General features: G+C 31.2%; 12 protein-coding genes across 25 annotated transcripts; 3 read left to right on the forward strand and 9 right to left on the reverse strand.

The window, feature by feature from the left end:
- Positions 1 to 6289: 6289 nt before the first annotated feature.
- Positions 6290 to 13165, forward strand: LOC123302306 (WD repeat-containing protein 35). The gene is made up of 16 exons (XM_044885176.1): positions 6290 to 6552; positions 6614 to 6952; positions 7349 to 7451; positions 7707 to 8033; positions 8409 to 8912; positions 8970 to 9083; positions 9158 to 9449; positions 9725 to 9986; positions 10054 to 10232; positions 10295 to 10642; positions 10701 to 10896; positions 11449 to 11661; positions 11726 to 11852; positions 11909 to 12144; positions 12779 to 12903; positions 12968 to 13165. Exons 1-16 carry the CDS (start codon positions 6529 to 6531, stop codon positions 13143 to 13145), a joined length of 3567 nt encoding a protein of 1188 aa, XP_044741111.1. The 5' UTR covers positions 6290 to 6528; the 3' UTR covers positions 13146 to 13165.
- A 934-nt stretch (positions 13166 to 14099) lies between these two features.
- Positions 14100 to 18521, reverse strand: LOC123302308 (adenylate kinase). The gene is made up of 3 exons (XM_044885183.1): positions 18228 to 18521; positions 17753 to 18157; positions 14100 to 16432 (listed from the first exon to the last, which is right to left on the reverse strand). The coding sequence occupies exons 1-3, from the start codon at positions 18324 to 18326 to the stop codon at positions 16217 to 16219; spliced, it is 720 nt and encodes a 239-aa protein (XP_044741118.1). The 5' UTR covers positions 18327 to 18521; the 3' UTR covers positions 14100 to 16216.
- Positions 18522 to 21170: 2649 nt separating this feature from the next.
- LOC123302307 (ras-related protein Rab-38) lies at positions 21171 to 37793 on the reverse strand. 5 transcript variants are annotated; one of them, XM_044885178.1, is made up of 6 exons: positions 30465 to 30910; positions 29902 to 30383; positions 24163 to 24379; positions 23623 to 23804; positions 23397 to 23540; positions 21171 to 22668 (listed from the first exon to the last, which is right to left on the reverse strand). In XM_044885178.1, exons 1-6 carry the CDS (start codon positions 30868 to 30870, stop codon positions 22531 to 22533), a joined length of 1569 nt encoding a protein of 522 aa, XP_044741113.1. In that variant the 5' UTR covers positions 30871 to 30910; the 3' UTR covers positions 21171 to 22530. The 5 variants fall into 5 exon arrangements, with proteins under 5 accessions (XP_044741113.1, XP_044741117.1, XP_044741115.1 ...); XM_044885182.1 differs by lacking the exons at positions 29902 to 30383; positions 30465 to 30910 and adding an exon at positions 37510 to 37793; XM_044885180.1 differs by lacking the exons at positions 29902 to 30383; positions 30465 to 30910 and adding an exon at positions 35238 to 35439.
- Positions 37794 to 42384: 4591 nt separating this feature from the next.
- On the reverse strand, positions 42385 to 48211 carry LOC123303112 (MAP kinase-activated protein kinase 2). Its single transcript, XM_044886210.1, has 8 exons — positions 48070 to 48211; positions 47785 to 47992; positions 46493 to 46632; positions 45332 to 45606; positions 45172 to 45247; positions 44796 to 45006; positions 44552 to 44677; positions 42385 to 44176 (listed from the first exon to the last, which is right to left on the reverse strand). Exons 2-8 carry the CDS (start codon positions 47935 to 47937, stop codon positions 44054 to 44056), a joined length of 1104 nt encoding a protein of 367 aa, XP_044742145.1. The 5' UTR covers positions 47938 to 47992; positions 48070 to 48211; the 3' UTR covers positions 42385 to 44053.
- Positions 48212 to 49663: 1452 nt separating this feature from the next.
- LOC123303111 (acyl-CoA synthetase short-chain family member 3, mitochondrial) lies at positions 49664 to 54815 on the reverse strand. Its single transcript, XM_044886209.1, has 8 exons — positions 54475 to 54815; positions 52483 to 52784; positions 52152 to 52393; positions 50967 to 51718; positions 50728 to 50873; positions 50430 to 50652; positions 50094 to 50269; positions 49664 to 49945 (listed from the first exon to the last, which is right to left on the reverse strand). The coding sequence occupies exons 1-8, from the start codon at positions 54590 to 54592 to the stop codon at positions 49847 to 49849; spliced, it is 2058 nt and encodes a 685-aa protein (XP_044742144.1). The 5' UTR covers positions 54593 to 54815; the 3' UTR covers positions 49664 to 49846.
- Positions 54816 to 73784: 18969 nt separating this feature from the next.
- LOC123302678 (myosuppressin-like) lies at positions 73785 to 79503 on the forward strand. Its single transcript, XM_044885719.1, has 3 exons — positions 73785 to 73896; positions 78972 to 79285; positions 79367 to 79503. The coding sequence occupies exons 2-3, from the start codon at positions 78979 to 78981 to the stop codon at positions 79426 to 79428; spliced, it is 369 nt and encodes a 122-aa protein (XP_044741654.1). The 5' UTR covers positions 73785 to 73896; positions 78972 to 78978; the 3' UTR covers positions 79429 to 79503.
- Positions 79504 to 88040: 8537 nt separating this feature from the next.
- Positions 88041 to 94872, reverse strand: LOC123302190. Its single transcript, XM_044885022.1, has 12 exons — positions 94694 to 94872; positions 93033 to 93197; positions 92767 to 92950; positions 92557 to 92709; positions 91997 to 92281; positions 91430 to 91707; positions 91157 to 91343; positions 90854 to 91095; positions 90384 to 90736; positions 89518 to 89806; positions 89268 to 89403; positions 88041 to 88656 (listed from the first exon to the last, which is right to left on the reverse strand). The coding sequence occupies exons 1-12, from the start codon at positions 94797 to 94799 to the stop codon at positions 88464 to 88466; spliced, it is 2571 nt and encodes an 856-aa protein (XP_044740957.1). The 5' UTR covers positions 94800 to 94872; the 3' UTR covers positions 88041 to 88463.
- A 10600-nt stretch (positions 94873 to 105472) lies between these two features.
- Positions 105473 to 157080, reverse strand: LOC123303106 (epidermal growth factor receptor kinase substrate 8-like). 2 transcript variants are annotated; one of them, XM_044886206.1, is made up of 11 exons: positions 156849 to 157080; positions 155393 to 155697; positions 155161 to 155319; positions 154091 to 154431; positions 152490 to 152846; positions 151943 to 152426; positions 151147 to 151326; positions 148949 to 149066; positions 136378 to 136632; positions 110050 to 110363; positions 105473 to 105927 (listed from the first exon to the last, which is right to left on the reverse strand). In XM_044886206.1, the coding sequence occupies exons 2-11, from the start codon at positions 155660 to 155662 to the stop codon at positions 105847 to 105849; spliced, it is 2559 nt and encodes an 852-aa protein (XP_044742141.1). In that variant the 5' UTR covers positions 155663 to 155697; positions 156849 to 157080; the 3' UTR covers positions 105473 to 105846. The 2 variants fall into 2 exon arrangements, with proteins under 2 accessions (XP_044742141.1, XP_044742140.1); XM_044886205.1 differs by having other exon boundaries at positions 156865 to 157079.
- Positions 157081 to 164774: 7694 nt separating this feature from the next.
- LOC123302130 (sodium/hydrogen exchanger 7) lies at positions 164775 to 177323 on the reverse strand. 5 transcript variants are annotated; one of them, XM_044884929.1, is made up of 13 exons: positions 176883 to 177323; positions 176726 to 176813; positions 175516 to 175723; positions 174858 to 175150; positions 174644 to 174788; positions 174120 to 174225; positions 173430 to 173632; positions 172976 to 173241; positions 171820 to 171871; positions 171389 to 171415; positions 170620 to 170868; positions 170472 to 170546; positions 164775 to 165306 (listed from the first exon to the last, which is right to left on the reverse strand). In XM_044884929.1, the coding sequence occupies exons 1-13, from the start codon at positions 177136 to 177138 to the stop codon at positions 165211 to 165213; spliced, it is 2064 nt and encodes a 687-aa protein (XP_044740864.1). In that variant the 5' UTR covers positions 177139 to 177323; the 3' UTR covers positions 164775 to 165210. The 5 variants fall into 5 exon arrangements, with proteins under 5 accessions (XP_044740864.1, XP_044740863.1, XP_044740866.1 ...); XM_044884928.1 differs by having other exon boundaries at positions 171386 to 171415; XM_044884933.1 differs by having other exon boundaries at positions 165227 to 165327; positions 171386 to 171415.
- Positions 177324 to 181794: 4471 nt separating this feature from the next.
- On the forward strand, positions 181795 to 210236 carry LOC123302274 (latrophilin Cirl-like). Of its 5 annotated transcripts, none has more exons than XM_044885135.1 (16): positions 181795 to 182073; positions 187667 to 187760; positions 188668 to 188860; positions 193735 to 193850; positions 194957 to 195364; positions 195438 to 196088; positions 196299 to 196683; positions 196750 to 196975; positions 197054 to 197219; positions 197289 to 197503; positions 197754 to 197857; positions 199390 to 199434; positions 200448 to 200616; positions 200690 to 201049; positions 204229 to 204765; positions 205790 to 210236. In XM_044885135.1, exons 2-16 carry the CDS (start codon positions 187679 to 187681, stop codon positions 206603 to 206605), a joined length of 4473 nt encoding a protein of 1490 aa, XP_044741070.1. In that variant the 5' UTR covers positions 181795 to 182073; positions 187667 to 187678; the 3' UTR covers positions 206606 to 210236. The 5 variants fall into 5 exon arrangements, with proteins under 5 accessions (XP_044741070.1, XP_044741073.1, XP_044741071.1 ...); XM_044885138.1 differs by having other exon boundaries at positions 204445 to 204765; XM_044885136.1 differs by lacking the exon at positions 193735 to 193850 and adding an exon at positions 194666 to 194772.
- A 4173-nt stretch (positions 210237 to 214409) lies between these two features.
- Positions 214410 to 215347, reverse strand: LOC123302275 (peroxiredoxin 1-like). Its single transcript, XM_044885140.1, has 2 exons — positions 215211 to 215347; positions 214410 to 214866 (listed from the first exon to the last, which is right to left on the reverse strand). The coding sequence occupies exons 1-2, from the start codon at positions 215345 to 215347 to the stop codon at positions 214410 to 214412; spliced, it is 594 nt and encodes a 197-aa protein (XP_044741075.1).
- A 6621-nt stretch (positions 215348 to 221968) lies between these two features.
- Positions 221969 to 225028, reverse strand: LOC123302264 (Golgi phosphoprotein 3 homolog sauron-like). The gene is made up of 4 exons (XM_044885126.1): positions 224662 to 225028; positions 223429 to 223675; positions 222642 to 222817; positions 221969 to 222232 (listed from the first exon to the last, which is right to left on the reverse strand). Exons 1-4 carry the CDS (start codon positions 224854 to 224856, stop codon positions 221984 to 221986), a joined length of 867 nt encoding a protein of 288 aa, XP_044741061.1. The 5' UTR covers positions 224857 to 225028; the 3' UTR covers positions 221969 to 221983.
- Between the last annotated feature and the right edge of the window lie 63330 nt (positions 225029 to 288358).

The following is a 288358-nucleotide window of genomic DNA, read 5'->3' on the forward strand; positions in this document are numbered from 1 at the left end:
GCTAAGAAAGACTCTATCTAGCGATAAAAAAAAGAACCATATATGTTAGCTGTCATAGATATATAATATTGAACGGAAATGTTTTTTAGAATCTTGTCAATTACACGTAGTCCCGTCAAAATTCGTCATTGAGCATGAAAACATGCTTTTAAATCTAAAAGTACAGGTTGTCGGTGGGTAACCCGGTAGGATATTGTTTAAATTATTATTTTTTAAATAAATGAGTAATATTGACCGAATCACTTCGAAAATTTTATCATATGATTGGGGTCAAATCTAACAACTAATGTTCTTAGACATTTTTCTCTAAAGCCTCCAGTTTTCGAGTAAAAAAATTCGTAAAATTTGAAAAAAAGATACAAATAATTTCAACCACAAGTCTAAACTTGCCTTGGCGCTCGTACTACCTTAACAAAAGGCAATTGTAACATAAATTTATTTGTACTTTCTGTACATATGATAACATATGTACAGAAAGTACAAATATGATGATGCGTGCTTTGTCTTTTCATTCAATGAAAAAATCAGCTGAGTCTAACAACTATGGTTTACAATTTTGTTTACTAGTGGCGCTAACATCTTAGCATTAAAATCCAGTTAGTATACAGCCACGCTCGTTATTTGATATTGATTTCTTTTTTCGGGAAAATTAAAATTCACTTATAAGCAAGGAGCCTGTGGCAGTAAAACTGCACTAACACAGAAATTTCGAAATTCGTGTACGGGCTCCAGGATTATAAAAATAAGAAACATGGTGAAAGTAATTATTGAAGGAAAATTTTCAAAATAGAAATTTTTATTTTTTTGGTATGATATCTTTTAGAGAAATTATTTTGGAAAAAAAAAACAAATTTTTGTGTTAGACAGTGTTGTTAATGTGGCCTTTGACCTTTCCCATCACAATTTTAGTACCGGTTCTTATTCAAAATTGAATACTTTTATTTAAGCAATAATTGAATTGATTTTCGAAAATAGAATTCGATGATTGCTTAAACAAATGAATAATAATAAAAAAATAGGTGCCTTAGTATACACAAAAACAAAAAACAAGATAAACCGTTGTACAAGAAACTATTTAATCAAAAACTATTTAGCTAGACGCAGACGCAGACGCAGACGGAGTGCCTTAGATATTATGACTATGAGATAATAAAAATATATTTTGAGTCCAATCAATTCCATTCCATTTAAAAATTACAGTGATGGCAAACTTTTTCCAAACAAAAAAAAACCTTCTTTTTTCCGTTGTAAATCCGGTTTTAAACGACCAATTTATGCAAATTTTATAGTCTGTGATGTTTGTAACACTTCCTTTTCAGCAAATACTCTTTTACATATACGATTTTAGCTAATTATCAACGGGAAATTTTCCCGGGGAAACTCACACTTAGAATACTTTAGAAAATATTCAACCAAGTATTTTTTGATTGTTTGTATCGAATTTGGATAAAACTTTGACCCAAAAAATACAAAAACGAGTATCTCAGATATTTGAAGACAATTTTTTGGGTCCTAATTACTATTTAGGTCTGATATTTTGAATCCATTTTTTGCTAGAAGCATTAAAAGTTCTGAGTTCTTTCTTCTGCCCGTAATAGAAGCCTTCGTCAAAGAGTATTTCTTTCGATACATTTCCAATTTGGTCGAACAAGTTTCCCTAGGAAGATTTCTAAAACTGTAATCAAAAACAGTAGCGTTGACTAATTTTAGTGACTTGTGTATGTATAACAGTATTTATTTGTATTGTTGCCGTCACTGGCCAGTTATCCGAGTGCCATATTATTAATTATAGACTTTTTTAAATAAAAATGGGTGCTTGAAAGGTCCACAAAATTAATGTAGAGATTTTTCTTACTAGCTTAGAAACTTTCCATTCCATAAACAGTCAAAATCGGTTCTAACGGCATTCACGACATTGGAGCCATCTATCAGTTATAGAAATATCCCTAGGAGCTAATTTGGTCATTAGATCGGCTTGTGGTCGTCTAATTGTTAAAATTGTTGCCCTGATAAAAAGTCCGATTTAATTTCGATTCATTCTGATTGAATTCCGATTCAATCCAATAGAATCCAATATGAAATTTCCAATTCGATGCCATTCATGAATTGGAACCAATTGGAAATTATATATAATAATTAATATAATGAATTGAAAATTTGTTCCTAATTAAATCCGAATCATTTCAATTAATGAATTGGAATGAATTGGGAATTTATTTCCATTTGAATTTTATTATTCCGATTGGTTGAATTTCAAATTTCCGATTCATTAATCGGACTTTTTTTTATCAGGGTGTCCATTTATCCAAAGTTCAAATATATTTTTGGATTCAATTGCTCGTTATAAGGGATGCCGATGCAACCGATTTTGATTGTACTTAAAAGAAAAATAAAAAAAAATACAAAAACATGGTTCCTCCTTTGAATACAAAATAGATTAGAGCAAATCCTTTGTTTTTTTTTAATGGCATTTTTTTTTTTGTTTCTTTTGAAGACGCCATACTTTGTCGGCCATATTAAAATATAAATAAGTATTTTTTAATATTAAAAATTTCGGATTTCGAGTCCGAAAATTAGTTTAAGACTATGTGATATTAGTCTGAACAATAGAATTTTTTAAAATAGACTATTATTTAAAACAAAAAGAAAATGAAAATCCGATCAACGATTTCAAAAAGACGATTTTCTAATGAAAATCAATAAATACATCCCCCTCCCCTCTCCCCCACTCCTTGTATATATATGTAATAGTTTTTTTTTGTCCCCCTCAACAAATAACTTGTAAATATTTGCTATAGCTATATATTTATACTAGTCGGATGATTTTGTCTTTTTTTTTTGGAAAAAAAAAAACAGATGTGTACGGACCTGTGTTTGGGTTATCAAATTATACGTAAAAAAATTTTATTTTAGGATTATTTTGCATATATTTTATTTGAAAAACAAAAAAAAAACCACGTACTACTAAATTAAAAAAATTCTTTTTTAATGTAGCTTTAGCCTGAGCGCGCGCATGCGTGTAGCGTGTATGTGTGTGTTTGTGTGTGAACAATGTATTTTACAAAACTTTAGATTTTTTTTTTTTTGTATAATTTTAAGAATTCTTTATTGACATAAATATTCTGTGATTTCTTCTGTTCTTTTGTTTTTTTCGAAAATACTACAACAGGTCTTCCTTGTCTGATTTTTTTCAAATTATAAATATATTTTTTTTTTGGAATCACACATGGATTCTTTGTAGTAAATTCTGAGACACAATTTCTTTTAAAAAAAATCATATTCCGTGACGTAACAATAGTGTGGAATCCATGGAAAATTTTTGATATTAAATTGAGATTACATTGTTAGTTTTACTCATACCAAAAAAAAGAAAAAAGGAATAAAAATTGTGGATTCCAGGCTACTGATACGCCACTGACTACTTTATATATAAACATATATAAAATTAATATAATGAAAAATGAACTCAATAAAAAAAAAATTCAAATAGTAGAAAATCTGATTTTATTTCAAAAACCTTTCCAATCCCAAATAGAAAATTTCAGCAGTGTTTGATTTAAGCGGTTGGCAAACGAGCATTTTCCTTCTAAGTCATGTCGGGGCCTCTAGATAATGCAATTCTCGGCGCCTCTTTTCAGCTGTTTCAAGATCATGAGCTCTTTTCAAGTTGACGAAGGGTGAATGAAGGTGGATGAAGGGATTAGACCTAAAGTGTTTTATAATGTGCTGTGTCCGTCATGTTATTGTCTGTTTCAAGTAATAGATGCTTCGTCTGTGTTATACATACTATGTATTTATATTTGGTAATCCGAAAAAACCCAAAGACGTACGATGCAGTTCGTTGTTTGGCTAAGTAGCTATATAGTCATTCTGTATCGGGGGGTAACAAATAGGTACACATGTACCTATTTGTACGAGGTTTGTGTGTGTTATATAGTGTGCTGTGTCCGTCAGGTTATTGTCAGTTTCAAATTAGAGAATATTGCAAAGCACGATCGGTACCCCTTAGAAAATTAATTAAAAAACTTTTTTATTTCGGAATTTGTTAAAACTCAGTTTATAAGGTAATTTTGACCCAAAAAATTCAAAAATCGGGTTCATTGGGCGATTGAGTTAGTAGTTTCGGAGAAAAACGATATTTTGGATCGTTTTTTGACGTTATTTCGAAAATTACTCGTCCAAATGTTAAATACACCCGATTTTTTAACTTTTTGGGTCAAAATTACCTTATAATATGAATTTTATCCAAATTGGAAACGATAAATTTTTTTCGATTTTTTGCAATTTTTCTAAGGGGTACCCCTTGGAAAAAATTGAAAAATTCAAAAAAATTTTGTTGTTTCGGAATTTGATAAAACTCAGTTTATAAGGTAATTTTGACCCAAAAAATTCAAAAATCGGGTTCATTGGGCGATTGAGTTAGTAGTTTCGGAGAAAAACGATATTTTGGATCGTTTTTTGACGTTATTTCGAAAATTACTCGTCCAAATGTTAAATACACCCGATTTTTGAATTTTTTGGGTCAAAATTACCTTATAATATAAATTTTATCCAAATTGGAAACGATAAATTTTTTTCGATTTTTTGCAATTTTTCTAAGGGGTACCCCTTGGAAAAAATCGAAAAATTCAAAAAAATTTTGTTGTTTCGGAATTTGATAAAACTCAGTTTATAAGGTAATTTTGACCCAAAAAATTCAAAAATCGGGTTCATTGGGCGATTGAGTTAGTAGTTTCGGAGAAAAACGATATTTTGGATCGTTTTTTGACGTTATTTCGAAAATTACTCGTCCAAATGTTAAATACACCCGATTTTTGAATTTTTTGGGTCAAAATTACCTTATAATATAAATTTTATCCAAATTGGAAACGATAAATTTTTTTCGATTTTTTGCAATTTTTCTAAGGGGTACCCCTTGGAAAAAATCGAAAAATTCAAAAAAATTTTGTTGTTTCGGAATTTGATAAAACTCAGTTTATAAGGTAATTTTGACCCAAAAAATTCAAAAATCGGGTTCATTGGGCGATTGCATTACTAGCTTCGGAGAAAAACGATATTTTGGATCGATTTTTGACGTTATTTCGAAAAATACTCCTCCAAATGATAAATGAACCCGATTTTTGAAGTTTTTGGGTTAAAATTACCTTATAATATGAATTTTATCCAAATTGGAAACGATAAATTTTTTTCGATTTTTTGCAATTTTTTTAAGGGGTACCCCTTGGAAAAAATTGAAAAATTCAAAAAAATTTTGTTGTTTCGGAATTTGATAAAACTCAGTTTATAAGGTAATTTTGACCCAAAAAATTCAAAAATCGGGTTCATTGGGCGATTGAGTTAGTAGTTTCGGAGAAAAACGATATTTTGGATCGTTTTTTGACGTTATTTCGAAAATTACTCGTCCAAATGTTAAATACACCCGATTTTTGAATTTTTTGGGTCAAAATTACCTTATAATATAAATTTTATCCAAATTGGAAACGATAAATTTTTTTCGATTTTTTGCAATTTTTCTAAGGGGTACCCCTTGGAAAAAATCGAAAAATTCAAAAAAATTTTGTTGTTTCGGAATTTGATAAAACTCAGTTTATAAGGTAATTTTGACCCAAAAAATTCAAAAATCGGGTTCATTGGGCGATTGAGTTAGTAGTTTCGGAGAAAAACGATATTTTGGATCGTTTTTTGACGTTATTTCGAAAATTACTCGTCCAAATGTTAAATACACCCGATTTTTGAATTTTTTGGGTCAAAATTACCTTATAATATAAATTTTATCCAAATTGGAAACGATAAATTTTTTTCGATTTTTTGCAATTTTTCTAAGGGGTACCCCTTGGAAAAAATCGAAAAATTCAAAAAAATTTTGTTGTTTCGGAATTTGATAAAACTCAGTTTATAAGGTAATTTTGACCCAAAAAATTCAAAAATCGGGTTCATTGGGCGATTGCATTACTAGCTTCGGAGAAAAACGATATTTTGGATCGATTTTTGACGTTATTTCGAAAAATACTCCTCCAAATGATAAATGAACCCGATTTTTGAAGTTTTTGGGTTAAAATTACCTTATAATATGAATTTTATCCAAATTGGAAACGATAAATTTTTTTCGATTTTTTGCAATTTTTTTAAGGGGTACCCCTTAGAAAAAATCGAAAAATTCACAAAAATTTTGTTGTTTCGGAATTTGATAAAACTCAGTTTATAAGGTAATTTTGACCCAAAAAATTCAAAAATCGCGTTCATTTGGCGTTATTAACTCATCTCTCAACTTTTTTTGTTTGTATGTAATTGTGGTCCGTGTATCCACACCTTTATAATAACAAAGATGAATGGATCATCTTAAGTCATCTTTAAGATCGTGTTTTACCATCTTACCGACCGATCGTGGTAATGGTATACAAAGATCGTGCTTACCGATCGTGTCGTGTGTTACAAAGACGAAGAACGAAGACGTGACCATGGTAACACGTTACCATCAACAAATATACAACATTCCAAATGTCAAAGTAGTAAATTATTTTTAAAAAAATGCATACGTATCTAAGTAAAAAAGTAAACAAACACAATTTTAATTTAAACCAATTCTGGAATAAAAACTAAATGATTGTTTTAGATTGCAATTCCAAACAACACAAAACTAAATTGTATAGCATGGCATAAAATTGAAGGTTTCGTAGCGATCGGTGGCGAAAAAGGACTTTTAAAAGTGCTAAAATTGGATACGGGTACAGCTACAGGGGGTACCGATACAGATCATGGTGGAACAAATGCACCGACTACAGGAAGTGCCTCGGTTTGGGCACGAAGTGGTCCTTTACCAAGCAATTTATCCATGAATTTAACATTAGAAGGGCATTCAGAACCTGTCGAAGTTATTGTTTGGAATGAAAATTTAGATAAGTTAACGACCAGTGACAGTAATGGCGTTATTATTGTCTGGATGTTGTACAAGGTATAGTACAGCATGAACAACTTTGTACAGAATGTAACAGTACATTGTACAGAATGTAGTCCAACTCAATCCTTTGGTTGTACTTTAAATATTTCGCGCGTTAAATATTCTTTAACTTTTTAAATCATAACCTCTACATAATTTTATAATTTATTTTTTAATGCACTAATTTCACCATATTTCTAGCACAAGTTTTTTTAATTTACTGAGTACGACTAACGAAAGTACCTACATGAACAGACCCAAAAATTTTGAGTTAATATATTTTTGCTTACATCTTTACTCTCGTGATGAAAGAAATTCTCACAATTTTTTAAGAACTCGAAAAAATAATTATTTTTGAGCATGAGCACCCTTTTTCTCTTATCCCAGTAAAATTGAAGGATTTTTTTTAAGGGTATTTGGTATGAAGAAATGATAAATAATCGGAATAAATCGACGGTAACAGGAATGGCATGGAGTTTTGATGGTAATAAAATTTGCATCGTTTACGAAGACGGTAATAATTGAGTTCCACAGTTCTTAAGGGTGTACGAGCGCCAGGGCAAATTTTTGATAAAAAGCTTAATTTTTTTTATATGATGTCTAAATCAAATTCAAAAATTTTTAGGGGGGTTGCTCGGTTATTTAAAATGAAAATAAGGTACAAATAATTTCAACCACAAGTGTAAACTTGCCTTGGCGCTCGTACTACCTTAACTACTACTGAATTATAGATTCGTAACGGTAAAGCTTCGAATATAATTTGCTTTAGGTGCTGTAATTGTGGGTGCAGCGAATGGTAATCGTATTTGGGGTAAAGAATTAAAAGATGTTAGTTTACGTGGTGTCCAATGGTCACCTGACGCAAACATGTTGCTATTTAGTATTGGCAATGGCCAATTACATTTATACGATAATCAGGGTAACTTTATGATGCGTGTTTTGTCCGAAGATAAAGAAATTCTGAACACAAATTCCGAAATTGTGGCAATACAATGGTATGATGGCCGCTATGGATATGTGGGCCATGATTGTCCAGTGATTTTAGTTTGCTTTGATAATGGTGATGTCATGCTTCTACGGAACGTCAATGATGAAGGTACATTATGTAACACTTTCATGTAACATTACTTTTTTAACCCTTTAGACCGATTTTTTTTCGTGCCATAATCATTAATTAGCAAAATAGGCCAATTCTTGAGTCCGTAGGACCCATCTTGTAAACCGTTAGAGATAGAACAAAAGTTTAAATGTAAAAAATGTTCCTTATAAAAAAATAAACAACTTTTGTTTGAAACATTTTTTCGTAAACATCACTGTTTACCCCTAAGAGCGTAAATGTGGCGCAAATTATATATTATGTATTATATGGGAATATCGGAATCTAATAATAAGAATCATTTCAAGAAAGGGGATATGACCTTGACCTTAGGGATAAAAGTGTGCAGTTCAGAAGGTTTTTGTTTGTTTTCAGAACCAATAACATTTAATGTAGATATGCATATACGTTTTGGAGCATGGAATCATAATGCTTCCATGATTGCACTTGGCTGCGAACGCAAGGAAAAATCATCGGGAGATCGTATTTCGATACAATTTTACAACAATTGTGGAAAACTATTAAATATACTAAAATTACCGGGTCGTAAAATGACCGGTTGTGCATGGGAAGGCGCTGGTTTACGTTTAGCCATAACTGTGGACTCGCATATATTTTTTGCAAATATTCATCCACGATATAAATGGTGTTTTTTTAAGCGTACGCTAGTTTTTTCAACGGGACTAACGACCCCAAATGGAATCGCCATAATTTTTTGGGATACCTATTCAAATTTAGTGAATACTTTGTATGTGAAAAATTTATTTTGTATGGCTTCGTATGGGAATTTATGTGTTTTGGCTGTCGAATTTGATAATTCTAAATTACCATCGAAATATATGTTGTTGCTATGTGATACAGGGTGCACCATTGTTGACGGTAAGAAAAAGAATACCATAGCCCTTTCACGTTAATAATTTTACGAGGATATTTCAGAAAAATGTCTGGATTTGAAGCCATTACACATCACAATCAATTCATCGCTTGTCATTGTTACCTCAAACACACAATTTTTGTTATGGCAATACAATAATTTACGTCCAAATCAAAGTAAGTATCAAGGGATAGACATGGTACCCAATTTAAGCTCAGCTTTATAATTTGGGGAATTTTCTTTTTGATAGTTCATACCAGAAAACGTGAATACATTTACCACATAAATGAACGAGTGACGGGAGAAGAAGCATTGCTGGCACAAGACGACGCAAATCCACCAGCTCGACGTATGCCATACTTCGATGACAATCCAACCATTAGTGACATCCAGTGTGTCACATGTTCTGACACAACATTATTAATTGGACGCCAGAATGGTGACGTCAACCATTACGAGTTACCACATGTGTCACTTGTCAACAAGTATACTTTTGTCACCAAAGGCATCTCTCAAATGATTCGAATTAACTGCAACAGCACGTAAATATCTAGAAACCCTTTATTTAGAATCCAAAATGTCATAATAATTTGCTTCAATCATGTTTCTCCGAGAAAAATTAAAGCTTGCTTATTAAAAATACAGCTTGGAATATGAAAGGATCCGGTCGGGGACCCTCAACTGGATCCTTTGGTGTTCTAGTTATGTTTTAGCCAGGTTTTGATCTCGAAATATTCTCGGGAGATTGGGTTGAGTCACCTTTCACCTTTCGAATTACATCCGGGTTACCTTTCGAACTAACCTTTTCATTATCCAGGAAAGCTGCATTAATAAGTGATGGACAATTAGTTGTATTTTCCTTACGATCCGATCCTGGTTTTATGCGAGGCGAATTAATTGACACTGAGAACAATGATGGATCCACAAGTCGATTGGAGCGAAAAGATGTTTGGGATTTATGTTGGGCATCAGATAATCCACATATGTTGGCTATTATGGAAAAAGCACGACTGTACGTCTTTCGAGGAGTCAATCCAGAAGAACCGATTACATGTTCTGGATATTTATGTAGTTTTAAGGTAATATCACACAAGGTTCCTAGACACACAATTCCTTAAGGATTTTTGATTTGAACGGTTTTGACAGGATTTAGAAATAAAAACAGTACTTCTGGATGATATCATATCAAATCCAGATAATTTCCATAAAGATTTGATTGTGGACATGGAGATAAAATCGTTACGGGATACACGGGAACTATTAAGTAAAGTTGGAATCAAAGAAGCTAGACAATTTATTGTGGATAATGCACATCCTCGATTATGGTAACTTGATGTCAACTTCCAAAACAAAATCCAAAACTTAAAGTTATTTTGATTGTTTTTAGGCGATTACTAGCGGAAGCCGCATTAAAACAATTAGATTTAGTAACAGCTGAAGTTGCCTATGTCTATTGTCAAGATTTAGTGGGCATCGAATTTATCAATCAATTAAATCGCAATCGTAATCAAGGTCTTGTTAAAGCGGAAATCGCTACATATACCAAAGATTTCGACGAAGCTGAACGATTATATATCGAAAGTGATCGACGTGATTTAGTTTTGGAATTGTATAAAAAATTAGGTGATTGGTTCAAAGTGCGACAATTGATTAGTCCCAATATGAAAGCGGATATTGTTAAATCGAGGGAAATTTATAACGGAATTGGTAATTATTATGCCGAACGATATAACTGGTTAGTAAAATTTACTCTTTACCCTAATTACAGCGAAAAATAATTTCGACTTTTCTAGGTCAAATGGAAAAGAATACTTTCTAAAATCACAAAACACAGCAATGTTGGCATTGGCGTACTATCATTTGGAAAATTATGATGCGTTGGAAAAACTTGTAGCGGAACTAAATCGAAAAGATCCGTTATTGTTGAAAATAGGTGAAATGTTATCATCGGTTGGATTATGTATATCAGCTGCGAATGCTTTTGCAAAGGTAAAGAATTATAATTATACGTCAAGGATGGCGAACCAATGGTACGCTACACAATACTTTGGGCAAGCCATCGATCACAAAGTTCACTATAAGAATAAAAAATTTTTAAAACTAGGAATTCGTTAGCAGACATATTTAACTGTTTGAAAAAGCTCACTCGTGCTATTTTAAACATGTTTTCATTTACCTGTGTCTGCGAGTCCTTATTTTCAGAAATGAATAACATTATTAGACTCGTTTAGAAATCATTTGACAGATGACTAGTTCGTGTACACCTTTCACTTTTAAGTAATTCGTGTGTATAACTTGTATACTTGTGTGCTGTCGACAATCTATTGTTTGAAACTGACAATAACCTGACGAACACAGTATTCTATAAAACACTTAAGGAATAAACTCCAGTGGTGCGTTCTAGCTGACATACACATTTTTTCCCCAATAATCACGATTTGACATTTCATTCATTAAACATTCCTTGATGCATAAAGGTTCGACACGGCTGTCATATGTCACTTTTTGGCGGGGTTTCCAAATTAAAAATCGTTTTTTTAGTGCAATGAAGTGAAAAAAGCCGTAGCATTATGTACGAAACACAACGAATGGGAATTAGCTGTAAATTTAGCCAAAGAATATTCGATACCTGAAATGGATAGCGTTTTATCCGAGTACGTAAATCGTTTAATTCAAGATAATCGTGTTCCACAAGCGATTGAAGTTTATCAAAAAGCGAATAAGTATTTAGAAGCAGCCATATTAGCTTATGATGTAAGTTTTATAGGTTTTGTAAACTTTTGGATTTGCATTGAAAACATTTATTTTAATTTTCCAGTACGGCAAGGAATTTGCGAAAACTGTCAATAATCCACTGAAAGTTAAACGATGGTTTATTTTAGGAGCCACACTCGTCGACAAACATCGAAAAGAAAATAGTGAAATGAACTCGATTAAATATGATGGTAAAAGCTCTAAAATCAATTCTTAATGATTGCGAATTAATTGTAATTTGTTGCAGTTTTAATAGCGAATCGTTGGCGCAATGCTGTTGCATATCACTTATTGGCAATCGCTCATTTAAATCTATACGATGGCAAAACACGTCAAGCATTTATAACATCAGCGAAATTACGGGAGTACGATGATATTTTAAGTGAAGAACAAGTTTATCGAATATTAGCGTTGACAAGTCGATTATGTGAAGTATTTTCGATGTGTTCGAAGGCATTTGTTAAGTTAATATCATCCGATCAGGTAAATTACGCAAACTCGAATGTAATAGTAGTAAATGACAACCTCCTTAATAATAATAATATATGAGAGGCATGGGCGTCACCATGGGAGAGGCGGGGTACAGGTAGGGGCAACTACAACTGGCGACACCCCTGAGAAGAGTAATGTAGCCTCTTGTCCCAGTGGGGGATTTAAGGGATTGGAAAAGTAACAATATTGTTCTAGATAAAAAAGTCCGATTCAAATTTCCAATTCGTTCCGATTGAATTCCACTTTAATCCAATAGAACCCAATTCATATTTTCAATTCGATCTCATTCATGAATGGCAATCAATTGGAAAATTTTCGATTATTCTATTGGATTCAATCGGAATGAATTGGAAACTTTTTTCCAATTAAACCCGATTTATTTCAATTGAATTTCGATTCAAAATTTTAATTGGTGTTGCAATTGGAATGAAACAGAAACTTTTTTTACAATTCAATCCGATTCGCTCCGATTGGTTGAAGGTTAATTCTAGAGACCCGCGCAAAATCTTCGCAAAATTCCAAACTTTTGCAGAGTCTCAAAATTCGTTATTTTCAGAATTTTCGAGTCGACCTCAACCTTGATTAAATTTTGGATTCGTTAACATTGAATTAAATTAATTTACAGATTGGAGAAACCGAAAAAGAGCGTTACAAAACGATAGCAAACGATATATTTAAAAACCACTCGCCAAAAGATAAACAAATTTTACGGAACGAATGCATCAGCTGCGAAACAATGATACCTGATTGGTAAATAATTATTATTTCTAAGCGGTACAATATTCAGAATGTACCGTGTGTTTTTCTTTTGTAGGTATAGTGTTTGTCCAAGTTGTGATGTTCGATTCCCCACATGTTTAGCAACAGGTGTACCAATAATGGATCCAAAATTGATATGGACTTGTTGGAATTGTTTTGAGAATGCGGACGTTCGTGAAATGGCCAAATATAATTTGTGCCCGCTTTGTAGACAACCAAAAATAAGTCAATAAATCCATTTTTGGAAATACAATTTTGAATTTTTTTTCCACAAAAACCTCCCAGTTTTGAACCCTTTGCAGAGCTCCCTTTAAATTTCTTATCAGTTCTTATTCTTAGGAGGCTTTTTAAACTCCATAACCAAAGTTTGTTACATCCAAAGTGTACTTTTGGGTCATCAAAAAACCAAAATTTTTTCGTAAAAAAATCACTCTTTTCGGAGGCGCCAGCAGGGGTTTTGTGGAAGATTTCCTGGAGTATACGGCATTCCTTATGTTTTTTGATCCGTAGAATGCATTTCTGAGGATTTCAAATTTCCATAATTCCAATTTTTATGCATTTTTTGTCGAAAAATACGGATTGTGGTGAACAACCAAGCAAAAAAAAAAATCAAACTTTTTGGAAGAATTTGCAGGGGTTCTGTGGAAGATTTAGTGAAAGTATGGGTCATTCCTTGTATGAATTTTCATACATTTTTTATCGAAAAATACGGATTGTGGAAAACTGACCGAGTAAATGGGTCTAAAACTACCAAAATTCAATTCTATGGGTCAAACCCTTTTCAGAGCCCACAAAACTAGAGCCAGTGCTTGAAATATCTGTAAAAAAAAAATAAAAATCGAAAAACTTTACACGGTACATTTTTTTATTGATTTCAGAACAAAAATAAATTTTGAAAATTTTCTCACAGGCCTGAGTTTTTGTTTTGCTGAATTTTATACAAATTATTATTTATTTAAAAGGAAAATCCTCTCCGCACATTCTTACACAAAAATTTTTACATTTATTCTTGGGATCAAAATTTTGCAGTAAAATGTAGGTTAAAGACTTTCCACTTGAAACAGAGTTTTTATTTAATTTAATCAGTCAGAATGCTGCACATCAGTATTACGCATGCGCCAACTTTGTGATATGTATTTCTCTTTTTAAATTTATTTTAATATTATGCGGAATGATTGATTGATTGATTTTTATTTTAGAATAGATCAAGATTTTTGGTCGTTACCAATTATAGATTTCAAAAAAAAAAATTATTATGCTTATAAGGTCCTTAAAACTAATAATTTCAAACAAAATCATACTTAAATGTTCAACTCCGACGAAAAACCAAATACGTCACGTTCTGATAACTTTGTTTTTTAATTGTGTGCTGTCGACAAAGCATATATTGTTTGAAACTGACAATTACCTAACGGACACAGCATAAAGTGTAGTTGTTATCCACCGATGTAAAATGAATGAGAAATTTGTCTCAAAATAAACCTTATATCGAAAATGTCTGAAGATCAGCTAAAAATCGTAGAATTATCAGCCACATTTTGACATCAAAAAATGTTCTCTAACTCGAAAAAAGAGTTTCTTGTTTTTATTGACTCGATGGCCTAGAAAAACTTTAAACTCCTCACTTCTTCTTTAATGATTTGCACGCCCTGATAAAAAAGTCCGATTAATGAATCAGAATTTTCCAATTCATTCCGATTCATTATCATTAAAACCAATTAAAGAAACGAACATTTAAGGATCATTTTTGAAATTATTATCCCATTCTTATCTTAATATTATGTAGAAACATGAAACCCATAATTGTAACATGTATGCAGTGGCAAGAAAAATTAGCTTCAATTTGGCGTAGCCACTTTTCCAGTATTTTGAAAATTTTAGTATAAATTGGCCAACAATCTACACTACAAATATACATCCCAAATTATTTCATAAAAAAAAAAGGAAAAAAATAACAACATTGGCCAAAGTTTAAAAACAATTGACTATCAAAGAGGTCACTATCAAACGACCTGACCCTGTGACCTCTGTTTAAACAGAAAAGATTCACTATATACATATTTTTAAAAAGAAAAGTCCTCTATATTAAAATAAACCCATTTCTAAAAATAAGAATTCTTCTTTTATTGATATAGACGGGGTGGGTGGGGGTTGGAGAGACGTTGGATGTTGGACGGGGGGAATTAGGGCTTGGAATTTACATGTAAAGCACCACTTTGCTATATAAACGTACATTTTTTTACGTTTTGGCAGTTAATACAGGGTTGGATGGATGACATTTAACACATATACAAGTTTTGTGAGATCATTTTGAAGAAGAAAGAATAGTCCAGAATGTCCTGAAGAACTATTCCGGAAGACCATGATCATTCATCGGTCTCACTTCTGAATTGGAAGCTATTGAAAACAAATGTGTCCAAATATCAAGATATTATGGACCAAAATGGTCGAAATTCTGCACATTTTGGATAGATCCTAATGGCTGGTGTTAAATTTACCAATAAAAATGATGTATTTGTTGGGGCCACTCTGTAGTTTACGACATTAAATTTACATAGATTACAAACATGTGAAAACGTGATAGGATTCCAAAATTTTCTTTTATAAATCGCTTATCGTTCGATTAATCAACAAACTCAGGTTGGCGATCGAATTGTTCATCTGAAATTTTGAAGAAATCTGTATTTGCGTCAAAAAAAAACCATTAATTAGGATAAATCGAACTCAAAAATGAGATTTTGTGGCTAAAATCAATGTCATATATATACATTTCAAGATTTCGACGAAGAATCAATCAGGTCTTCGAATTTCTAATTTTAAAAACTAGAAAGATATTGTTTTTAAACCATTTTAGAATCTCAAAATTGTTTGACATTTCCAGATTTCCAGGTTGATCGCCAATCCTATTCAAAATTGGAAAAATCCACTGAGGTTTTCCCGTTTTCCCCAATTGCGTGGCACAATGAATTATAATGAAAGTTGATTTTCTTAATATTTCATCACAGCCAATTTGAATTACAGGAAAACTCCCTAATTTCTTCCCGATTAATGAATTTCTTTGAAACATGTTGAAATCTTCTAAAATATTAGCAACCCTGATAAGTAATGACGTCATATGCAAACGGAAACTTTTTATTTTTTAGGCAGTTGATCTCAAATCTTGAGAAAATCAAAAAATACAACAAATTTTGTTGAGTTTTGGAGGTTTTGAAGGATACACTGAATGGTTTTTTATGATTTATTATGATTTATCTGGAATTAGAGCTGTAGAGCTTTAGAGCTGTAGAGTTGTAGACTTTTAGATTTAGGCTGTACTTTTAAAACGCATGCACCTCATGAATATTGAATCGATACTTTGAAATACAGCACCAGCTGATTGGGCGGCATCGACTCGATGATGGATATGTTTACGTTGATAGTAATCGACTAAAGGAGTTGTTTGAGTATGATAAGTATTTAAGCGTTTGATTAATGCTGCAGCATTATCATCCGAACGACGAATTAATGGTTCACCAGTTATCTGTAAAACAAAAATTTATTTAATTAATAGGGTATTCCATTATTTTTGATAAAGTACTTCAAAATGTTGATTTTGCTAATAAAAAGCAACCAAAAATTTATTTCGGAAAAATACACAAACTTTCTTGCCAAAAACTTAAATTTTAAACCTTTTTTAAACTGTCTAAAACGCATGCATCTAATTTGATGATGTAATATTTGTATCACTATACGAAATAACACAAATAAGTTTGACAGATATATTCATAGACATCTGATTATAATAAATATAAATACTTATTATCTATGTTTATATTATACCCAGCTGTCTACACTGAACTAATTGATGGTCTATGGCATCACAGCAGGGCTTACCCGCGTTTTAGGTTACGTGTTTTCAAATTTCATGATTTATTTTTGACTAACGATAATACCATATTTGATATCCATATTATAAACGAAACGGAGAGTTGTTTGGTCAAATACTGGACATTCGGCGAAGTACAAGGCCGGAGTGCCGGATATTCGACCCGGTATTTTGATTTAAACAGTGACGATAACAAGTATGCGCCATATTTATTGTATTCGACTATTTAGGAGATCTTGAAACTGAAAAAGGCCGACCAAACATCTTCACACGTGAAGCTCATGACACTTTTTGGGGCTGTTTCAATGAATTACTCTCCGGTATCCGGCCGAATAGTAAAAACAATCCAAACACGTATTAATTGTGCCTTCCAAAATAATAAGAAATTAAATATTTTAAGGGGGTCCACCCATTTATTCATTATTAGGTCCGAAAAATCACTTATTTTGACAATAAAAGTTGATTTTCTTAACTTAAAGAAAAACTATTTTCACCAGCTCCGAGAACGGATTCGTAATATACGTAAAAAATGGTCTTTTCCTGGTGTTCTAGGAGAATTTTTACGAAGGGACGCTAAAGTGCAAACGAAATCCAAGATGCATTAAATTGAACAACATAACCTCAAATTAAGTTATTTTGAAATATTCATTTTTGACGTTTAATAACATTTTTTGTACATTTTAAGCATATTTAATAAAAAATAAATTAATTAACAATCAGTTTTTAATTAACTTAACCCCTTTATCCATTTTGTAATCACCAAAAATCATTTTAATTGACAGTTAAGAAAATTTTCGTTTAATAAATAAAAAACTATTAATTTTTCGTCAGATTCGACAACGAATTCGTAATTTACGTAAAAAAATACTTGAATTTGGTTCTTTGCCTGATATCCTAGGATAATAGGTGCACGATATAGTGTCCGAATAAACTTAACGATAAAATATATGTAATAAATGAGAAGTTAAAACTTACATCATCGACCATATGAACTTTTGGCGGTTGAAACTCTTCATGATAAGATCGACCACTAGCTGGATGAATTAATCGTCCAGTAATTCGACGTACAAGTAAATTATCATCGATCCCAAATTCAATAACCGCATCCAACGGAGTTTTCCGTTCCTCTAATAATTTATCTAATTTTTCCGCCTGCGGTACAGACCGTGGAAATCCATCAAGAAGGAACCCATTACTACATTCTGGCTTATCTAAATTCGTTGCAATTAAATCCACAACCAAATCATCACTCACTAATTTACCTTCGTCCATAACTTTTTTTAGTTCTTTACCAAGCTTGGAACCTGAAGAGGTTTCAGCTCGTAACATGTCACCTGTTGAAAGATGACATACACAGTATTTTTTCTTTAAAAGTGGTGCCTAAAAAAAATTTCACAAAATTAACCTAAAAATTATTTGAAAATATCTTAAGTTATGTAATCGTATTTACCTGTGTACCTTTTCCCGAACCAGGTGGTCCCAGTAAAACGGCATTAATGCCACGATCGACACTTTCATTCAATTTTGGTGCGGCTTGTGCTGGAGGCATGATTTCGTTTGAATTGTATTCGCACGGTAAATGTTAAAACAAGTGAACCAGCTACAGAAAAATTAATGAAAAATCACTTTTCACTTTGAATACTTGAATGCAATTTAGTTATATATCAAAGCCATTTGTGATTTGATAAGCCAGGTTAAGTGGTGACCTTTAGAACGTGCTATTTCAAATACAAGTGCCAACACTACAAGCATATTACAAGGTTCACACTCACGGCTCTTTTCATTGGCGCCAATTTTAAATTTTAACTAATATTCATTCGCTTTTTATTTAACAATCCATAAAATTATTCAATTACGATCACTCATTTTATTTCTACGCTTCGATACAGTTATTTATTTTTAATTCGTCATTAAAAAAATATTTTTTTAAATATATCAATCTTTTATTTATTTAAAGTTGGGCTCAGCTTATTGCAACGTAAAACGCTGACGTTATGAATGGTCGTCTTTGAATTATGTACTCAATTCTTTGATTCTCTTTAATCAACACTGTCTTTACATGGTATTTCAACAAATAACTCAGTCAATTATTTGTTTTCTTTAAAACACATGAGGTGTTGAGAATTACTGAGCATTATTTAAACACAACTTTTGTAAACTGAAAGCGTTAAATCGGCTCCAACTTGAAAAATACGTCCGTAAAATGTTCCAACGTTTGAAGTTTGTATGAGTAGAAATGACTCTTAACGCACAAAAAAGGGCGTCAAATTACAGAATCTTGCTAGAAAATTTGAAACGGATTTTATGATAGTGACCAAAAATTGTGCATCGTACGTATATTTGCAATTAAACAACAGCTATTGCAAATATACGTAACGTAACGTCAAACTACTTGATTAAACGTTATGACGTATAATTTTACGCACGATAGAATATGGATCGACGATTAAGAAAAATCTGATTAATTATTAAAATTATTTAATTGATTTATTATTAAAATTACATATAGATGAAAATTTATTTAAATTTTAAGAAAATTTAGAAAATATCGTAGACGCCAATGTACAAAAATTGCATTTGTTTATAATGGCATGGCATAATTAGTTTTTTTTTTACGTAACAAGATAGAATTCGAGCCGAGGTTATTGAAACATCCGATAAATTATTAAAATTAAAAATGTTTTTGGACATAAATTAGTTGACGGATGTTTTTGTAAAGAAATTTAAAAAAGCGTTTATTAATCTTACAATTTGTACTTAAGTACACTCAGAATCCAAATAAAAGTTCCAACTTGAAATCCGAATTGAACATATATTGACAGCACAGTTTCAAATTTTAATGAGAGTAATAATGGTGGTGGAAATGCGGGGGTGGGGGCGGGGGAGTGGTATTGTAGTTGGATAAAAAATAATATGAATAATATAAGTTACTCCTTCAACAAAGAATATATTTATTAATTAAAAAAAATGATATATTTGTTTTGAAATGGTTAACATTAAAATAATAGGTTTAGGGCCTTAGAGCCAGGCGTGAGGCATGCTTGCTCTTTAACAGCTCTTGTCAAAATCGTATCTACCTAAAAACTATTTAAAATACGAAACTTTTCATAGATGGCAACTTCTTCTTCAGAAGGTTTGGCAGGACTGAGATTTTGTAAATTGCCGAAGGGCGAGTGCATCTAGTTCTTTCTAATTCATCAACCTTGTCACACAATTAAAAATTTTGCAGGCCCTCTGAAAATGAAATTGCCGGATATGAAAATGACTGCCGGTTTTGAAATGACTCAGTTATTACGATTATGTGGACGGTGAACGCCTGCTTAATGGCTCTAAAGTCTAAACCTATGAAACTATAAATATGATTGTTTTTACAATTAATTAAATCTTGATGAATTAATAATTAATAATTAGGTAATCAATGAATTATATTAATTACGTATAAAAAAAATATGGCACATAAACACTAGGAAATTATTTATCAAATATCTTTATCTTTAGATACATTTGGACCACTCATTACAGACAGACTCATTACACATTCACATGGAAGTCACATGCGGAGACACCATTCCACTCCATGATAGTGATTTGAAATTCTATGATTATATCAAAAATTATCTCGAATTCGATTCTGATAAAAATTATTGTCTAGGACAAGTATGGCGAACCAAGGACACGCGACACAATATTTTGGGCACGCCATCGATCACAAAGTTCACTATAGAAGTAAAAAATTTTGAAAACTAGGAATTCGTTAGCAGACACATTTAACTGTGCGAAAAGCTGACTCGTGCTGTTTTAAACATGTTTTCATTTACCTGTGCCTGCGAGTCCTTATTTTTAGAAATGAGATTAAAAACTCGCTTAGAAACCGACAGATGACTCTAGTTCGTGTACACCTTTCACTTTTTAGTAATTCGTGTATATAACTTGTATACTTGTGTGATGTTGACAAAGCATCTATTGTTTGAAACTGATAATAACCTGGCCGACACAGTATTCTATAAAACACTTAAGGAATAAACTCCAGTGGTGCGTTGGAGCTGACATATACATTTTTTCCCAATAATCACGATTTGACAGCAAATCTATGGCCTCATTAAACATTCCTTGATGCATAAAGGTTCGACACGGCTGTCATACGTCACTTACTGGCGGAGGTTTCAAATTAGAAATCGTTTTTTTTTAGTGCAATGAAGTGAAAAAAGCCGTAGCATTATGTACGAAACACAACGAATGGGAATTAGCTGTAAATTTAGCCAAAGAATATTCGATACCTGAAATGGATAGCGTTTTATCCGAGTACGTAAATCGTTTAATACAAGATAATCGTGTTCCACAAGCGATTGAAGTTTATCAAAAAGCGAATAAGTATTTAAAAGCAGCCATATTAGCTTATGACGTAAGTTTTATGTTTTGTTAACTTTTAGATTTTCATTGAAAACATTTATTTTAATTTTTCAGTACGGCAAGGAATTTGCGAAAACTGCTCGCCACTCCTGCAGAGTTAAAATCGTTATCTGTAATGACTGGTCCATCAAAATTTATAATATTTTATATTTATAACAAAACCAAATTTATATTAAAAAAAAAACTAAAATAATATTAATTAGGGCAAAGGGCGATGGCAAAACCAAGACACTAAAATTTTAACGCAAAAACTATTTCCATGGAATTTTAAACTCATATATTTGATCATTTGAAGGAAGGTGATTACAAATCTCAATGGATTTCATAGAATTCGTGTTTATTCGATTTATTCATCAATTTTGGAGACATCAGAGACAAAAAAAGGAACCAGCCTTTTTGGAGGGTGAAGCTTTTCAATGCAAACTGACTAAAAGTATCAAAATAACTCATAAACGAAATTTCGGATCTCTATTTGATCTATTTGATGATTATAAATCTACTTTGAGGTTACGTTACTGAGGTAATTAATGTTTGGACAATTTCCAAAATTTTTCAGATGTAATAAGCTGTCTTACAATAATTTCACGTGATGGACGAAGGATTTAGAGTCGTAAAAGTATAAAAATGATGCATAGAAATAATTTTTGGAGGCGTATAAGAAATATAAAGTGTTTGGTGTGCGCCTGCGCCTGCCCTAAAAATAAAAAAAAAACAATAATTTGATAACGAAGGATACATTTTGATCTTTATTACAAAAATAGTTTAATTTTTGTTTATAAATATTTTGTTGATGGCACATTAAAGTCTCTAATTAAACTAATGAATTGATTAACATGAAATACTACAGTATGATCCAGGGGAAAATTACATTTTACAAACATTAATTTGGTGTAGAGTTTTCTGGGCCCATCGATAATCACTTTTGAGAAACTTATGTGAAAACTTGGCCGTAAAAAATTTGTAAAATGTAATTTAAAAAAAAAAAAAACTTAACAATCCACTTGGGGGGGAAACCTAATCTTAATAACTGTACCAGCTGCCATTTTGAAATTATTTACAACTAAAAATTTACAGAACTGAAAGGGATTTGGAGTAAAGTTTATTAATTCCTAGTAATTTGTTTCATTTTGAAAAAAGGCATTTTTGTTAAAGGCATTTTCTTGTTCATTTTAAAAAAATGTGTCGAGTTTGAATCCATCGATGAATCCCCAAAAACTTGGAGCGTATGTTAAACGTGTGATGTTCTTTTGAAGACGATACGTGAATTTTTGAAAATTTCAAAGAAAATAATGAAGGCGTGAAAATCAAAACAAAATAAATATCGAGTTGTTTTTTTTGGAATGTCAGCATGCACATGATTTTCCGCCACTTGATACTGATTTTTCTGAACCACTGTTTGTACCATTTTTACCATCCAATGCAAATATTTCGTTATCTTTTTTCGAATCATTTCCATGTAATAATTTATCATTTAGAAGTATCTAGAAAATACAATTATCGTTAATTAGTTTCAAATTTTCCATTATAAAGTTTGTTCCACTTTAAACAAATTAAGACGAGCAATCTTTTTCTTCTGGTTTTAAGATTTTCTTGAAAAACGTACAGGGTGATACAGATAATCAGACAAGACTTTTCGGCGTTTGTAGGCCACCAATTTCTCTAAGGAAAAATATTCTTAAGAAATTTTATTTGGTGAGTCTTTTAGCAAAATAATCCTTCTCTCAGGGGAAAAAAAAGCTTGGCCGTTAAAGAACAAGCTGAGCATCAATCCGCACCAAATGGTCAGCCCTGATAAAATAATCCGATTGAAATCTATAATTCATTCCGATTGAATTCCAATTCAATCCAATAGAACCCAATATGAAATTTCCAATTCGATCCCATTCATGAATTGCAACCAATTGGAAATTTCCGACTTGTGAATCGGAATTCAATCGGAAAATTTTATCCAAATAAACCCAATTCATTTAAATTAAATTTCGATTCAAAATTATAATTGGTTTCTATTGGAATCAATCGAAACTTTTTTTACAATTGAATTGATTTTTTATCAGGGAGGTTGGATCGCTCAAACTTTGTTGGATTTCTCCAAATATGTAAGCTCTGAAAGAATCCTGCTGGCAAGGTAATTGAATTGATTTAGTTGGATCGTTTAAAATGGAATGCTGGAATAGTTTTTCTTTTGGTAAATTACTTTTTTGACATTTACCTTATTGACTAATGACCTAGCAGCCTCTTCAATATTAATATTTTCTTTAGCTGAGGTTTCATACCATCCAGCAAATCCTTTTTCCTTACAATATTCATCCATTTTAGCTGGCGTATTTACTAAACCTTCTTTCTGTTGATCACACTACGGGGGCACAAAACAAAAGATTTTAAGAATTAATTAAAGTTTTTTTGAATCGGTCAACAGGTCATTTGGATTCACTTACTTTATTCGCTAATAAGATGCATGGAATTGGTGAGCCATCAGCTAATTGAACTTTGGAATCTAAATCCTGTTTCCATTTTACAACAGCATCAAAAGTAGCCACACGTGTTACGTCGAATACTATAAACGCCCCTACGGCTTCTTTGTAGTAAACTCGAGTCATGTTTCCAAAACGTTCTTGACCTACAAAACAAATCGTAAAATTTAAACTTCAAATCAAAAATCACGACTGCATTAACGGTGGTAAAATCATATATACAGAATGATCCAAAACAAAAGTATACACTTTTTTATGCCTGTAAACCAAAATTCGTGAGCAAATGTAGAAACCAGCCGTTTATCGAAAATGTCAATATTGTTAACCATTATGATCCGTCACTTGACGAACAGCTGCTCGGTTTGCCCGCCCTTGGATCGGGAACTGCCTCCTACAGAGTGACAGGTCGTTCTCAAGGAGGGCCCAAAGGACTCTTGGTCTAGGTGCTAGGAACCCATTTGCGGTACCCCTCTTTTGTTTTATTATTATTATGCTTATAATTACCTGCGATATCCCATAATTGTAAGCGTATAATGGTATTTGCATCCCAATTTAATACTTTCAATGCAAAATCAACTCCAATGGTGGCACGATAATGTTGTGAGAAGAATTGATGTACATATCGTTTGATTATCGATGTTTTGCCGGTACCTAATTCACCAATCACCAATATTTTGTACAAATGTTCACGTCGTTCTGTACCAGCTTCAATCATACTTGACTAAAACAACAAATTAAAAAACTATAGAAAAATTTGAGGTTATTAATTGTTAAAATACGACTGGGGACTGAGCACAGTGATGATCTTATACAAAGTGTTCTATTATTGATAACAGAAACTTATACCAGTAAATTGAGCTTATCAAGACAAATGGAAAAGCTATGAACCAAATTTCGATCCGAGGCCTACTTCGGGAGATATGACTATGGGAAAAATAGAAAGATTTATGAATTCACAGACCAATCAAATTCATTAACCGAAGTAGGTGTGTGTTACTTTTTACAGTAAATGATTTGTCTTGATAAGTTCAATTTACTGGTATAATTTTCTGCTATCAATAATAGAACACCCCGTATATTTTTTAAAGTGTACAATGTGTTTCAGGTAGAATGGATAACGATTTTTTAGGTTAAAAGAATCAACATTAAAGAAAAATTTAGAAAAAAAAATATTTTCTTGGAACACACTGAATGATACATAAATGTTTAAAAGAACGAGACCTCTATTTATAAAAACTAAAAAAAAATTAAGATGAAATTCTCAAGTTACCCAAGCCAAGTCGGTCTTTTAACACCTATACCAAAATTTTTTGCGTAGCATCAATAGTTTTAAGCGTTACAAACTTGGGACTAGACTTAGTAGATCTTGATATACGGAATGTTCGATTTACATCCAGCCATATAAGTATCATGAGTATGACAGTATACATGCCTTAAGCAATGCATCTAAGTGAGAGGTATTATATACATGTGTCGAGATAGTGTTGTAAGACGCTTGGAGAGTGGAAGTTTCTTAGTTGAATAGATGAACTAGAACAGATAAGCCACGAATATCTTTGATACCTCTTACTTAGATGCATTACTTAACGCATGTACTCTGTCATACTCGTGATATTTGTATGACTAGATGTAAATCGAATACACAAGGTATAACTCGAATATATTCGTTTTTTAAACTTTTCTAAATTATTCAACATACATAGTATTTAAACAGTTAACTCAATTGTTGATTTTCAATAGTTTTTTTATTGCTTCAATATACTTCTCAGACAATTAATATAGATATTGACTCAATAAATATTAAATATGTTAGTCAAGTAAAAATAAAGAATGAGTTAGAAATCTTATTCAGTACGTGTACCATGTATTTAAAAAGAATGTTACCTCATCTTCGTCAAACATAGTAAGTTGAGTTTAATAATTTATAAACGTGTAGCACAAAAACAAAAAAAAATACAATAAAAATAGAGTTATGTAAGAGTAATAGCTGAAGAATTTAATAATTTTATTTAAAATAGATTTTAAAAATAATAATTATCTAATAATAAATCAGATAATATGAAATGATTTCAGTTTGAGGCTAAACTAGAAAACAAACACATGAATACTAAATTACTGAATTTAAAATAATTATGTTTAGATAGATTTTTTTTTCTATTAAAACAATTTTAATTAGAATCCATAAAACCGGTTTTATTTCTCTCTGACTTAATAAAAATAAGTTAACTTCAACTTAGCTCAGGTAAAATAAGCGTAAACAACATTAGATCAGATTATTACATTTTTATAAATACCGTCAATTTTTATTTTAACTAAAAAATCTTGTTTGTTATATAATCATCATTTGTTATTATTTACGAAAATATAGACTTATGTACTCTATTAACTACTCACAACAAAATTTAAACAAATATTTTTTAAGGGACAAGCTTTTATTGTACTAAAAAGTAGAAAAAAAGTTTTATCTATGAATCACTAATACCCGACTATTTTTAAAAGCTTGAGGCGCTTAATATCAAGAATGAATCGAACAATAATTAGGCATGTGGAGTAAATTAGGTGTTCCGATTTATTTTTGATATTTTATGAAATTAAACGCCTCAAGCTTTTACCATGATAAATAGATAAAGTTATCTTCTACTTTTTAGTACAATAAAAGCTTTTCCCTTAAAAAGTATTTTTATACCATGTATTATACATAGTATATTAAGTTTAGTCCCAAGTTTGTAACGCTTAAAAATAATGATGCTAGGAAAAAAATTTTGTCATAGGTGTTCATAAAATCACCTTATTAGTCCATTTCCGGTTGTCTGTCCATCTGTCTGTCAACACGATAACTCAAAAACAAAAAGAGATATCAAGATGAAATTCGTAGTTCGTAAATGGGCAACATAGGTCAATTAGGTCTTGGGTCCAAAGGACCCATCTTGTAAACCGTTAGAGATAGAACAAAAATTTAAATGTAAAAATGTTCCTTATAACAGAATAAACAACTTTTGTTTGAAACATTTTTTTATAAACATCACTGTCTACCCACGAGGGCGCTAATTAGGTGCAAATTTTATAGTATGTATTTTAACCAAAAGTATTTAATAATAAGAAGTAACTAATGTGGGGGAAATATGACCTTAGTGATGAAACTCTACTGCTCACATGTTTATTTATTTAATAGAAGTAGAGAAAGGTAACGTTTTCATTCAGGAATTTGAAATTTAACAAATATCTTCCGCCATTGGTTCTTTGAAAAAAATGTTCAGGGTCGTATCAAGAGTTTCAAGCATATGTCAATTTAAAAAAGCATCCTATATCTAATTTTGTTTGCAAAAAATTATTTTCTGTAACAAAAACACGAACTAAAACTATTTTAAATTCTCTTAAACGCCCAAATTAAAATATAAAAAAATAAAATTAATTTTGAATGGAACCACCCGGTATTTTGATAATTACAAATACAAAATTTATAATTACCTTTGAGATGCCATTGAACGAAAATTTTCCATAATAAATTTTAATTTTTTTTTATGTAAATTTTATAATATACACGTTTTTAAGTCCGACCCTGCCCTTTTTAAAAGACCTTTCATTGTGTTATTTGGACTTGTGTAACGGTTCAAACAACTTTATCGGAAAACAGTTTCGATACAGATACAGGTGTTTATAGAAACTGACTAATTAGTTTAATAAGAATAGATACGTCCTGATACACCCTGTCTGCTATTTGGCGCCTTTTTAATGGTTTAAAATCTCTAGGCTAGTCTACTTTTAAATTCATTACAAGATTAGGATATATAACGGTATAATAAGTTAAGCCTAAAAATTGATAAAACTAAATAAAGTTCAAACACCAAAAAATATTCTGTTTGAACTAAATTATAGTATGTATAGTGTGTTAAAGCGATTAACTATGTTAGTTGTTAAAATTGTAGGCTTTTATTGTACTAAAAAGTAGAAAATAATTTTATTTATGAGTCACTCATACCCGACTATTTGTAAAAGCTTCAGGCGCACATGCCTAATGATTTTTCGATTAATTCTTGATATTAAGCGTCTCAAGCTTTTATAAATAGTCGGGTATGAATGATTCATAGAAAAAATTATTTTCTACTTTTTAGTACAATAAAAGCTTGTCCCTTAAAAAGTATTTTATATTAAAAATTTTTAGAATTATTGAAATGAACTTGAGAAATATTTTATGAAAATAAGAATTATCTTTGTGTTTGATTGACTGGAAAATTATATACTAGAGAATGAAAATGGTAGAATTAATTAAGTTGATGTATTGTTGGTTGATTCATGATTGTATCTTGATTATTCAATTATTTTTATTTAAAATCCTTGAAGTTTTCCATTCTCTTTTAACCCTCTTTTTGAAAATTCCATTGATTTGAGGTAAATTGTGTAAAACAACATTTTTAACAAACATGATGAAACACATTTTAGATAATGACATCCCTACATGGCTACCTTAATTTGTAGTATAATTTTAAAATAATCAAAAATTATTTTTTGATTTTTATACCTTGAATTTATGTAATATATATCAAGGTATACTAAGTTTAGTCCCAAGTTAGTACTAGAGCTTACAAATATTGATGCTACCAACAAAATTTTATCAGAGGTGGCCCTAAAATCACCTAATTAGTCCGTCTGCCCGACAACACCATAACTCAATAAAACGAAAAAGGATATCAAGCTGAAATTTTTACAGCATGCCCAGAACATAAAAGAGTTAGACCGAGTTCGTAAATGAGCAACATAGGTCAATTGGGTCTTGGATCCTTAGGACCCATCTTGTAAGCAGTTGTAAACAATTTTTCGTAACGTCACTGTTTATCCACGAGGGCGCAAATTAGTGAAAATTTTATAGTTATGTATTATATGGGAATATTAGTTATGAATGTGTGGCTTTCTAAGAGTGGATATCTTTATTTACTTATATGACGTCAAAAAAACAAAGGATTGCGTCATCAATACTGTTTATACATGATATTTCAACAATTAACTCAATCAATTGTTTGTTTTCACTTGTTTTTAGTCTAATTTTAAGGTGTTAATTGTATTTTGTAAACTTTTATAAACTAATTACATATAATTAGATGCTAAGTAAATGTTAGAAAGTTTTAGAAAGTAATTTTGCTGTGGTGGATTTAAATTTCAAACGTGCTTGCTATACTACCCATGTTCTTTATACCCTGTTATATATGAAATATATCAAGGTATACTAATTTTAGTCCCAAATTTGTAACTAGAGCTTGGAAATAATGATACTATTAAGAAAATTTTGATGATAAAATCACCTAATTAGTCCATTTAACGATAACTCAAAAACGAACAGAGATACCAAGCTAAAATTTTTATAGCGTGCTTAGGACGTAAAATTTGAGTTTGATTTCGTAAATGATCGTTATAGGTCAGTTGGGTCTTTGGTCCGTAGAACCCATCTTGTCAACCGTTAAAAATAGAAACCGTTAGACGTTCCTTACACAAAAATAAACAACTTTTGTTTGAAAAATTAATTCCCTAAACATCATGGTTTAACCGCGAGGGCGCAAATTGGGACAAAACTTTGATGCCCATTTTCTCCAAAACTGTAAAAGATAGGGATTTGCAAATTTGCAGTTAACTTCAAATAGTTGTATTGTGTAAAGATTCTCGAAAAACGACGAAAATTTCTAGAAAATACTTTTGAAAATTTTCGAAAACCAAAACAAATGGCTACCGAGGCCGCAAAAATTGTTGTTTCAGGGTATTTTCACAATTACCTCAGTCAATTGTTTGTTTTCACTTGTATTTTTTTTTTTTTTTAATTCTAATTTTAAGCGTAGGCAATCAGTAATCAATAATCAATAAAAATAGACTCAACTCATAGATTTTATGACAAATACAAATACAATGTATTTACAGTATTAAAAAAATCATATTGATTAGAACGCTATCGATCATTTTATCGCAAAACAAATTTATCAAACATTTACAAAACAACAATTTAGAAAATTTATTTAAAAAATAATTTTAAAAAATAACATTTAGAAATCGATTTTTACAATCGAATTATTCGAAATTACATTTGTGGTTACTTTTTTATTGATTTCGAAAAAAACTAATGTTTTTTGTAAAGAATAACTTAATCGTATTTCAACAATACGCAATCTGAAGCGTGAAAAATCGCGCAATCCGATTATGAGTAGTTAACAAACAATAAAGTTTTAAAAAAAGTTGATAAAAAAAAAAATTAAACTTTACCGATCGATTTTCATTTGAATTATTCGAAATGACATCACCGTACGCGGGTGTTCCCATTCCCTCAGACGTTGATGAACCTCCTAAACGATCCTCTGTCTCATCACCGGCATCTTCGTCACACGATTCCGTTTTCTCTTGTTCGATAAGCTCATCCTTGGACGGTGACAGAGGTTCTTTGATCGTTGTCGATGGCGATACAATCGCTATCTGTATCGGTGATATATTTTGCGCTTCCGTCAACGTGTTTAGATAGTCTTCGATGGCCGTGGTCGACGAAGGTGGTACCGGTGGAGGTGCATGTGAAGGTGGTAAGTCAACATCACTAGACGGTTTCTCAATGTCCATGGTTGTAGTTAAACTATTTTCTGAAATGCTTCCTTCAGCTGTAGTTGTAGCTGCGTGTCGTTTCACTGACGTCGGCGTTGCACTACTGGTTGACGATTGTTTATCGGATGATAACTCCGAGTCCGCTATTGATATCGCTGAGACAACAGATGTATCAGATTTATGTTTGCCGATACTGAGTCGACGCACTAATGAAGCTACTTTATTTTTTGACTTACTATCGTTATTTTGTTGTTCTTCAGTTTTCGGTACTGCCGTTGAAGACTTTTTCGCTTTCGATTTATTTTTACGTGGCATTATCGATGGTGCGTTGTCACTTGGTAATGGTACGTCTTCCGGTCGAATGTTTTCACTTGATTTCGATTTGATTTTTAATTTTTTATCACTTCGTCGGATGCTTGATTTAATACCTTCAACGTCTCTACGCAGACTGGATCTCAAAGCGGATAATCTACCTTTAGCTGAGTTTATCTTGCTTGATAGTTTTGGAGACATGCTAGGTTTTACAACATTGATCGGGTATGGACCTGATGGACGACTATCACTTTCAGTTGCTGCTTGTGTCTCATCCTTGTTTCTCTCATGCACAACACCATTATCGCTATCTTTTACTTTGTCATCCATTATAAACAGTGCTACAACTACAACTGTGAAGCTATCTTTCTCTTTTTCTTTTTAATGTTGCATAACACAAATATTTGTTTTTAAAATAATAATTTTATAATATTTAATAAATTCAAATTATTAATTTTCAATTTAAATAAGGATCTCTAATCTTTTGATTGCGCGCTCTTGCTTAAACTAAATCAGTTTTTTTTCACTGTCAGTGGTCACTGGTCACTTGGTGGTTTTTCTTGCTTCACTTGGTTCACTTGTTTGTTATGTAACAATTAAAATCGTTCCTTTTGAGTTTTGTGTCCTTGGATTAATCAAGTTTCTTTATTTATTTTTTCTATTTTAAATTATTAATTTTAATACCTAAACTTAATTACTTCCAAAATAGTATATCTATCTATATTTTAGTATAATAAACGAAACTTTTTCCTTCGAAAAAATTGTTTGCTGAATGAATTGACTTACGTTTTTATGCATTGGCTTCAGAAAATTATCCTAAAAAAAAGAGTCCCCCCGCCATTGGAGTGAAGGGGGTTTCTATCGTAAAGTAAATCAGATAACTTTTAAAAGATTTAAAAAAAGGTCAAAATGCTAAAGTGACCTGAAATTTAAGACACTTTAATTAATAAACTTCTTTATGAACCTCCCCCGCCCTTGCAAGGGGCTGAAAATGAAGACAATGAAAAAAGACAATTTTTTGCAAGTTAAGACTTTTAATAACTTATAAGGGCGTTTTTGAAGTCGCTAATCTCGAATTTTCAGTCAAAATATTTAAGTTGTTACTCCTACCCCTTCTTTAACCCACAAAAGTAGACCCCCGAAATAAATAATACCATTTTTTTGAAAATTTAACCCTTTTAAAGGCATTTAAGTGGGTTTTTAAAAAGCACTGATCTCGAATTCATGATCAAATTGATTCAATTTAATCTCCTCCACTTTTAACTCGTATAAGTAGCCCCCAAAATAAATTATACCACAAACATGCCTTACAAAGGCTTAAATTTCGCTTTAAACCAATAATTTTTTGAAGCAATTGCAAAAAAGAGCAAGTTAGTACACCCAGAAAACAATCTTTTCGAAGGAAAAAGATTCGTTTACTATACTATAATAAAAAGGTTCCCTTGAAAAAGTGAAAAATCCCTTTAAACTTTTCAGCAATGTATTATAAAAATTCCCAAAAAAGTGAAAATTTGTATGCGATCATTTTTCAAACGATATAGGCAATAGTTAATACATTCATGTAAAATTTGTACATACATTTAATAGTTTTTAATTTTAAAAACCCTATATTTTATTCTATTCGTATAATACTGGGTGTAAGGGAAACTAGCGTAAAAAATTTAACAAATGATTAACTTCAAGTGTGGTAAATAACCCGGGAAAAACGAAAAGTTTAAATTTCATGTCTCAAAGCATTGTCGAAACCGTACTTTTAACGTATTCTGGATATTTCAGTTGATTCACATTTAGGTCACTTTTATCCTATGACTTTCTTTCGATATATATACGATATTGGAAGTAAAAAAAAAACTATATTTATAAATAACTTTTGGAAATACTAGAGCTTAGTATGAAATTTGATATGGAGTAAATATCCTGAAGCCATAATTTTTCAAAACAAAATCGATATACACTTTACGTTCAAGTCGAAGTAAACAGAAGGAAAATTCAACTTACTTCCAAAAAAAAACAGAAGAATTTTCACAAAACTTTCACTTAAAAACGCACTTATGCGTACTTTTTCCAAAATTAAAAAGACACTTGGCAGTGAAACACTTGCAAAGCAACACTTGTAGAGTTATTTGGTTTTTTTAATGAATTGAATAAGTTGACAATTGCAGGTGGAATAAAGTTTTACGGCTCCGATGTTTATTAGTTGAATTGAATGTCTTTTACTCATCAGTGAACATGAATGCCCTAAGGTTACCTCAACATAGGTATAGGTATTAGATATTAGGTATATAGGTATCTACAATCAACAGAACTATCTAGGAGACTATGAGGCAAGGCTAGGAGGTGTAAGGTGTAAGGTGCAACAGAGTTTGTTTATATACAAAGACTATAACTCAAATGTGTATTCAAAGAGTCTTATGTCATGTTAATATAGGCAAACTAAATATCTATTTACATATATCTATGGTCATAGAAAACTGGTCTAGTTGCAGTCACTCACCAGTCACCACTAACAACTAAAACTAACAACTCACCTAGTCACTAGGTGCTGTGTACTGTTATAGTACGGCAGCGGTGGGCCTGGACCCTCCACTAAACGTACTTTCGTCATCCATTCAAATTAGTGATGGGACGAAAATTCGCGTATTTTTACCTGACTGAGCATCGCAAAGGAGCAACGCGTGGAAATTTAGAGACAAAACGCGTGGGCCGATTTTAATGATTCAGGCGTCAATCGATTTGTCTTAATCTTGCAAGTACTATTGAAGATATGGCATTAATGAAAATTCAATATGGCGACCAACAGACGCGTCCCTTTTATGGAATTATTCATAAAATTTGTTCAGCAATTAATCCAAATTTCAGCGGATCAATTAATAAGAAAATACTCAAGTGTAAATAAGAATTAACCTCAAAAAGATAATTTAATATTTCATAATACCATTTACCGAAATCTAATTAATATCGTTTGAAGATATGGCTTTGATTTTACCTCGAAAAAGGATGATTTTCGTGAAAGAGTAACCAAATTGGCTTTTAGTGGCAATTTTGTTTGAATAACTAAATCAAAGTGATTTACAATTATAATCGTTCTGAGAGAAAAGTTGATAATTCTTCCATGAAGAAAATAAGTTGGAAGGCAACACCAAAAGTTTGGGTTGGGGCTAGTATATTGTTATTGTTTCTATTATTGACAGGAACTTGGAGAAAATATATCACCAACAATAATTTAGAATAAAATCGCGTCTGTATACAAAGATATCACTTGGCTTTAAGTAAAAATAAAGAATACATTTAGATAGAAATGAGTGACGTTAAAGTGGTATAAATTGAAGGCACGAACTATATTTTATATAATAGAAGAGTATTAAATATTTCAATCCCTATTAAAACTAATCCCTGGCTAAAGCTAAAGCTGGCTTTATGTTTTATCACAAAGAATCTAAAAAGAAATAGGTATCGAAATGTAAAAAGCATGTTTTTATATTTATTTTAAAAAGATATCATACCCAATTTAAACAATTTTTCAAGAATTTGATAATGAAATCATTTTTAAAGATTGGGGGATATTTCTTGGAAAATAATAATAAAATAACAACAATCAATCCAAAATTAACGATACCCGTATTCATAGATCAATAAACGATCTCAAATTCTATCGATAAAAATCACTTTTGGATAAAAAAATGTTCTCAATTTGCGATTTTAAACTTGTTACTCGGAGATTTTTTAATATCGCATCAGACTTGGTCTCCGAGGTACCTAGTGGCCAGGATAAACGGTATCCATGTTGTCTTCTGGAGTTTTTGGGTCTATAAAGATTATTTAACAATTTTGGATGGCACAAAAATGTAATATATATCAAGGTATACTAAGTTTAGTCCCAAGTTTTAAATTGCTGAAAAATATTCAAGCTACGAACAAAATTTTAGTATAGATGTTCATAAAATCCCTTAATTAGAGATTTAGATTAACGTGCCCAAGACGTAAAAAAATGGGGTGTAGTTCATAACTGAGCAACATAGGCCAAAATCTTGGGTCCTATCTTGTAAACCGTTAGAGATAGGACAAAAATGTTCCATATAAAAAAAATAAACAACTTTTGTTAGAAACATGTTTTTGTTAACATCACCGTGTGACACAGGTCTACTCAGCCCTACCAGTAGACCTGGGTCACACAGTAACATTAATTATATTACACTGGCACTAAATTTTAAATATATTTTCCAGAAATTAATTATAATAAAAATAAAAATTTTGCAGTAATTTTTTGTTTTGCGAATCATTTAGCGCCGTTTATGAGTTGCGAGGGGTGGGTATGATACACCTCTTACCCACCCCTCGCTACGACACAGCGTGTGAGGCTTGTCTAAGTAAAAAAGGTGGATTTTGGATTGGTGATGAACACAAAGCAAATAAAAAGATTGATTCAGAATTGTCACCTATCACAAATAAACAAGTACAAAATTCCACAGCACAGACAAAGTCCGTGTCCGTGTTCGTCTCCACTCCCCGTCCTTGTGCACAGATTTATTCACAGTCTTGGAATTTCGGGGGTTCATGAGGTCGTTACGATTCCGATTACGATTACATATTAATTATTAAATATTTTTTTACAAACAAGGAAGTCAGTATTTCAGTTCAGTATTTTTAGGTGAATAAAATGTAAAACAAAAATAAAATTTTTGATTTTTCGAACTTACCATCGGTTTCGGTTTTTCGATTGTCTTATGGTAAAGCATTGTGTTGTTGTTAATATGAATCACGATTGGACTTTGCGGTAAGTCTAAATTTTGTGTATAATGTCTTTGTCGCCGTTTGGTGCGTTCGCCTCGAGTACGCGGTTTCGGGGGCCGCTTCAGATCCTCAATCATTTTACTACGTTTACTACGAGTAATTCACATAAACTAACAAATTTTTTTTCGATTTTTTTTTCAGTCGTGCCGATTAAGTTTTGTGTTTTGTCTATCAAAAAATACGTTGTTTTAAATATAGTATTTTTGTTATCAATAATAGGCGCCTTTTTCACTCTTTTTTTTACATCATAATTAATCTTTTTTATTGAAAATAATAAGTAAATATGGTCTGTAGGTCATTTACCAACACCACTAATTATTTTTAAATTTCAAATAATCAAAATTCTTACATTTTTCAGTATAATTTATCATCAATTTTTTAGAAATTTATACAAATTCATCAAGCATAAAGTTTAAAGCTATTAGAAATTAAAAAGCAGAATTTTTTGCTCAAATTAATTAAGATTTCAGGTGAAAACAAAATTTTATTTTGGTTTTTAGATGTTCCACAGTAAGTAGGATCCAAAGGTTACGAAGATTGAATACATTTGACATTTTCTAAGCGGATGTTTGAAATCAATCCGAAAAATCTTTCTTCATATGACTTTTTGGACAATTTATAAAAAAACTATGGATCTAATCATCAAATTAGTCCGATTATTGAATTTTTTGGATCAAAATAGCCTTATAACATGAGTTTTATCGAAATTGAAAACGAAAAATTTATCTCGAATTTTTGCAATTTTTTGAAGGGGTACCCCTTGGAAAAAATCGAAAAATTCAAAAAAAATTTTTTGTTTCGGAATTTGATAAAACTCTGTTTATTAAGTAATTTTGACCCAAAAATTTCAAAAATTGGATTCATTTAACATTTGGGCGAGTAGTTTTGGAGATAACGTCAAAAATTGATCCAAGATATCGTTTTTCTCCGAAACTATTAACTCAATTGTCCAATGAACCCGATTTTTGAATTTTTTGGGTCAAAATTACCTTATAAACTGAGTTTTATCAAATTCCGAAACAAAAAAATTTTTTGGAATTTTTCGATTTTTTCCAAGGGGTACCCCTTGAAAAAATTTCAAAAATTCGAGATAAATTTTTCGTTTCCAATTTGGATGAAACTCATTATATAAGGTAATTTTGACCCAAAAATTTCAAAAATTGGATTCATTTAACATTTGGGCGAGTAGTTTTGGAGATAATGTCAAAAATTGATCCAAGATATCGTTTTTCTCCGAAACTATTAACTCAATCGTCCAATGAACCCGATTTTTGAATTTTTTGGGTCAAAATTACCTTATAAACTGAGTTTTATCAAATTCCGAAACCAAAAATTTTTTTTGAATTTTTCGATTTTTTCCAAGGGGTACCCCTTGAAAAAAATTGCAAAAATTCGAGATAAATTTTTCGTTTCCAATTTGGATAAAACTCAAGTTATAAGGTAATTTTGACCCAAAAAATTCAAAAATTGGATTCATTTAACATTTGGGAGAGTAGATTTCGAGGTAATGTCAAAAATTGATCCAAGATATCGTGTATCTTCGAAATAACTAGCTCAATCGCCAAATAAACTCAATTTTTGAATTTTTTGGATCGAAATTATCTCATGTACTGAGTTTTAGCAAATTCAGAAACAAAAAAATAATTTCGATAAAATGTGGGAAAAAAAAGTGGGCGACTGGCCGAATAGTTTTTAAGATACCGAGCAAAATTACAGGACTTCTAAACAAACTTTCACCTAATATCGAAACAAACAACAATTTTGTTTCTTTATATTTACAAAGTAGAATTCATCTGAACCCTTTATGGCATGTGATTACTCATGCTTAACAAACTGTAAATTATCAAAATTAGAAAAAATAAGATAAAAGAAAATTCATATAGGCAATGTTTATTACATAGTAAATATATACATTGCATAAAAAATTATCAATAAATATATTCAAGAAAAAAATTCTAAAAAATTTTCTTTTAAAAAATTTCAGAAATAAGGTTAGAAAATTTGAAAATTAACATAAATTTCCCGCATTTTTTCTTAAAAAAAATATATAAATCAAAATTTAAATAGAGGTCTCTCTGAAACACACCAAAAATTGCATAATCGAGCAAAAGGGTACATATGTTGAGAAATTCTTAAAAGAAAAAATCAAAAATTTAAAATTTGTTGACAAGTACTTACCATTTTTGGTCTTTTTTTTAAAGAATTGGTTTTTTATTTTGTTTTTGTTAAACAATCACAGCACATTTAGGAGAGAAAGGTGAAAGAGTTTGAGTAGGAACTGTAAGAACGTGAACGCTTTTTCTTTTTTTTTTTGTTGTTATTGTACGTTTTCAAACAAACGATCACAACATTTGAGATATCAATGATTACAGATATTGGAAAATAAACACACACTTGCTGGGTTTCATACTGACACTAAGTAAGTTGAAATATACCGGCGGCCTGCTCACACTTATCACAACGACAAGTGACACCGACTACGACTAGAGCCAGTAGCTGGTAGCTGCATCATGCCATGCTTATGCTACCATACATATACTATACTTCATTCCACCAATGCAGTGTCCTAAACAGGTGGCATCATTATTTTAATACACATTTCATTTGTTTCTATAAATATTTTGATTACTTCATTACTAAATATTTTTAAAACTAATGAATGGGACCTTGTCAAAATTTATAAGTCATATGAAAATCACTTTTAAAAATAACGTCTTATTTTCAACATTGTAGCTTCTACAACTTTCTTTTCTTTTTAAATTATTTATATCATAATGTAAAAATCATTATGCCTTGTTAAAAATTCCGTATTTCCCGCGCAGAATTTTAAAATTCATACTCCTGAGTATGAAAATTGTGAAAATGAGCCACGATAGTTTTGTAGTAATGCTAATTTAACTCCTCTTTCAATCAATTTCAGGGTCATTATCAAGGGGGAGCGCTGATCAGGGCAGCTGCCCTACCCTCTTGACGTGTAGTTCCTATTGATTTAATTGGCTAAATATCTGTTCATGCCAAAATACTATTGAAGTTATTTAAGTCGAAAATTTCTTATTTTTTGCTCCCCCCCTTGGTCCAAAAGCTGCTTTCATACATTTTTGTGTATAGCAATCTACTTTTTATACTTAAGTCCCTGGCGCAGTAATCCTAGTAGTCAACCTTCCTATAGGAATGACTAGCTCAGCCGAGATCAGTATTGCCAACTCTACTAACTTTTAGGTAGATCTACTAACTTTGAGTATTTTTAGAATAGAAAGTTGGTAGATTACCAACTTTGAGTAACTCGAAGTAACTAGATCTTAGATTAGATCTACCAATTTTTAAGCAGAATTTGCTGAAAACTATCAACCTTTTAAATAAAATCAACCACTTAAGACAGATTTTGAGTTGGCAACGCTGGCCGAGAGATTACTACACGTTCCTCTTCGGAGATTCGAGAGTGATTCGATATTCACATCAGCCTGTACTAATCATAGACAAAATTCTGTAACTATTTGTGAAAAGATTTCAGCTTGAAAGGTCGTCATGTATTGATCAAGGCAAAAATTACTAAATTCAATCGATATTTTATTAGAAAAATGAATGTTGTTCGATAAGGGTTTCAACTTAGGTCTTATTTTTCGCATCCTAGCACTAGGAGTGTACTTTTGTACTAAATTCCTAGCACTCCTAGTAAAATACAATATGTAATTGAATATTGTTGACATATAGTTTCTTATATCACTGGTAACCACTTACCTAACCTTACTAACATTAAGTTGACGCTAAGGCTAAGTTCTGTCATAGATCTAAGATCTATCACCTAACGGTGGTAATTTAATAGCCAACCACTGAAATACATTTTATTATTTGTTTTGCGGTTTTGATTTTATTTAATAAGAAAAATATTATTAATTGACCTTTAAATTCATTCTTAGTTTACTTTTCAATATTAGAAAATAAATAACAGTAACAGAGACAGAGACATCTATGAGATAAAATATTTAAGATTTTTATTTAAATTCAAGAGACTAGACTTTGAGAGGCTTTAAGATATTTATACAATTAATTCACTGCTAGTGTTAGATAAAAATAGTAATATCATTCATTGACGTCAATAATTTGTATATAAGTCAAAATAACTCGCGTCAATCGCTTAACAATCTTTAGTCGCGTGATGAGAGATTTGCTTACGCGTTCTGCATATGCGTCAAAGATTTCGCGCGTTAAATATTCTTTAATCAAGAACATATATACCCCGTGATTTTGGACATATTTCAGAAATTATTCGTCCCTCCAATCATGAAATGAATGCGATGTTTGAATTTTTTTGGGTTATCCAAAACGGAAGTACAATTCTTTATTTATTTATTTGACGGTTACTCTTACCTTATCTAATGGGGTGTCTCAAGCCGATCTTTTGCTGGATTTATTTTTCCTCGGAGAAGGATGATTTAAAACGAAAGAACCATTGCGATGATGATATCAACTCAAGTCCCTATAAATGAAAATCTGGCAGCTGACTACAGCGTGTCCAATTCGTGATCGGTTGACCGTCATAATCCGCTCGCATCAATGAGAGAAACGCGGTAAACTGTCAAGATCACTTCGTTTATAAAAATTTTTTATTAAAAATCACAATAAATTCATAACTTTATTTAGTTTCCCCTGTCCTGTTGTCTGCCTGTAATCAAATAAAAGCTTGTTCCTTAAAAAGTCCAGACTTACATTTATAGGGACTTTACCTAAAACAATTCTAAATATAGGTTAAGATTTTAAATATATTAATAAAAGGATGATTTTGATGGCTGGGGCTGTGAGTTCCGTCCGCTTGAATCTACAACTGAGGACATCTTGAAGGCTTTTGAATAATAAAAAATGTTCTGTTCAAGAATAATCCATTTTGTATATTTACATTAATAATACTTTAACTTTGTAATAGCACAATAAATACATTTTTGATGCTCAAAAACCAATAAATTTTTGAGCTCTACAAACAAGTTTTAATATAAATTTGACCCCAAAACAAACAAAAAAATAATAAGTTAAACTTTCGAGAGAAATTACTACATTCCAGAAAAACAAAAAATAAGTACAAAATCTAAATTTCGAAAACAAAATAAGTGCTAAATAAATTGAATAATGCCCTTTTTTCGAATTCTAAAATTATGTAATAGCACCGTCATTCAAACACACGAATTGACTATTTTTTTTTATAAATCGGCGGATGGAGCAGCACCGTGCTCCGATTATTAATTATAACATCTCAATTGAGAAATCAGTTCTTTTTGTACTGGCCTCTAAAAAATTTTACCAATAAAACAAACAACAGGCACAATTTTGTAATAAAAAACTTAAATTATTGTTATTGTCCGCGTTTAAGTTCGTTTTTTTCTCTAAATGGACATTGCACACGATTTTGGAACAAAATGGCCTGACTCGTAGGTACTCATTGTACTAATTTATTACTGAAGGAAATGAAGCATTTGAGGTTGCAATTCTACGGAATAATATGATTTTTTATGGAACCTGGTTCAAAATTACCAAAGTCATATTGATTAGAAACACTCTTATAGCTTTGTGTGTAAGAGTGGCTATCTTTGTCACTTACATGACGTAAAAAAACATATCATTGCGTCAATAACACTGTCTATACATGGTATTTCAACAATTAACTCATACAATTTTTTCAAATTTTTGTTTTTGACTTTGTTCTACACACTCATACGAAGATTTTGAGACGGTTTCCATAAAAAATGATATCTATGTTCTTCAGAATTGCAACCATTTGGCCTGTTTCCGGCCCCATTTCTTAGATTATATGCACTTTATTATCTATATATATTACAATATTATATAATGATTCGGGAAGGGACTACAAAATTACTTAACCCATCGGTAACTTGCTCAAACTTTGTAATAAAGCGGCAATCAAACCCGTAAAAACCATGGGCTATTTCTTGAAAAAGTAGATTGAAAGCTAACTTCACGTGAAAATTAACCAGTTACCTCACCTCATCGTTAAAGTTGGTATCCTAATATAGCATTACAAATTTCCTCTCTCTTCCTCCGGTCTGGTATTGTTACCATAGCTGATTATTTTTATGGGTTTGATAGCCGTTCTATTACAAAGTTTGATACCGATGGGTCAAGTGATTTTGCAATCAGCTCCTGCATTGTTATAGCAAAAAAATTTAATGAAATGGACAATACTGAAAAATATTTTAAATATTTCTCTTTCAACAATTATTATGTTGGTCATTGTACACAGCATTCCATGCAACCATTGTCTGACCATGGACCATCCTCAAACTAACCGAAATCTCTTCAACATAATACGTCACACCTATGTAATTATTTTCTAAAATTTTGCACCCGTTTATCTATTATTATAAAAAAACGATTAGAAATCATTTTTCGTAAACGATTTTGAAGAACGAATAGATAACGGTAGGAACGGACAATCGTTGTAAGTGGGATTCCAGACTCGGAAAAAAGAGAACTTACAAGCGCACTTGTCCAAGACTGTTAATGTGTAAACGCAATTAAAAAGAAACAAAACGTACGTCAAAGCATCGTTTTCTTTTTATCGAGTCTGGACAGATCACGCCCACTTCTCCAGTCTATTCTTATAAGTCTATGGTTAATTCTCTTGATAGATGTTTGCACAATTACCAACATTTAAAAATATTCAACAACATTTAAAATTGAGTTTTGAGATTTTCTTTTTTAAATCTCAATACGAATAAATATTTTTATTTTATTTTTTAATAAAATTCTCAAATCTCAAGAGAGATGACAATCACAGATATTACTAGTAATTTTGTACTCAACATTTACAGACGAAATCGGTTAAAACGACTCATTGGTAAGATTCGAAATTGAATCCAAATGTAAAAATATCGTCTATAACATCCAATCAAACGAAATATCGGTTATAAAGACCAACCATCATTCAAGTTAGTCGTCTATAACGACCAACGTGTACTTTACAATAAAATTACATTCAATGTCATTAAAACCGATTTTACTGTATAATAAATTTGGAGTTTTCCAATAATTTTTCTTGAGACAATTTTCTTTGATTTTTTTTTTATATTAATAACGTTACTAATTAAATTTCCATTAGCTAAAAATAAGATTCCAAACATGCCATTCGAAAATTTTTCTAAATTCAACAGTCTTTTTTTATGAAAATTTATTTCTAAACTACGAACACATGAAAAACTGTTGAATTGAACTATAAATAACTTTTATGGAAATCCAGGGCCGCTAATCCCAATAGCCTATAATCCCGAGGCGCCTCTTTTATCTGACATTTGCAAACCCAAAAAGAGGGTTATGTTAAGCCCCTAACCATGGTGTGTATCTGTTTGTCTGTCTGTTTAATTTGTTTATTATTAAAAAGGTAATTTGATCAAGAGTTATCCTGGCTATGTCCAAGAAAACCCTGAATATGATTGCCAGGACCCTGTGGAAGCCATAATGTTCTAATTACATGGTGCCATCTATTTCGCTTGGAATGTTTTACTAATAATTTTAAAACAAAAGATTATCATACGCACATGCGCATGTGTGGAACCTTGTACAACATTAAGTTTTCTCTTAATTAATTTTTTTGATTATCAGGCAATCCTAAACTATAGAATTTACAACTTTTATTTAAAATATTTGTTTAAAGAATTTCCATCAAATTCAGTATTTCGTTTTTCGATCACAAAGCTCAAAAATTAAAAATAATACACGACTTTCGGCAGTTTACTTATCTGTGGATAAGTATCGATCCAGGTCCCACAGAATAATTCAATTATTTGGATAAGTTTTTAAAAATAAAATATTCCAGATGAGATGTAAGCTCCCGAAGGCGTGCTTTATTACCTTTCTTGTTAAAACAAACTTGTCGAGATTATTTCGAGACAAGCCAGACCTTTGCCTTTGCTTTGTGACCCGTTTATAAATTCTACGTTTAGAGAAAAACCTTCTTTTCTTTTTTAGTTTTTCCAAGACAAAATATATTAAAATAAAAACTCTGCTAATTATTATTCTTTAAAATAAAACCTCTTTTTCAAATAATACTTAGAAATTACGTCGCAAAAATTAAAAATTGCAGTTTAAGTTTTGTTTAAAAATAAAAAATTGATCCAAGAGATAGCAAAAGAAAATTCGGGGAGTGTTAAACGTTCTAGTTGATCCCCTAACCTCTTATTGAAACATTAAAACAGGTTTCTTAAGCTCTCATTTAAAATTTCAGACTTCTAAGTTCTAGCTCGACTGTCAAATGATGATAAAAGGAGTGGATTACCATCCTTAAATAATCATCGAAGCACCTCAACTGACACCCTTTGGGTATTTTTTTTATGCATTTAACTTTTTCCCAATAAAATCTCGATTGCAATCAAGTTGGCTTCAAATAATTTCATAGAAATTTCGATAAAAGTCTTTCGATGTTTCTCTTTGCTATCTATTAGTTAAAAAATTAAAATATAATTATTTAAATATACTCGAGGTCCCAAGTAATTATACTGAAAGCAGTCCCATTCATTCTAAAACAAATCAATTTCGACCTAGAATATTGATCTCGAATTTTCTTGTGACCCTGCTAGTATATTTAAAATAAAATCGTTAAAATCATTAAAAGTTTTGTGTGGTTTGTGACCTAATTAAAAAAAATAAAATTCAGTCGTAAATTATATGAATTTGTTCTGTTAAAATGGCTTTTAAGTAGTTTTGGTATGTGACGGCTTTAAATGACGGTTTCGGACGGATCACGTACGGTCGTTGATGCTGATCCAGACGCTGTATCAATCTTTTTACGTCTCTTGTTCAATAGTGGATTGTTACTATTTTCTAAATTCTTTATTTGAACCTAAAAATAAATTTTTCAAGATTAATTACCAGATTTTTATTAACGAACAAATAATAATCATGCTTTAAAAATTTAAGATTTAAAAATTAGCCCCCCCCCCCCCCCTCCAAACTTAACTCTAAATCCAATCCTGTTTCGATAAATTAATGATAAAATAGATCTAATTTTACGTCATAAAGTGATGCGCTTTTGTAAATCTTAAATTTTATTAAGAACATGCAAATAAAATGAAAAAAATCCGCCACCAAAATGGATGCTAAAAAAAATTAAAACAAAGCAAATAAAAGTTCCAAAATAAAAACAAAGCAAAACATGCCCATAAAATGTATGATCTCGATGATGATCGTGATCGTGAATGATCGTACAACAACAAACCTGATCATAATCTACTCGCATTGTGGCCAAAGATCTGGTCATTTCCTCTTGTACATCCGGCCAATTGTTCATTTCCTTAAGCATACGATTCGTGTACAATGGTGTTTTGGGCACAGCTGTATATTGCTAAAAATGAAAATTTCAAAAACCGTCCTGTATAAATTATTTTCCGCAGGGTGTGTTGGACAATTCCCTGTGTATCCAAAAACATTTTAGAAATTCAAAAACACTGATGGATACTTACAGCAATCCAACGATTTGAGATGACTTGATCGATGGTTAAACGTCCACTTGGGTCAATTGTGAGCATACCACGAATTAAGGTTTTCGCGTCGTTACTAACATGATGCCATTCTGGTTCAGGGAAATCATACTCTCCTTTACGTATCCGTTTTTTCATACCCGGAGATATAGCTAAACCATGACTACTATAAAATGGAGGGAAACCACATAACCTAAAAAAAAGTTGATAACTATAATAATAATAATAATAAGACAAAAGAGGGGTACCGCAAGTGGGTCCCTAGCACTTAGACCAAGTGTTGTCTGGACCCTCCTTGAAAACGCCGAAGACGAGGCGAAGATAAGGGAAAGTTCAAAACTAAAAGTTTTATACTTACAAAATATACATAATGACTCCCAGGGACCAAATATCACAGCTTTTATCATAACGGTCAGGTCCAAGCACTTCTGGAGCTGTTTTTAACACAAAGAAAACATTTATTAAATAAGGGTAGGAGGGGGTAGGTGTGTATTTACAATTATAAAAAAAAAACTGACCAACATAGTAGGGAGTGTAACAAGGTGTTTGTAGCGATAATTCTTGTGACTGAGATTCCTTAGCGAAACCAAAATCAGTTAATTTCAGAACACCAAACGGTTCAGGCTTTGAATATAATAAATTCTCTGGTTTTAAGTCTCTGTGCGCAATATTGTGATCATGTAGAAATTTTACTGCATACGCAATATCACGCATTATTTCAGCCGCTTCACGTTCAGTAAAAGCACCATCTTGTCTATCTTGAATTCTTTGGAATAATTCACCACCTTCCATACTAAAACAAAACCAACATACTTTTTTTAAGATTCTTCTAGATCTTTTGACGATTCATGAATATTTTTTTAGGCTAGTATGACACGAAAAAATTGTCTGTGGTAGTTCCGACGCATGACTAGAGTTTACTCCTGAAGTGTTTCATAGTGTGAGGTGTCCGTCAGGTTATTGTCAGTTTCAAACAATAGATTCTTTGTCTGTTATACGTATTTTGTTGTATAATTTATATATGGTAACCCGGTAAAACCTGAAGATTTACGACGTAATCATTCTGTATCGGTAGGCAACAATTACACTATGTGCTGTGTTCGGCAGTTTATTGTCAGTTTCAAACAATAGGTGCTTTGTCTACAGCACACAAGTATACAAGTTATATATAACACACATATTATTAAAAAGTGAAAGTTGCGCACAAAAAACGTAATGGGGTCATTCAATCAATAGATTTTATATGTAAATCGATTCGAAAGGAGTAAACTCAAAAAAAATTTCTTGTTTTTATTGACTTAACGACCTAACATGATCGAAAAATGTTTGAACCTAATAATTTTCTAATATACAAATTTAATAATCACTATTTTTTCGACAACAGTGACCGTTAACCTTTCGACACCGGATTGATGGGGACTTTTGGTCAAAAATCCTGAAAGTTCATGTAAAAATTCAACTTTCTGGGAATATTTCGGAAATGAAATGTCTATATTCTCTGTATTAAATTGAAATGAAAATGAAATATTGATTGATCAGTGGAGAAAATGTTGAATAACTGATGTTAAACTGTGACGGTTGAAGAGGTTGATCTAAGAATATATGTAAATGTACTTGGAATCGGTACCACGTGTTTAAAAAGTATGAATACAAAACGTGAGATATTAAATAATACTAACCATTCCATTACAACAAGTAAACACTTATGACCTGCATACTCGTTCTCATACACATCCTTGATGTTCACAATGTGTTTACAAGTGCTGACCTTCCAATGTAATTCCACTTCACGACGTGCTTTTACGCAATCATGTAATACCTAGAAATTTAAATATCATTGTACTTGGTATCTTGTGTAGTCAAAATCAGTTTTAACGATATTGAACGTGTCATTAAACTACCGTCATTTAATCCGATATCAAATTTGTTTTTTATCAAGCAGGTTTTCATTTTCCCTTGGAAGCTTTTCCTCCCTCAAGCTTTTACAAATAGTCGGGTATGAGTGACTCATAGATACAATTATTGTCTACTTTTTAGTACAATAAAAGCTTGTCCCTCAAAAAGTATTTTTAATTAAGACTAAAAAAATGTATATATATATATATATCAAATATGGTGGAAGTGATGGGAAAATCAGGACAACCACAATCTTACCATGCATTGTTATCCAAACTAAGCTTGTATGCAAAATTTCAGCTTAATCGGAAATCGGGAAGTGGATCAATTTTGACTTGCAAGATTTGATTACAGACAGACAAGATAGGTCAAACTAAAGAGTTGATATGTTCATGGAGCATGGACCTTCTCAGTTGGTCATAATAAGTGATGTCGCTTTGAGCGATTTTGACTGTAGTTACAATAAAATATATTATGACATGTTTTGAACATGAATTGTTTACCTAAACAATTTACGATAATTAACAATTATCAACAAACACCGACTAAGTACCTTTTTTTCTGTTCTACAGTGGCGTAGTCTGTTTTTAAATTTATTTTAGGTTAAAAATAATCTGAAGACTGTATACCTAGCTACGCCACTGGATTAATTTTGCCTTTAGAAAAATCGAAAAAAATTGCTAAATTTTTGTTGTTTGAGTATTTGATAAAACCTGGTGTGTAGGATAGTTTTGACCGAAAAAACGGGTTTATTTACCCACGACGTTCTAGGAGTATTTCTGGTCGCTTTGGTCGGCGAAAAGTCGCTTTTTGGTAAAATGCAAAATATAATAACTCCAAGACTAGAATTTCCTGACCTATGTAAATTTTCAAGACAGTTAGGTGGCTGGCCCGTGGTCACGAAAATGTAAACATAAAAATTTCACAACAGATTAATAAATGTTGCAACATCTACGCATATTTTGATGAATTGTAATCGCAATGTTTTGAGACAAGGATTGAATATTTATCTTTAGTTTAGAACGCCACTGAGATAATTTTCGCTGTGTTATAAATTAAAGGAATTCATACTAACCTTCAAAGCAAATTTTTCACGATTAGCCAGACTGTAGCATTCGACAACTTTACCATTAATACCTAGACCCAAAACTTGTCCTGTTATTTGATAATCGTCCGATATTGGTGTTGTTTTTACACGCTGTTGTAAATACAGTTTGTTGTTCTCCATTACTGATAATGACTCTGATACGGAGTCTGACAGTTATACGCACACCTCACAAGGTCTAGCCAAAAAAAAAACAAATTTTTTATAATCAACCTAACTCACAAAAATTATCTTAAACAATTGTTTGAGTCATACCAACTGATTTGAATCACATAAACATACACATCAAACGCACACTTTTCAAATTTTTGAAACGAATTTAAAAATTTTCCATACCTCACTTCATAAATTACTAATTCTATGATAATTTTTTTTTATTTTAGTTTTTTCTCCTTCCACCAAACAAATATTTATTATCTTTTATCAGGAATTATACGTCAATGAAATGCCATCTATGAGTCATTCCATGTACTAAGTAAATAATTTCATTAATTTGCAAATAATTTTTAATTGGTGTGTTTTTTTGTAAATAAAACTTTGATTACATTTTAACTTCCTAGAATTTTATTTATACTTACAAAAAAAATCAAGGTTAATGGAGTAGTTAATATATTTGTACATAGATGTCAATACCATGCATTTATGAAGGGAACTAGCCTGGTGCCCGGTGTTAGCCAGATAAGTTCCGAACATTCTATTCCTTCAGGGACGTATTTAAGCGGTTGGCAAAGAGGTAATTAGGGGTATCTATCGAAGCAAAGTTTATAAAAGGAATTTTTTAAGATTGGTATAATCTGAGTTGGTATGGTATGGTATGGTATGGATGTTAGCGGGCCATGCTCGAGCATCGCGCCTCGAAGCAATGGTTCAGAGCACCTAGCCAAATAGACCCTTGTACTCTATCCCCGCTACGCTTTTCAGTGGTTAATATAACCAACTGATGTACTGAAACCCAGGATTTGCCTAGCGACGAGTTTCCTAATTTTTTGTGGTTCGACTATGGCCGGACCAAACCATTTCCTTCGCTGCTGTGTGAGCGCCGGGCAGCTGTGTTAGCCAGATAAGTTCCGAACATTCTATTCCATGGAGGTTATAAAGATCTCTCTAACCTCCATGTTCTATTCCTTCAGTGACGTATTTAAGCGGTCGGCAAAGGGGTAATTAGCAGCCCCCCAGTACCTATGCACCATCTATCGAAGCAAAGATTACAAAAGGAATTTTTTAAGATTGTTATAATTTGAGTTATCGAGCTATTTATTTCTCGAGGCCTTAGCAGCGGTTCTGTATGGCTGTCATTCGAGATATAAATCATTTCCTATGTTATTTGGCTCATAGAATCTATTTTTGGGATAAAATTTCGTTTTGCCAAAAGAAATTAAGTATATTTTTATCGATTATTTACTGAAATACAAACTTATGAACAAAATATCTTGTAAATTTCGACCACGGCTCCTTTAACAGGACTCGAATTTTTAGCATAGTACCAGGAAATCGGAGATAAACTAGAAAGGGAGAAAGTGGAAATCATGGGAAAAGATGGCCGTCATGTTATTATTATTATCGATTATTATTGATTATCAATGTTTTTGTTATTTAAATAATACAACAAAAAACGCGCGGAAGTGGCGTTAGCCAAGTGAATTCCCACAGAGATTGAAAAAATAACTCTTTTTTTTTTTAATCGAACATTGGATTTTTCAAGAATTGGCAACCCTATAAAATAGTGACCTTGTATAAAATGTCAAATTTGTGAAATAAATTAAAAAAGCCAATTGATTTTCAAAATTAATTTATTATTGTTCAAAATGGAATAAAAAATTGACATTGAAATTAATTTGACTATGGGGTGATCGATTTTAATCAATCAAAAAAGTACATACTAATAAAAAAAAAAAATAGAATTTTGGTTAATTTAGAGTGCACAACCCAGATATAATCAAAAATATCAAAATAAATTTTACGACTAAAACAAAGTTTGTTTTTTTAAATAAATACATATAATATTTGTGTTTCTGGCACATTTTTGGATCAATCAATATTGTGGATCCGGTGCATTTAGAGCATATCCAACTGATTGTAAGACAGTTTTGATGTCCTTGTAAACGGTACCATCTTCAATTGTACTTGGAATCTGAAACAAAATTTTAAGGATCACACATTTTTATTATGTTTTAATAAGCTCTTAAAGCTTGGTAAGCTCTTTTTTGAAGGATTTATTCCAAAGTTTATTCCATCTGCCTTATCGGTCCTGCAAGAAATTTACAACAATTCTTATTTACCTGAATACTTTTGTCTCTTGCTAAATCAGCTATCGATTTTCGGCACGTTTTACCCGATCGAGTTCTTGGCAAACCACGTACACAAGCTGTTAAACGAAACGCTGCAATTGGCCCAATTAATTCTCTAACCAATTTAATTACCTCTTTACTAATTATATTTTCATTTTTGGTTGAATCTAAAATCAAACAAAATACTTAGCCAACTAAATCAATAGAAAATCCAGGTTCAAAGGGGTACTCTGATCTGCCTATTAGCTATTTGCTTCTAAAAATTGGGAGAAAACGGACTGGAAGCACCAAATTTTAATGGGTGTAAAAATTATTACTATGGCTTACTTTTTTTAATAACAAATAAACATAAAGGAATTTCCCCTTTAGTTGGTTCTGGAACACCAATAACAGCTGCATCAGCAATATCAGGATGTTTTAGAACGACGTCTTCTAACGCTGATGTAGATAAGCGATGTCCAGCCACATTGATAACGTCATCATCACGTGATGTTACATAAATGTAACCATATTCGTCTCGATAACCAGCATCCATTGTATCGTAATAACCCTTTAAAACAAATTTATTAGTCTGCTAAGGTCTCATGGTTGTAATTCATTTCAAATCTCATTTAGTTTAACTCACAGGATATTTGGAGAAATAAACTTCACAGAATCGTTCCGGGGATAAATATAGAGTTGACATTGTACCAGGAGGTAATGGTAATTTTACGACTATTCGACCTAATTCCATTGGTTGAGTTTCGGTATTATCCGCTCGTAAGACTTTTACTAAAAAAACAAAAATGATTATTACCAAAGGTCGTATAACTGCCCGGACCACGATTATGGTCACTCTTCCCAACAATTAAAATCAAAACTTACTATTGTACCCGGGAAACGGCATACCCGACGAATATTTTGGTGGATTTGTTGAATGCCCTAGTCCTAAGCAAGTGGCAGTTATGGAGTGTCCAGTTTCCGTTTGCCACCAATGATTTAATACAGGAACATTAAATACATTTTCCGCCCAAACTTTTGTCTCATAATCACAATGTTCACCCGCCACAAATATATGACGTAATGTTCCTGTATTGTACTTCCGTCCATACTTGATTTCGGGATCTTCACGTCGAATTACACGAAATGCGGTTGGAACTGTAAAGATTGCGTTTACACGATGTTCTTGAATGATTCGGAAATATTGGCCTGGATCGGGAGATCGATCTGGTTTCCCTTCATACATAATACTTGTAATTCCACTAAGTAATGGACCATAACAGATGTAGGAATGCCCAACAACCCAACCAAGATCACTCGCAGACCACCAAACATCATTCGGTCCCATACCATAAACTGTTTTCATGGTCCATGCTAATGCAACAATATGTCCGCCAACGGGACGTTGAATACCTTTTGGCTTGTCAGTGGTACCGGAGGTGTATAAAATGTACAGGGGATCATTTGCTTCGACTGAAACACAAGGATGTGGTTCCGCTTCGTCCAGGGCATCATCCCAATCAACGTCAATTTCATTATCTAATGGGGCCACTTCGATATTCCGTCTTTGAAATATTATACATTTTTTAACTTTCCATGACGAAATTCTTAAAGCCTCGTTTACAATTACTTTATACCTGCAAATAAAATTTTTATTCGGATTATATATTCCGTGGTGAAACCTTTACTGCATGGTAAACTGAACTATAACACTTAATTATAACAAAATACTGATGTGATTGTCACAATCACATGAGAAGGTTTTTTATTAGGTCTATTGAAAAAAAATTAGATTTATTCGAGCTGGATTTGAGCCAGCGATATATGGATTACTATTGATTTTAGTGTCTTAAGTCCATCGCTGTACCAACTGAGCTACCGATGGGTTATGTATGTACAAAAATATGCTATATATTATAAAAATGATCAATAACAAATAAGTTTAGTTTAGGTAAGTGTTCGTAGTAACCAAATCCTAAATGAGATGTTGAAGTAAATTTTACTTTTTCAACGAAGTGCTAAGGCTGCATTGTAAGAGGTATTGGAAATCGGATTGTTTGATTTACATACTTAACTACACGACTTGGCTCAATACCGCAACTGGCTGCAATAATAACTTTCGGTTGTGTATGTTCAATTCTGGAACATAGTTCACGGGCTGCAAATCCACCAAAGACGACAGAATGGACGGCGCCTAAACGTACTGTAGCTAACATCGAAACAATCGCTTCTGGTATCAGTGGCATATAAATTAAAACTCGATCACCTTTTTTCACACCATATGATGCTAACACACCAGATAATAATTGTACCTTCACAAAAAACAAAAACAATACAATATTACACTGTGGTTCACAAAAATAATCCACCACCAAAACATTATAATCGTAAATTAACGTACTTTTGTAAGTAATTCTGAATAGGACATTCGTCGAATTGTTCCAGTTAAGGGACTGTCGTGAATTAACGCAATTTTATCTCCCTTGCCATTTTCAACATGTCGATCCAAACAATTGTAACATGCATTTAATTCGCCACCCACAAACCATTTGGTAAATGGTTCGTTTGAATTATCTAAAACTTTATCCCATTTTTTTGTCCATACAACTTCCTTTGCAATTTCACCCCAAAATTCATCCGGATTTTGTATTGAACGTCGAAATGTTTCATCATATATTTCGCTATAATATGGATTTATGTAACCTGGAAAATTTGTTTAATGCAATCTAGAGAAAATCAGGTTTAAAAAGATTACGTATATGCATAGTCGTGGAAAATTAATTTTACTATAACTTTTTCTTTTAGTTAAAATTATTTAAATTATTTTCTACAACTTTGCTCGTTACCAAAATAATACAGGAAAAGAAATTCTCAAAATAACAAATGATAATTAATGGAACATGCGCACATATTGTCCACACGCGGTCAAGACATTTCCAGATTCTAGAATCGAAATTACGGTATAACTCGAAAATCGATTAATCAATTTGATTTGATCACTAAAGTATATCTTTCTTTTTATGAGTAATAGAAGAAAACGAATATATGTAATACAGGATATTTAAACAATTAACTGCGTTAGTTTTTTTATCTCTCGTTTCGATATATAGATAAATATTTGAGTTTTTGATGAAAAACAATTATTGAATTTTCAAAACTTTCAGAATGTATTATCGTTAAAACTAATCAACATTTAATATTGATATTAAATTTTAATCAAATCAATCTTTGTGCTGATTCTCCGAAAATTCTTTGGTGAAACTAAATGGACTAAACTAGCCTAAATGGACCTAAAAATGAACCACAAGGCTTAATAAAATATATCTTGTGATTTATATATGAAATAAATATGAAAAAATGAAATAAATATTTAAGATTTTTACTCAAAGAATATGTGGTTAAAATTTCAGCTTAAGTTTCCATGCAAATTAAAAGAAAATAAATCATTAAAAATCGATATAAAATACATTTTTCTTATGGAGAAATCTTATAAAGAGACATTTTTTGAAAGTTTTTGATAATTTTCATTTGAAACGAATGAAAAAAAACACTTTAGGGTTAAAATTAGTTTTATCTTATTTTCAACTTTGATGATAAATTTTATTATAACTTCATGAATGCAGACGATGAAAAATAAGAATTAAATTTCTCGATATTTGCCTTGGTTTTCGAAATATCTAAAGCTGAATAATTAAAGAAAATTTTCAATTTTTTGAATAGAAACAAAAATTTATTAATAGGTTTAATTACGTCATTATTACGTATTATTATTGAGAGCTTTGTCACTCATGAATAATTTTGGATGTCCCCTGACCTACCGTTTCAATTCAATGCTTGTGTTTTGAGAATCGATTAATATCGATTACATTGATTTAATCATCTATTGGGAAAAATGAAAATTCAATCGATATAAGATAAGCGTGAACATCAAGGGGTCGTGTTGGTAGTTATACGACTTAAAGGAAAATATTTCTATTTCGAAGAAAAAGAAATCGATGCTTTCATCGACATATAAAATATGCCTAAATATAGGCAATGGCTTTAGTAAATGCATAAATACAAATAAAATTTCCATAAAATAAATTAAAATAATCGTATAATCAGTCGTTTCGTTCGAACTATTATTATGTATAAATAAAAAATTTTGATATTAGATGAGTTAAGTTAATAAGCATTCAAAATTACCATACTTCATTGTATTTAAATTTATGGCAGAAAGGTCCAAACTCCTTCCTGATACTCAATTGCGTAAACAAAGTTCAGTTTGCTTACGACATCCACTTCGCGCATGATTCAAATTTTCCTTTTCAAATAAATTTGAATATTTAATTTGGGAATTCGGATTATTGGAACACCCGAAAAATAAGAATTAAATTGATTTCTTTTTTTTTACCTGAATAATTTTCATCTGCATGAGTTGTTCGCGATGCGATTATTTGTTCGGTGAATCGTCCAACCTTTATTGGATCCAAACTGATGTCATTTGAATTTGTCACTTGATTTGACCACATTTTTTTTTTGCACTATTAAAATTTGAAACTAAAACACTCGAAAAGTGGGTTTTTAAAAGTAAAACAAACCCCCAGAAATCAAAATGTACTCCCCAACAATTATGTATTTGTTTTTAATACTTATATTATATTTTGGATTAGTTCGCTTGAAACTGTTCCATTCACGATCTCAACTACGAGTGGAGTGTACACTTAACGAGCTCGAGTTTCAATTCAAAGTGACCTGCAAAATAGTACCAGTGTTTTTAACAATATTTAAAAAATTGTTTTATAAAGTAGCATTAATTAATTCATACTTAAATCAGTTTCTTATAGGGGTGGCTTCACAATATTTTTTCATAAAGCCATTCAAACAAATTTTATTTTAAACGGTATCTGATTAACTTGAATCAGGGTTGTACTTAGCAAGGAGGAACTCAGTCATTCAGAAATTTCTTTGTATTTGAGAAATCAGTAGCTACATGTTATGTGCTCAGTTAATTTACTGATCGCTGGTTAAAAATATTTCCAACACCAGAACTTCTTTATGATAATTGACAAGGGGCCAGTGGTATCTTTCCTCTTTGAATTGCGCATTTTCGTTGAACTCAGTTAAAAAGTATCACCATAGCCATGGGATATTTTAACGCATTAGGTGAGGAATATTTTGGTTCGCTATTAAAATAGCGATTATTTTGTCACTTGAAGCTCTAAGTTGGTGTTTCATGTGACAGAAATTCAGTATTGTGTTCTCTGCGAACAAAATGAATTTTGGAAAATATTGAACAAAACTTTATTTATCAAAATATTAAGCATGTTACATTGAAAACTTGTAATCCATTGGGTGAGTCCAATATGCAAATGTTGTGCTAATCATTCTCATTCAGAGTCATTAAAGGCTTTTGCCTAAAATGCCTAAAAAAGGATCAAATAATTAAATTCCATTTTTAATCGTAAGGTTTATTCTTTAAAATATTGTGCAGAACTAGCAAGGACTCTCATATCTATTATCAACAAAGCCGTAAGCCGGTTAAAACTTAATTTATATACCAGGTATTTAAACAATTAACTGTGTTATTTTCAGTTTCATAGCCTTTTAAGTAATGATTTGCATATGAGATGATTGTCAAGAGATCGGATATTTGATAAACAAATTACATAAGTTACAAAGTTTAAAAAACACATCATTTTTTTAACCATGAAATCCTTATCGGTCAATCAATTTTTTAAATTTGCGTAATATTTGGTTAGTTGTTGCTTACCAAACCAACCAAGAAGGTAAATCGAAATTTTTAATTTCATAACTTTAATAATTTTAAAAAAATGGCGAGTATTTAAAGAGTTCGATTAACTTTAATCAGTATCAACCGAATTCGCAGTCCCATGAGAGTTATATGACATAGTAAGCCTTCTATTTCTCCACGAAGAAGGTTTCAGTTTTCAGCTGCAGTATTTGAAGACATTCTAGAATATTCCGGAATAGAATAATCCCAAAAATTCAAGAACGTTCCCGAATATCATTGAATTTTTGATGCCATTCTAAAGATTCAATAATTTATCATAATTCTCTAGAAAATTCTAGATGTTCCCGTATATTATGAAATCATCTAGAAGGTACCAGAATCTTGAAAATTCAGAACGTTACTGTTTAAGGAATGGAAATAAAGCTGTTGTTTAGGGGTCAGGTTAATAATTGTAAGTGAGTCGGGTTAAAGTAAGCATATGTTAAGGAGGAAGGTGCTATTCGAGGTGGAGGTCTGGGCTATAACGTGGACTAATGATCCAAATAAAAAATTAAGTGGATTTTGATGGAATTTGATTGGACTATAAAATGATAAAAGTGTTCTATATTTTAAACTATTTTATTGAATATTTAAGGTCTATTGTTTACAAAAGACAATCGATAAAAATTTTTGTATACATAAAAAATTCTCACAATATTATATTTTCATTTACGATGTTCGAAAAATATTTGCATATTGTCGTCTGTAGAACTTCTGCGTTTTACAAGGGTATGAGCAATTTTGCGCAGATAGCACTTAAAACGATCAAGACTTGGTCGAGGGTCTTGTTGAAATTGTTCTGATTTGTACAAAATTCAGCGAATGGCAAAGTGGGCACGTGTTTACAGGTTCGAGGTCGCAAAGGGACAAAGGCACACGCGTGGTAGTTTTTAAACAAGCATAAAATTAATTTTGTACCAAGTAAACACAAAATTACTGTCTGTTGATATTGATATTTTTACAGTTATTCAAATGTATTACAGTCCAATTCATATAATTCCTACAGGAAAGTAAAATTTAAATCAAAATGAACAGAAAGATTTGGAACTCTCAATAGATAAAGCTCACGCAAGATAAAGCTTACAGCAAATGCAGATTCAAGAAAAATTCATTTTTAACATTTGAGAAGATGGTTTCAAAAATATTTTCCAAAATCATATATAAATCGTATAATTTGTGAAAGCTCGTGAAAGTTTTTATTTGAATTTTAATAGGTCTTTGTTTAATTGTTATTCTATTTAAGGTAGTTCTATCGGTAATAGACTTTGCATTCAGAATTTAATGAAACTTGGCATAGTTGTCCATTATTATATCATAATTAACCAATTAAATTTTTAGGGGCCTTCAGAGAACTGAAAAAAAGATATTTTAACATTGATCCTTATGGGAAATCACAGATTTTATTTTACTTCACATAAATGATTAATAAATGGTTAATCATGATATAATAATGGACAACTATGCCAAGTTTTATTAAATTCTGAATGCAAAGTCTATTACCGGTGGAACTACCTTAAACAAGTTTGAATAAATTTTGATACTTAAAATTAATAGCACCTAAAATGCGTACTTTATTGCCTTGAAGATACAGGATCCAAATTTTGCTATTTTTTATAAAATTATTCAATCAAAAATTTCCAGTGTCCTCTAAGGTTATGTTTATTACTAATTGTATTTTTTTATCTTATTAATTGTTTTAATTAAATTTAATTTGAACACATCTTACGACTTCCATATACATGAAATGAAAAGATATACATGAATGCTTCTAGCCAATTTATACAAGATGTTCGAAAGAAAATAGTGCAAAAATTGTCACCTAGAATTATAATTTTAGCTTCTTTGATCAAACCAATGGCGCAGATCAAATGAGATATCGCCTGGACTACTATTTTTTTGAAGTACTATTATCCCAATTACTATGAATACATTTTTCGTATTTTTGGGTCAAAATTACAGCAAGTTTATCAAATTTCAAGGCAATTTTTTGAAAATTTCAAAAAATAGAAAAAACAACTATTATTATCTAACAGTTATGAGAAAACCGGTACGATTTAAGCACCAGTCCCCTCCCCTAAGAGGCTACTCTCCCCTAATTGTACACTTAATAATAAAATAAAGTGATTGTAGAAAAGTAAAACGTATGTAAAATAGGGCGTTGTTACCGTCACACATTAGAATCATACTGATCGTCACAGCCACAGTCTGTGTTACTATCGTATGTGTTACCTCCACCTCCACCTCCACCTACAAGAGTTAATATCAGTTTTAAAGTCTGTCTGTTTTCTCTGTCTTGAAAGTTGTGTGAGCTTTTTTATTTAATATTAATTTTCTTATAGAAAGCTTTTCTTTTCTCTCCGAAATTGAAATAAATAGTTTTAAATTTGAAAACAAATTTGAAAAGAATGCCCCAAATTTAGTATAATTCCATACTTGGTTTATTATTTTATTTTTTTACATTTTTTATGAAATTAATCGCATATGAATGCTCATATTTATGCATAATGATCATATTTTAGTCAGTGTGATTGATAATCGACTAATCTGAATGATAAGCCATCTTTGGAAATTCAAGTAAGTAATTAAATTATCATAATAATAATAATAGAAAAAAAAAGAGGGGTACTGCAAGTGGGTTCCTAGCACCTAGACTAAGAGTCCTCTGTACCCTCCTTGAGAACGACCTGTCACCCAAAGACGTCTCGTCTTTGGGTAGGAGGCGCTATTAAAATCGTATATGAAGCTAAAAAATTCTGTCGACGCCATACGCATGCATAAAGCTCACGGCTTATTCGTCGGGATCTCACCCAGGATTGATGAATCCAAGGATTCGGACTCGAACATTCTGAATCTAACCATCTGCAGATTTCTGCAGGTGCAAATAACATGTTGTCGTATTCGCCCAATAGTCACGTTCACCAAGATAAATAAATGATTGTTTTTTTATAGTTGGTTGAGAAGTGTACGGTACACTGGAACACTGGTACACTACTGTACAGTGAACAGTGTTCAAACGTTCAAAGAGAACAAAATAAAGATATATAAAGTGAACATAAAATTTAGCTTCGGTATACTAAACTAAATGTAAGTAGCAAAGGATAGTTCTATTAAAGTATAATCAGACTATCCTTTTCTATGTACACTCGGTGTAAAGAGTGTGTACACTAAGATATAAAAAGAACACACGAATAAGTAATGTAACTATCGCAAGGCATCGTCTTTAAAAAAATAGGTACAAATTAGATGTGATATATACCATTTATCTAAAACATTTTATGCAAAATTGAGTTTTTCACACTCATGAAAATTGTACCATTCTGCCTATACATCTTATTTGTAATCCAAAGAACATGGATCTTTTATCTTGCAAAACATGACGTTCACCTAGTTCACATTGTCAAATAATAAACACGTTTCTAGTTCACACAGTCAACTGTTGTGCCCTGTATTTATTAAAAAAATTTTAATCAAAAATACTTTTTAACGTACAAGCTTTTATTGTACTAAAAAGTAGAAACTAATTTTATCTATGAGTCATTCATACCCGACTATTTGTAAAAGCTTGAGGCTCCTAATTATTTTTCGATTAATTCTTGATATTAAGCGTATAAAAAATGTATATATATCAAATATGGTGGAAGCTATGGGAAAATCAGGACGCCACATTCTTACCATACATTGTCATCCAAACTAAATGTGCATAAAAATTTCAGCTCAATCGGAAAGCGGGAAGTTTCATAAATTTGACTTGTATTATTTTTATCCGAGAAAAACTGAAAACAAAGTTGTCAAAATTCAAGTTGAAAATAATTTTTTTTTATTAGCAACAAAACACATATAGCTTCCGGACTATATACGCCTTATATGTTTGTATAAAGCTGTAAATGGTATTTGCTTATTGTTTTTATGTATGCGTGGCAGGTTGCAGGCATGGCGAGCTGTAAGCTTTGGTGTGGTATAAATGCAGCTAAAAAATTTATTTTACACTAAATGGTATAAACATATCATAAAAATATCAGAGCTTAAAGGTAACTCAATCAAATTACATTGTATCGATAGTCGACAGTCGACAGTCGACACCAATCATCACATATGGTGTATTTCAAATAAATAGCAACTATAAATAAAACTTTACTTAAGGTTATACGACCATTAGATCAATGTATACACGACGCTTTGATCCTTTGGAGCCGTTTGAAGATATTATAACCATGGTAGATTATTATCTGCTAAGCTAAATAACCCGACACTTACTCAGTATTTACACCCACGTAACTTTGTTTTCTTTGGTCTTTTTGGGCTAGATCAGGCCTATAAAAACAATTGAGTGGAAATTTCAAGACCAGATGCCAAGAAAGTTCATTTCGGTGTGGTTTTCATAGCCGTATGATTTTTCGTTCTTAAGATATGAACATATTTGTGAACGGAAATCTTACAATTTTAGAAAAATCGTCCAAATTTTTCAATATGTACCATAGTTTTGAAATATTGATGCATAAAGATTTAGAGACAATCACTTAAAGAGAAAATAACACACAAATGCCATTAATTTTCATCACTCTAAATAAATTTTATGGAAAAACGAGTGCCGCTTGTTTGTTTCAGTTTTTAACTCGTCCACTTCCCAAACACCTTGTAATACCATTGAACTAAGTAAGTTTTCATTAACAGAGGACATTAAAAAAAGCTCTGCAATGAAGGCATGAATGCTGTGGTAATTTTTTTTTTAAATGCATAACAAACATCTTATTATTGTTAGCACTAAGAGTTTTCATTCACAAAAAGAAAAATAATCATTTTCTATAATAAGAAAACATATTAATTTGCATTTGAAAACAATAAAAAAACTATTATTAATTAAAAATGATCCTTTTCATAATTTTCTTTTCATGTGGAAAACACAAATTATTTTATGGAAAATAAGAACAACTTAAGATTTTTACCGAAATTTTCAAAATCAATTTCAAACTGTGGACAGTTTGGAAATGGGCGATTTTATGAACATCTATACCAATATTTTGTTTGTAGAATCAATTTTTTAAGCGTTAAAAACTTGGGACTAAACTTAGTATACCTTGATATATTTCATATACACATGGTATAAAAATAAACAATACACAAAAATTTATTTTATTGACTTGCTTTTTGCTAATTTATAGTTTTTCAATAAAATTACACTTTTGAAAATTTTAATTTCTGTGGACACTGAAAGGTTTAATTGAGCTAAAAATCATTTCCTTTTTTACATTAATTTTCAATTTTTGATGGTTTCAGATTCCGGTTGGTTAGTTAACGTCCACCAGTTTATTCAGTTATTAAGGGTTGTAAAAATACCCTTTATCAGATTGAGCCAAAAATGTGTAGGTATATGTTATCTCTGTTTTGTTCATCCAATAAATTCTAGAAATTGTTTTCTTAGTATTCCATAATTTAAGAAAAAGGTTCTTAATTATAAGCAGTGATAATTTTAACTCTTTTTATGATTGCCATTGGTTGCCGAGTTATCGAGTTACCATAAAGTTTACATACAAGATATTTCGATGAATTCATGGAAATTGACACATATTGACTAAAGTAAATCGTAAATTGATAAATGTTCCTCGTTTCTTTGAAATCTGCTAAAAGAAAATGCTAGGTTTTGTATTATTTATTTTAAAAAGAAAAATTGTACTAAACATAAAGCTTTAATCTAGGCAATATTATTACATATATGTAATAATAATAACATACATTTATGATTCCTAGAACAATATTAGAAATACATTATATTTTTCTAGCTGAGAAAGCTGGGTAACGTTAATGCAAAACTTCACCGATTCACGATTTTATACTTATAATGAAAGCGCAAGAGTCCAATTGTTATTCATCAAAAATTGTCAAACTTTTGGGGATCCAGTCAAAATAACTTTTAACGACAACAAAAGATCATTCTTTTTTGAAGAAAAGTGAAAATCCGATCGTTAAAAGACAAGCCCGAACATAAAAATCATGTGAAATTCAATATGTGGAACGGTTTACTAACTTTTTCGACGTTTTTAAAGCGTTCCTCGATATTTCTAAGGAAGTACTTTTTGGTGATACAAGTGGGGATTAGGGGTTAAGATTTTAACGACTTTAGGCACTTCTTCAGTCTTTCCAAATTAATTTAGTGGGTTGAAAATCTGTACGTAGGCTAGTTAGTCGAAAAAGTATGGATTTTTCCGGTTTATAAGGTTTTGCATACTTCCAAATCTTTCCCAAATTTAACCAGAAGAGACCTGTTTAATGAAAGACTAGCTTACTGTGCTTGTTTCAAAAACTGGCCTGACGTTGCTTCGTGTGAACAGGGCATAAATTTGATAAAATGCTAGACACGACAGACGTTAGCACTCAGTAGACAGATCACAGATCACAGATCAGTGCAGTGATCAGGTAAGGTCGAAGGTGAGTAGGTGAATAGGTGAGTAGGTGTGTTAGATGAGGTGTGGGAGTATTGGTGTGCGTGTGATAAAGTAAAATAAAATAAGAAGTAAGTGTGTTAGTGTTATGTGTAAGGTAGAGTTAGAGTTAGAGGTAGATATAATTTGAATGTTTTTCTGTCAACATATTCATTACATGATAATTGTAGTTTATTGTTGTCTTGTAGTTGCCTTAATTAAGTATTCAGGTCTCAATACCTTCAAGAAATCTCATACTATACCTCCTGCTTCTTCTATTCTGAGTCCCATTCTGATTCTATTCTATTCTAATACATAACGCATTCATTTTCATACCTTTAGTTTTTATACCATGTATATATGAAATATATCAAGGTATACTAAATTTAGTCCTAAGTTTATAACTAGAGTTTACAAATATTGATGCTACCAACAAAATTTTGGTACATGTATTCATAAAATCACCTAATTAGTCCATTTCCGTCTGTACGTCTACCCGTTTGCCATCACGATAACTCAATAACGAAAAGAGATACCGTGCTTAGGACGCAAAAAGTGAGATGGAGTTCGCAAATGAACAATAATGGTCAATTGAGTCTTGAATCCGTAGGATCCATCCTGTAAACCGTTTAAAAATTTAAATAAACTTCTATTTGAAACTTTTTTTCGTAAACATCACAATTTACCCGTGAAAGCGCAAATTTAGTTAGGAACATAAGAACAAAGTATGTACTCACGTATTGTATTTGTGTGTAAGAGGAGTGACTATCTTTCTTTACTTGTATGACATAAAAAAAAACAAACGATTGCATAATCAACACTTTTTATACATGGTATTTAAACAATTAATGCAGTCAATTGTTTGTTTTCATTTATAGTTTTAGTTAGGTGTACAATCAACACATATATGTTTATTTTGAATTATACCTCTGACTGTGTAATGTGTAACCAATCTATATACCTATGCTCATCGTTACTCTTGAGGTATTCGGCGACCGTGACTGTGACGGTGGCTGTCACCGTGGTCTACTAACAATCATACATTTTGTTTTTTGCTGCCGAAAGCCGGATCTCTCATAAACCATTTGAAATTTTTCATTTGTAATAAAATGTAAAAACGAATTTCCATTCTTTTGAATGAGCGTTTCCTAAACTTATGACCCCACGTACTCCTGTTGAAGTTCCCAGACGACAGCGAAGTCCATCCCCGTAAAGAAAAATTGGAAAATCTATACGGTTTTATTTTAACAAAAAGTTGGCAAATACTATATAGGTATGTTTTCGCAAATTGAGTTTACTTTAGAAGAAATTTTAACCTCAATTCTGATTCAAGTGATGGGAAAATCAGGATCCCACAACCTTGCCATACATTGTCATCTAAACTTAATGTGCATGCAAAATTTCAGCTCAATCGGAAAGCGGGAAGTGGATCAAATTTGACTTGCAAGATTTGATTACAGACAGAGAATAGGGGTGAAAGTAAATAAAAGCTTTTTATAATGTTTTATGGAGAGAAAGAATTTCTAAATCAGCTTCTCTAGTGACTTTTTGCCTCCGAGTTAAAGCTACGAGTCATATACCCAAATGATTGTTAACACAAACAGTAGGTGTAAAGTACACATGTAACAACACAGAACAGTGTTACACCCATCATAATAGACTAGGTAGTTGCACGATGCTAGATGCTACAGAGTACAGATGTTTGTAAGACGTTAGATGTACAAAGACAAAGCTCACTACACTAAAAGCTCACTGATACTGATAATACAAAAACAATCTATTCATTTTCCTATTTTAGTAAAGTCACACATTTTCTATAAGTATAAAATATTCTTATTCTAAGATAAGAACACATTCTCACATACTAAACTCTTCCCACCCCTCCCACTTCTTCGCGTGATTCACCCTCGTACCATACGAACTTGTTGCGTTTGTTAGTGCATACAGGTTTAGTACGGCGGCTAAATGGAATTTGCATCCATCAAGTATGAAAAGTATAGCCGCAAATTGATGGAATAACATACTTGATTGATCGATATTGGACAAAACTTGCGGATAAAATCAAATTAACCCCCTCCCTATGTATAATTTGATACCTCCCACATCTAAGTGTCTCTTTATTGGTGAAATAATTAACTCAATTTACAATCAATTATTGTTTTATGATAGCTCCCTCTATATTCTAAAAGGACACCTATTAATTAAATGAGTTTGATAGGTCTGTGAATTCATTAATCTTTCTATTTTCCCAAAGCCATATCTTCTGAATTAGACCTCAGATCGAAATAGCTTTAATAGCTTTTTCATTTGTCTTGATAACCTTAATTTACTTGTATAATTTTCTACTGTCAATAACAGAACACTCTGTATATGATCTTCCGATATTAGGCAACAACCTGACATTTGGGTGCTCTCCTATAAATATTTATATTTGAATACGAGAAAGCCGTTCTGTGACTGTTTTGGTTCAGGCGGCCGTACTAATTTGTGCGAGGCATGTTTTTCGAGTTTAAACTTGTAAACATTATTTTATGTGTTAAAACAAAACATATGATTTTGTATGAAGCATTCAATTAGAAAACATTCAACTCTTTCACCTCAATTGAACACCTCATCTAACTCAAAGCTTGCGAAATATTACGCGCTAAATATACTATAACGAGACCTGTTCTCATTACTTAATTTTACAATAATTATATCTTATAGGCAATATGTGTTACGTATATGTGATGGATTTTAGAATTTCTATAAGACGCCTGTTTTTCAGAGTAAAAATTGATTTTTTATAGACTATTTGGAATAATACGACAAACATTCAAATTACAGTCGAAACCTGTTATAACGTCGGTGCAGGGATCTGAAATTATTTAAGTAAATTAAGTATTTTTAAGTTAATTTAGTTTATTTGCTAATCAGTTTTCATTTCACTAAGGTAACGTCTGTCTAAGTCAACATTTTTACAAGCTTTTATTAATTTTCACTTGTCCGTTGTCTGTCTGTAATCAAATCTTACAAGTCAAATTTGATCCAATTCTCGGTTTCCGGTCTGAAATTTGACATGCAAGCTTAGTTTGGATAACAATACATGGTAAGGTTGTGGCGTAATTATTTTCCCATCGCTTCCACCATATTTGATATATATATACATTTTTTTAGTATTAAATTAAAAATTTTACATGTGCATGTAAAATTTCAGCTCAATCGGAAACCGGGAACAGACAGACACCGGGACAGGTGAAACTTAGTGATTGTTGGTCATTATAAGCGATATTGTATGATCGCATTCGGATTTAGTGTAAATCTGTCTTGTAATCAATTGATCGTTAACAGGGGTGTGGGTGTAAAGAATTTTGACTGTCGTGTGTAGTGTGGAAAAAGCTTTATGAAGTTGAAGTCCTGTAGATTGTCAATCAAATGATTTGCTGATAGGTTGGTTGCGTAGTCGTTTATATAGATAGATATATCTGTACAATGTAGGTGATGTTTTGTGTCTACAACATCAATTCAAATATCAATTTGGTATTCTGACATATTAATGCATAATTTTTGTGCAAGTAAATAATATTAGTGTTTTAAATGTTAATGTTATTGTTAATGTTACGTGTTGATCCTTATTTGAATATTATAATTTACAATTTGTTATCACTTCTGTTATCAACTTATCATATCAAATATTAAACATGTCTTTCAAATATTACCTACAATACAACACAATGCTTACAACGAAATCGGTTATTTTATTACGATGCAAATACATATGTGAACATACCCATTACAAGATTTGGTAATTCTGACGAATCAAGACTAGACCAGTATTTTTTTTTTTACCAAAGTTTACCAGGTCTACCAGGTTTACCAAGGCTTGGATTGTGAATGAGCTTTTATTTGCTATAAAATGAAGTCCAAAGTAAGCCTTGGTATACGAACCCTTAGTTTATAAGGCTAATTTGACCCCAAATATTCAAGTTTTATTTGACGATAGAGCAAATAGATTTTAAGATATCGCTCATTTCAAAGCAATTTCATAAAATATCTCGAAAATTACTCATTTAATGATCAAATAAACACGATTTTTGTAATTTTCGGGTCAAAATTACCTTATAAACTTAGTTTCATCGAAATCGGAAACAAAAATTTTTTTTACACTTTTTGCAATTTGTAAAAATCGAAAAAATCATAAAAAATTCAAAAAAACACAATTTTTGTAATTTTTGGTTGGGTTGGGTTGGGTTGGGTTAGGTTGGGTTAGGTTGGGTTAGGTTGGGTTAGGTTGGGTTACGTTGGGTTAGGTTGGGTTAGGTTGGGTTAGGTTGGGTTAGGTTGGGTTAGGTTGGGTTACGTTGGGTTAGGTTGGGTTAGGCTGAGTTAGGCTGGGTTAGGCTGGGTTAGGTTGAGTTAGGTTGGGTTAGGCTGGGTTAGGCTGGGTTAGGTTGGGTTGGGTTGGGTTGGGTTGGGTTGGGTTGGGTTGGGTTAGGCTGGGTTAGGTTGGGTAAGGCTGGGTCAGGCTGGGTTAGGTTGGGTTGGGTTGGGTTGGGTTGGGTTGGGTTGGGTTGGGTTGGGTTGGGTTGGGTTGGGTTGGGTTGGGTTGGGTTGGGTTGGGTTGAGTGTGGGAGTGGGAGTGGGAGTGGGAGTGGGAGCGGGAGCGGGAGTGGGAGCAGGAGTGGGAGCGGGAGTGGGAGCGGGAGTGGGAGTGGGAGTGGGAGCGGGAGCAGGAGTGGGAGTTGGAGTGGGAGTGGGTGTGGGAGTGCTAGTTGGAGTTGGAGTGGGAGTGGGAGTGGGAGTAGGAGTGGGAGTGGGAGTGGGAGTGGGAGTTGGAGTTGGAGTGGGAGTTGGAGTGGGAGTGGGAGTGGGAGCGGGAGCAGGAGTGGGAGTTGGAGTGGGAGTGGGTGTGGGAGTGCTAGTTGGAGTTGGAGTGGGAGTAGGAGTGGGAGTGGGAGTGGGAGAGGGAGCAGGAGTGGGAGCAGGAGTGGGAGTTGGAGTTGGAGTTGGAGTGGGAGTGAGAGTGGGAGTGGGAGTGGGTGTGAGAGTGGGAGTGGGAGTGGGAGTGTGTGTGTGTGTGGGAGTGGGTGTGGGAGTGGGAGTGGGAGTGGGTGTGGGAGTGGGAGTGGGAGTGGGAGTAGGAGTGGGAGTGGGAGTGGGAGTGGGAGTGGGAGTAGGAGTGGGAGTGGGAGTGGCAGTGGGAGTGGCAGTGGGAGTGGGAACGGGAACGGGAGCGGGAGCGGGAGTGGATGTGGGAGTGGGAGTGGGAGTGGGAGTGGGAGTGGGAGTGGGAGTGGGAGTGGGAGTGGGAGTGGGAGTGGGAGTGGGGGTGGGAGTGGGAGTGGGAGTGGGAGTTTCATCTAATACCAAATTACCAAATAAACACTTTTAGTACTTTTTCGATCAAAATTACGTTAGGATTCAGAAACTATAAACATAATTTGATTTTCAATTTGATGTTGGTACCTATCGAATCTTGTATGAATCGATAATGATATGATTATCTAAACACTTGTTAGAACATTTTGACAACTATATCGAACAAAACTTTATAATTGATAAACTCCATTAGTTTTGATGTGAACATGTGGATGGAAGGAACATGTGGTACCACATGGCAAATACTAGGACCAAATAAATATGTCCACCACTCCATCACATCATTTTTAAATGTATTTGTTTATCCTTCTGATTAATTTAATTACGTAATCTTATCACAATTATCACTTCTATTGCTATCTTTTTTCGTTCTATCAATTAGTTTTTAAAACAATTTTAATAGGTTCCTAGGAGGACATGTTTTATTAAATCAAGCACCCAAATCCATAAAAAGCATAAATCAAACTAGGATCATTTAAGTATCAAGTGTCCTGAATGGTACCAATACAAAGTTGTTGAAAATGTACATTTTAATTACAAATTACATTTATTTAGAACTTGACTGAGTTAATTGTTGAAATACCATGTATAGACAGTGTTAATTACGCAATAGTTTGTTTTTTCACGTCATATAAGTAAAGAAAGATAGCCACTCTTACATACAAAGAAATAAGAGTATCTTTTTTCTCACTTATTCAGTGGATATGGTAAAAAACAAACATATACATAGTATATGTAACGTATAAATTGAAAATATATGCAATACCTGTGTACATGTTTCAAACAAAAGTTGTTTTTTTTTCAAGACCTTGACCTATGTTGCTAAATTACAAACTTAACTACACTTTTTAAGTTCTGAGCAATATTTTTAAATAGTAATTGATTATAAATTAGTTTTTGGAGTTAATGGAGTAAGATTATGCTTTCCTTTACCCGACCACACATTGCAAAATTTTGTAGATATGAGTATAATTGGTCTAAATTCGGAAGTTATTGTAAGCATAGAATGAAACTTTCTTAACAGGAATAATTGGCAGAACCTTTCAAACCTTTGTTGGCTTAGTTTTTGAATTTCATAAAACAGGAAATCATTAAAATATAATAAAATGAGGATTAATTATCATTAATAATGCGTTAATTCAATCCCTTTCCCCTTTTAACTGATTTGAATTTAGGATTAACATTCTTTTTAATCTGTGGATTAACCAAAATTAAAAAGAAGCGTAGGTGTTTGTATTGCATCATTATTCTAACAAAGCCTTTGTAAGTATGGTAATATATTATCTAATAATATTTATTACATCGAAGAAAAATTTTGTGTTACGGACTCATATTTACGGGGGTTGTAAAATAATATTCAAAATAGTTTATGGTTTGAAAATTTTAATTTATGGTCGGAAAATTTATTCCTATAAATACTCCAATTATTTTTATGGTTCTCATACGCAAAACAACGCACTTAAATTTATTCTAGATTTAGATTATGGGATGCGTATCAGTACGCGAATATGTTGCAGAACAGCTTACGTTTTTTTTTAAACACTCATCAACATATCACCCAAGCAGTGGCGACTTTCATACTAGTTATAAGTATAGCTGTTCATAACATCACCTAAAGAGTCTATTTCTGGTTTTCCAAAGAGTTAATTTCAGGATGTAAAAAGTGAGATTGAAGTTTTAAATAAGCAACATAGTTCAATTGGATCTTGGGTCCGTAGACCCATTTTGTAAACTCGTAAGGGTGAAAACTAGGTTAGAACATTATATGGGAATATCATTTATATGTGTGTGACACCACAGTCGTGCTATATTTACACAACTGTAGCTATCTATGGGTGACTATCTTTCTTTACTTACATGATGTAAAAAAAAAACAAATTGCATAATTAACACTTTCTATACATGGTATTTTAACAATTAACTCAGTCAATTGTTTGTTTTCACTTGTTTACTATAACGAAAAATTTTTATTCGAAATTCGACAAAGTACCACTGTTTTATTTTAAAATATATTGGACACATTTTTATCTGTGTGTATAAACATTATGGCTCACTGAAAGAATGTTTGGGGTTGATTTAAAACGAGGGGGTGGTTTTTTTTATAACTTTATTGAAAATATGTAACAATTTTTGTATATTTTTAAAAAATATCTTTTTTTTGCACTTAATAAATATTTTAAAAATAAACATGTGTCACCAAAATATGTGTCATGTTACACAAAATATGTGTCATGACACCACCGATTTATTTACTGAGCATATTTTAATTGAACAAGAACATTATTTAATTATTTTTGATTTTTACAGTCGTTCACTTTTTTATTTTGAATCAGTGGAATTCTTAATATCAGATTAAATAATTCAATACTAAGATATGTTTGTTAAATGGAGAATCATCGAATGTTATATAATCAGGGTTTTGTAGTTATCAAAATATTCTTGTGAAAGTGAAGTTGGTTGTTATCCATTTAGGATCTGCCAATCCTGACGATGAATTCGAGCGTGGAATGGCGTTATTTTACCAAAATTTCGTTTGCCAAACCTTGTGCAAACCGTGCCCAAGGCGAATAAATCAATGCTTGATTTACCAGTCTTTACCCAAGATTGATTCTGTATTATATTGCCAAACCTTGGTATGCGAGCTTTTTTTCTGAGCTTTATGAAGGCTAATGAACCAACTTTGTTGTCAAGTTTTATTCATGTTTTGTGCAGTTTTTCTCGCAATTTGTCACTGTCTTTTATGCTATTTGCCACTGTCTAGTATTATAATGAAAATTTTATGAAAAATTGCAAAAAATTAACTTTATTTATTGATGATGGAATATTAATATTACTTATTTACTATTATACAGTCAAAACTGGCTATAGCGACATTAAATGGACCCACAATTATAGTTATTATAAGATATACCTATTCTTATGAATATATCTTCTAAGAAAAAATTCGATAGAAGCTAATTTGGCGATACATTTACGAATTGGAGATGCTCCCAACGAGACCTTATGAAATTCCATCTTCTCTGTTGACGATCTAGCTTTCCATTTCCAGTTTCAAGTTATGTTAGTTGAAAATTTGTTCCCTTGTATATGTTCAAAATAGTATATATTGGTCATTATAGATGAAAGTAACAATTGGTTCTAATAACCAATTTGTCAGTATAGCCGATTTTGACTGTATTTACTTAAACTTTTCTAGAAGGTAATATTTATCAAATCTATCGAGATTATTTTTTAAGCATATTCTCTGTGTATTGTAAGGTTAAAAAGGGCTTAATTGGTCTTAATATAAGAAAAGATAAATTACTTTTGAAAGAAAAGTGTGTGTGGTACTTTTGTACGCACGTAAGAAGTTATACCCGACTAGAAATTTTCACGTGCTCCCACTTGTGCAGTGAAGCACAAGTCATTGTATTTTAGTATGACTTGTGGAGTGAAGCACAAGTCATAGTATTTTACTATGACTTGTGTAGTGGAGCACAAGTCATTGTATTTTACTATGACTTGTGTAGTTAAGCACAAGTCATTGTATTTTACTATGACTTGTGTAGTTAAGCACAAGTCATTGTATTTTACTATGACTTGTGTAGTTAAGCACAAGTCATAGTATTTTACTATGACTTGTGTAGTGGAGCACAAGTCATTGTATTTTACTATGACTTGTGTAGTGGAGCACAAGTCATTGTATTTTACTATGACTTGTGTAGTTAAGCACAAGTCATAGTATTTTACTATGACTTGTGTAGTGGAGCACAAGTCATTGTATTTTACTATGACTTGTGTAGTTAAGCACAAGTCATTGTATTTTACTATGACTTGTGTAGTTAAGCACAAGTCATTGTATTTTACTATGACTTGTGTAGTTAAGCACAAGTCATTGTATTTTACTATGACTTGTGTAGTTAAGCACAAGTCATAGTATTTTACTATGACTTGTGTAGTGGAGCACAAGTCATTGTATTTTACTATGACTTGTGTAGTGGAGCACAAGTCATTGTATTTTACTATGACTTGTGTAGTTAAGCACAAGTCATAGTATTTTACTATGACTTGTGCAGTGAAGCACAAGTCATAGTATTTTACTATGACTTGTGGAGTGGAGCACAAGTCATAGTATTTTACTATGACTTGTGTAGTGGAGCACAAGTTACAGTATTTTACTATGACTTGTGGAGTGGAGCACAAGTTACAGTATTTTACTATGACTTGTGGAGTGGAGCACAAGTCATAGTATTTTACTATGACTTGTGTAGTTAAGCACAAGTCATTGTATTTTACTATGACTTGTGTAGTGGAGCACAAGTCATTGTATTTTACTATGACTTGTGTAGTGGAGCACAAGTCATTGTATTTTACTATGACTTGTGTAGTTAAGCACAAGTCATAGTATTTTACTATGACTTGTGTAGTGGAGCACAAGTCATTGTATTTTACTATGACTTGTGTAGTTAAGCACAAGTCATTGTATTTTACTATGACTTGTGTAGTTAAGCACAAGTCATTGTATTTTACTATGACTTGTGTAGTTAAGCACAAGTCATTGTATTTTACTATGACTTGTGTAGTTAAGCACAAGTCATTGTATTTTACTATGACTTGTGTAGTTAAGCACAAGTCATTGTATTTTACTATGACTTGTGGAGTGGAGCACAAGTCATAGTATTTTACTATGACTTGTGGAGTAATAATAATTTATAAATAATATAAACAAATAATACATACTACAATTAGCTTACTAAAGTATTGACACCATACTTAAATATTTTTACCATCAAAACCAGTTACATTTTTTTCCCTTTATGGCACATTTTTTTATGGAAGCACCCATATTTTAGGTATTAAATTCATTCAAATAATTTGTTTGGCTGGATATGCAGCTCATTCTAACAACACAATTTTCAATAGTTTTTTATTCATTGAGCTTGTGCTAACTTTTAGAGTTACTTAGTCATTTTCGTGTGTACCTGACTTCCGTAAATTATAGTCCAACAGACTAGGAGTTTTTAAAATTTTATTAAATGAAGTTTTGTTGGTGTAAATATTAAATTTTGTTCAGCAGGAATATAATAATCACACTTTTTAAACTTTAGACCTCCGAGTGGCGAAACTGTAAACTTCACCCCAAATAGTGGGTAAATAATTCAACCAAAAAAAGGTTGTACGGGAATAAAAACGCATTATAATGATAGGTTTTTAGGTGTCGTAATCCCTACCTAAAAAATTGTCCGATTCTAAACTTTGAGCAATTGAATTTGAGCTCTTATAATTTTTCTTTACAGTTGTAGCTATACATTTCAAGTTTTTCTTAAAAAATAATAAAATATATAAATATTAGAAAATGTATAAATGTTTAGAAAATTGTTGGAAATATTTATAAAATAGAAAGTATTTTAAGAAATAAAAGAAATATGTTATTTTTGATTTCTCGATACGGGATTCTAAAAATACATGACTAAGGAAGGCTGCGATGTCTTTTGTTTCAAATAAAAATATTGTATTTAGCTTCAATAATAAACTTTTCTACTAAGAAGAGGTGAAAATAGAAGAAAATGGTATCAAATGTAACCGTATAAATGTATCATACACCACATTTGATTTTCCAAGGAAACAAAAAAAAAACAAAATCAAATAAAATAAAGAGAAAAAATTGGCTTTAAGTAACATGAAAAATTCTACAAAGACGCTAGCATACGTCACACGTGTGTGGATAAAATCATTTTCATCAAAGCTGAAACCTTGTTAGATATTTTCTTATGTTTTCCAACGAACAAATATAATATCTTCCTTTAGAGTTTTCTTCTTTGATTTCCACCCTTTCATGCCCGATACAATAGAAGGAAATTGTATTTTCCACTTAAACTTTATGTTAATTTCGTACAATTGAATGAAGATCATTAGGCTTCTATATATGACACCCCCGTCGAAAAAAAAATTTCGTAAATTAAATATGAAAAGTTTTATCAACAGGTGAAAAATGATTTTGCTCATTTGATTGGTGAATTTATATACTATATATGTATATATTTTCATATTATACATATGTATTGTGGAAAATGTTATACAGAATAGTATATAACGATGGTAGAAAAACCACTCCCCCTTATTCGATATCATTTAGTATATAAGAATGAAAATCTTCGATGCGATCACACATTTTCACTTGAAAGTTCTTGAAGATCTCGAAGTTTTTCCTAACTAAAAACGGGTGTACATTGTTTTTATATAATATTCATATTCAACAAGTATAAATTTTCATTCCTTTAATATTCATGTAAGTACAACTTTATGATTTTTCTCATATTTTTTTATGCATTTTAAATTTCTTTCATGACTTGCATTCGTAATTCGATACTTACAACTCACTCTTAGTCTTAACTCAGTTTAATCTTTCTCAATCACTTCTGTGGGATGACAAATAACAAAAAAAAAACTTTTTTAATTAAACTCGATAAAAAAATTTCCAAGCCGAGTTGTATTCTCAAACCAGAAAATTGTGTTACATAACTCAATTATGAAAATTCATTAAAATTAATCACGCAACATATGAAAATGTTCTCATTAAAAAGACAACGGAAATGAATTTTATCAAGGTTTTAACACTTCATTTTCTTTTTTCTTTATAATTTTTCTTTTCTTTTTTTGAGAATATAATTTCCGTTTAGATTTTTTAATTATATGCTTTTTCAATTTTGTGGTTTTAAGTACTTATTAGTTAGTATTGGGGTATGAAGTGGGGTAGTGAATACGGGGTAGTGCGCGGTATCTTCTCTTGTTGCTTGATTTATTAAATATTAACGTTGTGTTAATTAACAGTTATTTCTTGTTTATAATAAAATCAGGGTTGTCCTGACTCTGATTAGTTTTAAATATAATTAAAATACGTTTTTCGATCTACAATTAAACGGACCATAATCATTCTTGCTTTTATTATTTATTTATTTTATTATATTATATTAAAAATTGCATGATTTTTCATTTTTTTTGCATTTTTTGTTAACTTAAGGTAGTTCTATCAGTAATAGACTTTGCATTCAGAATTTAATGAAACTTGGCATAGTTGTCCATTATTATATCATAAGTAACCAGTTAAATTTTTAGGGGCCTTCAGAGAACTGAAAAAAAGATATTTTAAAGATATTTGAACATTGATTCTTATGGAAAATCACAGATTTTATTTTATTTCACAAAACTGGACGTTCAGATTTTCAGTTCTGTGACAGTCCCTAAAAATTTAACTGGTTAATTATGAGATAATAATGGACAACTATGCCAAGTTTTATTAAATTCTGAATGCAAAGTCTATTACCGATAGCACTACCTTAAGAACATTATTAAAATATTTTAAACTCTTTCGAGAAAATTTTCTTAATTAACAATTGTCTAACTTGTTGAAAAATTAACTTTAAGGTAAATTTCCAACAGTAATAGATTCTTTAAAGTAATACACCATAATTTTTTCAAATTTTTATTACAATTGGGACATACCTACTCATTTTTCTCGCTATTACAACAATCTAACAATGACGCACGAAGACCTATTTTCAGCATAAAATTAAAATTATAAATAATGGAGATACAGTTCCGGGACTGGGAGTTTTTTATTGAAAATTTCCTACTCTTTAAGAATCTTTTTAAGAATTTTATGAAATATAGGCTAAAAATATTTTGAATTGTTTATAACTATTGCAATTTTTTATGCACTGAATGATCTTTCAAATATTATGACAGAAAAAAATAATATAAAAATACTGAAAGCATTAAAAAATTGATTTGATGTTGATTTTTAAAGTTTAAATTAAAATCTTAAGTAAAACACTTTTACTTAAGATTACTTTTAAAACTACAAGCTTTTATTACAGTTAAAAGAGAAAAATAATTTTTTCTCCAAGTCACTACTTGAAGATTGCTTATAAAAGCTTGAGGAGTCCAAGCTAATACAAATTTGAGTTTTAACGTTCTTATAAACATAAAAAAAAAATTAATAAAAAATACTTTTTAAGGAACAAGCTTTTATTATACTAAAAAGTCGAAAAAAATTTTATCTATATGTCACTTATACCTTTTACTGTTTGTAAATGCTTGAGGCGCTCAAATTACAATATCAAAGATGAATCGCGGAACGCCTTATCTACTGTATTAAATAAAAAAGCTTGTAAAAAAAGTATTTGGAGCAAAATTTGTTCTTAAGGCAACAAGGAAATACTTTGATTTAAAAAAATATTTTCTTGCGACTTACTTGCAGTCAGCGAAACGATCTTGGTGCATGAATTCTGGTCGAATAGTGTTCATAGCCATATACTCAGTCATATTGATACAGCCCTGTAATTAATATGTTGTGTTAATTAACAATAATTTCTTGTTTATAATAATTAAATGTTATGGTTGGTATCGGTAAATGGTAAATGGTGAACGGTAATGGTATATCTTTCCAATGCATTTGACAGGTATCCAATCCAATACGAATTTAATCAATTATTTCATAATAATATTATATTATTAATAATAATAATAATAATAATAATAAATGGTTTGAAATCCCAAACTCATTATCATTGTCAACGATAATTAGCTATTTATTTAAACTATTAAATGCTTAAACTAAAACTAATTGTTTATTATTGTTATTACTAACTAACTAACCAAGTACCAACTTATTTAATATAATTATTACCTATAATTATGGAAAATATTATTCACTAAATCTAAATTCACTTGAAATTTTTGGTGAAATGCAGGCTTTGGGTTGGGGTCGTTTTACCTTCCAACCAGCAAACAAATCATAACGTGAGCTAAAAAACCATATTTGGAAAAAGTTATACTTTTTCCGAGGAGTTCTTTTAGATGTTAATAGTAAGGGCGCAAATTAGGACAAAAGTTTAATGTCCATTTTCTCCAAAACTAAAGAGAGAGAGTTGAAAATTTGCTAGTAATTCAACTAGTGGGCTTGTGAAATATTCTTGAAAAACGAAAAAAATTGTAGAAAATACTTTCGAAAATTTTCTAGAAAAAACTGTAATAAAAAAATCAAACTTATAAAAAAATAACGCAAGCACTGATAATCAACACTTTCTATACGGGGTATTTCAACAGTTAACTCAGTCAATTGTTTGTTTTCACCTGTTCTTCTTGAATTTTGTTACAATTTTTCTTATTAAAAAATGAGCATTTTTCTGAGATGATCGCACAACATTTTTAGAAACTTGTTTTGCTTTTTTGTTAAAGTATAATTAAATTTTCAAATCCGTCGGTTCGATTTATTAAATCTTTCTGTTCTAATAAGTACACTTTTGAAAATATATATCCTTTTGTTTAGAAAGTGAAGCCACTAAAAAGTTTAAACTATCATAATTTCAAAAATGAAACCAGTTTCTAAATCAATTGTAAAATTTGCGTAGTACCTATCATCATTAAAAAAAAGAAAATGAATGAAAATTTTTGGTGCCAGTTATCTATAGAAACGATGTCCACTAAGGAACCCCTCCTGTAAGTATTTTCCATTGTGGCTGTACTGAAAATAATATACTCATTTTTAAATAATATATCATTTTTTATAAAATCGTGCGTGGTCTTATTACGAAATAATTAAAGTTTTTATTTAACTTTGAAAAGTTGTTTAACCGAAGAGAAGTTATCATTTGATAACAATGTGTGGTGCGCCCACTCGTACGGAAAATGCATTGTTAACATAAACCTATGCTCATATCAATTTAAAGACATTAAAGCTATTTTGTTTGATTTTTTTTTTTCATGAAAATGTAAACAAAATTTTTTCATATGATCAATATTAAATGATACGGTCTACAGTTCACAATATTGTTAATAATATCAAGTTTTCAAACACTCATGTTCAATAAATTTGTATCGACCTATATAAAATAATAAATTATTCTATCCGACATTTTCAATGGTCACCTAAACTTAAAATATTGCAATCTCTTAAAACGGTTAGAATTCGTTTCAAATTGTAATTCGCGCTTTTATCTCTCACGAAATTTGGGATTTTTCCAACACAGTAAGAAACATCTGACGTTTATTACAATGCTGGTATGTTACAGAGACAGATACCATAGCATCTACATATGTTAGTAGTACTGAATAGTGCTATCTACCAGAAGTATTGTGGGTATCGTTAACCAGTATAGATCTGATGCTCATACTGCATTGGCTCGTCCGCTATAACTATTGCTAACGTTACTTTTCCATCAATGGTCAAATCAGAACGGTTCTCATACCGATACTGACATAGTAATATCCACAAAAAATTCGTACCTTTTAGAATTCGAAAATGCAAAAACTTTCTGTCCAATATATGCCGTAGGTATTTCTAATATTACATGTTATATAACTCCGATTTTCCGAAAATTACGGGGAGTAGTACCGAATACTATTCATATTTTCATTGTACTAAATCTTACAATTCCCGGAATTCCCGGATTCTTCGAAAGTAACAAACGAAGACATGACAGAAACTCCTTTAAATATACTTTCTCACTAAAAATCATTCTCGGAGTAAAAATGAAACACCGATCGTGACCAGACAAGCTGCGTAGGACGTAAAAAATGTTGGATATAAAATATTTGAAGCAAATGCAACGAACACAAGTGTACAAAGAATGTAATACTTGAGAGCAAGTCAAGATGTGATCGGGATATATACGATTACACATATACGATAACATTAACAAACAATCCACTTCCAGAGACGGGGTTGGGGGACGACCAACGGATGTAATAGTAGGAATAGTAGGAATAGTCGAGGTTTATACACAATTTTTTATTTTTTATATTTAAAGCATAAAACTAAACAATTGCAAAGTTTCCGTTAACTTTATTTATAAACCATAATAAGCATGCCATTGCTACACCCTCATCCTCGTTCTACATCTACTCATCCCATAATCGTATCCCATAAATTCATATTTCTCCTGTTAAATAAAAAAAAAAAGTGTATTTTTTCTAATAACTATTTGAGAAAATCATAACGTTTCATATCTACATCGATAAGCTTTACACACAATTTTCATTTTGTTTTCTTAACCGGTCTATTTCCGATTGATTTTCCATTTTCTTATGTTTATAATTAAGTTTGTACATTTGGAAATCGAATCAAGAAAAATACGTGTAAGTTATCATTTAGACGCTAGAAGATTAGTTACTTGAGATTAAATTTAAATCAAGTTTTTGGTTCAAAGGGAGAAGGGCGTACAATACTGATATTTTTGGCCAAAATTTATTTTGGCATACATAGAAACACACTAGCTTGATACCCGCCCAAAAATAAGTGACAATTTGCTTGGCGAATCACTTGGGTACATAGCAATCATAACTGATGTTTTTATTTTGCAGATCCAAAATGCAGACCGGAGCAATGTTTGTCTTATTTTCAAGCATAATCACTTTAACAATACTATCATCGTGCTTCGCATCACCCGCCATCACGTTGCAAGGCTGCGGACCAGAAGAGATGGGCATCCAATCCAAGTATAGAAATTTATGTTTATTCTACAATGGATTGTTGAAACAGCAGGCTTACGACAATTTTAAACCAGACCTACCATTACATCGATTTATGGATGCTAATGTGAATGACGCCAACATTAACGGAATCAATTCAGACATGATGTTTGTGCCAGCTGTCCAGGAATCCCATCAATATACAAGTAAGTATCCCAAATTTTTTGCTGTGTGTTATTTTTTCTATAGAATTTTATTTAACTTATAATTTTCATGATTTGTTTTAGATGGAGGTGTGAAGCGGCAAGATGTCGATCACGTATTTTTAAGATTTGGTCGACGTCGTTAAAAATTATTTAAATTATTAATTTAAGTTATTTAATCAGTTATTTAATTAAAATGCACCAAACATATTAATAAATTATTAAAAAAAAAACATTTAAAAAAATAACTAAAAAATTTGAATAAATTTAAAATTTAAAAATAAAGAAGAAGCTCTTTGAAAAACGACAAAACAAATTCCTTTGCACTGTTTTAATTTATTTATTTATTTAATATAATTATAATTATAATATACTGTACAATACATGTTTCACTGTAATAGTTATTATAATTAAAAATTTCAAAAAATATACCAAAGTATTCTAATCATGTCAATGGTCAATCCAATATCAATCAACAGTTTTTTCTCTATTTTAACCCACTCCAAAATCATCCTGCAACATAAAAAATAGAAATTTTAATAAAAAATACTTTTTAAAGGACAAGCTTCTATTGAACTAAAAAGTACAAAATAATTTTATCTATGAGTCACTCATACCCGACTATTTTAAAAGCTTGAGGCGCTTAATATCAATATCGAGGCAGTGAAAATAATTCTGTCATACCTGAGTCGATAGCTTATCTCATTGAAGCATGCGACCAAGATTGGAAGAGCGTAAGTCTTCTGGCTAGCGTAGCTGCCGCAGAGAGAACGTTTTGTACACTTCAAGGGGTAAAATCTTGGTTTAATCGAACATGAAAGATTATTCGGGCTTGATTTTCAAAACATCTGGAAATCGATGCTATTATCACCGCAGAAAAAACGAAAGCTTGAATTTGTTAGTTAATTTACTTTAACTTAATTTGAAGTTGTAAAAATTTCATCAAAATTGGTTCAGTTGTTTGGAGCAAACTAACATTTTACATGTTTATTAATTTACAAATACACCGTAGATAGAAAATCTTGGCCAGAGCGTCATATATTTTGTAAACATCTCCTTTGTAGGAATGCACTGTATCGATCATGAGTGAGTTCATACTCCGATTCGCATTTGGCCAAATTCGGGTGTCCGTTTTTTTTTTTGAGGGCTGGATCAGCGCTTGAATTTTAAATCATAAATTGAAAATATGTTTTAGAATAATATTTCGATGATGACTGCACATTGTAGAGTACATAGTGTGATTGCACTATTTGACCATTCAAGGATATGTGAATATTTGATGGCCTCCCAACAGGTTACACCTTTTTATTTGTAATCATGACCGAATATAAATATAATAAATAGACTTCTGGTTTCTTCACTGCACTGTATCAAGATGTATTCCCATTAGGGTCCTAACACATTCACTTCAACTTTAGTATTTGTATTCAAACGATACTCTAACTCAGAGGTTCTCAAAGTTTTTTCATCTACCGCCCACTTCTATATCAGTCTTATCATATTAAATTTATCCTAAACTTAAGTGGTGAATGCGAAAAGAACATCTCCTTCTTCTATTATAGTACGTCGATCAGGATTAAGTGGGCTTAGCCCCAAATTCGGCTCACTACGATCCGCGATTAGAAATTTTGAATGCTTGTACCAAAAAGATACAGCATCAATATAAAATTCTTTAAAACTAATTTTTATTAACAAAATGAAAATCGGACTTTTCGGAAAATCGGAATTAACGATGCGAGGTCTGTCTAGCTCATAGAACTATCTATATCTATATATTTTTCAAATAGAGAATATTTAAAATACATGTAGCGACATCTGTTAACAGTTCTTTTACACTAAACTGTGCTTTCGTAAATGAAAGCACTAACGTTTTATATATCCAAACAGGATAAGATAGAGCAGAACTACCCATTTTTATGCATTACTAGCTTCAGAGCCATCTCTTTTTACGATCGTAGTGATATAACCTTTTGAAAAGTAAACATCGCTTGGCGCATGAATTATTGTATTTCTTGCTTGAATAGAGGTGTCAGCATTTATCATTTGGTACTTAAAGTGGCGTAACGTGAATCCCCAACCCCCCGGTAAAGCTGATAACAATATACTTATCTCATATAATGAGATAATACTCCCTACATCCCCTTTATCTGTGTTGCGCAGCCCGGGACTACGCTGTGCTTGTATTATACAACACCTGTTGCTACAATGAGTAATACCTTCGGTACTTTTTAAGAGGCGAGTCTTCGCTAAAGATGGTCAGACGATGTTGGTGGTTTAAGAACGGAAGATGCTTTGAAAGATCTTCGAGTCGGACTTTGAAGATGGAGCTTTGCGTATGAGGATAACAATGAGTTCTACGATATTGCCAATCACCAAAGTATTGTAGCTGATATGAAAAGGTACAGGGTACGTTGGGCTGGACGTGTCGAACGTTTATCGGACAACAGAGAATGCAAGAGAATGTGCTAAAAAAAGGACAGTCTACCTAAAAAGAAGGGACCAGAAGTAAGTCAAGACCAAGGATCGATGAAAAGATTATTTGAGAATGAAGGTTATTTGGAAGGCTACGATTCTTCGCGAGTTGTGGCTCTGCAGAGTTTATAAGTTCATTTGTTGACTCTTGTGGAAGTTGGGGAAAACTGGGGCAAAGGTTTGATTCATTAGATCAAACGTCAATCGCGACTTAAACAAAAATCGAATTGCCTATTGATGGTCCAATCCTGATTATATTATTAAACTTCACATTTCCTTATTGTTCTTATTTGACTTTGAGGATTTATTTTTAAAAGCTTTTATTTAGTTTCACCTGTCCCGTTGTCCGTCTGTAATCAAATCTTGCAAGTCAAATTTGATCCACTTACCGGTTTCCGATTGAGCTAAAATTTTGCATGCAAGCTTAGTTTGGATAACAATGCATGGTAAGAATGTGGCGTCTTGAGTTTCCCATCGCTTCCACCATTTTTGATATATACACATTTTTTTAGTCTTAAATTAAAAATTTTAATAAAAAATACTTTTTAAAGGACAAGCTTTTATTGTATTAAAAAGTAGAAAATACTTTTATCTATGAGTTACTCATATCCGACTATTTGTAAAATTTGAGGCGCTTAATATCTAAAAATAATTAGGCATTCCGATTCATCAAGCTTTTAGAAATGGTCGGGTATGAGTGACTCATAGATAAAATTATTTTCTACTTTTAGTATAATAAAAGCTTGTCTCTTAAAAAGTATTTTGAATTAAAATTTATTAAAGAAGGGTAATGGGTATAAGTAAAAAAAAATTTGGTACTTTTTTTTGTTTTTTTTAATCTAGAATAGGTAAAAACGTGAAGAAGAACATTTTTATTTAGCTTTTTTGTAATTTTTTTATCATTTTTATCATTTGTTTTCTTTGTACAAAACATATTTGATCTACGTGAATTAAGTTACGAGTTAATAATCATATTAGCACCTATAGTTATATAAATGTGTTTTTTTTACTTTTTATAATTTTTACTTTAATATAACTGAGCAACTGAGCAAATTTTTCTTTATTATTTCAAATACATTTTTTTTTCTTTACTTTTGAGAGAATCCATTCCTATGACTTATGTATGTATGTGAGGCGATCAATTATTTTTGTTTAAAATTCCTTTCTTTATGAAATAATTTTTGTTTTTGTATGTTTTACTCTACACTCGTTAAATAAGTAACACAAATTGTCAAAAAAAATAATTTACGTAAATTACAAAATAAACGACTGTTTTTGTTTCATAAAAAATAGACAAAATTTGTAGGCTTGTATACTTTTGTTATACTTGGTCCTTTTAGGTTCTACCATGGCACAGTATTTATACCAAATTTTCGGACACAGATCAAAAAAGTTTTTTCATTATTGTCAAATACTCCACAGTACATCGCTTATTTTAAAGAGGACATTCAAGATTATTTGTAAAAGGAATACAAGTTTTATTTTGTTCTGACCTACTGCGCGTTTAAATTACTCCACTTTTTTTTCCAATTTGATGTGCGTTGCGTATCCGAATAACTTTTCGTTCTCGAGACTTTACCCTTAAAATGAACCCAAAAGAACCAATGGTAATTAAGTTACATACCAGAAAAGATTGTGTATTTTTAACGAAACGACTTTTGTGCTGTTTTTGCAAGGTGTATTAAAATGTCCATTGTGAGCCCATGATTTTGGCAGTATCCGTAGGGCTCTAACAATAATGTACTTCTTTTAATTTCTCTAGAGAGAATTGTTATTAGGAGATAATTTGGTAACTTTTTTAAATAAATATCATCCTTTTCCGAGGAACATCGGAATTCGGATTGGAAAAACGCTACCCATTTTAAAGAATAGTGTGACCTAACCTTTGGTATTCCAGCTTGTCTTTTAACATTTTCATTAGTGAAAAGTCATTAAATTAGCTCCCAATATCATCTATCTTTGATGGATAATTACTCCGACAACTTAAAACGTGCATTATTGTTAGTTGTCCACGGGCGCAGAGCCTATAAGGATCTGCCGTCAATATGATAATTTGAAAAGATTTGTTTTGGGGAACAACAAATGTGTTTCCATTCCAAGATTCGACTTAGCCACTGCTTGAATAATTTTGTCCACAGTTTTGGGGCGAAAATATGTAAGCCAGTTTTTTGTTTTCTAAAATTCGACCTGCAATGTAATTGTAGATCGAAATACATACCTTAACTACGGACTATTTGGTATAGTCTCGGATTCTCTTTTGCAAAAATTTACGTTAAAATTAATGACTTGAAATGTTCTCAAAACCTGCCAACCAGCAGGATTGGGATCAAGTTTGATATTTAAATGCGTGGCTTATTCACTTAGCCATAAAACTGGCATCACAATGAACGAATTTATGAAACTAGTTGAGGTTTTGATTGACTGGGCGAGGATGTCGCTTTCCCATTTCGATGATACTTATCTAACGTAATTGTTTTTGTATGTATATATGTGTGTATGAAACACTTACACTCATGCGCATAAGTGTTATAAGTTATAGGTAATAATTTTCATTAACAACAAATATAAAAAAGAAAATCTAAAAAATGTCTCCAAAACAAAATGAAGGAAAGCAGATTTTCGATGTTTTTGAACACATAAAATAAAAACATTATCTGATTATCAGTTGATTTTTTTTTTTAGGAGAACACATACGTATATGGTAAAACACCTAACACGCAAAACAGGAAAATGAAGATTAATATTATAATCTTGTATTCGTCATTTTCCTGAACATTTTCATTTCTAATTAAAAACAAACACACACTATTTTATTTTTAATTAGAAAATTGATTTTTTTCCCTATAAGACCAATCTCTATGTACACTACAAATAGAAACTAGATATAGAACTGCCAAATGATTCAAATCCAAGTAGCTATTCAAATTTTGTTGTGAGGAAAAAAGGTTTTCTGAAGCCTATTTGGAGAAGTTATTTCCAAAACATATTCGACAGACTTTGACAAATGCATTGTACAACTTATGAAGTTTACTATGATGCTGAAGGGGAGAGGGGAGGGTTAATTTGGGCAATGTTCTCACAAATTGAACGGTTCCCAGAAACTCGATCAATGGAATGGTTTTCCATAAGTTCGAACTCTTCATAATTTTAAACTGCCATTTCGTTGGCTAAATTCGATCATTTGACAATGGTTCCATGTAGTTTTTTCCCGATAGAAAAGCCGAAATTTCTAGCATTAACCTGCAGGACTTTTGTTATGAACACGGCATTTTTTTTGATAATTAGCATTGGACTCCAAAACTTGGATTCTTGGTTCCATATCACATTTCTATTTGAACCCCTCTGTTAAGGGATACTGAGACTGGTCTATGTATATAAATGAAGATGAATTTTTGGTTTTTTTTATTGGGAGGAAGGGGCGGGGTCAATGTTACATACAAAAGAATTTGGGATGTCAAGATTACTAAAATTCAAAAAAATATAATTTTATCATGTTTTTTTTTTTTTTTTTCATTTTGTTTTTTTTTCTTTTAATTGACACTAATTTTAACGTCTCCTTAATTAGTAATTAATTAGTACATGTATATTTTCTTGATTAGAAATATGGTTGCTAGGATTAGTTTTTTTTAAGGCCATTTATTTCGATTCGAATAACAAAACACAAAATACAAAAAATTAACTGAAAAACTTAAAAATTTTCATTACTTATATATCTATTAGAATAAATTTTCATTGGCAACAAGAACTTCGTAAATATAAATTTGTTTTTTTCTTTACTAAAGCTTTTCTACACATTCTCAAAATTATCATAAATTACGTATGCTGCCGTTGCTAACGCAGTGTGTTATTGCGCATGCGTAATTTAAGTAAATTAGGCAGCAATTCTGACTGTTTTTATGGTTGATGTCAATGTTTTGAAACTAAGTTATAATTGAATAAATTTTTTACTCAACGTTAATGTTAATTTGTATTGAGTGAGCGTGCGCTCGCATGCGCATATACATTCTTAGTTAATTAATAAAGTGTTGTGTGGGGGGAGGTGACAGAGATTATTTACTGTTTCTGCTTCTTAATTATACACAGCTTTTTTTCATCTAAAGCGATAGTACTAATTGTGCCAATCTTGTTATCAATTGTCATCAGGAAGGATGCTTAGGGACGTGTCTTGCTGCCGTTTTACAACCTTAGAGCCAATACCTTACCCCCAATCAAGAAGCAGATTTAAGCCCTCGAAATTAGGATAAATGTTGGGAAAAACTGGAAGAAACACCCCGTTAACAGTGTTGTAAGAAATATTTTCACCCCCCCCCCTCTAACAAAGTTTGCAAACAAAACCTTCAGCTCCTTAAGCAATTGAAATTGGATGGAAGTTGCACGGATTGGAAACTCATTTAAAATTACGGTTCTTCTATGGAAGAGATTCTATAGGAAGAATAAAAAAATCTGAGCTTTGAAGGAACAACATAATCAGCACAAGAACTTTTCTGGAAACTTCAACAGGAAAAGAGTGTGAAAAATTTCCAGATCTAAGTTCGTTCAATTCAGTCAGGGTGGAACGATCAAGCCCAACTCTCGTGGGCCAGGTCAGATGGTGTCTTGTTGATTCGATTTTCCATAATATCACCAAATTAGCTCCTGATAACATTTCTCACTGGAGCAAAAAAAGATGAATAGCTGTATGTAGTCCCTATATAAAAACGATCGAAATTAAAATTCCCTAATTTAGCCAGAATCGCAGAACTGCCATTTATAGGACATAATCAAGAGCGTAGGCAAAGATTTTAAAAATAAAAAGAAACCAAATGTGAGAAATTCTGGCTTTTGGTTAAATTTTTTGGAGTATTTAGGGGGAGCAGGCACAAGCCCTCTGGTGATGTCCTTGCTTTTGATGAAATTGATAACAGATATGAGTGGCACCGTTGAACTATCTACTTAGAAATGTTTAAACATAAAAATTGTACATAGCTTGTTTTAAGTGTGAGTTTTGTTTCTAGATTGCTAACTTGAAAATATTAATAGATTATAGACTTGACATCCCGCTCTCTAATTAAGATATGTGTAATTATATTATAATTTTTTTTTTTAATTTTTTAAAAATTTAGTTTTTTAATCTTTTTTTCAGTAACTGTGCTTTTAACAAATTAAAACTTTTTTTTTTCATACGTTAAATAAAATACGTCTTTAAAAAATACTTTTTTCAGTCATATTAACAACATTTTTTTATTTTATTTAATGATTCACTGATTGTTTGAGGGTTCTTGTGGCAGGGCGGGGAAAGTAAATTAATTAAATAAATTTATTGTGTTTTTTAGAACCTTATTTATCATACACTTATCGTCACATTTTTTCTAAGAATCCTTGGGAAAAATAAATAGTCTGCTTGTTGCGGCTGGAAACTTTCGAAAGGGTATAAAACACCGTTTCTGGACCACTGGACCTTGAAAAGCTAATAACTCAGACAGACGCTCTTGAAACACCAAGTGATCCAGAACCGATAAAAAATTATGAGAAATCACTATTTTCCTAACACGAAAGTTCTGCGAAGTGCTTTAATGAACCTTTTCATGATAAATAAGACCTTATCATTGAAAACTCATTCAATTTTCAAATGGATAACATTTGGATCCAAAAATGGATCCAAATGTTATCCATTTGGATCCATATTTGGATAACAATGGATCTCAAAAAAACAGCTATGCGCGAAAAACATAGCCCCTACTGTCATTGTTTTCACTCTCGAAATAGTTGGGTTTTTCGAAGTATCCATTAGAAACTAGTTAATTTGTGATGATTTATCCATTTTTGTTAAGGGATCTTAGCTGCCACAATAAGTGTATACTATGTACTTATTTTGTGCACAACAAAGGATCTGGCGGGGCACACAATTTTGAGAGAGAGAAAACAGTTCACTGATGGGCCAACACTTCGTATTATCAATTATATTACAGAATTTGAGAAATATCAATAATTTGGCGCATGTGTCGCATGAATATTTAGTTGAAATTCGAAACCAATTTATTAATATTGAGATCTATACACAATTGAATCAGTCAATATTTAAAAGAATCGTGGCTACAATTTTCGAAAATGTACTACTTTTGGAAATTTTGATGTATTTTTGATAAGACATTTTCGAAACTATAGCCAGAATGATTAGCCATAAATAACTTTTCTTATTGATTATTCAATAGTAGGAAAAATGCTTTTTTTTTCGTATGTTTTCTTTTATTATAAAATGTTTTTCAGAAAATAAATCTATCTAATTTTCTCTAGTATTGGTATCAAAAAATTCACATTTATTCTAGAAAAATTTGTATAAATACCCTGACGTGTGATCCATCAGCGAAAAGCGAGTATTGTGTGCAAAATTATATAACAATGGCGAATGGGGGGATGAAGAAAATTGAGGGGAGGATGATTTAATGAGTCAACAGTTTTTTTTTTTAGTCACATCAATAACAGTTATAGAGGAAGGGGTTTCCAAATCACACATTGGATTATGTTGTAAAAATTCCCACACAAATACTGTGTGCGAAACATCAACGCCATTGTGGATAATTTTTTGAATTACAAAATATTTTGGGTTTATTTTTTTTGGTGGAATAAAATTTTGAGTGCGTGTGTAACACGAATTATATATTTTTTTTGTGTTTCTTTTTTTTTGTGTGCTTCTTAAGTCCTACTACCAAAATTTTTGAAAAAACACAGATCATAATCGTATTAGACAAATTGACAATGTTATCATTATGATGGCGGATGAAGACATGTGGCGTTGAGTGTGCGTTGCTGATAATACCGCATTCGGCGCTGGTGTTGGATTCACTAATCTTGTGTTCGATCGAACCATTTGTGAACGCCATTTTAATAGAAATTGGGGTTGTTTACGAGTTAATGCTTTTAACCTAAATATAAACAAGAGAAAAATTATTTGTCGTTAAATTTCCGTGGGAAAAGGATTGGTTTCGGGATGCCAGAACTCAAGAAGTTCGGTGCAAATTTTATTATGATAGTTGTATACACCCACCCAAAGTTTGAAAACTACTCAAAGTTGATTAAGACAAATTAATATTGATTCTACTACTGCTAAAATACTGCCAACGCTATGAAATTTGCATGCCTATGATTCTGAATCTCCACTCTTGATCAAAATCCTCCACAAATTACTCCATTCTTGTTTTGCTTTTTCTCCTTTGGTCAAAAAACTAGGTACATCCAGGCCCAGATTAACATATGTAGGTATTGAAATTCTCTTTGTAAAGCAACCTGTGGCGCCCTTCTCCTATACAAATACGTCTTTTTCTCTTTTGACTTTTCCCCGAGGGCCCTAGGCGAAAAGCAAATTTGAAACTTTTCTGTATTTAAGGATAAATTTGGATCAGAAGTGTATGTTTTCATTTGCTAAATGCTGATTTTGCTGAATTTGTTTTGGATGGCCTTGGATTCACACAATTTCGGCAAGTACGAAAATAAAGACAAATTAGGATTGTAGAAAATGGTAACTATGAAAACGTACCTTATAACAGCCGTTGCAGTTTTCCATGGTAACGAATAAATTTTATGCTTATCCCGTGAACAAAATGTGTGTAAAAGTTCGCCATCAGAATCCGGAGAATATTCATGTATGCTAATATTCCATGCTGTACATGGCCCTAAAATATACAACAAACCATTAATTGGGGGAATCAAGACCATCAATACCAATACCAAAAAAAACATTTTATTTGATTAATGATGGAATAAAACAAATGAATACTAATACTAACGATTTTGTATTGAAGTAGCTTCAATAATCAATTGCCGTTGCACAGTTGAATCCAAAATCCAAACACAATTCAAATGATAGAAATTGTTAAAATGTCCATTCGATGTTAAATTTTTGGAATCGATTTCTCCAACTAAATGCGTATACGTATGATGACCACATTCGCCATCCGTTATAAACGAATAAACCGCTGAAAAACTATATCCTTTGTTACTCCACGTATACTGCGCTACCGAATAAATTACGTGCAATGGACTCCAACTTCGAACAATTACGGGTAACCATTCTGCCTGCAAGTGTAAAGTTATTAAAATTGTATTATTTAAATTATATAAATAATAATAAAGTCTAGCATCCCAATTGTTGGGTAAAGGCCTTCCCTAAAGATTTCCACAGGTTGCAATCCCGAAACTTTCTAAGCCATGTTTTACCTGTAAGCATAACAAACTCGTCACACCATCGCTTGAGCGATTTCCCTCGATTCCTTGTATCCCTTCCCCTTGATTAAGAGGAAATGAGGCCTTAAATACATGACTAACAGGCTATTTATATAAAGCCTCGTCACGCTAAGTTACATTTTCTATAAGCCTCCTCCCTCTGTAAATTACTTATAGACTACCCTTTCTATAAATAGCCGAAAATTTACAAAAAACGAACAAACTAAGACAAGAACTTCAATGGAATTGGCAACGAGTGGCGAACATGACGTTTCTTTGAAATGTGCAGGCTTGCCACGCGTCACCCTCCTTTGTCACGCCTACCAATACCCCTCTCTCCCGATGTTCTCGTGACACATAATGAGTAGTCCCTAACTAAGTAGAGTTATAGCAGTGAGTTGCAATCAATAAATTCAATAAAATAGCTTACTTGGAAATTCCCACAAAGGCAGGTTAGTGGAATATTATCATCGGACATCAATAACAAATGATCAATCTGGTCCAGGGGTGTGGTATCAGCAACACATTGGCATCCATTATCACCACACTGAGTTTGACAATGTGTTCCATCAAAACCTTTCATTTGACCCAATGTCCGGATTGTGATCGTAATACTTTGATTTGCGGCTGGTATAAACTGTTGTACGCACTTTAATTGACCATTCACGTTCCAGAATAAATGTTGATCGACTGGGTTGTCAATGGTACCAACTGATGGACTACTCATACCATAATAATGGACGTCACACATTTTATCCGGTTGTAAAGTGCCACCAATTTGTTCTACAACAAGTTGAAATGCCATTAAAAGATGGTTATTTCATAGATTTTGAGAAATAGGGCCCTTAATTTTTGACAATGATTTAGACTCTCACGGGAAAAAAAAGTTATTATACTTACCGTCATGGAATAGATAAGCTCCGTCAACGTAATCAACATCCTCGAGATTTGTAGAAGGTGCATTACGCCTTAGAATTAATGTAAAAGTATTTCCTTTCGAAATAAACGTTTGCTGTTCAATAAATTTGCCATGAGAATCACGTGCCATTTTAGTGATGGGACTACATAATTTTTTGAATGGTTTTATTCCATCTTCAACATTTCCATCATAGATTTCAATAACGGACCGGCATGCTGGAGCCCTAATAGAAATAGATCAATCAATAACATTTGTAATAAATTCGCTAGATTTTTGAATCTTACTTCAGTCGATAGTTAAACATTGACAGATGTATGACGTCAGTGGGGGAACCTCTAAATACAATGCGACAGAATGGATTATACTCCTTGGAACGTGTGTCAAAATGTCCTGAGCGTGAATTGTTTCCAGATATAAAAACGTCACAAGTTGTTTTTGGCACTAAAACTGCAGTTGGATACGTTCCTAAAACTAAAAATTAAAATTACAGTCTACAGTAAAACATCTTGTTATCGTATACAGTGGAACCTGTAATAGTTAGTGTTCGTGTACAGTACCTGTGTTCTCAGTTTCATCAATATTAGAGTAGTCAATCTTGTTATGTAAATTAGTTGTGATTGCAGACTCTGTAGTTAAAGTAGCATCTATAAATTCCAAATTTGCAACAAATCCGTTATAATTATATGGAGGTACTTGTGGCCCAGAACTAAATTCTATCAGGATATTTGGACCATTATATTCAATTACTTGTGGCCGATTACCACAAATTGTAGTTAATAATAAATCAGATACAGTCGAACCTTGATATACAGCAATATAATCTGTTAAACAATGACTGTAACAACACAAATATTTTAGTTTTATTCGAAGAATGCAAGTTTAAACATTTCTTGTTGGGCAAATTATTATATTTTGTATTTTTTAATAGTGGAGAGTAGCCTATTTTTACCGGATAATTTTTGTTTGAAACTTTTTGGATAAAGTTGATGGTTTCTGAGATACTGGCCAATAATCGTTTTTTTATGTCTATATAGCGTTAATTATCGCAAATCCAACAAATTTGAGGCTGCGCATGAGGATAAAGTGTGAAATGTACAAAATGCAAAAAGAAAATGAAAACATACTTATGAGGCAACAGGACGGTTGTAAATATAATTTTAACGCGAGTATAAATGGAACTTGTGGTTATATGATATTTGCACTGACGATTTGGTGAATAGATTCCTGGATATCCAGGACTTGCTAACGTACATCCATTAGCACAAGAACTCTCTTTGTACGACCAATCGCATGATGTGTTTGGAATGCGTGTACCACCTTTTGCTTGAAATCCAACTCCTTGCAAACTCTTTTTTGGTGTAAAACTAAAATATGCTAAAAATTGAGATCGTAGTGTTTTTTCATTCATTCTGAAACATAAATTGAATTTGATAAGACATTTTTTTTGTGATGAAAACAATTCTTTTTAAGCATTAGTAAAATTTTCAAAACCGGTTACAATGACATTGAAAGAACCGAATTGAAAGAACCGAACAAGATCTAGTAAATAAAACCTAAGAAAAGTACTGTTTTCATTTTTGGATTTTGCCAACTGGTCGTAAATGCCCATTAGTTTTTATAGCCGGTTTTGACTGCAGATTCTTTGAAAAAATTACTTATAAGTCAAAAGAAATTTGATAATTACTGGAAAAATAAATTTGCTGTATTGTTTGTATCTGAATACATGACGACTGGTGGAGAATATCGTTCATTTGCTCCGCAAATTTGTAATGGTGGTGGTGGATTTATATTTGGATCACTATCATTTGGTTGCCATTCCAGAAAGCCTCCATCACAACTATCAAAAAATTAAACAGTTAATATTTAAACAACAATCAAAATTATGTAATTATACCTAGTTCCATTAAATCGACCAACATCAACAATCCGATAAATTTGTAATTCAACACGTTGATCTAACGCTGGTCGAAATGTGTACCAACAGGAACTTGGACCTTCTATTGAAGGTGATTTTATTTGTCCAAATGTTTTGCCAGATTTTGCAAGTAATGTGTTTGAATCAATTGTCAAATTACACACTAAAATAGTTCATTAAAATAATTACTTTAGACGCAGAGCATGCGAAGTTGCGTAGTTTTATCAACAACAATAAAAACTTACTACTGCTACAAAAATGCTCTAAACCACATTGAGCACAACGATTTGGGGCTTCTTGTCCACAATGGCAACCTCCATCTTGTACACAACATGCACAGTCTTTTTGACCAGCTTCATCCCATGGACACATACAGCCTCGAGAGGCTTTCGTCCACAAATCCACTTGACCTATTCAAATTAGATATCGTATTTTATGAAACACATAACTTTATTACTTTAAAAGTTTTTTTTATTTGTTTTTCGTCCCAAGTGAAAATTATCAAAAACTTTCAAAATATGTCGTTTTTTGAGATTTCTCCATAAAAGCAATGCAATTTATATCGATTGTCAATAATTTATTTTCTTAAAAATTAAAAAATTTACATGAACACCTAAACTGAATTTTTAACATGCATGACACATATTCTTTGAGTTAAAGTCTATGAAAAAAAGTTTTTAAATCAAACATTGTTTCCATGCTCATACATCCTTAAATTTCAAATTTTCAAATACACAATTAGCAATAACGATTGCTGAGAGGGAAAAAATACTCCTATACAAAACAAAACTCGTACTTAGTAAAAAAAAATGACTCTTTAAATTTAATTTCCAAAAAAATTAACTAAGCAAACGTTTTTGGTGATGATCTTGATTCAAAATAAGTGATCGGATTTTATGGAAATGCTAGATTTTTCGCTAGAATTCATGCAATAATTTGTGGCGGGTGAGGAAACATGCTCCAAAAATGTACAAATACGTCTATACTTTAGTTCGTATAGCGAGGCCAACTTTTTGAACTTTAAAATGTGTTTTGGAGCATAATAGTACAATTGAATTAATTCGAATGTTATTTTTGCTAAATATAAGTTATTTTAAATCAGAATTAAAAGCTCAAACCACTTAAATTAAACTGCGTGCTTTAAAAATTAACTTTGTTTTTATACCATGTATATATGAAATATATATACATAGTATATTAAGTTTAGTCCCAAGTTTGTAACGCTTAAAAATAATGATGCTAGGAAAAAAATTTTGTCATAGGTGTTCATAAAATCACCTAATTAGTCCATTTCTGGTTGTCCGTCCGTCCATCCGTCTGTGGACACGATAACTCAAAAACGAAAAAAGATATCGAGCTGAAATTTTTACAGCGTACTCAGGACGTAAAAAATGAGGTCAAGTTCGTAAATGAGCATCATAGGTTAAGTGGGTCTTGGGTCCGTAGGACTCATCTTGTAAACCGTTAGAGATAGAACAAAAGTTTTAGTGTAAAAAATGTTCCTTATCAAAAATTAAACAACTTTTGCTTGGAACATTTTTTCGTAAACAGCACTGTTTACCAGTGAGGGCGCCAATTAGGCGGAAATTTTATAATATGTACTATACTTGATTATCAGTTATGTATGTGTCACATGTTTGTATGTGTAATGTGAGAAAGTAATCAACACTGACTATGCATGGTATTTCAACAATTAACTCAGTCAATTGTTTGTTTTCACTTGTTTAATTTAAGTTATTTTTATTTGATTTAAAATAAATGATCAAATTTGATGGAAATTTTAGATTTTTCGCTAGAATTCATGCAATAATTTGTGGAAAATAAATTTGCAGGTGAGGGAAGCATGCTCCAAAAATGTGCGAATTTGATTGTGAATAAATAAAAAGTAGGTAAGTAAAATACTTACTATTTGAATCAATGTAGATTGGGGTCCAAATAACTTGTGGCACCACTTGCCCAATCAGTACTATTGTAAACCAGACGTGAATCAAAACAATTAAAGCTATCGCCATATTTTAAGTATTTAATATTTATTATACTATGCTATGAGTTGTATCATTAAATATAATCGGAATTAACATCAGCCTTGTCTCATCTAATTTCATTATCATTATTAAATCTAACATGTTTTAACAATTTTCATTACAATTTTTTTTTTTTTTTTAATTATTAAATTAAACCGAAAAAGATTTTCTTCTGCTTAATGTAAAATTTTTTGTTTAAGTCTTTTTTAATTGAGCTACGGTATTTTAAAAATTATTTATGGTAATTTTTTTCTGGATTGTTTAAGATTTTTTACGTTTTGGCATTATAAAAATCTTCATGCTAGAAATAAATTAGAAATTAGAAAAAAATCGAATTAATTACCTTCGATATTCACGTCTAAGCGAAAAAAATTATCGTGAATAACGAGTGTAAAGGAAAAATTGGGTACCTTTTATGACAATTTGATGAAGATTTCACACAAATTTTTTTCAACATAATTCATAACACTGTGAAAATTTTTGTATTTTAAAAACGAAAAAAAATAAAAATTAGTTACAATCCGGTTCCTGACGAAAAATTATTTACAAAAATCAATTGATTCGACGAAATATTTAAGCACTTCAGTCTGCGTGTAGATGGCGTTTAAACAGCGAATTTTCCACACACCCCATTTCAAAAATCAACGGAAATTATTGTTAAATTGAATATTGAATTTAATTTTGAAATAATAATTTTTTGTTTTTAATAAACGAAATATTCAGTTGATTATCGAAAAATATGAACTTGATGTCTGGTAACGTTTCACGACGTTATGCCGACGAGAGCTTTTCGTAAAGCATGATGACTCACATGCTGTTTGTAGCCGATTAAAGTGGTACTACGTAGGCCGTATTCTGTGAAAATGGTTCCCGCCTAGAAACCTTGTTCGCTTTAAATGTCTATTATATACATATACAATACCGACTACACAGTCACATAGTCGAAGAAACTATGCCATGAAGTTCGAAACATTTCAACAATAAGTCAGATTTGAATTCGGTTTTCGGCATTCGATTCGTTAGAGCGTCAGGAAATTTTGTGACCTAATTTGATTGTTTTTAAATTAAAAATATGCAATTATCATAATTAATATGCATTTTATAATTGCATCGTATATTGACCGCAAATAGTCACAAGTCGGTTAATAGTGATGACAATGATTTCGAATATAATTTGTCTCAGAGGTACCTGATTCCCAGCGTAAACGGTTCACCGTCGTCTCCTAGAGTTTTCGGGAAATTTGTTATATCCGGTCCAAGTTTGTTCCTCGAGAGTTTTTGAAGTCGGTGAATAAGAATATCGTGACCGAATTGGAATCAGAGATATCTGATGTCCAGGATGAACGGTTTTCCCGTCGTCTTCTGGAGTTTTCGAGAAATTCGTTTAATAATTGGACCAAACTCGTTGCTCGAGGTTTTTTGGGGTCGCTGAACACGAATATTTCGGTAGAACCGGTCTCCGAGATACCTGACGACCAGAGTGAATGATATTCTCGTCTTTGCGAATAAATATTATTCATCGATTAGTATGTTTCAAAAACTTAAAATTTATTTGTTTTGATGTTTATATAGTTTTTTTTTTTACAATAACTTCAAAACCATGTTTATTGCGAGGAAACCGTTAATCCTAGGCACCAGGTACCTCAGATATTCGTGTCCAGCGACTCGAAAAACCCTTTAGTACTAAGTTTGGGCTGATTATTTGACTAATTTCTTGAAAACTCCAGGAAGCGAAGGGGATACCGTTCATCCTGAGCACCAAGTATCTCTGAGACCGACTGACTCCCATGTATATAAATCAAATATATTGTTATAAATCAAATTAGGTCACAAAACTTTCTGATGCTCTAACGAATCGAATGTCGAAATCGTATTCTAATCCGACTTACTTCTCAAATTTTTCGAACTTTATCCATTTTTAGTGTTTTGTTTCTTCGACTACACAGTATACATATATATAACGTACACCGTACACCGTACACCGTTACATTCGTTATCCATGAGTGAGACATGATGACTCATGCTGTCTCCCTCATGTTCACATGGGTTGCTTATTTTCCGTTTATACTCCGAATTTAGTGTGTCGGTGCATTTCAAATATACAACTTCGTTCATCCAACTATATCTATATTTTTCAACAAATTATTATTGCCATCTCTTTTCAATTATATATTGTTTTCTTTATTCTATTTCGATTACCATTCAATTATAGCACTATGTGTTACATATCCAGCTATACGATTGTTCGAATTACTAGAAAGATTTATGTGGAAATATCCACCTATACATTATATATTCTATGTCATGTCGTCCGGGAATTTACTACACTACCAAGGGTTGCTACCATCTTTAAGCCTATTTATGTCGTTACGGTCTTTTTATACGACCGTGAAAATTCGTCAAAATACTATGAATATTCTGAAGTACTTAGAAAAAAAAAAGTTTGGAAGGGTGTAGGGCTAGCTATTAATCGCACTTCATAACTTTAAAAAGCTTTGAATGATGAACAAAAATACTTTTTAAGGGACAAGCTTTTATTGTACTCAAAAGTAGCAAATAATTTTATCTATGAATCACTCATACCCGACTATTTGTAAAAGTTTGAGGTGCTCAAGAAAGAATCGGAACGCCTCATCTACTCCACATGCCTGATTTTTCAATTCATTCTTGATATTAAGCGCTTCAAGCTTTTACAAATAGCCGGGTATGAGTGTCTCACAGATAAGTTTATACAAGCTTTCTTAAAACTTGTATAAACTCATACTTCCTTAAAAAAATTAAATAATTAAATTAATTTTTGGACATTATAAAAATATTAAACAAACGATTACGGTACGATTATGGGGCTACTTTCCCCAATAAACTGGTAAATTTTTGATGAATGATTTGAAAACGATTAAGGAACAGATGCATTCACTCTAGTAAATGCTAAATAATTAGAACTCAATAGAATATCGGTTTCTGGGGGGTTAATAAAGAAAAGACCCTTGTCAGTGTAATACTATTGAGTAAAGTAAACGGGACCGTATTCTACATATACTGTCTATTCACTACTTAGACCAAGAAACGAAGTACAAAAAATGATCAAAGCTCGAATAATTTGAGCAGTAAGTCGGAATTAATATGCCTTTTATTATTGCCTTTTAAATTAATTGTTAATATTAAAATCACAATTCGGTTAATAGTGATGACAATGATTTCAAAGAATTGGTCTCAGAGGTACTTGGCGCAACGGTATCCCTGTCGTCCTTGGGGTATTCGAGAAATTCGTTATATAATCTGTCCAAACTCGTTACAAGAATGTTTTTGGGGTTGCTAAATAAGAATATCGTGACGTAATTGGTCTTAGAGGTACCCCTGGTGCAACAGCAATTGCATATTTTTAATTTCTTATAAATAAGACTAGGTCACAAAATTTTCTAATGCTCTAACGAATGCCGAAAACCGAATTCAAATCCGATTTACTGCTCAAACTTTATTCCTGCGTTTCTTCGTCTAACTCTACTTGTAACAGTACTACCATATACTTTATACAGATACAGATACGAGACTATATATTATAGGTACTATTTTACAAGAAGAAGGTGTACTCTGGAACCAACAGAACTCATAATATAATATACAGAGTGTTCTAGAGAATGTTTGACTTCCTGTATAAGCCCGAAAAAGGCGAAGAAAAAAATTATTTACCAATTTTCGATCTGATGCTTAATTTAGGAGATATGATAAGTGAAAAATAGGAACCTCTATAATGACTAGTATTCATGACGAGGCCGCATACCAAGCACATTCATGCGCCAGCAAGACACTCTGGATTGTCATGTTATCTTTGAACGGAGATTTGTGAGGACACCCTCGTTTAGTATACATTCCTTATCACTAAGTATTTTGTTGCTACGGGCTTATTTGATGGCTAGAGTACCGAAAAACCCGATCGTCAAAGATCAAAAGTTGGAAAAAAACAAATGGTTTGGGGCTATCTTGCTCGGTATTTTATCTCAGTCTTCGGTGTCTCAATAATCTACTGACCAAGGAATTTTCATTTTTTTTTTTTGAAGGTGTACAATTTTTGGAGTTATAGTCACCCACCAAAATGGCTTCTAGTAACATTTCTCTTTGTAAAATTATAACTATTGCATTTAGATAAAACGTACAAATCGCTCTATTAAAAATGTATTATCAGATATAATAACCATAGTTGTAGATTCTTTTAATGGTCGTTATAGCTGGTGTTAACTGTATAACTATCTACAAGCTCAAACTCAAGCTCTACGCTCTATTCTTGTAGAAAAAAAACAAACATTACACATCACATATTCACTCTTTACTATGCCACACTGCAAAAGAAAAACAAATCATGGTGAGTACGAGCTTTAAGAACCAGACCAATGACTCTTTAATTAAATAAGTTAAGTGTATTTATTGATCAATCATAAAAAAATACACTTAACAAAAAGAAAACCCGATACTTATGCTAATTATATTTCACATTTGAAGTTAAAATACAAGCACTCACTTTGGTGACATATTTGTGTCTAGGTGGGGTTGTCTTTTTGTCGATGATAGTTTTCACGCATTCACACGAAATATGAAATGAATTAGTCCATGAATACATTTTTTTAATGGGGGCTATGATAGTACTCGGGACCAAACAGGTCACCGTAACTTATAAGATAAAATGTCAGAAAAAAATTTTCCTTTTACTCATAGTTTTGAATTTTCGATTTCCTTGACACTTCTTATTCAAGTGTCCTTGAAAATAGAAGTATGTTTGATAGCGTAGTATTTTAGTAATAATTTTTAAGCTTAGTTCTTTACCATAAAAATAGGCCTTGGTAGAGTCATATTTTCATTTTTGCGCAGTGATAAAATTTTGATGTGTATACAATCAAAATTAGTCACACAAGCATCAATTTCGGGTTGAAACCCATGTATTTCTAGCAGAAAGTAAAGAAAAAAATGGTTTTACCACCTCGTGTGATGTCAAAAACAAATTATTTATTTTTTTACATAAAAGGTTGTTTCACATAATGAAAATTGTTTGAGTTCCTTTTTCTGTCTTGAAATCATTCGTATTTACCGAAGTAATTTTTATGGACACATTATACAGTTGTGTCTATTTGTGTGTGTTTTTTCTATCCCGTGGGAATTATCTTCGATTTTCATTTATGAGTTATATATCGGGTGCGCCCTTCAGCTATTTGGAATTGACCCTTTATTTGAATACATTTCAGCTCTGTATCTGCTGTGTATTTCAACAACTTATTTTTTTTTTAACCTGCAGAGGGTAGTAACCTATTACACACTGATTCCTAAATCGTACCGGGCGAGACCATGTTATCAGATTTTGTCAGAAGCGTGGTTTTGATGATATTCATGGATAGCCCTATTATCTCGCTTTCCCTGGCTAAAATTGCTTAAATTTTGCGTATGATTGAGTGAAATTATTAATTTTAGCTTTTCTAGTAAAAGTTTAAAGAATATTTGAAGAAAATAAAAAGTAATGTGGTGAAAATTTAATTTGAAAATAAACAACAATAATACAAACACATTTTACAAACACAACAATAGCTATGATATATCTTTAATGACCTGACAGCCGCGCCGCGCCGTGTGCCATGACTGCATGACTGTTCTGTTCAACTTTAATAATATATTAAAAGTGTGAAAGATAATTTGAATTTTAAATTTGTTTTAAAACCTTTGAAAAATCTTTTTCAAGAAAATGATTCACACATCACACTCTATACGCTATAACCAAGTTTTTCATCTATTTAAAATTTCATGAACAACAACAACATTTTTCTTTTTGTATAAATTTTCGATAATTTATGTCCCCTTTTGATTTAAGTTTTTTTTTTTGGAATTAATTTTAATGTAGGTACTAAGTAAATCAAAGGGATTCAAAATTCGCTTAATAAAGTTTGGTCCGAAAAATAATTCCACACAGTTTTACTGAATTCAAAATTTCAGTTATTGGATGAGTTTGATATGAAATTAGAATCAATGAAGCTACAAGCTACAAATATTTAGAGTTTTTGAGAAAAAGAGAACTAAATTTTTGTCCTAATTTATACTTTCACGGGAAAACAACATTTAAACTTTTGCCCTTTCTTCTTCGGTTTACAAGACCCATGCCAATTTACGCACTCAACTCCACGGATGTCCAATATCTAAAGATGCCTGATGGCCACAGGTAAGACAAAAATAAAGAATAATTGGAAAATTTCCATGCTTTGAATAGGAGAAAATGGTTACTGTGAAAGCATTATAAAAAAATCTAAAATATTTCGGTTGATTTTCTACAATTTTCTTAGAAATAAAACAAAAAAAATGGAATTTTTTAATTTGATAAACACTTTTATTATTGCATCAAGAATTCCTGGAAAACTGGAAGGTTAAAAGAAGCTAAGATATGATGATAAAACAGAATAGAACGCAATTTCGTTTTAGTCGTTTAAATATCGTATTTTGTAGTAAATAAACACACAAAAAATCGTGAATATTCATGACTAAGGTAAAGGTAGTCCTTTAACCATTTTAAAATAATTTATAATAAAAGATTCGCTTTGATGGAACTACGTGGTCTTAGCGAATTTTTTTACTTAAACGAAGTAAAACATACAATAAATGACATTAGTTTATTATTTTCCGATATAGTATCAACTGCCCTAAATGGTACCAAACCAAAATTGCTGAAACCGTACATTTAATTTCCGACTAGCTTTGACCGTTTTCCAATAAAACCAATGTTAAATATGCCTAGTTTTGAAGTTATTTATTTATTTAAATAATCAGGCAATCGCCCTTAAAATATTCAGATTTGATTTAGACTTTTTCAACTTCATTTAAAAAAATAAAGCCTTTTACCATCTTTTATCAGATTCATGAACTGGTGAATTAAAACTAAAAAGTTATGAAATGCCATGATAGGTACAGAATCAAGAGCAAGGTATTTTTCAAAAGAGAATTAACTAAAAAATATAAAGATATTATATTTGGCGTCCAACATGCCACCCTTCAACCACAATAGCAGCCCCATATCACTTGATATTATAATTATTTTTGTGTTTTATAAAAGTACACGCATTTTTCCAAGGGGTTTCTATCTCCACCGCACAGAGCAGTATTTATACCTCGGACAAAATATAAAGAAGGTATTTTTATACTGAAAATTGATTCAAAAGACTAAGTACCTTTTATTTGCCAATAATAAAAAATGTTTTAGTCACATTCGTCTACAAACACAATTATTTCATTTTCTTCTGTATTTTTTTTTTTGCTTCTGAGCCACTATTTTTTTTTATCTATGCTTGATTTTGTTTCCACCTAAGGTGATTTTGGAACAAATTTTCACCGGAAAACTGCTTGCTCCTTTTTTTGACTTTTGACTTTGACTTTTGTTCTGTTACAAAAGTTTTACCGGGTAAAAAGGGGCACATAAACAAAATCCTTATCCAATTTTACTAACAAACATAGTAAACGTAAATTGAATGACACGGTAAATCGAGAACAAAAACAATAATAACATGCATCCGAAAGAGCAGATAGATTGCGGCTTACAAAACAGGCAGTGGCGAGGTTAAGATAAACCTATGCTTATCTACCTACACCAAAAAACAACTTTCAATGCAAAACAAAAGAGTTGAGTTTTCAGACTTTTGTCCAGAAGTTTGGTATAAATACTCTCCTGTGCACCGTCTCCAGCATGGCCATGGCCGTGGTGTTCATTCCTTAAATACTAAACTGTACTCGTATGCAAGCAATGATTATTAGCATTGTACTTGTACCTATCTAAACAGAATTTAAAAGGGTCGTTGATTCGAGGTTAGAATGTTAGTGGTATAGTAGAGGGTTCATATATTTACCGTCACTCACTCCACCGCCCGGCCTTCTCGCTGTTTGAGTGGTACACCGTACACAGCACACTGCTAGTGTTAGCTCATAGTCATAGCTTGAATACGTTTGAGTCATTACAATTGTGCTATATTTTATTTTATATATTATTTACTCTAGCAAGTTTTTTCCTGCCCTACCCTTATCTTCCATATTCTTTTATCAAATTCCATGATTCACCACTCATTTTCAAGCTTTATTAATCTAGGTTTAACGAAAAATATACACACGGTCTATAAATGTACCGCTTAGGAAAAAAGACGCTAGGCAAATAATTTGAATGAGAAAAAAATCATAAATAATAAGTTTGCAGATGCTCTCCTAATAGTCTAGACATATAATTACTATTTTTAATATATGTTCTCCTAATACTAATTTAAGGACTTGACTTGACTGACTTTTTCACCACTTTTCACCATGGGTATAGGGTTCCTCACGGGTCGAGCCAGTTTTATGTATATAGTATACAAAGTAAAAGTAACGTTAACATTAACGTTAACGTTAACATAACGCCTTTATACAATCATGTTTGTATTTGTTTACAATGCTGTGAACAATCACATCTGATATTATGGTATTATCAAACTAGTACTAGTACCAGTTCCAGTACCAGTACCATAGTGACTGTTTAATGTACTAAATAGTTCACTTATGAAAGCTTTGTTTACATTATTTATTTAGTTTTATAAATGCATACTTATTCATTATTTAAGGAGGTACGCGCGTCAGAGCAATTTTGGATAAAAGGTTTGATATTTTTTTTATATAAAGTTGGACTAAGTATAAATCAATTCTGAAAATTTTAGGGGGGGGGGGGTGTGTGCCCGATTATTTAAATAAATAAATGATTTCAAAAGTAGGCTTATGTAACAATGGTTTAATGGTAAAACGGTAGATGGATCATATGTATTCATAGATTTCTACCAAAAAACCTATGTCTGACTAATTAAGGATGTATGAGCACGGTAGTGGGGTGAATTATATCATAACTTGACAGTACGAATACAATTTTTGAAACTGAAATTTTCCAAACATTAAAATTTTGCGACATTAAAAAGTAGTAAATACCAAAAGCTTCGGTTCGTTGTATTCAGAGCTTTAAAAACAGCATCATCATACAATAATACAATATGATTGTGGTATTTGTGTATTATAAATATGCACGCATGCGCATTACTATTATATATATATATATATATATCTGTAATGTACATTTATTGAAAGTAACATCACTATTACCAGTGTCGTAACTATCGGAACATATTTTAACCCAAAGCTTACGGAGACACGATATTCCGCAGAAAGATGAATGTTAGTAAAAAAAAAACATCAAAAATGAAAAGTTTGACCCAAAATTAGTTTGTTTCAAAAAAAATTCCCTTCAGATCGGATAAAATTTGGTGTTTTATGAAAAAAATCGATTTTTTGAACTTGATGACGTCATCAAAATGAAAAAAATTAACTTTTGCTCTATCCTATCCAAATTTTATCCAATTTTAATAAACCAAGTATGGAAATATACTAAATTTGGGTCATACTTTTCAAATTTGTGGATAAATTTAAGATTCCTATAAAAGTTTTGAAGATAGCGGGGTCCTGGTGTCGATATTCCGCCAATAAGTTAATGTTAGCTAAAAAGTAACATCAAAAATGAACAGTTGGACCCAAAATTAGTAGGTTTCAAAAAAAATCCCATTCAAATCGGATAAAATTTGGATATCTTATGAATAAAATCAATTTTTTGAACTTTATGACGTCATCAAAATAAAAAAATTTTAATTTTGCTCTATCACATCCAAACTGTATCCAATTTTAATAAACCAAGTATGGAATTATACTAAATTTGGGTCATACTTTTCAAATTTACGGTCAAATCTAACCTACCTATAAAAGTTTTGAAAGTAGTGGGGGTCCTGGTACCAAATTTAATTTGGATCTAAAATATCCATTTTGATTTAGAAACTAATAGTAATAAGATTGCTCGATTATAATCGATATATCACTATGCCCGATTTTGACTGAACCTAAAAGAAATTTTGTATGAAATATCTGAGTATACCCCAAACTATCGGACTTGTGTGACTCTCCCCTACGACTTCTGCTAGAGCGACGCGACTGATAGTTAGTTTGTCGCATACAAAAACAAATAATTCGAGTTCTTAAACATATGGCATAAATCTTCCCATACCAAATTTATTGAATTCGAGCCCATTTATTGAACACATACTTGAATTGTTGGATTATGGTATGAGGTGTCGAGTAGGAGACAAATATGCCAACACATATCCGTACCTAAGCTCAAGCTCAAGCAACTTCCTTTGCATTGAATGGGCTGCGCTGCGCTAACCTACGCTAACGGTGTTGTGATATGTCATCCCAATTGTATGGAGTTGTATGTTCTTTTCTGTCTTGTCGAAATAATATTTTTTCTCAACAGTATTTATACGTTGAAAGATATATTACATTTGTTGATAACTTTTTCTGCATCAATTTTTCAAATTGTTTTTCCGTTGTACAAAACAGGAAAAGAGAAAATGTCTGATGGTTTTATGATTAAATAAAACAATTTTTAAATTAAATAATTCTTCTTTATTTTTATTTATTTATTTTTTTATTAATTATATTTTCATAATTCGATTTTTTTTTCTTTTTGTGTTTAACTTGGAACTATAAAAAAATTTTTGTTTTTTTTATAAGATTGAAATTAATTTTCATATGAATAAAATATTTTTCCAAAAATTTAATATCATTTATTTTATAGATAGAGTGAGACGCATTTTAGTATGTTTTAAAAACTAGCATTGTTGAAGAGTCGAATGATGGAAATAATCGATCGCTATTGAGAAACTAATTAATACTTTTCTAAAAGCTAATTTTGTGCGCTAATCCTGAATTTTTGGGTCATTTTGCTCCACGAGGTGAGGAACAAAAGATATGGCCCCTTTTTACTGTTATTTTTTTTAAAAATTATAATCACTGAAATTTATTTTAACATTGAACTAAAAAAGTTCAAAATTAATTTGGACCGGCTAAGTTTGCTAACATAATAAGTATATATACAAAATTGTTGAAACATCATAATTGATAGGATATTTTAAAGATATCTGCTATCTGACATCATTAAAACAATCCAATTATGTCATTCAACTTCTTCATTATCCACTTTTCGACGAGCTCTTGCTAAAATTTCTAACAGTTCTGATGTGCGAGCAGTTTTATACTGAAACAAAATAAAAAATTATTTACAACTTTATTAGTATAAGAGCTGGTGCGCTGAAAAACCTAAGCAATTGATACTCAATACTTTACGACAAATTGGAGTTTTTTTTTAAATGAAAACTTATATAGGTGTGTTAGTAGATTTAATAATATTTTGAAGGGTAATCTTATAGTTTCGCGTCATCAACATCCTATGAACATAACTACAGATATAACACCATAACCTAGGAAACTTAAACATTTTTAATAATTAAAGCTGTACAATGAACTATTTACAATAAGTGATTCTGATCTTTGGTAACTTCTGATTACTGTTCATAGATGACGCTTTTTGTTATTTATTTAGTTTGTTATATAAAAGTTAATAATTTCAATTTACAAATTATGCAATTTTAATTATTAATACATACTATAATTAATTAAAGAATTTATAAATAACACAGTTATTCACAGGCATTTTTAAATCAAAATACCTATTTTCTATAAAATTGATCTTGCTGATCACCAAAATATAAACAAAATTTTTCTAATACGTCCCATATTATCTATAAAACTTGGAAATTTCGATTTTTCTAAGTGAATGAACTTTATGGGTTTGAATTTCGTGATTGCCTAGTAATTTTTTTTAATTCTCAATATTGATTGGATGGGTTACTTTGAGCAGATAGCTCTTGGACTACATAATTTATTTATATTGTGATGTATAAAATAGATATGGGATAAAAGGGTGGGTGAGCACCGCCAACGTCACATCTCACTCCCTGATGTTTTTATGTAGAAGTGGGTGTTGGAGTGGGCGGTAGGTCACCTGGTGGCTAGTAGGCTAGCAGACTAGCTAGCTGACTGAGGCTGTTTGAGTGGAAGTGGACATCATATTATATGATTTAAAGTGAATCAAGTATCCATAATTGAATAATATCTCCATAATCGTTGTTGATAAGTAGAATTCTATAAGCGGACATTATACAAAGCTACGAATACACCGCCTACACAAGTTACAGGTTCAAGCTTACATACCATAGACTTCACATCGCATCCGATCATCGTTAGCCATCTTATCAAGTGTGCGAATATTTTTTATTTATTTACAAAATGGTTCGATACAATAATACATTTAATTTTAGGTGGAACCTAATACTAAATGAGTTAGTGGAAGCGTTATTTCGTGGCAGGCGACCGTTTATTTTAGACATTATGTAGTATAGGCAAAGAAAGCGGTCCCCACAGGGGTAAAGTTTCGTTGGAAAGGAGTGGAAATGTGTTTATCAATCTTTAACTGTTTCTATGTGGCTAACTAGAGTTTTTGATTATTCTTACGTCAATTAATTTACCTTAACCTTGTGAATGCTACTGAAGATATGGCAGTAATCAAAATTCAACATGGCGACCACCAGACGCCATGTTGTAAAAAAGAATGTACGTATGTTCCTATGCGGCATACTAGAGACCAAATACGTTGGCCGATTTTGATTTATTCTATTTGTAATATGTATTTACACTAAAAGATGGAGCTAGAGAAGTTTTACTTTAGTCGTGTGGTCTAAAGCACACTCGTTTCTTTTTGTTTAGAAGAAACGTTACCCTAAATAAAAAAGTGTCGCATCAACCAATGTGTAATATAGAATGTAACATGATGTAGCTGTAGCTGTAACTTGTAGTTATGAATGTAATACCAGTGTACTAGTGTGTACCAGTGTACCAGTGTACCAGTACCAGTACTAGTATTAGGTACCAGTATACCAGTATACCAGTAGCAGTACGGTCCAGTGATACTGGTATGATGACCGGTTGTGAGTTGACCACTTGATATAACAAACTTTCAGTATTGATAATACATAATTTGTTGTATGATTCTCATAAATATCATGTTACTTCATATTATGTTAAATGGCTACATCATACCATCAAGGCTTCAGCTAAAACTCTTTATAGATCGCCTTAAAATGGCACATATCTTTAAAATTGATAACGATTTAAAGAGTTGTCGCAAGGGAAAACATTTATTTTTTACTTTTCAATGCAACAAAAAGACTAAAAAGAATGTAAAATCGGCAGCAGAGTACTCATCCCAGTATCATCCACCCTGGGTTATTTGAACTCACGATTTAAACCGCACTTTGATTTAGATTCTTGTCAAATTGGATCCCGAGAAAATACATTCTCTGTCTGTGAAAAAATATGTGATTTTTTAGCTTTTTTTATTTAACCCAGTGATTGAAATACCAACTTGGCCATGCGAAGAAATAACTGCAGGGTAAGAAATGTATAGCGTTTACTACAATGCTGGTATGGTATAGAAACACACACTATAGTATCTATGTTAAGCTACCAGTCACCTCAGTGCTAAATCTCGGTACTAGGACCCCATATTCTTGTAACATATTAAAGGTAGATTAAATTTGACATAAATTCGAAAAGTATGATCAAAATTTAGTAGAACTACATACTTTGTTCATCAAAATTGGATATAATTTTGATTTGATAGAGCAAAATTAAACTTTTTTCTGGTTTTATCTGGTTTTAATTTTTTGGGTCAAGCTTTTCATTTTTGAAGTTACTTTTTCTCTACCAGTCATCTTTGTGCTAAATAGCAGTATCAGGATCCCACATTCTTGAAACCTATTAAAGTTAGATTAAATATGACAAAATAATTTCAAAGTAAAAAAATTACATAAGTATGCGCCATTTTACCCCGGTCTAAATAATATACATTTTACATGGATATGAACAAAACGTCGACAATCGTATGGACACTTTGTATGGGAGGAAAATTTAATTTTGAAACATTCGATGTCAGTTGAAAAATCACATGTAATTAACTTGAACCATTTCAAGTTTAATGAAGTTTTTTTTTTCTTTTTTTTTTTTTTGTATTCAATTTATTTACTAAACATATTTATTTTATTAAGAAAGTTTTTGGAATATCATCAAAAAAACCATCAACTCTCATTCTCTTGCTTTAATCCGAATCGGATGTAATCCAATTACTTCGATTAATTTCTGTCTTTGTTTTTTATTCAATTAATTGTTACCCAATTTATCTCAGAAAGATTATCATGCAGATATTTTTTGGACCTTTTTATCTCATATATAGGGCATAGCGACCAAATGTCCAAGTACCTATCTATATTAAAGTATAGTATTTATTCAATTAGTTCTTTTAATTGATATAAATATTCAAACTTTTCTTTAACATAAATAATAAAACTTAATAATACAGATTTACAATATTTTATAAATACTGTATTTGATAAAAAAAATAATAATGAATTACGTAACAAAATTTATTGTAACCAGGTTATTATTTTGATATAAAAATCATTAAAAACAACCAAGTTTTTATCAAAATTAATATTTAAAGAAATAAAATTATTTTCAAATATATTTATTTTAAAAAAATGTAAAAAAAATTTTTTTTTTGTCTGAGTTGAAAATGTTTTTGGATAAAATTTTTTGGATAAAACTTTTTTCAAATTTCATGATTTATTTTTGACTAACGATAATACCCTATTGTAGAAATACTATATAGAAAGTGTTGAATATCTTTCGACCGTCATTTATTTGGTTTTCGAAAATTTTCGAAAGTATTTTCTAAAGTTTTTTTTTTCGTTCTTCAAGAATCTTTCACAAGACCACTAGTTGAAGCTACTGAATTTTCTACTCTCTATTTTTTATAGTCTTCGAGAAAATGAACTGAAAAATTTAATTTAAGGGTATAAAAAAGTACTTGGAAATATAAAAACCAGAAATGATTTCAATAATTGATTCCGATAATTATTAAAACGTTTTTTATTAATTGAAATGTAATTGATACCTACCGCGAAATAATAATTCGATGTGAAATAGAAATTATATTGAAAATATGTATATTTATTATAATTATTAGAATTTGAAAATTGATTTAGATGGGCTAACTCTAGTTGCTATGAAATTTGATCAATATTTTCTGTGAAACTAATAAAATCATATCCCAATAGATATTAAGAACTCTCGCTGACTTTAATTGATTCTTTGTAAGAATTATAACTGATTATAAATATTGAACACAATGTATAAATATTGGAGTGGAGTTGGGGGTATATTGGGATGGGGTGGGTATATGAGTAATGAATGGTATACTTACACCAGAAACATTCCGTTGTATTATAATTTGAGATGCTAGACGTTTGCCTTCGATCTGACCACAGTATTGTTCAAGTGTTGAACGATTCAATGCCAAAAGTTCGTTACCGGTTAAACCCTTTAACTTGTCGCATGTTTGCTCAGTGAAACCTTTAGCACGTAACCACTGTTGTACTTCGGATGGTGATGACACTTGTCGAATATACACTTCCGGTGTTTTTAGTATGTCTAAATTACGTTTGTTCTGTCGTATCAATGGTAAGATTGTTCGTAGTTCATCATGCATTTCTCCTTCATTTTGAGATGTCGAGCTTCCTGAAAACATCACAAAAACAAGTGAAAACAAACAATTGACTGAGTTAATTGTTGAAATACCCTATATAAAAAGTGTTGAATATCTGTTCTTGAATTATTCTTTATTTTATAACTTTAAGAAGAGTTTAGAAAACCAAGACAATTATGGTAGACCTCTCAACATTCACTTTCATATATTCGATAAGCTGAAAATTGATGAAAAACATTAGAATAGCTATATGTATTACGTAACGAATGTCAAAATAAAATTGAAAGAATCTATAATTTTGATATTTCGTTATTATTTGATAAATAAGGAAAAACCATATTTCCACGTGAATAAATTGTTGAAAACAGTTCAGTGACTAATTGGATTGTAAATAGTAAATAAGTGTATGCTAATGTTATATAATGTACAGACCTGTATAGTATAGGTTTCACGAGCGTATTTAAGGGCGTCGCCAGCCGATGCCAAATAATGTATTTTATCTCAAAAACTTTAAAAGATGGTGAGTTGAAAATTATAGATTAAGAGAGTTAAACGGGTCAAATATTTTGTTTAAAAATTCGTGGGTACTTTGAACCATTTTTATGAATTTCTAAAGGAGGCAGCTGCCCCTATCTGCCACCCTTTGGCGACGTCCAAATGCGTATTCATTATAGAACTAATATTTACAGGATCGTATGGGTAAAATTATGATGATGATCATTAAGGTGAAACGTAAATTTCGTAAAATATTGAATCCGGCCCAGACCTCGATATTATTGAAATAGTAAAACAGTTTCATTATCCTGTTGTGAGCATAGACATAGAATTGCTGTTTTAAGAAAACACTATTTCTCATTTACTATATTGTTGAATTTTATTCCTATATTCATGCAGAGTGTTTCAAAATTTTATTTGAATTCATCCAAATTACAAATAAAGGGCAATTTCCCCAAAAACTAAGAAGCGAATTATCAAATGAATACGATTTTCGTATTTTCCAAGTTGAAATTACTCTAGGAAATGATTTTTATCCAAATCGGAGCCAAACATTTTACTCGATTTTTTTAATTTTCTGAGGCCATCCCCCCCTTTGAAAAAATTCGAAAAATCGAACGAACTTTTTGCTCTCCAATTTCGCCCGAACTTAGTTTTAAAGGTAATTTGGACCCAGAAAATACAAAAATCGTATTCATTTGATGATTCGATTCTTAGTTTTTGAGAAAATTGCACTTTTCGTATAATTTTTGCCCATATTTTTGAAACTAAGCATCCAATCATAAAATGAATACGATTTTTGCATTTTCCAGGTTGAAATTAGTCTAGGAAATGATTTTCATCCAAATCGGAGCCAAACATTTTACTCGATTTTTTAAATTTTCTGAGGCCATCCCCCCCTTTGAAAAAATTCGAAAAATCGAAAGAACTTTTTGCTCTCCAATTTCATCCGAACTTAGTATTAAAGGTAATTTGGACCCAGAAAATACAAAAATCGTATTCATTTGATGATTCGATTCTTAGTTTTTGAGAAAATTGCACTTTTCGTATAATTTTTGCCGATATTTTTGAAACTAAGCATCCAATCATAAAATGAATACGATTTTTGTATTTTTTGGGTCCAAATTACCTTTAATACTAAGTTCGGATGAAATTGGAGAGCAAAAAGTTCGTTCGATTTTTCGAATTTTTTCAAAGGGGGGGATGGCCTCAGAAAATTAAAAAAATCGAGTAAAATGTTTGGCTCCGATTTGGATGAAAATCATTTCCTAGAGTAATTTCAACCTGGAAAATACAAAAATCGTATTCATTTTATGATTGGATGCTTAGTTTCAAAAATATCGGCAAAAATTATACGAAAAGTGCAATTTTCTCAAAAACTAAGAATCGAATCATCAAATGAATACGATTTTTGTATTTTTTGGGTCCAAATTACCTTTAATACTAAGTTCGGATGAAATTGGAGAGCAAAAAGTTCGTTCGATTTTTCGAATTTTTTCAAAGGGGGGGATGGCCTCAGAAAATTAAAAAAATCGAGTAAAATGTTTGGCTCCGATTTGGATGAAAATCATTTCCTAGAGTAATTTCAACCTGGAAAATACAAAAATCGTATTCATTTTATGATTGGATGCTTAGTTTCAAAAATATCGGCAAAAATTATACGAAAAGTGCAATTTTCTCAAAAACTAAGAATCGAATCATCAAATGAATACGATTTTTGTATTTTTTGGGTCCAAATTACCTTTAATACTAAGTTCGGATGAAATTGGAGAGCAAAAAGTTCGTTCGATTTTTCGAATTTTTTCAAAGGGGGGGATGGCCTCAGAAAATTAAAAAAATCGAGTAAAATGTTTGGCTCCGATTTGGATGAAAATCATTTCCTAGAGTAATTTCAACCTGGAAAATACAAAAATCGTATTCATTTTATGATTGGATGCTTAGTTTCAAAAATATCGGCAAAAATTATACGAAAAGTGCAATTTTCTCAAAAACTAAGAATCGAATCATCAAATGAATACGATTTTTGTATTTTTTGGGTCCAAATTACCTTTAATACTAAGTTCGGATGAAATTGGAGAGCAAAAAGTTCGTTCGATTTTTCGAATTTTTTCAAAGGGGGGGATGGCCTCAGAAAATTAAAAAAATCGAGTAAAATGTTTGGCTCCGATTTGGATGAAAATCATTTCCTAGAGTAATTTCAACCTGGAAAATACAAAAATCGTATTCATTTTATGATTGGATGCTTAGTTTCAAAAATATCGGCAAAAATTATACGAAAAGTGCAATTTTCTCAAAAACTAAGAATCGAATCATCAAATGAATACGATTTTTGTATTTTTTGGGTCCAAATTACCTTTAATACTAAGTTCGGATGAAATTGGAGAGCAAAAAGTTCGTTCGATTTTTCGAATTTTTTCAAAGGGGGGGATGGCCTCAGAAAATTAAAAAAATCGAGTAAAATGTTTGGCTCCGATTTGGATGAAAATCATTTCCTAGAGTAATTTCAACCTGGAAAATACAAAAATCGTATTCATTTTATGATTGGATGCTTAGTTTCAAAAATATCGGCAAAAATTATACGAAAAGTGCAATTTTCTCAAAAACTAAGAATCGAATCATCAAATGAATACGATTTTTGTATTTTTTGGGTCCAAATTACCTTTAATACTAAGTTCGGATGAAATTGGAGAGCAAAAAGTTCGTTCGATTTTTCGAATTTTTTCAAAGGGGGGGATGGCCTCAGAAAATTAAAAAAATCGAGTAAAATGTTTGGCTCCGATTTGGATGAAAATCATTTCCTAGAGTAATTTCAACCTGGAAAATACAAAAATCGTATTCATTTTATGATTGGATGCTTAGTTTCAAAAATATCGGCAAAAATTATACGAAAAGTGCAATTTTCTCAAAAACTAAGAATCGAATCATCAAATGAATACGATTTTTGTATTTTTTGGGTCCAAATTACCTTTAATACTAAGTTCGGATGAAATTGGAGAGCAAAAAGTTCGTTCGATTTTTCGAATTTTTTCAAAGGGGGGGATGGCCTCAGAAAATTAAAAAAATCGAGTAAAATGTTTGGCTCCGATTTGGATGAAAATCATTTCCTAGAGTAATTTCAACCTGGAAAATACAAAAATCGTATTCATTTTATGATTGGATGCTTAGTTTCAAAAATATCGGCAAAAATTATACGAAAAGTGCAATTTTCTCAAAAACTAAGAATCGAATCATCAAATGAATACGATTTTTGTATTTTTTGGGTCCAAATTACCTTTAATACTAAGTTCGGATGAAATTGGAGAGCAAAAAGTTCGTTCGATTTTTCGAATTTTTTCAAAGGGGGGGATGGCCTCAGAAAATTAAAAAAATCGAGTAAAATGTTTGGCTCCGATTTGGATGAAAATCATTTCCTAGAGTAATTTCAACCTGGAAAATACAAAAATCGTATTCATTTTATGATTGGATGCTTAGTTTCAAAAATATCGGCAAAAATTATACGAAAAGTGCAATTTTCTCAAAAACTAAGAATCGAATCATCAAATGAATACGATTTTTGTATTTTTTGGGTCCAAATTACCTTTAATACTAAGTTCGGATGAAATTGGAGAGCAAAAAGTTCGTTCGATTTTTCGAATTTTTTCAAAGGGGGGGATGGCCTCAGAAAATTAAAAAAATCGAGTAAAATGTTTGGCTCCGATTTGGATGAAAATCATTTCCTAGAGTAATTTCAACCTGGAAAATACAAAAATCGTATTCATTTTATGATTGGATGCTTAGTTTCAAAAATATCGGCAAAAATTATACGAAAAGTGCAATTTTCTCAAAAACTAAGAATCGAATCATCAAATGAATACGATTTTTGTATTTTTTGGGTCCAAATTACCTTTAATACTAAGTTCGGATGAAATTGGAGAGCAAAAAGTTCGTTCGATTTTTCGAATTTTTTCAAAGGGGGGGATGGCCTCAGAAAATTAAAAAAATCGAGTAAAATGTTTGGCTCCGATTTGGATGAAAATCATTTCCTAGAGTAATTTCAACCTGGAAAATACAAAAATCGTATTCATTTTATGATTGGATGCTTAGTTTCAAAAATATCGGCAAAAATTATACGAAAAGTGCAATTTTCTCAAAAACTAAGAATCGAATCATCAAATGAATACGATTTTTGTATTTTTTGGGTCCAAATTACCTTTAATACTAAGTTCGGATGAAATTGGAGAGCAAAAAGTTCGTTCGATTTTTCGAATTTTTTCAAAGGGGGGGATGGCCTCAGAAAATTAAAAAAATCGAGTAAAATGTTTGGCTCCGATTTGGATGAAAATCATTTCCTAGAGTAATTTCAACCTGGAAAATACAAAAATCGTATTCATTTTATGATTGGATGCTTAGTTTCAAAAATATCGGCAAAAATTATACGAAAAGTGCAATTTTCTCAAAAACTAAGAATCGAATCATCAAATGAATACGATTTTTGTATTTTTTGGGTCCAAATTACCTTTAATACTAAGTTCGGATGAAATTGGAGAGCAAAAAGTTCGTTCGATTTTTCGAATTTTTTCAAAGGGGGGGATGGCCTCAGAAAATTAAAAAAATCGAGTAAAATGTTTGGCTCCGATTTGGATGAAAATCATTTCCTAGAGTAATTTCAACCTGGAAAATACAAAAATCGTATTCATTTTATGATTGGATGCTTAGTTTCAAAAATATCGGCAAAAATTATACGAAAAGTGCAATTTTCTCAAAAACTAAGAATCGAATCATCAAATGAATACGATTTTTGTATTTTTTGGGTCCAAATTACCTTTAATACTAAGTTCGGATGAAATTGGAGAGCAAAAAGTTCGTTCGATTTTTCGAATTTTTTCAAAGGGGGGGATGGCCTCAGAAAATTAAAAAAATCGAGTAAAATGTTTGGCTCCGATTTGGATGAAAATCATTTCCTAGAGTAATTTCAACCTGGAAAATACAAAAATCGTATTCATTTTATGATTGGATGCTTAGTTTCAAAAATATCGGCAAAAATTATACGAAAAGTGCAATTTTCTCAAAAACTAAGAATCGAATCATCAAATGAATACGATTTTTGTATTTTTTGGGTCCAAATTACCTTTAATACTAAGTTCGGATGAAATTGGAGAGCAAAAAGTTCGTTCGATTTTTCGAATTTTTTCAAAGGGGGGGATGGCCTCAGAAAATTAAAAAAATCGAGTAAAATGTTTGGCTCCGATTTGGATGAAAATCATTTCCTAGAGTAATTTCAACCTGGAAAATACAAAAATCGTATTCATTTTATGATTGGATGCTTAATTTCAAAAATATCGGCAAAAATTATACGAAAAGTGCAATTTTCTCAAAAACTAAGAATCGAATCATCAAATGAATACGATTTTTGTATTTTTTGGGTCCAAATTACCTTTAATACTAAGTTCGGATGAAATTGGAGAGCAAAAAGTTCGTTCGATTTTTCGAATTTTTTCAAAGGGGGGGATGGCCTCAGAAAATTAAAAAAATCGAGTAAAATGTTTGGCTCCGATTTGGATGAAAATCATTTCCTAGAGTAATTTCAACCTGGAAAATACAAAAATCGTATTCATTTTATGATTGGATGCTTAGTTTCAAAAATATCGGCAAAAATTATACGAAAAGTGCAATTTTCTCAAAAACTAAGAATCGAATCATCAAATGAATACGATTTTTGTATTTTTTGGGTCCAAATTACCTTTAATACTAAGTTCGGATGAAATTGGAGAGCAAAAAGTTCGTTCGATTTTTCGAATTTTTTCAAAGGGGGGGATGGCCTCAGAAAATTAAAAAAATCGAGTAAAATGTTTGGCTCCGATTTGGATGAAAATCATTTCCTAGAGTAATTTCAACCTGGAAAATACAAAAATCGTATTCATTTTATGATTGGATGCTTAGTTTCAAAAATATCGGCAAAAATTATACGAAAAGTGCAATTTTCTCAAAAACTAAGAATCGAATCATCAAATGAATACGATTTTTGTATTTTTTGGGTCCAAATTACCTTTAATACTAAGTTCGGATGAAATTGGAGAGCAAAAAGTTCGTTCGATTTTTCGAATTTTTTCAAAGGGGGGGATGGCCTCAGAAAATTAAAAAAATCGAGTAAAATGTTTGGCTCCGATTTGGATGAAAATCATTTCCTAGAGTAATTTCAACCTGGAAAATACAAAAATCGTATTCATTTTATGATTGGATGCTTAGTTTCAAAAATATGGGCAAAAATTATACGAAAAGTGCAATTTTCTCAAAAACTAAGAATCGAATCATCAAATGAATACGATTTTTGTATTTTTTGGGTCCAAATTACCTTTAATACTAAGTTCGGATGAAATTGGAGAGCAAAAAGTTCGTTCGATTTTTCGAATTTTTTCAAAGGGGGGGATGGCCTCAGAAAATTAAAAAAATCGAGTAAAATGTTTGGCTCCGATTTGGATGAAAATCATTTCCTAGAGTAATTTCAACCTGGAAAATACAAAAATCGTATTCATTTTATGATTGGATGCTTAGTTTCAAAAATATCGGCAAAAATTATACGAAAAGTGCAATTTTCTCAAAAACTAAGAATCGAATCATCAAATGAATACGATTTTTGTATTTTTTGGGTCCAAATTACCTTTAATACTAAGTTCGGATGAAATTGGAGAGCAAAAAGTTCGTTCGATTTTTCGAATTTTTTCAAAGGGGGGGATGGCCTCAGAAAATTAAAAAAATCGAGTAAAATGTTTGGCTCCGATTTGGATGAAAATCATTTCCTAGAGTAATTTCAACCTGGAAAATACAAAAATCGTATTCATTTTATGATTGGATGCTTAGTTTCAAAAATATCGGCAAAAATTATACGAAAAGTGCAATTTTCTCAAAAACTAAGAATCGAATCATCAAATGAATACGATTTTTGTATTTTTTGGGTCCAAATTACCTTTAATACTAAGTTCGGATGAAATTGGAGAGCAAAAAGTTCGTTCGATTTTTCGAATTTTTTCAAAGGGGGGGATGGCCTCAGAAAATTAAAAAAATCGAGTAAAATGTTTGGCTCCGATTTGGATGAAAATCATTTCCTAGAGTAATTTCAACCTGGAAAATACAAAAATCGTATTCATTTTATGATTGGATGCTTAGTTTCAAAAATATCGGCAAAAATTATACGAAAAGTGCAATTTTCTCAAAAACTAAGAATCGAATCATCAAATGAATACGATTTTTGTATTTTTTGGGTCCAAATTACCTTTAATACTAAGTTCGGATGAAATTGGAGAGCAAAAAGTTCGTTCGATTTTTCGAATTTTTTCAAAGGGGGGGATGGCCTCAGAAAATTAAAAAAATCGAGTAAAATGTTTGGCTCCGATTTGGATGAAAATCATTTCCTAGAGTAATTTCAACCTGGAAAATACAAAAATCGTATTCATTTTATGATTGGATGCTTAGTTTCAAAAATATCGGCAAAAATTATACGAAAAGTGCAATTTTCTCAAAAACTAAGAATCGAATCATCAAATGAATACGATTTTTGTATTTTTTGGGTCCAAATTACCTTTAATACTAAGTTCGGATGAAATTGGAGAGCAAAAAGTTCGTTCGATTTTTCGAATTTTTTCAAAGGGGGGGATGGCCTCAGAAAATTAAAAAAATCGAGTAAAATGTTTGGCTCCGATTTGGATGAAAATCATTTCCTAGAGTAATTTCAACCTGGAAAATACAAAAATCGTATTCATTTTATGATTGGATGCTTAGTTTCAAAAATATCGGCAAAAATTATACGAAAAGTGCAATTTTCTCAAAAACTAAGAATCGAATCATCAAATGAATACGATTTTTGTATTTTTTGGGTCCAAATTACCTTTAATACTAAGTTCGGATGAAATTGGAGAGCAAAAAGTTCGTTCGATTTTTCGAATTTTTTCAAAGGGGGGGATGGCCTCAGAAAATTAAAAAAATCGAGTAAAATGTTTGGCTCCGATTTGGATGAAAATCATTTCCTAGAGTAATTTCAACCTGGAAAATACAAAAATCGTATTCATTTTATGATTGGATGCTTAGTTTCAAAAATATCGGCAAAAATTATACGAAAAGTGCAATTTTCTCAAAAACTAAGAATCGAATCATCAAATGAATACGATTTTTGTATTTTTTGGGTCCAAATTACCTTTAATACTAAGTTCGGATGAAATTGGAGAGCAAAAAGTTCGTTCGATTTTTCGAATTTTTTCAAAGGGGGGGGATGGCCTCAGAAAATTAAAAAAATCGAGTAAAATGTTTGGCTCCGATTTGGATGAAAATCATTTCCTAGAGTAATTTCAACCTGGAAAATACAAAAATCGTATTCATTTTATGATTGGATGCTTAGTTTCAAAAATATCGGCAAAAATTATACGAAAAGTGCAATTTTCTCAAAAACTAAGAATCGAATCATCAAATGAATACGATTTTTGTATTTTTTGGGTCCAAATTACCTTTAATACTAAGTTCGGATGAAATTGGAGAGCAAAAAGTTCGTTCGATTTTTCGAATTTTTTCAAAGGGGGGGATGGCCTCAGAAAATTAAAAAAATCGAGTAAAATGTTTGGCTCCGATTTGGATGAAAATCATTTCCTAGAGTAATTTCAACCTGGAAAATACAAAAATCGTATTCATTTTATGATTGGATGCTTAGTTTCAAAAATATCGGCAAAAATTATACGAAAAGTGCAATTTTCTCAAAAACTAAGAATCGAATCATCAAATGAATACGATTTTTGTATTTTTTGGGTCCAAATTACCTTTAATACTAAGTTCGGATGAAATTGGAGAGCAAAAAGTTCGTTCGATTTTTCGAATTTTTTCAAAGGGGGGGATGGCCTCAGAAAATTAAAAAAATCGAGTAAAATGTTTGGCTCCGATTTGGATGAAAATCATTTCCTAGAGTAATTTCAACCTGGAAAATACAAAAATCGTATTCATTTTATGATTGGATGCTTAGTTTCAAAAATATCGGCAAAAATTATACGAAAAGTGCAATTTTCTCAAAAACTAAGAATCGAATCATCAAATGAATACGATTTTTGTATTTTTTGGGTCCAAATTACCTTTAATACTAAGTTCGGATGAAATTGGAGAGCAAAAAGTTCGTTCGATTTTTCGAATTTTTTCAAAGGGGGGGATGGCCTCAGAAAATTAAAAAAATCGAGTAAAATGTTTGGCTCCGATTTGGATGAAAATCATTTCCTAGAGTAATTTCAACCTGGAAAATACAAAAATCGTATTCATTTTATGATTGGATGCTTAGTTTCAAAAATATCGGCAAAAATTATACGAAAAGTGCAATTTTCTCAAAAACTAAGAATCGAATCATCAAATGAATACGATTTTTGTATTTTTGGGTCCAAATTACCTTTAATACTAAGTTCGGATGAAATTGGAGAGCAAAAAGTTCGTTCGATTTTTCGAATTTTTTCAAAGGGGGGGATGGCCTCAGAAAATTAAAAAAATCGAGTAAAATGTTTGGCTCCGATTTGGATGAAAATCATTTCCTAGAGTAATTTCAACCTGGAAAATACAAAAATCGTATTCATTTTATGATTGGATGCTTAATTTCAAAAATATCGGCAAAAATTATACGAAAAGTGCAATTTTCTCAAAAACTAAGAATCGAATCATCAAATGAATACGATTTTTGTATTTTTTGGGTCCAAATTACCTTTAATACTAAGTTCGGATGAAATTGGAGAGCAAAAAGTTCGTTCGATTTTTCGAATTTTTTCAAAGGGGGGGATGGCCTCAGAAAATTAAAAAAATCGAGTAAAATGTTTGGCTCCGATTTGGATGAAAATCATTTCCTAGAGTAATTTCAACCTGGAAAATACAAAAATCGTATTCATTTTATGATTGGATGCTTAGTTTCAAAAATATCGGCAAAAATTATACGAAAAGTGCAATTTTCTCAAAAACTAAGAATCGAATCATCAAATGAATACGATTTTTGTATTTTTTGGGTCCAAATTACCTTTAATACTAAGTTCGGATGAAATTGGAGAGCAAAAAGTTCGTTCGATTTTTCGAATTTTTTCAAAGGGGGGGATGGCCTCAGAAAATTAAAAAAATCGAGTAAAATGTTTGGCTCCGATTTGGATGAAAATCATTTCCTAGAGTAATTTCAACCTGGAAAATACAAAAATCGTATTCATTTTATGATTGGATGCTTAGTTTCAAAAATATCGGCAAAAATTATACGAAAAGTGCAATTTTCTCAAAAACTAAGAATCGAATCATCAAATGAATACGATTTTTGTATTTTTTGGGTCCAAATTACCTTTAATACTAAGTTCGGATGAAATTGGAGAGCAAAAAGTTCGTTCGATTTTTCGAATTTTTTCAAAGGGGGGGATGGCCTCAGAAAATTAAAAAAATCGAGTAAAATGTTTGGCTCCGATTTGGATGAAAATCATTTCCTAGAGTAATTTCAACCTGGAAAATACAAAAATCGTATTCATTTTATGATTGGATGCTTAGTTTCAAAAATATGGGCAAAAATTATACGAAAAGTGCAATTTTCTCAAAAACTAAGAATCGAATCATCAAATGAATACGATTTTTGTATTTTTTGGGTCCAAATTACCTTTAATACTAAGTTCGATGAAATTGGAGAGCAAAAAGTTCGTTCGATTTTTCGAATTTTTTCAAAGGGGGGGATGGCCTCAGAAAATTAAAAAAATCGAGTAAAATGTTTGGCTCCGATTTGGATGAAAATCATTTCCTAGAGTAATTTCAACCTGGAAAATACAAAAATCGTATTCATTTTATGATTGGATGCTTAGTTTCAAAAATATCGGCAAAAATTATACGAAAAGTGCAATTTTCTCAAAAACTAAGAATCGAATCATCAAATGAATACGATTTTTGTATTTTTTGGGTCCAAATTACCTTTAATACTAAGTTCGGATGAAATTGGAGAGCAAAAAGTTCGTTCGATTTTTCGAATTTTTTCAAAGGGGGGGATGGCCTCAGAAAATTAAAAAAATCGAGTAAAATGTTTGGCTCCGATTTGGATGAAAATCATTTCCTAGAGTAATTTCAACCTGGAAAATACAAAAATCGTATTCATTTTATGATTGGATGCTTAGTTTCAAAAATATCGGCAAAAATTATACGAAAAGTGCAATTTTCTCAAAAACTAAGAATCGAATCATCAAATGAATACGATTTTTGTATTTTTTGGGTCCAAATTACCTTTAATACTAAGTTCGGATGAAATTGGAGAGCAAAAAGTTCGTTCGATTTTTCGAATTTTTTCAAAGGGGGGGATGGCCTCAGAAAATTAAAAAAATCGAGTAAAATGTTTGGCTCCGATTTGGATGAAAATCATTTCCTAGAGTAATTTCAACCTGGAAAATACAAAAATCGTATTCATTTTATGATTGGATGCTTAGTTTCAAAAATATCGGCAAAAATTATACGAAAAGTGCAATTTTCTCAAAAACTAAGAATCGAATCATCAAATGAATACGATTTTTGTATTTTTTGGGTCCAAATTACCTTTAATACTAAGTTCGGATGAAATTGGAGAGCAAAAAGTTCGTTCGATTTTTCGAATTTTTTCAAAGGGGGGGATGGCCTCAGAAAATTAAAAAAATCGAGTAAAATGTTTGGCTCCGATTTGGATGAAAATCATTTCCTAGAGTAATTTCAACCTGGAAAATACAAAAATCGTATTCATTTTATGATTGGATGCTTAGTTTCAAAAATATCGGCAAAAATTATACGAAAAGTGCAATTTTCTCAAAAACTAAGAATCGAATCATCAAATGAATACGATTTTTGTATTTTTTGGGTCCAAATTACCTTTAATACTAAGTTCGGATGAAATTGGAGAGCAAAAAGTTCGTTCGATTTTTCGAATTTTTTCAAAGGGGGGGATGGCCTCAGAAAATTAAAAAAATCGAGTAAAATGTTTGGCTCCGATTTGGATGAAAATCATTTCCTAGAGTAATTTCAACCTGGAAAATACAAAAATCGTATTCATTTTATGATTGGATGCTTAGTTTCAAAAATATCGGCAAAAATTATACGAAAAGTGCAATTTTCTCAAAAACTAAGAATCGAATCATCAAATGAATACGATTTTTGTATTTTTTGGGTCCAAATTACCTTTAATACTAAGTTCGGATGAAATTGGAGAGCAAAAAGTTCGTTCGATTTTTCGAATTTTTTCAAAGGGGGGGATGGCCTCAGAAAATTAAAAAAATCGAGTAAAATGTTTGGCTCCGATTTGGATGAAAATCATTTCCTAGAGTAATTTCAACCTGGAAAATACAAAAATCGTATTCATTTTATGATTGGATGCTTAGTTTCAAAAATATCGGCAAAAAATTATACGAAAAGTGCAATTTTCTCAAAAACTAAGAATCGAATCATCAAATGAATACGATTTTTGTATTTTTTGGGTCCAAATTACCTTTAATACTAAGTTCGGATGAAATTGGAGAGCAAAAAGTTCGTTCGATTTTTCGAATTTTTTCAAAGGGGGGGATGGCCTCAGAAAATTAAAAAAATCGAGTAAAATGTTTGGCTCCGATTTGGATGAAAATCATTTCCTAGAGTAATTTCAACCTGGAAAATACAAAAATCGTATTCATTTTATGATTGGATGCTTAGTTTCAAAAATATCGGCAAAAATTATACGAAAAGTGCAATTTTCTCAAAAACTAAGAATCGAATCATCAAATGAATACGATTTTTGTATTTTTTGGGTCCAAATTACCTTTAATACTAAGTTCGGATGAAATTGGAGAGCAAAAAGTTCGTTCGATTTTTCGAATTTTTTCAAAGGGGGGGATGGCCTCAGAAAATTAAAAAAATCGAGTAAAATGTTTGGCTCCGATTTGGATGAAAATCATTTCCTAGAGTAATTTCAACCTGGAAAATACAAAAATCGTATTCATTTTATGATTGGATGCTTAGTTTCAAAAATATCGGCAAAAATTATACGAAAAGTGCAATTTTCTCAAAAACTAAGAATCGAATCATCAAATGAATACGATTTTTGTATTTTTTGTGTCCAAATTACCTTTAATACTAAGTTCGGATGAAATTGGAGAGCAAAAAGTTCGTTCGATTTTTCGAATTTTTTCAAAGGGGGGGATGGCCTCAGAAAATTAAAAAAATCGAGTAAAATGTTTGGCTCCGATTTGGATGAAAATCATTTCCTAGAGTAATTTCAACCTGGAAAATACAAAAATCGTATTCATTTTATGATTGGATGCTTAGTTTCAAAAATATCGGCAAAAATTATACGAAAAGTGCAATTTTCTCAAAAACTAAGAATCGAATCATCAAATGAATACGATTTTTGTATTTTTTGGGTCCAAATTACCTTTAATACTAAGTTCGGATGAAATTGGAGAGCAAAAAGTTCGTTCGATTTTTCGAATTTTTTCAAAGGGGGGGATGGCCTCAGAAAATTAAAAAAATCGAGTAAAATGTTTGGCTCCGATTTGGATGAAAATCATTTCCTAGAGTAATTTCAACCTGGAAAATACAAAAATCGTATTCATTTTATGATTGGATGCTTAGTTTCAAAAATATCGGCAAAAATTATACGAAAAGTGCAATTTTCTCAAAAACTAAGAATCGAATCATCAAATGAATACGATTTTTGTATTTTTTGGGTCCAAATTACCTTTAATACTAAGTTCGGATGAAATTGGAGAGCAAAAAGTTCGTTCGATTTTTCGAATTTTTTCAAAGGGGGGGATGGCCTCAGAAAATTAAAAAAATCGAGTAAAATGTTTGGCTCCGATTTGGATGAAAATCATTTCCTAGAGTAATTTCAACCTGGAAAATACAAAAATCGTATTCATTTTATGATTGGATGCTTAGTTTCAAAAATATCGGCAAAAATTATACGAAAAGTGCAATTTTCTCAAAAACTAAGAATCGAATCATCAAATGAATACGATTTTTGTATTTTTTGGGTCCAAATTACCTTTAATACTAAGTTCGGATGAAATTGGAGAGCAAAAAGTTCGTTCGATTTTTCGAATTTTTTCAAAGGGGGGGATGGCCTCAGAAAATTAAAAAAATCGAGTAAAATGTTTGGCTCCGATTTGGATGAAAATCATTTCCTAGAGTAATTTCAACCTGGAAAATACAAAAATCGTATTCATTTTATGATTGGATGCTTAGTTTCAAAAATATCGGCAAAAATTATACGAAAAGTGCAATTTTCTCAAAAACTAAGAATCGAATCATCAAATGAATACGATTTTTGTATTTTTTGGGTCCAAATTACCTTTAATACTAAGTTCGGATGAAATTGGAGAGCAAAAAGTTCGTTCGATTTTTCGAATTTTTTCAAAGGGGGGGATGGCCTCAGAAAATTAAAAAAATCGAGTAAAATGTTTGGCTCCGATTTGGATGAAAATCATTTCCTAGAGTAATTTCAACCTGGAAAATACAAAAATCGTATTCATTTTATGATTGGATGCTTAGTTTCAAAAATATCGGCAAAAATTATACGAAAAGTGCAATTTTCTCAAAAACTAAGAATCGAATCATCAAATGAATACGATTTTTGTATTTTTTGGGTCCAAATTACCTTTAATACTAAGTTCGGATGAAATTGGAGAGCAAAAAGTTCGTTCGATTTTTCGAATTTTTTCAAAGGGGGGGATGGCCTCAGAAAATTAAAAAAATCGAGTAAAATGTTTGGCTCCGATTTGGATGAAAATCATTTCCTAGAGTAATTTCAACCTGGAAAATACAAAAATCGTATTCATTTTATGATTGGATGCTTAGTTTCAAAAATATCGGCAAAAATTATACGAAAAGTGCAATTTTCTCAAAAACTAAGAATCGAATCATCAAATGAATACGATTTTTGTATTTTTTGGGTCCAAATTACCTTTAATACTAAGTTCGGATGAAATTGGAGAGCAAAAAGTTCGTTCGATTTTTCGAATTTTTTCAAAGGGGGGGATGGCCTCAGAAAATTAAAAAAATCGAGTAAAATGTTTGGCTCCGATTTGGATGAAAATCATTTCCTAGAGTAATTTCAACCTGGAAAATACAAAAATCGTATTCATTTTATGATTGGATGCTTAGTTTCAAAAATATCGGCAAAAATTATACGAAAAGTGCAATTTTCTCAAAAACTAAGAATCGAATCATCAAATGAATACGATTTTTGTATTTTTTGGGTCCAAATTACCTTTAATACTAAGTTCGGATGAAATTGGAGAGCAAAAAGTTCGTTCGATTTTTCGAATTTTTTCAAAGGGGGGGATGGCCTCAGAAAATTAAAAAAATCGAGTAAAATGTTTGGCTCCGATTTGGATGAAAATCATTTCCTAGAGTAATTTCAACCTGGAAAATACAAAAATCGTATTCATTTTATGATTGGATGCTTAGTTTCAAAAATATCGGCAAAAATTATACGAAAAGTGCAATTTTCTCAAAAACTAAGAATCGAATCATCAAATGAATACGATTTTTGTATTTTTTGGGTCCAAATTACCTTTAATACTAAGTTCGGATGAAATTGGAGAGCAAAAAGTTCGTTCGATTTTTCGAATTTTTTCAAAGGGGGGGATGGCCTCAGAAAATTAAAAAAATCGAGTAAAATGTTTGGCTCCGATTTGGATGAAAATCATTTCCTAGAGTAATTTCAACCTGGAAAATACAAAAATCGTATTCATTTTATGATTGGATGCTTAGTTTCAAAAATATCGGCAAAAATTATACGAAAAGTGCAATTTTCTCAAAAACTAAGAATCGAATCATCAAATGAATACGATTTTTGTATTTTTTGGGTCCAAATTACCTTTAATACTAAGTTCGGATGAAATTGGAGAGCAAAAAGTTCGTTCGATTTTTCGAATTTTTTCAAAGGGGGGGATGGCCTCAGAAAATTAAAAAAATCGAGTAAAATGTTTGGCTCCGATTTGGATGAAAATCATTTCCTAGAGTAATTTCAACCTGGAAAATACAAAAATCGTATTCATTTTATGATTGGATGCTTAGTTTCAAAAATATCGGCAAAAATTATACGAAAAGTGCAATTTTCTCAAAAACTAAGAATCGAATCATCAAATGAATACGATTTTTGTATTTTTTGGGTCCAAATTACCTTTAATACTAAGTTCGGATGAAATTGGAGAGCAAAAAGTTCGTTCGATTTTTCGAATTTTTTCAAAGGGGGGGATGGCCTCAGAAAATTAAAAAAATCGAGTAAAATGTTTGGCTCCGATTTGGATGAAAATCATTTCCTAGAGTAATTTCAACCTGGAAAATACAAAAATCGTATTCATTTTATGATTGGATGCTTAGTTTCAAAAATATCGGCAAAAATTATACGAAAAGTGCAATTTTCTCAAAAACTAAGAATCGAATCATCAAATGAATACGATTTTTGTATTTTTTGGGTCCAAATTACCTTTAATACTAAGTTCGGATGAAATTGGAGAGCAAAAAGTTCGTTCGATTTTTCGAATTTTTTCAAAGGGGGGGATGGCCTCAGAAAATTAAAAAAATCGAGTAAAATGTTTGGCTCCGATTTGGATGAAAATCATTTCCTAGAGTAATTTCAACCTGGAAAATACAAAAATCGTATTCATTTTATGATTGGATGCTTAGTTTCAAAAATATCGGCAAAAATTATACGAAAAGTGCAATTTTCTCAAAAACTAAGAATCGAATCATCAAATGAATACGATTTTTGTATTTTTTGGGTCCAAATTACCTTTAATACTAAGTTCGGATGAAATTGGAGAGCAAAAAGTTCGTTCGATTTTTCGAATTTTTTCAAAGGGGGGGATGGCCTCAGAAAATTAAAAAAATCGAGTAAAATGTTTGGCTCCGATTTGGATGAAAATCATTTCCTAGAGTAATTTCAACCTGGAAAATACAAAAATCGTATTCATTTTATGATTGGATGCTTAGTTTCAAAAATATCGGCAAAAATTATACGAAAAGTGCAATTTTCTCAAAAACTAAGAATCGAATCATCAAATGAATACGATTTTTGTATTTTTTGGGTCCAAATTACCTTTAATACTAAGTTCGGATGAAATTGGAGAGCAAAAAGTTCGTTCGATTTTTCGAATTTTTTCAAAGGGGGGGATGGCCTCAGAAAATTAAAAAAATCGAGTAAAATGTTTGGCTCCGATTTGGATGAAAATCATTTCCTAGAGTAATTTCAACCTGGAAAATACAAAAATCGTATTCATTTTATGATTGGATGCTTAGTTTCAAAAATATCGGCAAAAATTATACGAAAAGTGCAATTTTCTCAAAAACTAAGAATCGAATCATCAAATGAATACGATTTTTGTATTTTTTGGGTCCAAATTACCTTTAATACTAAGTTCGGATGAAATTGGAGAGCAAAAAGTTCGTTCGATTTTTCGAATTTTTTCAAAGGGGGGGATGGCCTCAGAAAATTAAAAAAATCGAGTAAAATGTTTGGCTCCGATTTGGATGAAAATCATTTCCTAGAGTAATTTCAACCTGGAAAATACAAAAATCGTATTCATTTTATGATTGGATGCTTAGTTTCAAAAATATCGGCAAAAATTATACGAAAAGTGCAATTTTCTCAAAAACTAAGAATCGAATCATCAAATGAATACGATTTTTGTATTTTTTGGGTCCAAATTACCTTTAATACTAAGTTCGGATGAAATTGGAGAGCAAAAAGTTCGTTCGATTTTTCGAATTTTTTCAAAGGGGGGGATGGCCTCAGAAAATTAAAAAAATCGAGTAAAATGTTTGGCTCCGATTTGGATGAAAATCATTTCCTAGAGTAATTTCAACCTGGAAAATACAAAAATCGTATTCATTTTATGATTGGATGCTTAGTTTCAAAAATATCGGCAAAAATTATACGAAAAGTGCAATTTTCTCAAAAACTAAGAATCGAATCATCAAATGAATACGATTTTTGTATTTTTTGGGTCCAAATTACCTTTAATACTAAGTTCGGATGAAATTGGAGAGCAAAAAGTTCGTTCGATTTTTCGAATTTTTTCAAAGGGGGGGATGGCCTCAGAAAATTAAAAAAATCGAGTAAAATGTTTGGCTCCGATTTGGATGAAAATCATTTCCTAGAGTAATTTCAACCTGGAAAATACAAAAATCGTATTCATTTTATGATTGGATGCTTAGTTTCAAAAATATCGGCAAAAATTATACGAAAAGTGCAATTTTCTCAAAAACTAAGAATCGAATCATCAAATGAATACGATTTTTGTATTTTTTGGGTCCAAATTACCTTTAATACTAAGTTCGGATGAAATTGGAGAGCAAAAAGTTCGTTCGATTTTTCGAATTTTTTCAAAGGGGGGGATGGCCTCAGAAAATTAAAAAAATCGAGTAAAATGTTTGGCTCCGATTTGGATGAAAATCATTTCCTAGAGTAATTTCAACCTGGAAAATACAAAAATCGTATTCATTTTATGATTGGATGCTTAGTTTCAAAAATATCGGCAAAAATTATACGAAAAGTGCAATTTTCTCAAAAACTAAGAATCGAATCATCAAATGAATACGATTTTTGTATTTTTTGGGTCCAAATTACCTTTAATACTAAGTTCGGATGAAATTGGAGAGCAAAAAGTTCGTTCGATTTTTCGAATTTTTTCAAAGGGGGGATGGCCTCAGAAAATTAAAAAAATCGAGTAAAATGTTTGGCTCCGATTTGGATGAAAATCATTTCCTAGAGTAATTTCAACCTGGAAAATACAAAAATCGTATTCATTTTATGATTGGATGCTTAGTTTCAAAAATATCGGCAAAAATTATACGAAAAGTGCAATTTTCTCAAAAACTAAGAATCGAATCATCAAATGAATACGATTTTTGTATTTTTTGGGTCCAAATTACCTTTAATACTAAGTTCGGATGAAATTGGAGAGCAAAAAGTTCGTTCGATTTTTCGAATTTTTTCAAAGGGGGGGATGGCCTCAGAAAATTAAAAAAATCGAGTAAAATGTTTGGCTCCGATTTGGATGAAAATCATTTCCTAGAGTAATTTCAACCTGGAAAATACAAAAATCGTATTCATTTTATGATTGGATGCTTAGTTTCAAAAATATCGGCAAAAATTATACGAAAAGTGCAATTTTCTCAAAAACTAAGAATCGAATCATCAAATGAATACGATTTTTGTATTTTTTGGGGCCAAATTACCTTTAATACTAAGTTCGGATGAAATTGGAGAGCAAAAAGTTCGTTCGATTTTTCGAATTTTTTCAAAGGGGGGGATGGCCTCAGAAAATTAAAAAAATCGAGTAAAATGTTTGGCTCCGATTTGGATGAAAATCATTTCCTAGAGTAATTTCAACCTGGAAAATACAAAAATCGTATTCATTTTATGATTGGATGCTTAGTTTCAAAAATATCGGCAAAAATTATACGAAAAGTGCAATTTTCTCAAAAACTAAGAATCGAATCATCAAATGAATACGATTTTTGTATTTTTTGGGTCCAAATTACCTTTAATACTAAGTTCGGATGAAATTGGAGAGCAAAAAGTTCGTTCGATTTTTCGAATTTTTTCAAAGGGGGGGATGGCCTCAGAAAATTAAAAAAATCGAGTAAAATGTTTGGCTCCGATTTGGATGAAAATCATTTCCTAGAGTAATTTCAACCTGGAAAATACAAAAATCGTATTCATTTTATGATTGGATGCTTAGTTTCAAAAATATCGGCAAAAATTATACGAAAAGTGCAATTTTCTCAAAAACTAAGAATCGAATCATCAAATGAATACGATTTTTGTATTTTTTGGGTCCAAATTACCTTTAATACTAAGTTCGGATGAAATTGGAGAGCAAAAAGTTCGTTCGATTTTTCGAATTTTTTCAAAGGGGGGATGGCCTCAGAAAATTAAAAAAATCGAGTAAAATGTTTGGCTCCGATTTGGATGAAAATCATTTCCTAGAGTAATTTCAACCTGGAAAATACAAAAATCGTATTCATTTTATGATTGGATGCTTAGTTTCAAAAATATCGGCAAAAATTATACGAAAAGTGCAATTTTCTCAAAAACTAAGAATCGAATCATCAAATGAATACGATTTTTGTATTTTTTGGGTCCAAATTACCTTTAATACTAAGTTCGGATGAAATTGGAGAGCAAAAAGTTCGTTCGATTTTTCGAATTTTTTCAAAGGGGGGGATGGCCTCAGAAAATTAAAAAAATCGAGTAAAATGTTTGGCTCCGATTTGGATGAAAATCATTTCCTAGAGTAATTTCAACCTGGAAAATACAAAAATCGTATTCATTTTATGATTGGATGCTTAGTTTCAAAAATATCGGCAAAAATTATACGAAAAGTGCAATTTTCTCAAAAACTAAGAATCGAATCATCAAATGAATACGATTTTTGTATTTTTTGGGTCCAAATTACCTTTAATACTAAGTTCGGATGAAATTGGAGAGCAAAAAGTTCGTTCGATTTTTCGAATTTTTTCAAAGGGGGGGATGGCCTCAGAAAATTAAAAAAATCGAGTAAAATGTTTGGCTCCGATTTGGATGAAAATCATTTCCTAGAGTAATTTCAACCTGGAAAATACAAAAATCGTATTCATTTTATGATTGGATGCTTAGTTTCAAAAATATCGGCAAAAATTATACGAAAAGTGCAATTTTCTCAAAAACTAAGAATCGAATCATCAAATGAATACGATTTTTGTATTTTTTGGGTCCAAATTACCTTTAATACTAAGTTCGGATGAAATTGGAGAGCAAAAAGTTCGTTCGATTTTTCGAATTTTTTCAAAGGGGGGGATGGCCTCAGAAAATTAAAAAAATCGAGTAAAATGTTTGGCTCCGATTTGGATGAAAATCATTTCCTAGAGTAATTTCAACCTGGAAAATACAAAAATCGTATTCATTTTATGATTGGATGCTTAGTTTCAAAAATATCGGCAAAAATTATACGAAAAGTGCAATTTTCTCAAAAACTAAGAATCGAATCATCAAATGAATACGATTTTTGTATTTTTTGGGTCCAAATTACCTTTAATACTAAGTTCGGATGAAATTGGAGAGCAAAAAGTTCGTTCGATTTTTCGAATTTTTTCAAAGGGGGGGATGGCCTCAGAAAATTAAAAAAATCGAGTAAAATGTTTGGCTCCGATTTGGATGAAAATCATTTCCTAGAGTAATTTCAACCTGGAAAATACAAAAATCGTATTCATTTTATGATTGGATGCTTAGTTTCAAAAATATCGGCAAAAATTATACGAAAAGTGCAATTTTCTCAAAAACTAAGAATCGAATCATCAAATGAATACGATTTTTGTATTTTTTGGGTCCAAATTACCTTTAATACTAAGTTCGGATGAAATTGGAGAGCAAAAAGTTCGTTCGATTTTTCGAATTTTTTCAAAGGGGGGGATGGCCTCAGAAAATTAAAAAAATCGAGTAAAATGTTTGGCTCCGATTTGGATGAAAATCATTTCCTAGAGTAATTTCAACCTGGAAAATACAAAAATCGTATTCATTTTATGATTGGATGCTTAGTTTCAAAAATATCGGCAAAAATTATACGAAAAGTGCAATTTTCTCAAAAACTAAGAATCGAATCATCAAATGAATACGATTTTTGTATTTTTTGGGTCCAAATTACCTTTAATACTAAGTTCGGATGAAATTGGAGAGCAAAAAGTTCGTTCGATTTTTCGAATTTTTTCAAAGGGGGGGATGGCCTCAGAAAATTAAAAAAATCGAGTAAAATGTTTGGCTCCGATTTGGATGAAAATCATTTCCTAGAGTAATTTCAACCTGGAAAATACAAAAATCGTATTCATTTTATGATTGGATGCTTAGTTTCAAAAATATCGGCAAAAATTATACGAAAAGTGCAATTTTCTCAAAAACTAAGAATCGAATCATCAAATGAATACGATTTTTGTATTTTTTGGGTCCAAATTACCTTTAATACTAAGTTCGGATGAAATTGGAGAGCAAAAAGTTCGTTCGATTTTTCGAATTTTTTCAAAGGGGGGGATGGCCTCAGAAAATTAAAAAAATCGAGTAAAATGTTTGGCTCCGATTTGGATGAAAATCATTTCCTAGAGTAATTTCAACCTGGAAAATACAAAAATCGTATTCATTTTATGATTGGATGCTTAGTTTCAAAAATATCGGCAAAAATTATACGAAAAGTGCAATTTTCTCAAAAACTAAGAATCGAATCATCAAATGAATACGATTTTTGTATTTTTTGGGTCCAAATTACCTTTAATACTAAGTTCGGATGAAATTGGAGAGCAAAAAGTTCGTTCGATTTTTCGAATTTTTTCAATGGCCTCAGAAAATTAAAAAAATCGAGTAAAATGTTTGGCTCCGATTTGGATGAAAATCATTTCCTAGAGTAATTTCAACCTGGAAAATACAAAAATCGTATTCATTTTATGATTGGATGCTTAGTTTCAAAAATATCGGCAAAAATTATACGAAAAGTGCAATTTTCTCAAAAACTAAGAATCGAATCATCAAATGAATACGATTTTTGTATTTTTTGGGTCCAAATTACCTTTAATACTAAGTTCGGATGAAATTGGAGAGCAAAAAGTTCGTTCGATTTTTCGAATTTTTTCAAAGGGGGGGATGGCCTCAGAAAATTAAAAAAATCGAGTAAAATGTTTGGCTCCGATTTGGATGAAAATCATTTCCTAGAGTAATTTCAACCTGGAAAATACAAAAATCGTATTCATTTTATGATTGGATGCTTAGTTTCAAAAATATCGGCAAAAATTATACGAAAAGTGCAATTTTCTCAAAAACTAAGAATCGAATCATCAAATGAATACGATTTTTGTATTTTGTGGGTCCAAATTACCTTTAATACTAAGTTCGGATGAAATTGGAGAGCAAAAAGTTCGTTCGATTTTTCGAATTTTTTCAAAGGGGGGGATGGCCTCAGAAAATTAAAAAAATCGAGTAAAATGTTTGGCTCCGATTTGGATGAAAATCATTTCCTAGAGTAATTTCAACCTGGAAAATACAAAAATCGTATTCATTTTATGATTGGATGCTTAGTTTCAAAAATATCGGCAAAAATTATACGAAAAGTGCAATTTTCTCAAAAACTAAGAATCGAATCATCAAATGAATACGATTTTTGTATTTTTTGGGTCCAAATTACCTTTAATACTAAGTTCGGATGAAATTGGAGAGCAAAAAGTTCGTTCGATTTTTCGAATTTTTTCAAAGGGGGGGATGGCCTCAGAAAATTAAAAAAATCGAGTAAAATGTTTGGCTCCGATTTGGATGAAAATCATTTCCTAGAGTAATTTCAACCTGGAAAATACAAAAATCGTATTCATTTTATGATTGGATGCTTAGTTTCAAAAATATCGGCAAAAATTATACGAAAAGTGCAATTTTCTCAAAAACTAAGAATCGAATCATCAAATGAATACGATTTTTGTATTTTTTGGGTCCAAATTACCTTTAATACTAAGTTCGGATGAAATTGGAGAGCAAAAAGTTCGTTCGATTTTTCGAATTTTTTCAAAGGGGGGGATGGCCTCAGAAAATTTAAAAAATCGAGTAAAATGTTTGGCTCCGATTTGGATGAAAATCATTTCCTAGACTAATTTCAACCTGGAAAATGCAAAAATCGTATTCATTTTATGATTGGATGCTTAGTTTCAAAAATATCGGCAAAAATTATACGAAAAGTGCAATTTTCTCAAAAACTAAGAATCGAATCATCAAATGAATACGATTTTTGTATTTTTTGGGTCCAAATTACCTTTAATACTAAGTTCGGATGAAATTGGAGAGCAAAAAGTTCGTTCGATTTTTCGAATTTTTTCAAAGGGGGGGATGGCCTCAGAAAATTAAAAAAATCGAGTAAAATTTTTGGCTCCGATTTGGATGAAAATCATTTCCTAGAGTAATTTCAACCTGGAAAATACAAAAATCGTATTCATTTTATGATTGGATGCTTAGTTTCAAAAATATCGGCAAAAATTATACGAAAAGTGCAATTTTCTCAAAAACTAAGAGTCGAATCATCAAATGAATACGATTTTTGTATTTTTTGGGTCCAAATTACCTTTAATACTAAGTTCGGATGAAATTGGAGAGCAAAAAGTTCGTTCGATTTTTCGAATTTTTTCAAAGGGGGGGATGGCCTCAGAAAATTAAAAAAATCGAGTAAAATGTTTGGCTCCGATTTGGATGAAAATCATTTCCTAGAGTAATTTCAACCTGGAAAATACAAAAATCGTATTCATTTTATGATTGGATGCTTAGTTTCAAAAATATCGGCAAAAATTATACGAAAAGTGCAATTTTCTCAAAAACTAAGAGTCGAATCATCAAATGAATACGATTTTTGTATTTTTTGGGTCCAAATTACCTTTAATACTAAGTTCGGATGAAATTGGAGAGCAAAAAGTTCGTTCGATTTTTCGAATTTTTTCAAAGGGGGGGATGGCCTCAGAAAATTAAAAAAATCGAGTAAAATGTTTGGCTCCGATTTGGATGAAAATCATTTCCTAGAGTAATTTCAACCTGGAAAATACAAAAATCGTATTCATTTTATGATTGGATGCTTAGTTTCAAAAATATCGGCAAAAATTATACGAAAAGTGCAATTTTCTCAAAAACTAAGAATCGAATCATCAAATGAATACGATTTTTGTATTTTTTGGGTCCAAATTACCTTTAATACTAAGTTCGGATGAAATTGGAGAGCAAAAAGTTCGTTCGATTTTTCGAATTTTTTCAAAGGGGGGGATGGCCTCAGAAAATTAAAAAAATCGAGTAAAATGTTTGGCTCCGATTTGGATAAAAATCATTTCCTAGAGTAATTTCAACCTGGAAAATACAAAACGATCCTGTAGATGTACATATAATACCCGAGTTTTGAAACATTTTTTTTTAATATTGAAACATGCTGTTAAAAACATGTTCAGATGTTGTGAACAGATAAATATTGTTATTTGAATTTGAATTTGAATCTAATGTATTTGTTTATAATTAAATTTACAATTATTTTAATTTTAATATTTAATAACAATTTCTAAGAATTATTTTATTTATAAACCAATGTTCTGCTTCTGTTCTTGTATTCAAATATCAAATATACGATACGTTGCGTTGCGTTCGTTACACGTAGCTACCTCTACCTACTATTCACCTTCATAAATATTTATCAAAAACTAGCTTTTGCTCGCGCCTTCGGAGGCCCCAACTTTTATTTTGATTCATAAATCCAAATTTTTAAACCTTGTATGTTTGTTATGTATATCAAGGTATATTAAGTTTAGTTAAAAGTTTGTAACGCCTAAAAATAATGATGCTACGATCAAAATTTTGGTATAGGTGTTCATAAAATCATCTAATTTGTCCATTTCCGGCTGTCCGTCTGTCCGTCTAAACGGAAAGACATATCAAGCTTAAATTTTATAGCGTGCTCAGGACATAAAAAGTGAGATCAAAGTATAAAATAAGGAACGAATAATTTCAATAACAAGTCTAAACTTGCTTTGGCGTTCGTACTACCTTAAGTAATAAATAGAAAAGGATTATACCTTGCATTGTTGATTGATGATTTGTGCTAGGTTGTAAGATCGTCCCATTTGCATTGGACGTGGAGGACGTTGATGAACTATCCAATATTTGTGTTGTGGCTGCTGAAGATACGATTGTGGCTACAGATGCTGAGTTGACACCGCCAGTGACAGGCATCGGGGGTGGTGGAGGTACTAACACCATCGTTGAGCTGTTATCCGTTGTAGTTGTGGATATTTGTTGTACCATTAAGAAACTACTTTCTGTGTATGTTTCTAGAAATTGTTATCAAAATTTGCATAGTTAAACTTTCTACATAATATTCTATATTAATGACACGTCACGCTTTATAATCAAATTATTAAGGATTCCGTTTCTACTCGTCAAATACTTATTTTATACTGAAGCCAACTTCTCGATGAAAAACAGGAGGGAAAAGTAGCTGGGAAGTTGACACCTCCAATAAACACTTCCTTCACATAAACTCAACTTTTTTGACAGTGTACAAGAGATAATGGACTTCAGCCATTAGTCGTTTAGGCGCCCCAAATTAAACCTTTAAAATTGGCTTTCACTTTTTCAGCGCATGATTTTTTTTTGTCACCAAATTTGTTTACATAAGCTCAAAAATTATACCCGTTAAAAATAAAAAATTTTGTGGTCGTGAAGAATTTTTTGAAGTGGTTTGGGAAATATTCCACAGAAAGCCATTTTCCATATTAAAACTATAATATATTCATAGCCTTGATCGCCCCTAGCTCGAAAAGTACTCGATACAATTTTTTTTAGTCGTGAAAACTTATGATCAGACTGACCAAAATAACATTTTAGGGTGAGTTAGAAAAAGTTTCACAGAAAACCATTTTCCTATCTAATCTTACAGGATTCTTTACTCATTTAAAAAAAGTTGGGATCTAAACGAAGTGGGAAATGGGAATACTATAATAAAATAATGGTTTAATTCATTTTTTTTTATCTTGACCATGTTCCGTTACCGTTACTGGTATCGTTACATGTTACACGTTGCACGTTATACACGTTACAATAACGGTTACCGTTGCCCCTATATCTTACCTATTGCCGTTAGGTAACGTTAGGTAAAATGATGACTGCATATCGAAATGTTTTCTATATTCTCCAGAGAATATACATATTGTATAATATTGTAATCAGTTATTATATAGGATGTTTCATTAAAAAGAAACACCAATTATCGATTTATGCAGTCTTCTAAGGAGCAATTGCCTTCTAGACTCCCTACTTAAAAGCCTTCCTTTAAAGCCACAATCCCCTTTAACAAAGTTCGCTCTTTTTCATTATAAAAAAAATATTTCTGAAGTAATACTTTTTTAAACACGTTATGAGAAATTGATGAGAGAGAATTGGCAACATGGTTCCCTTTTTCTCAAAAACTGTAAAAGAGAAGCCAAGTAGTTCAATAATAAGTCCCCTTGGTACGCCCAAAGATTAAAGGCTCCAGTTAAAATTGTGCTTTTACTACATGCCATCATTTTCTCCAGGAAAATAATAATTTTTAGTGCCACCAAATATAGCCTCTAGCAACATTTCTATTTGAAAAATAATTAGTCCGCTACTGTGTGTATCATTTCAATTTATTAACCTTCTCAAGTTGTTCCTCAAAGACCGGGAAAAGGCAAATGCCGCGTTTAACCGTCCTCTCCGAACGACAATGGTCTATGGGTGCGGTACGGTGCTTGTTGTGGTAATCTTACCCTGTATTATATATGTTTGGATTAATAATTTGTTTATAAAATTGAGCTTATAATATATAAGGGTAATATGTAGTACCAAGGATACAAATACAATGTACCCAGATTCATTCGATACTTTCTCGACATAAATTGCTGTCTATGAGATAGCAATTATATGAAGATAAAGTTTAGTTACTAAAAAGCAATCAATGTTTAGAATGGCAGTCCATGTATATTTGCATTCAAGTAAAATAGAAATATGTGACAATTTCTGAGCAGTATGAGTAAAGTTTGATAAGACACACCATCATGCATCTTGAATCAAATATCGTACTGTCTGAACCACTAATCTATGATGATTATTTCCCTTTTTTTATAAGTTGCATTTACCCTGGATCAATAAAAATGCCAGTAACCAGACGTTCATAGCAGACGATGTCTGTAAGAGAACCATGTAATCGAACAATCTAAATACTTTAATTAAACTACATCGGATAAAATGATTATAGGTTAATTAGAGTATGATCCATGGTGCATTATAATATTTACACCATATACCTTGTACCATGTTTTATACGTACAATCGTTATTTTTAAATATTTAAAAATACATAGTGTTGAGGATAAAAAGTCTTGGATGGGTGCAGCTGGTACTATACTCTCCCCTATAGGTATAGGTATGGTATATAGCCGTAAGTAATTTCAAATCAAAGTGTATGTTTTATATTACTTATTGGGTTCACTATTGATTTTCTAAGTATTTCTAGTCAGTTCTTACGAAGATACTCAAGATTCTTATATACATATCGTTCTCAAAGACTAGTGCAGGCGCTAGAGAAATTTGAATTTGTAGTGAGCAATGTATTTTTTATTAATTGATTAATATAACAGTAGGCCTCAAATCCAAATTTGGAAAAGAACATTTTCTTCTGTTTTTTCTCAGCTTATTAAGGAAGCGAAAGTTCTGCAGTCAATAAAAGAACACTCTGTATAAGGAGGTAGCAGTTTGTATAAAACATTGTAATTTGTTGACTGTATATTGAAACTAAGCAAACTATATGATAGTAGGTAGATAGGTAGATAGGTAGGTAGGTACTAGGAACCAGACCTGAGTGTACACTGAACACTGAACACTTGTGGCTGGAACAGAGAAAGTTCATTCATATTAATAAAAGAATGATGCATGAATTCATTACACAACTAATTAATTATTTTTAATTTGATTCTTTGATGTCTTTTTTTATTTAACTATCACAGGGTGTAGGTACAACACCATACAGATATGAGCAACACTAAATTAGTGTGAGCTTACTTGTCTTATATACATCAAAATTAAGCTCCCGTATGGTGTGGTCCCAAAACTAGAAAAGTAATCGAAAGTTTATTTTGAAATTTTCACTGATTGTTTAGAAAGAGTGTTTAGAAAGATATTTATAACTGAAAAAACAAGTGACAGTCATAAAAATGTCAAATAGTTTCGTTTAGTATTAATAGGTGACACTATATGTATTCATAATTAGAATATTAATTTCGTTCAGTTTCGTTTAGTATTCATAGATGGCATGTATTGGATCATAATTCTGAGAATTGTTTCGTTAACTATTAATTATAAAAATCAGATTCTGAACTAATCTTAATCGTATATTGTAATCAACATTAGTATGAATTAGTTGCTAGGAATTATTATGTTGCTATAAGGATTCATTTGGTGGCTAGAACACTGAAATCATCTTTCCCTGGCGTACATAAAAGCTCAAGAAACAAAGGTAAGCTGGAACACCACAAAGTCTATTTACGGCACGCATTCGCATACTTTTTTAGGCATCCAATAACCACTTTGCTTTAAGGATAATCGAATTGTTTTTATTCTTGGCTTCATACTACTTTTTCCAAAGACAACCTTGAAATAAAATTCTGTCAAATGCGTTAATCGGGAAGAATCATCAAAATCAGAAGGGGATAAATACCCCCTTTACTCATTTACTTACATCCTTCTTGGACCATAAATTATCGGCCAGGAATCGAGCCACGAATTTTCAGATACCCGGACTATGTTCATTTTTTTCATGAGGTAATTTTGAAGAGATACTAACGTATTACATAGGGTTAGGGTCGAGCTACGAGTACTGGTAGTGTGAAACAGCCTAAGGTATGAATATAATTTGTTTTTTTTTTTTTATTCGGTGTAATCATGAAGAACATTTCGTTTCAATAAGCTTTTATCTAGAAATAAAATTGTTATTTAGACCATGTAAACAAAAGGTTAATTAGAAAATTGCTATTGTAGGTATATCTTGGTGCAGTTTATTTACAATGTTCAATTGTAAACAGCCAAGGGAGTCGAGCGGGGTGTGCGATGTAGGTTTACCAACTACCTACTACCTGGTGCCTTCAATTATCAAATATTTAACATAGTCGTTTGTAGCCGAATTTTAAATTTTAATTTTTTTATTTCACGATGGAGTTTTTAACCCCCGAACTAAAAAAAGGAGTGTTATAAGTTTGAACGCTATGTGTGTCTGTCTGTCTGTCTCTCTGTCTGTGGCAACGTAGCACCTACACGGATGAACCGATTTTTATTTTATTTTTTTGTTTCGTTTGCAAGGCAATTTAATAGAGAGTGTTCTTGGCTATGTTTCTGGATTTTTGAGTTATTTTTCATTCCGTTTTTACATATTTTCCCTCCCATGAACTTATCAGTTGGCTAAATTTGTGTTTATGCTAAAATACTGTTGAATTTATAAGGAATTAATAAATTGTAATCATTATTAAAAGTGTATAATATTTGAACATTAATAGGTATGCAGAAATTCACAAAACAAGCAAAATGGAAAATAAAAAAATAAAATTATTGAAAAAACAACTTACCTTCAATTTTTTAAACTATGAAACTCCATAAAAGCAATTAAAAAACATATAACGTACAGTCAAAATTAGTTATACCGACGAACCGATTATAACAACCCAATGACAAAGTTCAAGCTAAACATACCGTCTATAATTACGTCGGAAAAAATCATATATCGGTTATAGCGACCAACGACCAATATTTACTATTTTGATATATTATCCACTTAATTTTGAGTCGTATTCAATTTCTTTTGAATTTTATAAACAATACGGCCGCATGAGTTGAAAGTATCAAGTACTTAATTAATTTTTATATTACTAGGAGCTAATTTGGTGTTTAGAACACCATTGGAACAATAAAATTTGAAGGGTCACCAAATTAGCTCCTGGTAACATTTGTCTGTGTAAGTAATAAAAAATGTAAATATATCGATCACAGCGACTGTCGGATATAATGACGTAATCGTACAGTCGCTACAGCCGCTCTCAATGTCGTCATAACTTGTTCTGACTGTACACTAATATAAAATAAGCGTTTAAGAGCGTTTTAGAAAGTTAATGAGTATTATCCATTTCAAATAAATTGGCGATACCTTCAATCGATATTATTTCACTTTAGAGTACAGTGGCGTATTCATATTTATGATGGGAGCATAATATAATTGGTACCAGTCAATGTTTGGGGTTGAAATTATTATTATATGAGAACTTTTATTATAACTTCATGAATGTACACGAGAAATAAAAATAAAATTTGTCGTTTTCCTTGGTTTTTGAAATATCGAATAATTAAGTTCAATTTTCAATATCTTGAAAATTACGCCAAATATCGTAAAATTGTATTCTTACTTTTCGTCTTTTATCGCCAAAGATCTGAAATTACTTGACCATACACGTTCATGCATCCTTTATTAAAAATTTGATTATTTTATAAATAAAATGAGTCGCCCCCTCAGTTCTTGATATCTATGAATACGCTACTGTCACAATTTATATGCAATTTAATTGAAATATATAACAAGCATATTACATAAATCCCTGTGTTCACTTCTTGAACTTATTCTTAGATTCTAAGCGTATGGAAGGGGTAGGGAGGTACACCGGAAAAAAGCTAACAAGAGCGTGGTGTATAGGCGTTCGTACGTTGACGAGAAATCTATTGAACAATATCCCGTTTCTCACTCGATGCTGTATGCAAAAATAAAATAAATAAATAAAGACTGAGCAAACTGGCGTTCAAATATAAACCCCAGCATTTCGAAAAATCGACTTTTTACTTACACACAAAAGAATAATTGCTAGTACACACAAAAATTTATTTTCTAAGCTCAAAATTATTAAAATAAAAACGAAAAATTCTTTTTCGGATAATTTCGTGTATATATTACATATAACATATAAGCAAGATAGCGAAAAACATGTACATACAAATATAAATCTTAAAAGTGATATTAAAAATATCAAAAGTTTGCCCAGCTTTTTACCTGTGGAAATGAAATGATAGATGAAAAACTGATGAAAAACATTTTAATAATATGTTTATATATATTATAAATATATATATACTACAAAATTTTTCATTTGAAAGAAAAACAAGTATATTTGTTTTTAGCACAAGCATTATACTCACAAAAATTAACTCATAGGTCAAAAAAAGGTCAAAAACTTGGCTATACGTATCTGAAAAGATTAGTTAAACAACTTTTCAAAGTTAAAAAGTCATGCGAATCTTGATAAAAATTGTAAAATAGAAAATGAAAAATTAAATACTTTTTTCACGTTATAAATAACCCTTGAGTCGATTTTTTGAGAAAATATCTCAAATCGTATCTCGTGCATTAAATCGGAAAAGTGTGTTTTTATATAAAGCTCATGAAAAACAAAGAGATTGGATTGGACGTTTATGGCTACAATTTCCTGACGAATGAAAACTGTGTTTTAATTTTTCATCAAGCTTCACTTTACCGTAACTTTGAAATATTACTAAACATGCTTTCAACTACCTATAAATCAAATGTTCAGAGACCTCTGAGAATTTTCTAGTTCAAATTCTCAACTTCTTGTACTATTTGGAAGGATTTTGATACTGATTCTCATATATCTGAATCTTCTCTGATCTTAACGAAAAACAATACGAAAGAATTCGTTTTTTAAAATTAATTACTAATTATTTTTAATTAATGTTTTTTTATTTAAATTTTTTTAATTAATTATTTACGTATCGAAATTATAGTGAAAATCGGTTATAACGATATATCGGTTATAGTGAATAACCATCGTTACAGTTTGTTGTTTAAAATGACCAACATTTAGTATAATTATTCAGCATTATGCACTAAATTTTTAGTCATATTACGTCTTTTTTTTGAATATCCAGTGAGATCTTACTAAATCGCGGACCTAAGGAGGAGTCATCATGTGGGTCATAGTTACACACAAGTAAAAACAAACAATTGGCTGAGTTAATTATTGAAATACCCTATATAGAATGTGTGGAATATCAGTGCTTGCATCAAACAACATAATTATGGCGAAAAAACAACACAATTATGGTGGCCTCTGGCTTCCATTTATTTGAGACTAAAAACTACTAAAAGAGCTCTTTCTGGCATTTCTTTTAAAACACAATTATTATAAGTGATTAAGTAAGTAACCAAGAACCTACATATTGCACTTACGCAGCGACTGTCGAATATAAAGGCCATAATATATAGGTTATAGGTCGTTATAACGAATTTCGTCTCTATTTAATTTATATACTGATGTATATTATTTATTATTAGCTTACAAAATAATCATTTTAATTTCTAACGAATAATTATTCAAACATGGAATATAGGCAGACAATACAACACAGTATGTATTACATATATGTAAATATAGTTGCCTATCAAATTATACTTGAACAAAAGCTGCCAAAGCTTAATAATTATTCAATCATAATAAATTTTAATTAAATCTCTCAACTCAACTCTCAATTCCCAGAAAAATATATAATATTTTGATACACAATTTAGGCAAAGGTTATTACATACATGTTATATAAGCAGGCGCATAAATTGGGGTCAAATAGTGAAGTGTTATGTTGATATTGGGTACATTTATCTATCCGGCTCGAAGGACCATAAATACAATCGAGCCGAATTGAAAACAGAAATCGCCAAAAGGAATGAATTGATGGAAGCGGGTTCGAATAAAGCATTAAAGTAACCCCCCACCCCCAAAGATCCCATTTTCTAAGCCTTTTCGAGGTGTTCTAAATCAGTTTGGAATAAGTTTCGTTAAATTTACAAATCTAGTAAAGTTTTTCTTTTGAAGTGTGACGTTTAAAAAAAAAAAAATTATATAATTCAACTTTGGTTTTATTTTTGTTTTTTGTTTAATATAAATTGAAAAAAAAAATTTATTTGGACATTAATAAATGGAAAAACTACAAAATCTATTTTTAAAAACTAGGCTGATCATAATATGATAAAAAATATTGTTAATAAAATGTATGTCAACTCGCTGCTGTTTTTAATGTTAATCTGTACTATCGGAAAATTGAATTTTCCTAAATTTATGCATATAATTATATATAGAGGAGAGTAGCCTATTTCGTACCGGAATTCGTAGTTTTTGATGCAAAATCTGTCATCAATTAAAGCGTTAAAAATCAGAACTGCCATTTCAATTTAGGTCTTGGGAAAACCATTTCAATATTTTTAAACCAAACAGTTCTATAATTTTATAAAACTGCGAAAATTTTACTATTTAAAAGGTTAATTTTAAGGTTAAGTTTCATAAATGGTACCAATACAAAATTTAAATTTATTTCTAAACTAAATAGGCAATTATGTTTATTTAGAGTTTTTGTGCATTTTTCCCGTGACAGTAAAACTGCATTTACACGGGATTTACAAAAAATTTCGCATATGAATCAATGCTATTTAACGATAGATACAATATGGACAAGATGTGCCAGGGTTTATCTTGGCAGAAATATTTGTAAGAGACAATGTTATTGCAAATTTTATATATTTTCAGGAAACTTTGATGTAACAGCTCTTATCGCCACCTATCGTGGCAGAAAGGTCTGTCACACCGAGTTTTAATACATAAAGCCAATATAATTTTACCCTTATCGTTTTTTTTTTCATTACCAGTTATGAAACCGGTTACCAGAATTGATTATAAATAGATTTTATGTTCGGAAACGTATGAACAAATCTTTTATCATAATTCACTAGCCCTTTAAAACTAGGGAGTACGATTTTGACCACTTTCCTCTATATACATCAAAATATTGACAAAATTTATTGTTTTTTTTTTAAAAAAAAAAAAAAAAGGTAACATATTAAAAAAATTTTCTTGATAACAAAAAGAATTATTTTTGATTTAAATTAATTATACTTTCTAATTACTGTTTGACAAAATGTTTGGGTAAATAAACAGAGGAAAAAAATTAAAAAGTTTTCATCGATTCATTGACTTATAAAATTTTAATTATTTTTTTATAATCGATTTGTGTCATAAATCTATTGAGTGTGCTCAAAATTTTGTATAGGATGGAAAATAATTTTTGATTGATTCCTTTTATTTAGAGGATTTTTCATGCAGTCTGTTCAGTATTCAGTTTTCAGTAAAGTGCAGTTCACTCAGTAGAGTGAGAAGAGATGACTTGGTGGATACCTAGTTTCAAGGACACAGACATAGTCATCAGGCAACAGGCTGCTGAGCAAGGGTTCAAAACATATTGGAAGGTCAAAAATTTCAACTAAAACTTTCTGCAACAGGGTCATACCATCACAGTTTTATTGCGAAATGTATCGAAAATTGCGTCAGTCGGCACTGATCAACAGAATAGGATCGATGCTCTTCCACGACAAAGCCCGTCGGTACGTTTGGACGGGGATTTATGAAACGTGCCTCACCCACCATACTCCCTGGACCTTTCGACAATCAACTACCATCTTTTCAAGCACTTCGATAACTTTCTCACTGGTAGAATCTTCGCCAATCAATACCAGATCAAAAACTTCATCGATTTTATCGAATCCCGAGCACACATTTTTTATGCGAACGGAATTAATCGACTTGTGTTACGTTGGTAAAAGTGAATTAATTCAAAGTAGCTTTTGAAAAGTATTCACTGAGATATTGCAGTTTAAAGTAATTGCAGACTAATAAAACGGACATGACTTTTGAAACGACCTAATAATAAAATAGGTTGTTGTTGGACTGAATGTTTTGATTTGGATTGACATTCAATTTAAAATTTCTCTGAAATTGAATTGATGTAATGAATTTTCAAATATCATGAACTAATTCTCACCATGGAAACTCATTATTTTCTATTCCACAATACTAGCTAACAATCACTAATCCATGTATTTCATTTAATATAAATTAAATACGCATGTATTGGTTTTCCAAATGAAAATATTTTAATTTTCATGTGTAATTCAATAATATTTTTTAATTTTCGTTAAACAAATTGGAAAAAAAGTAATTTGGTTTTAACTTTTTCAAAAATTCAGTTAAATTGGTATAAGGAATAAAAGTTCATTTTTAACCCCCAAACTGAAATAGTTATGTTTCGAGTGCGAGCTTATGACACATAAATAATGATTATGGAAATGAATGGTCAAAAAAACCTGGCTCAATTCATTTCGAAAAGTGAAATGGTAAAATAATTAGGTAATTCAAAACAATAATTCAATTTCAATTAAAATATTTCCAAAAATTTGTCCCAAAAAAAAGGTAGCTCTCTGAGTATCCTTTTCATCTCATCTGATGTCCTTGATCATCACTTTGATATTGATTTAAGAAGGATTGTAATAAGTTTAAAGTGTTTATCTGTGCGTCTGTGTGTTTCTCAGTGGTATCGTAGCCCCTAAATGGTCGAACCGACTCATTTGGGAACATTTTATAACAAAGTTTGAAAAAATCGGTTTACAAGTAATAAATTGCATTTGTCGGGGGTTTTGTATCCCATTAGAAAGTCTTATTATTCAGTATAATATTTTATAAGTCAATGAATGATAGAGTTTTTTTTTTTTTTTTTTGAATAAATGAATTTTCAAGTATAATAAATAAGTGAATCATTGTAGCAGAAAATCGACTTGAATCCGTAATTTTCATAAAACAGTTAACAGTATTCGGATTCGGTGTTCGGGGTTCGGGGTTCGGGTAGTGGAGCCAAAGCCAGTAATATTAAATACTAATATAATATGATAATTTTTTCAATTATTTTATGAAAATGAATTCGTGAATTCGTTTAAGCACAAAAATGATTTTCACCATTCTTCATACTATACAGATATACCTATACAGACACTCAACACACATCTCCAATTCAAACTCAAACTCAAGCTCACAAATCATTTATGTTTTAAAAAACAACAAGAATTACAAGTGATCATAGAATTTTATGTGTTTTGATTATTATTTATGTTGACGAATTATCACGAAAATTGTGTTTGCGAAAATTGAAAATGATGTATATTTAATGATGAATATATTTATTTATATATTAAACTTTATATACCCAGTGTCTAATTTTAAGTAAGTGTTCATATAAACATTTCTTTCATCCGGCTTGAAGGACCAAAAATTATATTTATTTTTAAATTTTAACTCTCATTCGATCTCAATTCGAGACTTGCCAACTTAGCCTATATATATTTTGAATTTTGTCAAGAAGAAAATTACAAGCTTGAAGATGGAATTCAGATTACGCTACCATTCATTTGCCATTTCCTCGTTTCACAAACTTCGCTCGAACGCTGGCCGAGGTTTATAAATCAATTCTGACTTTTACAAGCCTTGGTCAAGACATATACAGTTTGCCAAGTATGGCAAACCAACTCTTCCAATCATCGCAAAGGTTTTAATCTTGGCCTAATTGTTATTTTTGGGAATTGATGACTATGCTGATACGAATAATCTAAAAAACATATTGGAACATTCAAGAATTGGGTCGATCCCTCTTCCTAGAATTCTTGAATAAGTGATAGCAAAATTACCACCAAAATGTTTTACATTTCGGATTGTTTACAATTTTATAAAAAACATTGACACCCGGTACATAGAAAAATACCGGTATAAATGATAACGTATTTGGGTATGAGACGGTTTTTTGAAATGTAAATTTTCCAACATTCTTTCGTAGACACTTCATGTTTCGTATAATCAAAACCAAACAGAAAATTTTTCGCAAATATTGATTGTAGCAAAAAAAATACGTAATAAATGCGTGGCGTGGATGATAATGCAATACAGCGTGATTGTAACGCTCCTGGCTCATGGCATGTTTAACACACTTTATAGTCGAGTGGCACAAATAACAATAACTATAAATTATTAGATTTGTTTTAATTATGTCCTTAACGATTTAACGAATTTTAAAGAAAACTGTTAAAAAGTAAAATCTCTACCCGGGGCTTTCGAATTCTACCCAGGGCTTGACGGTGGTTCAAATTCGAAATGGAAGTTCAAAAAGGTATATCAAAGAAGATTATGGCTTATTTTGCCTGTGAATCAAACCATTCCATTGCAAACTATTGGAAAATAAAGCCATTCCAAAAAATGGTGTTTTTGTATCGACTTCTTGAACTTATTTACATTTTGAGTAAAACCATTAAAGACATAAATAAAACAAACCTATTTACAAATACAAACAATATGAGGAATGGAGTAGGGAGGGAGTAGGAAGGGAGGCATGGATTGGTATTGGATCGAGTTGAATCGGGTTGAATCGTACATAATCGTATCGTAACTAAACTAAACAGAAACAGCACAGTAAACAGTTACAGTTACAGTTACAGTAATATAAGTATTATTGTTGATTGTTAAAATATAAAATGTTAAAGAGGGAAAGTTGTGTGTGCTTGGTTTGGCGGTGCGCTGCGAGTGATGCGAATGGTTCAAAATCAAATGGTTGTTCAAATGTTCAATGGTGTGATGCGATGGCCACAAATAATAAAAGACAGAAAACTGATTGCACTGCACATCACAGTTTTAGAAATAACGGAACTCTCCTTTCTTACCGAGATGCTCTTTCCGTACACGATCAGCAGCTACAGATTGTGGATGTGGTGGTCCAGCCGCGTGCTCATGTGAATTATTACTGGCGCCTGCGCTATAACGTCCACTCACTGATGATTCCTGCAGAATAGATATGGTCATTTACAACTATAAAAAGGACTAACCTGCGTTAATATTTATGTACATAAATCTTTATATTGTTGGTGTTCCCTAAACCTGATGAACATGGTACTTGGTACTTGGTATCTACAACCCTACTCACTACTCTACTAGTGCCTTACCTAACAAATAGTACCTATTCCTACACTAACGAACTTACAGAAAACCACAAGAAAATTCTATCTCTTCTATTGAGAAAAAAAAATTCAACATTTGGTTCCATTCTCACAGTCATTACTTCTAATTAATGTTCAAAATAAATACTCGACGACAAAAAAAAAGCGACAATTTTAATGTAGTTAAAAACACACAATATTGGCATGTAACTTTTGTTATCACGGATCCTGATAGGTCTGCGGCCTGAGGGTATTTTAGAAAGGCTATGAATTTCGTAGGTGTTAGCCAGCACAGATTGAGGACGCGGTCTAAATTTCTTTCTAAATTGACTCACTAAAATTTCGCCGCAAATCTACAAGGACCAAAGATAACAGGTAAAGAATAAAACTTAAAGATGCGCTATATTCGAAGACTTGGGGTGTGATAGAATTGAGAAAAGTGGAATTAAAGAATTGGTTATGTTTTTTCCGTGTGATCACAATACTTTGAGTTTTTGTCATGTTCAAAATCACGCCTTTATTCTTAAAACGAGCCCTAATACAGCTCAGAAGAACCAAAGAAAGCGAAGTGTATTTTAACGAAGCATAGAATGTTGCCTAATAAAATTGAAACAAAAATGTCTCTCTACTTATAAAAAAACTTATAAAATATAGCGATCCAAGACTATTTGTTTCTACAAAGTTCTAGTTTTTCGAAAAATTTAGTACTAATTCAATATACGATTAAAATTGACTAGCTTTGAGATGCTCAATCGACTTGTATATATTGTTGAACGTCTGGGTATTACATAATCCCCAAACGATATTCCCCAAATGTGTAAAAGAATAACAGAATAACAGACAAATATACTTATATTTTGTGTACAGCATGTGCTAAAAATATTAATTTATAGGCAAAGAAAAACTATTTTTATTTATTTACAGGAGGTATTATTTCATTATTATTTCATATTATCCAAATCCCTCGAATTGGATTCTTTTATTAAAATTTTCATATTTGCCAAATATAAATTTTAGCTGTTCATAATTTTGACCCTCCCCCTCTGATCCTTCACTTTGCAATGCTTTTTGGCTACACGTCATATTATTTCGCTAAATTGTGCCAAATTCTGTATATATACCATTTAGCGAAAATATGACGTTGGGCTAGCCTCTCATGGTCAATATTTTTGATAGTATATTTAATAAGCTGCAAAATACCATAAAATGTGGAAAAGTGGTGGAAAAGCTCACAAATTTGTGTACGCATTGCTTAGACCTTCAGGAACGTTCAGCCGCACTAACCTCGACATTACAAAGAAAACTTGGGTAGTTTTCCCACCCCCCAAAGCAATCCAAATAGTAACAGTGAAAACAGATTAAAATTTCACCTCGAAAATCGTCTCCCGAGAGCTTTCGAGGTCGCTGATCATGATTTCAAAGTTAGAAAGCAACTGAATACGGTTGCAACCTCATTAAAACTACCCCTGGAAGTGACAGATAAAAAATTTATTAAATTCAAAACTTTACTTCAAAAAAGTCTCTTAAGGAGCTTTTAGGTTCGCTGTTTACGAATCCAAGGTCAAAAAGCAACTGAGGATGGTTGCAACCCCATTCAAACTACCCTTTTCCACATTTTCATTTGTCCTAGTCCCAGACTATCATATAAGCGTGATCTAAATTGTACATCCCCTCTAAAATATTATTCTGCAAGTAAGTTCATTGTAATTGGATGAAAGATAGCTCGGAATATCTTGGTAAAGAGGTTTTTCATTGGTCGCCCTGTATACGTATATTTATGAATACTTACTCATACAGTACAAGTACAGTAGGTTGTAGGTTGTAGGTTGTAGGTATAGTGTGAGTAAGGTTCGTGTGAGATATAATTGTCCGTTGGGAGTTATATATTTATGGTTGTGTACAAAACTTGAATTTGTGCCACTTACCTCGCGTTGTATGTTGCCACGCACGTTCCTTATGTACAATGGATTGTTAAATATTTCATTTGGATCATTATTGCTGCTATTCAATCCAAAAATTTGTTGTGTCACAATTGTATGAGGTACATGTGCCACTTTACCATGTATGTTACGTGCCTTCCACCATTTTCGACTGTCGTCCAGAACCTGAAACAACCATACAACGTTTTTTTCTTCACGAAAATATAGACTTAGACATTGTATTCAAAGTAAATCGGAAGAGGTGGGGATATGGGGGGTTGTCAACTTCTCTATTCCCTTCGATCTTTTTTGTTGAATTAATTTCTCATGATTTTAAACGCTTTACGGTTCCCCGAAACTTTCCAAACAGAACTAAAGGGTTGAAAATCTGAACGAGGGTTAACTTAGTGCTAAAGAAGGTCCTTTTGTGGTTAGTCATCTCCCAGACTCCTCTCTCCCCATTTTTATGTAACCCCATGCACTCCTCATTTTCGCGCACCTACAAAGCCCCTCCAAATTGAGGTACAGGTTGATGGTGTGATAAAGGCTTACTATCCAGCCCTTTTTCTTATTATTACATAATTAAGTGTTCTAAAACATGACCTTAGTATCGGCGCTGTACTGCTCATAAGTTTTTTAAATCCCAATTGACATCTACAGGACATCTATGTTGGAAAAATTAAATAGAATATTGGTCGTACAAAGTGATTAACTTCTTTTTTCGAAAACATATTTTAAGAAGTACTGTGCGCATTGAAGAGCAATTCAGAAATCAAGTAAGAATTGAAAAGGCTGAACATACCTCTAGATATTCTCCACGAACTACTGTTAATTCTTTGTCATTGTTCGCCGTTCGTGGATAAGTAACTTGGACAACATTTGCACCTTTTGCTTGTAATTCTTCGAGCCATGCCTCCTGCGACAGATCACCACCAGTTGGACGATCATCCACGCCGCTACGTTCAATCGAATCCAGTGATATGTCACTTCGAGCACTTAAATCTTGTAAACTCATATGTCCAATACCCAATTCAGAGCTTGGATTCGGTTCACCTTTTGAATTATCTGGTGGATTACGTCCATCGTACATGTAACGTCGCATTTCTGGTAACGGTTGTTCATAGCCAAAATAATCACTACCATAATTTAAATCTCCTTGTGAGTCACGATTCGATTTACCAGAGTACGTGACCACTGGTTCATGTTCATCCACAACGGGGAAATCTGGAGACCAGCCATCCAAAAATACTGGATGATATGATGGCACATTGCCTTTCCATTGATCTCTGTAAGTAAATACATTTTTTTTAAACAACCGCCAAAGAAATTTCATGATACAATTAGCTTACCTAGATGTGAGCCAAGCACTCCCCAACGAATGCCATAATTCAGTCTCTTTGCTGGTTACACAATTAATTAATAAGTTGATAGCTTCGCGCGTTAATAATGGCGAAATGACTTTTGCTGGTAAATTTGGTTCATAGTAAGTTTCATGTGATGCATCCACAATCAATGCTAATGGTGTGAACAGGAAATGTACTAATTCCGGTGCGTTTGGATCATGTATATGTGCCTTTAATTTCGCTAACAAATTAAATGATAATTTAAATTTTTGGAAAATATCAATAAAATCACGTTCTGGTGGTGGTTTTGTACGCATTGTTAAAATGCCATCACCTAAATCTCGTTTTTTCGATTTTCGATTTCTAAAACAAAATTTTTCAAAATTACTAATCTAAATAACAGGTAAAAGGTTAAAAAGGGTCAACCCAAAACTACGTAGCGAAGCTCAGTAGCTGTAATAGTGAAGTGAAAAGCAAATATAATTTATATTATTTAATGGTAATAAAATAGATGAAAATTAAAAACCGCACCTATATTGGGGATTACCGGTATTTATTTTGTATAAAGCTGCTCGCATACGTCTCAATTATTTGATTTTATTTACAATAACACTTTAAGGATGTTCGAACGCCACGGCAATTTTGGATAAAAACCTTGATTTTTTTTTAAATATGAAATTAAAATAAGTCTAAATTACTTCTGAAAATTTTAGGGGGAGGGGTGCGTTAAATCAATGACAAAGAAGTGTCTTTTGTGTCAAAATACCATAAATTTTCGGGGTTTTATTTGCGCTCTCCAAATGAAACTATAGGATTGAAAATCTATATGTAAATTGAGTTAGTTCCAAGATAATTCCATTTAGGGGTGTCAAATTCCCAAACTCAACTCTATTTTTTTTATATCGAAAAATAATGGATTATCACAATTTTCTCGATTCAATGTTTAGAAAGTACCTTTTGGAAATGTGGATTCGCGCTTCCCCTTCTACCAGCCGCTTTTGGAAAATATTTTGCGAATGGATAATCCAATTTTGAGAATCGTCGACCGTATTTTATTATTTTAGCGATGTAAAAAAGATGGTAGTGTTTAGGGTGCTTTAGTTTGGGAAGCTAGCATAGAATACGCGAGCTGATGATTTTAATAAAGGATTAAAAACAAAGTTTGGATAAAATGTTATTATTAGTTTTATCTCTGCTATGAAAGCTTTTTAGTAATATAATGAAAGTTTTCATTCACAACTCAACCCCCATGGTTAACTCCCTCCCTCAACCAACCACTCCAAATTAAATACTTTTTAACATCAATCCATCCATTGATCATCAATGCTTTTGTTTTTTTATTATTGTAACAGAGAAACTTCAAAAAAAAACAGAATAGAAAGAAGTTTTCCTTGTGAAAAACTTTATTTGAAAATGATTTCAAGAAAGTAGAAAGAATTAAATTAAATTCGATAAACAAACTAGTTTTCACGAAAATTATTAAACGAGTAAAAAAACCTTATTTCAGGTTTTGCTTAGAGAACGCTTATTGGTGGGAACCCAACCCAATTTTTCTAAAAAAAACAAAAAGTGGAGTTTCAAAAGTGGAATGAATGAATAAAACTTACCGTCGACGGCGTTCTAATTCACGAGAAGCAGCCGCAACATGCTGTAATCGTGCTATAAACTTTTCAATATCATCAAAACAATGATTCAATATGGTGACGTCACGCTCATATTTTTCACTTGCTATGGAGCTGGTTTCATCATTTAACTCAATATCAGATTCACGATACGATTCACGATGAAAATTCGATTCCGTTGTGTTGACACGTTGACGATCATGCCGTGGACTTGGTGATTTTGTGGGTGGACCTGGTATCACCGAATTACGATTACGTGTTAACATTTTACCAGCACGTAAATCTTTTAAGTCCTCAACTAGATCCTGTGCAGATATGCTTTGACACTGTAAATAAATAAACATATTTTTCATCAATTTTACAGAACATAGTTAAGACTTATCTTTGTTTTGGCTTAACACTTGTCAATGTTAGGATTAAAAAACGTCACGTTGACGTAATTCAAAAGCAAACCGACTCACTTAATAATTATAACAATTGCAATGGGAATTAAAGAACTTATCTATGATAGTGATAATGTTAAGATATTTAGGTATTTATGAATATTAATATCCTGCAGCTCTATTTTATTTTAATAACTGATTGTTTAATTTATTGTTTGTTGATTTTGTTAATATTTTATAATCTTTGTAAATACCGGACGTCACCCACCCAACCAAATACCATAAATATATTACTGTACTGTCAATAACAAATATCCAGACCAAATAAACGACCATATAAACGATCCATGGACAAACGTGGCTTAGAGAAGCCACTCAGACTTCTGTATCTAACACACGAGCAAGACAGTGATACCCTAACCAGTGTCAACCAATAATACGAGTAAAACAGAGAGACATTTTTTTCTATCAACTAATGTGATTGTCACAACCACATGAGCAGGTTATCAGTTTCTTTTAAAAACAAAATTAGGTTACTTCGAATCGAATTTGAACCAGTAACATATGGATTGCTATTAATTGCAACTCCCAACTATTTTTCGATAGTAAAAATAGCGATAATACCGACGTGAATTGTAATATAAAATCGAGAAATATAAATTAAATAAATACCTGAAAAATATGCATTTCAGATCGTTGATTATAATCACTATTCGAGCCATTTTTTCCCACAATAAACACTAATATATTATTATAAATTTCCATTGGATCGTGGCTGGTAAAAGCAGTAGGTTCTTGGATCATGGATGCTGGAAATCGTTCCATAACACTCTACAAAAATAAAACAGTCCGATTATGTATCGTGTGACCAAAAAAACAATTATCCACAAAAATCCACACATACCCCAGTTTCATAATCCATAATTAAAACCCATTGTCGATCCAAACATAATTGCATTTTTTGCGACCAAATCCCATTTGTTTTTTCCAATTGTAATAATCGTCGCATACCATCTGCTGGATAAACAACGTCAGTTTCTTTCGTAACCGTAAATGTAGCCAAATGTTCCATTAAATATGTTGGTTTTTCGGAATCATCACTTAAAATACTATTATCAGGGGGGTCGCGTTCCCCTTCATCGCTGTTATAATCGCCATTCGATCGATATGCCATTTTAATACCACAAACTCAACACGCTACCAGATAATCTACGAAAAATTGAAGACCAATTTAATTCGTACCAAAACTTAATTATTTAAAGACTTTATACAGTGGAACCTCAATAAATCGAACCTCGTTAAATTGTTATCCTCGGTAAGTCTAAATACATATAATTGCGTCTTTTTAAGTCGAAATTTTAGCAACTAAATCCTCTGTATCTCGAAATACTTGCTAAGTCAAAAACTCATTAACTCGAAATTTTTTGCATGTCCTTTGAGGTTCGAGTAAGTGAAGTTCCACTGTATTATAAATTACAAATAAAATCAGAATTTTCTTGAAAAAATGGGCATGCAAAAATCAAACCAATTTTAGTACATGGAAAAAATGGATTTCTTGCCAAGAATTTAAAAGGTACGACTAGAATATTCCTATTTGTGCAAGAAATTTTGTTCGTATTTCAAAAAATTTTTCTTTTAATATTGTTCAGCCAAGAAAAACATTTTGTCTGGAATTTAAGGAAACATTCGCAAAGAAATCTTAGCCATTACACTTAAAAATTTGAGATTAAAAGTATTGTTATCACAATGACCGAAATTAGGATCAATAGAATTTCAAAATATTGTCTTTTCAAACCAAGATCAAAATGAAAGCTTATTACAAAAGACAAGTTGGGATACCACAAGGATAGTCAAGGGGCCAATCAAACGTTTCAAAATGGTATTTTGACGGTTTGTATTTGAGCCAAAAAGAATTAAATTGATCGACATTTATATTGGGACCCAAATTCGACTCTTGTGGTATCCCAGCATGCCTTTTAGCGACTAACAAATTCATAAAAATTACTAAACCAATTGTTCTAGAAATTGAAACAGATTTGAAATGATTAGAATTTTCTTAAAATTAATATACTTGATTCAAGTAGTCAATTATTTTAAATATGTTTTTATTGAAAGAAAATTTCAGATGGTTCTCTAGCAGAAACACAAGAAGAAAATCTTTTTAAAAACTTTGTATGCAAAAAGATTTTACCAAACCCACATATTATTTAAATGATGAAGGCCATATTACAAAAGTAAACATTCCACACGCGAAATTAATATGCGAGCGTGTCTATGGCATTCCAAAAATTCCAATAATACACCCATATTGTGTGCCACAACACACAACACAAATCATTTGAAAAATTAATTGCATTTACCTGTGATAGGATTTACCTGTGAATCGTGAAGCCACGATGGCAGACCACTCACAATTTTTACTTTTTTAATTAATTCCTCTTCACACACTTTTCACAATACATTTTCCAAAAGATTTTCATGATTCAAAACATTTAAAAACACACACACAAAAACTTATTTTTTTATGGATCTGATTTGTTTTTGATTTTTTATTTTTGTTTTTTTTTTTTTTGGTTTTGGGTAAAATATTTATGAAACAAAAGTCACAACAAGTGGTTTTTTGTTACTGAGTGGAGTTACTGAGTTTGATTTGATTGCAAGGTGTGTTTGTGAGGTAAGTCAGTGTATGGGAGTGAGTACCCAATACTACAATAAATTCTGGTAAACGTCACCTTCAGCGGCCACATCCATAACTTTCTGTTTAAACAATACTTTGTATTCATCATGGATATATCCAACTTTTGGCCCAATGGGTAAATTTAGGCATCAAATGGGGTGCAATTATTCTGACCTACTCCCTTCATAATTTATAAATTGAAATTATTAACTTTTATATAACAAACTAAATAAATAATCAAGAACGTCATCTATGAACAGTAATCAGAAGTTACCAATGATCAGAATCACTAACTTAATAGTATATTACACAGCTTTAATTATTATTACATAGGTGTCGTTTTTTCGATTGAAGTTATTGGAGTTATTTCATTCACACCGCTATGTTTTATCGGTGAATATTTTTAAAATATTATTTTTTAATTATCCATGATAGAGGCTAAGATGTTGGCTACAACTAGTAAGAAAGATCTTCCAAAAATAATGTCTGTAAAATCTTGTGAAAATGCATAAAAATATGATATTTTTCAGGATGAACATAGCTACTTTGTATCGGAAATTTATAAATATAATCACTGTGGTTAAGTTATGTAGTATTGGTATGGTATAGTAAACTATTATATGTAGTATGTACTATGGTATAGTATATAATATGACTTAAGTCAGGTAAGTCTATTTCATATCAGTACTAAATACGCAGCACAGGTAATATACGTATAGTCAAAGTCATTCAGAACGACATAATATAGTACATTAATACATGAATAGAGTGAAAAATCTTTTAGGTCGTGCATCTGTTTCTTCCCATCGCTTCCACCATATTTGATATAGTGGAAGTAAATACGTTTTTTAATTTTAAATAAAAAATTTAAGGTAGTACAAGCACCAAGGCAATTTTAGATTTAGGTTTGAAATTTATTTCTAATTTTCAACTATTGATGATGAATTTTGTTATAACTTCATGAATGTAGACGAAAAATTAGAATACAATTTGCAGAATCGATTTTGTTCATATAAAAAAAACAAGCTTTTAATTTAAAGTTGCTTTGGTGCTAGTATATCCTTAAATTTAAGGGATAAACTGTTATTGTACTTAAAAGTAAAAAATAATTATTTCTATGAATCACTCATGCATGATTATTGAACACCTTCATCTTTTTAAAATAGTCATGTCAATAATAACTTTCTACTCTTAATAGAAATAAAAGCTTGTCCAAGTATTTTTTAGTAAAATTTGATCGTTATAAACGGTTTTTACTGTACAATACTGGACTGGTATGATGTATGAATCAGTGAGTGGCGAGTACTGACTGAATGGTGAATAGTGAGTAAGTGAGTACACTTAAAAATATTACACAAATTCTTACCTAAATCCATAATTTCATTGCATTGGCATTCCATTATTAAAATGCCTAAAAGAAAGTTTTCTCTATTTTTACCTTACTTCAATTTATTTGCTATTACTTAACAACACTTTAAATTAAGTGCCTTAACTAGCCATCAAACACCTAAATGAGTTAGCTATATCCTTAACGCATCAATCTTTAGGGACTGATTATTAATTTTTATGCAAGGAACAACTTATACGAATTGATAATTCAGTCAATATTAATATTTTGCCCGTTATTATTACGCTACTAGAGGTAACCCAATCCTATCTTTATGACCATACTATAGGGTAACTCCATTCTTGGTCATAATTTTATACACTAATTAACAGAGTTAATTGTTGAAATACCATGTATAGACAGTATTGATTACATTGTCACATTACACATACATTCATGTCACACATATATAACTGATATTCCCAAATAATACATACTATACAATTTGAGCCCTCACGGATAAACAGTGATGTTTACGAAAAAATGTTTCAAACAAAAGTTGTTTATATTTTTATAAGAAACATTTTTTACATTTAAACTTTTGTTCTATCCCTAACCGTTTACAAAATGGGTCCTACGGAATCAAGCCCAATTGACCTATGGTCTTCATTTACGAACTCGACCTCACTGTTTACGTCCTGAACACGCTTTAAAAATTTCAGCTTGATAAATCTTTTCGTTTTTGAGTTATCGTGTTAACAGACGGACGGACAGACAATCGACTATACTAAAATTTTGTTCGTGGCATCAATATTTCTAAGCTTTACAAACTTGGGACTAAACTTAATATACCTTGATATATTTCATATATACATGGTATAAAAAATCAAGCATTTTATCCAAAATTACCCTGGCACTTGTACATCCTTAAATGAATATTATTGACAACAATAAATGATAAAAATATGTAATAAATTGCTTTATAAAAATTGATAATGATTTCAAAATATTTGAAATGAATTTATTTGATGAAAATAAAAAAATATATATATTTATTATATTGACCGTCACTAGGTAACCACTCATTAGTATTATTTAATGACGTTTGCATTATTTTATGTACCTTTACCTATGTAAAAGAGCTCCTAGGCGTAGGTACCTAGCCATCTAGTCACCTAGCTAGCACCTATGCCTCTACATAGTGTACAGTGCACACTGAATCATTTTAGAATCATTTCAAAGATAATTTTTTTGTACCTCAACCTATCGAGCCAATTTTTTAATGTTCAGAAAGGCCCATATATCAAAATCTACATCTAACTTGGTGTCGCTAGAAAGTTTGGCCAGTGCTATGGGGAAAATAGACCAATTATTAGAATCCATACCTGAGGTGATTTTTGAAAATTATAAACTTCGGAAATAGTCAACAAAATGGGCTAGAAACGTATACACGGGGGTTTGTGGCTTCGCTGATCACTATTCCGTAGTAAGGATGTGGGTATACTACCCTCAACCCTCCTGGAAAAATGGAAAAAAAGTATTCTCAGTGGTATAATCTAACTTCGGAATCGTAATCATAGTTCGAGGGGGCCCCATAGTTCGAGGTACAAAATTCTTCAATTTACACTTTTTTCGTCTAAAATGATTCATCTAGTAAGTGTAAGTACTATGTACAGTGTACAGTGTACATGCATACACCTTAACTTAATACCTAAATAGTTTTGAATGCAACAGGTACCCACAGGGCATGACTTTTCAACATTCTTTAGTGTAATATCATTTACTAGGGTTGCCTGTGTCTCTTCAAACCTCTCTCTTTACTCATCATTTACTTTTTTAAGACTACTCACATGTTAATAATTGTAGCCATCCTAATTTCTAAAACATTCTGATATATTAATTTTTAAAATACGAATTTTTGATAAAAAAAATCAAAATTTTATCCAAAAACATTCAACTTAGACAAAAAAAAAATTTTTACATTTTTTTTAAAATAAATATATTTCAAAATAATTTTATTTCTTTAAATATTTATTTTGATAAAAATTTGTAAAATTTGGTTGTTTTTGATGATTTTTATATCAAAATAATAAACTGGTTACAACAAATTTTGTTACGTAATTCATTTTTATTTTTTTATCAAATACAGTATTTATAAAATATTGTAAATCTGTATTATTAAGTTTTATTATTTATGTATAAGAAAAGTTTGAATATTTATATCAATTAAAAGAACTAATTGAATAAATACTATACTTTAATATAGATACGTACTTAAAAAATTGGTCGTTATGCCTTACATATGAGATAATAAGGTTCAAAGTAATAGTTTTATCATTCTGAAAATAAATAAGTTAAAAAAATCAAACTGGATTTTAAACTGAAAAGAATAAAACAAGCTCAAATCTTCCCGGGTCCCGATTGTTAGGATCGGACAGTCCTACTAAATAACATAACACTTTGTATTATTCAAATTAAATTTGTAATACAGTTTCAATGTATAAAATTAATGAGTTAAAACAGAATGGGAATATATTTAAAAAGAGATGGCACTATACGTGTATCCCAGAATTGTTGTTGTAACTAAACCTATGTTTATATTTTACTCATATGGAATAAAATCGAATGATTTTAATGATTTCAAAGAATTCCTTTTTCAAATTTTATAATTAAAAGCATTTTCATCAAATTTATGCAATTATCATTACATTCATGCAATACGAATAATACAATTAAGGTCACAAACGACAAGATATTTTTTGTCTTTTATTATTTTGCTAAATAATTTCCTATTTTCACTGATTTTCATAGATAGAATATCAATGGTGCCATCTAGTACATGGAACCAAAACTAAATATTATTCCAATATTAAGGGAAAGGGCCTACTCATTCTTTGGGGCAGGGGGAGGTAAGCAAAACGGGTACTTTTTGTATCAGAAATTTTTAATCTAAAACTTCATAAAATCAATGGTTTTGGTCTTGAACACCAATTAAATCAATGGTAAATCCAAGTCTTTAGAGGAAAGGTTTCTGTGCTTGCCTGTCCCCCAAGGTACGCCTTTGAATAAGGGTCAATCGGCTTAGGATATTTAGCGACTTTCTGCGAGTACCATGGCACATTGCACCATTTTTTCAATAAAAAATGAGTATACGACCATTAAAACGATTAAGCGATTTGTACTAACATTTTTCTAACAAGATTCACTGTGTTGAGAGAGATTCCCCCTCCCCCCAAATTAAAATCTGCTCATAAAAGACAGTCTGGAACAACAAAAGTTCCGGTTGTAGCTCCTTTTTTAATTTTCCAGTTTATATAATGGACTCTCATTTTTCTCAGAATAATAATAATTACGGCGAAAGACCTACCCAAATGAATGTGGATACCCTAAGATCAATTTCAATTTCTTACTTACGCTTGAGATTAAAAAATGGAGTGATTTCGCTTTCTGTCCAAGCCCATCGTTATTTATTGTATCTGGCTTAAAAATATTTATAATTCTATGAAAGCACCATAAAAGCATTTATTTTAAAACCAGTTATATTATTCTATGTTCTAAAACTTTCCACAAATATTTCCACTTTTTTAATCGATATTGCCATCTGTTGAGTTAATTCAGAAACTAGTAAAATTCAATAGAAGAACGTAGCTCGAAACAAAATAATAACATAGCTCGAACTAGAATAGAAAAATAACGAGTGAAGTCCCATCATATCATAATTAGTGATAGAAATATCGAGAATTTTATTTTATGGCTGCCATTGCATTGAATGTATACAGATAGTTAAATTAATTATGAAATTTTGTCACAGATTGTCATACAATCGTACCGTTAGATGAATAAATAGTTATTACCGGATATTCATTTTTAAAAACAATCAACTTCCTCCCAAAAATGGTAATACCTTCAATACAAATACAAACACAATGTGATATTGCTATATTCACTAAAAATAACAATTTAACACATTCCTAAGAAATGCGAATGCCAAGTAGGCTGTCCTAGGTAACGCGCGTTTAATCAGGTTTTGATATCTATCAAGCTTGAAAGGATGAGATAATTTTTGGGTAATTTTATCGATATCCTTTAAAAACAAGTGAAAACACACAATTGACTGAGTTAACTGTTGAAATACCATGTATAGACAGAAGTTGATTACGGAATAATTTGTTTTTTCACGTCATGTAAGTAACGAAAGATAGCTAGCCACACATACATGTCACACACACATGACTGGTATGTACTATATATACTATAAAATGTTCTAACCTAATTTACGCTCTCACGGGTAAATAGTGATGTTTTCGAAAAAATGTTTCAAGCGAAAGTTGTTTATTTTTTTATAAGGAACATTTCTTACATTTAAACTTTTGTTCTATCTCTAACGGTTTACAAAGTGGGTCCGTAGACTTCAATTGACCTATATTGCTCATTTACGAACTCGACCGAACTTTTTATGCCCTCAGCACGCTGTAAAAATTTCAACTTGATATCTTTTTTTGTTTTTGATTTATGGTGTTGTCAGACGGGAAGACAGACAGCCGAAAATGGACTATTTAGGCGATTTTATGAACACTTATACTAAAATTTTGTTGGTTGCATCATATTTTTAAGCGTTAAAAACTTGAGACTAAAATTAGTATACCATGATGAGAGTTTTTCTCTTTATTCTTTAACTTTGTAAATCATAACCTCTACATAATTTTAAAGTCTATAACCTCTACATAGTTTAAGAGTGCTGACCACCTCTCGTTCACAGTACAGACTTTCAATTGCAATTTTACCAAATCAACTTCGATCAAACGATAAACATTTCGATTTGATGGATTATTACAAAGTAATCAGGTCTCGTTAATTTGTTAGAATATGATTAATTGGAACTGACATTTTCCAAGAATCCAAGGTTTCTGTTTAGGGGAGTCCCCTTTTATCAATTCACACATCCCTTCTCAATTGTTACTGTGATTGATGTTATTAATTCGAATAGTGAAATGGTTTCGAGGAATAGTTTTTGGAAGGTGGAGACTGCAGGAGGTGAATCAAATAAAAAACACATTTAATTTTATTGAATGAATAATTTTAAATAATTTTTTTAAGTACAAAACTTGTACTAAAGTCCATTTTTTTTCTGGATGAATACAATAAATAATTAAATTTTTTTTTTATAAACAAATTTATCTTTTTAAACAATTATTAATTAACACAACCTTATTAAATTATCAAAGATAATTTATGACAACACTACTAGATATTTGAAACGAAATTTCAAAATCTAGCTTCAGTTTCTAGATCCGTTTTTATATTACAAACTCGTATTTCGAGCTACAATTTATCCATCAGTTGTATGATTTAGCCACCGATTGTATCGATTTTACTTGTCCAATATATTGGTCCGGGAGCGGACTGCAAAATCACTTGATCCGTAGGTAAGCGGTTTTGTAATAACCCGTAAAAAGGATGGCAACTATACCAGACGGGGAGAGGAGAGGGGGAATTTGTAATGCCATATTGAGATACCCACATTATAAATGAGGTAACAGAATTTTTGGAAGCGCTGAACTTGAATATCACAACATAAATGGCCCCCGAGGTACTTGGTGCCCAGGGGAGGCAGTTTTCACCTCGTGTCTTGGAGTTTTACAAGAATATGTAACATATTTCGTGTAAACTCGTTACTCGAAGGTTTTCGAGGTCGCTTAACACGAATAGTACTACGAAAATTGATCGCGAGGTCGGACTAAATATGTTATATATTGTCGTTAGACTCCAAGAGACGAGGTGTATACCTTGGGGGACATTTTCGTTGTAATTTTGGAGCTCAGGGATCCCAAAAACCCCCGATTCAGTTCTTCATTTCTCCCTCATTACTTTCGTTCACAAAGTTTGTAGACGCGCTCAAATCGAATGCAAAAAAAGCATCCCGACCTGTCTTGCTGCTCAATCGACAGTTGACCCGTTTTAGTGCTTTATTTCTTCGTCTAATTCTAGAGATGAGAAATATTAGTTCATTATTTTTCTTGAGATTTCTCAGTTCAATCAGTTCTGTGAGAGTCGAAGTAGGTAAATCATACTGATGATGACTTCATTGTAGATTGAAATACTTATTTATAATAATTAGATACGAGCCTAGGAATCATTTTTAATCAATCAATATATATTAATACTTTTTTTTAATACTTTAAATAAATTTCATTCCATTTAGTTAACAATGAAACGTTTCTTGAGATCAATCAATAAATATATTTATAATTATGTATATTTAAAAAAATAATTACTACGCATGCGTGGTATCGTAATTGTTACTTGTTCATTTGTTTTTTTTTTAAATGGAATAACATTTTTTTCTTTTGTTTTTTATTCTTTTTTTGTTTAATACTTATTTAATACTAAAAAGGATTCGGTGGTTTCTTTTTGAGAGCAAATGTGTCACAGTGTAGGGATCTCAAAATTATTATCAAAGCTTTTTTATTTTAAAAACGTCTTACCTAGAAAGATCACCATAAAATTTTTAGTACACACTTTTTTATCACTGGGGTTTTTTTTTCAAGCCATTGTATGCGACACTGCCCCAAATGCACAATTTGAGAATCTGTCTCTAACAAAATTGAAATCTGTGTCGCCATATTTGTGTGTGTGTGTGTTTTGAGGGGGGAGGTGAAGTACCTTTTTTTTTTTAAATATCCTGTTGTGATTCCAAATGTATGAAGGATACAGAATTTCAAATATTTTTTCCAAGACGTAATCCAGCTAATCGTACACGTGTATCGACTGTTACACTGCCCAGTCCTAAATCGCCACCCGATAAACTGTCCATCTAAAGGGCAGCAAAAAAAATCTTTGAAAACAAATAAAAAAAAACAAAGTTGAAATTAACGAAAATAAACCAAAAGACGCTCAAACAAACAAATCAAATAAAAGAACAAAAAAAAAAACAAAATAATTTTTATTTTAACAAGTTTTTTCTACGCCTATCGAGTTTTCGACAAACTCATTTACAAAGATCTTATTTACTAGGGTTGCCGAATCAAAATCAATTTACGATCAATCTGGTAACCCTGAACCAAACAATAAACAAAATAAAACCCTGATTCACATTTACAATTTTTATTTACAAAATATATTTTCTAAATTTTTCTTTTTCTAAGTGCCCGTAAATTTTTAATATTTATTGAAATTTGTTCCATTTGTGGTTTGGGAGGAACTTTTCGATTCTCGATTCTCCTTGTGTAAAAATTTACAAGGCATTTAGTAAAAAAAAAAAAGACTAAAACTTAAAACAAAAATAAATTCACTAGCCGATTTCAATTAGACGAAAAAATTGCCATAATTATCCAAATTCCTCCACTGCAAAATAACTAATTGAAGCTAATTGAACTCGACTACACAGCCCATTTTAAATTAGTGTGTGTATTAGTGCAGAATGCACCCTGTCTTGTTCACAATGACATTCATCAAGTCTACCCCATTACCCGTCAATTAATGACGTATCTAATTCATTGAATGCGTAGTGTACATATACAGGGTGTTCTATTATTGATTGCAGAAAATTATACTAGTGAATTAAGCTCATCAAGACAAATGGAAAAGCTCTTTAGCAAATTTCGATCTGAGGTCTAATTCAGGAGATATGGCTATGGGAAAATAGAAAAATTTATGGATTCACAAACCTATCAAACTCATTAAACGTAGTAGGTGCCACAATAATTGATTGTAAATTGATGTAATTGGGTAAATTGGATAAAATTGGGCCTCAGATCGAAATTTGATTCATACCTTTTCTAATTGTCTTGTTAAGCTTAATTTACTCGCATAATTTTCTGCTATCAATAATAGAACACTCTGTATAAGTATATTGCGCATATACAAACAAGTTTATGTGGATTTTAAAAATGAAACCCACACTTGGCTTGGAAAGACTCAATTTTAAAAGATCATTGTTATATAAAACTAGGTATCTAAAACAAATATGGTGCACAAACTTATTAAAATTAAACCATCTACCAAAAAAAAATATATAATAAATCAGTGCTCGTTGATTTACGTCAAAAATTTGCTTATCTAAAAAACAATTGTGAATTTTTTGTAAACGAATTCTGTAAACAAAACGCTTCGCTTCGCTGTTCATCAACAAGTCTGAGAAAAGAAAACATATTTAATTTAAAAATTCAACTATTTTTAGAAAATAAGTAGCTAAAAGTTGTGCCCTCGCGGGTAAACAATGATGTTTACGAAAAAATACTTCAAACAAAAATTGTTTATTTTTTTATAAGGAACATTTTTTATGTTTAAACTTTTGTTCTATCTCTAACGGTTTACAAGATGAGTCTCATGAACCCAAGACGCAATTGACCTATGTTGCTGATGTATGAACTCGACCTCACTTTTTACGTCATAATGCTTTTATTACATAAAAAGTTGATGAAAAGCGTCGCAAGCGTACTAATATATAACTTTTGTACAAAAATTTTTTCACAATTCATTAATAATAAAATTAAAAACTACAATTACAGTCAAACTCAGTTATAGCGACGACTGTGAAACTTAACAGGGCCCAGCAATTATTACTAGGGGTTAGAACACTCAAATTATTCTTCTTAGGAGAAAAATGAAAGCCCAGTTGTTAAGGGACAAGTTGGAAAACCAAACAGTCGGGTTGACACACTGGTTATACAAATTTTTAGAACGAAGTAGAAGAGAAAGAATAGAATAGAAATCGTCACGTAAGTATGTGAAATATGCTGTGTGTGTGCCATACCCAAGGCAACCACTAAATGTTCATCTCATGATTAAGGATGACCAGGCTGTGAGCTGGTTCTCGACTCTTTGCTGTTCCAACTTGTGTTTTGAGGAGTGGATTATCATTTTTCTTGGTCCAAAAGTGATTTTTAGTGTTAAAGTCACCAAATTAGCCTCTTAGTGACATTTTTCTCAAAAGTTAGTAATTCCAGATAAAAAGTACCTAAGTTAAAAGGTTGGGGTGGATTTTGGAGGACACTGTAACTGATTTTGACTGTAATTAAATAAACTAAACTAAATTAAAAATAATTAAATTTAATAAATTCATATTTAGTGAATTAATTAAAAACTGGCACAACGCAATACTTTCTAAATTTCTAACTTTCGAATAGAAATAGAAATAAGCTCAAATTGTACATTTAATAAAATCAAAAACAATTACAATTATTGGAACATAAATTCTCACTAATACAGCAAATGACTAAAAACAAATGTGATTTGTACGCACGCGTACAATACGTGTACTTATTACATAGTGTATTGGTACTGATACACTCTGTATCATCAAGTGATGTTTAAAAGAGGATCATTTTAATTTTAACACCGCACCTTTTCAACTGCTCAAGATAAGAAGTGCTCAAAATTATTTTGCCCGTTTTAAAATTTTCTGAAGTCATGAAAATTCAGTTCATTTAACTGTTAAACAAATATTTTCGAAGAAATTGCCTGAAAAGGATTCGGTAAATAAGTTTTATCGAAATCGGAAACAACAAAATTTTCACGATTTTTTACAATTTGAATATTTGAAAAAATCGAAAAAATAAAAAAATTTTTTATGTATTTTATTAGAATTCGATAAAAATTACTTTATAAGGCTAATTTGTTCCAGAAAATTCAAAAATAGGGTGTATTTGATGATAGGGCGAGTCATTTTTAAGATATCGCTTATTTCAAAGCAATTTCATGCGATATCTCGAAAACTATTTATTCAATCGCCAAATAAACACGATTTTTGTAATTTTTGGGTCAAAATTACCTTATAAACTTAGTTTTATCCAAATCGGAAACAAAAAGTTTTATTTGTAAAAATCGAAAAAATCATAAAAAATTCAAAAAAACACAATTTTTGTAATTTTTGGTTAGGTTGGGTTGGGTTGGGTTGGGTTGGGTTAGGTTGGGTTAGGTTGGGTTAGGTTGGGTTGGGTTGGGTTAGGTTGGGTTGGGTTGGGTTAGGTTGGGTTGGGTTGGGTTGGGTTGGGTTAGGCTGGGTTAGGTTGGGTTGAGTGTGGGTGTGGGTGGTGGTGGTGGTGGTGGTGGGTGGTGGTGGTGGTGGTGGTGGTGGTGGTGGTGGTGGTGGTGGTGGTGGTGGTGGTGGTGGTGGTGGTGGTGGTGGTGGTGGTGGTGGTGGTTGGTGGTGGTGGTGGTGGTGGGTGTGGGTGGTGGTGGTGTGGGTGGTGGGTATGGGTGTGGGTGTGGGTTGGGGAGAATATTTTCTCGGTTTTTTGCAATTTTCTTAAGGAGTAAAAAGGGATAAAAATCAGTTTATAAGGATAATTTGACCCAAAAAATTCAAAAATCGGGTTTAATTTACGATAGGGCGACTAGTTTTTAAGATATCGCTTATTCTAAAACGATTTCATGCGATATCTCCAAAACTACTATTTCAATTGTCAAATAAACACGATTTTTGAAATTTTTAGGTCAAAATTAACTTATTAAACTAAGTTTTATCGGAAACAAACAACTTTTTCACGATTTTTTGCAATTTTCTTTTTTTAAAAATTAAAATAATTTTGATACAACTCGAAAGATTTTGATACAACTCGAAAATTTCTATGATACCGTCCGAAATCCTACTTTATGAATAAATCTCTAGCCACCGACTTCGTCTTGAAACGAACTGAATTTTCTCTACTCATATCAAATGCTGTAGACTAAGAGCTAAGAGCCTAAGCTGTTACAATGTTACACATGTAAACTATTACAAGCTAATCTTGAGCTGAAATTAATAATATTCGAGTAAATTATAAAGACTGTTCCATTTTCGATGATATTTTTCAATGACAAGTGTCATCTATGAATAGTAATCAAAAGTTACCAAAGATCAGAATCACTTCGTTAGTAGTTCATTGTACAGCTTTAACTATTATTACATAGATGTCGCGTTTAAAAGTTTTGTTTCTAAGGTTACGGTGTTAAACCTGTTGCTATATTCGTAACGCACGTTCATCGATGAAATATTTCACCATTTTGGTTAGTTTTGGTTGTTGTCACTTGTCTCTTAACCTCAATACATGAAATCAACATCAAATAAGGTTACATTTAAAAATAGGATCGTAGATGGAACAATCTAGATTGAATTTTCTCATTAAATTAAGGTTATGCGGTAACGGTAACGGTAACGGTAATGGTAACGTTATCGTTTAAGTAACTATAACTAAAATACAAATGTATGTACTTAAAACAATTTTAAATTGCACTAAAATCAACAAAAACAAATTAAAAATACTGATAATCAAATCAAAATTGAACTAAAATCATATCCATTGACTAAATTGTGAATTCAAACATTATTCGAGATTGACTCAGGTCAGGTGCGGAGTCAAGGGGCCGGGGTAGGGGCAGGGTCAAGGTATATTAAATCGTGCGTTCTAAAACAAAAGAAAAATAAAACTTAACAAAGCTAAATCACAATCAACAAATAAATACCAACAAAAACAATTTATTTCAATTTCCGTTTTTTTTGGGAATAATTCCGAATTCAAATCGAATGTGTACAGTCGTAAACATTTTTTAGGAATACAAATTTTTTAAGTGCTACTAAAATCTCAAGTTTCTGGCCACGGTCAGTTTATTTTAAGGGAAGAAATGATCTGAAAATCGTTTTTTTTAACAAGTACACTGTGTGCTGTGTCCGTCAGATTATTGTCAGTTTCAAACAATGGATGGCGAGTAGTTTTTGAGATATCGATCAGTTCAAAAAACTATTCATTCAATCGTCAAATATACACGATTTATGTAATTTTTGGGTCAAAATTACCACTATATGAATGGTGTACTCGATAGGTTACGCACCATTAAACGTAACGAGGTCATTGGATCACTAGATTTTTATTCCTCATATTTTTTCTCAAACTGTTGTTACCCCTTACTACAAAATAGCTAGCTTATAGAAGGTTTTTCGACTATGTTTGATTGAATTCAAAATTATACCCAAAAGCCAAGAGATTAAATGTATCTCACCCGATCAGCTCGTGAATAATCTTCATCTGGACATAGTTCCGAATCAGAATCTCTCGCATTTGATCTAATACCATCCTAAAAATTAAATAAATCGTTTAAATCACCAACACAATGGAAGCGAAGGCAAAGAAATGGCTCGTAATAATACCTGAGTCATCTGTTCAGTGGTGGTAAGTAATCGTGCAATTGGATTACAACACACTGGTAACGTTTCTAAGAGTGTAGGCCGTGAATGTGTTAAGAAGGGCTTCATGTAGCGAGAATCAAAATTACCCCAAACTCGAGCTAACATAGCCTTGTCACCTTGTGACGTTGTTGAACCACTTGTTGGTGATGGTAGGTTCGTTGTACCTTGTGCACCAACAACACCCGTTCCACTCACATTCGATACACCATCCTAAAAACAAAAAAACATCGAGATTATGGAAATTTATTTCGAATCTAAAATTATAACAGCCCCCAAAATAGTGTAGCAAAAATTCGATCAGTATTCAAGTCGAATTATCTAAAGAAAAACAGGTTGTCTAGCATTGCAATTGTTGGCTTGTCATGGTGAGCAAACTGGTAGAAATCGTCACGTAAGCATATTTTGTGTGTGTGCCATGGAAACCCATAAAAATTTCAGCTTGATATCTCCTTTTTGAGTTATGGTGTCCACAGACAGACAACCCGAAATGGACTAATTAGATGATTTTATGAACACCTATACCAAAATTTTTTGGAACTTCCTGGGAATTTTATGAACGCTAGACAACCTGTTCAAAAAGGAATCCCCTGAATATGAAAGCGGATGAAAAATCCCATGCGCAGAACTAAATGTGTTACCTAATGATGAGAACTAATTTGGAATGAAAAGAGAAATAGTGCAAAAAAAAAAACTCAAATTTAAGATATTTCGTTGAAGAAAAACCTACCACTGTGGTATTTTCCAAAGAATTGTAAATCTTATTTTAGCATGAAAAAGAAATTATTATACATTAAATTGTTGGAAAATTATGGAAAACTTGTAATTACAAGTTAAGAAATCTGCAAAAGAAACATTTTTTCCGTAATCGAAATTCAAAAGCAAGAACCCCGCACGATTAGATAGGAAAATAAAATGGTTTTCGATGAAACTTCTTCAAACCGCCCCCCATAATATTCTTCAGATTATTCTAATCAAAAGCAGTTTTCACGATACGAGCGACCAAGGCTACACATTTATTATAGTTATAGCATATGACTACCGTGAGAGAGCTTTTGATGAAAACGTTTCAAAGAACTTTTATCGGGCGGGGTCCTTTGGTTTGTAATGCAAATTTCTTAGCTCTTTTAGGTGGAAAGCTGGTATTTGAATAAAATGACTTACACTACGAACTCCTTGATAAGATAACGCTTCATTTTCATCATCAATTCCAATTCTAAAACGTGAAGGAAACATTAACACCAAGTTATTAGAAGATGGCAAGATGCCGATCGAATTTTCGGTCAAATTCTATGATTTATATGAGCATTTGATAGGATTCGATGAGTATGATTTTTCGAATTCAATTTTAGTATTTACCTTGACCGATTTAAAGAGAACACAATTCGATTGGCACCTAATTGCTGTACCCTAATTTCTAAAAATTTTGATTGTTTCCAATTTGGATAAAACTTAGTTTATAGGGTAATTTCGACCCAAAAAATTCAAAAATCGTGTTTATTTTACGATTGAGTGAGTAATTTTCGAGATATTGCATAAAATCGCTATGAAATGAGCGATATCTTAAAAACTACTCGCCCTATCGTAAATATAACCCGATTTTTGAATTTTTTGGGTCAAATTAGCCTTATAGACTTAGTTTTAACGATTTTCGAAACATAAAAATTTTTGCAATTTTTTCGATTTTTAACTAAGGGGTACCCCTTAAGAAAATTTCAAAAAATCGTAAAAATTTTATTTGTTTCCGATTTGGATAAAACTTAGTTTATAAGATAATTTCGACCCAAAAAATTCAAAAATCGTGTTTATTTTACGATTGAGTGAGTAATTTTCGAGATATTGCATAAAATCGCTATGAAATGAGCGATATCTTAAAAACTACTCGCCCTATCGTAAATATAACCCGATTTTTGAATTTTTTGGGTCAAATTAGCCTTATAAACTTAGTTTTACCGATTTTCGAAACATAAAAAATTTTGCGATTTTTTCGATTTTTAACTAAGGGGTACCCCTTAAGAAAATTTCAAAAAATCGTAAAAAAATTTTTTGTTTCCGATTTGGATAAAACTTAGTTTATAAGGTAATTTCGACCCAAAAAATTCAAAAATCGTGTTTATTTTACGATTGAGTGAGTAATTTTCGAGATATTGCATAAAATCGCTATGAAATGAGCGATATCTTAAAAACTACTCGCCCTATCGTAAATATAACCCGATTTTTGAATTTTTTGGGTCAAATTAGCCTTATAGACTTAGTTTTAACGATTTTCGAAACATAAAAATTTTTGCGATTTTTTGCTATATTGTTGAGTGATACTTACGGTATTTTAAACCATTTTAGAAGAGTCATAGCAGCGCCTCCCTGTACTATGACAGTAATGATGACAATTAAGGAGGTTGTGGTTAACATAGTTTGACGTGCATCCGATACGGTGTTTCGTATAGCCAATGCAAATGACATGGCACCACGTAACCCAGCAAAGAATAACATATGTTGAAAGTTTGCCGGTATTTTTGGATTACGCCCTAAATTCAACAAATATGATAATGGATAAATATTCGCTGCACGTCCAATCGCTGCACAACACTGTACATTTTTAATAATTTGGTTAAGGAAAATTATCCACCAAAAATCATGCAATTAAATTATTTTATGAAAATATACAGAACCAGGCACAAATTTGGTGATCCCGAGGTAAAACCCTAAAATGATTGGACTAAAAATAAAGAAATGAGGTAATCGTTAATCGCACATTATGATGTAAAAAAGGATACAAATCCAGCTAAAATAAAGAGCGGATCAAAATGATGTTTGGGAAATGTAAACATTGATACACCAATATACGAAAATATGAAGTTTTCAGCAAGGAAATTCAACAGCTCAAACATTTGTTTTGTACGCGTGCGTGAATCATCCGACAAATTATTATAGGTGTAATGCGCTTGACAGATTCCACAAAATAGTACAGCAACCACACCTGTAAAATATTTTTTAAATTATTATTTTTGATCTTGCCAGACCAGCTCTGAAGAGCCTCCAGATCCAAAAATATAACATTGTAAAGTCATCAAAACTACTATCTGCCCTAACAAACATTCATCAAACCCTCCTTGAAGTAGAGGTCAAAAGAACCCCCCAAAAATAAGTTTGTTTCCGAGTCCATAAATTTTCAGTTGATTTATAGCTCATAAAATGTTTTTTGATAGAAATTCCGAATGTTGCCAGAAACTCTATTAATTCAATTTTCTTTCTACCCCTGTGTACCCTACCCTTCTCCGAAATAAGGTCTTGTAGAGATTCTTTTAACCTCTTTTTCTTCTCGGGACCCTTATTCACAAGTTTTTATGTAATGAAGACTTGTTAAAATGAATTTTTCCGATTTGGCAGCTCTTCAAATAAAAAGTATAGTTTAGTTGGGCTTATAAAAGCTAGCAAATTGTTTTAGTAATTCAAACAATGCTCACCTGTTAAATCAGAAGCTTCAGCAATTAGAAACGTACTGTATGACATCAATACAAACAACGCGGATTCCAATAACGGAAAATCGCGAACTCTTGTAAATTTAGTCATGTAAACTATTTGTTAAGAAAAAAACAATATCGAATTCAGCCAAAAAATCACAGTGGTTTGATTACCCAATTGGTCGTTTTTTATACCATTTTTTTATTAGGTTATGATTTCAGAATGACTGAAAATCTGCTAACATGAAGAATTAAGTCTGAAAATCAAGAGTTAGTCCGCAATCAGGAAAAATTTGTTTAATTGTAAAGTATTTTCTGATTGCGGGCTGACTAAGACCCATCTTGGTCTCAGACCTATTTTAAGTACCTTAATTTTCCAACCAATCAGGCAAAACAAACCACTGTTGACTGTACTATGCAATTTAGTTTTAGATTTTCATGCAAAAAGCTTACAAAATATATTGATCGACAAAAAAAAAAGCTTTGATTTATTTATCGACCAATAACAGATATTTTAAAAAGGATATCAATGCAGTAATACATCCCATTAACGCCCCAATTGTTAATGACAACAAGAATATTCCAAAGAAATCGCCAACAGCTTTAAAAAAGGCTTTTGGCTCAAAATCACCACTTCCAGATTGATATCGTTCAGCATAGTTTTGTATTGATCTGAAATTTTTAAGGATTTAAAGTTTAAATGAGCTTTGAAAGAGATAAATATAAATTTTCAATACGTACCCACTTAGAACAATGGCGACAGCATCGTTTAGCACACTTTCCCCGAATACTAGCGCATATAAGTTAACATCCACATGCAAATCATGGAAAATAGCCAAAACAGTAAGTGGGTCTGTTGATGAGATTAATGCTCCAAAATACAGTGTATCCAAAAATGTAAAACCTTGTGCAGCGCCTGTACCATGCGCTAATCGTACATACGTCCACATTAAACCGCCCACAACAAATGACGATATTGTTGTTCCAATAATCGCAAATGTTAAAATCGCTCCCAAATTACGAAAAAAGAATTTCTAAAAATAAAATTTATAAAAACACTTTAAGCAGCAGAGTCAAGAACATATATATAAGGACGTGAAACATCCTATGCCGAGATACAAGCGGTGGTTACGTACTTACTGCGCATCAGGCTGCTTTCAATTGATTGAAAACAAAAGAAAAAAAATTGATGCGCAGTACAAATTACGCAACGACCGAGGACTAGATCTCGCCCATATAAGCGTGCTGCCATCTCCACCAGAGTTTCACGTCTTTATATATATTTATATGTTCTTGAGCGGAGTTCCTCAACACTGAGGCTGTATTTTCCCCTCATAAGATATTTTTAAAATATGAGACGTTTATAGACGTTTTAGGGATCTTAATAAGTAATACGTACCCGCTTCAAACAATATCCAGCATGGAAGATAATCGGTGGTAAGATGATATTAAAGAATATTTCTGGATCAAAAGTTGCTTTTAAATCCAAATCGTTGTCCTGTAAAGTAGTAATTCCTCGAAACGAGTATTCATATGTTTTATTTTGTCCACTATCCGGAACAGGAAAATTTAACGATAATTGATCCGGCGGTAACGTTAAATTGTAGCTACAAAGAAAATTTAATAAATGTTAAACATGTTTAGAGACGCTGTCAGTCTGTAACTGGACTCGTTATCAAAATATCTTTGACTAATTGAGCTAGAGAGGATTTGTTATCGGGGATGGAAATTTTTGCTGTTCTTGGCTACACATGGCATGTGAAGCTGAGTTGTAAAAGTTATTTCTTATAAAACAAGTGAAAACAAACAACTGACTGAGTTAATTGTTGAAATACCATGTATAAACAGTGTTGATGACGCAATCGTTTATTTTTTGATGTCATGTAAGTAAATAAAGATATCCACTCGTAGATAGCCACACATTCATAACTGATATTCCCATATAATACATTCTATGAAATTTGCACCTCATTTGCACCCTCGCGGGTAAACAGTGACGTTTACGAAAAAATGTTTCAAACAAAAGTTGTTTATTTTTTTATAAGGAACATTTTTTACATTTTAATTTTTGTTCTATCTCTAACGGTTTACAAGATGGGTCCCAAGGACCCAAGACCCAATTGATCTATGTTGCTCATTTACGAACTTAACCCCACTTTTAAGGTCCTGAGCACGCTGCAAAAATTTCAGCTTGATATCTAATTTCGTTTTTGAGTTATCGTGTCCACAGACAGAAATGGACAAATTAGTTGATTTTATAAACACCTATACCAAAATTTTGTTGGTAGCATCAATATTTCTAAGCGATACAAACTTGGAACTAAATTTAGTATACCTTGATATACATTACATATATACAGGGTATAAAAATGATAATTATATGGTTAACAACAAAAACGGAAATATTGTGGTTAAAATGCCGAGATATCAATGAAACGTATCGTATTTGATCCTAAAAACTTGTTTGGCTAAATACTAAACTTCGCTGACATTTCCAGGTCTTTCGGCATTCTGTATTTTGAGTGAACTCATAGAAGCTAAATATCTTAAGACGATCATATGTTTGAGTAGGATCAGGATTCAGTTAACATATTTGAATTTTGACTTACTCTGTAAATGGTTTAATTGGAGCAACAGGAACATTAACAATATGTGTTGTACTGCCTGCGTATCGAATTAGAGCGCCCACAATTAAACCTTTAGTGACAGAAAGAAAACAAATGAAAAACTGAGTAAAAATTTATTGTTGCGTAGCGTATGCGTTACCATAAATAACAGCAAGTCCGGTTTCGTGTAAGAAACTCAAACGTCGATGTTTGAAAAGCCATATCGTGAGTACTGTAAGCGTCAACAAAAACGTATACAGCAATAAATTTAAACTGTCTAAACGATGGGTCAATTGAGCTTTTGCATCGAGTGCAATATCAGTTTGGGCTGTTTGGACATTCGGGATATTGCATAAAACAACTAGAACCAAAATATTTATGACAATTATTCTAGATGCATTTGCATATAATCCCATGACAATATCCTAATCAGTAATCTTGTCGTTCTTATCAATTCTTGAACTTGAACTCAAACTCAATAAATGGTTTTCTTGGACACTACACATTCACAATAAAAACACTCACAAAGTACTCGCAAAGGTACTGTGTAGTGTGTACTGACTTGACACTGTCCACTGTACACTGTACCGTCTAATTCTTATGTCAAATTATTGGTTTTTTTTCTATGTTACTGTTATCTGTCACTGGCACAGACTTATATTATAAAATCACAGACTTATATATTGAAGATTGCCATGAAAAAAATGCTACTTATGGAATTTGCAATTCCTATCTATGCTAAAATTTATTTTTAAATTATAAAGTTGCAATTCCTATCTATGCTAAAATTTATTTTTAAATTACAAAGTTGCAATTCCTATCTATGCTAAAACTTATTATTAAATTACAAAGTTGCAGATATTTTAACCGTTTAAAACACAAGATAATTATCATGCCTAAGCTCCCAATTTTGACCAAATCAGAATATAAACCAAATCATTTTGCTCGCAGAACCCATCTTGTAAACTGTTAGAGATAGAACAAAATTTTAAACATAAAAAATGTTCCTTATAAAAAAATAAACAACTTTTGTTTTAAACATTTTTTCGTAAACATCACTGTTTACCCGTGAGGGTGCAAATTATATAGCATGTATTATATGTTAATATCAGTTATATATGTGTGGCTATCATTTAAGAGTGGCTATCTTCCTCTACTTAATAAACGTACTAAAACAAATGATTACGTAAACAAAACTGTCTATACATGGTATTTCAATAATTAACTTAGTCAATTGTTTATCAATTGTCAATCTAATAATTTAAAAAAATATTTTTAAATATTTATTTTTGTCAATTTACAATTTTTAAAAAAAATTTGTTTATTTAAAGTTGGTAGATACTTCATTCTATGTATTTTACGTGGGACAAAGTGAGAGGGACAATGAGATCTTCTTCTTCTATAACAACCTGTATTTTTATTTATGAGACAATGCGATGTATTATAGGTAAAGCTTTGGCTTGGAACTATAGTTTTCGGGAAGTTTTTTGTATTATGCATTGTATCACTTTGGACTTTTTTTAATTAGTCGTTATAACTGACTTTTAGTGTAATTAATTAAGCAGTTTAAAAAGGATTAGAAAAGGAATCGAATCTGTATAGATTAAAAAAAAAAATTATTTTAGAAGAATGCGTTTATTTTAATTAAGTTAAGTTTAATATCCGCCAAATATTGGATAAAATGGTGGTAAATTTTGATATCCGTTGACTCCAGTGTTTGCAATTGCTGGATACTCTTGTAAATATCCAGACCCAGAGTATGTTGGATCATAATTGCTGGGTGATCCAGCATATAAACCCTAAAAAAAAAGAAGATTTTTCTACATTTTTGAAGTGAATACTTTTTCTCGATTTTTTTTTTAAACTCAATTTTTTAAAAAAATCGTAAAATTTTTGTTTGTTTCCAAATTGGATAAAACTTAGTTTATAAGGCTAATTTGATCCAAAAAATTCAAAAATCGTGTTTATTTTACGATTGAGTGAGTAATTTTCGAGATATCGCATGAAATCGCTTTGAAATGAGCGATATCTTAAAAACTACTCGCCCTATCGTAAATTAAACCCGATTTTTGAATTTTTTGGGTCAAATTAGCCTTATAAACTAAGTTTTACCGAATTTCGAAACATAAAAATTTTGGCGATTTTTTCGATTTTTTCTAAGAGGTACCCCTTAAGAAAATTTCAAAAAATCGAAAAAATTTTTTTTGTTTCCGATTTGGATAAAACATAGTTTATAAGGTAATTTCGACCCAAAAAATTCAAAAATCGTGTTTATTTTACGATTGAATGAGTAGTTTTCGAAATATCGCATGAAATCGCTTTGAAATGAGCGATATCTTAAAAACTACTCGCCCTATCATCAAATACACCCGATTTTTGAATTTTTTGGGTCGAAATTACCTTATAAACTGAGTTTCATCAAAATCTGAAACATAAAATTTTTTCTGATTTTTTCGATTTTTTCTAAGGGGTACCCCTTAAGAAAATTTCAAAAAATCGAAAAAATTTTTTTTGTTTCCGATTTGGATAAAACTTAGTTTATAAGGTAATTTTGACCCCAAAAATTCAAAAATCGTGTTTATTTTACGATTGAGTGAGTAATTTTCGAGATATCGCATGACATCGCTTTGAAATGAGCGATATCTTAAAAACTAATCGCCCTATCATCAAATACACCCGATTTTTGAATTTTTTGGATCAAATTAGCCTTATAAACTGAGTTTTATCAAAATCTGAAACATAAAATTTTTCCTGATTTTTTCGATTTTTTCTAAGGGGTACCCCTTAAGAAAATTGCAAAAAATCGAGAAAATTTTCATGTTTCCGATTGCGATAAAACTTAGTTTACAAGGTCATTTTGACCCAAAAATAACAAAAACCATGTATATTTGACGATTGAATGAGTAGTTTTCGAGATATCATATGAAATTCGATATCTCGAATTTCGAAATCCTCCTCCTCTGAATAATCGTCTGAGCAAAATCTATTTTCATAATGATCGTGCGATATAATTATAAAACTAATGGATTGATTTTAAAAGAATACGTACCCGATATGTGGTAAATGGGAATCTTGCACAATTGATCGATGAAATAAAAGGCACAGCCACAGCCACAAAAAGTGTAAATAATTGCAAGAATGAAGGCATGTTGAATGTTGAGTTTGATATCTAAGATATTGAATGTGATTCGTTGAACATTTTTTAGTATTTATATAGTATTTAGACATTTAGAATGCTTCCGTTATTTACAAAAAGGTAATCTTAAAGTACGTGCTCTAAAGCTACAAAAATGGTACTCTTGTAATGATTGCTCATCAATTTCATCTTTTCTTTATGCATTTCTAAGATAACTCAAAACAAAAGAAAAAATTTCGTGACCATTTTTACAAACATAATTTTTACACTTGTAAATATTTCTACCTCTATGTACAAACAGATTCGGGAGCTTAACCTACGAAGCTGTTCGTTGAAAACGACACCTAAAATCTTTGTTAAATGTGGTTCATTTGTTTTTCCTTTCATTTCCTACATTTGGATGATATCAACTAAGAGAAAATTCTCTTGGAGATGTGAACATGGTAACTTATTTGGGTTGTCTTTTTAATATAAATCAAACCAGATCCAACGAAAAGCGTTGTTTTTTCATGGCATTGCTCATTAAGAAGAACATTTCGATAAGGGCAAATCAATTTTCCGTTTATAAAGGCTTAAAAAAAGAAAAAAAACTAAATTATTTTGCTCAAAATAATACGATAAAGCATGTATATGGAAGTTGTGTGGCGTTCATGCAATTTTTTTTTGTAAATTTCAATGACTTGATGAATAAATATGATTATTGATGAATCACAGATTCACAAAGACTCCGACTTTAAATTAAAAGTAAAATTTTGCCCAATTTGAATTTTTACATAAATTATTTTCCTCAAACAATGTTTCAACAAAATCTAAAAAATTTGGTTTAAGCCAAATTTGTAAGTTCTCTAAATTTAGGTAATATTTTGCGTTGGATTTTGAAAATTAGATCTTTGGCTACAACATTTAAAAAAACAATTGATTTTTTGTAGGTGATGACGTAGTTGTAGTTGAAAACTCATTTAATAGATTTCAGTATATACAGGATTCAGTATAATATTTAAATAATTATTACTTCTTTTATTTTCTGAGGCTACAACCAATATTGTAATTGTATAATATATTTCATAATTCCCTCACAAGATGGCTTGTAATGGCCTGAATAAAAACAATTTATAAAATGATTTCTATTAAACAAACGAATTTTCCTTTAAAAATTGAACTTTCTGAGATTTATTAGATTTGAATGGACCTAAAAAGAACAATAGAATCTGAAAAGGGAATTAAATTTTGGACGAAATTTCCACATATTTGTGATAAAAATAAAAAGCAAAGAGCATATTTTTAAATCAATAGATATAATTCACAAACAAAAATAATTGACTAAAATGTAAAGAGTAAGATGTATCAAAGTAAGAGAGTGAATGAAACAAGTGAAATAAACAAAGATAAAACAGTGTGTGTTGTTCGTATATAATCGTGTATGTTCGATTTGAAAACGATGCGTACAGCGCATGCATTGTACGTCTCATGAAAGTCGATCAACCAATTTCGTTAGGAATATTCAACCATTGTCGAATTTCATACATATATTAAATGTGAATAGTAAAAAAAAAAACAAAATGAAAACAGTACAGAAAATAGACATAAAATGGTGAAAATTTTATGTGAAAATTGTTGCGAACCATCATGAAAATGTTATTTCATAAATAAAATGAGTGTATGCTTGGTTTTTTAAATGATTCAACAGTGAATTTATGACGGTGTATTCTGTATTCATTTTGAAAGGTGTAAAAAAATTTTTTTTTTTCATCAAATAGTTACATAGTGCAATTTACAAATGCAGTGATCCGGTTTTTGTGTGGCGAACACTTATCTCACTAAATTTGAGTGTGGAGCCTTTTTTCATTGAAAAATTTACCCGTTTTTGTTGTTTTTTGGAGAATATTATACAAAATTTTTGGTGTTTTTTTTTAAGTGAAAGAATTTTGTGTGTAAAAAAAAGTTTCGTGTTGTTAAATATTTACCATGACTCAAAATCTGTATACAATGGACACTTGAAAAGTCAACCAAATTTTATTATTCAATTCAATTCAATTTGTTTTGACTTTTGAGTTTTTATTTGTGAATCAAAATAAAACGTTGGATTTTCTCCTTCAAATCTTTTTAGAGCCATATTTTTTTTTTTTGTTTGAGATCATAAAAATTTTACTGTGATGTGTTTTTGTAAATATGCCTCAAATCAAAATATCTTAAACTGGTTCTTACAAAAAATAAGGTAAATTTTCCCTTCATTTTCATCTTTTGTGTTTTAATTTTCCATGTCTAGATAGTTTTTTTTATACAGGGTGTACAAGACAGTGTTTAGTGTTATCATAGATAATTACAGACCACTTATTTTTTAATTTTTTAATTTTGAATACAATTATTTATTTTAAAATACGTATTTCAATCTACAATGTAGTCATCATTAGTTTAAGTCAACTTCGGGTCGTTATTCCCTTTAAAGAATGATATGTCACTATTAGCTAATTTAGTACCAAACGAGTATTGGTTACCCATAATTGTTTCATTTGATTGTTTTAGTTCGGCCGAGATTTTAATCGAAAAGTGAAAAACCTCGTGGAAAAATAAGCTAAATTTATGTTTAACTATGGTCAAATTATGTTTAACATTGAGTTGTATCGTAAACAAATAGTAATTTTCACGATTTTACTTCATTCTAGTGTATTAAATTACGCTCCCAAAAAACTTACTTCCCCAAAAGTTTTACTAAAACAAATTCTCTTAGATTTACAATTTTCACACTCATGCACGGGAATTGGGGGTGGCTCAGATTTTGAGGCCATCCAGTACTTTCGTGTTGGGTCTCAGTTTCTGCTCATGGTACTAAATTTATTAGAGAGAACTTTCTCAAAGACTTCGCAACCCTTTTGTTTTGAGCTAGCCAGGATTCGGGTGAACGACCGACAGAACCTTCCACCGAGACTGTTAAATTCTTCGAGGTTAACTGTGTAGCGAGTTGATTATATTTTTCGAGCTTTTGCTGCCTTCAAATGGGGGGTGGCTCAGATTTTGAGGCCATCCAGTACTTTCGTGTTGGGTCTCAGTGTCTGCTCATGGTACTAAATTTATTAGAGTGAACTTACTCAAAGACTTCGCAACCCTTTAGTTTTGAGCTAGCCAGGATTCGGGCGAACAACCGGCAGAAACTTCTATCGAGACTGTTAAATTCTTCGAGGTTAACTGTGTAGCGAGTTGATTATATTTTTCGAGCTTTTGCTGCCTTCAAATGGGGGGTGGCTCAGGTTTTGAGGCCATCTAGTACTTTCGTGTTGGGTCTCAGTGTTTGCTCATGGTACTAAATTTATTAGAGTGAACTTTCTCAAAGACTTCGCAACCCTTTTGTTTTGAGCTAGCCAGGATTCGGGTGAACGACCGACAGAAACTTCCACCAAGACCGTTAAACTCTTCGAGGTTAACTGAGTAGCAAGTTGATGATATTTTTCGAGCTTTTGCTGCCGAGCAACCTCCAAATGGGGGGTGGCTCAGATTTTGAGGCCATCCAGTACTTTCGTATTGGGTCTCAGTGTCTACTCATGGTACTAAATTTATTAGAGTGAACTGTCTCAAAGACTTCGCAACCCTTTAGTTTTGAGCTAGCCAGGATTCGGGTGAACAACCGACAGATCCTTCCACCGAGACAGTTAAACTCTTCGAGGTTAACTGAGCAGCGAGTTGATTATATTTCAAGATTTTGCTACCAAGCAACCTTCAAAGTATTAGGGGCATCCTAGAATGCAAATGTTAACAATTTTTACTGTACTGACTAAAGCACGTGTGGCAATGTCTCGTTGACATAGGCTCCAACATCAAAACCGTTTGAAGCGAAAACTTATTGTCTAATGAATGCAATTGTTTTGGGTCCAATTGATCGAGATCAAATTTTAAAACGGAAATGTTATTTCAATGTTTTCAAGAGTCCGAAATAAGTAATTGAAAAAACTTTTGTTTTTCCAATTTCGAAAATTCAGAAAATAGAATACTTCAAAAGTCCCTAAATCGATTACTTTGACGATTGAACTAGCAGAAATTTTTGTGAATTCTTGGAAACTTTGTTTCGCTAAATCATCCCAAATTTGGCGGATTTATTTCTAGTGAAATGATCAGTAATTATCAAGTTACAGGAGATTTTTGGAAAATAAAGGGCTCTGGTGCCAAGTTTGTAACGCTTAGAAATATTGATGCTCTTAACAAAAGGTGTTCATAAAATCACCTAATTTATTCATTTCCATTTGTCCGTCCGTCTGTCTACGGACAGACAAGTGAGGACGTAACAAGTGAGTTTGAGTTCATCCATGAGCAACATAGGTCAATTGGGTCTTGAGTCCGTAGGACCCATCTTGTAAACCGTTAGAGATAGAACAAAAGTTTAAATGTAAAAAATATTCCTCATATAAAAATAAACAACTTTTGTTTGAAACATTTTCTCGTCAATATGATGGTTTACCCGTGAGGGTGCAAGTTAGGACAAAACTTTGATGCCCTTTTTCTACGAAACTTTAAAAGATAGGGAGTTGAAATTTGTAGGTAGTTTTAACTAGTAGTCCTGTGAAAACATCACTATCAGCCGGTCAAAAGACCGCCATAATTTTTTTTAAAGTCTCCTAATTTATAATATAAATAACACAAGACATGACATGCTTTGACACTCTGTATATTTAAATTTGAATTGATTCAATCAGGATAATGCCAATTGGTCGTTATTGAATATATTTTGAGTATATATTTAAGATTTTTAATGGTATTAATGGTTAAAAATAATTGATTTATGATTTGGAAGGCATTAGTGCCTATTTAGATAAAAATTTATTTTTGATTTTGAATTCAAAATGATCTCATATTTAAAATATTTGTGTGTTAATAGTTTTTAAGAATTTTTAAATGATTAGGCAGTTCAGAGGCAGTCACGTCCAAACGTCCAATAGGCACTAGCACTGTGGTGTAGAGGCACTAAGGCACTCATGTGACTCAAATACTTAAATTTCTTTACTGATAACGTTTTAATCACCTTGGAAATGTTGTAAGAAATCAATTACCTATAATTTTTAGACGCCTTTTTAATTCATTGTTTTGTTTTTAAACATACAAACATTACAGTAAAACCTCTTCAGTTTTTTATTATACAGTCAAAACGACGAATTATAACGACCAATTGTCATTAAATATAAACAGAATTCAAGTATAATTACATAAGGGAACATACCATTTATGTCCACATCGGATAAAAACATATATCGGTTATAGTGACCAATCAGTCATCTACAACGAACAATATTTACTATTTAAGACATAATTAAATTAATTTTGAGCCGTATTCACCATAATTGACATCTAACTGATCCGTAAGATCCACGGATTAACGTACACAATTTGGCCGCGTCACAGAAAAAATCATTACATGAAAAAAAACCGGATTTTTCTAGCTTGTAAAAAAGAACAGGGGTAGTTTTAGGGATGTTTTTCCCATTTTCAGGAGGTTGGGGTGTAGGGAGTGAAATTTTTCGAAATATCCTGTTAATTTGATTTTATTGCGTTTCGATTGGTAAAAATCCCACCTTTCTAGCATTTATAGAACTAAAAAAGTATTTTTAGAAAGTGTTTCTCGATTTATCGAAGAATTGCAATGATAAAGTTGAAGTTTTTCGATTTTTCCCATTTCAAGTTGACTCCTGACTCACTCATTGACATATCGATAAAGTTCTAAGGCACTTCGATTCTAGAATGATGATTTTCGGCTTCCGACGCGAAAACCAACAGGGAAAATCGATTAACTTCAACTTATTCAATGTAACCCCTCGGAAAATCAGAAAAAACTCCCCAAAATTTATAAAGAAAATACAGTTAACCCTTTCTATACCTTGAGAAGACAAAATTTTCAAAAAAAAATTCGCTTCTATAGTCGTTTGAAAAATTTTTAACTTCGAAATGAATTAATTTTTATCCAGAAAAAAAAGAAATGATTTTTGGGTGAATCCAATAATATTTTAGTATGAAATTAGGTGTAAATGAATTATAATAAATAAGTATTAAACCGGTTAAAATATTTAAAAATAAATTAGTAAATAAATTATATTGGAAGTAACTGTGTTTTTTTGATTTGGAAAGTTTATCATTTAGATGTCCAAAACAAAAAAACAAAAAAATCGTTAGTTAATGATCCAAACAAGTGGTTTCAGTTAATTTAAAAGTAATTTGTGACATTTTTTTTTAAAATACAAATTATGTTAAAAAGAATTCTTAATGTTGTATGATCATGTGCAACAATGTTTGATTTCAATACTCAAAATTTTTATACCATGTACATATATATGAAATATACATAGTATATTAAGTTTAGTCCCAAGTTTGTAACGCTTAAAAATAATGATGCTAGGAAAAAAATTTTGTCATAGGTGTTCATAAAATCACCTAATTAGTCCATTTCCGGCTGTCCGTCCGTCCGTCTGTAGACACGATAACTCAAAAACGAAAAAAGATATCGAGTTGAAATTTTTACAGCGTACTCAGGACGTAAAAATTGAGGTCAAGTTCGTAAATGAGCATCATAGGTCAATTGGGTCTTGGGTCCGTAGGATCCATCTTGTAAATCGTTAGAGATAGAACAAAAGTTTAAATGTAAAAAATGTTCTTTATCAAAAATTAAACAACTCTTGTTTGAAACATTTTTTCGTAAACATCACTGTTTACCCGTGAGGGCGCCAATTAGGCGGAAATTTTATAATATGTACTATACTTGATTATCAGTTATGTATGTGTCACATGTTTGTATGTGTTATGTGGTAAAGAAATCAACACTGACTATGCATGGTATTTCAACAGTTAATTTAGTCAATTGTTTGTTTTCACTTGTCTATAGATTTCTTAGATTAGACTTTTACGCAAAGAATATGTGGCTAAAATTTCAGCTTAGATTTCCATACAAATTTTTGAAAGTGAAAACAAACAATTGACTTAGTTAATTGTTGAAATACCATAGACAGTGTTGATGCCCTAATCGTTTGTTTTTTTACGTCATGTAAATAAAGAACGATATCATCCACTCTTAGATAGCCACACACATACAACTGATATTCCCATATAGTGCATCATCACTACATATTATAAAACAAAGTCGCTGTCCCTATGTCCCTATGTACGCTTAAATCTTTGAAACTACGCAACGGATTTTGATGCGGTTTTTTTTAATAGATATATGATTCAAGAGGAAGGTTTTTATGTATAATACATCCATATTATAGTAGAGTAAGGGGTTGAAATAGGGGTTGAAAGGGATATGCTTCAAAAAATAAAAAAGTTGTGCATCGATTAAGCTCAAATATTGACACGATATACAACCAGCTTCAAAGATCTATTGTTTTTATCTACTTTTAACCTTCGGAGGGTAGAAAGGTGTAGCGAGAAAGTGGGAAGGAATTATCGAATATTTACAAATATACCTAAGTGGGGTATCAAATAAAAGAGCATGACGTGTACATTACAAAACTGTTATCCCACGCAAGGAAATGTGGAGGGAGGGGTGCAAGTGGGGATGTTGTCCAGCAAAGCGGGTAGTTCACAGCTAGTACTACATAAAAAACACGTGGTCATTTTTTAAATTTTATCTTTACATAAACAAAAGTAATATTATTTCAATATTAATAAAACAACAACTATAAAAATAATTATGTACTAATTTCGCAGCCAGAATCTCCATCCATAGAAGGGATGTACGTGCAGGCTAGATTTAGAATTAGATTGAAATTATTTTTATCTTATTTTCAACTTTGATGATGAATTTTGTTATAACTTGTTTGTTTGTTTTTTTGCAGATAGCGGTTGTCATGGACCGATTCGGTTCAGTGTGGCGACTGTTTCTAATTTCTACTGTGATATGGATACCGAGTTCACATTCTCGAAGTCCTGGTAAGTTGCATTATTTCATTTAAGGTTCATCAAACGTTAGTTCTCAGATATTCAGATATTTTGAAAATTTAATTCGTTTAATGGCGCCAAATGGAGATTATTTTTATGTTTTTGAGTAATTTTCGAGATAATATCAGGATTCATGATTTTTTTTTCGATTTCTTTAGAAATTTGTAAGAAATCAAGCAAAATTCCATGTTTTTGCTTTCGATTTTTTGGTTTAAATGGGGTTGCAGTTACTTTTAGTTGCCTTTTGGCTTCGAATTTATTATTAGCGATTCCAAAAACCTCGGAGAGACGATTTCAAATGTGAAATTTATAATTTTCAAAATTTTTGTATCATTATCACTTTTAGGGGTGGTTTTAATGGGGTTGTAACCTTCTTCAGTTACTTTTTGACCTTGGATTCGTGATCAACGATCCAAAAAAATGAAAACAGACGATTTCCGAGCTAAAAATTTTTAATTTTATAAATTTTTTATCTGTCACTTCTAGGGGTGATTTTAATGGGGTTGTTATCATGTTCAGTTGCTTTTTTTAACCTCAGATTCATTATCAATGACCACAAAAACCCTAGGGAGATGATTTTCGACGTTAAATATGGATTTAAAAAAAAAATTTTTTTATCAGTGTATTTCGACGGCTTTGGGGGTGGGTTAACTACCCTCATTTTCGTTACTTTGTAGAGGTTAGCGCGGATGAATGTTTCTGAAGGTCTAAACACGTACAAAACAATGAAAATTCCCGCTAAAAATCATAATTTTTAACAATGAAGCTTAGGACTTACAAGTTTGGTCATTTCAGCTAATATTTTTGATAAAACTTTGTACATTTAGTAATTTCGATCCAAAAAAACGTAAAGTTACTACAATATTCTAATGATTACGAATAATTACTGATCTTGCAGATTTGCCGCGATATGAGACAGCGTACGCGTGTGAAGGCAAAACGTTAAAAATAGAATGTGGCGATGGTGAACGGATACATTTGATTCGTGCAAATTATGGACGATTTTCAATAACCATATGCAATGATCATGGCAACACCGATTGGAGTGTTAATTGTATGTCTCACAAATCGCTTCGAGTTCTACATAACAGGTAAACAAAAAAACATAACATTTACCAATTTACAGTGAAATCTATCTAACCAACACAATTCAATCAATGTTCAATCAAATCTAAATTAATGTCACGACCAATTTCAGCTTCCAAGCTTCAAAAAATCCTAGATAAGCTGTTAATACTAATAATCGTTAAGTTATAATAGGATAAGAGTTCACTTATGCAACAACAGATGGCGCAGTCAATGTAGTAATTCTCATATTTACCTACTTCGCCAACAGATGGTGATAGTGCTTAAACCACTTGTTCCCGAAATAACTTCATGTTGCGAAGAATGACAGACGTATCCACGTCAAAAAAATAAAAGATATCCAGGAATTTTCTTTGTTCACACAGTTTTCTGATGTATAAGCTATATTATTGTATATTTTCATTCAAATCCGTTCAGTAGTTTTTGCGTGAAAGCGTAACAAAGATTTTAAAATAATGAGGAGAAGCAAGGAAGCTGAAATTGGATAACCAAATATATGTTACAGTGAAATTTCGTTAACATACACACATAAATTTTAAATCCAAAATTGTGAAGTAATTAAAAAGTGTGTTTATTAATGAAGTTTCACTGTATTGGAACAAAAAAGGGTATTTGGTTTAGTGTATTAAATTATTGATAAGTGCTTTTTTTTTTACATTTTATGTGCATTTTTCATTTCAAGAAAAAAAAAACTTTTGAATTTTTTAAATAGATAAAATGTAAGGGACAAAGTGGTTCACATTCTTTAATAGGACGTCCATGTTCCATATTCATTGGGGGTAACTAACAATAAAATCTTATGTATGCTAAATATTTATTGAGAACTTTAAAATATTAAAAAAAAAAAAAGCTCTTTTTTCCACCTGCGAGCCATATGTCCAATTTCTCAATGTCGGCACTGTCTCGAGAAATCCGCGAGGGTCTCATCAAATGTTCTAACACGTGTACTCGCTTAAAAAGACTCGAGACAACTGCAAACGAATTTGAAACTTTTTCGATCGATATCTCAATAACGATGGACGATTGGTCAAAAATGTAAAGGACCTTAATTGTAGATCGTGGGAAAAGCAACAAAAAAGTATTGCATAAAAATTTTCGTATCTCAACGGAGAATCGGCGATTTTCCGACGTAATGACTGGATTAGACTCAATTTTGCAAGACCAAGACACAGTTTTACAAGATCAATACCAAGATAACTATGGTTTCGGTTTAGGTCTCCGCTCATCATCAATTTGAATTGACTGTAGTGGTTCAGTTTTATTGATTTGAATTGTACACACCGCACTCTAGTCTATAAACAATTGATAATTATATTATTGAGAACGAACTGTTGCATATTTTATGATTTTTAATATTGGTTTTTTTTTTACATAAATAAAAGTATTATACAGGGGCAGGGGAGAATGTAGTACCAACACCAAAGGCTATTTTTCCTGGTAGATAGTGGTATAAAAGGATGACACATTATTGATAAATATTTACAAAACTTTAAACCACACGATTTCATAGTTTCATTAAAAAAATTCATTAATTGCATCGGAAGTTTATTTTATAAATATCTTACGAATTACTTCATTATTATACCTACAAATTAGATTACGTCATGGTTATGGTCATGGCTACAGTCATAATTATTGAACAATTCATTTGTTATTTGAGTCATACACACATATTGTCTAATTATTTTAGTTTAAAGTGATTGGAAAAACCGGTATTTTGAAATATGAGAATTTCTTCAATAATTACACTGAAAAAAAAAAAAATAGGAATAATTTTGCATTTAGAGGAGACTCCTTCCAATATGATAAATCACATCCTCTGGATGAATTTGATTTTGAGGAATGTATTCTTTATTAATTGATTATAGGGTAATTATCTCGTAAATTAGGCCTCAAATCCAATTTTGGTACAGAACATTTTCTTATTTTTTTTCTAAGCTTTTTCAGGAGGTAATAGTTTTGCAATCAATAATAGAACACCCTGTATACGCTCATACATCCTTAAATTTAAAATAGAACAATTTAACGATGTAATTTGACTTTGAATCGGTCTTTTTTCTCAAACTTTTAAAGCAAAAATTGAACAATAATTTTTTCTTTATCAAAATAAATTGATAAGCTCTAGCCTTTGACACCTGACACCTGACCCTTCTCTTTTTGCACTGCATGAAGTAAACATCCTTTAAATAATGTGATCGTAATGAAGTGATGAAGTGATTAACAGCACCTGCACCTGTAGAAGACAATAATTTCAAATAGAATTCGATAAGGACAGTAGGACGGTAGCCATTTGGTGTTTGGTGTACTTTGACGTATAACACACATATCAAATCTAAAATGAAATTTGACGCGATTAATTGTAATCAATCCGTCCAAAAATATACTCATGTTATGATTATGATACATACTCATTATTCATGATAGTCTAGTCAACAAGTTCAAATTGAATAAATATAGAAATACTGGTTTAGAACAACAAAATTGAATAGAACTAGTTCGACCCATGCGGAATTTTGCTCCTGTAGTTACCGTAACCCGTGGCTAAAAACAACAAATTTCGTACAACACATATATGGTATCACAATGGGCTCTTTAGCCTAAGTATGTCCTTCGTGGACAGCCAATATTACCTAACCTCAGTTACGGTGCAATATCTGTAACTGTATTCATAGCTTGTTGATAACGTGAAATTAAATATCGTCGAATGCTGCCTATAAAAGCTTTCATCAGATCAGAAATTAATTCTAAAGAATTGATGAGAAGTTTTCAAGTAGGAAAAAGCACTCTTTAAAAGCAATCAGAATAAAATGTAATTGCCTATATTATAGTTATTAGAAATTGTGAAAAATAACCAGAATAATTTTTCAATCGATTCCTAGAATTATTATGCCACTCTAATTATGTAACATTATTAAATATTTCTGTATATGTGTTTGATGTAATATAGATTGCCTATATTATTATTTAAAAAAAAAAAAAAAAACAATTGAATGCGATAAAAATCGAAGTTCATAAAGTGAACAATAGAAAATTCCGATTGTATTAAGTATGATTAGTACATATTTTTATAAGTTTAAATTTGAGGTCAAATTCATTCAAATTTTAACCTAATTCATTGATTTACCTTTAAAATGTAAATCAAAATAAACGGGTCGAACTAGTTAATACTTAAAGTTCATTAATTTAAAAAAATTATAAAAGAACACAGTTATTCCAAAGTTTTCACTTTCGCCGACAGCCTCCGATTTTCATCAAAATATATACTTTAAAAACAACCTTCGATCATACTCCTCATTGAAAACACTGGGACACCCTGTAGTGTTTCATAACAGCTTATTTACGATAAATATGTGTAACGCAAGATGTTTTTGTAATTTGATCAACAATCGCAGCTGATATGATGAATGTAGTGTGTTCATGGCTGCCTGTTGGGGAAGGGATCCTTATGGTTGCGTGTACTAAAGGCATGTGAGCGCAGTACCGACTTCTACGGAGGATATCTTCTTTGTTACACCTATCAATATCTGGTGTTGCAAAAAAAAAAAAGAAAGGAAATACATCTTATTTTTCGCTTATTTGTGTTAAAGGTAGTTCTGTCTAATGACTGCACGATATTCGGAAAGAAATTGACACACTGTTCTAAAATTTTAATAAAAAATACCTTTCAAGGAACAAGCTATTATTGTACTAAAAAGTAGAAAATAATTTTATCTATAAGTCACTCATACCCGACTATTTGTAAAAGATTGAGGCGCTTAATATCAAGAATAAATCGAAAAATAATTCGGCATGTGGAGTAGATGAGGTGTTCCGATTCATTTTTTATATTTTTAATTGAGCACCTCAAGCTTTTACAAATAGTCGAGTATGAGTGACTCATAGATAAAACTTTTTTTCTACTTTTTAGTACAATAAAAGTTTGTCCCTTAAAAAGTATTTTTTATTAAAATTTTTATTTTAAGATTAAAAAAAAATGTATATATATCAAATATGGCGGAAGCGATGGGAAAATCAAGACGCTATAATCTTACCATGCATTGTCATCCAAACTAAATGTGCATGCAAAATTTCAACTCAATCGGAAATCGAAAAGTGAATCAAATTTGACTTGCAAGATTTGATTACAGACAGACAACGGAACAGGTGAAGCTATTGGGTTATTAAAACGGGCCACTCTGTACTTTGAAAATTAAATAATAATAATTTGAACATTGATTATTTTAATTTTTGTAATTAAATTACAAAAATTATTGAATTGTTTTAAAATTGAATAAAAAGTTTGTTGATAAATCTTTTGTTTGTATAGCACGGCCCGGCCCTGCGCGGCTCGGTTCGTCAAACCACTTATAAAAAGAATTTCACCCACACTTTTATGTTCTGCGTATGTGTATTGTATGTAATATCATAGTCTGCGAGCTAGCGGTTCAAATCAATTAATTTCGATGAAATCGATTAAATCGATTCAATAAAAAAATTTTTCTTGCTTCATTTCTTAAAACTTTGTATTTTTACCCGACTAGCTCTATGACTAATTAAAGACCTGTTGTGACCATTTTCAATCAACTGGTTACAAATTACTTGTTTGCTTTTTGGGATGCAAATTTCTTTGGCTTTTTTCAGGGTGTCTCAATAGAAAGTTTTACGAATTTTACACAAGTTGTAATATTTTAAAACAAGGGAGGGAGGGGGTTTAATTACTTAACAGGGATGCTTTTTTTGATAAATTTTTTATTGAGAACATCCAGGGATAATTTTTATCATCAACGCAACTTTGGATCAAAAATGTTTTCATCATTCATCATTTGTGTTGCTTTTTGGGATCTTATCAAGTTTAATTATTTTTTTTTTTTAATTTGAATTATTTTGATTTTATTTACAGATGTGAGGGCTTACAATTGTGTGCTTTTAATGCAACCAATGAAAGCTTTGATGAGGATCCATGCCCCTTTACGACTAAATACGTTGAAGCCCATTTTTATTGCACTCCTTTGATAGGTTAGTGAACGATTTTTAGGTACAAACTGGAAAACAGTTTATGATTTATCCATCGCCCTCCAGTTAAAGGGATTCTATCGCCTTGCTCTAAATACGTTTTTTTTGAAAGGAATAAAACTTTTTTAAATTACACCGTTTTTGTGAGAAATGATCTGATTGAGCTTTGTTTTAAAGACGTTTTTGGTGGGCAACCTAACGTGCACATCTTTCACTTTTTAATAAATCATTCGATAACTTGTCTACTTGTGTGCTGTAGACAAAGAATCTATTGTTTGAAACTGACAATAACCTGATGGACACAGCACACAGTATAGTTGTTATCCACCGATACAGAATGATTACTTAACTACTCATCCAACGTACATCGTACCTCTTCGCGTTTTTTCGGGTTACTACTACGTATAACAGACAAAGCCTCTAATGTTCGAAACTGACAATAACCTGACGGACAATAAATAGCTCCGATAGATAATATAAAAACTTTTGTTCCTTTCGTAAAACATCATCGACGAATTTAAAACAAATAAAAATGACTTATTTTGCGCCTTGAACTTGAAGAGCCTTGTTTTAGGGTCGAATAAGAGCAATTTTATAAAAAAAACCATAGAATAGGGGGTAATTTGAGCATCTTATAAAAAGCCAAAGAAATTTTTAAAACATTCATACACACTGCATACATACGCATTACGCATCATAATGATGTGGGTGAAGGATTCAACAAAAGTTTGGGAACAAAAGATTATGTCATACAAAACATAATTTCTATCTAAACATTGTTTATAATTCCCAATATTTTTTTTGATCTTAACCCACAGATGTACGAACAATCAAAATTGCAGTATTCCTGCGAGCACGAGTATGTTTGGGGACCCGTGCGTGGGGACTCTTAAATACTTAGAAGCTCATTATCAGTGTGTGACAGGTAAGCGTTTTAACAAGAAGCACCCAACAATTCTGTTCAAACTTTTCTCACAACAATATTTTTTTAGTTGGTATAAATATCCAGGAAGTTTGATCCAAAATTGATTTATACCAACTTAAAAAAAACAATTCAGTACTTATTTTAAGTAAATTCAAAATTAATAAAATGTTTTTGAAATATATAGCGAGTACAACCACGACTACAAGTCGACCTAGTCCACCATGGTTGATAACGTCACAACCTCCAAGTGTTTGGAGTACGCTAAAACCAACTGTGCGACCACCAATGCATGTGACGACGGAGGTGCAACAGGTCGCTGTTGGAGATCATACAAGTGATCAACCAAATTTTTCTGTTCATACAAACACATCGTCATCGTCTTCGGTGGCATCCCCAGGTGGAGTTGGAGCTGGTGTTGGTAGTCATACAAATAATAGTGGTAGTTTAATACCACCAGCTCAACAACCTTGGTCGCCATCGACAGATGATTACGATGACGGCATGGATGTGGCACCTGTCGATGCTAAAGATGCTGTTAATAATCCCTCGACAACATCTTCATCAACTTCAGTTTCATATCCAAGGACTACAGGTAAAAAAAAACAACCTTTTGAGAAAATTATTTTATGATTGAAATTTTAATGAGCTTCCAATTTTTTTTCCAGCAATGTTAACGGAAATGTCTGTAAACGAAGTTAGTCAAACTCCAAGTGGGCCATCATTTCACGAAAATAATTCGTGTAGTCCAGTAACCGAACGTAATTTACATTGGAACTGGACACGAATTGGTGATCGTGTTGTACAATCATGCCCCGGCGGTGCCACAGGTTTAGCACGATGGCGATGTATTGAATCAGCCTCACATGAACCAATATGGTCACCAGAAACGCCCGATCTCAGTGAATGTCGCTCCGTCTGGTTAACGTCGCTCGAATCCCGTATCAACGAAGAAGATTCGTTGATTGCAATCAATAATGATTTAGCATCGGTAACAAGTTCCAAAACACTTTATGGGGGTGATATGATGATCACTACCAAAATTATCTTTAAAATGGCACAAAAAATGGCTGGTAACATAAAATCGTTTCCGGATACACGACAGCGAGAAACCATTGTCACAGAATTATTGTCCGGTGTTGTACGGACTGGATCAAATCTTTTGGATTCGTTACAATATCCATCATGGAAAGATTTGGGTCATAAAGAACAGATGCAGGTCGCTACATCACTTTTAATTGGTCTCGAGGAAAATGCTTTTCTCTTAGCTGACACTGTTGTACGAGAGAAAATTGTTATCCAATCTGTTAAGAATATAAGTAAGTTTTTTTCTCACAAAGCTTTCTTCCTCTCCAATCAGCGAATTTTAGCCAACTCTCTTCCATTTCTCCACAAGTTTCAAGTAACATCCCTTTCTTGTGTCCTTCCTGATAAGTTTCTCCCAACCAGAAATGCTCCAAACCTAATAAAAATTCCTTTTCGTAGCTCGGGTATCCAATCACTTGTCTAAACCATTTTGATATTTTTAGTGTTGTCAGTACGAGTTTTGGAAACGCATAATATTGGTAACGAACGATTTCCACGTCCAAATTCCCCAAATGAACTATGGTCAGTGAGCGACGATTGGGTACAAATACCAAAGAGCGCATTGCGGGAAAACAGCGAAGGTGGTCTTGTGCGTTTAGTGTTTGTAGCATTTGATCGTCTCGAAGAAATTCTCGAATGGAATGCAGAATCGTATGATCAAACATCCCGTCAAAATATCTCTCGCGTATTAAACAGCAAAGTAATTTCGGCGAGTTTGGGTAAAGGTCGACATATTCAATTGTCTGAACCGATACGTTTATCATTACGACACATTAAAACCGAAAATGTTAGCAATCCATCGTGTGTGTTCTGGGATTATACAATGAGGTAAGTTTTCTCGAAACAATTTTATAACAAACAATTTTCTAATTTGATGTAAATTTTCAATTCTAGTGCATGGTCTGAAGAAGGTTGTCGTGTTGAAAGCACAAACGCAACGCATACAATATGCCAATGTGATCATTTAACTAATTTTGCCATACTTATGGATATCCACATGACACATTTATCAGCTGGCCACCAGATGGCATTACAGATCATCACTTACGTTGGCTGCATCATCTCAATCATTTGTTTAATACTAGCCATCATTACATTTCATTCCTTTAAAGGTTTGAAGGTGAGTTTTTGTAATAAGGATGTAAGTTAGATGTTGGAAACCTTTTTAATAATTTTGGATTTTTGTTTGATTTTGCAGTCGGATCGAACTACAATACATAAAAACTTATGTTTTTGTCTGTTAATCGCTGAAGTGTTGTTTGTTGTGGGTATTGGTCAAACCGAACATGCGGTCTTTTGTAGCATCGTTGCTGGATTACTTCAATTATTTTTTCTATGTGCGTTTGCATGGATGTTTTTGGAAGGTCAGTAACGAATTCATTAAACTTAGAAACACGATTCATAATTTACAAAATCATTTTTATTGGTTGTAGGTTTTCAATTGTATGTTATGCTGGTTGAAGTTTTTGAGGCAGAGAAAAGTCGTGCTCATTGGTATTACTTGTTTGCGTATGGTTTACCACTTTTAATTGTTTCAACAGCCGCTGGAATTGATCCATTATCGTATGGAACACCTAGTTATTGTTGGTTACGAGCTGAAAGTTTATTTATTTTTACATTTGTTACACCTGTAGTACTTGTGATATTGGTAAGTTGATTCCTTTTGTCTCCAGCTACACCAGCACCCCACAGCGAAGTATTTATACCAAATTGAAGGGATTTTTATACCAAAAATTGATTCAAAAGACTATTTAGATGCAATAGTACCTAGAAAAAAACAGTAAACGTAAATTGAATGACACGGTAAATCAAGAGTAACAACAATAATATTTTGGTATAAGTACTCCAACTGTGTACCCCCTCAAAAAATCGAACATAATTCTATATTCCTGTTTCAGACGAATATAATATTTTTGAGTATGGCTATATTTATAATGTGTCGTCATGCAAACGCATCAATTTCCATGAAAAGTAAAGAACATTCCCGATTAGCCAGTGCAAGGTATGTTTTTCCGATTATTTTTCCACACAATTGTAGAACAATTTTTTTTTTAAATAATCTTAAATTTTCTTTTTGCATGTTTTATAATTAATTGTGTTGTCGGTTTTTTATTTTTTGATCATGTAATTGGCCAACAGTTTGATAAATCACTTTCAAAATTTTTACACAAACGACAATCCATTATTCTAACGATAATTTGTGAAAACATTTTCAATTATATTTTCCATCTGGTTTCAACTTCAAGGGAATTAGTTCTGTTTCTACAGGGTGGACCATTAAAATATAATTTGGCTAAAAGCTCGTTTTGTTGTTAACCAATCAAAAAATAACTGAAATAAAAGTTTCTGAGATTGATGGGAAACATCAAGTTCTGAAATGAGAGTGGACCTCGTTCTCCAGGTTCCTTTAGTAGTCAATTTAGGTCCTAGATAAAATGGTCCACTCTGTGTTCTTTCACGTTTAAGACTAATTCAACGAATAAGTTCAGGTTCGCGTAGAAGTTTAAACAAATAAATAATTTCGAATTCTCGTTAGAATAATAATTGAGTCACTATACATGAGTTTTTAGTGATGGTCCATTTTGTTTGATTCAAAAGGGCACATCGCTAAATAGAAAACTTGAAATAAACACTTTACACCAATATTTACTACACAAATTAATTGCTAATTTTGCTAAATACAACAATTTTAGGATTTAGATATGGAACTTTGTAGATTTTTTTTTTTAGTTCGAACCTTGCTCCAAAAATTTGAAAACACTTAATGACAATCTATTTGAACTTAAACATACATAAAATTGTACGTAAAATATGTTCTAAGTTTAAATGGATACGTAAAACTGTAACGACCTCCAATCTAGGTCAATTCGGTCTTGGGTCCATAGGATCCATCTTGTAAACCGTTAAAGATAGAACAAAAGTTTAAATGTAAGAAATGTTCCTTATAAAAAAATAAACAACTTTTGTTTAAAACATTTTTTTGAAAACATCACTGTTAACCCGTTAGGGCGCAAATTTCGTCCGAACGATGTATAGTAGGCATTATATAGGAGTATCAGTCATGTGTGTGTGACATGTATGTTTGGCTATCTCTCTTTACTTACATTACGTGAAAAAACAAACGGTTCCGTAATCCTTAAAGGATCGATAAAAATACAAAGTTTAGCAGAGGGTGAATTGGTTAAGAGTGTTTTCAAAGTTTTGGTACAAAGAGTTTAAAAAATGAAAAAATTGCATGATTAAAAAGTAAAAACACTTATTTTTATTGAACTGAATCTAATAAAAAACATGTGTGTTTCTTTCTTTTGCATGGGCATTCTCTCTCTAACATGGTATCGGTATGGGTATGGGTTTGACTTCTGATTGCTGTCTCTCTCACTTGTGGCTTCTTGATACTTGATAACTATCACCTGTGTCTTCCTTTCTCTTCAAAATCAATCCTTTTAAATAACAAACACACTTCACTTCACTTCACTTCACTTATTCTTCACTTCACTTCACTTCACTTAATCAAAATAAAATAATAAACAATAGCGGCAAAGAAGAAAATGTCCTTCGATACAAATTACAATCTCATCTGTAAGATTTTTCTGTTTTTTATTTTTCACTGTCTTTCATTTATTTTTAGTAGTTTTTATTTTATTAATTTTATTTAAAATATGTGTGAGATATGCAAATAATCTGAACGCTTGTTTCGAGAACTTCGAATACTTCTTATTTTGTTTTCTAGATTATTTAATTTATAGATCAAACTTAGTTTGATTTTCATTTAATTACTTACACACAACTAACCATAACCACACATTTCACACAATTTTTACTTTACTTAAAGAGGAAACCTTACGTAACATATTAACTCGTCACAACACTCGCCTCAACTCAACCATTCGGTAACCTTTAATCGCGTGAGGAGAGATTTGCTCACACGTTCTGCACATGCGTTAAAAATATTTCGTGCCTTTAATATTCTTTAACTTTATAAATCATACCCTCTACATAATTTTATATAAAAGCGAGCGTGAGCAAAATGCTCATTACGCGAGTGCTGACGGGTTAAAGAGTTTGTTTTAGAAACAAGTTAAATATTTAAATTAATAGTAAGGTTTTCTATTACGATTTTATATGTCACGTCGACCAATACATTTGTGCAATTTAATTTGTAGCTCTTTTTTTTAATTTAAAAAAAAGGGATGTGCAAGGCGAGAAACCTCTCTCCTTTTCCTCTAGGAGAGAAATGTTACTATACTAGAGTTATTTTACCGAGACCAACCTTGAAAAAAAAAAATACAAAAAACGTTTTTTTGGCTTTATTCGGCTTGAGTTCCCAAGATTGGCATCCTCAAAATAACTTAAGTATAGACGCTAATTTGATATTCCTTTCAATATAATGATTCTTGTCCGAGAAAAAACCGAAAGTTCGGTCGTCAAGACAAAAGAGTTGTAAAACTGGGATAAGTAACAATTATCTGTAAGTATATTTGCACACATGTATTGGGCTGCGACTGCTAAACATTACATGAACATGGATCAGAAGATACATACAATATTGATTTGAACAATTAAAAACAAATGAATGTGTTAATAATTCACAGAGTGTGGCTGAGAGGCGCTGTAATTTTAGTATTTTTATTGGGACTCACGTGGACGTTTGGACTGCTCTATTTAAATGAAGAGACGGTTGTCATGGCATACATTTTCTCAATATTAAATTCGTTGCAAGGTTTATTCATTTTTATGTTCCATTGTATTCAAAATGAAAAGGTATGTATATAGGAGTCTTGTGGAGCCTTTCTTACCAACTACGAACGATAGCTAATGATAATTAATATTACAGGTACGAAAAGAGTATCGTAAATTGATACGACGCCATTCATGGTTCCCAAAAATGGCAGGTGGTAGCAGTGGAGGCGGTGGTACATCATCGATAGATAGTAGCGGACGTGGTGTGATTACAAGTGGTGGTCGTGGTGTGATTGATAGTACACATGTACAGAATACAAACAGTGGCGGATCACTATGTAAAGATGGTGGATCATCACGCAGTGGTGGTTGTGGTACTTTGTATACAACATCAAATGGTAGTCCTGCAACACACTCACCAGGTGGACCTGCAACAGGTGCAGGTGGAGACAGACAACAGAGTGGTGGTGGTGCTATTGGATTGGATGGATCAAATAATTCAACAGCTGTAAATGTGGGTACAAATAGCAACAGTGCTGCCACTACTATACTTGTCGTTACAAATAATATTCATAATACGAACTCATCAACTGCATCACATATTCATAACTCAGTAGTCACATGCACGTCACCTGTGTCACAGTCACAGTCACAGTTAAACAATGTTGTTAATGTTGTCACAAAACAACATCCTATGAACATGTTACAGAACCACCATGGACATGTGAGCATTGCTTCACACGGCCAAGTGACAGGCAATCATCATGCCACTGCAAATACCAATGCCAATGCCAATGCCAGGATCAACTCTCATAATGTCATTACTCAACAAGGTACTAAACCAATACCAATACCAACTACTCAAAACCAATACCAACTACTTAAACTCAACAAAAAACACACTCAAATCACTCTACTCACAATCAGTCATACCAACATAACACATCACATCACATCCATATTCAATACTCACACAGTCACACTGCAGTCTATGTCTAATCTACGTCTATGGTTGTATCTGTTACAATAAGGCCCACCATTATTTTAACCAAACAAAAATATCACACAATTCGATCTCCATCTTGATTTACTTTTCTCAATTTTGACAAAAGGTTATTTTTAGTCTTGATTGTCAGTCAAAATTAACTTCCATAGATAAAATTATGTCTTCGTCTCGACTAACTTTTTCTGACGTTTACGTGACGACGCGTCCCGTTGTAATAACTCAAGTTTTAATGAAGATATTGGAAAAAATAAAAAAAATTCTTAAACTAGAATAAATTTGAAATTTTATCATATTATTATGTGGGATTTTCTTTCGCTAAGGTCTCGCATTCGACTTATAAACTAATAGCCCAGCTACATATCAAACCCAGCGCAATATCATTTTTTGTTAACAATTTTAACCATATCTCCGGTTCTATTGGTCGTATCAAGAAGCCGTATAAACAATTATTTGTTTCCTAACAAATTTCCTGTCACTTTGAGCAATGAGCAAGTTGAAAATTGGGATTCAGCGGGTCAAAATACGTCGAAATACACTTCTTGTTAGGTGGGACCTGTAAATGCATACGAAATCCAAATTTGAGTGGTGGTAACATGCATAAAATGGTGGGCTATGTGTACAGCTATAGACTGCAGTCTACAGAATACTGTTGTGAAAATCCAGCTCTGGTGCTAAATGAAAACTTTTTCATACAAGTATTTTTCCTAAATAAATGATCTCAATTTTCTAGAAAATCTGAATTTAAAGAAAAAAAACTTTGATTTATGATCGCTTGATTTTATGTGTTGAACTTAAACTCTCCGTCCAAATTTGTGTCCCATGTAGCATCTGGAAAATTCAGATTTTCATCATCATTCAGATCATTTTTATAATAGATATGAATTCAAACTTTTGGGATACTCTTCAAAACTATTTAACTACGCTTACAATCAATGCGATGCGATGCGATGCGACAAACAGACAACCAGACAGACAGACAAAACTCATAACTTTGGACTTTGTACAAAGGCTTAGCTTTCAACTATCATCCCATTTTGATTACGCTTTTATATTAACGATCAAAATCCCGTAAGTTTGATTTGTTCCAATAAAATTGCCTTTTTTTTCTATATCAATTGGTTTTCTATTCATTTCAACTGCTTTCAAAATGAGACTTAGCAGGATTAGGCATGCATTTGGCCGATTTTTAAATTCTAGATGCTTCTTCAAAATTTCGAAAAATATTTATATTCAGACACAATCTTTGAATTTGGACAGTGGAAAAACTGCCTTTTTCCAAAGGTTTCTCGCGATTTTGATCGAGGTTTTCTTAAAAATTAGCCTTAGCGTGCAGAATCCTTTTCTTAAAAAAAATCTCAAAACAAAATCTTCCACTGGAATTACAGAATTACATAGAAAAGTTTGGGCTAGTGGAAAGTTTGGAAGAAAAATATGCATGCATTTGATAATAGAACCAATTTGCAAAATAAATTCTAGGTGACATAAGAGAGAGAGAGAGCGATGACATTGAGTCGTGTAACCAAACCAAAAAATTTGTGCTTTATTTTTTTTTTTTAGCTTACTTTATTTTATTTAAAACTAACAAATAACGCTTGCCATTGTGATGCAATGCCTACTACCAACTATAAATAGTTCATCTGTGGTGGTGTCTGAAATATTTTCAACTACCCCCTAATTACCCCCCCCCCTTCATATCATAATGTACCCATCAATTTTTCTATTTCCTCAATTATCTTATTTTTTTATGTATATTTATAATTATCATCAATCCAACAACTAACTTTTATTTTTCAATTTTACAAAATCAATGTTTCAAATCTGCCCCCCCCCCTCTTCAAAACAAGTTCTAAAGATTTCCCCTTGCTCCAAGTGTGTGCCAAAATTGATAGGAAATAACTTCTTTCAAAACTTCCTTTCGTTTTCACTTCAGATTGGGATCTGGATCCTGGATGTACGATTTTCTTTTACAATCTCACGTTAATAAATGGGTTTGGAGTTATTTCTGATTCATTTAGGTTACATTTACTTGATAACTAGGTTTCGTTCGCTTTAATCATCCAACTAACTGATATTATCGTAATACGTTTCGATCTATAATGGTTATAAGGACATTGAAGGGATCTACAATTATGTCATAGTCAGGCCGTTCTTTTAAAACGTCAAGATTCCAATCAAGGATAGTCTATGAATGCTTCGAGGAGCTGAATCACCTGGCATTGAACAACACAGTTAGGCTGATCTGGGTTCCAGGTCAATATGGCGTTAAAGGGAATGAAGCTGCAGACTCTTTGGCGCGAGAAGGGTCGTTTCAAACGCCCCTTTCACCTAAGCCTGACGAACAAACTGGAGTTTCTGCGTGGCGTCTTGCCTTAACAAAATCTTTTAGATTCATCCCATTTTAATAGTGCCTTCTACCCAGGTGACAGGTCGTTCTCAAGGAGGGCATAGAGGACTCTTGGTCCAGGTGCTAGGGACCCATTTACGGTACCCCTCTTTTGTTTTATTATGATTAACATAATAATTATTAATACATAGTGAATTTTGTGATCGGTGGCGTGTCCAAAACTACATTATAGATCGATTCGGAAATGATTCGGCATCAAATGAACGTTTTCTTTAGTTTTTCTTCATTGATTTTGTAAAAAATAAGAAAATAAATAAAGACGAATAAAAATTAAAATTTCTAGCAATCACATCAATACAGTTTACAAAGAGGTTGGAGTTCACGAAGTTGTAATACAATTGGAGGTGGGACAGGGGTTGGGGGAAATGTAATGCAAAATAATATTGAAAACGAATCAAATTTGAATAATTATCGTTATTCCGCAACCTCCATTAAACGTTTAACAAATAAAGATATTATTACAAATAATGCCTCAAATGATAAATCCTTAATACAACAGGATTATGGTACAAATCAGATGATAATGTTACCATCACACGCACAATCAACTGGGCTGGTGCAACACCCACAAGACCATGGCCAACACCAACACCATGGACAACACCATGGTCATGGTGGTCATCTAGCGCATCTAAACGATGACCAATGTATAAATAACTTGACGACTTCCACATTACCATACATTAAGAATCATGCTAACAAACATATCAATTGTTCACCTCCGACTGATGACGACAATCCTAACCTATTGACATCATCCTCAATATTTCCAAAGTCTGCTACAACGTGGGGTCCACTTAACAAATCATTACAATGGAAGGTGAGGGGATCTTCTTTCAAAGCAACTCAATCCTAGTGTAGTCCTAGTTCTAGCTTTTATTTATTTTTTTTTTTACTTCGGTGCATGTATTTGTAATATTTTTGGTTTATCTTAACTAACTCAAAGGGTACCTTGATTTCATCTCTTTTATCTATCGTATACTAACGTTATTTTTATTCATAAACAGAGTGTTTAACGATATGGAGGAATTAGCTGCCTTTTTTATAATAATATAATTACACTGTGTGCTGTGTCCGTCAAGTTATTGTCAGTTAAAAACAACAGATGCTTTGTCCATAGCACATAAGTTAACAAGTTATACACACGCATTACTAAAAAGTGAAAAGAGCACACGATAAGTGGCGATTCAAAAACGTAATAAGGTTATTCGATCTCTAGATTTTACTCCTCAAATTTTTTCCACACCGTTGTTACTAACTTCAACATGTAGTTTTCGTGTCACTGACACAACTTAACTCTAATTATGAAGCTTTTCTCAGAGAACTCTTGAAAAGGCATGCGACTCCATTAAAACTTATAGAAAATTTTCGTTAAACACTCTTCTATTAAGTCATTAGCCATTTCGTACTAATCGAATCGAAGGTTGGGAATGAATGGATAGCGATCCAAGGTATCCTTCATCATATTCAAACTTCCTTGTACAAAATTTTTATTTCTAGATCAATTTAGAAACGTTAAATTTGTGTTACAATAATTAATTTCGAAAACAAATTGAAACTCCTTAAACTAGAACGAGATATTAAGCCTTCGATTGACCCAAAATGGGAGAACTTTTCACGGTTTCAACTTGTTTTTTGACTGAACGAGTTTCAGTATCAAATTAGTCTAGTAACATTTTTCGTGGAGTAAAGGATTTCATCTTGAGCCTACTTTAGTTTCTTCGTAATTTGTTTGAATTGGAAGGAAAATGAAATTTTTGTTGTTGAACACGAATTGAACGTGTTATAGTTAGTTAGTTGTGTGAGTTGTGAATGATATATTTTTGAAATTTGATTGGTTCTAGAACATTTCTTCTAAGTCGTATAGTCGAGATTCTGGGCATGGTGGTTCTGAGCAAGAGAATTCACCACGGTCATATGGAACGACAGCAACAAGTCTGGGTAACATGCAGATGCAGATCCAACAGCGCAGCCATAAAGAATTAAACTATCGTAAGCCATTTTTATCGTCAAACAATCAAATGATGGACGCATCTGATCATCAGTTCCAATATTCACCAACGAGCACGAGTTCATGCAGCAAACAATCAGATTTGGATTTCTACCATCATCAGCAACAACAGCAATTAGCTGATTTAACCCATCAAATTCAACAGTTGCCACGATACACATCTGGCAACAACACACTCTCATCGTCTGCTGGAAGTTATCAACAGCGTAACAAGAAATCACATGGAAATCCAATATTTCGTACTGTAAGTCCATGGAATCACACTTACACGGAAATCCATGATAATCCACAACGACTTGTCGGACAAAACATGTTCGATGATCCGGTCTACGAGGAAATCGATCGTAACGAGATCCAAGTATCGGACATGAGTGACGAAGATGGTCGAAGACAAAGTGATATGAGTCGACAATCATCCAGATCGTATGGCGATCACAGACCTCTGATTCCATACAGTCCGGCGGTTGAACGTAACGTTCAATCGTGTATGGAGCATCGACTAGGCAATGCTAATGCACGCTCTCTAGCTGCCGTGCTCGATGGTGAAACCGTAGTGTGTCATTTGGAACCACCAGAATTGTATCACCATCAACAGGACTCCTCATATTCGGCCAGAACTGTTGTTTTACCGCCGTATACGGAGTGTTAATATTACTTTATTTATATTTCAAAAGTCATTGTGATAGCAAAACTCAACTATTTTTAATTATATGCGGATTTTGGATACACAAGTGCGGGAACTTGGATACAAGTACAAGTACAAGTATAAGTGATTGGGGGCAGTACAGTACCTACCGTACCATGGGATTTGGGGCACATCAACAATACGATACGAGTGTTTTAGTGGCGATATTAAAATGTAGTGTATTTATTATGACCTCACCCCTGCTCTGTGTCCCACACAACACTAAATTTATCCAAAAATTTGTTTTTAAAATCGATGCAATAAAAAAAAAACAAACGTTTATTACATTTTTTCGTAATTAAATTTTATAATAAAACGAACAAAATATTTAAAAAAAATTTAAAAAAAAAAACACTTAAGAACAAAAAAAATTTGAGCAAATTTTGAGTAACTTGTGATTGTAGTCTAATATTTTTTGGATATCTTATACTGTAAAAATAAGTGGGGCTTCATTTGTTTATAACGTGCGTTTACAATCATTTAACTGCGAACCCAATGAACCAAGCAGTCAAACACCCAAGTGGGTCCATCACACTAAGTTTTACATAATCTCAATCTGACAATTAATCTGACAACCATCGTTACAGGTCTAGACCTGCTGCCAAGTCTAGTTTTAGTGAGTCAGTTAAGAAAGCTTGAAAATTTCATTGGTGATTTTAATCAGCATCGTAGTGTCCTCAATCGTAAGCTTATTCCACGTTCTCAAAAACAGAGGTTTATGCTCTGCTCTAATTTAGTGCCATAAATGTATAACCGTTTTTAATTGACAGATATTTCAAAATAAAACGTCTTTGGCGCTACATCTTAGACTCTCTACTAGAGTCCCTCTCCCGCATATTGGGTAGGTGGAATATGTTTGCGATTGATGACATGGTGCTGGCTAGATCCTATGAAATTTGTAGTCTTTCTGAAATGTCTCATTAAAACTGCGCGTCAAAATTGTCAGATATTGATATATTGACTTATTTATCTAGTTCAAATTATTAATCTTGTTCTTTTTAGCTAACGATTTTATGCGCGAAAACGTTCCAAATAAAAATTTTACATCTATTTTAGTCCAGGAGGTAGCGTTGTATCATCATCCGACATACTATGATTTTTGTATTTGCAACGCTATCTCCCGGACTATTTCTAACGAGTTTAAACATTGAAATAGAAACTTGAACCCAAGAAATATCAAACAATTTTTAATTATTTAAACAAATGATGATTATTTATTTATTTTTAATCGTAGAATTTTTGACAATCGTTTCTTAGGTTAAATAATTGTTGAAACCACGTACGTGAGTCACGAATTTTGTGACACTAAAAAGAACAGATTTAATAAAATAATTTTTAACTTTTGAGTTCAGGCTTAGTTATTTAAATAGTCATCGAAATTTCTATTATGATATACAAGGTGTTTGGAGAAATTATTCAGTTAAAAATATTTGTAGTACATTTTTTTCAAACACCTTGTAACTGAATTTAAAAATTTTATTGTTATTTAAATACGTGGCGTCTCAAGTTTCAATAAATATTGAAACAGTTTTGCCGACATGTACTAGACTAGACTAGACTGTTGATGATGAAGATAAAGATAATTATCAATCAAATTAATCAATGTCTGTCACAAACAGATATTGATTAATTTGATTGATTAATTAATTTTATAGGTCATGTACAATGTGGGAGCAGAGAGAAATTTTAAAATATATTTTTATAAATAAATATGAAAATCAAGTAATGGATAACAAAATATGGCAACGAATGGAACAAGAACAAATTCTTAAAGAACGTACATGGCAATCATTAAAAAATCATTTTAGAAGAGCAATCTTAAAAGAACCAGCATTTAGTTTACTTTTGAAAAAAAAGGACAAGAATTATTAACTAAAAAATAAAAAATAATGATCAAAATAAGTTGTTGTAGTCTAGTCTAGTACATGTCGTATTTGACTTTTGTATTTAAATACGTGGCGTCTCAAGTTATAATTTTAACAATTGTATTTTTATTTTGTACTTTGTTTTAAGTGCAGTCCAATCAATGTACGCATGCGTCGATATATGCATGTAATTGTTGTATATAATGTAAGTGGGTTATTTTTAATCGTTTTAATTCTAAGTAAAACAACTATTTTTGTATTTACTTGTTTTAATTTTGTATATCAGAACTTATTTATTTTTTTTTTTATATATTATTTAAATATTTTTTTTAATGCTCAACAAGAACAACGATTTTAGGGCATGGGCACCCAAAGATTGGGGGCAAACACTGTTCTGGTTATGAAGGTCACCTTAAAGCTACAGCACTTAAATGATTGTTAAGCGCGTACTATAATACAAATGAGCCTTAAAAAATTCCCATCATGTATATATTTTGCACATAAAAGAAAATTTTTTATAGATAAGAAAAAAAAAAGTGTGACTTGAATTTTTAATTTTGGGAGACTTTGAAGCGCTCTTAATGACTGACTGAATTTTAAAACGCAATTTGTTTTCAAAAATATGGACACACATACAGACCATCAAAACGCGGTTATAACGATATTGAAAGGAAGGATTCGGAATCGCGGGAAATATTCGAAGAACATAAAACATAATAGATTATTCTTCTCCGAGCAAATAAGAAAAGTCCATTAATTAAAAGACAATCTTCTGGCTTGTCCTTCGACGATCGAGCTTTCATTTTTTTTCGGAGAAGTAGTTATGTCCGATGTTGTTATAGTCGATCAGTTCATCAATCAGTTGAAAACTTATCAATTCTTGATTCATCGATATCGTTATAACCGATTTTGTGTTTAAAAAACAAAACGAGGGACGACGTATGATCGTCGCGACGCAAAACAAAATATTATTTAAAAAAATACTTTCTAGTAAGTAGTAGAAAAACTTTTAGCATAAAAAAAAAGGAAAAAAAATATTGTTTACAAAGCTATGTAATAATTAAACAATTACAGTTAAATATTTATATTTCGTGTATAAGTGGATCAGCAGCTGAGATCGGCAGCTTTCATTTTATTTTGTTGTTGTTATTTTTTGAATCCGATATGTAACATGAAAGTTCCCAAAAAAAACTCAAAACAAAGGCTTTAAATTTTTCATTTGTAATGAGAATAAGTTTATATGAATCAAAATATAAAAACTATGAATCTAAATTGGTTAAAGATTCAATTTTTTTTTTTATCATAACTGAGATCAAACAAGCTTTATTTAATGGGAATTGATTCGCTTACTCCTTCGAGATTTCTTCGGAATTTGATAAATGTTTGTCTCAAATGGCCAAGCACGGTCCGTTCAATTTCTATTTTAAGAAAATCATTTTTAAGTTTTCCAGAGTTACACCATGGATCTGGATATATCCAAGTATACAGAGTGTTCTATAATTGATTGCAGAACTTTCACTTCCTGGATAAGCTGAGAAATTCAAAAAGAAAATTTTCTTTGTCAAATTTGGAAATGTGACCTAATTTACGAGATAATTAGCCTACTGTTAATAAAAAATACATTCATCCAAAAAAACACTACTTAGTGTGAAGGAGTGATCTAAAAGCAAAATTACTTCAATCTATCTTATAAAACTATACGTCCACTTGTCAAAAAAAACTTGATTTTTGTACTGATTGTTCTGATTTTATGAAATTTTCTTAAGGGGTACCTCTTAGAAAAAATCGAAAAAATTTTTGTTTTGGAATTCCATAAAACTCAGTTTATAGGGCAATTTTGACCCAAAAAATTCAAAAATCCAGTTCATTTAACGACTAAGCGAATAGTTTCTGAGAAAAACGATATATAGGATAAAAAATATAATAGTTGGTTAATTATATCGTAAATAAGGCCTCAAATCCAAATTTGGTAAAGAAGATTGTCTTCTTTTTTTTCTGGGTTTATTAAAGCGAAAGTTCTGCAGTCAATACTAGAGCACTCGAATTGTTTTCAGAACTATTCTGTGTTAAAATGAGAGAGAACAGAGATCCTAGAATTTTAAAGTTCAATGAATTTATTTACAAAAAATAAGTCTGGTAGTCGTGTGAGAATAATTGTGGAAAAATGCATATCAAAATGGAGTCAATTAAAAGAAAATTATAGGGCAAATAAAATTTATAAAATAATTGAATTCATCGGATCTCTCCCTCTTTCCTATCCCCTAGTTTTTATATTTTGATTCATAATGATTTTTTATTAGAAGACTTTTTAATTCTTAGAAAAAAAAAGCAATAATCATTTTTTATATTAATTTTCGAAAATTCTATTTTCGGGAAAACAAATCATAGAATTGTACTGCCATTTTTGTAGTAATGATTTTTTATTATAATTTTTATAAATCGAGTCAATGGAAATTATTACGTTTTTTAAGTGAGTGGACCGAAACTAAAAAAAAAAAAAACAATTGATTTTAATGGAAAAATTCAAAACATAAAATTTTTTATGTTGGCAATAAGAGGATTGAGGATCAAATCATAATTTATATTTCAGGCTACGTTTCTTGCTGAATAAACACTTCTTCAGGCAATCTAAAGTAAAAATACTCAAATTCAACTTTTAAATTTTTAAGTCTCTGACTCAACTTGGAAGTTCCATTCAAAGAGGATATCTTAAAAAAAGACCAATCTTAGATGAAGTGAGGAACGTACTTGTGTACTACAAGACAGATTCTATTTATCGGAGTTAATTTTCGACCAAAATCAATTGTGCTTTTTTTTTTTGACGGACACTTCGAATAAAAGTTCGAATGATTTTGTCTCGAATGATTTGTAAGAACATTGATCAGAACAAAACAAAAATCAATAAAATTCCACACAAAAGTATTGTGCCATTTGTGTAAAAATAAAACAAAACAATATCGCTTGTAGATTATTCTTGATTCACAAACAAAAAATTTCCAAATTAAATTTCGTTGTATTTATTTTTCTTCGAATAATTTTGATTGTTTTTCTGAACGTGTCATTGTTTAAAATTTTACAGAGAAATTTCTTTCTTACTGGCTATGATGGAATGACAAAACATATAATGATGACCCTACCCAGTCGTCCTCGATTGTTTCTCCATAACTCGAATAACCGATCTCCCAAAAATTAACTGTATCTTTATCGAGAAGTCCCAACTTTTATCTTGATCATAGTATGCCAAATACCTGCGTTGCTTCAAACCTTGATAGAATCTTACAGTTACATTTTCTTATACTAAAAGAGATATCTTTGGCTGAAGATGATTTCATAACGGGATGTTTACCAAAAGAGAAGAGCAAGGGTAGTCAACCTTTATATACCAACGTGTCATTTTTCCAGAACACACACCGCTTTGCCGCCTTTACTAATCCTTCATAGTGAACTTTGTGACCGGTGGCGTGCCCAAAATATTATGTTTCGTAGTTTTGGTTCGCTATCCCTGACATAGAGCATTAATTGCTGACGTTAGGAGATCTTTTATTTCTTTTCATCCAATAAATGGCCATCTTAATCAATTTTGATGGAAATATCCAAAGAATGATTGGTAAAATCGTTTCAATCGTTTTCCGATAGAAAAATAATCAAAATATTCAATTTTTACGAACAAAACCCAAAAGAAAGAATAGATAGATTTGCCTTGTATGAAAAAGTAAATTTTTGTTCATAACTTGTATTGTATTAAGATAATTTGGTGAGAGGTCTGTGAGACCCGATCCATAAAAATGTTTTCAAATATATAACAACACAACACACAAGAACAACCAAAATTGAGACGTCTTAAAAACGAACAACAACGATGTCGACTATTTGAAAGGCTTAAATGAATTGATCTCGATTGTACTATTTTTGATTTCGTTGTAATTGTAATTGAATGTATATTTAAAACATTTTTATGTTTGTGACTTTGTTGTTTCTTTTTCCATTTTGTAAATATTAGAATAAAAAGAACAAATTTTTAGACCTTTAATTTCTGTATAAAATCTATTTTGAACGATGAATGAAATTGAATGGGGGGTGTGGAATTTAAAAAATTTACGCTTAAAAATCCATCGAAATGATGTGCGAGAAATTTTATTTGAATTTCGAACATCCCTTTATAATTTTATGTAGAGGCGAATTAGGAATACAAAATTATTGATCTCCCTCATTCGTCTTCCGTGTATTTTGAAGACATTGTTTTGGTACAGGATCTGTAACTTGCAACATTTTATTTTGCAAATCAGTGCATACAAATTTAACGTCATCGTTTACTTCATCAAAACTTACATAAAAGTGCTCCTGCCTGAAAATGCAAATGCATGGAATTCAAACTCTTTGAGAACGAATTTGAAGCTATTCGGTAATCGAAATGTCACTCACAATAGACAAGGATAGATTGAAGAAAGAATAAGATTCATCTATGAACACAATAGATAGATTTAATTGTAGTATTTATTATTTGTTTACATTATTTATAAATAATTATATTTGTTATTACCGATTTCAAAATTTTTGTTGTCATTTCTCGGATTGATTTCAAGTAAAATCTCCCTTCCAATTGGATTAAATCTCTGGTGAATGAAAAATGGAAATTGTGATTACTTTTAAAATGACACGTTACATATCTTGTATATAGCTCCCCCCTCCCATCTCTTTCTCCCCCCCCCCCAATATAAATACTCATTTAATGAATTTTGTTATCCTATTTCGCCTGGACTATAAACACACATATTTATATTTATATAGTGCAAAAGCGAGCGAATAAAAAAAAAAAAACTGTGCCATGTTGTATTTGTATTTGAAGGCAGAAGAAGGACAGAAGCAGAATAAGATTATATATTTATTATATTATTGAATGATGCGCAAGGATAATCAACAAAGGAGATACGTGGGCAATATGTTATGTTTATATTTGAATTAAGGAGATGAAGAATCTAAGCACAACTGTAGCCTTAGCCTCTATCCCTAAAACAAAGAAACTAAAAAACAAACAAAACAAAACACTGTATACATAGTTAAAAATAAAAAAACAAAAAACAAATATATATATAATTAACTGATGTGAGTGGTGATAGATAAAACTGATTCATTTGTTTTTTATTTTGAAAAGAATCAATCATATAAATGAATTGAATTGAATTGAATCATATACAATACAATGATTCTGATTCACTTATATGATGCACACACACACACACATATATACACACCAACACACACACTTCAATTCAACTTGAACTACTACCTTACCTACCTTACTACCTTACCTACACTACTCTCAATTGGAAAATTATAACAAATCGAATAAAACTGTAAATAAAAATACATTCTTATTTTATTTTATTTCAATTTTTCACAACCTTTTCTTATTTTTTAATGTCAAATTTTTCAGAATACAACGAATTTAACTACTTTCGTATCATCAACATTGTGATGCCATCATGTCTGTTCAACCGAATTCCATGTTCCGATTTTCATTATATTTTTTTTTTTTGTCTTTTCTTTCCATGATATTTCTTCGCAATTCTTTGGAGTGGGTTGACATTGCCTACTACTGTGATTTTTATTGCTGCGGTCTTCTAATTTTTTTTTATTGAATATTGTACAATAAATAATGGCTATTGGAGGGGGATATGGTTTAAACCATAATACCCTGAAATTCCTATTAAAAAAATAGGTACCAATAGGGTGGAGGGGGTAGGAATTGGAAAAGTTGTTAGGGAATTTAAGATACCATTGGCCCTCAAAACTGAGAATTTCGTTTTTCCTATGAAAATGAAAATAATTAGACAAATTAATATTTTCTACTCATATTTATTGAAATAAAACACAACTATTCATTTCTAAACAATCCACAAAGTTTAATGGCTCTCACTAAAGTAATTTTTACTCTCAGTAACATCCGGTTTCATAGACTTTTGACCAGGTTGCCATCCAGCTGGGCATACTTCCCCAAATTCGTCAGTAAATTGAAATGCTTGCACTAAACGTAAAATTTCATCCACAGAGCGTCCTACGGGCAAATCGTTGATGGTCACTTGTCGTAAATTCTGTTCTCGATCAATGATGAATAACCCACGAAAAGGAACTCCACTATCTTCGTCCAAAACACCATAACTTTTAGCGATTTTCATCGATTTATCCGATAATAACGGTATGTTCATGTCTCCTAAACCGCCCTGCTTACGAGGGGTATTCACCCAAGCAAAGTGCGAAAATTGACTGTCTGTTGATGCAGCTATCAGTTCACATTCAATTTTACGAAAATCGTCAGCACGGTCCGAAAATGCAATGATTTCAGTCGGACAAACAAATGTACTGAAAATAAAAGCAATTTTTAATACATTTAAGTAATGTACATTGCCTATACTACAAAAAAAATGTTATTTACTCTAGAATATTTAGGTTGATATCGAGAGAAACTACATGATTTCTGGAGTCTCCCAACTAAATCTGAAGATATGGAAACCCTATTTTTATGTTTGTTTTCAGTAATTTATGTAGTTTTGACCGAATTGAGTTGGTTAGAAATAAGAATTATATAAAAATTTACCAAATTTGGTCTTACCCTAATATAGGCCATAACCGTTTTAAACTGAAAACAGAAGTCCTTAAATAATTTCGTATTCTAGAAAAATTTAGAAACTTTAGCTTTTACTTACAAATCTAACGGATAAAAAAATAATACAACATATTTGCCCTTGAATTGCGATAAACTGATCTCTTCGAATACACCATTTACAACAGCGGTGCCTGAAAACTCTGGAGCAGGCTTTGTTAAATGTGGAACATGCGACATTACCAAGTCCCTCTTAATCACCCAAATTTTGAATATACTTACACCGTCCACCGTACGCACACCTTTATATATCTGCCCCAATATTTATTTTGGATGAATAATTAAGCATCCACTTTAATGTTAACAAACAAAGCTTTTCTATTTAGTATTTAAATAATTTATTTTATCAATTATAAAGACAGGGTGCCATCAAACAGTGGCAGTACAAACAGCCGCCAAACATGACTAGAGCCAAAAATTCTTCTTCTTTCTTTTAAGCAAATTTCAATTTGATTGAATGCATACTTCGTTTGCCATTTTTTTCTAATAAAACTATAAAACATTTTCCGAAAATGAGTTTTAATTTTTGTTATAATTTTTAGTAGAGAAAATCGAAAATATTAATATAATTATTTATTAATATGATAACAGAGTCCTTATGGTATAGTGGTTAGCGTATCTGACCACGAGTAGATATTCCTCTGGTTCGAAACTAGGAGAGGACCTATATTTAAAAAAATAAGTTCATTAAATCTTTAAGTCAAATTTTGATTTTTATTTTGATTTTTTTTTTAAATTTCCATCATAACATGTTTGCCTAGTACAAATGATGAAAAAATTAGTGTTTTTTCGTTCAAAAACTTCAATTTTTTTTTCACATTTCTACTAGGAGAACATCATGGGCGGACAGAATTAGTAGTACCTGATAGAAAGGTATTTGTTGTCACCTCGTAAGTCAGAAAGTTAGTGGTCTGCACACCCGTGTTTGGTGAGTATGACTTCTGGACAGACCAATAACTTTCTGCCAAAATAAAATTTTAGACTTTCGGGGTGAAAACACTTACTTGCTTTTTCTCCCTATCAGGAACTACTAATTCGTACTTATGTTCTCCTAGTACAAATGTTGAAAAAATTGAAGATTTTTTCGTACTTTTTTGATGAAAAAGTTTCAATTTGATTGAATGGAGGAAAAAATGATTGATTTTTTTCACATTTTTACTAGGAGAACATAATGAACAGGAAGGAATATCCTGGTAGGTAAGTAATTGTTTTAACTTCGAAAATCAGAAAGTTATTTATTGGTCTGTAAACTTTTGTGGTGAGTGGAAATTAAAAAAAAAAAAAAAAACAATTAAGTTAAAACTTTATTAAATTAAAAAAAACTCATCAACTTTTCTCCGTTTGGATGCGAACTAGGGTACTGTATATCCGTATTCAGAAGCGCAACCTACTGAGCTATTTGATACATGTTTTATCTATTAAAAATTTAATACTTAAATAATTTTTAAAAACCTACCTGTCCTAAACTCATTCTTTTAAATCTTATACACTTCATTCCTTACCTGCTAATTCAAATTTTCTTCAATAATTTTCAATCTGTAAATAAAAAGGGAAAGCGGAGTGGAGGATGCAAATATGTCTAAGTCATCGTATAAGTCTCAGTCATACAGTTAAAGAAAAGGAAAATTAAATTAATGGAAATAAAAAAAAACAATTGAAAGTTAAAACCTTATTAAATTATTGAAAACAAAAAAAAACTAATGAACTTTTTTAAAAAAAATCTTAGAACTTCTGCCTGGATTCGAACCAGAGTACTTTGTCTCCGTAGGCAGAACCGCAACCTACTAAGCTATTTGGTAGATATGATATCTATTAAAAATTTAATACTTAAATAATTTTGAATCAACCTGTCCTAAACTCATTCTTTTAAATCTTATACACTTCATTCCTTACCTGTTAATTCAAATTTATAAACTTTCAATCTGTAAAGAAAAAGGGGAGTGGAGGATGTATAAGTCTCAGTCATACAATTAAAGAAAAAAAAAAATTAAATTAAACACAAAATCCACACAGCTACCTGGCTTGTATATAACGATATATTTAACTTAATACTTATCTTTAAGAGAATGGGTATGATTTTAAAGAGTGACGACACATTTATGATTATTTAAATTCCCACCTCCTGACAGAATTGTGATTTATGACATATGCATAAATGACGTTATTTATGACAAGAGGGCGGGTTATATTTAAAATTTAAACTATTAAAAAAGTGGACAATTTTTAACATCAGGAAAAATTCATTTAATCTAAAAGTAAAAATGTTAGCCCTACCAAGATACGAACCAGTGTATCTTGGTTTCATAACCAAGTGCTATATCCACTCAGCTACTCGCCATATGTTTAACATTATATAATTAAGTTAATACTTACTTTAACTAAATTATTAATTACTTAATAATTTTGTTCTGAAAGTAAAAATCCGATCAAAATTTGGTAAAGAACTTTTCCATTTGTCTTGATAAGCTTAATTTACTGATATGATTTTCTGCTATCAATAACAGAACACCCTGTATAAAGTAGACTCTGACAAAGCATCTATTGTTTGAAACGGACTATAACCTGGCGGACACAGCACACTATACCACTTTAGGAGTAGACTTCAGTCAAAACTGACACACACCAATTTTTTTTTTGTGTACGACGGACAGAGTTGTTTGAAAGGTTCATGGTTTTTTACTTAAATAGGGATAGAAGGTAAAATGAGTGAAGGTGGATAATTTATTTGACAGGATAAGGAAGACAGATGGTGATATTATTACAAGCTTTTATTTAGTTTCACCTGTCCCGTTTTCTGTTTGTAATCCAATTTGATCCACTTCCCGGTTTCCGATTGAGCTGAAATTTTGCATGCACGCTTAGTTTGGATGGCAATGCATGGTAAGGTTGTCCCGATTTTACCTATCGCTTCCCCCATATTTGATATATATACATTTTTTTAGTCTTACACATACCCGACTAAATGTAAAAGCTTGAGGTGTTTAATATCCAGGACGAATAGTCCGGTAAAAGTGACTCATAGATAAAATTATTTTCTACTTTTTAGTACAGTGAATGCTTATCTCTTAAAAAGTATTTTTTATTAAGATTTTATATGATTTGGTTATTTTGGAGTTAATTAAAAGTTATTTACAAAATTAATAATTATAAATTTATTGTTTTAAATTGAATTCAAAAAATATATAAAAAAAAAAAAAAGAAAATTCACAATAATCACTTGTTTTTTTTTTTTTTTTTTTGGGAAAAATTGCAACGAAATTTGAATAATTAAATTATGAATTATTGGATAATAATAATTATGTATTTATTATTAATTAATTACTAAATATATACAATTATAAAAAACACAAAAAATAATAATTATGAATTCATAAAAATAATATTTGCGGATGTGTGTAATAATAATGCCAGCTACATTCACCACGTCTTGAACACCCTGTAACTGTAACTGTAACTGTGTATATAAAATATAATACATAATGATATCATTTAATGTTCCTGTTCTTCATTTACAAAAACAATTTTTTATTAATTTTTTTTTTTCATTTTAATAAGAAATATTTCTTTAAATTTTATATTTAAAGGGTTTTTCATTTAAAATGATAAAATTTTTAAACAGTTTTATTTTAGTTGAGAGAGTGTTTTATGGCAATTTTTGTGATATATGATACCAGTTCTTGTCAAATATAACACCAAACTTTGCTGAGAGACGTAAAACAAGTAAAATTTTTCAAAACTACTTTTTTCGAGGTGATTTTTCAAAACTACCCGACCGATTCCTTTGAAATTTGATGATAATTTTCTTTATAAATGTCGGCTAATGTCTTCGAAATTGTAAAAAAAGAAGTTGGCGCCATTTTATGAATATTTTTTGCTTAGGTCAAGTCAAATCACAACAAGGACTGAAATCATGCCAACCAAGGTGCACCGTTTTTTTTTCACCCTCACTTCACCGGCTTTTCATGCTTCATTTATTCCACATGCCTAATTATTTTTCGATTCATTCTTGATATTAAGCGCCTCAAGCTTTTACAATTAGTCCGGAATGAGTGATTCAAAGATAAAACTATTTTCTACTTGGAAGAAGTGGAAGCGATCGGAAATTGAGGATGCCAAAACCATGCATTGTCATCCAAACTAAATGTGCATGCAAAATTTCAGCTCGAGAAGTGGATCAAATTTTACTTGCAAGATTTGATTACAAACAGACAACGGGACAGGTGAAACTAAATAAAAGCTTGTAAAATGAGACAGACTTACAGGCTACTATCGTACAAATAATTTCCAAATACTCTTTTAACTAAAATAAATAATAACTTCTTTCATTTAAAGTTTTATCATTTTCAATGGAAAACCCTTTGTATGTAGGTATGTATGTATGTACTATGAAGGGTAGAAGTAAGGAAGACTTCTTCAATAGATGGCGTAAGTAATATAAGTGTTCAGCTGAAAGCATTAAATAACAGTTGTACGAGTAGATATTCGTTCGAATTTGAACAAATTTCAATAAAATTGGAGCGATCAATTAATGGAGGTTCATTGGAAAACTTTGATCAAACTTCAATGAAATTGGAGCCTCCAATTAGTGGTAGGGTACCAAATAATGAAAATACTCCTTTTAAAACACTTCAGCTACAGCAGCGCCATCCTTATTAAATGCTTTTCGACGGAATCTTTTTGATACACAAAGACGATGATCCTCCTTATCTCTACCCTCCATAGGTATGTATGTATCAATGATTCATTCATATGCCCATTATCTTCTTGATTAATGAATAATTTAATTTAATTAAGTAATTATTTATGATTCTATTCATCAATTGAATGAATTACATTAATGAATAATTGAATTGAATTGAATTGAATATCAATGATTCATTTTAAAATTATAATTCAATAATTTTTATTCATATTGATTGATATATTTAAATTTATAAATAATAGTTTAATTTTTCTATTCACTTGATTCCATTTAAGGTATTTCGGATGTCACTGGGAGGAATCAATAAATACAATCATACCAGTAAATTAAGCTTAGCAAGACAAATGGAAAAGCTCTTTACCAAATTTCGATCTGAGGCCTAATTCGGGAGATGTGACTATGAGAAAAATCAGCTACAATGATTAAAAAACCCTAAACATTTCCTGTCGTTTTAACAATACTCGTATGCATTTGTTGGTATGTTAAATGTCTCGGAAAGTGCGAGGTAAAATTAATAATAAATTCAAAGTTTAACAATCAAATCAAATCAATCATTCATCAATCAATAAAAAGATTCATGATTCATGTTTCTATTTTAAATAATTATTTGAATAACAAACAGTACTCAAATTAATGACAGTAACTTAAATTAACTTAACAATTCTGGTTGTTATTGTTGATTATTCATATTAAATGAAGTACATACAATATAAAAGTAGGTAATGTACAGTGTGTACAAGTACAAGTACAACAAGTAAAAATGTTTACATTTCAAATAAAATAATAATTAAAAACATGTTATTTTCTCACTACTTACTTGCACTCCCACTCAACTTATTCAATTTTAAATTTATTCTCTCGTTATGATTCTTTTGATTCAATACAATCAATCAACACTAAGACTAAAATGAATCAATATGTATCTAATATATATTTATATTTATATACTGTGTGTTTTGTAAACCATTCTCCATAGTACATCAGTGTCTGTGAAAGAGTACATACATATTAAGCAATGTGTATATAAAAGATTGTATCTTTTATATTATTACTCTAGTAAGTTCTTTTCTGTTCTACCCTTATCTTCCTTGTGCCTTTATCAAATTCCATGATTCAATTTTTATTTTCAAGCTTATTATGTTGGCTTCTTACCATAAATATACCGCTCACGGTCTAAAAATGTACCGCTTAAGAAGTCATCAAGCAGGCATATAATATTATCTTTCTTATTACTGAATGTATATGAATTCTTTCACAAATGGAAATGATATAAAAAACAAACTGTATATATAATTAAGGAACAAATAAACATTTATCAAATAAAACTACAGTCAAAGTCAATTATATACAGCCTGTGTTCAAACCCATTGCTGTGACACCTATTAATTTAATTAATTTGATAGGTCTGTGAATTCATAAATCTATCTATTTCTCCCGAATTAGACCTCAGATCAAAATTTGGTTCATAGCTTTTCCATTTGTCTTGATAAGCTTAATTTACTGGTATAATTTTCTGCTATCAATACCAGAACACTCTGTATGTATTACCTTTAATTTCATTTTTGAACGTTATCAATGTTAATATCATAGTTACTGCTGTGTGGTCATGCTCATTTTGATTGTAAGGGATGCGATGTCGCTGTCTGTCATTGATTTTGACCGTAATTCATTGAAGATTGAAATAAATTTTAAAATAAACAAACAAACAAACAAAGAGTTTGAATTGAATTGAATATAAAATGCATTGCCTTGCATTGCATTGAATTAAATTGTTTAAATAATTTTTATTTGGTAAATAAAAAGAATAATAAGTTTATAAATTTAATAAAAGTAATAAATTTATAAATAAAATGTATAAGATGTAAGATCTAGATGTAAATGATGTAATTGTAATGTACTTATGTAATGATGATGGCTTGATTGATTGATGGATGGATGTGCGATGTAATTGTAATATGTTTATTGTTGATATTGATCATTGTTGTTGTTGTTATTTATTGTATTATTATTGTTGTTGTTTGTTGTTGTGTAATAAATTGTTTATAATTTTAAATTTTAAAATTTAAAAATTTAATTAATTTATTTATATATATATATATATTTATATTTTATATTTATTTAGTAAATGCTGCAAATATAGCCCATAATACTTCACACGTATTTGGTTTAGCAGCTTCTTGTTCAAAATCTAAGTCTAACAGTTCTCGAACACGTTTCATTGCTAATTCATAGTCTTCATCGTTTAATGGTGCAAATGCATTCTCCAGAACATCACTTGCATGTGCTAATAATATCAATGCTAATACTCGTTTGTCCATGCGTTGTGGATCGTTTACCCATTTTGATAACACTGCATCTTGTATCTAAAACATATCAATACAGAACTCAACTCAACTTAACTCAGATCCAAGGTTGGCATGATCATCAATCATTTTGATTTAAATAAAAATCAATGATTTAATCAAAACTGAAAAAAATGTATATATATAAAATATGGTGGAAGCGATGGAAAAATCAGGACGCCACAACTTGACCATGCATAGTCATCCAAATTAAATGTGTTGCAAAATTTCAGCTCAATCAGACACCGGAAAGTGGATCAATTTTGACTTGCAAGTTTTGATTACAGACAGACAACGGGACAGGTGAAACTAAGTAAGCTTGCAATAAAAGCTTGATTAAACATTTTTCAAAAACAGTAACATTTGATTTCCATTCATAGTACACTTTTTCATGGAATCACCCAAAATTAGAATAACTTGAAGCTTTTACCTTTTTAACAAGTCGACATTTGGTAACATTATCTGTTAATGGATGTGTTGTCATATCAAATAATAGAAAATTTTGTTTCTCTGTTGTTAATACACCTTTTTCAACTAAGTTCTTAGCAAGTCTCTCTCTTACATTCTTTAACTGATAACGAATTTTTAATGGATTCCATGTTTCACCTAAAATCAAAACAATTTTAACTATTTATAATTTGATATTCGTAATCAAAGCAAAACAAATTTTATTATTCATAATTTTATAATCATAATCATAACAATTCAATCATTATTATGAATTACTTCATTTTATTTTACAAACATTTATACAGGGCTGTCTTAACCATTACGGATTTCATATTTTCATATTTTATTACATTTTTATACCTTAAGTATACTAAGTTTAGTCCCAAGTTTGTAACTTGAGCTTAAAAATATTGATGGTACCAACAAATTTTTGGTATACGTGTTCATAAAATCACCTAATTAGCCCATTTCCGGTTGTCTGCCCGTCTGTCTGTGAACACGATAACTTAGAAACGAAATGAGATAGCAAGCTGAAATTTATATCACGTGCTCAAGACGAAAAAAGTGAGGCTAAGTTCATAAATGAGCAACATAGTTCAATTTCAATTTCGAAAAGGATCTTTCGACTTCTAGTACTGTGACAGTAAGTTCTAAATGTATACGTAAAGGTATCATGACATTATTCGAATAAATATAATTTTGTCAGGGCTGTAGTTAGAGTAGAATTTGGAGTTTGGACAGAAGAGTAAAAAGATAGAACAACTTACCACTAAGATATTCAATCCAACTTTGAACAGTTTCAGGTGGATCACGTTCTTTTAAGTGTTTGAGCGCCTCATCTAGTAAAACGTCGCCAGTGGGTGTTTCAGATTTGACCAATAGTTTACGTGATAACAAACTTCGTCTGCGCACGCCGGCTGATTCGAGTTCAACTCGTCCGCGTAGTCCTAGTTCGATTAATATACAACCACGTAGACCACTCGATATGCAATCATTCCAGAATGATGTGTAGCCCTATAACATCACAAAATACCTTTTATTTAATGAACTTACCTTAGAAAAACCTCAACAAATGACTAAATGGGTTATACGGGGAACCATTAGGATTTGAGACGAAAACTTTTAATGGCCATCATAAAAAGGATTTCAAACAAGTCTTTTATCGATTGGGGTTAGAACTTGGTTAAATACCAACGAATCTAAGTTAGAGAGAAGGGTAGACTGTGGAATCTTCCCTGAAAATATCGATCTGCGTCTCTATCATTTTGGCTGTCGGATCGCTGTAGCGTGTTTCAAGCGGAACTAATGGTTATTCATTCATGAGGTGTGTGAATGTATAAAACTGAACACACTCAGGTGCAGTGACAGCATCAGTGACATTACTATCTTCACCAATAGCCAAGCAGCCCTTAAATCTTTCAGCTAAGTATACTTAACCTCAAAGATACCACTGGACTGCCGTACGTCCTTGAACCTGATATGGGTACCGGGACACAGAGGCATTCCAGGAAATTGTGAAGTCGGCGAGCCTGCTAGAAATGGAACGATTGGGAAAGTTCATAAATAAAAAGTTGAACGACAACGAAAAACGGCTGGTTCTTGACAAAGAAGCATTGAAACTACAACACTACCTCCTTACCTCTACTCTCCATAGTTAACAAATATATTGCCAATTGGGTTAAATTTAGACCTTTCCAATTTCTCGTTTAACCCTTATGTGAGTAACTAGGCATCCGAGCACCTTTTGCATTTGACGCATTTTAAATAGTTATGATTTCCTGAGATCTTTTAATTTTTTTTATAAATTCGATTTTTTTATTGTTCGACCTTGTCAACCCATTCAGAATATTTTGAAAAAGTAAAAATATATTTTATCTCGATAATAGAGTGGGGAGGTACTCGAATGCCTTTACTTCAGAAATTGATTGTTCACAGTAATGTGATGTTTAGATGTTTAAATAAAAACGATTAAAGTAAATGTGTAAAGTACTAGCACCAACCTCTTTATCTTTTAATCCAAGTAAAAGAACCTCCTCCATCAATGTAAATCTGGTCTCTTTGGAATCACCATCTTCAATATCATCTGCACTTGAACCGATTGTATCTTTGTGTGAGAAGCCTCCATCACTTCCATTATCACGATTGATAACATGTTTCCTTTGAACTAAACCATCTGTATCACTACGATCCATCATCCAACAATTTTATAAATATTTATCTTCAACTTTAAACTTCAATCCAAGATAACTACACTAGCCACACAGTTGATATTCAACCAAAAATAATTTTAACAATAAAAATAATATATATATGTATATAAATATAAACAAACGATAAATGTAAATCAGATTCGAGAACTTTACGAAATATTCTGAACAGTTTTTGGAAACGATTTTTACAAAATATCTTTGAATTAGTTTTGAAATATCACAGATTTTAGAATAAAATATCTAAATTTGGTAATTTAAATAATATTTTGTTAGTTGTTCGTATTAAAAATACGATCACTAAAGTTGACTGTTAGTGTTGACGTTTCCAATTCAAACTAGTTACTTTGGTTACTTTTGATTTTTATTTTTTTTAAAACATTTTTTCATATTGAATCAGAATACTTAATACTTTATATTTATTTATACGTTTAGTGACTGAATAACCTGAACACTAATACGAATTACGAACGAATACCAGCACTGATCACTCATCAGTTCAGTTCATTTAATTCTAATTCGAATCACTTCACTTCAATGAAAAGTCGAACTATTTAAAATCAAATGTCACTACAATAATACATTTTTATATAAATTTATTGAAGATCATTTTGAAAGTCACATATTTTAACATAAATTGAATTAGTTTTATATTTTATATTCATTAACAATATAACTACAAAATATTTTAATTAAATTTGAGATATTTTTCAATGATTAAGTACTGAGTTTGATATTGATACTCTTACTACAACTAAGAGATACTACTCAGTCAAAGTCTAGGATCTAGATTTAGTTCTAGCATTAGAATGTTATTATGTATATTAATTTGTATTTATAATATTTAAAATTGAGGTATTTATTATTTTGATTTAGAGAATGTCATGTTGGTAATAATATCATGACAGGATACATATACATACACAACTATCAGTCATCTTGATTGTTGAACAGTTAGTGAACATCACAACAAAATGTTTGTTGGTAATAATATTTGATAATACAGTAAACTTGTTGAACTAATATTTATTTCGATGACAGTGCTACCTATGATTAACTTGTTGAACTAACATGTATTTCGATGGCAGGGCCACCTATGATTAACTTGTTGAACTAACATGTATTTCGATGGCAGTGCCACCTATGATCAACTTGCTGAACTAACATGTATTTCGATGGCAGTGCCACCTATGATTAACTTGTTGAACTAACATGTATTTCGATGGCAGTGCCACCTACGATTATTTTGTTGAACTAACATTAATTTCGATGGTGTGTGTCCTCTGCCGCTAATCAATGAAACTAACATTTTACCTCGATTTATGGTTAAAAATTTTAAAAGCTTCAATTCAAACCAATGTGTTATTTATTTACATAAATGCTTTTTGTATTATTTAGATTTTTTCATTTTTCTTTTCATCTCATCTGATGTTCTTGATCATCACTGTGCTATTGATTTAAGAAGGATTGTTATAAGTTTAAAGTGTTTATCTGGGCGTCTGTGTTTCTCAATGACATTTTAGGCCCTAAACGGTCGAACCAACTTGATTGAGAACATTTTATAGCTAAGCTCCCAAAAATTTATTTACAAGGAATAAATCGCATTTGTCGGGGGTTTTTTAAATTTTGTAAATTTCACTTGTATAACAAAATAATAGACATTTAAATATTCTATTGCTGACAGTATCATAAAGTATTGAAAGTGGACTTTATAAAGTTTATATAGCACTAGCAAAGCAGTGTTATATAGTAGGGTGGTGGAGGCGCCTGATAGACGTACAACTGATAGTTTTATATGTAGTTGACATATGTAGGTATTATATTGTATATTGTAGATTGATAGAATCAATACAAACTTATGAAATAAAAATATTGTGGGCCATTAAACAACCATAATGATAATGATCATGTACCTACTATGTATCTACTTACAACTTACTTATTTATGTAATATGTATGTATATACTATTGGTAGGGTGCATAGTAGGGTAAAGCATACAATTAAATCGATAGCAGCGCTCTTATCTTATAAAATTTGCATTAAATCATACGTTTTATTTTAAAATATGATTTACTTTCAATTGTTTACACACAGAGAAAAATTTGACACATGAAATCGAGACAACTCCACCCGGAGTTGAGAAATTCGAAGATGAGTCAATAGAACACAAGTCTGTCGGAATCAAAGTAACTATTAAGCTTCTTTTAAACTAACTGCGAGAGGGAATTGAAGTTAAGTTTTAGTAGGTGAAGTTGAGTCCACTAAATTTGAATTGAATAAATGAATTTAATTTTGATACAGCAAAATAAATAATAAAATGAATAAATCTTCATTGACCTGGAATTTTTCACATTCCAATTGATTTGTTTAAAGTTTATCTCAAGTCTCTTTGCAGTTTTTGGGGTCACTGATCATGTATTTGAGGTCAAAAAGCAACTGAAGATTATGGCAACCCCATTAAAATCACTCTTAGAAGTGACAGTGATAAAAATACCTTTAATTCAAAATTTCGCCTCGAAAATCATCTCTCTTTAGTTTTTGGGGTCGCCGATCATAAATTCGAGGTCAAAAAGCAACTGAAGATGGTTGCAACCCCATTAAACGCACTCATAGAAATGACAGTGTTATTTTTCCGGCTTATTTACTGTATTTTGTTCGTTGATAACATAGAAGTCGTAAATACCTGAAACTCAAAAACTAGAACTGACCGAAATGATTCTAATTATATATTTGATCTTAGCAAGCCATGTTAAGTCAACAACAGAAAAAATTTTGCCGGCAACAAATACACTGTAAACTAGTGTTATCAATTGGAATTCGTTTTACGCGGTTGGAATGTTACTGTTTTTCTAAAGTATTTTTTGGGGGTGAGCTACAGGCCTATATAGTAAGTAGTGTAATGTTAGGGTGCAAGTTTTAGGGGTTGATTTCTATGTTTTATGTATCCAATAAATAAAATTAAGAGCATTATACAACACAATAAATAAATATATATTTTTATTTAGTGAAAACTATTTTATTACCTATAAGTACTTAAAATTACTAAGTTTTTATTTTTGATTTTTCATTTCACATACATTTAACAATAAATTTTATTTTTATAAAAGCTGAGTGATAGTATATCAGGGGCTGTGGTTTAAAGTTGAGGATTTACAGGCTAAGATTTAACTTAAAAGCTCTATTTTATCATCTTATAAGTAGTTATGAATTCGCCGGCAAAAGGGAGTAGGTAGGCGAAGGATAAATAAAGACCACAAAATATTTTTGTTAGTATTCGCTACACAATTAAATCAATTTACAATCAATTATTGTTTTATGATGAACCCCTCTATATTCTACAGTGACACCTGCTAATTTAATGAGTTTGATAGGTCTGTGAATTCATTAATCTTTCTACTTTTCCCATAGCTATATCTCTCGAATCAGACCTCAGATCGAAATTTGGTTCAAAATTTTTCCATTTGTCTTGATAAGCTTAATTTACTGGAATAATTTTCTGCTATGAATAACAGAACACTCTGTATATAGTCTAGGGTACAGTGAGGAATAATCCTTCTTCAAGCAAAAATAAAAGTATGCTTCTTGAAAAACTAGCAAGAATAAAACAAAATCGGGTGACATTTTTTTAAAACTTTGATCTAACAAATATTGCTGATCATTTTAGACTTGTGCCAAGCAACTTAAAATAACGAACACAAAACAGATTTGAAAATTGTCTGTAGATGGAAGTAACTGAATAAAAAAACAACATATTAAATAAAATAAAGAATGAAGAGTGAAGAGTGAAAGGAGTGCGGTACTCAATCTAAACAGAATTAAACAAAACAAAACTAAATGATTTGTTGTTTGATGAAGTATGTAAACGAAATTTTTTATCAATTATTTAGTGATAATGGCGAGACTAATTTTATATTTAAAAAATAAAAAAACAACAACATAAGAACACAACACAACACAACGTGACAACATGTAACATACAAGACAAGACAACTAAACATTCATACTTTAATTTTAATAGTTTAGTTTAGTTATACTTAATAGCTTTAGTTTGTGTTAATGTTACCTAAACCTATCTTACTTAACTATACCTATACCTACATCATCAGTGTAGCTATCTACACAGCGGAACCAGTGGAGGATCAGTGCAAGTTTCATTACTCCAATCAGCAAACTAACAGTCGTCTCTGGGTTAGGCATGGGCGAGCTGCTTTAAGTCGAAGTCATCATTTTTATAACTTTATTATGTGTCTGTTCATCCAAGCCTGCATTGCTCATAGAGGAGAAAGCGAGACGGGTATACGACTCTTCTACCTATCTCAGTTTTGATAGTAATGAGATACGTAGAAAAAAAAATGTTGTCTCTCTTTCTTACTGTCTATCTCTGTCTTGTCACTGTCTTACTCGTATTTTAAGCAAGTTGTCCGAGGTTTTGGTGTTCCAGTTTTTCTTTTGACTGGCCATTGACTGATCACCAAAGAAATTGCAGCCAATGACATTTAACTCTGAAGATAATTATTCTTTTTAAAAAGTATTAATTAATGTTGTTTAATTGGAATTTTCTTAAGGACGTTGAGGAAAAAATGAATGTATGAACAAATTTATGGGACTTACGTTTCAAATTTTGAGGGTGAATTATGTTATAACTTGGGAAAATTACACAAAAAATAAAAGTAGAACTTTTCGATATGAACCATATATTTTGAAATGTATTGATGCCTAAAGATGTAAAGAAACGAGTGCCGCTTGTTATAACTTTCTTTGTAGGAAAATTCCAAATTAATCTTGAAATCATTTCAATAGAGGATTTATATGATTTAAAACGCAAAGTTAAACAGCTCGAATCTATAAAAATTCCGTAAAGGATGCATGTATATACACGATTTAAAATGATCCTAAAGAAAGATGATTATTTGGTAACATCCTTAAAAACCGCCACTGTACAAAACGTAGGTAATATAAAGTTAAACTGAACTGTTAAAAACCTTTTTTATTTTGGTATTTAATAAATCTCAAATTAAAAAAAAAACCAATTTGTATTGAATTGGGTAGCTAATAGCTATTATTGTAGATGTAGTGAGTGTTAAAATTAAAGTTAGTCTATTGTTTAGCTTTAGTGTGTATTGTAGTTTAGCTCTAACAACTACAACTACAACTTTACAGCTCAGTCACTGGCTGGTCACTGTTGGCTATTGTTAACAATAAACATTTAATTTTTTATATTCAAAATATTATTATTATATTACCACCCATTATTGGTATTGTTATTGGTTAATTATCAATCGATACGCACTTTATCTATTCATTTTATTCATTATACTCAAATGACCTCAATATTTTTATTTTATTTTTTGTGTGTTAAACCGCTCTCATGCTTTATGCAAACAGAAACATAGTAACAATTACAATAGACGCGTTTTAACTACCAATAGTATTTGATATTAAAATCGAATTAAAATTTTTGATGTAGGAGCGCCAGTGTAACTTTGGACATGCTGTACATGGTCAACTGGCTGGTACCTAGACCTACAGTTACCGCCGTATGAAAACTAAAGCTTCGTTTAATCTTTATATGTGTGATTGAAATTACAATCAAAATAAAATAAAAACAACGATAATATAAATGTTTGAATGTACCATGAACCATGGACCATGGACCATACATGGACTATAAATATTATTTTAGTTAAGTAGAGGTAGAGGTATTTTATAACACATTTATGGATCAAACTGAGCTGATATTGAACTATTTTATTACCATTGCACAGTGGAGTACTTACACCAAATTTCTAGACAAAAGTCAGAAAACTCAACTCTTTTGTAGGTAGATAACCACTCCATCATAAACAAGTCGCTTGAGTTACCTTAAACCCGCCCCCCGCTTGGTTTATAATGCTCAATCTACCTGTTGGTGTTCTACCATGTTGATTTACCGTGTCATTCAATTTAACGTTTGCTATGTTTGTTAGTGCAGTTACTTACTTGTACCTTTTCTTTTAAGACTAAAATAAGGACAGAGATTAAGATAGCTTAAGTCAGAAGTCAAAAGAAGGAGCAAACATTTTTCAATTGAAAATTTGTAGCTTATAATTTCAAAATCACGTTACGTGGAAACAAAAGTAAGCATAGATAAGAAAAAAAAGATGCTCAGAAGCAAAAAATTGAAGAAGGAAATTAAATAATTGGATTTGAAGACGAATATGAATGAAAATCCCTTAATTATATTTTGTCCAGGAAATTGGGTATAAATACTTCACTGTGCAATGTACAGTACCTACTACATGCTACATACTATAAATGTGCCATATCTCACTTAAACCAGCTCATTGCTCTTTGATCATTGATCATTGTTCATTGCTTATAGCTCACTACTGACTGCTCAAGTGCTCACCCTAACCCACACTAGTAAGAACCAAGTATTGTACTTCATCCTATGTGTTTGTTATTCAGTGCTAACAGTGCTTCTAAAACATTTAAACGTATACGATCTAGGACAAAAGTTTAGGCGCTGAGTGGGTTTGGTATGCATTTACAGGTCCTAACGAAAAAGAGGCAGAGGATGTTCAATTTATTAGCAAGCTAATAAAACTATTGTTCATAAATAAAAAGATATTTAACTAATTAGATACTTTTGTGGTAAAAATATTCATTTAACCACAAAATAAGTAGGTACCGTAGAGGTATATCAACTTGTAGATATCTGTACACTTGCTGTACCCATGAGATCCTGATCAGTGATCGGTGCATGGGCGTCGCCAAAGGAGGACAGTTAGGAGCAGCTGCCTCCCTCCACTGATTCACAAAAATAGTTCAAAGCATTCGCGAATTTTTAAAATTCATCAATATCAATATCAAAATTTTGTTTCTAGCATCAATATTTCTAAGCGTTACAAAGTGGGGACTAAATTTAATGTACTTTGATAAGTTGTTTTTAAGAAAAGGGCTCCGATGAAACGGAAAAATAGAAAAGTAGAAAAAGATCCGGATTGCAGTGCCTGTGAAATCCCAAAATTTAGTTCCTGATCATGCCTGTTTTCAAATAAATTAAGCTAGAATTCATAATTTTCCATAAATCAACTTGCCCCTCTCTTTGGTATCCGCTGGCGACGCTCTTGGATCGGTGAGTAATGTGGGTTTTACATAAGCATAGTTTTTAAGTTTTCTTTAATATTTTTATGAAATTGATATCTTTATTTAAATTTTAATAATAATTATTAAGTAACCAAGTGAAGATAAGCTAAGACAAGTATGAAGTAAAGTAAAGTGCGTGAACCACTATTTGAATGCCACTGGCATACCACATCATGACAATAACATTATTATGTAAGTAAAGTAAAGTAAAGTAAGCACTTATAAGTATATGTTTACCCATTATTAGTGCCATTATGGTACTTAAACCTATACTGATACATGTACATTAGGTACATATACAATCAAACCTGGTTAAGAACAGTGGTATACACTACATGTAGATAGAAAGACACTGCCTACTCTACATAATTCAGATAAATATTTATAATCATGTTCTGATATCTAATTTTATTTATCTATGAGTACCATGAAGGTTATAAGAAGGAGAACGATCGCTATAGAAAATATTGTCCCCGAAATATTGATAAAATAAGTGAGGCGCTGCGACCGCTAAGTAGTATCAATAAAAGCGGGCTGTTGTGCGCTAATTTGAAATGATATATCAATTTGTACATTATGCAACTAACTTCATCTACTTGTACTCATAAACAGCTAACTTCACAGATACTACTTCTTGATGACAGCGCGGCTGGTGGCTGAAAAATGAACTATAAATTCTACAAATTTTCAGGGACAGGTGCGCTAATGCTTTAGTTAAAAAATTGTTTTAAAATTGTTGTCAAAGAAATAAAAAGTCCGAGATCTAAGTGAGAAATATTCTCACTTATAAGTGTTTTTCTCGCTTACCCAGGTTTGACTGTACCATATAACAAGAACACTAACACCACATTACACCACCAACATGTAATACAATAGAATGGACCGTAACACATTTTATACCCTTACTCTTAGAATCACATATTTCCAAAACAATTTTAACGTTTACGAAAATTTATACAACCAAGGAAAAAGTAAGCTCTATCCGTGGACACACTGTAACGTTACCACTGTACGCTAACGTAAAATGTACAACGTAGTACGTACTACAATGAAAAATGCTTCGTCATTTAACAAATTATATTTTTATAATACATAGTAGGTACCTACCTACATGGTGGGTACTGGGTAGGTAGGTAAGACTTACATCACTATTATTTTTAGCTTTTAGCTCTTAGTTCTTAAAGCCCTTGTTTCTTACATCAATATTTTGTTTGTCATATCTTTAACTACACTACTAAGTGAAGACGGGAAGACAGGAATCAGAAAGGGATGAAGGATGAGAAATGTGAGATAAGGTTTTTTTTTCTGAATCGGAATTTTGTCTAGGTCTAAATATTTTGATTTCGAGTCATAAAAGCACATTTTTCTTTTAAAATATTAAAATTAAAAGTCGTCATTTTTAAACTGTATGTGTATGTCATATCGGTATGAGTCATAGACCATCAGTTAGTTCAGTGTAGACAGCTGGGTATAATATATACATAGATAATAAATATTTATATTTATTATAATCAGATGTCTATGAATATATCTGTCAAAATTATTTGTGTTATTTCGTATAGTGATACAAATATTACATCATCAAATGCATGCGTTTTTGACAGTTTAAAAAAGGTTTAAAATTTAAGTTTTTGGCAAGAAAGTTTGTGTATTTTCCGAAATAAATTTTGATGGCTTTTTATTAGCAAAATCAACATTTTGAAGTACTTTTTCAAAAATAGTCGAATACCCTATTTTGTGAGATAAATTGATTTATAAGAAATTAAAAATATGCAATTTGCATAAATAAAATGCATTTTAAATTTACCGTAAATATACTAAATTCACAATTCGGTTAATAGTGATGAAAATGATTACAACACGGGGGTTTTTGAGTTCAATGAGCACGAATATCGAGTCTCTGAATTGGTCTCCGAGGTATCTGGTGTTCAGGGTAAACAGTATCTCCTTCGTCTCCTGGAGTTTTCGGGAAATATGTTATATAATATAACCCACGTTACTCGAGGGTTTTTGAGATCGTTGAGCACGAATATCGCAACAGATGAATATCTCCAAGGTACCTGGAGTCCACGATACTTACGGATACACTAGGTACTTTGACCACCAGGTACCCAATGCTCCGACACCAAAAACCTCCGTGTAACAAGTTTGGATTCATTTTTAACATGAATTTGGTTAATTTAAAACGCTAATTTATTAAATAATATTAATTTATTAAATGTATTTTAATTATGCTAATTGCATATTTTTAATTTTCTTATAAATCAGACTAGGTCATAAAATTTCCTGAAGTTCTTAACGAATCGAATTTCAAATTTTTCGAACTATGACCGTTTTTAGGGTTTCATTTCTGTGACTAATAATGTAGGTACTTTTATGATATATTTAGTATGCAAATTAAATATTACATTTTTTCCGCAACAGCAATTTCGTTTGTATAGCTTCTGAATATTGCACGGAGATAAAAAATGCATACTTATTACATAGGAATGTTTCTGTTTAACACAAGAGAAAATTTTTTGTAAGGGTGGTTGTTTATAAATAATGTCTTGTCCCCATAGCAATGCCTAAAATGAAACTCAGTGAGCACGGATTGAATAGGTGAAGTTGAAAATACCTACGTAACCAAAATATTCACACTAAAGAAAATTGAAAATTGTGTATCACCTTAATATTTGAAATAAACTACTTTTACTTAATTGAAAATGAATGAAACTAACATGAGTAGGTAGGTAGGTAGGTAGGTAGGTAGGTACATATTTTGTTTATAAATTTATTCAAATCAATTGAAAATAAAAATGATATTGGAAATGCGTTTGTTAACAATTTAGTTGAGATTAGCGTAAAGAAAACTCACCATAATCAGTTCAATTTGAACTGAATGGTACCTAATAACTACCTCATACCTTTTACCTTTTAAATAGGTATAGGTAGGTAGGTAGGTAGTAGGTAGTAGGTACCTATTACCTACATTAAATTTTGATTCATGATACACACAAATTTATTTTATTCAAATCGAAATTTAATTGAACGCATTCTAGCTACACACAGATACATAACTACCTATCTTCCTATGTTATATAACTACCTACCTACCTACCTAGTTTATTTTTAAAAATATAACCAATCATATTAATTAACTCACTGTTTTTAACTTTTTATACCCTGTAATATATATCAAGGTTTAGTAAACTAAGTTTAGTCCCAACTTTGAAACTAAAGCTTAAAAATATTGATGGTACCAACTAATTAAAAGCTCAAAAACGAAAAAAGATATCGAGCTGAAATTTTTATAGCGTTCTTAGGACGTAAACAGTGAGGTCGAGTTCGTAAATGAGCAACATAAGTCAATTGGGTCTAGATTCCGTAGGACCCATCTTGTAAACCATTAGATATAGAACAAAACTTTAAATGTAAAAATATTTTTTATAAAAACAACTTTTGTTAGAAACATTTTTTCGTAAACATCTACGTTCACCCGTGAGGTCGCAAAATATATGTATTATATGGAAATATCAGTCATGTGTGTGTGGCATGTATGTATATTTGGCTATATCTTCTCAATTTCTGGCTAACTCAATCAATTGTTTGTTTTCACTTGTTTTTTTACTATATCAAAAAAATTGCAAATTAGTCATAATAACAGCCACCTTTTACGTCAAAATTATCCATTGGAAGCGCTGGCATCGATCTGCTGTCCCTACCATGACTACGCACCCAACGGATAGTAATGTAGTAATATAGTAGATAATGTATTACCAATATAGGTAGGTAGGTAGGTAGGTAGGTACCCAGCTATATTCAATGTTTATGTTTAATGGTTACTTTAGTAGCTAAATAAATGTAGATAGAGCGACTAGCTGTACAATATCTGTATCTGTACTTTGTGACTGTGTCTGTGTCATAGCTAGCACAAGTACAAAATAAATAGCGATTGTGATTGTCTCATGCTATAGATATAGGCGTGCACACCATATTTAAAGACCGCCTTCTGTAAACATACATACATAGATACATACATACATACAAACATTGCATACGTACATGTAATGTTTATACTTTTATAGTTACATTACCATTTTAGTATTTTAGTACTAGTGTAGTGATATATTAGTTGTATTTTGTACTTGTAATTGTATGTAGTGTATGAACTGAGTACTATGTACCTGTATATTAGTACTAGTGGTTACTATACACGGTGTTCTGCTATTGATATCAGATAATTATACCAGTAAATTAAGCTTATCAAGACAAATAGAAAAGCTATGAACCAAATTTCGATCCGAGGCCTAATTTGGGAGATATGAGATAAATAAAAAGATTTGTGAATTCACAGAGAGGACTATCATAAAACAAGAATTGATTGTAAATTGATTTAATTGGGTAGCGAATACTAAACAAAATATTTTGTTGTCTTTATTTATAAAGAAAACAAAATAATAATACACATTTATCAAATTATTTCACCAATACAGAGATACTTAGATGTGAGAGGTATCAAATTATACATACGGGGGGATTAAATTGTGTAATAGCAAAACACAATCACATAGCAGCCTTGATTGCGTTATCCTAAGACATTTTGTGTAATGTATTACACAATTTTATCCCCTTGGATTTTGGGATCGTTTTAAATTGTTGCACATTTATTTACCTCCCAACCAGCAAACAAATTATAACCACGATAAGGAACATAGTTTCAAAAATTTAATAAGTTTTCATCTTTCCAATATGTTAAAAATTGTTCAATTGTTGATAGTTCCAAAAATATGATATCCATGCTATCAGTGTTAAATAGTGAAAACTCAACATAGAATTTATAATATAAAATAGAATAATAATACATTATTAGCATTAATACTTGATACATAGTCTGTCTGTCTGTCTAGTTGGTTTGAATAAAAAGCGAAAAATATATAATTGATATTAATTTCAAAGTACATGTACCGTCAGCACCGTTTTAGTTTTTTAGTTGAATAATTTAGTCTGAACCCTCCACCAGGCTACAACCAGCCCATGTTTGATGGTACCCGTCCCGTGGATAATTAGTAGTTAAGGTATTGTATCTTATCTGACTGTAGTAGTGTTAAATTTATACAGTGCATAGGTACTGATAGCGATACTGATGATCGACATTCTATGATAAGCTGTCAAAATTATTATTTTTTTTTATAAATACACACCACACCACCAAACACATTTCTTTTATTTTAAATGGAGGGGTGTGTTTTAGACAACTATGGGTTCTTTTAGAAACAGTGAACACCGTTACACTTACTTACACTACACACAAAAAAAAAAAATGATACAATTAAAAATTCATCGATTATCCACAAAAAAGACTATGTAATCGTTTCATATCAACTTGCTTTTTTTTGGGTTATTAAATATATTTTAAAACACAAAAAAAAACCGGCAAACAGGTGATGCCATATGTTTGTGTGTGTGTTGGTACCTTTATTAAATGCCTGCAGCAAGAGTAAAGAATATTATCTTTACCTATACCTATTATATTATTGCCGTTGCTTCGGGCATTTTTTCTCACCTCGCACTTTTAAGGTAGTTTCGCCCTTAAAGCATCCATTACGTTTAGTGATCAGTAAAATTAGTCTTGGTCTTGTAAACTTTTGGAGATCAAGATCAAGACCAATCAAGACGTAGCTTTGCAAAACCGAAACTCAACTCTGCAAGACCAAGATTTATTTGATCACGGCTCATAACCAGGCCCGTGAGGAGAAATTATTCGGGAGTGGTTCAAACTCTTTTTGGCCATGTTAGATCATTAAGTTTATAAAAACAAGAAATTTTTCTTTCGAGAAAGCGAACATTTAATTAAGTAAAAATGTCAGAAAAATCTTTTCCAAAACTCTGAGTGCATCGAACTTCTTACCGCGATGTATATTAAGCGAGGACTCTCCGATCTAAGGAATGTTTTGAGATGACGCAAGGTTTAAAAGTAGCGTTCATTCGCTACTTTTAAACCTCGAGAAGTATTTGGTAGACATTCGGAAACGCATCTTTATTGCAAATATAGCTTCAAGTGAATTTTTGACATCCCGCTCGGAAATGCGTTTTCGCCAAAGTTGAGCCTCGTTGACCCACATAGTGACAAATTCCAGTTGGAAATTTTACTACCTGTACCAAATGATTGTTTGTACCAGATGTACCGGCGATTCATTAATGATACTGACTCAACTATTATAAATGAATACCGACTCTGGAGAGTCAAATGGAAAAGGAAATGTGAAAATAATTCCGCCGTAACTATCGCTGAGAGATCGTTTTCTACACTTCACGGGGTAAAATTTTGGTTGCGTGTCTTAATAGGACATGAAAGATTCGTTTGTAGGAATGCACTATACCGATCATGATCGAGTTCATACTCCGATTCGCATTTGGCCGATTTTCGGGTGCTGTGACGTGCTCATCATCTTTTTTGAGAGTTGGATTCGCGCCTGATACTCATTTAACAAGACTACAAGACTGCAAGAGTCAAAGCTTATCATGAACTTGATGATCAATTTCATCTTCTATTGTTAATCAATTATTTTTGTTAATAATAGAATCGTTTGGTATTGTTGAATGGATTCATTCCATTGTTGTATAACGTTAAACACAATTTGTGGTTTTAAAAATCATGCAACTACCTATTACTATATCAATATGCAATCAATAATAATAATGCGTTCTTTTGTAGCAGCCATTTATAACGCATTGTACCCTGCACGATTGAACGACTGCACGGCTACACGCTAACTTTAATACCAAAATTATCGGTTTCTAAGTCCTAAAATATTCCAAATTGTTCTAGAATTACTTTTTTTAAAACTATATTTATTCACAAAATATTTTTTTTATACTCACTACTTTTGGTAAATAATTGTATTTTAAAAACTGTTAATAGATTAAATTTATTTGTGACAAAATGTCACAAATGTCGTAGAGATTATTCCTAGTGTTCCAATCTTTCAACCATGTTAAGATTGGATTTTTATGTTCAATGATTTTCTTGTACATGACACGAATAATTGAAAATAATGTTGTTTAATTTTATTACAAAGCAATGTAAGTTTTTACAGAATTACCTAAAATAATTTTAGTGATATTTTTACCTCTCATTTCTTATATATATTTTTTTTATTTCAGTGTTAGAACGCGCTAAGCCTCAACGATCTATCGGATCTTTAATATTCCTTCATGGACCCGGGAATGTAATGCAATGGTTTTTGAATGTTCCACGAGGATTCAACAACCATTCAATTTTAATTTCCACAAACTCTGCTCAAACAAAAATTATTTTTATTGTGTTTGATAGCGTTCATATTGTTTTAAAACAAATGTTATTTTTCTTCCAAAAGAATCATCATATAATTTTGTTTTCTAATTTTAAAACTTTACAAATTACAACTTTTTTTAAAATAAAGTACCTTATTTCATTAATATTTTTAAATTAATTGTACATTATTAATTCTAAAAATATTCTGCTATATTTTCATAAAAATATATTAAAAATTCAACCAATTGTAATGGCGAGAACTTTAGTTATCTTTCCATGCGATAATTAAGATAACTTTTGATTGCTTCATCTGAAATTAAAAAACCAAATGGATTTGTTTAGTTCCTAAGTTTATCTTGAATTTGAACGAAGGAATTAACAAAATATGCATTTTTGAACTTTTGGTGAAGGTGCAATACAAAAACTTTACTTTTTTTTTGTTGCCAAAGATACAATTCAAGCAGTTTTGAAAAAAATAAAAATTGTAAAATCATTAAAAAGTGATGCTAGTTTGCTCCGCCGGGTAGTACTACTAGAAATACTTATATTTATGTTTTCATGTAACATAATAAGTAATATGGTGTAGTAATACCAATTGTAAATAAAATAAATGATTAACAAGTGAAAAAAACCAATTGAGTGAGTTAATTCTTGAAATACCATGTATAGAAAGTGTTGAATATCAATGCTGGTATAATTTTTATATAAATTAGAAGAGTTTAAAAAACCAACACAATTATGGCGACCTTTCGGCTGTTATTTATTTGGTTTTTGAAAATTATCAAGTATTTTCTAGAGTATTGCTTCGAGAATATTTTACAAGACCACTAGTTAAAGTTACCTGCAAATTTTCAACTCTCTTTTCGTTTTTGAGTTACCGTGTTCATAGACAGACGAACAGAGCCGTCAATTAATTAATTAGGTGATTTTATGAACACCTAAACCAAAATTTTGTTCGTAATATTAATATTTGTAAGCTCTAGTTACAAACTTGAGACTAAATTTAGTATACCTTGATATGTATTACATATATATCAGGGTATAAAAATACAAATAATTTTATTGTCAAAATGTCATAATTTTATTTTATTTTTATATGTCATCAAATATCAAACATGAAAACTAAAAGTACAGCACAGCGCAGCACATCAAATATCAATATTATTTTATTAAATAAGTACTTACATAGCTACCTAATTCTATTTATCATTTATCATATTATTATTATCATTATCATTATCAGTCATATATCATATCATGTTTTGTTATGTAATTCTAATCTATCAGACATATTCTATTTGATACAGTAAAACCTATCTAATCTAACGTAATCTAATCTGAAATAATTATTTATTTTAGGGCATGTATAATCAGTGACGTAGCTAGATTGATAAGGCCTTGGCATGGTGTGTAGAGGAAAAAGCAGGCCCTCAACCCATCGGGTATCATAAACCAAAATAGATTGTAAACTGCTTTAATTGGGTAGCGAATACTAAAAAAAATATTCTATTGTCTTTATTTATAAAGAGAAGTGTCTCTATATTGGTGAAATAATTTGATAAATATGTATTATTTTTTATTTTCTTTAAAAATAACGACAACAAAATATTTTTTTTAGTATTCGCTACGCAATTAAATCAATTTACAATCAATTATTGTTTTATAATAGTCCCTTCTAGATTCTAAAGTAACACCTACTATTTTAAAGTAACACTTTTCTATTTTTCGCATAGTTACATCTCCCGAATCAGACCTCAGATCGAAAATTGGTTCATAGCTTTTTCATTTGTCTTGATAAGCTTAATTTACTTGTATAATTTTCTGCTATCAATAACAGAACACTCTGTACAGGTATTTAACTTGAGTTGGCTGTTGGCTGTTGATTTCATGATAATAACAATAACAATAACAATAAGAATGACAATGACAAGTATTGTTTGTTTGTCAAGTCAACTTAATAAACAAATATAAATATAAATAACAATCATATGTATAGTTGTAGTTCGATTCGGTACATGTTATTATAAACAATATTATAATTATAATTAACATAACTATAATAAGTTTATTATTGTATTAAATAATAAATAATTGTTATTATTATTAAATATAAAATATAATGACATGTAACTTGTAACTTATAAACATCAGTATAACATCATACAAGCATACAACAAATAACAAACATGCACATATTTATTATTAAACAAATCAACAACACAAATATTAAGGAGTTGCATGTTCCATACGTTCCACTATACAGCCTGTTCTATAACTTCTATGACTTCTTTACCAAATTTGGATCTGAGGCTTTATTTACGAGATAATATTAACCTATTGTTATATTAATCAATTAATAAAAAATATATTTAATCATAATCAAATTTATCCAATAAAACACAATTTAAACAATGAATGTGTTTTATCATAGTGTGAAGGAGTGATCCAAAAGCAAAATTACTACAACAAAAAATACTGTAAAATCAAATCTTATACATCCTATCAACGTACAACACAATATAAATAGTGTGGTTTGTCTGTGAGTATACTGTCCGTTTTGATAGAGGATAAGCTAAGGTATGTGATATGGTAAAACAAATCCTATGTTTAAGGAATGTTTTATTGGATGAATTTTATTTTGATGAATATATTTTTTATTAATTTTTAAGAGGTACTGAATCTCCTTAAAGATGTATACTTCATATAAATATATTATATAACAAAATATATTACAAACAGGGTAGGTAGATAGATAGGTATATATTTATGTATTTATACATTCTTACATGTATATAAATAATAGAACTATGTATATACATCACATGTAGGTAGGTAGGTAGGTAGGTAGCTAGGTAGGTAAGGAAAGATATATATATATCTATACTTGTAACAATCAAATCCAATCCAATCAAATGAAATGAATCCTTTTTAATATCAATTTTTAATTATTTTGTTGAATATTGATTATTTTATATATATATATATAAAATTTCAGCTTTATATCTCTTTTCGTTTTTGAGTTATCGTGTTCATAGACAGACAGACAGAACCTGTACAGAAATGTACTAATTAGGTGATTTTATGAACACCTTATACTAAAAATTTTGTTGGTAGCATCAATATTTTTCAGCTCTTGCTACAAATATGGGACAAAACTTAGTATACCTTGATATGTTTCATATATAAATGGTATAAAGATTGTTAGATAGTCAGATAGTGATAGTGACAGCGACAGATATTCATAAACGATGATTTAAAGATGATTAAAGAAGTTGAACTGTATTTGTATGGCATTACTGATGATTATGATTATGTATCATGATATTTGAAAAAGTAATTAAACAACAATTTAATAATTTTATTTGTTATAAACTACACCTACAAGTTTAAAGGTTTGAACCTATAGCTATCTATATAATAAAAACAAAAATAAAAGGTTCAATTCAGTAATAATTTTAAATTGTTTTTAATTTAGGGATCCAGCCCACACTACCCTATTCATTTAGTTTTATAGCTGTCTGTCTGTCTGTCTGTCTGTATAAAGTAAATTTAAAAACGTTTTTATCTAATTTGATGTTATGATTAATTGAATTTAGTTTAGTTTTAACTTTATTAAATAATTAAATATACCTTTACCTGCTATTAGTGTTGCGAGTACCTATATGCACTTAAGTTTGTAAATTGCTGACTATTAAGTAAAAAATTGGCTGCTGACATACTCATGCGATTGTCCCAACCTCATTGCGAATGCAAATATGTTAAATGGGATTACGAATGTGATAAAAATACCGTACGGAGTAGAGTGGTGAAGTTGACACAAACGGATGAGTTGTTTGTATGAAAGTAATATACTGTCTTATCAAATTCAAATATTGTTGTTTTGGAATGCAACATAGTTTTAAGCAATCTTTTTTTGCGTTGATTAACTAAAAGTATTAAACAAATCTTATTACAATTATATTTACTTAATTATTAATTTATTTTTAAGTAGGTAGGTTTTTAAATTAACGTAGTAGATAATTAACAATTACTAGGTACCTATCTTTAATTTAATTTAATTTAATTTACAATCATTACCTATCTAAGCTATACTATATACTTATTTATCTTAAATCTATGTATCTAGCATCTACCTATCTACCTACTTATAACAAAAAATTCACTTACTTCAATATTTCTATAATTGTTGCTTATATCCGCAACAGTGTTCTATACTATAATTAAAACCATCAACAAATCATACGGGTGATTCCATATGTGACTGACACTACATAGTTGATTTTATATATGCATTTTTTAACGTGACTGACACTACATGTAAAAAAATTCACGTTTGAGAGTGTTTTTACTATTAGAGAAACTGAGTCGTATACACGTCTCGCTTCCTCCTCTATGAGCAATGTGGACTTGGATAAAGAGACACACAATAAAGTTTATGGCACCCAATAAAGTTATAATAATGGTGACTTCGACTTACGAGGTGTTGGCACCTTATTTAAGTATTTTTATCACCAAAAACAGTCTTATTTTTTTCCATTGATGGTACACAAAATCACCTAATAAGTTGTGGCATAAAACTAATGAATTGAAGAGGTTTAACTGTATTGATATATTGTAGGTATTTAAAATTGTATGGCATTGTATTTGATAAGTAGTTTAACTTTAAATAGTTTTGGTATTACTTGAGTTAATTGTAATAAAATGATAGGTGTTTTAAAAAGTATAAAATTTTAATAAAATGTTACCATCTGTTATCATTCAAAGTTAAAGTTAAAGTTATCATTGTTATGTTATGTAAGCAGAACAGAACAGAACTAAGACATCATAATACATAAATATGTATTTAAGACTGAGTGAGTCCACCCAATATTTTATGTAACATTATCATTAAATAAGTACTTATAGTTATATCTATCCACCTATTATTACAATATTATAGAAGGTGGACCTACACTTACAACACAACAAACGGACCGGAAGTAATGCACTTTAATAATGGCGGTTTATAATTTTACAACAAATTACTTTATTTAAACATTATAACATTATAGGTAACTAATTTGGTAAGTCATTTGTTCATATCGAAGACTTTTTTTTAATTTTTTTTGCACAATTCATGTGCAGATCTTTACAATTTACTATCTGTCTCTATAATTAAAGAATTTTAACAAAGGTTTTTTATTTTTCATGAAAGGTTTTTTATTATTCATTATCTGCATATGCATAGGCGTTTACAGAAAAGCGGAAGCACATAATACGAAACATTTTCTAAGTTCTAGCTTTTAACATTGTATTTGTAGAGACAATGTGATCAATTCTACACTCCCATTAATTATAAATTGTTCACACTGCCGCTGCCTGGATTCGAACCCACAATCTAAGTCTAAATAGTCTATCGTTCTAAAACTAGCGCCTTAGACCGCTCGGCCATTTAGGCTCTTCGTACAATTTGTAAAATCAACAGAAGCACCACCAGCGCGCTTGCTTCTCATTGAAGTTGTAAAAATAAGGGAATACTTGAGAACTTATAAATAAAGTTAATTTGCTTATAATTACATGCGACCTACCCCATCAACTATCAACTAATAAATAGTTTAACTTAACACTCCAACCGGAAATCTTTTTATAATGTCGGTTAATCATTTTTTTAAACATAAAAATTACTTTATTGAAATACTCCTACGGGACATTTGGTATTTTATATAAAAATTATTATTATTTTTTTTTTTTTTTTTGCAGAACATTTGGAATTATTTATAAATCGATTTTAAAATTGGATCTACACACAAAAAAAAAGTCGAAGTAAATTACTTAAAATTATGATCAGTTCTCACTACATTATACATGTACACTACAGAGTACATGGTAAGTACGTCATGAACGGTTAATCATATCAACGGTTAATCGCATCGCATACAATCACACAACAAGCACAGGCACGTATTTACTTTCACATCACAGCTGAATTTTAATCAATTTTAAGGTAGTATGAGCGCCAAGGTAAGCTTACACTTGTGGTTTAAATTATTTGTATCTTATTTTCAATTCTGATTATGAACAATTTTTCGATATCTGTATAAATACTATATCTATTTGTTGATGCCTACCTGTACAGAGTCCAACCCTGTATTTAGATTTGTTGCATTGTCTTTGTGAACGGACTTTGTTTTTAAAGAATGAGTAACAAATAAAATACATTGATACTGGTGACTAGTATGTTTAGTATCTTATATATTAGTACTCTAGCAAGTTTCCTTCTGTCCCACCCTTATCTTCTTTATTCCTTAATCAAATTCCATGATTCACCTCTAATTTCCAAGCTTATTATGTCTAGTGGTTTGACGAAAAATATACGCACGATCTAGCATTGTGCCGCTTAGGAAAAAATAGCCATGGGTTACGGTAACTATTTCGCACGGGTCGAGATAGTAGTATATAGTATAGTGTGTTGTTAGTTCAGTCAAAATATACAACTTCAAGTGATGTACAAGTGAAGAAACTGGCCGACAATATATAATCTGAAGACTTTTTCTTTGCTTTATACATAAGAACGTCCATAAAAACTCTTCTTACTTCATATATTTTGAATGGCTAACGAGATGATTGCCAAACTGTATAAGAATATAAGTATAGGTATAACATACGAATAAAATGAATATATTTTTGTTTGAGTATAAAAAAGTACCGCGCAATGCTAGAGTACGGACTGCTAGTATACGGAGTACTAGTTCTGTGTATAATATATAAGATGTAAGATGTAAGATGTAAGATGTAAGATGTCGGCATTCAAAAAGCAATCACTAATCACAGAACAACAGAATTTCATAATAACTGATACAAATTTATATTAAAAACAAAGATACTCATATTTATAAACAAGAACAGACTACACAACACAACACAACACATATAGTTAACATTAACTTAACACACATGTATAAAATAAACTAACTATAACTATAACTACACTTATAATACTATACTATACTATACTATAGTCTATTCAACTATTCAAACATTTTATTGTGTGTTGTTTATTATTTATACTAACACTTTTACCCGACTGAGCAACGCAAAGGAGTGGTAATGTGTTTATCAATCTATATATATATATGTGTTCTTATATGGCACACTAGAGACCAAACGCGTGGACCGATTTTGATGATTCAGACGTCAATGGATTTTTCTTAGCTTTGAGAGTGCTACTAAGGATATGGCACTAACTAAAATTCAATGTGGCGGCCGACAGACGCAATTTGTATTAATATCTCATTTTTCACAAAGAGACTTTAGTTTTTTTTTAGAGTTATGAGCAAACGTCCCTCAGACTTCTGTAATTAACATACGAGTAAGACAGTGATAACTAGTGACAACCTGTAATATGAGTAAGACAGAGAGACAACATTTTTTTCTACGTATATCATTACTATTAGAGAAACTGAAATAGGTAGAAGAGTCGTATACCCATCTCGCTTCCTTTTCTATGAGCAATGCGGACTTGGATAAAGAGACACACAATAAAGTTTATGACAAGCAATAAAGTTATAATAATGGTAACTTCGACTTTCAATAACTCTCCCACGCCTGCTCTATGTTTTTAAAAAAAATAGAAAAATCGAAATAAAATGGGTGATGTTTTATGGTGGGATCTGTTTGGTTTATGGCTTATAAATAGAAAAAGGGCGATATTGTGAAAGACAAATAAAAATAGATACAAAAGACTATGTGTTTGTGTTTATGCATATAAAAGTGAATGGACTATAAGTAAGTTGTATGGTTGCTTATGTATTTATAAATGGTATATTGTATATTCTGTCAGTGTGCAGTGTGCAGTGTGCCTTGGGTTATTGATAATGTTTTTGTATCAGCAATTTGTTTATTAGAGGCTTTAATACTTATGTATGTTGTATGTATGTATGTATGTATGTATGAATGTATATGAAATAAATAGCATGTAACAACATATCACAACACACAAATATATCATTGACTATCAACAAAATATTGATTACTGATTACTGATTACCGATAACCACAATATTTTTAGTAGACCTTTTTTATTTCATCACTAATACAAAAAATAGGTTGCTCTTAAGAACAATTCCTTTGGAAAAAAACTCATCCGATAAGGGAGAAAGACGTAGAATTTATCCCTTTTATAGGAGCACCGTGTCATCTACGTGGACTAACATCGTGGATTATTGATTTTGTTTGTTTTTATGTCAAAATTCAATTGAATTTATGAAAGATTAAAAATTTCAGTGCTTAAGATGTACAAAGTGAGGTCGAAAGTATACAATATTTTGTATTTATTGAAAATTTCTATTTTATGTATGTAAATATTTCTCTGTTACTGCCCGGCGCTCACACAGCAGCGAAGGAAATGGTTTGGTCCGGCCATAGTCGAACCAGAAGAAATTAGGAAACTCAGCGCTAGGCAGATCCTGGGTTTCAGTACATCAGTTGGTTATAATAGCCACCGAAAAGCGTAGCGGGGATAGAGTACAAGGGTCTATTTGGCTAAGTGCTCTGAACCATTGCTTCGAGGCCCGATGCTCGAGCATGGCCCGCTAACCTCTATACTCATACTCATACTCAAATATATGACAGCCCACTTAGTTTATTTAATAACACAATATCACCTTTAATATCTAACTGAACTGTGATTCGACAAAAATATTCAATTTATTTGGTTAATTATCTCTCGAAGTAGGCCTCAGATGGAAAATTGGTTAATAAGTTTTCGATTCGTCTTTATGAGCTTATTCTGTAGGCCAAGCGTTCGGCAGTCAATAACAGAACACCCTGTATATGTATGTATATAAAATAAAATCTATATAATTGATGCAACATCAAAGAGTGTGCTGTGCTGTGTTGTGCGGCTTTTAAACTCTAAATCAGATTTAAATTTATCAAGCATTTTAAGTTGATTGTTTTAAGTTATTATACAGAAGAGTTAAGTTGAGTTGGTTGTTGAGTTCACTTCACTTCACTTCACTTCAGTTGGTATCTCTTTTACTCTTACATAATATATATTTATGTTTTATTTCACTTGCACTAACTATAACTATACTTGATTTAAGTTAAGTATATTTAAACTTAAACTTATTATAAAAGTGTTGTTGTTACTTAAATATGATTTGCTTAACTTATTATTATTATTATTATTATTACACCGCTTCGTACCGCACCGCACCGCACCGCACCACACCACACCAATCCTATTATTATTAATATTATTATTTGTAATTCATTTTATACTTAACTTACTAATATTAGTCACAGGAGCGTACCGACAATCATTCCCTACTATATAGAGGGACATAAAATCCTTAGGAGATATCCAAAACCGACTTCCTGGCTTTTGAGGCTCACTCACGTATATGGTTATGGCTATGAATCATCTTATAAATATTATCGAAGATAATAAATGAAGACTCTATGATTGTTCGAATTAAATTTCGATGTATTTCGAATTTCAAGTAGCCGTCATTAGAATGAATTACACACTGGTGATTTGATATGCGTCCAAGTTATACTGTTCCAAGTATTTAACAAAATTTTCAACTTCATAGAAAAAGAAGCCTGAAAATTACTGTGTTGGGGGGGGAGTGGGTAAAAAGAAAAGCGGCCCCTCCCACCTCTGCATAGTTACGCCATTGACTAGTCAAGTATAGTTCTAGACTAATATTAATGCTAATGCATTACAGTATGAACAGTAAGTACACCATGTTATAGGTACATATCAACAGATTTTATAGGTATTTTAGACCCAAAAAATTCAGAAATCGGGTTCATTTAGCGATTGAGCCAGTAATTACGGAGAAAAACGATATTTTGAATCGATGCTAAGTCACTCAAAGTCAATTATTGGAAATAACTTCGGCAATTATAGTTTTTAACTTTTGGAATTTTTTTAACATTCATGAAATTATACAGAATTCATCATCAAAGTTGAAAATAAGGTTAAAATAATAATAAGTCCAAAGTTACCTTGACGCTTGTACTACCTTAATAGACCTTACACCTGAAGATGTATCACGTAATGATAATAACCAATTAAGTATTTTTTAAATAATTTTTATTAGGTCAGTTAAATTTTAATAATTTGATATTATTTAGATTTTCAATTAGTCACAGTCACTATTTGTATGTATATAGTAAGTAAGTACCTACTAGAAGTAAGTAGGTAGGTATCAAAATATTATTACTATTGAATATAATTAGATAGGTATTATTTAATAAAACTTAACTATTTTTTATTTTAATTTACTTAACTTTACTTGACTTAAATTTAAGCTAATTTTAACTACATGCCTTATTAAATAACTGACTCAGATTCACTTACTTATTTATTTAAAGTATGTATTTAATAATTATTTAAATGATGATAATTAATATAAATAATTATAATAATTAGATAGGTATATTTATAATGATTTAGCTATAACACAAAATATTCAATCAATCAATAACTACTCATAACCAACTCATCATTTATCAATATATATTACAATAAAATATTTACATATTAATTATATTTAATTAGTATTATTTATAATATTTTTAATAGATAACTTATTTTTTTTTAATATTTAATATATTGTTTAGCTTATCAAGACAAATCGCAAAGCTGTTTCACAAATTTTGATGTGAGGTCTAATTCGAGAGATGTGACTATGGGAAAAAAGATAGATTTATGTATTCATAGACCTATCAAACTCATAAAACGTAGTATATGTCATATCCCTCGAATTAGGCCTCAGATCGAAATTTGGTTCATAGCTTTTCCATTTGTCTTGATAAGCTTAATTTACTTGTATAATTTTCGGATAACAATAAGACAACACCGTGTATAATTATTGATATTTTTATGACATTTTAATTAGCATCATATAAGTACCTACTGCCTGTACTATAAGTATGCTGTACAGTACCCAACATCACTGACACATCACACCACAACTTAGGTACTATTTTATTACACTTTCATTTGTTTTTTAAAATTGATTGTTGTACGTTGCAAGTGGTGACATCTTGTTGCAAATCATGTTATAATCATTATTAGAATATAAATAAATACTATAATAAAAATTTTACTTATTTATATACACTATATTACTTATTAGTATTTAAAAAATAAATAATTTAAAAAAATCATATAAACCCGACTGCGTTAAATAACACCTGAAAAGAATACATACATAGCAACCATAACAATCGGGATGCATTAAAATCTAGACGGGCTTAAATCTTCATTAGAGCACTATGAAAACTACTGCAGGACTTGTTTTTGTTCTTTTCAGTTTTTATTTAGTCGGGTTTTTATGATTTTTTAAAATAATTTTTTTATTTTACACTTTTTAGGTAGGATTTGCAAATACGTATTCAATGATAGGTACCCTACAGAGTTTGCCAACTTTCATTTTCAGTTTTTGAGCCAATGTATATATGTTTGGCGTTTTGTGGTGCTTTAGAGACCAAACGCGTGAGCCACTTTTAATGATTACGTCAATCGATTTGTCTATTTAATAGCTATTCAATGATACCTCACTATTCAATGACATAGTTCGTCCAATTTCATTTTTTTTCTTTTTTACAATATGACGTCTGGTGGCCGCCATATTGAATTTTCATTACTGCCATATCTTCAGTGACCCTCACAAGATAAAGTCAATTCGAGTCACTCAAGACTCATCAAAATCGACTCACTAATTTGGTCTCTAGACTGCCACAAAGAAACAAACATACATATATGGACTGTCGGGTAATTAAAAGACCCTTCACCGACATCATACTTATATTTGTATCGACCTTATTAAAGAGCTTTTTTTTTTAATTAAGTACTATTTCGTTAACAAAAGGCGTGAATGTAGATATTCAATTTCTTAACCCTAATACAATCCTTTACAGATTTATGGTCATCAGAAAAATGAATGATATTTATTTTCATGATTTCGGTACAAAACCCTAAAAAATGGATAAAAAATAAACGAACCCATTGTAGTAGAAAACATTAAAATAAAAGAGCGTTACAAATGCGGCACTAAATACTAAAAAGATCCTAAATTTCAAATAAACTTTCGCTAGTGTTTAAAAAAAAATCAATAGGTACAAAATATTTGGTACAAAAAAAATTATTTATTTTGTAAGTTTTTAATGTAATGTATTAGCAGCATCAAAGCGTAAAAATTCATGAAATTAAGTAGCCAACGTACAGGTTGGCAAGTGCTAGCACTTGCTAGCACCTAGCACCTAAGACCCGTGAGAAGAATTTATTTATATTTGTACCTGAGCTGAGCTGAGTGTAATCAAGTGTATTATATGTAGGTGAGCATATAAGTATCTATCTATATATTAGTCGCAGAAATGAAGCACTAAAAACGATCAAAGTTTAAAAAATTTAATTTTTCCTCGTTCTTCGCGAATTTCAGGATAGTTGAACACGACTATTAAGGTAACTGATACTCGGGGTACCTATTGTACTCGAGGAACCTTGTCCATCAGATATCTTGGAGATAAATTTTGTAGCGATATTCATGCTCAGCGACCCCAAAAACCCACGAGGAACGAGTTTGGATCGATTATATACCAAATTTTTCGAAAAGTTCAGGAGACGGCGGGGATACCGTTTATCCTGGACGCCGGGAACTTTGGAGACCAATTCTGACGCGTTATTCGTGTTCAGCGACCCCAAAATTGCATATTTTTAATTTCTAATAAATCAGTTTAGGTCAAAAAATTTTCTGATGCTCTAACGAATCGAATTCCGAAAACCGCATTCAAATCCGACTTACTGTTCAAATTTATCGAACTTGATTGCTTCGTTTCTGCGACTATATACCTACTTTTAAAAATGGACTTTTAAATTTGTAATTAATCGGTCGATTGATTGATTTTTAATTGTTCACGTATTGTGTTTTTAATCGAATCTAAATGTTTGCAGGTTTAGCTTAAAAATTATTCAATTTTTATATCAATCTTTTATTATTCTTCACACTTCATTATTGTTAAATATTGTTATTGTTATTGTTATTGTTAAAAATATAAATATTATAAAAAATGATTATTTTTTCATTCATTTTTCAATATTAATCAATTTGTCATCAATCATTTATTAGTTTGATATCAATCTTGAACCGACCCAAAAAAAGAACCATAATATCATCATTGGCCAATGAGAATTTTGTGGCATGGAAAATATGAATTCCTTGATTTAAGGACGTTCCCAAAAAATCACGTTCTCTTAGGACCATCTTTAAATCATCAAGAAGAGGTATTTATGAAATATATCAAGGTATACTAAGTTTAGTACCAAGTTTGTAACTAGAGCTTACAAATATTGATGCTATCAACAAAATTTTGGTAAAGGTATTCATAAAATCACCTAATTAGTCCATTTCCGTTTGTCTGCCTGTCCGTCTGTGAATGCGATAACTTAAAAACGACAAAAGATATCAAGTTGAAATTTTTATAACATGTTCGGAACACAAATAGTGATGTTAAGTTCGTAAATGGGTAACATAGGTTACTTGTAAACCGTTAGATACCAAACAAAAGTTAAAATGTAAAATTTATTCCTTATAAAAAAATAAATAACTATTATTTGAAACATTCTTTCGTAAACTTCACTGTTTACGCATTAATTATTTTCTTTCAGTTATACTTATTAGGAAATACACTTTTTGAGCACATTGTAGTTAGGTAGTTGTAGTGTCAGAGCGCACAGGTGTGATTTTGAGTAGAATATCAAAGAAATGATTAAAAAATTGTTTTTTAATGTAGGTAGGTACTTAGTTCAACAAAGGTTCAACGTTCAAGCTATTCATATTCATTAAGTATAGGTTTAGTTTTAGCTTTAGAATTATTAAGTTAGTTAAGTTAGGTGAGATGGACCTTCACACATTATTCTTTTCAATTATGTTCAAACAAACAAAAAATAGGGTTATTTAATTTTAAAAAGTGAAAAAAACCACCTTAATTGATGGATCTAAATCTACTAAATCTAGAGGTACCAGGACCCTCTATGAAATCTATTACTATTTGATATGACAAACAATTGTGATTGCGTGAGTACTGTCGTATTGCGTTTAAGTGTCGGCATTCAAAAGTACCATTTTAATATTTACACAAATAATTAATTTGATATTAACTTTGAAAGTGTTGAAATCTTTTTACAAAAAAATAATAAAATTATAGAGCGCAGACACAGTCACTAACGCTTCACTTGGACTGTCAAACTTATTAAAAACATATTATGGTTATGGGTGTGTAAGGTAAAGCTGTCTATTTAGACTTATCTCCAAACACAAATCAATTTTTTCCAACGATCTAAAAATTAGCAAATGGGTGATGATTAAGTGTACCATGAATGGAAAAAAGAATGATGATTTTTGATGATAAAAATATTTTAATAAAGTGCCAAGACAGAAATCAGAGATATTCACGAAGATCAGATACTACCCGGTGTTACCCTATTTTACCCTACTATCTACCAATTAAACTATACTTAATGATAACTACTCTCATACTCATTTCTCTATTCTGAATCTGATTTTGACTCAGACTCAAAAAGATTTTGTGATAATATCATTCATCAAAGAGTAAATTTTTCACCTGTCGATAATCTGCTATATTGACTTTAATGAACTGAATGCATTTGAATTTGAATGCAAGTTTTACGAAAGTGAAAATCGCCTGGAAAAATTTATAATAATGGCCTTTTCAATAAATGAAATCTATTTTTGATAAATTTTCCCAATAAATGCAATATGTAGGTAAAGCCTACAAAATACTTATGGACCTACAAAATAAAGAAATGCATGATTATAGTCACTAATCAGTAATCAGTAATCACTAGTCAATGATGCTGATGACTAATGACTGATGAGAGAATTTGAATCTTAAATCTTAAATTGAACTGAACAGTGATTTGTTTGATAAACCGATTCAAATTCAGTTTTTTAACTTTCAGTTATATCTTTCAATCAAGTTCTTGTAATTAGCCCCGAAAATCCAAATCAAAACTTTTATGACATCGATTAGTCTTAATATTGCGAGTTGTTCATTATGACGATTTGATTAAGAGAAAAGTTCTTTGCGTTTGCTTTAAATATAGGATATGGTTAATACGAACACATATCTGTCAAGTCTATATGTGATTGTGTCAACTACATGAAGATTGTTGTTAGGAACTTATAGAAAGTTTGAAATAAACTTATCGATCATTTTTATAATATATAGCATATTTCTGTACATATATAATAATCATCGGTAGCGTAGTTGGCACAGCGGTAATAAACCTAATAAACCTGCTCATGTGGTTGTGACAATCACACCAGTATTTTGTTATACTATTTATAAGTAATAGAACCAATCAAAAAAATATTGTTTAAAACTATATTGACAGTAGATGCGTTTGTGTCAACTTCACCACTCAACTCCGTACGGTAGTTGTGACATATTTGTGGCCCGATTTGCCCTATATGATCCTGATATGATGTTGAGACAACCTCATATCGGTTGATTATTAAGAATTTGTTACAAGAAAGTTATTGATGTTATATACTTGAATCATAGTCACATACATAATATTGTTTATTGGTGTGGTTATAATAATATTTTGAGAAAACACATCACAAAATGATTATACAGATATGAATATGAATATGAATATAAATATGATCAAGTGATGAAGAGTATGATTGAGTAAGTGAGAGAATAGAATACGATTCATATAAGTATAACAGAGATGTAGGTAGGTATAGTTGTATCTGTATCTGTATCTGTAGATGATGGTACATCCACATAACATGATGCTTGGTCTTTGGTAATGTTTTAATGTTAAATATTATAAATATAATGGTAATGGTAATAATGGTAATGTTATAATGGTAATCTGCAACCTTGAGGCGGTTCACAAACATGTATGTATGTATAATGTGTGCATGTATATAGAGATATGTTGTATATAGATATTGTATAGTTGTAGTTGTATACTTGTATAGCAGTTAACAGAAGATTATAGCCATAACGCGAGAATACACATAGTAAACACCAATTAGGCGGCAACTTAGGCCACTTTAATAATAGTCTTAGTGTGCATAGATTTTGCTACCATACTACCATACTACCACTATCATAAACACTTAGGCCAATCATTTTAGACGAAAAAAGTGTAAAATAAAATTTTAATAAAAATCACTCATACCCGACTATTTGTCAAAGCTTGCGGCGTTCAATTTAACATATCAAAAATGAATCGGAACGTCTGATCACGATTCCGAAGTTAGAATGTAGATATACCCTCAAGTATATATTTTTTGGTCCATTTCGTTGAATATTTACATAATATTTCTGTGTTGGGTCAGCGGGGGTGAATTATCTAAGGAGAGAAAAGTATATCCACATTTTAACTACGAAATCGTGATCAGCGAGCCTAGAAACCTCCTAGTATACATTCTTGAATATTGCTATTTTGGACCAGAGGAGCGGATTACCCCAAGGAGGGGGGGGGGGGGAATGTATCGAATTTCTGACTTCGGAGTAGTGATTAGCGACCCCGAAAACCCCCGAGTATATATTTCTAGCCTATTTTGTTAAATATTTTCAAAAATCACCTCAGAAATGGATTCCTATGGCACCAAGTTAGATGTAGATTTTGATATTTGAATCTTCGTGGACAATTTAAAAAAAGAATTGGACCGATAGGTCGAGGTACAAAAAAATTCTCTTTGAAATGCTAAAATGATTCGTCTAACATAAACATAACCATAACCATACTTTGTATTGTACTTTTACCACCTTTGTATTGTATCTATTTCTTAAACCTATGTATCGCTATCATCTTAGCGTCTTCTTAAGACAATCAAACATTTTATTTTTACAAAATGTACAAAATTTTCAATAATATTCACTATTAAGGACGTACAAACACCAAAATTTTGGATAAAATCTTCTTTTTTTTAAAATATGAATTTGACTTATGTCTAAATCAATTCTGAAATTTTTTATGGGGATTCCCCGTAGTAAATGACTTCAAAAAAGTAGATGGATGCTTGATACAAAATAGATAGTCATAAATAAAAACACGAGGTACAGTAAATACTGTAAATACTTGTCTAATAGAGTAGTAGTACTGTAGTACTGTAGCACTGACCACTGTACTGTAAATTACAGGTAAGGTAAAGTGTTTTATTTAGTTTAGACATTTATCATGAATGTTCTGGCTTAAATTATTACTTGTTGTTTCCTGCTAAATGATATCAAGAAAACAGATAATTCATTGAAGGTGTTAGCTATACATATACTACACTTACAGTTTACACCTAAATCAAATGATAACTGTTCAAATGATGAGAGAGGAAGGGTAGCGAAGAAGCAAAGGTGCTTCCATGAATTTATAATAAGTTCCTTTGTTTTTTTTTTATTACTTTTTTAAATATAAATTACGTAGGTCACTGATATGGGATATCACTTATATACATGATAGATAACATCTCTATATATTATAAATGCAAAAGTAAGCATGTTTGTTTGTTTGTTTGTTACGCTTTCACGCTAAAACTAGCAAATGGTTTTTAATGAAACTGTACAGCAATATAGCTAATACTTCAGAATAACACATGAGATATAATTTATAAAGACATATTAATAAAAAATAAAAATTAATTTAATTTGACATTACCATAACTTACAGATTTCTGTAAAAATAGTCAATATGAAATATTTCAAGGCCATCTTTACCATTATTTCGAGTGTTATAGAAAGAGGATAAGCGAATGGGATAAACCCAGCGAAGCGGGTGGGTATCACTCTAGTTATCTATCTAGTTTTTTATTGATTCAATTTAATGCAAACTTTATTGAAATCTTAATTAAAAATAAGTAATAATATTTAATCTTAATTTGTTTAAATATTTTTATTAAATAATAATTATAACAATTATTTACGTAAATCAAATATATAATAATAATAATAATTATTATTATTATTATTATAGATATGATTAAAAAATAAATAAATAATTATTTTGATTACCCTTCAAATAATTATTTATAATTTTTATAAACATTTATGTTACTAAAATCATCAAAAGCCGCTCTCAAAAACATTCTAAAATTACATTCTAAAATTTAAATAAAATTTATCAATTTACTTTTAACTAGTTTTGTGAACGATGCGTTCGTTGCCTTTTAAGGTTCTTGTTGCGTGTTCCCTTCAATAGGGTATTCTAATATTTTTGAAAAAGTACTTCAAAATGTTGATTTTGCTAATAATGCGCCACCAAAAATTTATTTCGGAAAAATACACAAACTTTCTTGCCAAAAACTTAAATTTTAAACCTTTTTTAAACTGTCAAAAACGCAGGCATCCAATTTGATGACGTAATATTTGTATCATTACACGAAATAACACAAATAAGTTTGACAGATATATTCATAGACATCTAATTATAATAAATATAAATACTTATTATCTATGGATATATTATACCCAACTGTCTACACTGAACTAATTGATGGTCTATGGCTCATACCGCTATGACATCACAGCAAGGCTACTGGTTTAGGTTTTGGTTTTATAAATATGTAATAAAATAATAAAATTAAATAAATTCACACCTTTTTTAATAAAAATTTATATGATTTTAAAATAACAAGTGAAAACAAACAATTGATTGAGTTAATAATTTAAATACCTTTTATAGAAAGTGTTCAATATCAGTGTTTGCATTTTTTTTTTATTAATAAAAGAAGTTTGAAAAAACAACACAATTATGGCCGGAAGCCATACTTAAAATTTCGAACTTTTTCGAAAGTATTTCCTAGAATATTTTTTTGTTTTTCGAAAATGTTTCACAAGGCCACTTGTTGAACCTATCTGAAAATTTTCTATTCTTTATCTATCAAAGTTTTGGAGGAAATGGATACCAAAATTTTGTTTTAATTTGCGCCCTCAGTGACGTTTACAAAAAAATGTTTCGAACAAAAGTTGTTTATGTTTTGTAAGGAACCTTTTTTTATATTTAAACTTTTGTTTTATCTCAAATGGTTTACAAGAAGGGTCCTACGGATTCCAGACTCAAGTGAGCTATATTGCTCATTTACGAACTTAGCCTAATTTTTTACGTCTTAAGCATGCAAAAAAATTTTTACTTGATATGTTTTTTCGTTTTTGGTAACATCAATATTTCTAAGCGTTAGGTACAAACTTGGGACTAAACTTAATATACCTTGATTTATATTACATATACAGGGTATAAAAATGTGGATGTTATAAATATAAAACATAAACACATAGGTAAGTAGTTAACTTTAGTGTAGAGTTTAGTGCTAGTTGAAGCTAACTTGATGACTAAACTAACTACCAAGTTACTTAAATGACTTCTTACTTAAATAAAAAAAATTATTTAAAAAATCAAAAAACCCGACTGAGTTAAACAGAAACTGAAAAGAAAAAAACAAGTCCAGCAGTTTACATAGCGATTTTAACAGTCGGGACCCATTATTGGGAATATTTGAGCCGGAGTAGGTTTTAATGGGTCCCGACTGTTAAAATCGAAATGTCGACTTATATTTTCAGCCTACATATGTAGGTATGTATGTTTGGTCCTTTGAAACCAAACGCGTGAACCGATTTTCATGATTATTACGTTAATCGATTTGTCTATTTTAGAACTATAATTCAATGATACCTCACTTGACTTAGCTAACATAATTCAATATGACGTCTGGTGGTTGCAATATTGTATTTCCATTGTGTACATATCTTTAGTACCACTCTCAAGGTTAAGACAAATCGAACGACGTCAGAATCACCAAAATCGGTCCACACGTTTGGTCTCCACCACATAGGAACACACATACATTCTTTTTCACAATATGACATATGGTGGTCTCCATATTGAATTTTCATTACTGCCATATCTTCAGTGGCACTCTCAAGGTTAAGACAAATCGATTGACGTTAGAATCATCAAAATCGGTCCACGCATTTGATCTCTAGTGTGTCACATAGGAATACACATTCATAGACTGATAAAACACATGACTACTTCTTTGCGTTGCTCAATCGGGTAAAAAATATAGTAGGTAGGTATGTAGTTGAATATTAAGTTATGTTTACAAATACCTACCTACCTATACAACCTAATCAACAATCAACAATCAACAATCATGTAGTTATTATAGTTATAGTGTGACTTAAGTTAAAAGATCTTGTTAATTATTTGAATGTTGTTAACACTCTACAATCAGTCCATGTTGGAGTTGTGTTCTCTTTATATTATTTTTATATGATTCAAAGTGCGTAACATAACATAATATCATTTAACTTTAACAGCTTAGTACTTTACTTAAGTACTTTATCTTTAATAAGTACCTACACTACTTACAGTTACAGTCAAACTTATTTAAAACGTTAAGCTAATTTTTTTTAATACCTATATTATCGCTCTTTAGCCAATCAATCACTAAGAAAGACTCTATCTAGCGATAATAAAAAGAACTATAGTTTGCAACACCCATAGTTACATAATATTTAACAGAAATGCTTGTTTAAAAGCTTGTAAATCATACGCACACTGTAGGGTATTTACAAGCTTTTAAAACAGGTTAATGTAACAATTTTTAGGTGATTTTGAACACCTATATCAAAATTTTGTTAATATTTGTAAGCTCTAGTTACAAACTTGGGACTAAACTTAGTATACCTTGATATATATTACATATATACATGGTATAAAATGCATATGAAAAAATTTAACCTAAAAATTAAATGTCATAACACAAAACTTAAGAAAACAGTAGCGTGCGATTAGTCACTTTAAATTAATCAAAATGGGAATAAAATAATAAAATTAACTTACTTGAGATGGACAATTAATTAATTATCACTGCGATTTCAAATAAAACTTGATAGAAAATCACAAGCGCATTGCACATTTTTTGACAGTGAAAGTCAAACTTGTAGTTTACATTTTAGCCGCTAGGTTATATTATTTTATGCAGTGAACTTTATCTCACTATTTGAGTAGTGAATTAGAAGTAATGAGCCCAAATAGTGTGAGATTCACTAATTTGATAATGAATTAAGCAATTCGTGAGTACTTTTTGTGAATCTCTAAAGGGAGACAGTGCCTCTATCTGCCCCTTTAAGTGACGCCAATGAATTAAGTAGTCACTATCTCAAATAGTGAAATTTTCACTATTTGAATTTAAGAGAGAAGTTAGCGGAATTGAAAGCAAAAGGATCAAATATGTTGGACCAACTGCCTTAATTGTAAATATGGATCAAATTGAGATGAAGTAAGTGATTAAATAGATTATAAATTAGTTATTATAGAATACTTTCGTAGGTATTTTAAATATATCAAAACTAAAATTAAGTAAAAGTAAAGTAAAATATAAAAATAAAAGATAAATAGATTTAGGTATAAACCTATTAGATTGGTAAATAAAACGATTAACTTAAAACTAAAACTTAAAAAAAAAATAAAATATGATGTATTTTAATAAATAGTAAATTAGTCGCTATTTTAATTTGATTTTATTATATTATAATAAAATATAATATAAAAAACCTTAGCTGCTAACACCACAATAACACCTGCTTAATTGGTTTATTTTATTCTGACTTTGACTTTAAGTCTTCAATCTTTACTTTTAAAATACCTTTATAATATCATTTTTTTATACCATGTATATATGAAATATGTCAAGGTATAGTAGGTTTAGTCCCATATTTGTAACTAGAGCTTAAAAATATGATACAGTACAAAATTTTGGTACCCCAATTAACAAATGAACCCGATTTTTAAATTTTTTTGATCGAAATTATCTTATAAACTGAGTTTTATTAATTTCCGAAACAAAAAAAATTTGAGAATCAATTTTGAGTATACTGTACGACCTTAAACACTTAAAATTGTAATGAAATGAAAATTATACTTTGAAGAGTAAAAAGTTGTAAGTTTGTAAGTTGTAAGTGATTATAAAAAGTGATTGGTGTGAGCAGAGCTAATAAAACAACACAAGTCACAAGCGTTACATATAAATACAATGAGTAAGAGTTAGAGTTAAAGTTAGAGTTAGAGTTAGAGTAGATAACAACATATTCATATTTCACGCAGCATTAAATCAAAATAGCATTATATATCAAATATATGTTTTGTAATCACTTTACTCAACTCAATTGAACTGAATGTGTACTGTATCACTTTGTAATGTCTACTCACTGTACTGTTAGACGAATCATTTTAGCATTTCAAACAGAATTTGTTTGTAGCTCGTTTTAAAATGTTCACGAAGGTCCATGTATCAAAATTTACATCTAACTTCTTGACGCTAGAAAGTTTGGCTATTGCTATGGTGCAAATAGGCCAATTATTAAAATCCATTTCTGAGGTGATTTTTGAAAATTATAAACTTTACCCCTCCTGGGGTAATTCAACCCCCGTTGGCCCAACACTATTTATAGAATATTGCTTATTGGAATCAAAGTTACCTGAGGAAGGGGAATGGGATTATATCCAACTTCTAACTACGGAATACTGATCAGTGACCCTCAAAACTCCCGTGTATTCGTTTCTTGCTCATTTTGTTAAAGTTTTTTGGGCCTATTTGGCCCATAGCAATGGCCAAACTTTCTAGCGGCACGAAGCTAAGATGTAAATTTGGATAAATGGACCTTCCTCAACATTTAACAAAAAAAATTGTTCCTATAGGTCGAGGTACAACAAAATCCTTCATTTTACACTTTTTTTCGTCTAAAATGATTCGTCTATGTGTTCACTGCTCTTATTAGGTAACGTTCACGTTATGTTACGTTACGTTACGTTTGTTACCTTCATTTATTACATAACTTTATACAATAGCTACTTACAGTACAACCTGTGTGATGAAATTATGATATTCTTATTTCAAAATCACAGGGTTTAAACAAATTACAAGTGAAAACTTACAAAATTTAAAAAAACTCTCAATAAATTTTTTTTGAAACGTGCCTAAGAACACTTCCCATTAAATTACCTTTCAAGCGATACAAAAAAAATTCAAATCGGTTCGTTAGTTTAGGCACTACGATGCCACAGACAGACAGACAGACACACATAGTGGTCAAACTGATAACAGTTCTTTCTTTCGCGGGTTAAAAATAGTATGGTTTGAATTGAATTAGGTTTGATTGTAACTGTGGTTGTAGCTCCTAAACAAGATCTCACACCACTAAATCAGATTTAGTTAGCCACATCCATGAACATCTCGCTCGTATAACGAACGTTTTAGTGAGTCAGTTTCAATTTAGTTACAGTTACAGTTACAGTGCTTTTGATATAAACAACCCCTTTTAGTACCTACATTACATCATTACATACATTCAATGTTCAATCCATATATTTTATATTTTATGAATTATTTTCGGTTTATAAAATTTTCGGTAAATAAATAATAGATACACGTCATTTAAAAAGTCATCCATATCCACACGCAAAACCCCTAACCTAGCCCCCCTAACTAGTTTGCTCAATCGAAATTGCAACAGTCAATATAAAAAAATATAAATATAATATCATTTCTAATGCATTTACCAACTTTTAAAGAGCTTCATTTATTTTTACTATTTTGATTATGAACGAACAAGAAAGGGCGTCGCCAGTCGATGGTAAAGAGAGGGACAAGTTGCTTTACGAAGATAAAAAATTAGATCTATTTTACTATTAATTTACCTGAAAACAGGCGTGGATCTAGAGTTAGATTTTGAGGGGTCACAGATACTGGCATCCGGATTTATACTGGTGAGAACCGTGGTTTGTGTTTTCCTCTGAGGGCCTTCATCAGATGCAATAATTAAAAAAACGGTAGGTCTTGTCGGACACTCGGTTTTAACTATGTTCTATGAACTTCTTCTGATAACTCACAACTTATTTTTTTGAATGAAAAACATAAACTTTGAACAAAAAAGATGGTAAACTGAATCGATTAAAAAAGTTATAGTTTCTTAGGTAACACATCGTCGGGGTTGTCTTACATTATTGCACACAATTTTTGGTGTGACCTTCCAACCAGCAAACAAATTATAACGTGCGATAAGAGACATTGTTCCGAAATACCGGTATGTAATGTGAATTATATTTGTGTAAGTTCTGCTTTCTAATGACTGGACTATTTATTATGATTGTAAATTTATTGTATTAAATAATAATAATAATAATAATAATAATAATAATAACAATAAGAATAACAAATGTTTAAATGTTTGTGTGGTAATTGGCCGTGAAACTAAAATTCTTATTATTTTGGTAACAATAACATAAAATACGTACCAATACCAATACATACTACTTCTTATACAACCATACAAGTACAATGCATTGCGCGTTGCCTTTGCCTTTACATTTGCATTTACATTTGCCTTTGCCTTTGCCTTATTGTGCATTTAGTTCCCCTTTTTCTATTTTGACATGACATATTATTAATAGCTGTAACACATAATAACCAAAACTGAACCGAACCGAACCGAACCGAGCCATTCATACATTGCATTACATTACATATTATAGGTAATAGATGTATACCTATACAATACATACAGGACAGGATGTCCCTCTATTTACTGATATGAATACGCTGAAACTATGATACGAGGTTGAGTGGTGAAGTTGACACAAACGCATTAGTTGTTTGTACGAAAGTAAGTAATATATTGTCTTACAAATTTCAAATATTGTTATTTTGAAATGCAACATAGTTTTAAACAATCTTTTTTTGATTAGATGTACCACTTATAAATATTATTACAAAATACGGATGTGATTGTCACAACCACATGAGTAGGTTTATTAGCAGTTATATTAAGGTCAGATTTGAACCAGCAACATATGATTTAATAATGATTTTAGTGTCTTAAGTCCACTGCTGTGCCAACTGCACTATCAACGGTTCGTTTAAAAGTAGAAAAATGATCAAGTAGTTGATTTCAAACTCTGTAAATTAGTAACAAAAATCTTCATGTAGTTGACACAATCACATATAGACTAGGCATGACAGGTAATAACCAAATTCTATATTTAAAGCAAACGGAAATATATCTTATTTTAATTTATAGATTCGCTTTAATTACGCGATAATATATTCCAACTAAGTACAATTTTATTTTCCATCCGTATGAGTCATGAGCCATAGTCACAAATAAGTCACAGCGACAATTAACACTTAACTTTTAAAATATATTTAAGGTGTATGTAATGAGTGAGTAAATGAGTGTGACTGCCTGTACCTACTCCTAGATATTGATACATTGTTAGCCCCTTCATATATTTAATATATAATAAATATTAATATTAATATAATATATGTAGGTAGGTAGGTAGGTAGGTAGGTAGGTAGGTACTACTATTGTTGTATTTGATATGATTGTAAATATGTTTATGAGCTACAAATTTAATTTTGATCATTATTTAATAACTTTTTAATAATGTTTACATCAAAACCAAACCAAATCAAAGAAAAACAAGTTATTTTATACCAACGTTCTTAATATGGTTAAATTTAATAGTGCACATAACTCCTTAACTATCAGGTTCTGGACAAAAGTATATAAGACACTTTCGAGTTTAAATTTTGCAAAGAATACGCTCTTAAGCTATGTTCATCGAATTACGAGACACCCGGTATACGTATTATAAATGTATGTGCATGATTTGATTATAAATAAAAAAACTTAAACAACATTTCTAATTCAATTATTTCGATTTAAAAAAATAAAATAAAAAAATATAAATATAAATAAAAAATGAATAATAATTTGATTTGATTTGTTTTCGGTAAAATTTACATAATGATTAGTTTTAAAGTTAAAGGTACCAAAGCAACGATAAAATACTAAAATACTAATATAATAGGTAGATACTATAAATACTAATTTATGTTTGTAGTTAGTATTTTATTTTAAAATAGACACCGATTAGGTGTTACTTGTACCTCTATACCACTATACATACAACACAACATACTTAAATACCTGAACTGAACTGTTGTGTAGGGGACATCTGTACAAAAATTTAACTTTAACATCAACACAACCATTATCAAAATACTTTGAAACTCTCCACAGAGAAACTGAGCATCCTACAATCCAAACTTTATTCAAACAATTTCGAAATACTATTTTTAATCACCCCGAAAAAATTCTTTCCGGGAAATAAACGAACTAGGCTAATTTGACCCGTGTACGTTGCTTTTCCGGAAATGATACCATATGATGTCGAGTACAATTGATTTAGTGCAATCTAAATTGTAAATATTTTCTCTAAGGTGAAGTTTTAAGGACGGAATCATTTTTTTTTAATAGAATTGATATCCTTCTCCTTTTTGAAGTCGGTTAAAAAGTAGACGCCACATCTAGGGAGCAAAAGTAAACAACGTCTCTGATTTGATGTTCATATTGTTTACTTCTTTACTTGCTCGACGGAAACGGAATGCGGTAACTTCTTTTAGTACAGTAAGACGATTATATGAAGTTGACTACTTTAAAGACTTGACAATTTTGACTTTTGATTTGTATAGCATTGGTCGATTTCCTCTACTCGTAGGTGTATTTCATCTTTTTATTGGTTGAAGTAAATGTATCTTATATTGTATGTATAAGTATTAACTAAACGAGCCGATATGTCTACTGAGTCCAAAGAGTCAGAGACTTTGAGTCTCTCTATGTCTATCAAGCCACAAGCATTGCATTACTAACTACACGGTGTTTCAAAAATTCTTAACATTTTACAAGTGTAAATTGCAAGAGTTTTACAAAGTGCAAACAAACATGATGAAACAAGATGAATTTTCATTACTGCCATATCTTCAGTAGACCGTCTGTCTGCCAACACGATAACTAAAAAACGAAAAGAGATATCAAGATTTTTGTATCATACTCAGGACGTAAAAAGTGAGGTAGAGTTCGTAAATGAGCAACATAGGTCAATTGGGTCGTGGGTCTTAACACTGTCTATGCATGGTATTTCAACAATTAACTCAGTCAGTTAGTCATTAAGCCAATTGTTTGTTTTCACTTGTTTATGAGTATTTTCGATACGCAAAATTATCTTGGCTTTATTATCGAAATCATCCAGTATCCCATGTTAACCAGGCTTCCTTCCAGAATATTTCAGAGAGAGTAGTTTTGTTGAACGTGTAGGTAACTGCAGACTACGCTATGTGCTATGTTGTGCACTTTTGAAAGACATGGTAGTGTATATTAGAGTTTCATTTCATATACATATGTTTAATATTGTTGAGAACATAAACAAACTTTTATTTGTTGGTGTACCTCAAGTTTAAATAGAGATCAGATGAGATAAACATGAGCGGAGCGGAGTGGAGCGTATACAAACAAAAATCAACTGGGTTGGTTATGTTACTTACGATATTAAAGAATAAAGAAAGGTTATGTGAAATAAAAATAAAATTAAAAGATACGCTCATGATACACGCTCATGAGGTATTATAGTTATAGAGTTATAGTTGTTATAGGTAGATATGTATTTATATTATTATTAGAGAGAAGAGATGAAATGGTGAGAAAACCATTGTAAAAGATTACCTACCTACCTCTTACGTCTTACCTCTCTCTTAACAGTCTTAACTTAACTAACCATAAGTTAAGTAAGTTTAAATTTAAGTTTAAGTTAAAGTAGTTCGGCCCTCACATGATTTATTTAGTCAACTTAACAACTAACTAAGTAAAAACAAACAACAGACTGAATTATTTGTTGAAATACCATGTATTGACAGTGTTGATTACACTGTCACATTACACATACATACATACATGTCACACATACATAACTGATATTCCCATATAATACATACTATACATTCTGCGCCTTCACGGGCCTTCAAAAAAATATTTCAAACAAAAGTTGCTTATTTTTTTATAAGGAATATTTTTTTACATTTAAACTTTTGTTGTATCTCTAACGGCTTACAAGATGGATCATACGGACCCAAGACTTTGATCTATGTTGCTCCTTTACGAACTCGATCTCATTCTTTATGTCCTGAGCACGGTGTCAGAATTTCAGCTTGAATAATTTTTTTCGGACAGATAGACAGACAAACACTGGAAATGAATGCCAAAATTTTGTTCGTAGCATCAATATTTCTAAGCTCTAGTGACAAACTTGGGACTAAACTTAGAATACCTTGATGGATATTACACATATACATGATATAATATTTGTATCACGTAAATGTAATAAAATTCTTTAAAAATATCGAAAAAGAAAAAATTTATACGCCAATTTGACTAGTTTTTGACGTTTAAACGTCAAAAAACAAAGATTTTTATGTTTTCTTTTTGGAAAAGAACTTTCACTGTACTAACTCAAATAGCCGAACAAGCCGAACCACTTTAGAGGTATACCAAAGAACAGAGCAACAGAATCAGATAGATGATATTAAAGGCGGTGACTGTAGAGGGTACGTTGCGGTGCGCTTCATAGCTTCATAGTCACACTGATAGACAAAGATGATGCGAACCGATCACTTGATGAAACAATGAACACCTGGATCACTGCAACACATACACAACAGATACCAGATAGCAAGCAGATAGACAGACTTCATAACTTTATAGTTTAGTCAGTCAATGCGTGGTCCGTGGTCACGTTACATACATAAACTATTATAATTTGAAATAACTGCTCAAAGTTGGATCATCCGCCTCGACCGATCCGATTTGACTTTATTACAGACAACACATTGCCGCTATATACCTTTTATAGTTTTATTACCTATATGGATAGAGTGTCCCCTATTTCTAATTAACGAATGCATTTCAATTTTTAATGTTATGCTATTGCCTAAGTTAGGTACTACCTATCGTAGCAAGACAAAGGTCATGTCAATTAATCAAATGGCATTGATATACTTAAACGGGGTTGCCTTTAAATATGTGCATCAACATAAATACTTGAAAATAATAACGATCTAAAAGAAGTCCGCCAAATCAAGGCTAGAAATTGCCAAAGCGTGGAAAAAGTTTCGGTTTTTAGAACATATACTCAAAGGCTGCATCCCCTAAATGTTAAACCTAGAGGTAGTTTAACCTAGAAGTAATAGTTATTTATTGAAATTTGTTAGACAATAATATTAAATTTTCAATGTAAGTCATAAATGCAATCCATACAATTATATATGCATTCATACAATTCTATAATTAAAGTAGTGTATCGTTACCATGGAAACGCTTGCTATAAAACTTACACACTGTGCGAATTCATTCATATGCGAAATTTCAATTAAAATTTTGATTTAAAAAAAACTAAAATAATTAATGAAGCACATAATAGATAATAGATAATTTGGATAGTACTATGAATAGATATTGATAATGATGATACGGTCAAAAATTAAAAATTAATAATAATTGTTTTTGTGTACATATATTTATTAATTAAATAAAAATAGTTAATTAATGAATACTATTATAGTTTAGTAATTTAACTACATTATATTACATGTACAAGTAAGTACCTGCTACCATACAAATAAAAATACAAATGTAATTGTATTTACAATTACAATTACATTCAATTGATTAGAACTAGCTGCTAACTTTACCTACTTAAGGTTTAGATAGCTACAGATGTAGCTGTAGTGAAGCTAATATAACTAATTAATTAAAAATATAAACAATTTCATTAATTAATTTTATTTGATTTTATTATTTTTATTGATTTGAATATCATCTAATTAATATTCATACATACTTATAATTAAAAATTCATTCATTCTTTATTTTATTATTTATTACAAACTATTATCTATTTAGTTTCACCAGTTCAGTCCAGTTAATTAAATCCAATTAATTTAGGAAACAGATGACAAAATTGTTATCAGAAAACAAAAAATACGCTGGCTTAGAAAACAAGCCAAGAAATATAGAGTTATCAATGGCTAAGTTGTCCGAAAAAATTCGACAAAGTAAAAAAAATTTTTTCTTGCGATTAAAAAACCTATCGAGTTTGTTTTAGAGGCGTAGGTGCCGAGAAAATGAGTGAAAATAGTCATTTTTACATTTGTATAACTTTTTTTTCTGTTTCGAGTTAGGAGTAATAGGTTCACAAATCTTTAGTATTTTTTTAGCAAAAAATTTTGATATTTTTTCGAAAATTTTCAAAAAAAGATACGTTTTGTAAAAAGTTTACTCTTGCAAGTGAAATTTTTTAATTTTTGATGCAAAAATCAAGCAACGAAAAAGTACATATTTTTGGAATGAGTTTTTTTTCGGTAATAAGTAAAACTCGTTTACATTTAAAAAAAATATTTGCAATGGTTTTTTTTCGTGTAAAGCCGGCTATAATCCCGTTAAAATCGAGTGTTTCTGCATCGCAAATATGCACTTTTTTACAAGGCCCTATTTCGGCAATCAAAAATTAAAAGTATTCACTTGCTGCTAAAATATCATTCTCGAAGAAGTCTAGACGAAGAGATTATGCCCCGAAAAACCGCTTTACCATAGTCCCGAGACCAAGCGGAAAGTTTTTACGAAAGGTGTCCTTTTTCGAAAAATTTTCAAAAGATTTGTGAATATATTACTCATAGTGTCACAAAATATTAATTATAAAATCGAAAAAGAAAAAAATATATGTATAAGCAAATGTAATAGCGACTATTTTCGCTCATTTTTTTCAAATTTGCTGGGCACCTACGGACCGAAATCCAAATCGGACTTATAAGACATCAATTGATAGGTTTTTTTGAGATTTAGAACTTTTCTAAGAGAATTTGTAGGGAGGAATGAAAAAGAGCCAGTCCATGATAATTGTAGACTTTTGGGCGTACTAGAACAGAAACTGAACTAGAAGCAAGAATGTAACTAGAACAATGAATTACTAAGATACTGCGTTCTAGGATCAGATTGGGATTGAAGGCAGCAACATATTGATAAAAAAAGAGATAGACAAAAAGAATTGAATATTGAGTTGAAATTAAAAAGAATATTTTGAAAATAATTATTAAATTTTGTTGTTGTTGTAAAATTAGTGTGAGATGAGATGAGATGAGATCCGATTGAGCGTATCATTTAGATATTAACTATTAGGTTGGTTTAGTTTCTTTAGGTTTTTAGAGGTACAATACACACAACACAGGCACCTATTAGAGTATTAGCTACAATCTAAAATACATCTACAAAGTATCTGTATCTGTGTATCTGTGTATCTGTGTTGTAATGTAATGTGGCGGTCTTCTTTAGTAGTCAGGTCTGACGGACCCACAACACAACCCAACATAACACAACCAATATCATGATCTATTATTATTATTATTATATTCTTTATTGGTATTTTCATGGGTAATAAAACCATTTATTTAAGTTTTGTGTAAAAAGAAATTCCCATTAAATTAAATACAATTTTGTAGTTTTTATAAAAAATAAAAAACAACTTTAAATTCATTGTTATTGTTATTTCATTTGATTCACTCTGACTCTGACATGCTTTTTATATTTAATTTTTTTTTTTTTTTTTTTATGAAAACTTTTTATTTTGGTATTTTTAGTATTTTCAAAATAAATAAATAAATAAATTGTTTTCAATATTGTACATACAATACCTGCAGTTTGTTATAGTTACGTTTACAGTAAATTAGTCTTAGTACACACTGTATGCGGTATGCTGTTTAATAAAATTATAATGAAATTTTAATTTTATTTTAATAAAAAAACATGCATTATTATTTATTAAACGCCCTAACATTACACATTAATAGTCGAACAAACGATGCAATGAACTTCGAAAAAATTGAGCAGTTAGTCGGATTTTAATGCGGTTTTCCGCATTCGGCATTCGTTAGAAATGCAATTTGCATAAATAATATGCATTTTATAATAGGGTATTCCATTATTTTTGAAAAAGTACTTCAAAATGTTGATTTTGCTAATAAAAAGCCACCAAAAATTTATTTCGGAAAAATACACAAACTTTCTTGCCAAAAACTAAAATTTTAAACCTTTTTTCAGCTGTCTACACTGAACTAATTGATGGTCTATGACTCATACCGCTATGACATCACAGCAGAGCTTACCAGCGTTTTAGGTCACGTGATAGCTTGTGGATGAGATTGTCAACGGACAAAAAAGCTTGGAAGCATGTCCTCAAATTGCTACCTGTACTAAAAGAATAATTTCGGGGGAAATTAGGTATTAGGTATTCGTAACAGACAAACAGGCAGGCAACCGGAAATGAACTAAATACGTAATTTTATGAACACTTTTTTAGTAGTATTTCGAGAATTTCAAGGTTAAAGTTAAATTAGCTTGGTTCTTAATTTGTGAAGGTTTGATTGAATGAATTATAAAAGAATTTTGTGTTTGCGTACAAAATGGAAATGCGTAAAAAATAAAGTAAAGTGAAATGAAGCAAGCGTTAACGAACAAAGTGAGTAAAGAGTAAAAAAGAGTACAAAGTGATATGAATACAAATACGATACAAATAAACACAAACACAGCACCGATACCAATACCAATAGCAATTTACCAAAACAAGTCACAAACATGTATAAAAAAAAAATAATATTATGAGAAAAGAGAATGAGCAGACTGACAGACTACAGCTACAGCTACAAATATAACTACAATGTAACATCGTTGCATAGTGCATAGTGCACAGCATCCATCACAATCAGAAAGAAGAACCGCACGTTCTTCACAATGTACAAAAAAAAAACATCAACAAACAATAACAGACTTTTTGTCGTCATCCCATTCGAAATGAACAAGATGAGTTTTTGTAAACGTAAATGATCTAGGAAATTGGATTGGACATGGTACGGCATCTGCCGCTTTGCCGCCATTTAAATAATTCCCAGACTTTAAATAACTATTATACTGTATCTGTAATACTGCATGCACTGCACTTCTACTGGCTGGCTTCCCAATCACATTACATCACTACATTCAAAAGGAATTTATGAAGCTGAATCTGAATCTGTGTACAATGTTAGTCATTTAGTTCATTCTCAAAACTGATTTTTATAAGCAATATATTTTATTAAAAATGCAAACAAATTTATCTATTTTTATATTGTAGTGCGCAGGTACTTCTAAGGTAACTGAATAAGTAGATGTCTAGGAACTGGTTAATTCAGTTGGAAAAGTATCTGATTACTGCTCATGCTCGGATTCACCTGACTTCTTGGATTTGAACCAGAACAAGCATTGCAGCAGAGTTAATGATAAATAGTTATTGTGAATCGGATTCAGTCCACTCTTTTCTCACAGTACTTTACTCAATGCTACTCTTTGGAGTGGAAGTATGGGCAGATATCCTGAAGGAGAAAGATACCAGAAGTACAACGTCAAGTAGCGTTCAAGGTAACCTGCGCCCATCACAATCCTATCGACCTACTAACATTCGAGATTACAAAACTCTATGAACTCAAAATTAACGGCGACAGCATGAAGGAAGCCAGAGCAAAAGTGAAGACGAAAACACTGGAAGAGTGGCAAGAAAGATAAATGACGTGTGCCAAGAGCAGATAAACAGCTATTTGGATCCCGGGAGACAGGCGGCAAACGGGAGGCAACCTTTTCCTGATCCAACTGTTGTTGAATTATGGTTCATTCAACGCTTATCTTCATAAATTAGGCCTTTAACACACTCCCATGTGCAAGTACCTACTGCTCGTATCAAACGGACGACGCTGAGCACACGCTTTTCGTATGAAAGCGCTGAAAGCATTATAGAACCAGTCGAAGGAACCTTAGGAAAAGCTCTCAACCCGACAGGAAAAGGTCTTAGTAGTCCACATAATAAAACGTGAAGAAAACTTGTGTGCAGTGTATATCTACAGTGTAGGTAGGCCACTCTGTGCTGTATAATTAAACAGTAAACACAACAAATGTAATAAAATAATAATAACTTTTCCTTACATTAATCATTCAAGACTTGTAAGGCTAACCGCTGATACCCAACATTTTACCTATACATATACCTTTAATATTGATTTAAAAAATATTGACGAAAATTAAAAACTTTGAGTTTATTAACATCATCAATATTATTTAGCCAATATCAGTAATATTGAAGCAAAAATACTGTCTAAAATTTAATGAATTTCATATTTATTAAAGTATTCATCAATATAATCAATATATGTGATCCATATTAATTATTTAATTAATCAATGTTTATATAAACCTATACTTAATATGTATAATTAAAATATTTAATATTAATTGTTTATTAATTTATCAAAATATTTAATATTTAATAAAAGTATACAAAGTAATTGTTGGTCATTTATTAAATATAAACATAATATTTCAAATATAAACAAAACAATTATATTTCTAAACAAGACATGAAAACTTTTGGTAAACAAATTATTCTAAGAATGATTTAAAATTATAAGCGAGGAGCCCGTCACAATAAAACTGCACTTCGATTTCGAAATTTCACATATGAATCATTGCTATTTAACGGTAGGTGAAATTTGAACTAGGTGTGCCAGATTTTATCAACAGAAATATTTTTTGCCAGGATTTTTTAATTTTTACCGATGGGGCAGATATTTTGATCAAGTTTTAAGTTTTCACACCGACAATAAGACGAACTGATCAATAAAACTTGTAGTGTAGGTGTATTTAAATGATTAAGAAACGAAGCTACTTCGGTAAATGTCGTAATTTGTCGTGCTGTAAAAGACAATGTCTTTTTATGCGTTGGTATGTGTGACACATATGACTATGAGTGCACACATATGAACATTTAGGCAAGAATAGTTCGTGCCTGGAGGCGCTAGTGCAGCGCAATGCGAAGTTACTTAAAATTCAATGTATGCCGTATAGAATTATAGATGATACCTGTTAAGATTTTGTGTTTATTGATAATACTCGTAGATAAATAATATTAGATATCAGAACATGATTATACATATTTATCTGAATTATGTAGGGTAGGCAGTGTCTTTCTGTCTACATGTCACTAATCAATTCATAATAAACATTTTGTCAAAATAGAAAATTTGTTATAAAAATGGATAACTGGAAAGCACCTAATTGTAATAAATAAGTATAGAGGGGTGAGTTGAACAGGTGGAAAGAAGACACAAGCACAGAAGAAGAATTATCTATTCTGTTTAATGTAAAACAGCACTAAATTAAAAGAATTTAGAAACGTAACTAACTACGATACGTTACGTTTTTAAATCTACATCTATGCCTACATGAACACCAATATGAATAAGAACGAATTAAATAATAATCAAAATGATTATCTATCGTGTTTTGTTCAAATTTTCCACGATTATTATTGTTATTGTTGTTCTTGTATTTTTTTTATTTAATAAATAATTCTCAAAAATACGTTGATTGGATTTTTATATGTTAATGTTATATAACAGTTAGCGATAGAACGTTAGGTGTGCGTTCATTAAAAAAAAATGCGTGTTGTGAATGTGTGTTGCGTTTGAATTGAATAGGATTGACTATTTACTATAGGGAGTAGGGACCACGGACCACGGACCACGGACTAGGGACCACCTCTTCTGTTTTTATGTACAAATCTGTTGTTTTTTTTAAATATATTTTTGTTAAACAACAACAAAATTTAATAAAATCACGAAGTGGGAAGAAAAATATGTTGAATTTTTATCTGATTTGCATGCATCAAATATTTAAAAAAATAAATCTTTGTAATATAGTATAATGCTCCTAATCACCTCCACCTCTATACACAAAACTTAAATATTATAGTAGATATTTATTTGTGTTACGTGTCATAAATAAATTTAGTAAGAACTAGGTAGAAGTAGCGACAGAGATAGAGTAGTAGTTAATATAGTAACGCTGGCTCAGAAACATTTTCCCAACCTCTTTCGTTTCTTACTTATGCTTGCTTTTGTTTCCACGTAAGGTAATTTTAAAATTATAAGTTACAAACTTTCACTGGAAAACTGCTTGCTCCTCTCTGACTTGGATTTAAGCTATCCTAACCTCTATCCTTATCTTCGTCTTAAAAGAAAAGGCGCAAGTTCAATTTATAAAGAAGCATTCCTTACATAATGCTTGTGAGAAGAATAATTTAAACTCTTACTCATTTTTTAACCCTTAGGGGTAGAATTTCGAAAAATGCTCTGAAATGGTTCTTGCCTACGTTATACAAAGATCACACCCTCCAAGTATCTGATCTCTACGATCAACGGTTTAGGCTGTGCGATGATCCGACAGTCAGTCATTCAAGACAAAGCATTTTGTATGTATAGATTAGATAAGTGAGTTGAGTGTATCTGTACATGGAGGTAGAAAGTATAAAATACTACATATTAGTAGAGTAGGTAGCTGCTACTACTTCATTCAATTTGTAGTTTAGTTTAGTTTAGTTTAGTAATGATCATGTGATGTGATTGCGTGCCTATAAATAAACAATCACCCAACCACCCATCCAAATCCACATCCACCTCCTAATATCATGTTTTTTTACCCTCTTCTTAAATATATTTGTAGTTACAACTACAAGTAAGTAGTATTCAATAAATAATTCAATTGGTATCAATATGCAAGCAAATCCATGCCAATAAAACTCAAAAACATGGTATCGATATCGGTACTCTTAGTATTTGCCAGGACAATTTTCAATTAATGGCTTATTGGCTTGATTTTTCTACAAAACTAGTCGGTGGAAAAAAAAAACTATTTAAATTATTGAAACTTTAATAAATTATTGAAAAAAAAAACCCGTTGTGCTAGACTAATTAAGGCTGTATGAGCACGGCAGTGAGGATTCTGTTTACACTGCACAGGGTTCAAATTAAAAGACTTAACCTGTATAATATGATTATAAGTAATAAATAAGTTTGATGGATGAAATGATAAGTAATTTTAAAAAATAAATAAATAATTAGGTACTAAAGTTAATTAATAATATAATATAATATAATATCGTGTTCAAACACAAACTTATACATATAGTATACCTACCTACCTACCTACCTACCTATCTACCTATAATAGGTACTATATAAAATATATATTAATATTACCTATTATATAAGAGTTATATAAGTATAGGAACCTACTATACTTATAGTGAAAGAGTTAAGAGCTACGTAGTAAGTAGGCTTAGTCTAGTCTACAGTCTAGTCTAGTCTAGTCCATCTATAACTATCAAGCTTAAATAGTTACTAGTGATGATAGGAATAATCGCATTCGCATTCGCATACGAATGCTTTGTGAATGATTCGGACAAAAAATCATCATCAATTTTATCATAAATTGCAAAATAACCTCAAACTTCACTAATATGACAACTGCAATTGTAGTAAACTAACCTCAAATAAAAAAAAGAACTGAATTTTGCTTTTAATGGACTTACTTATATTTTTTCGTTAAAATTATTTGTTATTTCTAGCGACTGAGTGCAAAAGTTAGTCTTCAGCGATTGAGTGCAAAAAAAAGTTAGTGAACTCTTGGACTATGCATGCTATAATAAAAAGTGTAGGTAAATAAGAATGAGTACATGTTTGTACATGTTTTGTTTGTTAATAGTTATTTACAAAAGCTGCTAGTATGTTTGGACTGTCACTGTTGACTGTTGACTGTAGACAAATATACAGGCCGCTTAAAAACTTTCCAGTCATACAAAACCGAACAAAGAATACAAAAAAATCGATTCTATGAAAATTCTAACTGAATCTAACCTCTTAATAATTAAGTATTCACTGAGTAGTAGTAGAGTTTAAAGTAGACTCATAAAAACAGACAAAACTTTTGAAACGACCATAAACGACCATTAAATGTGACTGGTCCATAACTTTTGATGGCTGTGTATAATAGTGATAGATTGTAGGGTACAATGTATAGTGTAGGTACATGATTACGTTTGTAAAGTAAAATAACAGAGATTGCATGCTTGGTAAAGACAAAAGTAGGAGTAGGAGTAGGAGTACGAGTTTAATATCCATGCTACACACTTCATACTCCATATTCCTATATTGTTGAGTTTTTAAATAAACCAAATGAAATCAGTAGGTTTAGACCAATCATTTTAGACGAAAAAAGTTTAAAATGAAGAATTTTTTTGGACCTCGACTTACTCGTCCCGGTTATTTGCTCCCGCTGGCCCAACACAGCAATATTATATAAATATTCAACAAAATGACCTAAAAAGGTATATTCGTGAGTTTTTGGAGTAGCTGATCACGATTCCGAAGTTAGAATGTGGATATATTGCCCCCAACATAGCAATATTCTGTAAATATTCAACAAAATGGACCAACAACGTATACTCGGCCGGTGACCATCATTCCGAATTTAAAATTTCGGTATACCCCCGAGTATACTATTTTGGTCCATTTTGTTGAATATATACAGAATATTGCTGTTAGTCCAGCGGGGGTTGCTTACCACTGGAGGGAGGAAGTATACCCACATTCTAACAACCCCGAAAATCTCTGTGTATACGTTTCTAGCCCGTGTATAAGTTTATAATTATCAAAAATCATCTCAGAAATGAATTCTATTAATTGGCCTATCTGGCCCAGAGCAATGGCTAAACTTTCTAGCGGTACCAAGTTAGATCATTTTGATATATGGACATTCCTGAACATGATCCTAAAATGATTCGTCTAAAATGAAATCAGTAGGTTGTCCATTAGTAGAAGTAGAATAGCAATAGGTTCCTTTGTGAATATGAAATACGTTTACGATACTGATACCGATACCTTTAACTGTAACTACCTATAACTTTAAGTAAGCAAGCAAAATGTTTACTCGAATTTTGATTGATATCTGATCAGAACACGCAACGCAACTAACTATTTTTAAATCTTTAACCAAATACTATGTTCATGTTTATTGTACTACTTACTACTTGTACTACCATTACTATTACCTTTCTGCATGCACATACTAGCGGGGGGGAGGGAGGGGACACCTCGATAATATCGATATTGAACAATATATTGATCGTTTAAAGAGTTCAAGCATTGAAATAGTACCTCTTAGAAAAAATCGAAAAATTAATTAAAAAAACTTGAAGAATATAAACGCAATAAAAAATTGGTAAGTTAGTGACAATAATAGGTAAGTCGAATAATATAATATGAATATAATAGGTAAATAGATTTTGTTTATATATGATAAAAATATGAAATGGCGACTGAACGTCTAGTCAGTCAATAATTTAATAAACTGTACGCTGTATACTGCACACTGCGCATTGTTCAACGAACTTCCAATTTGGATTTCAAGTGTCCGTGTTTCCTCAATCCCCATTTGTAATTTGTTAGTCAGTTCTCTTCCCGAACAACATTAGTTGATTGTACGGTTTAAGCAGACAGAATGTATTACATAATATATACATGCATTACATTACAATTAATTGAACGTGGTTACATAATAACACTACTTGCAAATCATTCCACGTTACATATGTATATCATTCATTCTCTCGGTAAGACCTAACACAAATTGAACCAACTCTACAACAAATTAGTATTTGTGAAATTATTTTAAGGTAACTTTAATTATTTATACGTAAGAAAAAACGCTATTAATCCTTTAAATAAATAAATATATACAGTAAGTTCACTTGTTATTTGGAAAAAAATACAGTCACCATATTTATAAGTAGACTGACTGTAAACTGTACACCTGACTGACATTCACATTCACAATGACAATGACAATGACATACAAAAGAAAGATTTTTAAAAATATTGTTAAAAATACTTGTTAAAATAAATATTTGTGTTCTGTTATTATATATAGTTATATAATAGTTATATAATCCTCAAACAACACTTACACAAAAAAAAAAAAGGATAATCGTTGAACAAACAAGAAATATAACTTAACATGTAACATGTATGTATTTGTTATGTTATATAACTAAGCTTGATGTTAAGCTTATTATAGTTTGTTATCAACAAAACAGCTAAAATTACCTTCTATCATCTACGGCTACACTATACTTGATTTGTTTTATCGAGGCCAACTTTTTGAACTTTAAAGTGTGTTTTCGAGTCTTGATTAGGATCTTGTTTGAACTATATTTTAAACTTTTTAGTTTCGATTTATGATTTCAGAATTTTGAGTCTTGCGTCATGGCAAAATTAATCAATTATTTTCACCCAAATATAGTTTTGTCACCCAAACTATTTTTTTTTTTTTCTTTATTTCTCTGGTTTTACTTGAAATGTGAAAGAAAAATTTACTCTGTTATAATAAAAAAGCACATTGAACAATTGTGTATTTTCAACAATAAATTTGATCTTGCAGAGTTGGGTTTGGTCTTAACTCATATAGATAAGGTCTTGGTGCTGGTCTTGTCGAAATGTTGCTATATTAATCTTGAAAAATTTGTAATAATTTCACAAATACTAATTTGTTGTAGAGTTGGTTCAATTTGTGTAGGTCTTACCGAGAGAATGAATGATAAACATATGTAACGTCAACCATGATATTGTAAGACCAAGACTACAAGACCGAGACTAATTTTGCTTATCACTTAAACAAAATAAACCTAAGAATTAATTCATAAATGAAGATGATTAGGTTTAACTCAGAATCTGGTCAAACTAGACTGATTGGCTTCATTTGATAGTTTTATGATATGGTTCATTTCATATAGCATGAATATGATATTTTATTCACAACAATCAAATAATATGTTCGCAATCAAAGTTTTGACTTAAAAAAGAGGACCTAAAACAGGACCCAACAGCTTATGCTAATACTAATACTTAGGGTAATGTACTAAATATGGTAGTAAAAATAATATAAAGTTAAAAGATATAAGGCACATTGTATTGGTGAGTGTGTGTGTGTATGTATTATGGAGCGGCACTTTGGATCGCACCTGGCGGGCTACAGAGCACAGGCGGCACCTTATTTTATACAGGTACCAAATATATATACTAGAGAGAATCCTGCTGTGTCGGCCAATAGATACATTTGTAATAAATCACCCGCAGCCAACTCGAGCTGCGAAGGAATTTGTATAACATCGGCCAAGGTGTTGATTAAAGGACCGGCAATATTTCTACTCGGCCAACACAAAGATTGTATGTCTATCTTTATCGGATTCATAGCCGTAGCCATTAAATATACTCTAGTCTATATATATATCTTTCTTTGTCTTTTTCATTATAAATAATATAATAACATACACTTATTCACTTAAAAATTATTGTTACCTTTTTTATAAATGGATTTTTTCTCATAATTTTTTTTTTTAATTTCCATACTTTGAATTTTTTTAAACGCAAAAAGGGATAATTTTTGGCGGGACAAAAATGGGAAACTTAAGAAAAATTTTACATTTCCGGTTGTCTGTCCGTCTGTGGACACGATAATTCAGGAAACGAAATGAGATATCAAGCTAAAATTTTTATAGTGTGCTGAGAACGTTAAAAGTGAGGCTTAGTTCGTAAATAAGCAACATAGAACCAGTAAGACCCACTTTTGTTCTTTCTCTAACGGTTTACAAGATGGGAGTCATACGGACCCATGACCCAATTGACCTATGTTGCTCATTTACGAACTCGACCTCGCTTTTTACGTCCTGAGCACACTATAAAAATTTTTAGCTTGATATCTTTTTCGTTTTTGAGTTATCGTTTATACAGACGGACAGACATACAGGCAGAGAACCGAAAATGGACTAATTAAGTGTTCAAAATTTTGTTGGTAGCATCAATATTTCCAAGCTCTAGTTACAAACTTGGGACTAAACTTAATATACCTTGATATATATTACATATATACCTGGTATAAAAATAAAATGATATTTTATCCACTTGATTAAATATTTGAATGAGATCGGTCGGACACTGAACATTTTCAAAGTGTTTTGAAAGTTGTTCAAAACAAGGCATATAATAGAGAAAGATAAGAGATTGATGTACATATATTAAATATGAATTGGTGTCTCTTTTAAATAAAACACAGGGTAGATAGTAAAAAACAAAGATAGGTGTTGTGTAGATATGTGCCGGGGGTTAAAAAGCCAATTATCTGTAACTTAACTAATCTTGAAATTAGCCATTCTTAGGTCAAACCTATTTAACACCCTGAAGCCTTATCTCAATATTACCCTCTTAATATTTGATTAACAACAACAGCACAACAAAAGTATAATATAATATAAGAATAGAATAGAACAGTTTGACTGTATCTTGATAGTAAAACTGTATCAATACTAATACACTAATACCTACAAACACTGCAACAAACAACACTGCATATAAAATAAAATGAAGGTAGAATTATAAAAGACAACTAATTATAGGTATTTTGTTTGTGTTTTGTTTTTGAGATACCTCACTCTTCACTCCACTCTCACAAATACAATCAGTTTGGTGAAGTGGTGTGTGAATGCACACTGTACTGACACCGACACCGATACCGACATACAGGAAGCTTCAGGAAGCTCTCCACCATCCAATAATATACCAAAAATACCATCAAGCACATTTTTCTTTTAAAATATTAAAATGAAAAATTGTAATTTTTAAACTGTATATCACGTGACCTAAAACGCGGACAAGCCTTGCTGTGATGTCATATCGGTATGCGTCATAGACCATCATTTAGTTCAGTGTAGACAGCTGGGTATAATAAGTATTGATAATAAGTATTTATATTTATAATAATCAGATGTCTATGAATATATCTGTCAAACTTATTTGTGTTATTTCGTGTAGTGATACAAATATTACGTCATCAAATTGGATGCTCACGTTTTTGACAGTTTAAAAAAGGTTTAAAATTTAAGTTTTTGGTAAGAAAGTTTGTGTATTTTTCCTAAATAAATTTTTGGTGACTTTTTATTAGCAAAATCAACATTTTGAAGTACTTTTTCAAAAATAGTAAAATACCCTACTGTGTTCTTATTATTGGCATAATCTTATTATTAGCATAAAAGTCTGTTCATTGTATTTTGTCCGGGGTATAAATGAATGGTAAACATGTAGCTTGTAGACACTGTAAGTTGATTTGATATGTGTTATGATGAAGTGAATGTTATATTAATATTGATACAAGCAACAACATATAAGATATAACATATAACATAAACATATAGCTAGCTGAGTGAAGTGACTAGTGTTAGTGTTAGTGTTAGTGTTAGTGACTTACACTAACAGCACTCATTTTAGTTATTAATGGTCTTTAAAAAATAAAGTATTTCTTGAGGCTATATACATTTTTTAAGTGTTAAAAATTAACAGAGTTTATTTTTGAATCACTTTTCAAATTTGTTTTGTTCTTTTGGCTTATTGCTTGCTTGTTGCTTGTTGTTTGATGCGATCGAGATGCTTGCTATCCTTTATTTTATTTTTTATTTTTTTTATTTTCACTCCTAACTATTTATATTCATATTTATTGTTTATTCTCTTTTTAACTTTATTTACCTTAGCACCACAACTTAACTTAACTAAGTTTAGTTCGTTCTTCGTTCTTCACTCTTTAGTTACTTTAATTTTGTTTTTATAGATAATTTAACACCAAAATAAAATAAAATACTATCTATATACCTATTTATTATTACCTCCACATATCATACGAATAAATTATCATTTAATCAAATTTAAATTATTATTCACATTTTGTTTTTTAATTTACCGAATATTTATTAGATTAGATTCAATATTAATAACTGTTAAGGTACCGCCAACTGTCCTAGGTCCTAAATGACTATAGTTAACTGATGAGAATTCAACGCAATCGATACTTACTTAAAAGTTTTATACCCGGGATATAATGGTATACTAAGTTTGGTCCTTAGTTTGTAACGCATAAAAATATTGATGCCACCAACAAAATTTTGGTATAGGTGTTCATAAAATCACCTAATGAGTTCGTTTCTAGTTGTCTACTTGTGTGTCCGTCTGTAATCACGATTACTCAAAAACGAAAAGAGATATCAAACTGAAATTTTTATAACGTGCTTAGGACGTAAAAAATGAGGTTAAGTTCGTAAATGAGCAACTTAGGAAACGAAAACAAAACCAATCTTGGTAGATTTAGTAGTTTTTCTGTGTAGGACGAACATAATAAAAACAGTGTAGGTATTGTTTTAAAACATTTATAGATAGACTTACGTAAATATGTCGTATTTAAATGTAAATGTAAAACTATAATCTTAGATCATATATTTTACTAGATAGGCCCAACATGAACCAAGTATGAATATTTTTGCTTAACAGAGAAGATAAACAAAGACAACAATACAATATTTAAACAACTGATAGAGAAACATAATACCAGAGTATGGTATTCAATGCGCAAGATCATATTGTTGAAGATCACCTACTTCAATAGTTACTGTTTGTTTAATTTAATTCTGTGTTAATGTTCTAAAAGAATGGTTAGATATTGTTTTATTTGCAAGGAATATTTTAATATAGACATGTATCACAGATTAAGGAAAGTTTAATTATATCTATATATTATAAATGCGAAGGTAAGCATGTTTGTTTGTTTGTTACGCATTCACGCTACAACTAGCGAATGGTTTTTTAATAAAACGGTACAGCAATATAGCTGATATATCAGAATAACACATGAGATATAATTTACACATGCGCATTAATAAGCATGCTCTCTCATTTGTTATCCTTCTTAATCATGTATGAGAGGTGGTTCTGACTCTGTTGCCAGTTCCATCGTAAATATTCAAAGATGTCGTACATGTGTTGTAAATGTAAATGTAAATGTATAGCTTATAATACATACAATCAGTCAAATATATTACACACTCAAAAAGTCATTATTTTATTCGTTTAGACGTAAATAGCTTTTTGAACATTGAATTTATGATTTTGAATGCAACCGATTTGAATGTGATGCGATGCAATATATTCTGTTTAAACTGCATAGCGCTTTAGTTTTCAATGATGCTACTCTACACTACCATGTATATATATCTTTCACTCTAATTTATACAACTCATATGGTTCTATCTCAATTACACCGTACCGTAAACACTATTTAACTGGTTAGCACAGGTAACTTAACTCATCTAAGTTAAGATTACTTATAATATAAAACAACCAACATTCATTGTGTTTTAATATCATGTCAGTCCCAATTTTAAAACTGATTCCACAAAAGGGTATTCCACTATTTTTGAAAAAGTACTTCAAAATGTTGATTTTGATAATAAAAAGCCACAAAAAATTTATTTCGGAAAAATACACACGCAAATTTTGAACCTTTTTTAAACTGTCAAAAACGCATGCATCCAATTTGACGACGTAATATCGATAACATTACACGAAATAACACAAATAAGTTTGACAGATATATTCATAGACATCTGATTATATAATATAAATACTTATTATATCTATGTATATATTATACCCATCTGTCTACACTAAACTAATTGATGGTCTATGACTCATACCGCTATGACATCACAGCAAGGCTTACCCACGTTTTAGATCACGTGATATACAGTTTAAAAATTACGAATTATAATTTTAATATTTTAAAAGAAAAATGTGCTTTTATGACTCGAAATCAGAATATTTAAGTATATTGTAACATAAATTTTAAAATACCCTATTTTTTAAAGGTATACAAATACAATTCTAGCAAAACCTGTTCGTGTACCTATAAAGCATGGCACAATGCACATGACTATGTTTTAGATGTTACAACATGTTTAGATGTAAGCATACAAACAGTAAACATGTTTACATCCTATTTACATACATAGGCATGACATGATAGGTACAGGTAGGTATTAGGTGCTTAAGTCTTTGTATATTTATGTAGTAGTAGCTTAAGCTACTAGTTTTACTGTAAACATGTAATATATTTATAATATGTAGTGTACACAATAGGCTTTTATTCTAAATTTGAAAAATTGGTTTATATGTCACATTAATATCTGATTTACATTATCATTTAAAGATGAACCATTGTAGAGATAAAACAGCTTACCTATAAATTTTTTATGAACAAAATATTAAAGAAGTTGAACTGTAATGGTAAGTGGAAGAAGGTATGAGAAGTGATATCAAAAATAGAAGAATATTGAAAGTTATAATTAAGTACAAAAGATCCTTTTTTGTATGATTAGATTTTGGCAAATAAATATATATTTATAAAAATAGATTATGATGAAGGTCCTTTTCTTTCCTTTAATTTACAAGGCTCTAATCTTTAGGCTTCTCAAATACCTATTTCTATTTGTTGTTCTTGTTTATAATAAAATACTTAAAAAATATCATGAAAACTATTTTAATCCTCTCTTGGAAATTCAGAATTATAGTGTAGGCGCTGAATGGGTTTCGTATGTATTTCACAAGAATTCACATTTCAGAAGAATCTATGGAGCGGTACAAATCAATGAGACAGAATGGCGTATCCGGAACAACAGCGAGATATTATAAATCCTGGACGGTGAAGATATTGTTAGGTTCATCAAATCCCAAAGACTTCGTTGGTTTGGGCACGTCCAGAAAATGGAAGACGCCAGGATGCCGAAGAAGATACTTAACGCCAAGATGTATGTTTCCAGGAAGAGAGGAAGACCAAGGCTCAGAGGGATGAACCAAGTGTTGGATGATTTGAGGACAATACGAGTCACTGGATGGGGAACCAAGACCCAGGACCGTAAAGTCTGGAAACGCATTGTGGAGGAGGCCAAGGCTCACGTCGGGCTGTAGCGCTTATTGTTGTTGTTGTATATGTAGAGCAAAGGTTTATAATATGGATGCTTTAAGTATTGTACATTGTACATGCAGATTTTAAATAATTAGGTATATCGGTGCTTTTGCACACAAAAAAGAAACTAAACAGTGCAGTGAAAACAAACACCATATAATAGCAATGAGACCAAATCAAAAACAGTGTTTTAGATTTAGAGACTATAATAATAATGATAATAGTAGGTAAAACACTAAAATAACATCCCTACAGACCCACATCCACACACATGTAAGTGTGCAAGCTACCTACGTTCTTACGTTTTACATCTTAAGGTGCTTCACTTTCATCTAAACTTTACTATTACTAACGATAATAAAAAAAGAGAGGTGTCGTGGGACACCCAGTTAGAACTATATTCCTAAATGTAGCGCTTACTTTTTTTACTCAGATTTGATTTGATTTTCGCAAAGTTGTTGCGGCTATTACAGGACACTGGTTGGGCGACAAGCATGCTGAACGCCTGGACCTGGCAGTGTATCACGACTACTGCAGGAGCAGTCACAGTGGTGAGGAGGAGGACACAATGTCTCATCTTCTCTGTCACTCTCCAGATCTTGTCATGAGATGGATTTACTTGAGCCAGCCTCTCTTTGACGACCTCTCCGACCTGGAGTCAGTCGATGTCAAAGCCCTCTTGCATTTCTTAAACAGCTCTAAATGGTTCTTGGAGTAGTGGCCGGGGATGTGCCAACCCTTTTACGGTATCACAACGAACCCTATGGTTTAAGTATGTCCCACTCCAGGACAGCCACTTTAACTTAAGCTTTAGTATAATTGCTATAAAAAAAATTGAAAAAGAATTGCTCAAAACTATGGGAACTGAGAACTATGTGTAGAACTGAAGAACCTTAAATAAAGTTAGATGAAGAATTGAATAAGATGAATCTTTTGTTAGATAAATAAATGTGGTTGTGTTGGTATAACATAATACCTATAAAACTAAAGAAAGGTATCTATCTGTAAGTATAAGTAAAAATATAAATATAAATATAAATATAATAGTAATAGGTAATAATAATAGCAGATAATAGTGGTGAGGCGTTAGGCAAAGGACACCGACAAACATCAAACACCAAACTTAAGTTAAACCACATCAGCATTTAGTATCACATCCATACATACAGAATTCTCAATACTGAATACTGAATACTGAATACCGATGCGCTGCGATGGCTAGTTTAGTTGTAGATATTAATATTTTTATAGGTATAGATATATAGATAAGTTTTTATACCTTGTATATATGTAATATATATCAAGGTATATTAAATTTAGACCCAAGTTTGTAACTAGAGCTTACAAATATTGATGCTATTAACAAAATTTTGATATATTTGTTGTGTCTGTATATCCATCTGTCTTTGGACACGATAATTCAAACACAGAATGAGATATCAAGCTATTTGGTAGTGTGTAATAGGTCAATTGGGTCTTGACTTCGTACGACCTATCTTGTAAACCGTTGGAGAAAGAACAACAGATTCCTTCTAAAATAATAAACAACTTTTCTATAAAACATGTTTTCGCAAACGTCACTATTTATCCATCAGGGCACAAATTATGTTATAAAAGACATAGAGTTGAAAATTTGCAGGTAGCTTCAACTAGCGGTCTTCGGTAAAACATTCTCAAAAAACGAAAGAAAATAATTTCAAAAATTTTCGAAATAAACAAATGGCGGATGAAATGCCGCCATAAATGTTTTTTCTTATTTATAAAAATAATGCAAGCACTGATATTCAATACTTTCGATACATGGTATTTCAACAATGAACTCTGCCAATTGGTTGTTTTTACTTGTTTAAATTGAGGTTCAGACCTCAGAGTCAGACTCAGCGTCCATGCTACAGCTACATGCTTCATGCTGTGCTGATACAAATAAATAAATACACACATAACAATCGTATAAATCATATAACAGGTGTAGGGACCAACTAACAAACTAATATACTAACACTAATACCAACCAAATAATAGTTAAATACTTAGCTAACTAACACTAACACTAACTTTTAAGGTATTTCTAGCATAAAAGCACTTGTTCATACGTTTGGCTATTATTTTTTCTCAAAGAAATTGCAGAATTTTTGATCGCGACAGAATCAGCTACAAAGTTCGCAATTTCAACGAAGTATGTAAAACTCACTGTCAATTTATTGAAATCGGAAACAAAACTTTTTTACTTCTTGCAATTTTCTTAAGGGGTACCCTTAGAAAAATCGAATTTTTTCTACAGATTTTGATAAAACTTAGTTTATAAGGCTAATTTGACCCCAAATATTCAAGTTTTATTTGACGATAGAACAAATAGATATCGCTCAATTCAAAGCAATTTCATAAAATATCTCGAAAATTACTCATTTAATGGT

This window comes from Chrysoperla carnea, chromosome X (genome assembly GCF_905475395.1).
Source record: "Chrysoperla carnea chromosome X, inChrCarn1.1, whole genome shotgun sequence".
NCBI classification, from domain to species: Eukaryota; Metazoa; Arthropoda; class Insecta; order Neuroptera; family Chrysopidae; genus Chrysoperla; species Chrysoperla carnea.

Coding starts and splice junctions, on each gene's coding strand:
- LOC123302306 (XM_044885176.1), top strand. CDS start 6,529: ATGCATACGTATCTAAGTAAAAAA. Junction 9,450..9,724: donor CGAATTAACTGCAACAGCAC/GTAAATATCTAG, acceptor TTCATTATCCAG/GAAAGCTGCATTAATAAGTG. Junction 11,662..11,725: donor CAGCCATATTAGCTTATGAT/GTAAGTTTTATA, acceptor TTAATTTTCCAG/TACGGCAAGGAATTTGCGAA.
- LOC123302308 (XM_044885183.1), bottom strand. CDS start 18,326: ATGCCTCCAGCACAAGCCGCACCAAAATTGAATGAAAGTGTCGATCGT. Junction 18,158..18,227: donor GTTCGGGAAAAGGTACACAG/GTAAATACGATT, acceptor AATTTTTTTTAG/GCACCACTTTTAAAGAAAAA. Junction 16,433..17,752: donor AAGTTCATATGGTCGATGAT/GTAAGTTTTAAC, acceptor TTTGTTTTACAG/ATAACTGGTGAACCATTAAT.
- LOC123302307 (XM_044885177.1), bottom strand. CDS start 30,870: ATGGATGACAAAGTAAAAGATAGCGATAATGGTGTTGTGCATGAGAGA. Junction 24,380..29,901: donor ATTCAAATGAAAATCGATCG/GTAAAGTTTAAT, acceptor TTGTTGTTTTAG/TCAAGTATGATTGAAGCTGG. Junction 23,805..24,162: donor ACAATTATGGGATATCGCAG/GTAATTATAAGC, acceptor TTTGTTTTGTAG/GTCAAGAACGTTTTGGAAAC.
- LOC123303112 (XM_044886210.1), bottom strand. CDS start 47,937: ATGGAGAACAACAAACTGTATTTACAACAGCGTGTAAAAACAACACCA. Junction 45,607..46,492: donor TTACTTGTTGTAATGGAATG/GTTAGTATTATT, acceptor GTTTTGTTTTAG/TATGGAAGGTGGTGAATTAT. Junction 44,678..44,795: donor TCTCAAATCGTTGGATTGCT/GTAAGTATCCAT, acceptor TTTCATTTTTAG/CAATATACAGCTGTGCCCAA.
- LOC123303111 (XM_044886209.1), bottom strand. CDS start 54,592: ATGTGGTCAAATCAAGTGACAAATTCAAATGACATCAGTTTGGATCCA. Junction 52,785..54,474: donor TGCAGATGAAAATTATTCAG/GTAAAAAAAAAG, acceptor CAAATTTTCCAG/GTTACATAAATCCATATTAT. Junction 50,270..50,429: donor TTTATTTGTTATTAAAAAAA/GTAAGCCATAGT, acceptor GTTTGATTTTAG/ATTCAACCAAAAATGAAAAT.
- LOC123302678 (XM_044885719.1), top strand. CDS start 78,979: ATGCAGACCGGAGCAATGTTTGTCTTATTTTCAAGCATAATCACTTTA. Junction 79,286..79,366: donor GGAATCCCATCAATATACAA/GTAAGTATCCCA, acceptor GATTTGTTTTAG/ATGGAGGTGTGAAGCGGCAA.
- LOC123302190 (XM_044885022.1), bottom strand. CDS start 94,799: ATGGCGATAGCTTTAATTGTTTTGATTCACGTCTGGTTTACAATAGTA. Junction 92,951..93,032: donor AGAGCATTTTTGTAGCAGTA/GTAAGTTTTTAT, acceptor GAACTATTTTAG/TGTGTAATTTGACAATTGAT. Junction 90,737..90,853: donor AGCTTATCTATTCCATGACG/GTAAGTATAATA, acceptor AACTTGTTGTAG/AACAAATTGGTGGCACTTTA.
- LOC123303106 (XM_044886206.1), bottom strand. CDS start 155,662: ATGGCATATCGATCGAATGGCGATTATAACAGCGATGAAGGGGAACGC. Junction 152,847..154,090: donor GAATTAGAACGCCGTCGACG/GTAAGTTTTATT, acceptor ATTTTGTTTTAG/AAATCGAAAATCGAAAAAAC. Junction 110,364..136,377: donor TCATCAATCAACAATGCAAG/GTATAATCCTTT, acceptor TGATGTTTTCAG/GAAGCTCGACATCTCAAAAT.
- LOC123302130 (XM_044884928.1), bottom strand. CDS start 177,138: ATGGGATTATATGCAAATGCATCTAGAATAATTGTCATAAATATTTTG. Junction 175,724..176,725: donor CCAATTAAACCATTTACAGA/GTAAGTCAAAAT, acceptor TTTTCTTTGTAG/CTACAATTTAACGTTACCGC. Junction 174,226..174,643: donor TGGGATGTATTACTGCATTG/ATATCCTTTTTA, acceptor CAAATAGTTTAC/ATGACTAAATTTACAAGAGT.
- LOC123302274 (XM_044885135.1), top strand. CDS start 187,679: ATGGACCGATTCGGTTCAGTGTGGCGACTGTTTCTAATTTCTACTGTG. Junction 196,684..196,749: donor TTCTGGGATTATACAATGAG/GTAAGTTTTCTC, acceptor TTTCAATTCTAG/TGCATGGTCTGAAGAAGGTT. Junction 200,617..200,689: donor ATTGTATTCAAAATGAAAAG/GTATGTATATAG, acceptor TTAATATTACAG/GTACGAAAAGAGTATCGTAA.
- LOC123302275 (XM_044885140.1), bottom strand. CDS start 215,347: ATGTCGCATGTTCCACATTTAACAAAGCCTGCTCCAGAGTTTTCAGGC. Junction 214,867..215,210: donor TTTTTTTATCCGTTAGATTT/GTAAGTAAAAGC, acceptor TTTTATTTTCAG/TACATTTGTTTGTCCGACTG.
- LOC123302264 (XM_044885126.1), bottom strand. CDS start 224,856: ATGATGGATCGTAGTGATACAGATGGTTTAGTTCAAAGGAAACATGTT. Junction 223,676..224,661: donor TTGGATTAAAAGATAAAGAG/GTTGGTGCTAGT, acceptor GTGATGTTATAG/GGCTACACATCATTCTGGAA. Junction 222,233..222,641: donor AATGTCGACTTGTTAAAAAG/GTAAAAGCTTCA, acceptor GATATGTTTTAG/ATACAAGATGCAGTGTTATC.